The sequence below is a fragment of the Neovison vison genome, chromosome X (genome assembly GCF_020171115.1).
Source record: "Neovison vison isolate M4711 chromosome X, ASM_NN_V1, whole genome shotgun sequence".
Taxonomy (NCBI): Eukaryota; Metazoa; Chordata; class Mammalia; order Carnivora; family Mustelidae; genus Neogale; species Neogale vison.
In genome coordinates this window covers 31,210,628-31,498,985 of record NC_058105.1, presented here as the reverse complement: position 1 = coordinate 31,498,985, position 288,358 = coordinate 31,210,628, and the positions used below count along the sequence as shown (strand labels likewise).

General features: G+C 41.3%; 1 protein-coding gene and 1 pseudogene across 4 annotated transcripts; one reads left to right on the top strand and one right to left on the bottom strand.

The window, feature by feature from the left end:
- Positions 1–71,823: 71,823 nt before the first annotated feature.
- On the bottom strand, positions 71,824–272,055 carry KLHL13 (kelch like family member 13). Of its 4 annotated transcripts, none has more exons than XM_044234328.1 (8): positions 271,745–272,055; positions 191,996–192,069; positions 113,739–113,880; positions 96,131–96,263; positions 95,383–95,579; positions 83,766–84,561; positions 76,018–76,131; positions 71,824–73,465 (listed from the first exon to the last, which is right to left on the bottom strand). In XM_044234328.1, exons 2-8 carry the CDS (start codon positions 192,043–192,045, stop codon positions 72,978–72,980), a joined length of 1,920 nt encoding a protein of 639 aa, XP_044090263.1. In that variant the 5' UTR covers positions 192,046–192,069; positions 271,745–272,055; the 3' UTR covers positions 71,824–72,977. The 4 variants fall into 4 exon arrangements, with proteins under 4 accessions (XP_044090263.1, XP_044090259.1, XP_044090261.1 ...); XM_044234324.1 differs by lacking the exons at positions 191,996–192,069; positions 271,745–272,055 and adding exons at positions 152,992–153,057; positions 154,782–154,979; XM_044234326.1 differs by lacking the exons at positions 191,996–192,069; positions 271,745–272,055 and adding an exon at positions 141,309–141,467.
- On the top strand, positions 238,882–239,342 carry LOC122896529 (annotated as a pseudogene).
- Positions 272,056–288,358: the final 16,303 nt, after the last annotated feature.

The following is a 288,358-nucleotide window of genomic DNA, read 5'->3' as shown; positions in this document are numbered from 1 at the left end:
TAATCATTTTACAATGTACATGTATATCAAATCCTGTTGATGCCGTCTAATAACTGCAATTTTTATTTTAAAAAGAGTAAAACAGAACTGTAGGAATAAATGTATGCCAGTCATAATTATTGTAAGATAAAGTTGCCTTACGGGTGCCTGGGTGGCTCAATTGGTTAAGTGTCCAATTCTTGCTTTTGGCTCAGGTATCTCATGGGTATCTCAGGTATCTCATGGGTATTCGGATGGAGCCTGCAGAGATCTGCAAATTCAGTGGGGGGTTTGCTTGAGTATACTCTCTCTCTGCCCCTGCCCCCCTTGCTTGCTCTAAAATACATCTTCAAAAAAATAAACAATAAAAATCTTTTGCGATAAGGGGCACCTGGATGACTCAATCAGCAGAGCATGTGACCCTTGGTCTGGGGAGTTATGAGTTCAAGCCCGACTCTATTTAAAAATAAAATCTTGAAAGAGAAAACCTTTTGTTATACAGAAGTGCTTTCTGGGGGCGCCTGGGTGGCTCAGTGGGTTAAAGCCTCTGCCTTCGGCTCAGGTCATGATCCCAGGGTCCTGGGATCGAGCCCCACATCGGGCTCTCTGCTCAGCAGGGAGCCTGCTTCCTCCTCTCTCTCTCTGTCTCTCAGCCTGCTTGTGATCTCTGTCAAATAAATAAATAAAATCTTAAAAAAAAAAGAAATGCTTTCTACTTAACATAAAAAGGAACTATCAACTTCACTCATTGGTAACCAACACAGAAGAGAAAATATGTTTGTAGCTTCCAATACAAAGCAGCAGTCCTAAAAAGTAACAAAAAGAGAAGGCCAAGTCCAAAGGCCTTGGACTTTCAAAATTTGTCCCTATAGACCAGGTCCTGGATCCAGGAAGAACTATCAACATAACTGTGCCCTCCTTCTAGAAGCGTAGCCCAGCCCCCACTGCTCCTGCCACCACCCCACCCCCACCAGCCAGAACTAAAACCTTCCTAATACTGGCTGCCCTTGTACCAGCTTCCTGAACACTTTCCAAACTACAGCCTGTCATCAGCTGGCTGATAAAATTATCCGTTCTTTCTCATTGCAAAGTCGGGCTCAAATTCTAAAAAAACATGAGATTAACTTGGTGGTAGGAATCCTGTCACAATGTACACATATATCAAATTGCCATGTTCTACATTTCATACTAGAACTGTATGTGTTGATCAGAACTCAAAGCAGAAAAAAATACAAGTTTAAAATGAAATGAAGAAACAGCTAGGCTAGAATGTCAGCCTTTAGGTTGACAGAAAAACAAATCACCCAAAGCCAATTCTCTTAAGTTCATCTTACAACATAATCGATTTATCAAAACCCATTAGTTGCCACTGTCCCCACCCCCATCCTTCTCCCCTCCTGCCTGCCCCCACTGAGCCTGTGCAGTATATGCATATGTCCCAGTTGGGGGTGGGGAGGGTACCAAGGTCACAACAGTCAGTCTTGCCTGCTCCACCTCCGAGGGCAGAAAAGGACACCCAAGCCTCTCCAGAGGCACACAGCCTCCCCTTCCAACCCTCACTCATCACCCATCTCCAGACGCAGGAAAACGACAGTTACAAAACTCAGTATCCCTAAAATTTCAAAACTGTATCCAAAATGATTATGTCCATGTGTTGATATTCTTGGTGGTCACCAATGCCTGTTCTTTCAGTAAAAGATCTAGCCTGTCTGCAGTTAGGTAGGATTAGGTGATTGGTTCTGGCTAATCAAACATAGAAGGAAATTATATGTATTGCTTCCTACCTGTAAGAATCTAAAGCCTTCAGAGACTCTCCAATTTCTTCCCTTACTTTGGAACATGTTCCAAATACAGACTCTACCACCTTGCAGCTACACTCTCAGCCTGGGTTCATCCTTCAACAGTTTGGGTCCCTGAATATCTGTGCTTTCTTGGAAACCCCACAAGTTGCACTAGTATCCACCATATGTGAGAAAATAGATTCTGAGATTTTTAGGTTAGTTACTATAGCAGAGCATAGCCTTTTGGCCAATACAGATCCCATAGAGCACAATTCTTTTTTAATGTTAAGTTGTTAATGGAAACAAGTCTTTGCTGAATTAGTAATTAATTTCAGGGCACCTGGCTGGCTCAGTCAGTAGAGTATGTAACTCTTGATCTCGGAGTTGTGAGTTTGAGCCCCCCCAAGTTGTATGTAAAGATTACCTAAAAAAATAAAGAATGAAGGGCACTTGGATGGCTCAGTCGGTTAAACCTCTGCCTTCGGCTCAGGTCATGATCTCAGGGTCTTGGGATCAAGCCCCACATTGGGCTCCCTGCTCAGCGTGGAGTCTGCTTAAGGATTCTCTCTCCCTCTCCCCCTCATTCCACTTGCCTTCCCTCTCAAAAATAAATAAATAAAACTAAATAAAATTAAAATTAAAAATGAAATCATTAAAAAAAAATAAACAATTTCAGAGGAAGCAGAGGCACGCTACTATCTTAAAGGGACAGAATCTCCCTATTGCTCCCACATCACTCCTTTCATTCACCCCTATTGGCTGTCAGATGGCTAAGAAAAGGACAGCAAAACTTCAAAACACTCATCAGTTGGTGACTTGGCCAATTAATCATTCAACAAGATAGTTTTCAATAAATAGACTCGGAATGAATTGACTTTCAGTAATTTGGTTGGCTTCCAGAATAGCAGACTCCTACTGCAGGCTGGTAAAACACTCTTTTTGCAAGGAGAAAACCCTCCGAGCATACCATGGAAGAAATCCCTTCTCCATTTGCCCAAGGTCAATGCTGTCTCTTATCACTCCAGATTTCTTCTTTCCTGAACATAGCATCTTACCTGTGTTCAGTACATCTGGCAACTTAACAAGGTCCTAGAAATCTGTTGGTCAGTGAGCTGAAAGGAAGTCCAGAAGATGAAGCTCTTATCCCTCTATTCTTCTCAATTAAGTTGAGACTAATGACTCATCTGTCTCTTGACCAATGCATGCCTATTGGACTGGTGGGACTCCAAGAGAAGGACTTGACTTTACAGAGGATTAGCACATGGCACCTAGTGACAGCCTGAATAAAAAGACTTTTAGGACGGGGCACCTGGGTGGCTCAGTGGGTTAAGCCTCTGCCTTCAGCTCAGGTCGTGATCTCAGGGTCCTGGGATAGAGCCCCACATCGGGCTCTCTGCTCATCAGGGAGCCTGCTTCCCCCCCACTCTCTACCTGCCTCTCTGCCTACTTGTGATCTCAGTCTAATAAATAAATAGCTTAAAAAAAAGACTTTCAGGACACTTTAATGCCTAGTAGAAAGGCCACTGTTTGGTCTTTTCCTTTGCTGAAGTGGACAGATCCTGTGCTCAACATCTGCACAGCCGTCTTTGGTTCTGGGATACTGGTGGCTGCCTCTTGGGGACTAGGGGGGTAACAGAAGGACAGAACCACCTCAGAGCCTGGGCAATAAGGTAGGTAAAACCTGAAATTTGGGGAGTATTAGGTCCCTGTATCCTACAGTCTCGTATTACTTTTTATTTCTTTGTAGCATCTAATACATCTTTATATCCTCCTTCAGTGCCAAACGAAGTGCCTGGCAAACTATAAGCCCTCAAATATTTGTTGAATGAGTCAGTGGATGATTGGCTAGGTGGGTGGATGGGTGATCAATTCTTGGCTCCAACTCTCCAGGATCACACCCAAACTAAGTGAAGCTGGTGCAGGTGAAGAGAAACCTTCAGGGAGTCAATTCCAAGAGTGCTACAGTGTGTGCCCATGTGTGTATGTACCAGGGCAGGAGAGAAGAGAGGACCACTGGCCTTTGGTTTGGGAAGTATCTGTAGTCCTAATCCTCATACCTGAAATGAAGGTCCATAAAACCACTAAGAGAGTGGAATCCACTCCACTATGTCTAGTGATCTGCATGCCAGGGGATAGGGGAAATGGGTGATGGGGGATTACTATGGCTCAGTGTGAGGGTGGCTCACTGGGAGCTTCAGCTTCTCAGGAATTTCTGTCAAGGTTGTTCAGGTCTCCCTAGCTGCATGAGCAGCAATTGAAGACATGGTTGTCCGCAACTCTTTTTGCCTCGGTGAGAGCCTATCTGCTGTTTGTCCCATTCCTGTTCTCCATAAGGACATGGAGTACAACAGTTTGCTTCCTTTTACGACTAAGAAAACTTGGTGAGCAGGCAGAAAGTACAGTAGTGGGAGTGGAAATTGTTTACTCTTGGGAGTCTAATTGAATTTCAGAGAAATAATTTGCATAATGTAAAATGATTTACATATAGATGGAAACAAGAAGTTCCACCAGACCTTTCTTTTAACTTCTACTCCTTCCCATCTCCATCTTCTTCCAGCCCAAGGTCACATAGTAGAGGCTGACCCCGTAGTCCCTCCCAGTTAGCCCTCACCTCCAGCTGCCAGGAAGAAAAGATGCCAAGGCAACAGGTTTCACAATACCACTTTTTGTCATATTAATGATGTGTAATTTTAACTCAAAGATTTACTACTTCTAAGAGTCTGATTATGAAATATTGTGGGAGCCCGCTCAGCTTAAGCAAGGGCTGTTAGGGGTGTTTTTGATTGGGCTTCCCTGGAGCAATAATGAAGTCATTTGTAAACCTACCCCAAAAGATTCTACTAGCACTTCTCCCAGGCAGTCTTTCAGTTACAACAAGCCTTGGATTGCTACAGGGAAACATATGTTTTCTATTATAACCCTCAGCATAGTTCTGCTGTTGTCAGCCCGGCCCTGGGATACCATCAAGTTCCTCTGACAGTTTCTAGGAACTCTTATCAGGATAACAGGATTAGCTACCATACGGTGACAGGAGAAAGTCCTAGAAATCACCAGTCACTTCCCCCATACTGTTAGTAGGAAGCACAGGATACAGACCCCAGGGCACAAGCTTAGGGTCAATCAGGAACGGAGCACAAAGGAAAACCAGACAGATGGGGAAAAGGCCCTTGAGGAGTTTCAGTGTCCTACACCAAATAGGACCAACTATAGGAACTTAAGGGTTAGGGGAAGTCTAAACCTTGTGGGCTGAAAGCTAGACCAAGAAGCAGAGGGGGAAGACCAAAACAGGGACTTCAATCTGCAGGACAGCCAGCCAGGGTGGCATGTAGAGGAAGGAGTCCGGGCGACCAGCCAGCTATATTCAAAACCCTGCAGAATCAGCATTTATATATATATATATATATATATATATATATATATATATATATATATATGTATATATATATTACATAGATCAAATTGATGGTGCCATTTGCTAGCCATAAAAATATCTAAATAACAATGTCTCAAATACTTTCCAGAGACCATCCTGTCGCTACATTATTACTCAAGAATTTGACATCTGAAAAGGCCACTTTGGAAGACAGTTTGGTGGTTACTTATGAAACATACGGCACCACCCAGCAATTGTGTTCCATGGTATTGACCCAAAGGGGTTGAAAACTGACAGCCACACAAACACCTGCACGTGGAAGCTTATTTATAGCAGCATTATTCGGAATTGCCAAAACTTGGAAGCAAAAAACACATCCTTTAGGAGATGAATGGATAAACCATGGTACACCCAGACAACGGAATATTATTCAGCGCTCAAAAGAAATGGCTATCAAGTCACACAGAGATACGAAAGCAGCTTAAATGCATATTACTAAGCGAAAGAAGCCAATCTGAAAAGTCCGCATGCTGTATGATTGATTCCAACTATATGAAATTCTGGAAAAGGCAAAACTATGGAGATAATAAAAGATCAGTGGTTGCCATGGGGAGAGATTAACAGGCAGAGAACAGTGGATTTTTAGGGTAGTGAATATACTCCATAACATTATTAAAATGGATATATGTCCTTATAGATTTGTCCAAACCTACAGAATGTACAACACCAAGTAAAAAGGGGGGGGGGGCTTAATTTGGGAAATTACTGTGGGACACAAAGTACTCTGAACTGATTCTGAACTTGGTTCTAATTAGGATTTGGCCATGTGCCACCTTACTGGGCAAGTCCCTCACCTCTACAGACCTCAATTCCCTTTACTATCAAATGAAGTAAATACTTATAGACAGGAGATATCAAAGATATTTAGAATCAAAGAGCTACAAGTTATTCAACTTCAAATGGTGATTTTTGTCACTTCATAAAAATACTAATAGTTCTTTCTTTAAAACAAGTGGTGGGAGGAGGGGGGTGTCTGGGTGGTTCAGTCTCTGAGCATCTGCCTTTGGTTCAAGTCATAATCCCAGGGTCCTGGGATCAGGCCTGCAGTCAAGCTCCCTGCTCACCAGGAAACCTGCTTCTCTCTCTCCACTCCCCCTGCTTGCATTGCCCCTCTCACTGTCTCTCTGTCAAATAAATAAGTCCAGGGACACCTGGCTGGCTCAGTGGGTAGAGCATATGACTCTTGATCTTGGGGGCCTGATCACACAAATAAATAATAACTTAAAAAGAAAATAAAAACAAAACAAGTTCAATACCCACTCAGCACTTGTCATTCTCTTTCTAGAAGGTGTTTTCCAGGAAACTCCGGTTAGTCTCATAAACTGGTCCTGCACCAACTCTTTTTAGAGCACAAGAGGAAGGACAGTTAATCTACACATTTCAATTACTAGGCTGAAGATTTTAACGGATACCTCAATTTGGCATTTTCTTTATAAAAAGCCGTCGTCTACCATATGTGACAGGTGACAGAGCAGTGCATGGTGTGTGTGTGTGTGTGTAGACCCAGGAGTCAGGGACCTGGGTTCTAGTCCCTGTTCTGTTCTAGTCCCTGTTCTAGTTCTGACATAAAATGCTCAATTACCTTGAGGAACTCCTTTAACCTCCACTTTTCAGTTTCCTCCTCTGAAACCTAAGGAGGAAGCTAGTAGTAATGGCAGCTACCATTTGCTGAACACATACAATGGGCCTGGCATTATTCCCAGTACCACAGATACTCAGGATCTCCAAACCAATCACAACAGCCCACATTAGAGAACATTAACATCCTCATCTTGCAGAAGTGAAAACTAAAACCCACAAAGGCCTTCATTTTTCCCAAGGTCACCCATCAAGAGTGGGCTTCCAACCCAGCCCCTTCTGACTCCAAAGCACAGGTTTCTTCCCCCACTTCCCCATTATTCTATGCTCTCTCCCATTAGATGGATAAGCTAGAGTCTCTAAGGTCCCTTCCCAAACCTGATATTTCACTATTCTAGGATCCCAGTAGTGCTGTAGGTAGGGTTACCTAATACATCACTGATTTCACAGCCCTCATAAACTGTCCCTTTATTTTACCATGACTTTTTTTTTAAGATTTATTTATTTTAGAGGGAGCATGTAGGTACACAGGGAGAAGGAAAGAGAAACCCAAGTAAACTCCATGCTGAGTGCAAGCCGGATTCAGGACTCAATCTCATGACCCTGAGATCACAACCCAAGTGGAAACCAAGAGAGAAATCAACTGACTGTATCACCCAGGTTCCCCTTACCATGTCATTTTTTTTTCTTTTTAAAGATTTTATTTATTTATTTGACAGAGATCACAAGTAGGCAGAGAGAGAGAGAGGAAGAAGCAGGCTCCCCGCAGAGCAGAGAGCCCGACATGGGGCTCGATCCCAGGACCCTGGGATAATGACCTGAGCCGGAGGCAGAGGCTTTAACCCACTGAGCCACCCAGGCGCCCCTTACCATGTCATTCTTAAACTCACTTCCTAAATATTTGCTCACATCTTCATTGAAGACCTTGAACAATTTGTTCTTAGCAAAATGAGCTCAAATACTTTTGCAACTTTCAAAAACCTTAGCCTTTCGTTGAATCAAGAGATAGGTGAAACAGATTCCAGGCTTTAGAGAAAATGTTAAACCCCTGGGAACAGAGGCCACCATCATTACAAATGCCTTTTATTTCCCCCACTGAAAACCACTAGAGGGGCACCTGGGTGGCTCAGTAGAGTAAAGCCTTTGCCTTCAGCTCAGATCCCAGGGTCCTGGGATCGAGAACCAAATAAGGCTCTCTGCTCAGTGGGGAGCCTGCCCCTCTGCCTCCTTGTGATCTGTCTGTCAAATAAATAAATAAAAATCTTTAAAAAAAAGAAAAGAAAAGAAAAGAAAACTGCTAGAGTATGGGACTACCTCTGAGCAGAGGGCCATGGAGAATTAAAAAAGCTCCTAAACAACATGCACACCCTCCTGTGAAATTTCACAGAGAGACACACAGATCCTTGGTCTTTGAAGGGTGTAAGTCTTTGAAGAGGTCCCTATTAAAATAGCAAAGAGTATGAAAAGATACCTTAAGCCTAGAGGTGGTTGGGAAGCAAAACTGACTGCTTTCTAGGCAAGACTATGTAACTTTAGTCTTGACTATAGGCAAGACTATTTATGGGTGGAGTCACAGTTTCAATTCCAGATGAAGAGAAAGAATAATTCTACCAGGAGGGAGTAGAGAGTGGGAAAGTGTCATGATCAGCCTGGCTCACTTCCGGTTTTGCTGCAGATGAATCCTGCTCATGGAAAACTAAGAGAAGTCTGATAAATTAGAAAGAATGAATGGAAGAAACAATGGTCAGAAGTTAGAGACTTGTTATCTTTCATACCTAGAAAAATCCTGGAACCAAAAAAAAGGGAAAAATCAGATGACAAAGTCTTTGAGGTACACGGGGCCCTCTATTACAAATGGACAATGAAGAATTCAATGTCAGACAAATATAATTTCCTTCTGTGACAGAGTGGACAAGCCTAGCAGTTTGGGGAAAGTAAAAAATGTAGTATACATGTGGTGGGCCTTTATATTCTACCCCCATGGTGAGTGAGAGAAAGGCAGTCCTGAAACAGCTTGCCAATAGTAGGACCCCAGAACTGAGCCCAAGCCTAAGCAAAGGGGCTACACTTTCAGGGTCATTTAAAGCCTACCACAAAGGCATTTGTCATTCAACTTCCATTACTATTGTCCAGAAGAGATGATTTTTACATAAGTTCTAAAGGTCTTGCATAGGGATCTTACCTCAACCTCAAACTTTCACTCCACATGCTGGAAAGATCCTAATATTTGCCAGCTGTACCTGAACTAACTGCCTGTCAACCAAGGAATAAGTAGGAAACTGAGAGTGTTTAGGTCAGAAACTAAATAAAAATCTAAGCTACTTGGGGGCCTGGGTGTCTCAGTGGGTTAAAGCCTCTGCCTTCAGCTCAGGTCATGATCCCAAGGTCCTGGGATTGAGCCCCGCATCGGGCTCCCTGCTCGGCAAGGAGCCTGCTTCCCTTCCTCTCTCTCTGCCTGCCTCTCTGCCTACTTGTGATCTCTGTCAAGTAAATAAATAAAAATCTTTAAAAAAAAATCTAAGCTACTTATTTATTTATAGGCCAAAACCACACTCTAAGTAACTAGTACATGAAATTGGAGTTAAGAAATACCCATTAGAGCAAATCCGAAAACATGAAGTCTTTTCTGTTAATGATTTTTACATTAACTTAAACCAAACCTCTCAAAGACAGATTTCTTTTCAAACCTTAATGGACAAGTCATTAACTGACCTGCTGCCTTCCCAATCATCCTCTTGACAGACTTCTGGCAGGCTTTATAATGTCAGCTAAGGACAAAGCCGCTTGGTTTTCTCATCATTCTTTAAGAATTCTTAAAATGTCATCAGCATAAAGAGCACTCTTTCAATTACACTCAGCCATGGGACCAGAGTGGGCCCCACATTATCTTGTTTTATTACTAGTCCCATCTCTGATCCCCCTGGGACTGCATCTAAGGGATAGTCTGGTAGGGTTATTATTACAGGTGGAATTGTGTCTTCCCGTCAAAATTCATATGCCGAAGCCTTAATGCCCAATGCGACTGTATGTGGAGACAGGGCCTTTAAAGAGGTAACTAAAATTGAAAGACATAAGGGTGGAGGTCTAATTCACTCTGACTAGTGTCTTTGTAAGAGGGGAAAGACACCAGGGATGTGTGTGCCTAAGAAGGTGACCATCTGCAGGCCAAGGACAGAGACCTCGGGAGAAACCAAACCTGCCAACACTTTGATCTTAGACTTCTGGCCTTGAGAACTGTTAAGAAGAATTTCTGTTGTTTAAGCCACCCGCTCTGTGGTATTATTAAGACAGCCCAAGCCAGTGAAGACATTTGAGAAGAGGACATGTTGAAGAGTTAGGCCAAGCTGGATTCGAAGCCTGCCATTTGTTATCTGTACAGTGTTAGGCAAGTCACTGCACCTTCCAGAACCTGAGTCTCCCCATTTATAAAATGAGGTAAGAATAGGCTTTGGTCGGGGCGGGGGTGAAAAATCAGCAAAAGGTATGTACTGGGACAGTCACATAGGAGGTCCTCAATAACCAGGCCTTTTTTTTTAACACTAGTACTTCAACTCAAATGTTTGCATAGATTCAGATTTATTTTTATCCCAGTTAGGATTTCACTGGTTGAACCAAACTGGACAGGATTATTTTCAGTTAAAATTCAGGCTTCCAAGTTCAGGTCTTTTTGCTGTTTTTGAAGTTGCTGTCTTTGCCTCCCAATCACATTCCAAACTCTTGCTCTTGGTCTTGGCACCAGACAGATAGATCCCTAAAGTGTTAAATGCACTCACTTACATGAAAAAGGATTCCCCTTGGTTAATTCATCTTAATGGACTCCTTTTAGAAGTTCATCTCTAGAAATTAAGATCTGCATATTCAGGTCAGAGGTCTGCTCGCACTAAATGTACGGGCATATCTTTTCACAAAGCTTCATCAGAACTACCATGGCTCTCCAAACCCTTATCAGAGCACCCCCTCCCTGGCACGGCCAGAATCCCACTGTACCGCTACCCACCCCCAATGAAGACAGCACATTCCAAACCAGTATATTGGCACAGGGCCGATTTGACATCACATCACCAGACAGCATACAGTGATAGACAAATGTAATAAATGCAGTTCAAACATTAACAGTAAAAAAAAAACATAGAAGATTGATTTCCTGTTCTCTTTAATCAGAGCTAAAAGCGTGCTTGTTTTAGAAATGGCAGAAAATATGCAAAAACAGAAGTATATAAACACAGATCATCCCAATTAAAGACCAAACACAACTTACACTCATAAACAAGGACAGACAAATTCATCAGATGAGATTCCAAATATATTGCTATTGCCCTAAATAATTGTTATGAAGAGGCTTCTCCTTGGAGACCATTTGCGGCCATGAGAATGAAAATACTGGTGTTTCCACAATCTAGCATAACATCAGATAGACCTCAGTTTAAATCCCATCTGGGCCTCTCACAACCCAGGTTAAGTTGCAGACTGTAAATGGGCTTTCTTTATTCCCCTTCTTAATGGGGACTAAGACAAAGTTTTAGCATGCAGACAGCTAAAATCAAGTCCTACCATCTTGTCATCTTGCGCCAAGTTATAGATAAAGGAAGCCCTCATTAAAAGACTTGCTGATTCTTTTTATTTTATTTGTTTATGAGATAGAGAGAGAACAGGGGGAGGAACAGTGGGAGAGGGAGAAGCATGCTCCCTGCTGAGTGGGGAGCACAGTGACACAGGGCTTGATCCCAGGACTCCAGGATCATGACTTGAGCGGAAGGCAGATGCCTAACTGGCTGAGTCTCCCAGGTACCCGATTTTCCTTCATGACACAAATATTAGTGTTTATTCTTCCACATGCTCTTCAAAAGGCTGCATTAAATGGTAGAGCGCATGGGCGACCAACGCTGATACCGCAAGAGCAGGTCATCACACAGTGCCAGGCAGCACAGTGTGTGTGAATATTTATAGACCTAAGAGGCACGAAGAGGACTCTAGTGCTTTCTTTACACATTCCTGAAGTCACTTACCCTTTGTGGATAAGCAGAGATGGCGAGAAAGTGGCAGATGCAATAAAGGATTCTGGTTGAGCGTCGGTAACCAGGGCAGGAGCAGAAACAGGACTTAGTAAACTAAGGTGCCAAGTGAAAGTCAAACAGAGATCAGAGGGCTTTAGCCAGGCCAAGTCAGACAGGCAGGGTAGGGAGCAGCTCTCAGCCCTGCAGAGTCGGCCAGCAGCACAGAGCTACGTACAGACACTGAGTGCGGACTTGAAACTGCCTTGTCATTGCCATTCTTCTCTTCTATTGGTTGGGCACTGGTCCAGACTTATTTGAATCTTAACAATTCCTGTCTCTTCCCACGAATAAAGTAGGTCTGTGATGACCAGCTATGGACTATGAAACAGAGAGATAGTGGAGTGGAACAGGGGGATTTGTTGTAACCCTGGAATGAGACTCCAGGAGCACATATTCAATTTTGCAAGAAGACAGAGCAGTGAGGGCTCCTGACCAAGCCAGGTGACCATAGTAGGAGTCACCTGAAATCAGGAATCATATTGTTCTCCCATTTTCTATCATCCACTTAACTCTAGTGATAATTATTCATCAACTATTATTGAATTGCACGCCATTCCTAGATGTTCTTCATCATATCCAGGAGTATCAGGTAGATGGCATAAGGCAGCTCCTCGCTGGAATGAGGCTGAGTTTTGTTTTTTTTTAAAGATTTTATTATTTTGATTTTATTTTATTTATTTATTAGATTTTATCTATTTGACAGAGAGAGAGATCACAAGTAGGCAGAGAGGCAGGCAGAGAGGCAGGCAGAGAGGGGGGAAGCAGGGTCCCCACGGAGCAGAGAGCCCCATGTGGGGCTTGATCCCAGGACCCCAAGACATGATCTGACCCGAAGGCAGAGGCTCTGACCCAATGAGCCACCCAGGTGCTCCTGGAATGAGTTTTACAGAGCTAAGAGGGATCCTGGAGTCGGTATTATGAACCCCTCTAATGATTAAATACAACTGAACTATAGAACAGTCCTTGACCTCATATAGGAGGGACAGGCTTTTGTGGTGGTGTTTCTCAAGGTTTAGTGTGTACCAGAAGAGTGGGAGGTTTTTCTGAAAATGTATATTTTTTCGGATCTCACTTCTAGGGGTTCAACTTCATTTAAGTCTAAGTCAGGGCTCTCTTATTTTCACCAAGCACCACAGGTGGATACAAAAGGTCTATGCATTACACTTTGGAAAATACCAAGCATGTGCATGCACAAAAGAGGGGGCGCCTGGGTGGCTCAGTCGGTTAAGCTTCTCCCTTGGGCTCGGGTCATGATCCCAGGGTCCTGGGATGGAGCCCCACATCAGGCTCCCTGCTCAGCTTTCTCAAGTTAATAAAAAAGTCCTTTAAAAAAATAAGAAAAATTTCTCATTTCAAACAAGCCCTTGAGCCTATCTGCTGACTGTGGATTTTAAACAGAAACACAGGAATATTCTAAAACAATGGATTTGGCTTGGTCACTGGCCTAGGGATCACATGGAATGTTAAACTAAGGACATTGGATAGTAGGTGTGCAGGTCTCGTGCCCAAACTGCAACAACCCCACCAACTCTTGGCCTTTGGTTCTCTGGCAGATTCCAATCCACTAAACACCTGTCAAGACCTATCTGGGGTCAGAAAAATACTGGCAAATGATTTGCGCTGTTCGAACATCAACATCACACCTGCAGCAGTACCCAGGCATCTGCCTAAACCCAAAGTTGAATATTCAAGGTCAAAGTTTTTTTTTTTTTGGTTTGGGTTTTTTCTTCTGTTTTTTATTAGCCTCCACACCCAGCACGGAGCTGGAACTCACAACCATGAGAGATCAAGACCTGAGCCAAGATCAAGACCCTCAACCGATCCCCCCAGGTGCCCCAAAGACTAAAGATTTTCAATTTTTTTTTAAAGTCAATGTTCTGCCACCTTTTCTAGGCCCCCAACTACCACCTGCTTCCCCATTCAAACTTTTCCGTAGGGGTCTATTTTATATCAAGCTACTGAGATGCAAAGCAGTGACAAACCTACTTAACATTTACTCAACGTTTCTTCCGTTTCAAGTGCTGTGCTAAGTTCTTTCTACACATTATCTTGCCTGTACATCCATCCTAGGAGATAGGTACTAATATTATTCCAATGTACAGATCAGAAAAGTGAAGAAACAGGTCCAGAACCACACAGGAAGGGGTAGAACTGGGACTTAACTATTGGTCGGTTACACCAGCAAGGCTCCTGAGCCAGCAGAGTGATTAGCGTTACCTGGTAGTTTCTCAAAAATTCCAATTCTTGCCAACCCCCAACCCCACCCCACTCCAGGTGCAATAAATCAAAACCGAGGTTTGATCCAATCTCTTTTTAACAAGCGGCCCAGGTGCTTCTCATGCACGCAGAAGCTGGAGCAACACGGAGCAAGAGAACTGGGTATGGATCTCTCAGCCCCAGGAACTTATTTCAGTCAACTCTGGCTACTCTGCTATCTTTGTCACAACTCCCCCATGGGAGGAGTTGAACCTCAAAACCCAGGGCCAGGCCCACTGCCCCGTGGGGTCTACCCCTTTTCTTCTTTTAAAGGACACTTGATTTCACGAAAGCTGCAGTCACAACTACCACTCCCTTTCCTAATAGACCAGACAATCATGGAGGCTTCCATTGGCTCATTCACTCACTCCACGATCATTTAAGAACCTGCCAGCTGTCAGGCAGTGGCGCGGCAGATAACTGAGACTTAAAAGGTCCAGAAATGACAACCACATAGAGGAAAGTGCACAATATAGAGAACCGTACTTTGAGACACGGCGGAAGGGTGGACTGCTTCACAGGCTAGAGGGATCCAAGCAGAGCCTCCAACCGTTCAAACGACTGAGGCAATGGAACCCTCTGAGAAGCAGAGCTAGACAACCAGGGATTTGTTTCATTACTAGGGCCCAACAAAGGTGCGCTTGGGGAATGAGATAAAGTCACCCAAGGACTAAAATTCAATTCTGTATTCCCCAGCCAGGTGTCACACCCAAGCCAACATCCAGATGGCTTTTCCAACATCTCTCAGGTGACATCAATCCTACTTTAACAGTGGATTTTACTTCAAAGGCCTAGTCCCTAAAATGCTGACACCTGCAAAGACCTTGCCTTTTAAAAACATCCCAGGAAGGGCCTTTGAAAGTTGGAGGATATACAGCCCCACTTCTAGAATGTAGCTCCACGAGGCCAGAGGCACTGGTTTTTATTCTGGACCCTGATAGAGTTCAAATACCAAGAACAGTGCCTGTAATGTAAACACCTGTTGTGGGTTCATTTCTGGCCGGCGACAATTGCAGATAATCCTTTATGTTCCCTTCAATAAAGAGGATTTGTCAAATTCGTTGAGTATGCGTTACTTCATTTTCATACCTTTGTAAGGCTTTCCACATATATAAATTCCTCTCCCCCCCCACCCCCCAAAAAAAAAACACCCGGGTTTAAACCATCTAATAACCAAATTCTGGTTCACGAAATCACAAAATTTAAATAGGTTATCCTATTTAAAATACACACCTGCTGACTCTTGCACAATAAGCCTCGAATGAGCTTTGGAAAAATAAGCCGCTTAAAAAGCACACCAGCCAGATACAGTTTCCAGTCCCTAGAAAGTCTTTCCAACTGCAGCGGCTCTGACTTTCTGGCTGCACGCCAGGCAAGCCAGGCACACAGGGCTGGTCCTCCCTGGCCGGCCTGCGGAAAGACCAGGCGTGAGGAAGGTCCCGGCGCTTGTTTCCTTTCTCGAAACTGCATGCGTGCATGGATACTCCCGGCTAGACCACAGTGGCGGGAGTGTCTGAAGCGTAGGATCGCGACGCCACCTCCACGCAGGCGCGCGGGGACACCGAGGCAGGGGAGGAAGGCGGAAACAGGAGTTTGCCTTCCAGTACCGGCTAGAGAGAGTCCTCCGCGGAACCGGCGGCCCTTGGGAAGGTCTTGCCAGCGCCTCACCGGTGAGCTGCATTAGTAATTGGCTTTATCCGGAAGCACCTGCAGGGTCAGGCCCAAACGCTGACAAATTGAATTCATCTGGAAGGAGGCCTTTCTCCCAATGACTCACTTGATACAGGCGAGAGCGGGCAAGTTCAACTTCAAGCTTCACTTTGGAAGGCCAAACAACTTCCCATCTCTAGAACCACAGCTACACAATAAACACGCGCGCGCGCGAACACACACCCCGCCTCCTTGTGAAGACGGGGAGAAGTGTCCATGTGCGACTTGACTTCACAATCGTGCCAAAGAACATATATCCAGCTTCATCGGTCCTTCATGGGGAGCTCTAAGCTCTGCTCACCCGGGACTAGCTCTCGAGACACACAGTTTCTGTTCTCCGGTAACCTTCAGTCTCGCGAGAGCCTTCCAAAATGTGTAACACGGTGTGAGTTCACAGTCCACGTGTTCCTCGCTCTCCAGAACACAGGCTTACCTGGAATTACTCCGTGGAGCCAGGATTTTAGTTTGCTAAGGCCGCTGTACCACAAACTGAGTAGCTAGCCCAGCAGAAACTTAATGCTCTTGGTTCTGGAGGCTAGAAGTCTGAGATCAAGGGGTCAGCAAGATTGGTTGCTTTTTTTGTTCTTTTTTTGTTAAAGATTTTTATTTATTTGAGAGAGCGAATGAGCAAGCAGGAGCTGGGGGGGGAGGAGTAAAGGGAGAAGCAGACTCCCCGCTGAGCAGGGAGCAGGATGTGGGATTCCCAGGACTCTGGAGACCATGACCTCAGCCCAAGGCAGATGCTTAACCGATAAGCAGGCGCCCCAGGATTGGTTCCTTCTCAGGCCTCTGAGAGGAAAAACCGGTCCCATGCCTCTCTCTTAGCTCCTGGTAGCTTTGGCTTTCTCTAGTTTGTAGAAACAGCACCCTGATTTCTGCCTTTACCTTCACATGGTGCTCCTTCCTGTATGTCTGTCTCCACATCCCCACCACCACTTTTTTTTTTTTTAAGATTTTATTTTTAGGTCATCTCTACACCCACCCAATGTGGAACTCGAACTCACAACCCCAAGATCAAGAATTGCACGTTGTACAGACTGAACCAGCCAGGCAGACCTCCAAATTCCCCCTTCTCATAAGGACACCACTCATTGAATTGGGGCCCACCCTACTCCAGGAGGACCCCTTTCACTAATTGCATTTGCAGTGACCCTATTTCCAAATAAGGTCATATTCTAAGGTACTGAGAATTAGGGCTTCAAAATAGGAATTTGGGGAGGATACAATTCAACACATAACACCAACTTTCTAAACAGAAAACCTTTGTTTCCCCCACGGACTTCCACAAAAAATATTCCAAATGGGTCCATTCAGGTAGAATTTTCAACAAATAATATACACTAGATAACGCAGCAAACATTTTTAAATGGCATAATTAAAGAAAAGAAATCATTGGGGGAGGAAACGGCACAGAACGGGAATGTAAAGTAGTTGTCTCTCTTATCCTAACAATAGATTAGAGGGATAAAAAGACACTGACAGTTTAGCAGAACAAAAAACACTGGATTTAAGTGAATGGATTTCTCCCAACACCACCCCCCCACCCCCGACTTAATTGCAAAGGGGAGAGGGCGGGACCCAAGTCTGCGGGTACCCAGACCCTGTTTCCTAGCATACTGTGGAAGTTGCTGGCTTGTCAAAAGGAACAGATTGCTCTGAACTGAAGAAAGGAAGAGACATAAACACAGCTGAGGCACTCGCAAAATGCAAGAGGACAGGGACAAACAAGATGAACACGGCCAACAGCATTAATGCCCAATGGCAAAGGGTGGGGGCGAAGAGTGTGGAGGAGGCACATGCTGGAATCTGAAGACCCAGTCCGCCAGAAGGCAGCGTGAAGCTCATCCATTCCCTTGCTGTAACCGGAGAAGGGTGGCCATGAGGTGGAGGAGTGTCCAAGGGGAGAGGTGACAAGCCAACCCACCCAAAGTCTTTTCCGAGACCTCTGGCGAGCACACCATGGTTCAGAGCTTCTTCCTTCTGCTGCCATATCCGGAAACTCAATCTCGTGTGTACTTCCAAGTGGGTCAGACCCAGGAACACAGACTCCCATACTACCCACATCCCAAGAGACAGCGATGGTAACCAGAAGATGTTGTGTTCATTCATGTTGGGAGTATCCCTTACAGAGACCAGAGTGGGGAGGGGTGTGTACCGCCCAAACCTTTTCTTGCTATTAAGGTAGGATGGGTTCAGATGCATCATCAGAAGATTGGAGGATGTGCCTGGACTCAGACTTCAGAGCAGATTCCAGTCCTCAGGATACGGTACCCAGGCCATAGGCAGGCCTACTACCGCCCAACTGAGGAAATGGCCTTCCTTAGGCCCAGAATGGACATGCACCCCTAGGACCTGAGTTCCTCTGGCCCCAGCTAGCCTAGGCTTCCATGCTGGCTCTTCTCTTCCCCTTGGCCTATTCTTTCCTTCAATTCCTATCATCGATTATACTAAAACTAAACCTTTTCTCTCTATGCCCAGTCTGATCCACAATATTTTGTCCCTCTGTTGGTTGTATGGGTGGGTCAGTATTTCTACAAGCTCACGGTTCTTTACTACTACCTCCATGGGTGGGCTTCAGCTTCATTTAAACATTTAGTATTTGGGGGGCAGGTGCCTGGGTGTCTCAGTCGGTTTAGCACCCACCTTCAGTTCAGGTCATGATCCCAGGGTCCTGGGATCGAGCCCCACATCAGGCTCCCTGCTCGGTGGGAAGCCGGTTCTCCCTCTCCCACTCCCCCTGCTTGTGTTCTCTCTCTGTCTCTCTCTCTCTGTCAAAGGAATATATAAAATCTTTTTAAAAAATTAAAATAAATATAAATAAATAGTAAAAATAAAAATTCAGTATTTCAAACTGGTGCTTGTTGAGCCTCTAATCCTCATACAAATACCTATAAAGAGTTCATAGATCTGAAGGAAAAGTGTCCTCACTCTCTTGAGCATATCTCTTACCCTCCAGAATCCAGAGAAAGAAAGAGGGACAAACATGAGAGAAGACTTGGTACCTGTGATCACAGCCATAGGTCAACTAGAAACACCAATGTTAGCTAATGAACTTGGCTTCCATGGTTCTCCATGCTTGGCCTAACTCCTCTTCCAGCTACTCCCAGACTGCCCTACAAAACGCATCTATGAAGGCAGGCTCCATGAAGTCCTCTTTGCTCATTCTGATGTCCCCTCCCTGCCTCTGGCCTGTCGGGGTGACAGTTCTCTCAGATCTCTGAGCTTGCTGCTGGGGTTGGCCTCCATCCATGCTCATGGGATTCTGTTAAAGTCGTATGTCATGTGGCTATAGGACGTCTAGTGAAGGGTCATGGCTATGCTATGCTTTATTGCTATTTGCTTTCCCTGTTTAGAATGGAAATCAAACAAATCATGCTTTCTGAAATTGCTCTCTCTCCAAGGGACTCAGCGAAATTGCCACACAAAACCAAGAGCTGCTCTGCCAGAAATCAAAGTCTTTCCGGCTCAGTAGGAGACTGGTTACTGCCCCGCCACCAAAGGGAATCTTCACAATGGCCGCTGTCACAGACATGGGTAGGGATCAAGCAAGCCTTTATTTTGTACCTCCTGCCTGATAATAGAGAGGGAAAAAAAAAACCCTCAAGAGCTCCTTCTTTATCCACTGTCAATTCAAGTTACCAGACATTGAGCACCCATAAGCACTATGGGGGACAAAATGACAAATAAGAAAAGGTCTCTGCCCTCAAAAAGCTTTAAGTCTAGAGAGGAAGATGTGTCCAATGAGGAGGTACGGGGGCAAGACAGTAGTTGAAGAATGGCACAAAATGCTTGAGGAATGTAGAGGAAAGAACAATTATAGGGATTAAAAATTGTTTTGTGGGCGCCTGGGTGGCTCAGTGGATTAAGCCGCTGCCTTCAGCTCAGGTCATAGTCTCAGGGTCCTGGGATCGAGTCTTGCATTGGGCTCTCTGCTCAGCGGGGAGCCTGTTTCCCTCTCTCTCTCTCTCTCTCTCTGCCTACTTGTGATCTCTGTCTGTCAAATAAATAAATAAAATCTTTTAAAAAAATTGTTTTGTGAAAGCATGCTGGGCCAACAGACGGACGCCATTTTTCTTCTAGAGCAATGTTGAAATGCATCCTGCCTGCTCCAGTGAAGTCCCCAGCTTAACTGTCTCTTTGGTGGAAACAGTAAGGTTCTCTGCCAGTGGAACAGAGAGCGTGGGAAGTCAAGTTAGGAGGAGAGAAGAGATGCTGGAAAGAACCCGAAGCGGAAGGCATTACTTGGTTTATCAACATTAAGAGTCTTCACATTTCATGTTTTTTTCAAGAAGCACAGCTTAGAGGGGCACCTGACTCAGTGGCTCAGTCGGTTGGGGTATCTGCCTTTGGCTCGGGTCATGACCCTGGCATCTTGAGATCAAGCCCCAAGTCTGACTCCCGGCTCAGCGGGGAGCCTGCTTCTCCCTCTCCCTCTGCCTGTGCTCTCTCTTGGTCTCTCTCAGGTAAATAAATTAAAAATCTTTTTTAAAAGAATTTTAAAAACTAAACATAGCTTAGAAAAAGGAATAGGACTGAAAGGGATCTGAGTAGTCAACTCACTCCCCCACCACCAGGGAAGGCGAATTCCCTTCACCAGATCCTTGCCAAATAGATGCCCCCAAGAGAAAGATCAGAAAGCTTATCGGGGGAAAACAGCATTTAAATTGGGTCCTAAGGTTGAATTTTGATGCTTGAAAACAAAAAGTAAAGCTGGGGAAATGACAAAATCCAAAAGGCTCTAAGAAATGATAAGGCATTTGCAGAAGCGAAATGTAACAGGATGGATGGAGTATGAAAGAATATTAGGAGAGGGCGCCTAGTTGGCTCAGTCAGTGAAGTATGCTACTCTTGGATCTTGGGGTGGTGAGTTCAAGCCCCATGTTCAGGGTGGATATTACTTAAAAATAAAATCTTTAAAAAAAAAGAATATCAGGAGAAAGAGGATGGAAATCTGGATAGGAGATCACAAAGACTTTTAAATACCAGGTCAAGGAGTCTGGACTTGATTCAGTAGGTACTACTGGATGCTATAGGTACATGGAGCTATTGAAGACTTCAAAGCAAAGGGGGTAGCTATGATGAAACATGGATTTTGGAAGATGAATCTGGCCTACAGTACAGTGGGGTGCCTGGGGGGGGCTCAGTCGGGTTAAGCGTCTGCCTCTTGATGTCAGCTCAGGGCATGATCTCAGGTTCATGGGATCGAGCCCCACGTTGGGCTCTATTCCAAGGGCCAGAGTCTGAACTGCTCATGATGCGCTAACCAGCTTTCCAGAGATGGTCTCCTTATCTTTTTTTTTTTTAAAGATTTTATTTATTTGAAAGAAAGGAAGAGAGACAAAGAGGGAGATGGATAAGCAGACTCCCTGCTGAACAGACAACCCAACAGGGGGCTCAATCCCAGGAGCCTGAGATCATGACCTGAGCTGAAGGCAGCGGCTTAACCCACTGAGCCCGGCAGGCGCCTCTGGTCTCCTTATCTTAAAAGTAACTCAGGCTGGAGGTAATCCATCCCTCACGGTGCTACAAGCTCACCTGAGCCATGCTGATCTCTGGCTGATCCACACCAAAGGGAAAGCGTCGCTCACTCAGCCTTCCCCCAGCACGAGTGGCCGCTGGGAAGAGGAAGTAAGAGAAGCCCATACTAACAGCAGGATAAACATTACCTCTGTTTTCAACTATTGATTTTTGAGAGTTTCTACTAGAAATAAAATGAAAACTAAATAATTATAAATATAAATAAATATCTCTACTGGGGGCTATTAAAATTGCTTCCAAATGAAAAGCAATGTGATGACTCACCAGTAAACATGGCCTGGCCCTGAGAAAAGACATAAATGGACACAGAGGAACCTTAGCAGACCAGCTCCAAGCAGAAAACAGAACAGACCCTGGACTAGGGGTCAAAATGAAGGGCAGAAGAAAAGACTCATAATAGAATTCTTTTTCTTTTTTTTTTTAAGTGTGTTCTTTCTTATTTTTATTTTTTTTAATATTTTATTTATTTGTTTGATAGTGAGAAAGAGAGAGAGAGAGCACACACACAAGTAGGGGGACCAGCAGGCAGAGGGAGAAGCAGGCTTTCTGCTGAGCAGGGAGCCCAATGTGGGGCTTGATCCCAGGACCCTGGAATCATGACCTGAGCCGAAGGCAGACACTTAACGACTGAGCCACCCAGGCGCCCCCTTATTTTTATTTTTTGAAGATTTTATTTATTTGACAGAGAGAGAAGGAACACAAGCAGGGGGAGTGGAAGAGGGAGAAATAGGCTCCCTGCTGAGTAGTGAGCCCGATGCGGGGCTCAATCCCAGGACCCTAGGATCATGACCTGAGCCCATGGCAGATGCTTAAGCAACTGTGCCACTCGGGTGCCCCTCATAAAAGAATTCTTACAAACGTACCAAGACACCTTCTAGGATGTTCCAAAGGCCACAATGTAGGAAGGGAACAGAGATTGGAAATCATGTAAGTTCAGTCAGGTATGAAGGCACAGACACATGGGTTATGGGTGAGGCCATGAATTCAGCATCTTTTCCTCCTATAAACAGTAAGCTGCTCTTGGCCTTCTGCTATTAAAGGAGCCATGGTACATGATATATACCACTCCTAACTCTTCCCGTATAACCAAAAACTATTCTGGTCTCTGCCTTTATGCCTTAGCAATGTTCCAAGACATATATTTTGGGTGCTGGTTGAGACATTTCGGAGTTAAGGCATCAATCCTTCTGGAGTACAACCAGGAGGGGATCACCTGGCTGCCTCAGTTGGTAGAGCATGTGACTCTTGATTGTAGGGTCATGAGTTTGAGCCCCAAGTTGGACATAGAGCTTGCTTAAAAAAAATAATACATGTGCTGCCTAAATGAGCACTAGCTTACTTTTAAAAAAATAAAATAAAATAATGGGGCTCCTGGGTGGCTCACATCAGTTAAGCATCTGCCTTTGGCTCAGGTCACAATCTCAGGGTCCTGGGACCCCACATCAGGTTCCACGCTCAGCAGGGAGTCTGTTCTCCCTCTGCCCCTTCCCCGACTTGTGTCTTTCTCACTTTCTCTCTCAAATCAGTAAATAAAATCTTTTAAAAAAATAACAAAGTACAATCATGGGATACACTGTATATTTCAATACATCCAGGATATAAGTGGCCCAGGGTTATGGAGTACAGGGAAGGGGACCACCTCCCAGTCTAGGCTACCAACCCACAATGAGAACATCCTGCTGACTTTTCCCTGGTAATTCAAACAGACGCACACCACAGCCAGTGTTTTCTGCTGGCCTCCGAGGCCCTGCCCACCTCCAGTCCAGGCTCAGGAAGAAATGTTCAATCCAGGCAATGAGGTAGTAAGATCATGCCTTTCAAAACTACCCCAGACCTTTCAATGTTTTTTTTAAAGATTTTGTTTATTTATTTGACAGAGATCACCAGCAGGCAGAGAGGCAGGCAGAGAGAGAGGAGGAAGCAGGCTCCCCACTGAGCAGAGAGCCCCATGTGGGGCTCGATCCCAGGACCCTGGGATCATGACCTGAGACGAAGGCAGAGGCTTTACCCACTGAGCCACCCCGCTTTCAATGTTTCTTAATTCAGTTGTATTCCTGAGCCACCAAAGAGAGCTCCTGTGAGACACCAACATGGGGGGAAATTGGCCAAACTAAGGACTTGAAGTTTTGCCCCTACAATGGACTCCATGCTTTGTCCTGAAGCAATGTCACTCAACTGTCAGACGCTCGATGCCTCATCCACAAAAGGAGGGTATTTTCTTGTACCTATGTTATCCTTAAGTGTGGTACAGCACCATGGTTTATAAACTTCCACTAAGCAGCAGAATCTTTTTCCCCCTCAAATGAATTTCTAGTTGAAACCCTGGTACTAGAAAAACAGACAGAAGTTGGATGGGGGCACCTGGGTGGCTCAGCAGGTGAATGGTCTGCCTTCGGTTCAGGTCATGATCCCAGGGTCTTGGGATCGAGCTCTGTTTCTCCCTCTCTCTCTGCTCCTACTCTCCACCCCACCCCTTGCAGACACACCTGCTGGGCCTCTGCTGCTTCTCACAGACTTGGAGGCTGCTGGTGTGAAAATCACTGGCCCCATAAGAACCCCTAAGGGGGGCGGAGCCCTCAGGAAATGGAACCTCTAGTTTTGCTTTACAGGAACTAGCAGGAATCCCATCATTAATGTCCTACCTCATCAGGTTAAGGCTCTGATACCTGAAGAAATACCACACCACACCCCCTCGCCCCACTCCCAAGGGCAATCAATATTCAGAACTCTTGTCAAGTCAACTCACAGCTCAGTGTGACCAGAGGACGTTGAAAAGTGCTTTGGGTTCCTTTTAAAGGAAAGAAGATCTACTTTAGTCCTCTACTGCCCACCTGTTATAAAAACAAAACAAGGAATAACATAAAATAAAAAGGCAACTTGGGCGGCACACCCCACCTACGCCTGCCACCAGATAAAGAAATGATGGCTTTTGCTGAACATCCCCCGGGGCTTTTTTATTTGTTTCAGAGAGAGAACATGAGCAGGGGGAGGGGCAGAGGGAGAGGGAGAAGCAGTCTCCCCGCTGAGCAGGGAGCCCAACTCGGGACTCGATCCCAGGACCCTGAGATCATGACCTGAGCCGAAGGCAGACGCTTAACTGACTGTGCCACCTGAGCATCCCTACGTATAGTTTTTTTTTTTTTACACAAATGTTTATTGTATTCATGATGTACCTCTGAAGTTGCTGAACCTAGGCGTAGCTCTATCTCCTTTGGAAAGAGCCACTTAGCTTCTGGTTGCAACCTAAGTAAATTATCTCATTCCTTACTGATGGATCTGTAGGTGTTCCTACTTTTGGGGGAGACCACATCTCACACCGTGCAATGCAGACCTTTTCAGTCTTTTCTGGACTGAAGGTGGGAGTGGCAAACGTGGAGGCCCTGGTCCCCTGATGGTAAAGGTCACCATCAGAACCAAAGCCACAAAGGACAGGGAAGCTGGAGCGCCACAGTTCAGCTTGGCCTCCTTTGTCTGGTGGGAGGCTCTAAATGATTCCTTTTATCCCTGCAAAAGCCTCAGCCAGTTCTTATTAGCACATGGTTTTGAAATCCAGCAATAATTTCCCAGTTTCCTCCAAGGTTCCTGTTGACTTCATGGAGTCCATTCCAGCCTTTCAGGATCACCAATGGAAACCAAATGACCCACTGAGAACAATTACTCTTCAAGCCTCAAGCCCATCTATCAACCCACCTAGGACAGAGCCAGACCCCTTGGTGACGTTGGCTCTCTGACCCGCTGGCCTCCTACTCCTCAGTCCCAAGTGGTGTATAACTGGTCTTGAAATTTCTTCAGGGTGAAAGAGCTAAATGGCCATAAACCTCACCTTAATTAGTCACTGATTGCACTAACCATGCACATTCATTTTAGAGCTTCCCGGCTGATGGGGTTGCACTCCATTTACTTTTCAAAGCCCATCCTGTCCAATATGCAATTTAGCACAAGCCAAGACTTCTCGGCAACTGACGTCAATACCAATTTGGAAGCAAAACTAAAGAATTACAGATCCCATGCCAATGTTGTGGATTGAGGGGAAAATCTACTTTCCGTCTTCCCCAGAGAGTGATCTGGTTGGACACTTCTTGAATTCTTACCAAAACATGTTACTGTGCATTTCTAAATTGTGTTTCTGGGGACGCCTGGATGGCTCAGTCAGTGAAGGGGCTGCCTTGGGCTCGGATCATGATCTGGGGTCCCGGGATCGAGCCCCACATTGGGCTCCCTGTTCATGCTCTCTCTTTCCCACTTTCTCTGTGACAAATAAATGAATAAAATATTTAAAATAAATAAACACATAAAATGCATTTCTAGGGGTGTCTTGGTGGCTCAATTAGTTAAGCAGCTGTTTTCAGCTCAGGTCCTGATCTGGGGGTCCTGGGATCGAGTCCCACTTCAGGCTCCCTGCTCAGCCCAGAGTCTGCTTCTCCCTCTGGCCCTCCTGCTGCATGTACACCCTCTCTCTAAATTAAATAAATAAAATATTTATAAAAAATAAAGGAAAGTTTTAAAAAATTAAAAATTAAATGCATTTCTAGAAAGTACATTTTTTGGGGGGGGGCGGTGAGCTTCTATAGTTCAGCTTTACAGAGAGGGCAATTTTGTGGACTAGTCAAATGATCCTCTAAGTTCCTGCCTCACATGAGCAAGAGAGCTGCTAGGAGGCTCCAAAGATGAGTAAGGCAAGATTCCTGTCCCCAAGGACCTTGGACTTCAGTGAGCTCCCCGGTAAGCCTCGCACACGCCATCACCACATAGCAGAGGAGGAAATACATTTCATGCACTTTAGGAGAAAATAAAGAGGGGGAAGCAAGAAATTTCAGGTTACAGTCAGATCAAGGAAGACTTCCATAGGAGAGAAGGAATTCGAGATGGCCCTTAAATGCTGAGCAGGATTTAAACTGGGGGGGTGAGGGGGTTCTGTCAAACTGAACTGCCTTTGGGAGTCCAACAGAGATCAGAAATGAGTTTAAGAAGACAGAAAGGCAGGGGGGTGCACCTGGGTGGTTCAGTGGGTTAAAGCCTCTGCCTTCAGCTCAGGTCATGATCCCAGAGTCCTGGGATGGAGTCCCAGGCTCTCCGCTTAGTGGGGAGCCTGCTTCCTCCTCTCTCTCTCCCTGCTTCTCTGCCTACTTGTGATCTCAGTCTGTCAAATAAATAAAATAAAATCTTAAAAAGAAGAAGAAGAAGAAGAAGAAGAAGAAGAAGGAGAAGGAGAAGGAGAAAAAGAAGAAGGAGAAGAAGAAGACAGCAAGGGGTGGGATATCAGCTGAATGAATCCGAGCATGCTTCATTTAAAACCAGGCAATAGGGGCACCTGGGTGGCTCAGTGGGTTAAATAAAATCTCTGGCTCAGGTTATGATCTCAGGGTCCTGGGATCAAGCCCTGCCTGGGGCTCTCTGCTCAGCGGGGAGCCTGCTTCCTCCTCTCTCTCTACCTGCCTCTCTGCCTACTTGTGATCTCTCTCTCTCTGCCAAATAAATAAATAAAATCTTTTTAAAAATTTTTTAAAAGTAAAAGCAGGCAATAAACACTGGGTAGACCCAACAAACTCAACTAGTTTGACTGGGGCACCATAGGACAGGGGGAAGGGGTGAGAGTGAGAACAGGGAAGAAGGAAAACAGGCCGACCGATGAAAGGAATGTTCATAGGAAGGCCTATGCCATCTCATGTACACTCTGCAACTTCCTAAGGTAGGCATTATTGTTCCTGTTTTTTGGTTCTCTTTCAAAGATTGTATTCATTTGAGAGAGACAGAGAGCGCATGGTGGGGAAGGGGCAAAGGCAGAGAGGGAGAAACAGGCTCCCTACAGGGCAGGGAGCCCAAAACAGGGCTCGAGCCTAGGACCCCGAGATCATGACCTGAGTCAAAGGCAGACACGCAACCGACTGAACCATCCAGGCGCCCGTATCATTCCTGTTTAAAAAAAAATAAAACTCAGATACAAAGAGGTAGGTTAAGTCACCCAAAGCCACACAGGTAAGAGTAGAAGAAGCAGTGAACAAACCCAGACTTGCCTATTTCTTAAACTTCTTTTCGGGGCACCTGGGTGGCTCAGTCGTATAGAACTCTTGATTTCAACTCAGGTCATGGGATCGAGCCCCACATCAGGCTCCGTACTCAGCTCGTGCTCTGTGTGTGTGTGTGTGTGTGTGTGTGTCTCAAAAAAACAAATAAATAAAATCATGATGTCCCACTGGATGGGATGAGTTAAGGTAGCTGGGAAAAGCAGAGGGCAGATTGTGAAGGTCCTTGAATGGCAAACCAATACATTCAATAAAAAATGTGTATATATCCAACCAAGTATTTCAAGTCTTCTGTGATACACATGTTCCATTTGTTACAAATAGGGAATTTACACACATTTCACATGAAAGACACCTGCCTCTCCTCCCTTCCTCCTTTTCCCTATTCCCTTTCCCCAACTCTTAGCAAATCAAGCAGTGCTGTGTTGATAGGCAAGTTCTGAAATCAAATGGCCTTTGAATCCTGAGTCTGCCACTATAGAGGACGTCGTCTACCTCTCCATTCCTCAACATCCTCATCCCTAAAATGCGGATGATAACAGAGGCAACAGCACATGTAACTGTGCCTTGCTCAGCACAGAGTAAGCTCTCGATGTAAGATGTTCATTTCAATGGAACCAAAAACCCCACCTAGTTACAAATAATGAAAAGAAGCAGAGTCTTAGAGATAGTCCCAAAGTGAGAAAAGGGAAAGCCACAAATTGGGATAACAATTTGCCCAAAGAACTAGCTTGGCACTGTGGCAAAGATGGCCAGTTGCTTCCCAATGTCCATTCTCCCCTTTTTCTTGAGTCAATAGAAACTCAGCGGTTAGCAGAGCGGGGTCAACACAAAACACCCCATTGCCCAGGGTTGAAGCTAGGAGAAGTCAGGCCCCTAAAAATCAAGAGTAAGATGTAAGCAAGCACATCACATGAAATTGTTAGGAAGTCTCCTGGAAAGACAGAGGACCCTGCCATTCCCCTTTCTTCCTCCATCCTACTGCCTGGGGAAAAAGAGGTGAACTCTAGCAACCAACCTGGATTCTGGTGATGGGGCCTCTGAGATGATTCCAAAGGGCAATAAAATTTAACAACTGATTTATAGCTAATGTGAACTTTGCTTTTTGTAGAAAGGTAAATGTGTTCAAAGATTGTTCAGTGGCACAGTACGAATGATGCTGTAAAGTTTTTTTCCAGGAAAATGTTATGACAAGGGGCCCCTGGCTGGTTCAGTTGGTAGAACACAAGACTCTTGATCTCAGGGTCATGAGTTCAAGCCCCACACTGGGTGTGGAGCCTACTAAAAAAAATTAAAAAAAGAGACGCCTGGGTGGCTCAGTTGGTTAAGCCACTGCCTTTGGCTCAGGTCATGACCCCGGGGTCCTGGGATCAAGGCCTGCATCAGGCTCCGTGCTCGGCGGGGATCCTGCTTCTCTTGCTGCCTCTACCTGCCTCTCTGCCTGCTTGTGTGTACTCTCTCTCTCTCTCTCTGGCAAATAAATAAAATATTTTTAAAAATAAATTAAAGATATATAAAGTCAACTGAAGAGAAAACAGAATTTTTTTTTACAAAGTTTATCACCTCACACCTGTCAGAATGGCTAAAATCAACAACACAAGAAACAACAGATGTTGGCAAGGATGTGGAGAAAGGGAAGCCTCCTGCACTGTTGATGGAAATGCAAACTGTGGCAACCACTCTGGAAAACAGTATGGAAGTTCCTCAAAATATTAAAAATGGAGCTACCCTATGACACAGCAATTACACTACTAGGTATTTACCCAAAGGATACAAACATACTAATTCAAAGGGATACATGCCTCCCAATATCTATAGCAGAATTATCTACAATAGCCAAACCTTGGAAACAGCTCAGGTGTCCATCGCCTTATGAATGGATAAAGAAGATGTGGCATATATATACAATGGAATATTCCTCACAATAAAAAATGAACAAAATCTTGCCATTTGCAATGACGTAGATGGAGCTAGAGTATATTATGCTAAGAGAAACAAGCACAAATACTGTATGATTTCACTCATATATGGAATTTAAGAAAGAAAACAAATGATCATAGGAGGGGGAAGAGAGAGACAGACAGACAAACCAAAAAACTACAGAGAACAAACTCATGGTCAACAGGGTGGGGCGGCAGAAACAGGTGATGGGGATTAAGGAAAGTATTTGTCCTGATGAGCACCGGCTGTTGTATGGAACTGTTGAGTCACTTCATTGTATACCTGAAACTAAAATTATACTGTATGCTAACTAACTGGAATAGAAATAAAACCTTAAATAAACAAAATCAACTGAACAGAAAAAAACTTTTCTAAAGGAAAATGTTATGACAAAATCTAAACAGTATCAGGATACTGGATTCATCAGCCTGTTCCCTCCCTTTACTTATCATGATCTAGAAGTATCTATCTTCCCATTTTACAGATGCAGAAACTGGGTCCCAGAGAGGTTAAATGACCTACCTGCCATCAAACAGCAGTTTAAGTAGCAGCGTCAGAATTTGAATGCAGGCAGTCGATCACCAAGTTACATGTTCTTAACTGATGTTCTATGTGGCTGCTTTGTGAAAATTAAGATGTTGTGTTGTTTGCCACTGGTATTCTCAATGCCTAGTACAATGAAAATGCCTTGTGAATAGTAAAAGCTCAATAAATATGTTTTAAATGAAGAAAAAGATGACTGAGCAAAAAAGAACAAAAGGACAGGGACGTCAAAGGACAATGAATTTCACTTCATGTACTTCCCAATTTGGGCTGCAAGCCACGTTCTTCCAGAGGTGATGAAGGATTTAGAGATCTCGAATACTATGAAACTACATCCCACAAACAAGGCTCAGCAAGCTTGTGTTGGCTTTCACCAGGAACACCTTGTGGTTGAGCAAATAAGACAAAAGTTTCCTGATACAAATGGGGCAGCTGGGTGGCTTAGTCGTTAAGTGTCTGCCTTTGGCTCAGGTCATGATGCCAGCGTTCTGGAATCGAGCCCCACATCCGGTTCCCCACTCAGCAGGGAGCCTGCTTCTCCCTCTTCCGCTTTCCCTGCTTGTGTTCCCTCTCTCTCTGTCTCTCTGTATCAAATAAATAAATAAAATCTTTTTTAAAAATGCCGCATACTCATAGCTTGCTAAGTCATAGACTGGAGGGTGCTCGGAGGGGCTACGGGATTTCTTAATAGAATCATCTCACCTCTTTTGGGACAATAGGAGACACTCCTTTGTCCCAATGGACTAGCTTTTTCACTTTTCTTTTTAAAGATTTTATTTATTTATTTGAGACATAGATTGAGTGAGAGAGACAGAGCATAAGCAGGGGGAGCAGCAGAGGGAGAGGAAGAAGCAGGCTCGCCACAAAGCAGGGAAGCCCATGTGGGGTTTGATCACCAGACCCCGAGATCACAGGTAGATGCTTAACCAACTGAGCCACCCAGGGGTCCCAGTCTAGCTTTTTTTCTAAGTAAACTCCATCCCCCAACATGGGGCTCAAGCTTACAACGGCGGAGGATCAAGAGTCACATGCTCTACCAGCTGAGCCGGCCAAGAACCCCACTAATGAACTAATTTTTTTTAAAGATTTTTATTTATTTATTTGACAGAGATCACAAGTAGGCAGAGAAGCAGCCAGAGAGAGAGAGAGGAAGGGAAGCAGGCTCCCTGCTGAGCAGAGAGCCCAATGCGGGGCTCGATCCCAGGACCCCGGGATCATGACCCGAGCCGAAGGCAGAGGCCTCAATCTACTGAGCCACTCAGGCACCCCTAATGAACTAATTTTAAGAGTTAAAGTTAAGAGTCTATAAGAGCTACTTCTATCTAGAATTTAGCAGTGAAAGGGGCGCCTGGGTGGCTGAGTGGCTTGAGCATCAGACGGTTTTGGCTCAGGTCATGATCTCGGGGTGGGAGGATCAAGCCCTGCATCAGGCTCTGCGCTCAGCTCAGAGTCTGCTTGAAGATCCGCTCCTCCTCCCTACGACCCTTCCCCACTTCACGCTCTCTCTCTAAAATAAATTAAAAACAAACAAACAAGCAAACTCAGCAATGGAAGTTACCATCTCAAACTGATTTCTGAGGCAACTTGTAGGAGATGGGTACTGACTGGTTAATGAGGATCACCGGTTAAACCAGAAATGTAAATACATTTCCACTCCTTCCTGTGTCTTCCGCTTTGCTCAGGAAAACAGAAAATTTCCATCCAGAGTAAATACAGTGACAACTACAAACTCAGGGGAGTAATAGCACCTTCAGATTCCCAGAGCTGGGAAAGGGGAGCAAAATGGAGCCCCATTGTCATCTCAGCTGCCACCCTGACCAGGGTGGACCAAGGAGCCAGGGACGTTTGGTTCTTGGTTTCAAGAGAAAGAAATGCTCCTAAGGGTCTTCGCTTTGTCAAGCAGGATAAAGAAACTGTTTTACATTCAGAGTTCACACTATATTAAAATTTTCAAATACTCCCGTGTTCTAAGAACACCTTTACAACATTTATAGAGGGTCTAAACTATGCATTTAATCCTCTTGTGCAGGAATTTAAGAAAGAAAATAGATGAACATATGGGAAGGCTGGAAAGAAAAAAGGAAGAGGGAAACAAACCATAAGAGACTTTTTTTTTTGTCTTATCAGGGGCTCCTGGGTGGCCCAGTGGGTTAAGCCTCTGCCTTCAGCTCAGGTCATGATCCCAGGGTCCTGGGATCGAGCCCCGCATCGGGCTCTCTGCTCAGCGGGGAGCCTGCTTCCTCCTCTCTCTCTGCCTGCCTCTCTGCCTACTTGTGATCTTTGTCAATAAATAAATAAAATATTTAAAAAAAATAAAAGAAGATGTCAGTAGTCGTCAAGGACTCTTTTTTTTTTTTTTTTTTTTGAGGTGGGCGAGGGGCAAAGGGAAAGGCAGAGAGGGAATCTTAAGCAGCCTCCCCTTCCAGCATGGAGCCCAGCACAAATCTTGATCTCACAACCCTGAGATCCTGACCTGGGCCAAAATCAGGAGATGGACACTTTAACAGACTAAGGCAGCCAGGCGCCCCCTCTAAGAGACTCTTAACTATAGAGAACAAACTGAGGGTTGATGGCCGGAGGTCAATGGGGGATGGGCTAGACGGGTGATGAGGATTAAGGGAGGCACTTGTTATGATGAGCACTGGGGATTGTACATTAGTGATGAATCACCAAATTCCACTCCAGAAACCAATACTGCACTGTATATTAACAAACTAAAATTTCAATTAAAATAATAAATACACAAACAAACCTCTTATGCACTCAGAGCTCTCCTAGTGGTCTGAGTGACCTTGACTCTGAGGCTGAAATAGCCCTTTTCGTAGTATTAATAACGGCTTCTCTCTAAGGAAGCATTTTTCCCTGTCATTTGCAGATAAGAAAGCTCCTTCTTCTACACCCTCCTGAATGCTGGCCACTTTATTCCCCCTCAGTCCAGGATTCTGTAAGACTCTTAAAGGGAATATGCCTCCCAAAATTTCACATATGAAATATGAGCACTACGTAAAGACAGTAATGACACAAGCCACATGTCAGGACCTTTATGATTTTATGAGCAGCAATTCAATATGGCGCCTTCCTTGCATTATCTCTTTTTCTTAATTATTTATTTATTTATTTGACAGGCAGAGATCACAAGTAGGCAGAGAGGCAGGCAGAGAGAGAGGGGGAAGCAGGCTCCCCGCTGAGCAGAGAGCCCGATGTGGGGCTCGGTCCCAGGACCCTGGGACCATGACCGCAGCCAAAGGTAGAGGACCCAACCCTCAGAGCCACCCAGGCGCCCCTTCCTTGCATTATCTTCACACAAACACACTACCCTCACAACGCAGTTTCTGTAGCAAAGTGGCTACAGGACCGGAAACAATGAACAACCAGAACTCACCAGGACTCTATTAGGGTTAAAACTGGTCTCATCTGACCTGAAATCTCAGCAGCAGAGAACAACAGAATCTCAAAAGGAGCCAAAAAAAAACCAAAAACCCTCAGAAGGTGAAGCCTACCATTCTCTGTCACAAACAGGAGTTTGAACAAACGTTCCCATATTGACGAAATTTGAACATGCCTGCTTCTCGAAGAATGGTGTCTATACCATTGGACTTCAAATATCCCATCCCATTGTTTGCTTAAGCACACTGGAATTCGTCAGCCAATGTGTCCTGACTTACAATTGGAAAATACGGTCACCACATTGACAGAGTTTGAACCACGCTTGGCAGCTGTTACATAAGCTCTAAAGAAAGATGAGAGCAGAATAGAAACATCCCACAAATTTGCCACTGAGAAGCTGATAAAATGCAGGAGGGACTGGGGTTTTTCCCATGGCTGCAAATAAAATATGCAAACCATGCTTGGCTCGGCAAAGACTCAAGATACAGCATCCCTGTGTAAACCACCCTTCGGGTAAAGAGGACATTCTCCCTACTCAGGAGGAAAGGGAGTTTGTGAGTTGGTCTCTTTCAGCTGTCATGACCATGACCGAGGTATTTCTCCTCTGTCCTGTGTCTAATTCAGCTTCAGTGCAGTTCTGGGACAAGGACCATCAGGAAGGGGGTACCTCGGTATTCAAAGGCAAAGACAAATCATTTGGAATCACACCCTGTGGATACAAAGCAGAGCTGAGCCACGTCTTCATATAAAACATCTGTATCACTACCAAGGCTGTTTTCATCAAGAGATGAAACACTATTTCATGTCAGTGAATTTTTTTCACAGACCTGAAACCACCGGCAAAATGCCAAGTATGTGGCAGTGTGGCTCTGGACAGAGATGAGAGGGAAAAGGGAAAAATACAATAGAAACAAAAAAATCAAGAAAAAGATAGGAGCCATGGGGCGGGTGGGGGGGGAATTTTGTAAACTTAACTAACACACAGAAATTAAAATATCAGGGGATTGCTGGGGCCGCTTGGGTGGCTCAGTCGGTTAAGTGTCTGCCTTCGGTCAGTTCATGCTTTCCAGGTCCTGGGATCGAGCCACATGTCAGAGTCCCTGCTCAGCGGGGAGCCTGCCTCTTATTCTCCCTCTGCCTGCCACTCCCGCCCCCGCATGTGTGCGCAAGTGCTCTCTCCTCTCTCTATTAAATAAATAAAATTCAAAAATAAATAAAAAATAGGGGCGTCTGGGTGCCTCAGTCGGTTATAACAGTGGCTGTCTTTGGCTCTGGTCATGACTCAGGGTCATAGGATCAGCAAAGTCTGCTTCTCTCCTTCTCCCTTTCCCTCTGCCCCTACCTCTGTGCACTCTCTCTCTCTTGCTCTCGTTCTCTCTCAAAGAAATACATAAATCTCCAAACAAATAAAATCTTTAAAAATATATATAATGTTTTATGTCAATTATACCTCAATAAAAAAATAAAACAATGGCTTTCATTAGCATCTGTGTACCTTCTTAGTTCTACTTCCTTTCTTAGTTCGCTAAGGAAAATCTTTCAATCCATCCATGGGACCTAGTCCACATGCCTGTTCCAGCCAGTGTGCCCTGTAAGTGTAACCATGCTGTGTGTCCAAACATGTGATATTCTAGACATACCTGAAGTTTTTCTGAACAGATCCATGAGACAGCTTAAAGAGGTGCTATTGGCAAGTCCTGTCATGCATGAAATATCTTCTCCTTTAGCTGAACTCAGTAACTCTGAATAACCAGTTAACCAGTCTCTGGGTTCTGTAGGACTAATGAAATTCCTCCCAGTGGTGACCTCTTTACACCAATTACTTAAGTCCAAAGTAATCAAAATACCTTATATACACACCTCACACTTCAATTATATGTTCCAGCTTGGGGATAGAAAGTTCAGGTCACTGGGGCCTGAGGCTCTCCAAAGCCTTTGATTCCTAAGTCAAGGACACTCATCCTCACAGACCAGATAGTGATCTTAAGGTTCTAGAATCCTCCATCTGTGATAATGATAATCTGTGATGATGTTTGTTAAGCATCACCTCTAGGCTAAATAGACATTCAAAGCTCGAACATCTTTAACACTTGATGGTCCAGGACCCTAAGATGAGCTCATCACACGAACTGTTTTATTTTCTACATTTACATAAACCAGTTAAAAATAATCATGTAATGGTGATGACTTCTATATAGTGCTCTATAATGAATAAGGGCCATTGCGAGGACACAACGAAGTGACAGATCACTCTCAAGTCTTCTAAGTAGTTCCATGACCCCCAGGATCCTGGACAAGCCTCCCCAACCATGATACAGAAGAATAATCATGTACTTAAAAGTCAGATGGGTCCAGGGGTGCCCAGCCAGTTGAGTCTGAAGAGCATGTGACTCTCGATCTTGGGGTTGAGTTCGAGCCCCATGTCAGGTATAAATATATTTTAAATAAATAAATCTTAAATTTTGAAGGTTGGATAGCACCAGGTTCAAATCCCAATTCTATTACCTCCTGCTCATGTCATCCACTCAAGCCATTCAACCTCTCCGAGATTCCATTTTTCTCATCCGTAAAAAGGAAATATTGAAAGCAGTAATAGCCACATTAATAGGTTTTATGAGGGATGTGAATACAAAGTACGTAAAGCATGTGGCACTCTAGAAATTCTACAGACAGGGCGGTCAAGAGTAACACTGGAGTTGGAAGGGGGCAGGTACTCAAGAGCAATAGATTACATGCTGATTTTGCCCTGGTCGACTTCTACTTAACATAGCTTGAGGCATCAAGGAGATAAAAGCTTCCCAATAACCTTGACACTGCCATTCACACAGTCTCATAAATGTAGGTCTCTTCAGTGCCCACACCATCAAAAAGCTCAAAGATTCAACAGCATGCAAGGCCAGGGTCCCTTTAGGAACTAATGCCAGCACAATCTTTTTTTTTTTTTTTAAGATGGATTCATTTATTTGAAAGAGTAAGCATTGGAGTTGGGGGGAGGGAGAGGAATAGAGGGAGAGGAAGACAAGCAGACACTGTGCTGAGTGGGGAGCCCAACGTGGGGCTCGATCCCACAAATCCTGAGATCAAGACCTGAGCCAAAATGAAGAGTCAGACTCCACCGACTGAGCCACCCAAGCGTCCCAGCACAATGTTCTTTAAGACTGGCAGTTCCAGCTTCTCTGAAAACAAAATCCAGAAGGATTTTCTTAACTTTGTTTTATCGAGCTGGGACCAGCCCACTGAGGAAAATTCAGGAATAAACCAGCCTTGTTACAATAAAGTAAAAGAGTGGAGGTTTCACCATAGCACGTGCAATATACATGCTCAGGTCCAGCATAAATTCAAGCTCTGTTTCTTTTGTAAATGCTACAAGGAATCAGTAGGTCTCTTCAGTCCTCTGCATTAAACAGAAGGGAGCTAATTCAACCCAAACCCAGAAAGCTTCAGAACAATCAACAAGTGCAAAAGCCTTAGAAACCCATTGTTTACCTTGGCCTGTATCTAGGATGCTAAGAAGCGTCAGGACACCATACAAGAGACTCAGGCTGGAGGCTCCCGGATGTGTGTGCTTCCCTGGGTGTTTCACCAGCTGGCAGTACCTGGATGGCGATCCTTGGCGTGCAGAGAATAATTCCATTCCACTTCGAATTTTGACCCAAGCTCTGCTCCTCCTATATATTGCTCCATTCAATGAACATTTGCTAAGCAGCATAATTTAATGAACATGGGGTGGTTTGAAGTCCAATAAACCCAGCGTCAAGTCCTAACTGCCACATACCAGTTGCCACATACCCACTAGGAGAGAAAGGACAAAGTGGGGCATTGAAACCAAATAAAGACCATGGGCACGCACGGGCACGATTTCTTCATCTAAATGGAGACTAACAGCTTCAAAGAGCTGTCTTCATGTAGCACGGGGCCCGCTGTAGAAGCACTCAATAAATGGCAAGAGGTAACATTCCAATTTAGAAAAGATAAAAGTAGGGGCGCCTGGGTGGCTCAGGTCATGATCTCAGGGTCCTGGGATCGAACCCCGCGTCTGGCTCCCTGTTCAGCGTGGAGTCTGCTTCTCTCTCTGCCCTTCACCCTGCTCATGTGCTCGCATTCTCCCTGTCAAGTAAGTAAGCAAAATTTTTTTTTAATTTTTAAAAATAAAAATAAGGGGCACCTGGGTTGCTCAGTGGGTTAAAGCCTCTGCCTTTGGCTCGGGTTTTGATCCCAGGGTCCTGGGATCGAGCCCCTCATCGGACTCTCTGCTCAGTGGGGAGCCTGCTTCCCCCTCTCTCTCTGCCTGCCTCTCTGCCTACTTGTGATCTCTCTCTCTGTCAAATAAATAAATAAAATCTTTAAAAAAATTAAAAAAATACGTTTATCTGAATCCAAGCTACACATTCTTTACAACTCTCATGCTGATCCCTTAGTCATTCATCCCCACCCTCTATCCCCCAAAGCAAATGATCATTAACTAGGAGGGATAGGTATATTTTTCCTCCTGTCTTAATAGACTTTCTGCTTTAAGAAATCTCTAGCCACTGAACACAAAAATAGAGTCGTATTTTGTCTTCATCTGAAAAGCCCTTTTTTCTTGCCTTTGTTTTTTTGGGGGGGAGGGTTTGTTTGTTTTAACTTGCTAGAGAGAGCACAAGTAGAGCGGCAGGCAGAAGGAGAGGGAGAAGCCCACTCTCCGCTGAGCAGGGAATCCAACTCCGGCCTGGATCCCAGGACCCTGGGATCATGACCTTGAGCTGAAGGCAGACACTTGACTGAGTTTCCCAGGTGCCACTTTCTTGCCTTTGTTTTTAATCGGTAGTGGCACTCAGCCATCAGGGGACATTGAACGCTGCTCCCAAGAAATCTTGAAAGCTTCTGTACAGACCTGAAGCTGAAGGAATCGGGCTTCCTTCTTTGCCTCCATTTACAAAGTGCCACTTGTCCCTCATAGCCTCATAAATTCTGACCTAATAAACCTACCCCATGCTTATATAAACAAAATTCATTCTTTTTCCCAGGACAGACAGAGCAGGGGCCCCAAAACATGAGATGCGGGTACGATGAGTGCATATGATGGGGGAAGGGGGTGTTTGTGACCACTAGGAGTACTTGAAATACGGAAAGTACTTGGAAAAAAATAGCTCTTTGCACAGTAATTCACCCAGCTGAAATGGTTCAGAGTGGCTGGATAGCCTGGAAGTCAAGCCTTTAAAAACACTGGGTATAAGGCGGCATGGAAACCAAATAAAGTTTGGGGCTTTTGTTTGTTTGTTTGTTTTTAAGTGGGGCCCAACATAGGGTTTGAACTTACAACCATGAGATCGACACCTGACTTGAGATCGAGAGTCAGATGCTTCACCATATGAGCCACCCAGGTGCCCCCAAAGAAAGTATTTTTCAACTCAACAGAGAAAGGAATTATCACTTTGTAGCTTAACTAGTTTGGCTAATGGATTTCGCTTTTTTAATCTCCAGCGTCTGTAAGCCCAGAACCCAAAATCTTCAAATGAATCTTGTTATTTCCAGATGTCATCACTCCTAGTACTGAGGTGAGTACAAGATCAGACCTTAGGAATGCGAAGTTCTAATCAAAGCCTTGTGACTGACTCACTAAATGGCCAAGGGAAGGAGCCTAAGGTCCTTGCTCCAGAGTGTAAATCAGTGTCAGCAAGGATCAGAACACAGGGGAGATCAGCATGTGATACTGCCTATTGTCATGCTAAGAAACAAAGGGGGAGGCACCTGTGTGGCTCAGTGGATGAAGCCTCTGCCTTTGGTTCGGGTCATGATCCCAGGGTCCTGGGATCCGCCGGCATTGGGCTCTCTGCTCAGCGGGGAGCCTGCTTCCTCCTCTCTCTCTGCCTGCCTCTATGCCTGCTTGAGATCTTTCTCTGTCAAATAAATAAATAAAACTTAAAAAAAAAAGAAAGAAACAAAGAGGGGCACCCAGCTGGCTCAGTAGGAAGAGCTTGTGGACTCTTGCCACTCAAGCCAGGGGGCAGGGGTGGTGGTTGACAGATTGGGGGGGGGGTCTTTCTCACCTTCTGTCTCCTTCATTGTGCAGGGATCCCCAGGAGGAGGTGGGCCCCCTGGAACACCCATCATGCTCAGCCCTGGAGGTGCTGCAGCCTGGGTGGGGTACAGGGAGGGGTATGCGTTCCCAGAGAAGTCCTCACAGCCTATCCCCTTATGCCCCGGTATCTCCCCCAGACTCCACCAACTCCAGAGAGAACATGTACACTATCATGAACCCCACTGGGCCAGGCGCTGGCAGGGCTAATGTGAGTTGGGGGGGCTCCGGGGTGGGTGCTGCGGAAGGCAGTGGTTGATCTTAGGGTTTTATGTTCAAGCCCCATGTTGAGTATAAAATTACTTAAAAATAAAATCTTTAAAAAAGAGAGAAAGAAAGAGAATAACTGGTAGAAATAAGCTAATGTCAAGTCCAAAGTGGGGCCCCCTCCCTATGTAGTTCAGAAGAACCCTCTTGTCCTTACTCCTACCAGCAGGAAAAGTGGGCTTGGTTAATCAAGTGTGTGGATCCTGGCAAGCATGTTAGAGAGAGCATGTGTTATTCTTCTTCTATGGGAAGAGTAAGCTTACTAAAAAATAGAAGGCGTATGCCTCAGTGTTGTAGCTAATACCAAGGGCTCTTCTGGAAGGACCTATGGATACCCCAAAGCCACCGGTTTATAAAGGCTCTCAGCAGAGGCTGTGGCCCCAGAGAGACCCTCCAATCCATGTCTTTCTTTAAATTCTGGGCTCTTCTACTCAAAACTGCTGAATGAACAAACAATAAGATTATGCGATTTACCCTACTTAGAGAAGGGATCTAATAGAGCAAAGAAGTGATTTATAAGTTTTTGGAAGCACAAATGCTCCTATATCAGAGGTAACAAAATAGCTATAAGTTAAAAAGCTAGATAACGCTAGCAAGCACTTGCACCAGAAGACGTGGGTGGGAGTCTTGGCTTTGCCAACTTACTTGGTAGCTGAGCAAGTCACAAGCCCTTGGAGGTGATCAGCTTCCTGCTGTCTATTTCATATTGTTATCTATTTCATATTGTTGCTCAGTCAGTCATTTGTTTAACTAAAACTGTCTGAATGCTATATCCCAGACACTGCAGTAGGCAATGACGCAGAAACAGAAATAAAACCAGCCCCAGGAATCCTTTCCATGTGCAGCCTTTGAAACGTACCTATAAACAGAAATGCTATCATGACATTGTGTCTTCCCTAGTGAAATAGCTCCCACTTACTAAGCACTATTTTGTAGCAGGTACTACTCTAGACCCTCTTTACAACAGCCCTCAGAAACTGGCATTAGCACATTTGTTTGACATGGAAATGGGCTTCTGAGAGGCTGAATAGCTGGCTCAAGGTCACACGCCTTGTAAGTGACAGAGCTGGGATTTCAATCCAGAACATCAGACTGATACTCTTTCCACCCCACCACACTGCCCACGTGTGATGTGGGAATTAGCCAGATGGCTTTTTTGTTGTTGTTGTCTACCAAGCATGCAAGTGGTTAACAAAGGTATCTTTTGCCCTATTGGGCTTCTGAAGAAGACAACACATCTTTATTAACTCAGCCCAGGCATGCTACAATCCGTCCGAGTTCTCCCCAAAAAAGTGAAGGTTGAAAGCGAAGAGGACTAAAATAGTTCTAGGCAAAAAGGGCTCATCAGCCCCATCACAGCCTGATAAGATGACATTTGCAGTGTTTATTACCAGTCGACAGAGACTTGGTGTGCATGGACTCGGGGACTCAGTGTCAGGCTGATTATGGATCGAAGGGACAAATGTGCTTCCATTTTTCCTTCAGGGATTATCACCATCATTTAGCATCACCCGTGATGGGGTAGTCCAGTCATAATGTAGCATGAGCAGCCGTTTTCTGGATCACTTGTGTTGATGCAGGTCATTGGACAAAGAAACCTGAAAATTCTTTCTTGTCCAAGTCACAGTTGCTACTGTGAGGTCCAGGTTTAAGCATTAACGCTCCAGATTCATATTCAGAGCGCATTCGCATCTCCACTGCAGTAACCGTGGAACAAACGGAACCAGAGACTGCATCAGTGATTCAGAGACTGTGCACATCAGCTCTTGATTAATTATAAAATATCAGCGCTGAAGGGAACTTGGAGAGCATCTGACCCAACTGTCACTTTACAGATGAGAAAAACAGACTAGGGCACAGGGAAGTGACTTCCTCACAGTCAACAGGCATTGCTTACTACACATGGATAAATAAAAATCAGGAAGGGATGGGGACAGGGAGGGGACTACATTCCTCGTCCTTCTTGATTGAATTTTTTAAAAAAACACCTGATGCGGGGGTGGGGGTGAGCGCCTGGATGGCTCAGTCAGTTAAGCATCTGCCTTCAGCTTGGGTCATGATCTCAGGGTCCTGGGATGGAGTCCCATGTCGGGCTCCTTGCTCAGCAGGGAGTCTGCTTCTCCCTCTGCCTGCTGCTCCCTATGCTTGCATGCTCTCTCTCTCTCTCTCTCAAATAAATAAAATCTTTAAAAAAATAATAAAGTAGAGAAATTAAGGAGTCAATCCCATTTACAACTGCACCCAAAACTATAAGATACCTAGGAATATACCTAACCAAAGAGGCAAAGAATCTGTACTCAGAAAACGATAAAGTACTCATGAAAGAAATTGAGGAAGACACAAAGAAATGGAAAAGTGTTCCATGCTCATGGACTGGAAGAATAAATACTGTGAAAATGTCCATGCTACCTAAAGCAATCTACACGTTTAATGCAATCTCTATCAAAATACCACCCTTTTTTTTTTCCAAAGAAATGGAACAAATAATCCTAAAATTTATATGGAACCAGAAAAGATCCCAAATAGCCAGAGGAATGTTGAAAAACAAACCCAAAGTCGGTGGCATCGTAATTCCAGACTTCAAGCTCTATTACAAGGCTGTCATCATCAAAATAGTATGGTACTGGCACAAAAACAGACACATGGATCAATGGAACTGAATAGAGAGGCCAGAAATAGACCCTCAACTCTACAGTCAACTAGTCTTTGACAACGCAGGGAAGAATGTCCAATGGAAAAAAGAGTTTCTTCAATAAATGGTGTTGGGAAAATTGGACAGCTACATGCAGAAAAATGAAACTGGACCATTTCCTTATACCACACATGAAAATAGACTCAAAATGGATGAAGGACCTTAATGTGAGAAAGGAATCCATCAAAATCCTTGAGAACACAGGCAGCAACCTCTTTGACCTTAGCCACAGCAACTTCTTCCTAGAAACATCGCCAAAAGCAAGGGAAGCAAGGGCAAAAATGAACTATTGGGACTTCATCAAGATCAAAAGCTTTTGCACAGCAAAGGAAACAGTCAACAAAACCAAAAGACAACTGACAGAATAGGAGAAGATATTTGCAAACGACATATCAGATAAAGGGCTAGTATCCAAAATCTATAAAGAACTTATCAAACTTGGGACACCTGGGTGGCTCAGTGGGCTAAGCCTCTGCCTTCGGCTCAGGTCATGATCTCAGGGTCCTGGGATCTAGCCCCGCATGAGGCTCTCTGCTCAGTGTGGAGCCTGCTTCCCCCTATCTCTCTGCCTGCCTCTCTGCCTACTTGTGATCTCTATCTGTCAAATAAATAAAATAAAATCTAAAAAAAAAAAAAAGCACTTACCAAACTCAACACCCAAAGAACAAATAACCCAATCAAGAAATGGGCAGAGTTTGTTAAGTTCTTTATAGATTTTGGACACTAGTCCTTTATCTGATATGTCGTTTGCAAATATCTTCTCCCATTCTGTCAGTTGTCTTTTGGTTTTGTTAACTGTTTCCTTTGCTGTGCAAAAGTTTTTGATTTTGATGAAATCCCAAAAGTTCATTTTTGCCCTTGCTTCTCTTGCCTTTGGCGATGTTCCTAGGAAGATGTTGCTGTGGCTGAGGTCGAAGAGGTTGCTGCCTGTGTTCTCCTCAAGGATTTTGATGGATTCCTTTCTCACATTGAGGTCCTTAATCCATTTTGAATCTATTTTTGTGTGTGGTGTAAGGAAATGGTCCAATTTCATTTTTCTGCACGTGCAAACTCAACACCCAAAGAACAAATAATCCAATCAAGAAATGGGCAGAGGACATGAACAGACGTTTCTGCAAAGAAGACATCCAGATGGCCAACAGACACATGAAAAAGTGCTCCATATCACTCGGCATCAGGGAAATACAAATCAAAACCACAACGAGATATCACCTCACACCAGTCAGAATGGCTAAAATTAACAAGTCAGGAAATGACAGATGCTGGCGAGGATGCGGAGAAAGGGGAACCCTCCTACACTGTTGGTGGGAATGCAAGCTGGTGTAACCACTCTGGAAAACAGCATGGAGGTTCCTCAAAATGTTGAAAATAGAACTGCCCTATGACCCAGCAATTGCACTACTGGGAATTTACCCTAAAGATACAAACGTAGTGATCCAAAGGGGCACGTGCACCCGAATGTTTATAGCAGCAATGTCCACAATAGCCAAACTATGGAAAGAACCTAGATGTCCATCAACAGATGAATGGATCAAGAAGATGTGGTATATATACACAATGGAATACTATGCAGCCATCAAAAGAAACGAAATCTTGCCATTTGCGACAACATGGATGGAACTAGAGCGTATCATGCTTAGCGAAATAAGTCAAGCAGAGAAAGACAACTATCATATGATCTCCCTGATATGAGGGAGTGGTGATGCAACATGGGGGCTTAAGTGGGTAGGAGAAGAATCCATGAAACAAGATGGGATAGGGAGGGAGACAAGCCATAAGTGACTCTTAATCTCACGAAACAAACTGTGGGTTGTTGGGGGGAGGGGGGTTGGGAGAAGGGGGTAGGGTTATGGACATTGGGGAGGGTATGTGCTTTTGGGTAAATTGGAAGGGGAGATGAACCATGAGAGACTATGGACTCTGAAAAACAATCTGAGGGGTTTGAAGTGGCGGGGGGGTGGGAGGTTGGGGTACCAGGTGGTGGGTATTATGGAGGGCACGGCTTGCATGGAGCACTGGGTGTGGTGAAAAAATAATGAATACTGTTTTTCTGAAAATAAATAAATTGGAAAAAAAAAAAAGAAATGGGCAGAGGACATGAACAGACATTTCTGCAAAGACATCCAGATGGCCAACAGACACATGAAAAAGTGCTCCACATCACTCGGCATCAGGGAAATACTAATCAATACCACAATGAGATACCACCTCACACCAGTCAGAATAGCTGAAATTAACCAGTCAGGAAATGACAGATGCTGGCAAGGATGCAGAGAAAGGGGAACCCTCCTACACTGTGGATGGGAATGCAAGCTGGTGCAGCCACTCTGGAAAACAGCATCGAGGTTCCTCAGAAAGTTGAAAATAGAGCTGCCCTATGACCCAGCAACGGCACTACTGGGTATTTACCCTAAAGACACAAATGTAGTGATCCGAAGGGGCACGTGCACCTGAATGTTTATAGCAGCAATATCCACAATATCCAAACTATGGAAAGAACCTAGATGTCCATCAACAGATGAATGGATAAAGAAGAGGTGGTGTATATACACAATGGAATACTATGCAGCCATCAAAAGAAATGAAATCTTACCATTTGCAATGGTGTGGATGGAACTAGAGGGTATTATGCTGAGCGGAATAAGTCAGAGAAAGATAATTATCATATGATCTCCCTGATATAAAGAATTTGAGAGGCAACACTGGGGGTTTGTGGGTAGGGAAGGAAAAAATGAAACAAAAGGAGATTGGGAGGGAGACAAACCATAAGAGACCTTAATCTCACAAAACAAACAGGGTTGCTGGGGGGAGACAGGTAGGGAGAGGGTGGCTGGGTTATGGACATTGGGGAGGGTACGTGCTATGGTGAGTGCTGTGAAGTGTGTAAACCTGGCGATTCACAGACCTGTATCCCTGGGGCTAATAATATATAATGTTAATAAAAAATAAAAATTAATTAATAATGAAATAAATAAAAAACCCAGAGGTAAACACAAGTCATTTTGTGTTATAGCTATAACCAACAAAGGAACTAAAAATGAAAGCACTCCTGATAGGGCCACAGACTAGCTATATGACTTGCTGTGAACTCTCCCTGGATCTCAGTTTTGTCCTCTGTAAAATGGGGAGAACTGCCTTTGGCACAGCTCACTTCCTAAAGGTCCTTATAAGGAACAAACAACAGAGTAGATGTAAAAAATGTAAATAGTTCTCAGTCCCAGAGAGAGATGGTTTCTAGCAATTTCTCCAGCTCGGGTATATAATAGGGCTCCTGTTACAGCTCCCCAAAATCTACAGTGGCTTCGGTCCCCAGACTCTCAACCAATACTATGGTCTACTCTTTCTAGCCTCTGACTAGAAAAACTTAAATCTTTGAGATTAAAACACAACTGGAAAATAAATTTCTCTCTCAGTCTCTCCCCTCTAATCAAGATCACCTACCTGTTATGATGTTGCCTGCAAAAGGAGAAAAAAAAAATCACCCCTGGTTTCCCCTCCCTTTGTCAGAGGTGCTGAGAAGAGTATCGATGTAGGACAAATGTCCTTCCCCCTAAATGGTTTTAATTCCAAGTTGGCAGAGCATGAGAAGCTGGTGGGGCCAAGGACAGACATCTCAGGAATAGGTCATGTCCCTAACAAACAGTAGAAAAACATATCTGGGGGCGCCTGGGTGGCTAAGTGGTTAAGCCTCTGCCTTCGGCTCAGGTCAGGATCGCAGGGTCTTGCAGGGGATGGAGCCCCGCATCGGGATCTCTGCTCAGCAGGAAGCCTGCTTCCCCTTCTCTCTCTCTCTCTCGCTCTCTCTCTCTGCCTGCCTCTGCCTGCTTGTGATCTCTCTCTGTCAAATAAATAATATCTTTAAAAAAATATATCTGTGCTCCTCTGTCTGGTATTTATTACTTACAGGTTTGAAAGGAAACTGCCCATCTACCATCCCAATGTCTGGAAATATGCACACACACACACACACACACACACACACAGGCACACACAGACCATATAAGCACCAGGCAGGCACCCTCCCCAGCTTGGTGAAAGGAAAAAAAAAATACTTTCTCTGGCCCTCTGAGAGGATTTTGCATTAATGGATTGTGCAGTCCCACTAAGCAGAAAAATCAGAGTGACATTTTTTACAGAAATGCACGCTTGCTCCAATTTTCTCGTCTAAATTAGCCAAAGCCCCTACAGTCCTGATCTGGTTCACTTAAAGATCATTACTCATGTTACTGAGTGGGCTGCAGAGCGATCATTCCTACGCGAGGTATTCTTCTGGGTGTTGAAAAATGACAGGAGTTCGCTCTAGTACTGAATGTAATGAAATTAACTCAAACTTGCGAAGTTCCATCAGCACCAAATAAGGGGAAGATACTGTAGCTAAAGTCAGGGAGCGGGGACAGGCAGGGGGATGGGAACCATAAGTGATTTGTAATTGAAAAATGTTTCAGTCAGCAGACAGGCTAAAGGTCCCATAAGACGTTGCTAACAATTAGCAATAGAGCCATCGGGAGCGGTGTTTCATAGAAAGCACTAATGTAAATTAGAGGAGTTTACTAAATAAAGTCTGTCAATCTCTCCCAAATTACTGTATTTGACACAAAGGGCCATTTGTCATGTGTCATTGAGAACTAAGATCAAATGCGTACCATTTTTTGAAAGAAACTGAAGAAATGACTGCCTGAACATGGAGATGGAAATGATTATTTCTAAAAAGTGAAGCAAAACCCCATTAAAAGCGTCTTGTGCCTTATAATACTCCCCAAAGAAGTGTCTAAGGTCTTAATTAGCTTTCCTCCTTATCTCTGGTAAAACAGGCTCACGAAGTTTTCTGTGTCGCTTCCACAAAGGCGTTTGGAAAATACATGCTCACCCACATGGAAGATTGTGTAAGCTCATTTCCATCCTATTCGAGACATATTGCCAGCAATGTGTGGTATGTTTATACGTTTTGACTAATGACTATGGAAAATTATGGAAGATGCTGTTAGGGAAATTGGTTCCATTAGATTAGGAAGGAATGTTCTTCCAGTATTTCTATAGGCAGAGGTCTACTATCCTAAGAAACATGATTTACAAAATGAATTTTAAGTTATTTTAGTGGAAATTATTCTCTAAGCTGTGATGATATACGCTTTCATCTGGAATTTGATTCTGCTCCACTGCGTTCCTTTTTTTTTTTTAAGTTCTTTTTTTAAAGATTTTATTTATTTGACAGAGAGAGGGATCACAAGTAGGCAGAGAGGCAGGCAGAGAGAGAGAGGGAAGCAGACTCCCTGCTGAGCAGAGACCCCCCATGTGGGGCTTGATCCCAGGGCACTGGGATCATAACCTGAGCTGAAGGCAGAGGTTTTAACCCACTGAGCCACCCAGGTGCCCCTTTAAGTTCGTTTTTATTTATTTAAGTACTCTCTACCCCCAAGGGGAAGCTCAAACTCACAAGCCCCCTGAGATGGAGTCCATGCTTCTCCCTCAGAGCCAGCCAGGTGCCCCGCCCCATCTAAAAACCCAGGAAGTTAATTGAATTTTTTTTTCAAATATTTTTTGCCTAAAAAGGACCTTGTTTTTGAATGCCATAAATAAAGGTATCCACAGATATCCTGTGTTGCCTCTCACTCTTCATTCGCCGACTCCAACTTTTTGATATTTTGGTGAACGCATTATTTTTAAGATTTCATTTATTGAGACACCTGGGTGGCTCAGTCGGTTAAAACGTCTGCCTTTGGCTCAAGTCATGGTCCCAGTGTCCTGGGATTGAGTCCCGCATGGGGCTGCCTGCTCCACAAGGAGTCTGCTTCTCCCTCTGCCTGCTGCTTCCCCTGCTTGTGCTCTCTCTCTCTCTCTCTGACAAATATATTTTTAAAACTTTTTTTTTAAATGATTTTATTTACAGAGTGGGCAGAAGAAACAGACAGCTCACCACTCCACTGAAGTCAGTCTTCAACCATCTCATATGGGCAGCCCTCCCCCTCCCCCACCCCCCAGTAGCACCAAGTCGGTGCCCTGGGTCCCCTGGGTCCCCTGGCTTCACACCGTACCACTGGGGTATTCCTCATACGCTCAGCCTGAAGCCAGTGCACAGCAACGAGCTGAGGAAAAATCAAAATGGCTGCACTACGGATTCAGAGAAGATGACTTTTAAAGCAACCTTTTCGCTCTCTTCCTCAAACCTCCCCTCCTCCCTCCTCAGCCTTTTGTTTCAGGAACCCTAAAGATAAGACAAAGGAGGCTGGCAGGATGGCTAGATCCTGTATTCCCCTTTAAACTGCCCCTAGCAACCCCTTCCTCCAGGAGGCCCTCCAGGTTTTTAAGGCAGAACTATAAAGCTCTTGTTCCTCTTGATCCCAAACTCTTGTCTTGACATTCTACTTTGGCTCCAAAGCCCCAAGGTAGGCTTTTGACACCGAAATCAAAGTAGCCATTATTTTAAATACAGAGAAGAAAATCATTATTCAGCATAATAATATTAGGATTATTTGCCATGCCCGTAATAATCATAATGATAAGAGCAGCTCTCACTTACCACAGGCATCCATGCTTTGGGAACCAAGCTCTAGGCTTTATGTACCTTGTCTTGTTCCATCCCTACAAAATTCCCATCAGGTCCATGACCTTAACTTCTCAAATGGAGAAACTGAGGCACAGAAAGATCAGGTTACCCTAAACCACAGCAGCTAGCAAGTAAGAGACATGGGGTTTTAATCCCTCCAAATTCATACTCTTGCATTTCAAGCGGGTGACTCTTAACCCAGTCTGCACACTAGCATCACAATTACATTTGTAACTCTAGAAATAGGACTCACGTATCAGTAGTTTTTATTTATTTTATTTTCTTAAACTTTATTTTATTTTTTGTAAGTGGGCTCCAACATGGAGCCCCACGCAGGATCTGAACTTTCAACCCTGATATCAAGACCCGAACTGAAATCAAGAGTGGGATGTTCAAACGACTGAGCCACTCAGGCGCCCCTAAGTTTATTTATTTAAGTGATCTCTACACCCATCGTGGGGTTTGAACTCACAACCCCGAGATCAAGAGTTCTGGCTCTATTCACGGAGCCAGCCAGGCACTTTCGCATCAGCAATTCTTTTTTTTTTTTTTTTTCATGTTGTCAGTATTTTGTTTTATTATTACATTACCTTCAATAAAAAAAAATGAGAAAAGAGAGTATTTATGACTTACCACCCCCCCAAAAATTAAATTTTATGGTGCTTTTATTAGTCGCATCAGCAATTCTTAAAAAGACTCCCAGTTGTTTCCATATTGCCAAACAGTTGCTGAAGTTTTACTGAAACCTTATTCTCGAAAATATGTGTGGTACAGTTTAGTTACTTTTTTTATAAGATTTTATTTATTTATCAGAGATAGATACAGAGAGAAAGAGCACAGGCAGGGGGGAGCAGCAGGCAGAGGGAGAAGTAGGCTCCCCGCCGAGCAGGGAGCCCGATGCGGGGCTCGATCTCAGGACCTGAGCCAAAGGCAGACGCTTAACCCACTGAGTCACCCAGGTGCCCCAGTTTAGCTCCTTTTATAGGTTGCTGTATTAGAAAACCTTCGTTTCCCACCTGGAAATCGTCTTTGCAAAACACTTCACTTCTGATCCCCAAATGTGTGGAGGTTTTTTCCCCAACACCAAGCAATTCTCTGTGACACCAGCTGGGTATCTTACAGTTTAACTCAATTCTGACAAAACCGAAAAATAGCTTCAGGTCCCCCAGGTTAAGGGTTCAGTCCTGTAAGACTGGAACCTCCCTGAACCCCAGCATGTGTGTGTGTGTGTGTGTGCGCGCGCACACGCGCATACACACACACATTCCCAAGGCCAGCTGTGAGGCCAGGTCCTTACCTGCGCTTCTGACCGTCGGACTGTAGATCACAGGTTCCAGTGACGCCCTCCTTTGTTCCGATTTCTTTGCTAGAGCCGCTCACATAAACTCCAGGAAATACTTAACTTTTGGCAGGCAATTCATTAAAGGATATGATACAGATACAGCTGAAGAGCCAGGTGGAGGAGACGCATAAGACAGGATACAGGAAAGGGGGGCCCCAGCTTCCATTCTCACCGCAGGCGCTCCATTCTCCCCAGATCGCCATGTGTTCACCAACCCAGAACTCTCCAAACATAGTCCTCTTGTGGGTGTTATGGAAGGTTCATGGACTAAATCACTGGCCTAGGCGATAGAGTCAAGCTCCAGCCCCTCCCCCATCCCTGGAAGTTGAGGGGTGGGACAGAAAGTTCCAACCCTCTAATCAGGTGGTTGGTTCCAGCACCCCCATCCTTAGAGGCATTCCCAAAGTGACTTCATTAACGTAGCAAAAGATACCTTGATGGCTTTTATCATTTAGGAGATTAACAAGGGTTTTAGGAATCTGTGAGCTGAGAATTGCCAAAGAAGACCAAATATATATGAAAAATAGATTTTGGTTATCTGAGTGACAAAATATATATTTCTTATAAATCACAGTATCATGGTCTACCCACATATCACTTACAGCAAAAACAATCCTAGGAGTCAAAAGACACGGGCACATTACTAGAATCCCATTCTGTCCTTACTAACAACCCAGCAAATCACCATATCCTGTGTCCCCAACCTTGCCACTCAGGTTTGCGCGGTTCATTTGATCTTGTCCCGAAACGGCCATGTTTGATCTTGGGCAGGTTGTTTCCCCTGTCCAAGTTTCACTTCCCTAACAATGGCCATCTCACCCTCTGTTTTCCAGAAGCTGGAATTCCCAGTGGCCCTTGTCCATGGTCACACTCAACCCCTTGCTTTTCAGTCTTTCTTCCATCCTTTTTTCAACAAATACTTACAGAGTAGTTGCTGTGGACCTTGGCTCTGTTCAAGGGGCTATGAATTTAACAATGAACAAACCAGACAAAAATCCTGCCCATAGGGAGCTTATATTCTAGTGGAAGGAGCTAGACAAAACTGACTAAACAAAAATGTAGTCTCTCTGATGGTAACCAGTGCCAAGGAGGAAAAGGAGACAGAATATGGAGTCAGAACACTGTTTAGGGTAGGCGGGTCTGAGGAGGGGATGGTCGAACAGAGGCTGAGTGAAGGGGAACAGCAAAGCCATCTGATGCAAGAACATTCTAGGCTGTGGAACTGAACATTTTTGTGGAACCATGCTGCACCTAACCTTGCCTTTTTGCCTCCTACTTTCCAGACCTTTGCTATCACATAATCATGGAAATGACCTTTGCACGAGCTTTGTTTAGCCAAAGAAGCAGGCTAAACAGCAATAATTAAATGCAGTGGTAATTAAATGCAGCAATAATTAAAGGCATACTGCTAAGAGAACAGAGTTTGTTTTGGTCAAGTAATTTCCACACCCAACATGGGGCTTGAACTCAAGACCCCAAGGTTAGAGGTCGCTACCAATTGAGCCAGTCAGGCACCCTAAGAGAACAGAGCTCAAGTCAGACAAACAGGAGACCTGATCTCAGTCCTAGCCTTGTAAGAGGTGCTCAACACCAACCAACATATGTCACTTCTCTGTCCCTTGGCTTCCTTGTCTGGAAAAAATAAGGAGAGTAGCGAGTAAACAAGTAAAAGCTTTTTACAAGATCTTCCATAAGACATTTGTTCAATAAATAATTATTACATTTCAAAACATGTAGGTGGAAGGAGAATGGGCCCTGGGTACAGGAGGCCTAAGTCAAAGTCCCAGTTCCACAGCTCCCTAGACACGTGGCTGGGACTCAGTCGGTAAATTCCAAGTCCCACATGCTTTGTTTCATCTATAGAAACAGGACAATAATCCACGCCTGACCTCAAGAGTTGTTATATTTAAAAAAATTGAAAATTGGGGCACCTGGGTGGCTCAGTTGGTTGAACAACTACTTTTGGCTCAAACGTGATCCCGGGGTCCTGGGATTGAGCCCCATGTCAGGCTCCCTGCTCAGTAGGGAGTTTGCTTCTCCCTCTGCCTCTGTGCTTCCCCCAATTCATGCGCTCTCTCCCTCTCTCTCTCTCTCTCTCTCTATCTCAAACAAATAAATAAAATCTTAAAATCTTTAAAAAAATAAAATAAAGAAAATTTTAAAACCCTAAAAATTGAAAATTGTGAAATACTGTTAAAACATGTTGGGGGATGCCTGGGTGGCTCAATTGGTTAAGCAGCTATCTTCAGCTCAGGCCATGATCCCAGGGTTCCGGAATCAAGTCCCGCATTGGGCTCCCTGCTCAGCGGGGAGCCTGCTTCTCCCTCTGCATGCTCTGCCTGCCTCTCCCTCTGCTTGTGCTCTCTCTCTCTCTGACAAATAATTAAATAAAAATAATTAAAAATAAACAAACAAACAAAAAAGATGTGGGGTTTTTTTTCTTTCTTTTCAACTAGATGAAAAAATAAAGAGCAAAATGTGACCTGAGAACTAGTGTTGGCTCAGGATCCTGTATTTACTGATACTTGGCAACGCAAATAGCCATTCTAAGTTAATTTTTGGAAAATCTCAAAAACAGGCAGTTTAGCTCCCCTTTAGCACTAATCCTTACCTTTTCTGGCCACCCAATTTTAACAAAATTGTTCTATTTTTTTTTCTCTATAAAATTACTGGAACACAGATGTTTGTAACTGGAAGGGATCACAGCGTTCATGTTATCCAATCCTGCCTTTGTACAAAAGTACAAAAGAGGAAATGAGGCCCAGAAAGGTAAAATGCCTAACCCATTCCACTCGGTGAGTTAGTGAGCGATCCAGAAATGGAATCAGATTCCCTTGACTCCTTCCAATACTCTTCATGTTCTAGAAATTGCTCTTCCCTCCATTTTCTAAGCCTCAAGTCCCGCCTATATTATTGCATTTTGAAAGGGGGTCTTTGCTTATAAAACGCACTCCCTAGCTATGTTTCTTAAGATTTCTGTGTCTCCTTATCTGATTGTAGCCACAGGCTCATTTGAAAGTGGCCTAGCACAAATCTCTCGTAATGGTCCACATTGGTTGTTGAAACAGTACCAACAGTTGGACTGTGTTCAATTATCCATTCATTTCTCTGGGGCTGTTCAAACAGACTACAATAAAATTCCTCTTCCCCTTATAAAAACCATATTTGAAATAAAAAGGACAAAAGAAAAGAACAGGTGGCTTTATAAATCAGAGACCCACAAATGGCCGAAATGGCCATAAAAATTCTATCATGACCAGATACTTCAAAGCATGGTATCCTGCCACAGGCTGGCCAAACCTAAGGATTCCTATGGAGAATAATAGGAAGCGCCACCTAGACAGACAGGACCTGTCATCCCGCTTGACACTTTCTTCCCAAGCCCTGGAAGGACTTAAGTCACAGATATAGTTTTCCCTAATGACCTCATGCTGTGGGGGAAATAATGAACAGACGCTTCCTCCAATGGTCTCTTAGGAAACTTAACAGCAAAATGCACTCTGTGGCGACTGTACCAGAAAGTTCCACCACCGCTTAAGTTCCCAGGACATTATCTGAAAGGCTTGGTAAAACCAGAGAGGTGAGTGGAGTGTGAGAATGTTCTATGGCAGGACATTAATAGAAACTCTCACAGAAACTATTTCTTTTCTTTCTGAGGGACTCAGGACCAGCTCAATTGTTCGAGAGACTGACACTCTCCGGCCACCTAACTAAATTAAATTTTAGAAATGTTTCCTGCTAAGTCAGCACCTCTCTTTATAGAGCCAAAGAGGAAAAAGTGGCCCTGGATCACCTGGTCTTTCCCTCCTGCTCCCACCTCATTGGTCAAGACACTGTGAGTGCTACCCAAAGACAATGGTGTCCTCTCCTGAGGCAAAAACTGCCCAGTGTCATTTCCAATACTGACGCTACACTGGGCACACTGATGACACATCATGTCTCCTGAACACACTACTCTGGGCAAGGTAACTCCCACCAGCTCATTGAATCCTTGTAGCATGCTGTGGGCTCCATGTCACATCTTACCATTACGGATAATGAACCAGAGCCTCAAAGAGGTCAAGCAACTTGCCTGAGTTGCAGGATAGGTGAGGGACGAGTAGGAATTAGATCCGAGCCAATATGGCTGCAGAGCTTACCTTCTCAACTATTCTTGCTAGCAGAGGTTAAAGCCTATGGAACCTACAGAAAAGGGATGGCTCAAGCTTAAGAGGACATAAAATAATGATGGTTGTGGTGTCTGGGTGGCTCAGTCGGTTGGGCATCTGCCTTCGGCTCCCGTCGATCCCAGGGTTCTGGGATCGAGCTCCATATCAGGCTCTTTGCTCAGCAGGAAACCTTCTCCCTCTGCCTGCCACTCCCCCTCATTGTGTTCGCACTCTCTCTCTCTCAAATAAATAAAATATATAACAAAAAACACCAAAAAATACAACAAAAAAAGAGAGATTGCTAAGATTCCACACACTGTCTCCAGAAAACCTCCCCTGCTGATAGTTCTTACAAATAACTCACCTCTCTTTTAACAAATAATCACACCCAAATAGATAGACAAACAGATAGATATAGCTACCCTATATCTCTATAACATTTATATCTATCGAGACTATCAGAGAGAGAGAAAGGGAGAGTCATACAACACTATGAAAGGGAGTTGTACCCACTTTGAAAGATTCTGTCCATTTTATGTTATGTGGAATTCACCACAATAAAAACAGAACCTGTACTGAGAGATTATTTTAGAATTTTTTTCAGCTTTATAGCAGTATAAATGACAATCAAAAATTACATTTATTTAAGGTATACAACCTGACAACCCAATATATGCATACATTTTGAAAAAGTCACCATAGATCACCTCCAACAGTCATGAGTTTCCTCTTTTTTTTTCCCCCTTTAGTAGGGTGAGAACTGCCAAGACCTACCCTCTTCATAAATTTCAAATACGTAATACAACACGGTCAACTCTGGCCACATTGCTGCACCCTGGTTCTGAAAAACTTATTCTTCTCGTCTAACAGAAATTTAGTGCCTCTTGACCCAGATCACCCATTTGCCCTCCCCCAAACCCCTGCTAACCACCATTCTGCTATTTCTAGGGGTCTATTTTAAACTCCACAGGTAAGATCATGCAGCATCTGTCTTTCTGCATCTGAGTTATTTTGCTCAGCATAACGTCCTCCAGCTTTCTCCGTGTTTTCACAAACTGCACGATTTCCTTTTTTGTCATAGCTGATATTCCATTGTTTATATATACCACATTTTCTTTATCCATTCATCCATCAACAGACATGTAGCTTGTTTTCATATTTGGGATATTGTGAATAATGCCGCAATGAACACAGGAGTATAGATACCCTCTTTGAGATCCTGATTTTATTTCCTTGGGATTTATAGCCGGAAGTGGAATTGTGGGATCATACAGTCATTCTACTTTGAGCTTTTTGGAGGAGCCTCCCTACTCTTTTCCCAATTGGCTGTACCAATTTACATTCTCACCAAGAGGGTACAAGGGTTCCCTTTTCTGGACATTTTGCCAACATGTATTGTCTTTCTGAAAACAGCTAACCTAAAATGTGTGAGGAGATACCTCATTACAGTTTTGATTTGCATTTTCCCGATGATTAGTAATGCTGAACACATTTTCATATACCTTTTGGCCATTTGTAGGTCTTCTTTTGAGAAGTCTATTCAGGTCCCCTTACACATGTTGCTCTTTTACTCTGTTGACTATTTCCTTTGCTTTTCAGAAGATCTTTAATTTTTTGGGTTTTGTGTGGGTTTTTTTTTTAAGATTTTCTTTCTTTAAGTCATCTCTATACCCAACGTGGGGCTCAAACCCACAACCCTGAGATCAAGAGTCACATGCTCTATGGAAGCGCCCCAGAAAATTTTTGATTTGATGCAATCCCACTTGTCTTTTTTTTATTATTCTTTTTTTTTGCTTTCATTGCCTGTGCTTTTGGTGTCATATCTAAAAATCGATGTCCAGACCAATGTCAAGAAGCTTTCTATGTCTTCTTCTAGGTAGTTTGACAGTTTGTCTTACATTGAAGTCTTTAATCTATTTTGAGTTAATTTTTTTAATATGGTGTGAGATGAGGGCTCAGTTTCATTCTTCTGCATGTAGATAATCCAGTTTTCCCAAACACCATTCACCGAATAGACCATCCTTTCCCCATGGTGTATTCTCGGTGCTCTTCTCAAAGATCAATTGACTATAGATATTGGACACATTTCTGGTTTCTCTTTTCTGTTCTATTGTTCTATAGGTCTGTTTTTATGCTAGTACCATACTATTTTATTATAATAGCCTTGTAATAGATTTTGAAATCAAGATATGTGATGCCTCTAGTTTTGTTCTTGCTCAAGACTGCTTTGGCTATTTGGGGTCTTTTGTGGTTCTGTATAAAGCTAAAGATTGTTTTTTCTATTTCTATAAAGACAGGCATTGGATAAATTCCTAAAACATACAAACTACCAAAAATGAATCAAGAAGAAATAGAAAGCCTAATAAGGAGACTGAATCAATAATCACTCTGAATCTGTCTGTCTGGGTAGCACAGTCAGGTGTGTGCCAGACTCTTCTTGGTTTTGGCCTAGGCCGTGAACTCAGGGTGCTGGAATCAAAACCCCATGTTTGGCTCCATGCTCAAGACAGAGTCTGCTTGAGACTCTTTCCATCTCCTCCCTCTGCACCTCCCTGACCTCTCTCAATTAACTTAATATATATATATATATATTTTTAAATCTCCCAACAAAGAAAAAGCCAGGACCAGATGGCTTTATGCATGAATTCTATCAAACACTCAAAGAAGTATTAATGCCAGTCCTTCTTAAAGTCTTCTAGAAAACAGAAAAGGAAACACTTCCAAACTCATTTTATGAGGCCAGCAATACCCTGATACCAAAACTAGAAGAAAACACTGTAAGATGAGAAATCTAGAAGCCAATATCCCTAATGAAACTAGATGCAAAAATTCTCAAGGAAATATGAAAAAACTGAAATAAACAGCATTTTAATAGGATCATACACTGCAACCAAGTGGGAGTTATCCCTGGGAAGCAAGGGAGCACTTGCACAGCAATCGGTTAGAAAAGAAAACCCCACAGGATCATCTCAATACATGCAGAAAAAACATTTGATCAAGTTAAACATCTATTCACCATTAAAATGCTCAACAAAATAGGGGCACCTGGTTGGTTCAGTCAGAAGAGCTTGCAACTCTTGATCTCAGGGCTATAGGTTTGAGCCCCACATCGGGTGTAGAGATGACTAAAAAAAATAAATTAACTTTTAAAAAAAAGCAAGAAATAATAAGTGCTGGCAAGTGTGTGGAGAAAAAGGAACCTTCTTGCACTGTTGGTGGGAATGCAAACTGGTGCAGCTGTGGAAAATGGCATGGAGGTTTCTAAAAACTTAAAAATAGAACTACTCTATGATCCAGAAATTCTCCTACTGCGTATTTACCCAAAGACGACAAAAACAGTAATTCAAAAAGATATATGCCCCCTTGTACCCCAATGTTTACTGAAACATTATTTACAGTAGCCAAGATATGGAAGCAACTCCAGTGTCCAATGACTGATGAATGGATAAAGAAGTGGCATATATATACATATATGTGTGTATATGTATGTGTGTGTATATGTGTATATATATATATATATATATATATATGATGGAATACTGCTCAGCCATAAAAAAGAATGAAGTCTTGCCATTTGCAACAACATGAATGAACCTAGAGGGTATTATGCTGAGTAAAATGAGTCAGACAGAGAAAGACAAACACCATATGCTTTCACTCATCTGTGAAATCTAAAATACCCCCCCGAAAATGAACAAAAACAAAAAAGCAGAAACAGACCCATAAATACAGAGAACAAACTGGTGGTGGCCAGAGGGCAGGGGAGGGCGGGGGATGGGCAACATGGATGAAGGGGAGTGGGAGGTGCAGACTTCCAGTTACGGAGTTACAAGGCACAAAGATGAAAGGCACAGCGTAGGGAATGTAGCCAATTATATGGTAATAGCGCTATATGGTGACAGATGGGAACTGTACTTGCGGTGAAGGTAGCAATGTACATACTTGTCAAATCACTAAGCTGTACACCCGAAACTAACATAAAATTGCCCAACGACTATACTTCAATTAATAAAATAAAATTTAAAAATAATAAAAATAAATAAATAAATAATAAAATTACATTTAAAAAATAGAATTTCAGTGCCTCAAAAGGAATGGCCATACACCAAGGGCTCCATAGACACATATGGCTCGGGGCCGCTGTCTTGACCCATATAGTCCTAAAAACATTATTTCCATGTTCTCCGAAAGGTTTACTGGTTTACTGGACTCCTCTATAGCAAAACAGAATACTACTTCCCGCACATGAAATGCTCTCCAAATGTTTCCCCTCAGTGATTTCTTATCCAGAATAAATGGCCTTGGCTCCTTCAACTTTGAGGAATGGGTGTGTTCGTTTTCTGTTACTGCATAACAAGGAGTACGAACGAGGTGGCTAAAAACAACATTCATTTATCTCGTGGTTCTGGAGATCAGAAGTCAGCAGGCTTACCTGGGTTCTGTGCTCTGGGGCTCTCAAAGCCAAACCAGATTGCCCACCAGGCAGGGCTCTTCTCCGGAGGGTCTGGGGGGAGAATCCTGCTCTGTGTGGCTCCAGGCATGAGCTCCCTCTTCCCTTTGTGGTTGGCAGCAAGGGATACTTTCCGCTTCTAGAGGTTGCCCTTCACTCTTTGCTCATGGACACAATGTGCCGCAAAGCCAACAACTGTGCCTCATATCCCTCTGAACTTCCTATCGAGCTACTAGGCAGAGAAAATCTCTCTGGATTTTTGTTCTTTGTTTTTTAAGATTTACCTATAGTTGGGGGTGCAGGAGGGGGGACAGAGGGAGAGAGAGTCCCAAGTAGTCTCCCCTGCCGAGCACAGAGCCCCAAAGTGGGGCTCGATTCCACACCCCTGAAATCATAACCTGAGACAAAACCAAGAGTCAGACGCTCAGCTGACAGGGCCACCCAGGTGCCCAGAAAAATTCTCTGTTTTTAAAGGGCTCCTATGATTGGGTTAGTCCCACCTGGATGATTAACTACCACAAGGTCAATTTACAAGTAACATGCAAGGGGTGCCTGGGTGGCTCAGTGGGCTAAAGCCTCTGCCTTCTGTCCGGGTCATAATCCCAGGGTCCTGGATTCGAGCCCCACATCGGGAGCCTGCTTCCTCCTCTCTCTCTGCCTGCCTCTCTGCCTACTTGTGATCTCTCTCTGTCAAATAAATAAATACCTTAAAAAAAAAAAACGAAAAAAAACAAGTAACGTGCAGAATCCATTCTCAGATATGTCCTCCTATTCACAGTCCAAGGATGAGGATGGGACCCCTTGGAAAGCCATCTTAGAATTCCACCAACCAGGAAGCAGTTGACCAGGTCCTCTCTTCCTTTGCCATCACAAAAAATAGGTGTTAGCCCAGCAAGAAATATTTCTAAACTTGAATTTCAACCAAAACTTGGTTAAGTTGCAGGTTGAGGTCTCCTCAAGATGAGCAATTAGCCACAGGAGCACAATCAAAACCCAGAAGTAGGGCCCCTCGGTGGCTCCATTGGTTAAGTGACTGCCTTTGGCTCAGGTCATGATCCTGGAGCCCTGGGACCGAGTCCTGCAATGGGCTCCCCACTCCTTGGGGAGTCTGCTTCTTCCTCTGCCTGCCCCGCCCCCCTTCCGAGCTTTCTCTCTCTCTCTCTCATTATCTCTTTCTCTCTCTCGCTCTCATTCTCTCTCTCTCAAATAAATAAATAAAATCTTAAACAAACAAACAAACAAAAAACCCCAGAAGTAAAATTGTATTCCACCAATTCACAATTCAAAGGAACTAGTAGATCACAGTTACTCACTTAATGATGTACACATGTTCTGAATTAACGTTCAATTGGAAAACCTGATTTCGAGGAGAGTTCAGTGGGATTAGCTCTGTGTGGTTAAGACAAAGCCTACTGAAAGGCAATATAGCAGATTTTAAGAATTAAAAATTTAACACAGAAAATCACACAAAATTAGTAAAGGCAGTGGCCTCAGAAAAAGGTTAACAAAATATTACACTTAATACTAACATACAACGATTATTTTTCCATTATTCTCACCTGATTACCCTTGCTAACTCTTTCAAAATGCCAAGTGCAAAAACACTTCCCTCCATATGGCTTCATTAAAAAGACAGATAATTAGTACTTGGGAAACCTTACAAGCAGCAGAGTGATATTCTAAAAAGTCTGAATCCTGGGGGCCCCTGCCTGGCTCAGTCAGTACAACACGTGGCTCTTGATCTTGGGGTCCATTGGGCATAAAGCTTACTTCAAAATAAAATAATATAATATAATATAATATAATATAATATAATATAATATAATATAAAAGGTTTCAGTCCTACTAGGGAAAGAATATGTTCAAATGGTGAACGCATGACAGCCTTCTCCCCCCAGAAGTACCAGTTGGGGGAGATACTGAAAACATACCTTACAACCACCAAGCATCCTCCCTTGAAGAATTTAGCACTTCCTGTGCTCAAAGGTCCACGTATGGTCTGTGGATCAGTGTTTTCAAGCATATTTTCCTCCTTTACAAAATGCAGTGGTCATGGGGCGCATGGGTGGCTCAGTCAGTTAAGCGTCTGCCTTGTGGTCAGGTCATGATCCCACGGTCCTGGGATCGAGCCCCACATTGGGCTCCCTGCTCAGCTTCCATATTGTAATATTCTTTGGGTCTCTTTGCTCTTTTCCAGTCTGTAATTGTCCTTTAGTATTTGAATTTCATGATCTTGACGCCTTTTTCTAAAGATTTTATTTGTTTGAGAGAGTCAGAGCACACAGTCATGAAGGAGGGGCAGAGGCAGAGGGAAAAGCAGGCTCCCTACTGAGTGGGAGCCCGATGCGGGGCTCAATCCCAGGACCTTGAGATCATGACCTGAGTCAAAGTCAGATGCTTAGCCGACTGAGCCACCCAGGCGCCCCAATCTTGACACTTTTGTTGAGTAGAGCCAGTTATTTTGTGGACTAGCTCTCAATGACATCAAATCATTTTTAGAGAAATCCGAATCACACGGGTCAGTAACATGGTACCTTCATTTTGCATCTAGGTCAGGCCCATATGTTTTACCACTCACCACTACTTAAATAATACCTGTTTTGTTTCGGTTTGGTTATTGATTGACCACTCCCTAAATGATCGGAGTCAATTTTATCATCCCTCATCTGCCAGAATTAGACAGCCCTGTCTTCCAGTGTGTCTGGAGAATCAGCCTGTGATGCCTTCTCTGTAATGAGAAGCACTGTTGGGATGAATGATGTGAAACTGATGGATGTGTTAGTTGTGAGTCTGTGCTGTTATCCCTCCCGGGTTAATGAGGACGGAGGACTGTGATGAAGCAGAGCAACTGGACATAGTGGTACAGTCAAAAGCCATGAAAAGACAATGTGTTTGTTACATGCAAAGCTGTGGAAGCACAAACCATCAGAGGGCCAGGCAATGTTAACTCAAGCCAGTCATATCCCAAGGCACCAGAACCCTCAAGTTCTGGGAGATGTTGGGTATGGCAGACATCACAGAACATGCCAAGGGCGCCTGGGTGGCTCAGTCGGTTAAGTGTCTGCCTTTGGCTCAGGTCATGGTCCCAGGGTCCTGGGATCGAGCCCCATGTCGGGCTCTCTGCTCAGCGAGAAGTCTACTTCTCCCTCTGCCTCTCTCTCTCTGTCACTCTTTGTCTCAAATAAATAAAATATTTTTAAAAATATAAATAAATAAAAATTTAAAAATAAAAGCACTCGAAAGCAATGGGTATCTCTTACATTTTCATTACATTATTTGAGATCTGATATGTACCCTCTTGGAGGGGTGGGGCCCCATGAAACCCACGTTTCCATCTGTCGTGTTGAGATATCGAACAGATTTCCTGGCTTACGTGGTTGAGGAAGCTGAATGGGCCAGTCAGAGCTCCTGATCCCAATGGTGGTGATAGAGCATAGAAGGGGTCAGTGCAGAGAGATGATGCCTTGGTAAAAATATCATAGACTGGGTGGCTTATAAACAGCAGAAATTCATTTTTCACAGGTCTGGAGCTGGGAAATCAAAGATCCGGGCACTGGCAGATTTGGTATCTAGGGAGAGCCTGTCCAGGTCACAGAGAGCCATCTTTTTTTCTGTCCTCACAGGGCCAAATGGACAAGCTAGCTCCTCGGGGTCTCTTTTATAAAGGCACTGATCCCAATTACAAGGGTTCTGCCCTCAAGCCCTCATCATCTCCCAAAGGCCCAGCCTCCAAATACCATCACCTTGGAGATGAGGATTTCAACATTAGAATTTTGAAGGGACACACACATTCAGACCATAGCTGCTGGCTTGCAGGGAATCCAAGAACCAAAATGATTCCTGGCGCCTCCCCGCCCCCCCACCCCCAGCTCAGAAGGAAAGCGTTGGAATATATCTTCTACATATTTAATGAGGTGGAAAACCCAGAAGAATCCCAAAGGGTACAGGCATCCTGAGGCCTCGGCAGCCACACCAGACTTGACGTTGCCTCCTTCTTGGGCCCAGGCCTGTGCCTCCCAGGCCCCATGAACTTTCTCCTGAGGTACCTTCCTCAGGTCAAGGAGCATGAGGCAGGAGGCCCGGCGGCCGCTCAGGGTAGACCAGACACGAATTCCTCCTAACTGATACATGCTCTCTGCTTTCTAGAACTACTAGGACCAAGATCCTCCTCCCCACCTGTGGCCTTCCCCGCTCAGTTTTCCTGAGAGTTACTAGACTCGTGCACACGAGACAGTCCAGCTCCAGGCTGCCTAGCTCCCTCTTGACTCACCTTCTACTTCATTTCTGCCATGGCCCAAACCCACAGCATCTTCGCCCTCTCTTAAACCCTGAGGGTCAGAGGTGTTGACGGACCCCCTTGTTCTGTGTGGCCACCTTGGCGGGCTTCAGGCAACTCCCTCAACTCCTTCTGTCTTTGATCAGAGACCACACACGTTCTCCCTTGGACTCAGAGAGCAAAGGCAGACACAGATGGGATTTCATAGTTTTCTTGCCTCTCTGTGGACTGCTGGGACCCCCTATATGTTACCTCAGACAGGCCTGGAAACAGTAGTAAGAACAGCCAATATTTCCCTGTCTCTTTGCAGCCCCTTTTAGAGTGGAGGGGACCCCAGTTTTCATTTAGTTGCTATTCCCAACAGAGCCTCTATCTCTTGTGCTATGCAAGAGGCTGGGCAGCCTTCCACCTTGGATTACCAGTGTCACCACTGCTCTCCTTTTCCCTCCCGTGGCCAGTCTTGAATTATGTCCTTGTTACCATGCTGGGTCCCTTGAAGGCCTCCCTAGTTCTGATAATGGTCACTAACAGCCACAGGGCAGATGTTTGGTGAAAATTTCCTCAAGAGATGGCTTCCCATCTAGTGTTGCTGCTGCCCCCAAAGGTACTCTAGATGGGGCTCTTCTCAATCCTTGGGAAGGACTATGAGTCTGTGGCCAAACATTTGCCAACCTGGGGCTGATTAACCTTTCGCCTTCCACTCTCAAGAACCCAGAATAGGCCTAGGTCCACTCTCTCTCACTTTAACAACAGTGAGTAACAACACTCTCTCACTTAACAAAAAAAAATCTTTTTTAAAAAAGATTTATTTATTTATTGGGGTGGGGGGAGAAGGGGCAGAGGGAGAGTCTTAAGCAGACTCTGTACTGAGCACAGAGCCCAGCGTGGGGCTCAATCTCACGACTCTGAGATCAAGACCTGAATAGAAACCAAAGGTCAGATGCTTAACAGACTGCACCACCCATGTGCCTCCCAAAGAGTCATTTTCCAGAGACATCCAGGTGGTGGAATAGGCTCATTGTTCTTACATCTGATTCTTAGTCCACCCCCACACTCCAGCACCCCAGGCCACACAACTGTCCTTTTCCTACATCTACTTAGAGTCTGAGCAAATTGGGTGTGGGACTCACTGGGCTCCCGGGTCTTTGTGAACCTGGCTGCTTGCTCTAGAGAGGGAAATAACAGATCGCAGGCTCCCTGCAGAATGAAAGACATGCTCAGTGGGTAGCTTCCCTACAAGACACCCGTTGCTTCCTCCCTGATACTCTGTGGGGACATTTTAATGATCTCTGGTGTTTTCTTGGATTTTTACCTATTGCAAGATAGCCCCTGGGTGTCCAAGTGGAGGCAGGAGTAGTGTGGCAGGATACCCCACATGCACGGGGGCCACGATCTTATCAGCACCGCCCTCACAGACAGGTAAGAACACGAGTGGTATGTGCAAGACTCGACTTACGTCCTTACGTAGGCTGTCTGGGTCACTCAATGAAGAGGAAGGTAGCAGATCTAGGGGTACCCTGCCCAGTGTGTTAATGAGGTACTTCTCTCTGCTGCCTCACCACCTTCAGACTCCCATGAGATACGTGGCTCCTCAGAGCATTTCTCTACAAAGGGATCTGTTCTCCCGTCCATTTACATGCCCCAACAGCTTGCTGAAAGCTATCTTCTTGACCGGTGAGCACACATAATTTTTCCCTTGGAAGCAAAATTGGTGGTGCCTTCCTCACAGACAAGTGCGTGCTCTTTTACCTTCCAAAGTCTTCCACCCTTTCCATGGATCCCCACTTGGATCTTTCTGTCAGATGGAAAGGAACAAGATCTGCTCAGTCACATGACGAGGTAAGTGACTGATGGGGGTTCAAATGGGAAATCTATCTGAGGGAAGGTGCCAGATGTCACCAATATGCACAGCTGTGGATTCCAGCCATGCTCCACGTGCCCGTGACACAACACTCCTTCCCCATCCTCTCGGGATGGAGCTCTGGTCGTGAAGATTTCTTGTTGGACAATAATCATGGGCCTTCTTTGAAGTACAGGTCTTGCTGGCCCAAGAGTCTCCCTCAGGCTCCAGATACCGCACTCAGACCCATCTAGGTCAGAGGTTCAAGTCCTCTGAAGCTTCCCTACATGACCGGCTGACCAGGCCACCATGGCCATGGCCTCCTCTTGACTTCTGCTCACTGAAGGGCAGTTTGTGTAACTCTCTAGGCTTCCTGGAGCTGGAAGGCTGGCCAGTGTGCTGAGGACTGGCCTGGTGTGGCCTCCGTTATCACAGGAGCTTGCCTTTTCGATACTCCCAGTCACTGCCCCACAGAACCAACCGTGCCGTCAGCCAGGTTCTCCCCACCCTCTTTTCCTGACTGATCCTTCTAGAAGATTGTCCTAGCTTCTTAAAACACCCAGGCTTCTTACCTTAAAGAGTTGGCGCTCCTTGGGGTGCCTGGGTGGCTCAGTCAGCTGAGCATCTGCCACTGCGGGACAAAGTGGAAGTTCTCTGAGCTCCCATGCATGGGCGTCGCCATGTCAAGGAAGCCGGTCTACAGGAGGAGGTGGTGAATCTAACCCTCAGGGCAAAGAAGAATGACAGAGGGCTGCCAGTCTCGAAGTCTTTGGGTTCTCCCTGCGTCCCAGCTGCAGCTCTGGTCTTGCTATGCTTCCGTGACTTGCCCCACCACGGGTCTAGGAGTTTTTCTGTCTTAACCTCAGCTGGTCAGAGTTTGGTTTCTTTGGCTTGCATTCGGGCCTTTTGTTCACTCCTTATTGATTCATGTCAACTACGACTACTGTTCCTTTGGGGAAATGCTTAAATTGAGAGATTTGTAGAAGGAAAACAAAAGCCTGCTACCATGATTGTAACACTGATGCAATGTTTGGGATGTGAGTTCTCTTCCAGTCTGGCTGTTACGCCAACTCCTATGGGGCTAGGAGGGACTTGATGAGTGGTTGTGGCTGCCTGGCTTTAATTAGTGAAGAACAGGTAGGTTTTAGACAAGACAGGAGAATGGAGAAATCAGACCTTAGGTGATCTATCTTTCGGTAGCAGCACTTCAAGTAATCCTCAGTGATGGTGCTAAGAAGGCCTTTGTGACATGGAGCGTGGTCAGGGGCCAGGGAGAAGCCCTTTCAACCACTCTTGATCAGGTCCTACATGAATAATTTTATTTATATTGTAACCACTTACACACACACACACACTCACAGGCATAAGTATTGTTTTGTGAATTTTATTAATTAAAATTAATCAAATCAAATCTTTTGATATTAATCAAAAGAAACATTCATAAAACACTTGAACTAATATACAGGGTGCTCTTTTTTTATTGCATTTCTGCAAAAACTGCTGCTAAAATTGATTTTAGGACTGATCTAGCAGTTCTCAAGTTTTTATGTCTCAGGACCTTTAAAATTTCTTGAGGACATCAAAGAGTGTCTGTTTATGTGGGTTGTATCTATTGATACTGTATTAGAAATGAAAAACAAGTTTTTTTTTTAAAACACAAGAGTACACAAAGTCATACCCCATCCCTTGACAGATGCATCATCGCACATCCTTGACCCTCTGGAAATCTCCAGTGTCCACTTGGGAGGGAAGGAGAGTGAAACAGGGAAATGATGTCTTGGGATTCTGACAACAATAGTTTTGACCTTGTGGGCTCTCTGAAAGAGTCTCAGGGATACCAGGAGCCGAGACCACACCTTGAGACTCCTCTGCGCTTTATAGCATGTGATCCAGACTTTGAAAAACACTCATCTAGAAAAAGGGCAATTACAGATAAATTGAATGAAGTAAATCCAATTAGCTATATTTCATCCTCTGTGTTTCCCTCTTGTTCTTCTGGAGTGAGGAGGGTATTATGGTTAACTCCCCAACAACAATTTCACATCAGATAATTAATCTACGCCAATCCATGCATTGCATAGCAACCAGTCCGGGGGCAGTCATATGTCCTGGGTTGGCTCCCTCGGTCTCCAGAGGAGGATTTAAATTCCACAGTTGAAGGAGATTTCCTCTCTTCCTGGATGTGAACAGAATCACTACCGGCAAAACAGAGTGTTGGCAATGCTATTGCAAACAGAGTGGGGAGATAAAAACCAAAGTAAACAAAAAACTCCATGTATTTGAGGACAGAGCTAATTCTAGCACATCTGGGGCCTCCTTTCCCTCCAGTTGGCATTGCAGTTCTGTGAGTCCTTTAAGAGACAAGTTATGTGTGACCCGACCCAGCACTACCCAGCAGCTGGTGGTCCAGGTGATCAGTGAGAGCTTTGTAAGATCAAGTTGAATATCAAGGGACGGGAGCTAGGATTTCAAGGATAGGTGGATCCTTCCCTATGGGTACTCTTTCATTTACAGCTGTATTTATTTGTTTATTTATTTATTTTTAAAAAGAGTTTATTTATTTATTTGACAGACAGAGATCACAAGCAGGCAGAGAGACAGGCAGAGAGAGGAAGGGAAGCAAGTTCCTTGCTGAGCAGAAAGCCTGATGTGGGGCTTGATCCCAGGACTCTGGGATCATGAACTGAGCCGAAGGCAGAGGCTTTAACCCACTGAGCCACCCAGGTGCCCCTACAGCTGTATTTATTAACACAGGCACTCTACTTTGTAGCCTCCCACTTTGTGAACCTCTACGCGTGTTACTGAGCTCAGATGTTGCTTCTTTATATCCCGTCATGGCCATTAGCACGCTACGTCTGCTCAGCTCCTCGAAGCACCTTGAGGGCAGGGATTAATTTGCATTCATCTTTGTCGCCCTAGTACTTTTCAGTGGCATTAATATGAAATAGGTTCACAATAAATGTTTGCTGAGAAAAATAAATGAACGATAATGAAACATGTTGTTATAACGATAAGAGTCAGCAAGGGAGAGACCATGGACCAAATCTGGTCTGTAGCCTGTTTTTCCTTCTTTTCCTTTAAGTTTATTTATTTATTTATTGGTAATCTCCACACCCAACGTGGGGCTCGAACTTACAATCCTGGGATCAGCAGGCACATGCTCCACCAACTGAGCCAGCCAGGCTCCCCTGTAGCCTGTTTTCCTATGGCCTTTGAGCTAAGAACATTCTTCCCATTTTTATTTTTGTTTTTCAAGATTTTATTTGTAAGTAATCTCTATGCCCAGCGTGGGGCTTGAACTCACAACCCTGAGATCAAGATTCACATGCTTTACTGACTCAGCCAGCTAGACGCTCCAGTCTTCACATTTTTAAATGGCAGAAAGAAGTCAAAAGAAGAGTAGTATGTTGTAATCCAGGAAAATTCTATGAACTTCAAATTTCATCATCCATAAAGTTTAAGTGGAACACATCCACACTCACTCATTTACGTACTGTCTACACTCTAGCACTAACATCAGCAGAGCTGAGTAGTTGCTACAAGACCATATGGCCTCCAAAGAGTAAAATATTTACTGATTATTTACAGAGCATGTCTGCCATCCTTGTTTCCTGGGGTTTTTTGGGGGGAAGAGGTTAATTGAGGTACGGCCTCTATAGTCATTTTAAAAATTTCAATCTCCATTTTATCTTAGCCACTTGGCCAAATAACACATGAAAGGGGAAGAAGCATTCAATGATTATATGGCAATACATGATTTATGTGTACACTAAGGGACACTAAATTTAAAATTAAATAGAGATTGAGGGATACCTGGGTGTCTCGGTCAGTTGGGCATCTGGGTCATGATCCCAGGGTCCTGGGATCGAGCCCTGCATCTGCATTGGGCTTCCTGCTGGGTGGGGAGCCTGTTTCTCCCTCCCTCTGCTGCTTCCCCTGCTTGTGCTCTCTCTGTCAAATAAATGAAAAAAATCTTTAAAATATTTTATTTTTGTAAAGATTTTATTTATTTGAGAGAGAGAGAGACAGATAGCCAGAGAGCACAAGCAGGGAGGAGAGGGAGAAGCAGACTCCTTGCTGAGCAGGGAGCCTGATGTGGAGCCTGATCCCAGGACCCTGGGATCATGATCCAAGCCGAGGGCCAGGAACTTAACCCACTGAGCCACCCAGAAGCTCCTAAAAAAAACCTTAAATAGAGATTGAAATATTCACTTTGAAGTCTGGATTATACAAATTACTTAGACTCACTGATTAAATAAATACTTATAGTGTCCAGGATCATTATTAATTCTGCAAACACCGGATTTGACATTAATGTTTCAGTATTTCTAAACTGATGAAAGCTCAAAACATTGCCCAGTTATACCTCGCTTAATAAAGGAGTTTAGAAAATCTTATTCTAGATACTGCATTGATGTATTTTGTATCAGAAATTAATGCACTGATTCATCAGAACATATTTTGTATTAGAAAATGTGATTTAGTATATAAAAACGTATGGTGCATACAGAATTTTTTAATAAGTAATTTAAATTATCTTGGGCTGAATTTTTTTCTTAAGATTTTATTTTTTTTAGGTCATCTCCACATCCTACGTGGGGCTCAAACTCATGACCCCGAAATCAACAGTCACAGGCACTATAGACTGAGTCTGCTGGGTGCCCCTAATTACTCAGATTTTAAATGACAGTGGTGGAAAAACCAATATCCTCATATTTAGCAGTAGTTACTTGACATGGGGGAGTTAAATAACTATTTTTCTTCCTTCCTGTATTTTCCAATTTGTCTATATTTTGCATGTTATAATTACCAAAAGAGTCTTTAAATAGGGCATTACTTGACCAATTTAAAATTCCCTTAATCCTCATGAACTTGCTTTGCATTTACTTTCCTCCTAGCCCAGCCAAAGAGCTATCTGATGTGGAAGGAAGTAAACCTGAGGTTTGGCAGTCTGAAAATGAAAAACAAAAGCAAGTCACAAGAGCCAAGAATAAAATTAGAGGCAGTGCCAACTTAGAAAGTCTGCTCACTGTTCTTGGGGGCAAAAAAGCACAAAGGCCTTTGAAAAGGCAGGGGGAGGGGGACAGAGGGGCTGGTGGTGGAGAAAAGTTCACATGGTCAAAGTAATTAAATAAAACAGTACTTAATTGCCCTGTGGAATTCCCTCTCTGGGCTAAAGTGAGGGAGTTATTTCAGCAACCTACAAAGAAACATTACATACCTATATATTTTCCAAAATCCCTCCAGTAGTATCAGACAGAAAATAGCTTTCAGGTCATAATTTTACTTTTCAGAGCAAAACCCAATTATCGGGTGCATTTGTAAAAATTCTAGAAATAGGCAAAGTAGATTTGTTTATTCGTCTTTCTCACCCTACCAGCATTGGCCAAGAAGGAAAATTATGAACCTTCTGAGAATTAATGTGTTCTAGAACTCCTTCTGCAAGGAGATCCCCGAGAACCTAAGAAAGACAAGTTTAAGAAATGTTTGCGAGGCCAACTGATGACTGGCAGGTATTTTTTATAAAGACAAATAGTTAATTCATTGTGAAGGAAAATGTGTAATCATTTATCAGCTGTTGCAACTATTTAATAATAGCACCACGTGACATTAATTGCTATTCCAATTTCTGGATGCAGAAAAGGTAAGCTGTCAAACAAAGTTGCGTGCGCTTTGCCTCATTTCCAATAGCAAACTATGAACAGGTCACCAACCTGATTCCCTTCTTTCTGGGTACGCAGCTATCTGCCGGTTCCTTGACCCCCTCTGTGCTTGCAGATAATCCCGGGACTGATTTCCAGCTGGGAGCATGTGGGTAGACGAGATGTATGGCTCTTTCTGGCCTGACCCTTATGGGCCTCACGCCTGCCAGGCTCTATTTTTTTTTTTCTCTGCTGACTTACTGGAGAGGACTCCAAGGCCGAAGAGGCAACAAGGCGCAAAGACCCGTGGCTGTTCCGAGGAGAGCCACCTGCCAAGGACACCTACAGTGCACTGTGACAGGACCAGGAACCTGTGCATACACACCTCTGTCTTAAGGCTGGTGTTCACCATGTGTGAAGCGCTAAGTGCGCGCTGCCTCTGAGCACAGGACTGAAATCACTTGACCAGTGGCTCTGGGGGAGGGTAATCTTTTTTGTTCCAAAGATTTTATTTATTTATTTGAGTGTGAGAGGGCGCTCGCACACGTGCTCAAACAGGGAGAGAGAGGGAGAAGCAGGCTCCCTGCGGAGCAGGAAGCCCGATGCGGGGCTCCATGCCAGGACCCCGGGATCATGACCCAAGCTGAAGGCTGAAGGCTTAACATACTGAGCCACCCCAGCGCCCCGGGAGGGGTAATCTTGACGAAGAGGGGTTTTCAAATTTATACAGGGCTTCTCCCAACATTCAAGCTACCATGGATGGAAAAATTATTTTCCATGGATGGAAAAATTATTATTCCATTTGACTCAAGAGAGAGGTACTGAGGTCTGCGCTCCCAATTCCTCACTGGGGAGGAAATCCGGTGACACTCTCGTTGTTTGGGAATAGCTCAATTTTTAGTTCCGACTGAGTGGGGTCATTTGCAGATAAAGGCAGGAAGATCTGGCACAAGGCCCTAACAGAACCCTCATACCACCTTTCCCCAAAACATTATTCCCTTACAATCCGAGGTCAAGAACAAATCTCTTAGGTCATTTCACAGAACCTCTTCTCACTAGACAAGATGGATCTTCTCGAAGATCAGGGAACCTTGACCTCAGAAATGTAACTTCTCTTAGCGTTTCCACATGTCTAATTCCACAGAGACAACCAGCACTGAGTTTCGACCGATGAGGTTAGGCCTGGTCAAATGGTTGTATTTCCTTGAATGAAAGTCATTAATAGTAATCCAAACCATCCGGGGCTCTCAGTTCTGATCATTTGAATGTTGCTCACCCACCCCCTCCAAAAAAAATTAACGCGAGTCAAATCAGACAGTAACAGGATGCCTCAGACTGAAATGACATTAAATGCTTTTTTATTGAACAAAAAGAGATAAAACATGGAAGTTGAAATCACTGAGCAAAAGCAGCTCCCCAGGGGAGGCTGCTACACTTTGTGCTAAATAACCTTATGAATTGAGAGTATACAGAACACAGATAATATGCAAGTTACCTCAACAGCAAAGGAGAAGGCGTAGATTACAGTTTCGGAAGGAAAAATTTGGTCAAATGACAAATTTAGTTGCTCAACATTTCTAGCCCTTGTCCACCTAAATTCAGTAGGATTCTCCATGTGCACTACTGAATTCCCATTTTAACGGAAGCTGCTTTTTGGTAGAAATTTAAAAAGATCATTCAGGTTTATTTGATGTGACATTCCATTTTTAAAATTTTGTGTCTGCTCAATGTACGTGTGTGTATGTATTTATACACACTTTAGAAACCCCGAACTCTTGTTTCTAAGCAGAGGGGTCATGCTGTTTCTTTTTATTATTATTAATATTGGTGAATTTCAGTTATTATTTCTCCTGTGTGTCTAAGAAACTTCATATGTTTTCAATGCACCCACGCAGATAGGTGGGTTGACAGATATGTCAAAAATACTTTATGAAAAGAGGGAGGTAGCTCATGCGAGTTGGCAACCTTTTGTCTATTGTGTCCTGTTGGAGCAAGCTGCCTCCCTTCGACATCTCACAGTCAACGATGAAAGGAAAACTTTTTACTTTGAAGCCGAGTTAGCACAGTTGTACACTTACTACAATCCACCTTCGAGTTGGTTCGCTGGGCTTTCTAATGTAAGATGACAAATACCTTACACCCAATACACAGCATCGAGAAAGTACTGAAGAAACATTTTATAGACAATATCTTGGGTTGGTTTTTTTTGTGTGTTTTTTTTTTTGTGTGTTTTTTTGTGTGTTTTTTGTTTTGATATGTTAAACATCAGCTTCAATGGGATACATTTCCAGAATGGTTTTGTTACCACTTTATAAACACTCTAAGCCAAACAAACAGCACAAATAACATCAATGTTCTTTTTTTTCCCCAATATCTGTATCAATTACTGGAGGCTAATCCTAACATACACTACTAAAGGGGGCGCAAAAGAAGAGAATTCATGACACGCTGCAAAGATAGGAACACAGCATCTTAGTCGCGGGGCGGGGGTGATCTTAAGGTGCAGAAAGGGGGGACTCTCTAGAGGGTGATGGTGTGGTTTCTTCGGGCGGGAACACCGTGAGTGTACAAGCTCGGATGCCACCGAGGGACTCTGGGAGATCAAACACCTTATGCCACTCATCTTTGTCGGGGTCATATTTCTGCACTATCTCCACCATACAGCGATTATTCCAGGAATACCCACCGACCACGTAGATCTTATTTTCAAAGACCGCGACCCCGACATCGCTCTGCCCCCTTAACATGGCAGCAATTGGGGTCCACTGGTCAAGGATAGGTGAGTAGTATTCACAGCTTAGGACATCATCATAATCACTTGTGCCTCGGAAGTGATTGCCGCCAATGACATAGAGCCTCTCGCCCACCGTACACATGCAGTGCAGGCCTCTGACCGTGGTCATCGGGGCCTTCTGGATCCATTTGTCGGTGTCCGGGTCAAAGCACATGAGCTCCTTTTGGAAGGTGTCATGAGTGATTCCTCCTAGAGAATGAAGGTAGGCACGAGGGTAAACAGATTATGATAGAGATGCAAAAGTAAATAAAAGGCTCTCTATCCTAGATCGTGGATGTTGAGCCAAATATTATGACCTTAGGGCTTATCGTTAGTGTTCTTATAAATATCTGCTCTCCAGATGTACTTTCTCTAGGATTAAAAATCCAGAAGGTGGGGGCACCTGGGTGGCTCAGTGGTTTGAGCCGCTGCCTTCGGCTCAGGTCATGATCTCAGGGTCCTGGGATCGAGCCCCACATTGGGCTCTCTGCTCAGCAGGGAGCCTGCTTCCTCCTCTCTTTTTGCCTGCCTCTCTGCCTACTTGTGACCTCTCTCTGTCAAATAAATAAATAAAATCTTAAAAAAATTTTTAAAAAGCCAGAAGGTAACACTTTCAGCTTCTTAAAGAACAACAACAACAACAAAAATCTAGCTTATGTTATTGCAAGGACTTTCTCAAGCAGAGAGCCGTGGAATTTAAGAGGCTTTGCTAAAGGAAAAGAGATTTGGGCCACTTTTAGAGCTGGGTCTGCCGTAAATCTCAGGTCCAAAGCATCATGCACTTCTTTAAAAAAAAAAATTTATTCATTTGTCAGAGAGAGAGAGAACAGGTAAGGGGAGCGGCAAGCAGAGGGAGAAGGTGGCTTCTTGCTGAGCCAAAGAGCCTGATGTGGGAATTGATCCCAGGACTCTGTGATCATGATGTAAGCCGAACTCAGATGCTTAACTGACTGAGCCACCCGGGCACCCCCAGAATCACGTACTGCTCCTGCTTTGGGGTGGGCACACGTTGGCAGCTGAGCACTGGGCTCAGGCATCTGAATTCCAGTTGTCCATTTCCACACTTAACCATCTAAGAATCTCTACTCCTGTTATCTCATTAGCATTGAGACTATGAAGTCAAATCAATCAAAATGCTTGGAAAAGTTGACAATATTATCCAAATGTCCCGGCATATGAGATTACTCAGCGTTGTTTGTTTTTGTCGAGTTTCTGTTGGGGGTGGTGCAGGAAGGTAATGTCATCTGCTCTCAGCACGGATGAAGCTAGATGCTGAACACGTACAGAATCTATGATCATTTCTGAGAACAGTTGGTAGATCATTAGCAGTCTGCTGTTGACCCACTGAGTCCTTATCATCTACAGAGCATGTTCTGAAATCACACAGAAATCAGTCTACAAGGAAAGTACTGGACTCTATGTTCTGCAGATTGGCGAGAGAGCTACACAAATTTTCAGTCATATCAATCAAAGCATTCCTATCTGGGGGCAATCACTGTTTCCTCTCTGCTTTTTACTTTTTTTTTTTTTCAGTTTGAGAGTCAGCTCTGGTCCTATCCTGTTCTTGGCCAGGGAGGTCATTTGTGAGATGCACGTTAGCTATGGCGAAGTGTCACCAGAACAATTTCGTGCCCTCCCCGCCAAGGATTTGGAGCTCTCATTATTATGGCATAGCAGCTATACACATAAAATAGGTAGAGGGTGTAAATCATTGATTAGTGGAGCATAAGATTTCCTGGATGGCTATTTCAATAGAAGACACCCTGTAGTTGCTCATAAATTTAACTCCCCAAACCTGTCAATCACCCATTCAGGGCCTTTAGCTGATCCCTCCTGATTATAGCTTTCATAAGGCAGCGGCATTCAGAGACCCAGACCACCACCATCACCTTAATGCTTTTGCTTCCTAATAATGTAACTCTTGACCTGGCACTGGCAAGCTCTCAGGAGAAATATGTGTCAAAAGTAGACCACGTCAGGGCCAGATGAGAAGAAGTGGCCTAACAAAGTAAAATGTCAATAGTGGAGGTGAAGATTACATTCAAATGAGACTCCTTTCTGCATCTGACAGAAGGATTATTTCAACACCAACAGTCTGGGAATGAAAGTTGTTAGTGCAACAAATGGTAGCCATTTTAGAATCTGTTATAAGAAAAATATATGCGCATGTGGCCAACGCATATATAGGTAATCAGCACGGAATCATTCACGCAAGGACACGACAGTCGAGTCCCCTGATAATGCTGAGGAAAAGGGAAACCCCTATTATTGGTTGCATTCAATGAGGGTGTGACCATTATTAAACATTATGTATATTATCAGGAACAAGCTTACACACAGTAGAGTTTATGTGTTAAATGATGATATATTTCCTCATAGAGTTTGGCTAAATGTAAGCTCAAAATGAATTAAGTGTCGCTACAGGGACTATGAATAGGGGTTGTTGGAGTACAGGGTTTATTAGAGTGTGGGGCATGGGGACCGAAAGGCAAGCTGGAAAAGCTGAAGGCTTTCCAGTTTCTTCTGAGCTATGTATTCATAGCATGACTGGTTTGCCACTAGTCTTATGAACTCCTAGAATACCAAAGGCATCTGTATGCAAATCCACATGTACAATATAGCTTCTAAACTCACCACAAATTATATTTTGATGATCCTTTTTTCTGGATTCTTTTTTTTCTGGATTATCTTTCTAATACTGTAGGCAAGATGGTGCCACAGTTAAAAGTGTATGTGTTATAATCTGTGTTATAATAGTTTACCTGAAATATACATGACTCCTCCATACACAGTCCCAGCATGGCCATAGTGGGGTTCACTCATTTTGGCAACATAGGTCCACTCATTTGTTCTTGGATTGTAACACTCCACTGTGGCTATTGTTTAAAAAAAAGAAAAAAAGAACAGATAAGAAAATAATTTATAATTTCAAATTTAGCAACGAGCTATTTTTCCCTTTAGGTAAAAGAATAATATTTAAACAATGAAACCCTATCTATAACAGATATAAGATACTCTTTGGGAGGTCTCTTTTTTCACTTATTGAGATTATATTACTAAGATGAACCATTAATACACTTTACATTAGACTAGAGGCTCATGTGATAATCTAACACATCTCCGTTACTGCAGAAGTTGCCAGGATTTCTTTTCTTCTAGTATCTTGTTACATCTTTGTAATTTGACATTCCTCCCATTTCCTTGTTCTAAGTATGTGGGAAGATGAGGGTGCCTGGGTGGCTCAGTTGGTTAAGTGTCTGTCTGAAGCTCACATCATGGTCCTGCGGCCTTGAGATCGAGTCCTGTCATTGGACTCCCTGCTCAGCGGGGAGCCTGCTTCTCCCTCCCCACGGCTCACGCTCTCTCTTGCTCTCATAAAAATAAATAAACCAAATCTTCAAAAAAGATAAATATGTGGGAAGATGAGAAAATCATAAGGACCTAGGAAACCAAGGTTCATCGACAGGAAGCAAAATCTGAGGTTGAGAATGAATGTATGTATGTACACACACCACCCGGCGTATGTTCTGGCTGCCTCTTGCTTTATTTCACATCCAGACTACACAATAGACATTGGCAATAATTCTTCTACATTTCTACATTAAGGCCAATATCACTGTAGCCAGTCATGTTCCTACTAGAAGATGACGGGTAGCATAGTATGACAGGAAGATTTCTAATAGGAGCACTTCCTTTCAGTAATAGATTTATCATCTTTAACAGAAAGTAGTTTGGAGAAGTGACCTCAACCTATTTAAATATCACTCTGTTATAAACTCAAGAATAGAACGACGGATAGAAAACGTAATCCTTTTCAAAGAGGCAGAAAGAAATAGGGCTGTTCCGAGTACTCTGGTCAAAGACACAAAGTCTTGGGGCACCTGGCAGGCTCAATCAGAAGAGTGTGTGCATCTTGACCTTGGGGTTGTGAGTTCGAGCCCCAAGTGGAATGTAGAGATTACTTAAATAAATTAAACTTTAAAGAAGAAACGAACAAAAACCCCGTACAAAGTCTAGGTAGACTTGAAAATTTTATACTATTGGGAACCTGATTTTTTGTCTCCCCTAACCCTGCTTTTTTCTTAGGAATAGAACCACGACACTGCACACAGAAGCGCCCTGCTAGACTCAACATTCAAGTTCCCTTGAACCTGGAGTTGACCAAATGATGTAGTTTTAGGCGATGGAACAGAAGCAGAAATCTACTGAGTGGGGCCATCTGATCAAGCCACTGGAATGCCTTAACAGATGAATCATCCCTTGAACAAGATTTCTGATTTAAAAAAAATAATAATAACATGAGAATGAGAGATGCATTTTCTACTCTATTCAGTAATTTCATTTCTGCACCAAATTGACTACGTGGAGCACTTATTTCTCGCCTAACAGCTCCTACATTATACTACTTCTCATATCCCTTCACTGATTGCCTTTTGCACTGGCTTGAGCTTTACATTTTCGGGCTCATCTCAAAGGCTTTTCCTGTTCTCATTTTGATCTACTTTGTTGGTTTTGTTCATTGCTTTAGGCCTGGATCCTAACCAACTCTATTTCTTCTTCTTCTTTTTCCCCCCTCCCAACTCTATTTCTTCTAAATCCTTCCATTAAGTAGCCAGATCCTGCAAAATCTTTCCCCGTACAAGAGCTATTGTCACAATTCATGGCAAGCTGAAACTGATTGATACTGGTTTGGGCCATTTGTAGTCACTGGGCGTCTTTTCTAATGTTCATTTCCATTTGCCTTGAGCACGACTTTCATTTAATTGACAAGCACAATCCTACTGGACATACATTATTCTCTCTCTTTCTCTCTCTCTCTCTCCCCACTTATAGAGGATCTAGTATATTGATTGGTACTTGGCATCAGCAAAGTAATTAATGGTAGGGTTTTAGATGATAAAAAAAAAAGTAGTCTAATCACACATCCTATCAGTGAAAGGGCTTTAAAAGACTTTCAGAGATCATCTTTTCCACGTATCTGATGGCAAAGACAGGTTTTACTATAGTTCTATGCTTTCCTTAATGGAAAAATTCTGCTTTGAACTTTGAAATTTCTAGAGTGTCACAGTCTCTCCTTATGTCTAATTCAATCTATTCTGATGGAGTTTCCATTAGTTTCCTCCTATTTCTTTTGGAGTGGAGCTAGCACTTGAATAGCTATTCACTCTTTATGATTATTAAAATTTTCCCATGTAGAAAGATAATGCTGTTCTTCTATCAGTGAATTAATTGCATTTTTTCCCTAATAGGGGTTATAAGACTCCATCTATATTTTCTCATACAGGAGTAACCTAAGTGTAAGACGGCTATTAACCACCAATAATATAAAAACTATGTAATAGTTCATCATCCCTCAACTTTTCTTCTTCAAGCTGTATCATTCATATCCTTCACCTTTTCCTATCATTAAATATCTACTCTCAACCTCTAGACTGTCTCCATCAAGTACTGTTGTTCTAAGTCAAATCAAGAGTATTTAGTTTTAAAATAGAACACATCTGATTAAAAGTATATACACACACAAGTCCTTATTTTCCATAGTCTTAAGGCAATGGGATATAAGCTTGTGTCCAAAACCTTGATACGGGAAGGGGGCAAGGGATAACGCAAGGGACAAAACAGTGCTTCTGTCATAGTCTATGAGAGGTAGGAATGGCAATGAATTAATTAGAAAAGTCTAGAAGAGGGTTGGGCAAATTACAGCCCATCAGCCAAATCCAGCATGCTATCTGCTTTCTGTATGGCCCACAAGATAAACATGTGAATGGCTTTTTTTTTTTTTAAGATTTTATTTATTTATTTCACAGAGAGAGAGAGAGACCACAAGTAGGCAGAAAGGCAGGCAGAGAGAGAGAGGGAAGCAGGCTCTCCACTGAGCAGAGAGCCTGATGCGGGGCTCGATCCCACGACCCTGAGATCATGAAATGAGCTGAAGGCAGAGGCTTAACCCACTGAGCCACCCAGGCGCCCCAAACATGTGAATGTCTTTTTACCTTTTTTAAAGAGTTTGGGGGAAAAAATCAAAGGAAAAATGTTTTGTGACTTATGAAAATCATGTGGAATTCAAATGCCTGGTTTTCCTATAGAAAACTTTATTGGAATACAGCCTCACCCGTTTGTTTATAAACCGTCGGTGGCTGCTTTTGCAATATGACAGCAGAGGCGATTCGCTGTGACAAGATCCTTTGGCCTAAGATGCTGAAAATATGGACTTTCTGGCCCTTTACAGAATTTCACTGACCCTTATTCTAGAAAGTCACCTTCAGTGATGTGCAATTTCAGTTAGAGACCCTCTCCAATTTGAGAATTACATGCAGCTTGCTTCGTTCACACCAATCATGAAAGATTTGTAGTTGTTCAGGTGATTCTACTGGACTCCAGAATTGGTCCCAAGAGATGTTGTGGGGCTTACTTATTCTTTTTGAGAGTAGGCAAGGGATGAACCCTGAATCACCACTGGAACCACTGGTGCTTAATGAAGAAAACTGCAAATCCATTAAAGGATATGGGGCAGTTGATAAATTTCAGTCATTTTACTGCACATTTATTTGAAAAAGAAAAACTAACACGTTTTTCTGTAAGTTACTTCATTATCCGAAAGCTTGACTTATTAATAGTTAACAGAAATGAAATCTATCTGGGCTGTCATATTTCTCTTCAATATAGAAAACCTCAATGGAAGATCAATTTCTTAAATGACAGAAGTTTGAAAGATGTCAGGAATAACGGACTCCTCTTCCACTGAAGTGACAGCTCCTCTAAGCTTCATGTAGTTTCCGACTGTACCTGGTGTCAAAGGAAAGCATCATTTCTAAGGAATTCTACTGCAGCAATATACCAGGCTCACACAAACATTGATAGGATCTTTTTGATGTACTATGGGCGTAGGTCCACCCATACACACCCCAAGAAGGGCTGTTAAAAGACCAACTGCATTAAAATGATCTAAAACATCTTGCAAATGCTGCCACTCTTTTCTTTTCAGAATTACGTCTAGGAGATGGTCATTGCATACACGCAGAATAAATAACATACTGGTACTAAATGAACCTAATTTTTTTTAAGAGAAGATTTTACTTTTAAGTAATCTCTACACCCAATGTAGGGCTTGAATTTATAACCCCGAGATCAAGAGTCACATCTTCTACCGACTGAGCCGGTCAGGGGCCCCGAATTGTTAAACTGTTAAATGACTCTCCCACTGATCCCCATTTGCCTGCCACCCCCTTCACCCCCTTCTTTATTTACACAGATAATAATACGGCAAAGTAATCAGTTAAGATGGGAATGTGAAGATAATATAACAGATGTTCTTTTTTTAATATTCATTTTTTAAAAAAATATTTTATTTATTGGACAGAGAGAGACACAGCGAGAGAGGGAACACAAGCAGGGGGAGTGGGAGAGGGAGAAGCAGGCTTCCTGCCGAGCGGAGAGCCCGATGCGGGGCTTGATCCCAGGACCCTGGGACCATGACCTGAGCCGAAGGCAGACACTCAACGACTGAGCCACCCGGGTGGGTGTGGAGGGCGTTCCCATAAAAAAAAAAATTATGGAGCAGGAGAAACATTAAAAACCCAGTCTCTGGCTGGAACATTCAGAAATATAAGCAAGAGTCTTTTTAGGACCTAAATTTGCTATTCAACGAAAACCATGGGTCCAAGAAAACTGGAAAGGGAAAGAGACACCTATACAAAGAGAAACATTATTGATAAAGAGAATTCAGAAGAAGTCAACAGCACAGAATGTGAGGAGACTGTTTTAAAACAATCTACTTCTTGCTCCCAAGTACGTCTAAAATAGGAGAAAGTCAAAGGAGGTGGGGTGGCCTGATTTCACTGCACTTAAGCCAATCAACTCATTTTCTAAAAACAAACAAACAAACAAATGCTTCCAATATATTTTAACTTAAAATATTTACTACAGACTGGCTTTTGCTGGGTATACTGATTTTAAGACAAACAGTCATTTTCTACAAAAGCATACTTACTTGTAGATGACAGGAGGTAATTTCAAAGGGAAAGAAATGTCATTGGCCTTTAAATGGAATCAGAGTTGTTTCTTGGTATTGAGGGCTTGTGTCTCTATTACAACAATCTATGTATTTGTGAAACATGCAGTTTACAGATTGAGATAAAAATGGGCCTCTATTTACCATCTGGAGGGGTCATCATTTTTGAGATTATGTAAGTCATTATCCTTAGGTTTAAACTCTGGGAGACTGTGATGTTAAAACCTAAATAGAATGAAATAGTTATTATGAATTAGGACGAGCTCATGAGAAACACGCTTCTCTTGTTCCTTTTTACTTTCAAACTGAAACGCAGAAGGCTATTTTTAATAAGAGATAGAGGGTGTGATTTCTGAAGGTCATAAGCAAGGAAGGCAGCCGCCTGCCCAACGGGGTTGTCTACTTCTTGTTCCCAAATGAGTCGAACATGGCAAGAGCTCAGCAAAAGAAAGCCTCTAGCTTCTTGGTTTTATGTAATGACCGTCCTTGGCCTGAAGATGATAGATTCTCAGAAGAATAAGGCCTCGTTCCACCTATTAGAGGGGATAACATCGTTAAGCAAGCACCGACTGAGAAAGTGGAGCTCTTTCTCCTGAGGAAAGAAGGTCTGAAATAGCCACTCACGACCAGGACTGACCACCTACCATTTTGTAAACCTGAAGAGATGATCTCCTACGAGTGGTTTTCCTAAGAAAGAGCCAAATCACTAGTTACAGCTTCTGAATACTTCCAGACATCCCCTAATTTAAAATAGTATCACAACATGAAAATCATGTGTGTGGGTCGAGCGAGGAGACCTGAAATGACAATTCGACGCTAAGGGTACTGGTGCCTCAGATGCTTTGAACAGCCTGATTATTACAATAGATCGGGCAATTTGTGTGGTTCATGAGGATGACCCTGAGTCCAACCATTCCGAAAGCCCAGTCTTAGGAAAAATATTACTGTGACAATAAAGGGGGAAAAATGCAGGTAGGAGAGATTAGTAACATTAAGATGCCCCTAACAAGAAAGGGCTTGATCAGGTGGAGAGCGTTAGAGCTGAGAGCAGTTCTTTTTGCCTCCAATAAATAGCTTATTCTTTTTTTTTTATTTGACAGAGAGAGAGAGATCACAAGTAGGCAGAGAGGCAAGCAGAGAGAGAGAGGAGGAAGCAGGCTCCCCACCGAGCAGAGAGCCCGATGTGGGACTCGATCCCAGGACCCTGAGATCATGACCTGAGCCGAAGGCAGCGGCTTAACCCACTGAGCCACCCAGGCGCCTTAAATAGCTTATTCTTAAACCATTAAGCTACCAAGAAAAAGATTCTGATAATTACTCTCAATTTATCCAGAGCCAAGGCCAATATTTTCCACGAACCCACCATTACAGAGCCCGGAATACTGGTCAACTAGAAGGACTCTATTCATCGCAGAATAAAAAAGTGGTGAAAAACAGAGGCCAAACGATGATGGTAATGACAGAAATGGAAGGCGTGACAGAAAATGCAGTCTTCCTGACTTCTTTTTGGACAGCTATCTTATTCCAATTTCATCTAAAATAACAAAATTAGAGTTCATTTATGTAGCCAAAGTACTGCTCTATGTTAACTGCACTTGAGACCAATCTTTGATTAGGGAGACAAAAAAAAATGGCCATCTAATAAAGCTTACCAGAGCAGTTTACGGTGAAGAAAATTGTTCAGTATTTCACTGAGAGAATGATTTTTTTAAGATTTTATTTTTCATTTATTTATTTGAGAGAGAGAGAGAGCAAGAATGTGTGAGTCAGGGGGGACAGGGGAAGAACAGAGAGAGAGGGACAAGCAGGCTCCGTGATGAGCATGAAGCCTGACCTAGGACCCAATCTTGTGACCTGGAGATCATGACCTGAGCTGAAATCAAGAGTCAGACGCTTAACCGACTGAGCCACCCGGACACCCCAAGAGAGAATGATTTTTAAAACTAAGACTCACAGATCACATTACTCACGGTAAATACATTTGGGATAATATTGAACTTTGTACATTTAATCGACAAAGAAAATTATCTTTCTATGTGGTCTAGGTTCTAGGATAGGGTAAAAGATTATGTAAAAGAAGAAACGATAACAGTCCTCTGTAAGGAAGGATTTTAACCTGTACAGTAAAATATTATGTGGGCTTTTAAAAACGGAAAATAAGGAAATATGCCAGACTTCTGTCCAAGATTCGATTAGAATTTAAATGAGCAGAGTATACTTCGTAGTTACACTGTCAAGATGAAAACCATACACATTGCCAAATAAAATATTCTGCAACATACTGATGTATTCCTAAGATATCATTTGTACCCTGGCCAAAAATATAAATCTGGATTAGGCATACGGATTGTCTCTGATATTTCCTGAGCAGAACAGTTTAAATGAAACCCTAGCTACATTTTTGTCTTTAATTTTCCAGAACTGCTTATTTTATGGTTTAATGAGAATTTGGGGGTAAAGAAATTAGCCTCTCTGTTTAACATAAATGCACACACTTACGCAGTTCACCAGCTGCATTTCGCCCACCGACTGCGTACAGATATCCTTTGAGGGCACTTAGGTGGAAAAAGGTGCGCTTTTCATTTAAAGATGCGACCTGCATCCATTTATTGTAGCGAGGATCAAATCTGAAGACTGTATCGACTGCCGTTTTTCCTTTTGTGTCATAATTGCTCTGTCCGCCGACGACATAGAGGAAATTTCCAATGACAGCAATACCATGCTGGTACCGTGGGGCATCCATGGGGGCTAACGATTTCCATTCATGGGCCTTTTCATCATACATGCGCAATTCCTTGCTGACAACCAGCTGCTGCCTCAGAACTCCTCCGAGTGTGACCAAATGAGTGGTGTCAGAGCGAATGGCAGTCCTGTCTGACTGCATCACTGGCTGCATGTATGGCATCATTTGGTAATTGCTGGCTTCCAAAAGGAGATTCACACAGGTATTGTCAGTTCTCATGAAATCCACGGTTTGCACATAATTGATGAGCTCCTGCGGTGTCATCAGTGGAAATCGTATGTTCTTCATTAATTTGGCAGCAAAGTCCATCCGAGGCTCTTCTAGGCGTAGCCAGCGACAGGTAGCCTTAAAGAGCTCAAGTTCAGTGCAATGCTTAAGGCTATTACTAGAAAGCACAAAGGCAAGACGCTCAAAAGGGAGCTTCAAGAACTCCCCAGTGCTCAGCAGTGCGGGAAAATTCTTCAAGACAAAACTGTTGACATATTTATCCACTTCTGTCAGATTGTAGGTGTTGGCAATCCGACCAACTTCGACACAATTGTCTAAAGTGACCTATTAAACCAATAAGAAAAATTAAAATGCTACCAAGTTCATGACACTCCCAGTCTGGATAACATAAATACCTGAGTAAACTAAGCTTTTTACTGTCCATATAGATGCCAATCAAAATTCTTATCTAAATACATTAATAATCTAAAGAGAATTCACAAACCACCTTTACCTAGTCCCATAGAAGGGTAACTAAAAGAAAATTATCTACATCACATCAACAAGAGAAAGGATAAAAACCCTGTAATCCTTACAACAGATGCAGAAAAAAGCATCTGACAAAGTACAACATCCATTCCTGATAAAATCCCTCAACAAAGTATCTTTAGAGGGAACAGACCTCAAGTATAATAAAGGCCATATATGAAAAACCCACAGCTAACAACACACTCAATGGGGAAAAATGGAGAGCTTCTCCTCTGAGATCAAGAACAAGACAAGGATGTCTATTCTCACCACTTTTATTCAACACGGTACTTGAAGTCCTAGCCACAGCAATCAGACAAGAAAAGGAAATAAAAGACATCCAAACTGGCAAGGAAGAAGTAAAACTATCAATATATGCAGATGATATGATATTACATATAGAAAACCCTAAAGACTCTACCAAAAAACTACTAGCACTGATAAATGAACTCAGTAAGGTCACAGGATACAAAATCAATAAATGGAAACCCATCTCATTTCTATATACTAACAATGAAGTAGCAAAATAAGAAATTAAGAAAACAATCTCATTTACAATTACACCAAAAATGATAGAATATCTAGAAATAAACCTAACCAAGGAGGTAAAAGACCTGTACTCTGAAAACTATAAAACATTAGTGACAAAAAATTGAAGATGACATAAACAAATGGAAAGATATTCCATGTTCATGGACTGCAAGAATATTGTTAAAAAGGCAATACTACCCAAAGCAATCTACACATTTACCGAAAACCCTATCAAAATACCAATAGCATTTTTCACAGAACTAAAACAATCCTAAAATTTGTATGGAACCACAAAAGACCCTGAATAGCCAAAGCAATCTTGAAAAAGAAAAGCAAAGCTGGAGGTATCACAAGTCCAGATTTCAAGTTATATTACAAAGCTGTAGTAATCAACGCAGTATGGTACTGGCACAAAAATAGATACATAGTTCAAGAGAACATAAGAGAAAACCCAGAAATAAACCCATGATTATATAGTCTATTAATCCTTGACAAAGGAACAAGAACATGCAGTGGGAAAATGACAGTCTCTTCAACAAATGATGTAGGGAGAACTGGAAAGCTGCATGCAAAAGAATGAAACTAGACCACTTTCATACACCAGACACAAAAGTAAACTAAAAATGGATTAAAGGCCTAAAAGTGAGACCTGAAATCATACAAATTCTAGAAAGAGAGCACAGGCAGTAGTTTCTCTGACATCAAATGTAGCAACATTTTTCTAGAGATATCTCCTGAGGCAAGGGAAAACACAAGCAAAAAATAAACTATTGGGACTATGTCAAAATAAAAACTCCTGCACAGCAAATGAAATAGTCAACAAAACAAAAAGACAGCCTCAGAATGGGAGAAGATGTTTGCAAATAACATATCCAAAAAAGCATTAGTATCCAAAATATATAGAAATTTATACAGCATGACACCAAGAAGACACAATAATCTGATTATAATATGGGCAGGGCAGAAGACAGGAACAGACATTTCTCTAGATAAGGCACTCAGATGGCCAAAAGACACATGAAAAGATGCTCAGCATCACGCATCATCAGGGAAATGCAAATCAAAAATCACCATGAGACATCACCTCACACCTGTCAGAATGGGCTAAAATCAAAAGCAGGAGAAATAAGTGTTGGCAAGGACACGGAGTAAAAAGGAACACTCATGCACTGTGGGTGGGAATGCAAATTGGTGTAGCCACTGTGGAAAACAGTATGGAGTTCCTCAGAAAAGTAAAAACGGAACTGTCTTATGATCCAGTAATTGCACTACTGGGTATTTACCCAAGGAATACAAAAACACCAGCTTGAAAGGATACATGCACCCCTATGTTTATTGCACAATTATTTACAATAGCCAAACTATGGAAGGAGCCCAAGTGTCTGCCAATAGATGAACAGATAAAGAAGATGTGGTACACACACACACACACACACACACACAGAGGAATATTATTCAGTCATAAAAAAGAATGGAATCTTGCCATTTGCAACAACATGGATGGATCTAAAGTGCATAATGGCAAGCGAAGTAAGTCAGAGAAAGACAAATACCATATGATTTCACTTATATGTGGAATTTAAGAAAGAAAACAAGTGAACAAAGAAAAAAGAGACAAAACAAAAAAACAGATTCTTAACAACAGAGAACAAACAGATGCTTACCAGAAGGGAGGTGGTTGGGAGGATGGGGGAAACAGGTGAAGGGGATTAAGAGTATACTTATCTTGATGAGCACTGAGTAATGTACAGAATTCCTGACTCAGTATATTCTACACCTGAAACTTACATAACACTGTATGTTAACTATATTGGAATTAAAATTAAAAAAGGATAAGCGGACAACAAATGTTTACTGAATATTGAAGAACTTAAAAAGTATCAAAATCAGTAATCAGAAGTTACCCTAAGAAACAATGTTGTAACTTGATTATGGCCAAAATAATTCCTTTTCTCTTCATGAAAAATGTATGTTCCCTCTCAAAAAAAATACTAAATGAAATTCTGGCTAGATGGAAATTTTGGAAAAACAGAGGATTATTCTAGTGTGGTTCACCTTAATCCACTTCTCAGTCATGATTCTTGCAAGGTACATTGCTAGCAGAACGGCAAACAGAAAATCTCTTATACGGGATCTCTAGATCTCTCTTTCATGTAAACAGTCATGGTTCATTACTGTAATGCATTTTGATTCCTTCAAAAGTTATTGTTTCCAATGAAGGGAGTTTAATAAGGCAATTATTCCTAGGGTGGAGTTATTTTCACATTATTTATGTGGCAATACAAGGAAAGGAATCACTTCCATGAGGAATGGAACAGGTGTAACTCCACCAAACTTAACTCATGGCACAGTTAATTTCTGGCGTCTATGATGATGGCTTGCCACAGTTTCCTTTGGCCATTCTCCTACTCCAGCAAAACTAGCTCTGCCTGGAGTCAAAATGAGCCTAGAAAAGTCTCCCCTGCACAGAGGACAATGCAGCAAAAATGGAAAATAGGAAAAGAGGACAAGTGACGGAGAGGCCCATCTTCAGCAAGATGGGCCTTTCTTTCTGATGCTTTCATAACTGGTCAAAAGTAAAAACAGGAAAATCATATCAGCAAATATTATGTGAGGCACAACTCATCGAAACAGGGCTACCATACAAGTACCTGTGTGTATACAAACACACGAGCAGGTCACAGGCAAAGGACTCAACTCTTTTCTCTTAATTTTCTCAGTGTGTGTGTTTGCATATGTCACGAAAACTTCACGGACGCAACTGAATCGTTAACAGGTTGGCCGGTGATTAAGAGAAAAACTGGCTACTTCTTCTATTATCCTTTTATTTAAAAGCTGAAATGAGACTAAAATAATTACTCCTCCGCATAAAATATCAGCCCAGGTAAGACAGATCATCACTGAACGCTCTAAGGTCACGGCACACACACAAGGCTATTTTCATAGATTGATTACTCAGGAAGAATTTGAACAATTTTAAGCATCTGATCTGCTTTATGGGAACTGCTAAAAAATTTTAATTGCTTTGTAATCCTTAACAGCTATATATTAAAAAGCTAGCCAAAACAGAACTGCAACACAAAAGAAGTAGGAAAAATAAATGAAATTAGGAGACTTTTGAAATACACAGTTTCACTCCATTCAGTACCTTGCTTTTCCAATGCAGTTTAATAAAAAAAAATACATTTCAATCCAATTTTAGGCGTGGCATGTTGGCATCTCATAGAAGTTTGCATCGTATAAATGAAGTTATAGTCCATTCCCAGGTGCCCAAATCACCTCAGATGGCAGGAATTAGTGACTTTCTGAAGCACGAAAGATGGAGCCTTTTCCCCAGAGCAAGGGTTTTGCACTTTGGAACCAACTGACTAGTACGAATCAGCAAAAGCTGATGAGAACACAAAAATAATTATTCCCAGGTATGCAGATTCTCACCATTAGGGATATGATTGCCAATAAAAAACACAAAAAATAGGAACTTCAAATAGGCAAAATGATACCGTCAATTGCTGGTCACCAAATATAAGTCTCAGTTTGTAGCATATAAAATAAACAGAGAGAAAAAACTAAAAACCGAACTGTATAATTTAGAAATGTGATTAAGGTATTTAGTTCCTTCCCCTTCTCCCCCTTCAACTTCATCCAATAATAAAATAATTAATAAAATAACAATATTTTTTTAATAAAATAACAATATTAAAAAAAACCTACCTTTGATTTAAGGGCATTTGGAAAATATCCTCTATATATCAATATCCTCAGAGACATATACACAAAACTACAAAAGACCTTGACAGACCTCCTAGTATATCCAGATAGCTGCCTACTCTTTTCTTAAAAACCATCAGAGAAAGGTATTTCATAACCTCCCAAATTGTCGTCTTCTTGACAGAAGGACTAGCGTTTTCTATACCCCATGTACAACAGCTATCACACTGTGGGTAAATAACGAAGGTTAAACACTCTAATTATCAGCAATATAAAAATTAAGATGTGAAGAGAGATCCAACTAAAAATAGAATACATTCTGAATTAGTATAAAATATTACTAGACCCTTAATTTTTAAAAATGAAACCCAGATAAAAACTATGTAATAGCAAATTAGTTGTTTATGAAGTTCGTGTTATCAAAGCTAAAACAATTAATCATAGATTATAGGGATTATAGAAGCAAAGTCTAGAATAACAGTTAACAATATAAGCAGATCAAAATGATGGGATAATGGTAAACGATTTTGAAAAAATATGCAATTATTCAATTATGGCTTATTTTCATCCACCTCTCAGTCAGGATTCTTGAAAGTGCTTCAGTTAACATATACTCAAATATTTAGCCTAGATAGTATTCAATAATGGATATGTGCAGTAATGTAACATTTAATGAAATTCATGTATATATTAGAATACATTACATTTTGAAATATAAAATATCAAGTTTAAAGCTTATTAAAAAAAAGCTCATAAGTGGAAAGAACTCTAATTTCATCTGAATATATAACCTGGCCAAAATTCCAAAGAAGGGAGATTATAGACATGAATTCAAATATACATTAGTGTTTTAAAGGATAGAGAAGTAAAAAAGGACAAAATTTCTCAACCACTTATGAGAACCAATAAAATTGTTCTTAAAATAATCAAGTGCATATCTAAGTTTCCTCTATATAAAATATTATAAATTATTCTATTGTAATCAAACCAGCTTCCTAGGTCACCCTAAAGGCAGTTCCAGGCATCATAATTTTCAAAGTGGTGTTCTCATTAACACACTGTTACTCACTGCTGCTATATTAAATTGTTCAAATCACACTCAATGCACCCAAACATTTTATTACCATCACATGATATTTTAACGACAGGTTTCATCAGCAATCTGCAATGTTATTTTGTTGAAGATCACTGTGTTCTACAAATAAGCTTCCACTTAAAAGAAAAGCAAAAACAAAAACAAGTATCTGCTTCTATACCTTCAAGGAAAATGCAAAGACTAAGCAGTTAGTTGGCAAATTTGAGGGGACTCCTCAGATGGTCAATGCACCAAATTCTCCTTGGTGGCATCAAGTTTATTAAGATGGGAGCCTGACATCAAGAACAACCGATGCAGAGAGAGACAAAGTGTGTCCATAGACTGGGAAGAAATCAAATAAGCTACTTTGGGGCAGGGGGAGCAGATGATGGAAGAGGCATCTTGTCCCGGGCCTCCTTCCACAGGTGGGAACATCACAGGACACAGGGAAGGGACCTTCTGGTAAGAAGAACAAAAAGACGATTAAAAATCAGAAACTTCCTGTCGCAGGCTTTGTGTTTCTTCACATTCTAACTGCTATCTGAGGGGAATACTGATGGTGTGTCTCCAGCTTGGGGGGTCCAACTGTCTTACCGCTTTGCACTTTGAGTGCACATCCCTTCTTGGATACACTATTACATATTATAATGGTCATGGGAGAATGAATTGGTTTGAGCCTAGGTTGGGCCTCTGCCTCCCCTACAGAGTCCCACATGGCAGATGGGCAAGGATGCAGTGATTCTAGTTATAGGGAGGAATAATATTTAGAATATTTAACAACCAGCACAGTCTGGTACCAGCTAGTGAGAACAGATGCTCAACCATAGACAACCAGTATCTGGGTGTGACTGGCTGAACATCTGCCTTGACAATGAACTCTAGAATGGTGTGGTTGGGGGAGGGGAAGAACAGTTTTGATTCATTGTAAAATTATCTATAGCAGTTTTCCTCTGATTTGCATTAAACCTTCCCAAAGGCAAAAAAAAAAAAAAGATCTGAAAAGACATGTTTGTTAATTTTTATGGGAAAATCCAATTTAGATCAAACAAGAAATATGAAATATAATTACTATATAGGAAATTCTGACATCAAGAAGAACATTCCCAAAGCTTGCTGTTAATACCATCACTAAACAGCCAAAGAAACTGTCTTTTCCAATAATACCATCTGATTGCCTTCATTTTTCCCTTGAGAGAACTCCTTTTTTCTCTGCCTTTTGCCTCTCCTACATATTCATCTCCTTTCTTTTCTTTTTATTTTAAAGATTTATTTATTTTATTTGAGAGAGAGAGAATGGGTGGGGAGGAGCAGAGGGAAATGGAGAGGGAGAGAGAAAATCTCCAGCAGACTCCCTGCTGAGCATGGAACCCGATGTGGGTCTTGATCTGGTGACCTGAGCTGAAACCAAGAGTGGAACTCTTAACTGACTGAGCCACCCAGCCGCCCCTCGCCTTTTTTGTTTCCCACTGTCACTAATTCTTTACTATCCTCGGTTGCCTCAATAAATTTTCTCTACATTTCATTGTGACTTCCCACCCCAGTCAGTGATAAATGTACGAGGGGAAGCAATGTTATACACGCATCAAGGAAAAAACACCACACAACTTTAAAAAGGAATGAGTTTAAAGAAAGTCTAAAGCACAATGGCATCTTCATTCTCTGATTAAATATGCTTTTATATAAAAAGAAAATGGTTTCTTGCTCACCTTCATTATGGTTTGCTTATTCTGGATAACTGTATATTTAAATTATAATATTTCACTTCAATGACAAATGTCCTCATTAAGAAACCTCATATTAAAAATTGGGGTTTGTGGACTAGCCTGTAATCCTCTGTAACAGTAATTCCTTGGGGCAAATGCTAGACGTTACACGTTCCAAATAGCAGACAAGCAATAAACAAAAAATTTAACCACAACCTGTTTGTAAAGCAGGGAATGGCTACACAGTATTTAGCATGCTGTAGTTATACAATGTCATAAAGACAAAAACAAATGCAATTTTTAGGCCTGTAACTAAATGAAGGTCATTTCCCATCATCTCCATGAGATAGGAGAGCAAATGTTTTCGTTGAACAGATAATTTTACCTACTCTGCCTTACATCCTTTGCTGCTATCCCTTTGTATCCATTTCATAGTCTTTTCTACAACTGGCAAGAAAGAAACATAGCAAGAACAAAAGCGCCAGATTCCATAAACTATAATACTAATTAGCACCTTAAGAGAAAAGCATTACTGCAAAAGATGGCAAAGTTGGGAGGGGAGGGCTTCTTGTTCTGTGGAACCTGATGTTCTGTTCTAGAACACTGGTGCTTCTACCTCACCAAAGGTGAGCGTGGCTTTATTATCATATTTAAAGTTATCATTCAAGGGGCGCCTGGGTGGCTCGGTGGGTTAAGCATCCAACTCTTGATTTCAGCTCACGTCATGATCTCAGGGTCATGGGATCAAGCCCTGAGTAGGGCTCCATGCTCAGCAGGGAGTCTGAGATTCTCTCCCTCTCCCTCTGCTCTTCCCCTGGCCATTTGCACTCTCCCCCTCTCTCACATAAATAAATCTTGAAAGCTGTCATTCAAAGCCACCATAAAAATGCTTTGTGAGTTATTTGCCAAGTCACATTTTCACCTACACAAATGATTAAGAATGGGATAGACCAAAATTATATTGGAAGCTTATTTTTCTTTCTAAAAACTCAAACCCAAGTATTGTTTGGCTTATGTGAAGTATAATCACACCACATCATTAAAAACATAAACCCACTCACTCAAAACCTTTGGTTTAAGCACAGAATCCTTGAAATATGAGATCATTCGATTTAAAAACTATCCATAATCTTAGCTTGTGGGAAAACTCAAAACAAATCTACCTTTGAAAAATACATTATCTCGAAACTTCCAGTTCTTATAAGTAGAAAAGACACCCAAGGGCAACTCTTCCGCCTGATCCACTTGATTGCTGAGAAGGAAACAGGAAATAAACAGGATAAGGCTGAACATTTAACTAAGAAACGGAACGCATGCAAGAGGGATGAAGGAAAAGTTGGATTTTATATAATCCTTATGCTAATAATCTACCAGCTGTTCTAAAAAATTATCGTAGATTCTGAGATGGAATTATTTCCACAGTAAAATCACGCAGACATATCCTCTGCAAGCAGGGTGAAAGACGGGGTAAGTAGAATGGTGCTAAGAAAAGAGGTGTTTCCTCAGAGCTTGTAGAAACTTCTAAAACCGAGAGAGGGAGGAGTAAACTATACCACAGGTAAAGCTTTGTCAGAGATAAGCCTCTTCTCCATTAGAAGTGGTTTTAGGATGTCTGCAGAGGACACTAGAAATGAAGATCATAATCATAAGACAGTATTAAGTGTTCATAAAAATGAAGAATTTTCCAACCAGGTAAAACACAGTTATAATAAGTGCTTCAAACAGGTAAAAAGAACCAACATTCTGATTATAGAAAATCTGTCACTATTGCAAAATTACTAGGATATCTTCTTTAAATAACTTGAGTTTTCTAGAACAAAATTGTTTTCTAATGCTGTTACTTTGACATTTGTATGTTATTATGACTTTTCATAAATCAGGATTCAGGGGTGCCTGGGTGGCTCAGTCAGTTAAGCTGCTGCCTTTGGCTCAGGTCATGATCCCAGTGTCCTGGGATCGAGTCCTGAATCGGGCTCCCTCCTCAGCAGAGAGCCTGCTTCTCCCTATCTCTCTGCCTACTTGTGCTCTTTATCTCTCTGTCAAATAAATAAATAAATAACTCTAAAAAAATCATGCTTTATTCCATTTGGTCCTTTTCTTTCAGGTAAAGGAATAGATCACAACCAGTATCTAAAGTCATAAGTACTAAACTCTGGTATTATAGAAGAAGTCAACAATACATGTCTATTATTAATGATTAGTTCCAAAGAAATTACCACACTGTACTAAGTTTGGCTCGGGATGACCATGTGTTGAGATCAGTGTGAAGGACTGTTAAGAGTCTATAAATGTAAGACTTCAGGTTATTACTAAGTTCATTATTGGCCTTGATACATTTAAAAAAATTACATGTAATTCAGTTCGGTTTTTTTCTTGAGATGAAGCCATCAGACGGTATCAGTGGCACAAAACTAGAAGAGAGATGCTTATAGGACCTAAGGGGAAGGATCTTGTGTGCTTAAGTTAAAAGGAAATTCAGTGTTCAGATTCAGTAAGGATGACAAACAGTATCACGAGAAATAAACAAACTTCATGTGGTTACTTATACAGTAGTGAATAGGGCAACACAGAGCAATGTTGTAATACCAGACTGCCTTAAAAGTGTGAAAAATAGCATTTAATTTAAAAGTTTATAAATAATAGTGAGACAGTAGTCTGAGTTCTTTAAAATGGAAACACAGGAACGAAACACATTTTCAATAGCCCAGCTAAATTAGCTGTGGGCTGACTCTGTAAGATAAGGAGTAGCTTATTAATAAAATCACTTAGGACATGTTCTCTTGAAACTTAGGGTTCAAAAAGCTCAACAGCAATTATTTACTAATATAAAAACTGGTATGAATTTAAATCAATTATAGAAAAATGTATTACCCACTAATTTAACAAATTAGAAAATATATCAAAATTGACCACTGCCATCATTTCCAGTCACAAAAGGCAGCTCTATAAGCTCTAGAAATCTTCTTGGCAATATTTCTTTGCAGCCAAAGCATTTCATTTCCCAGAAGTCAATAATTTAAGGGTCTTCAATAGGGCGGTGCCTTCAGGAACCATGTGACTGCTATGGAGTTCGCTGATTGGTAGTTGTGCCCCCTCCTATCTCTTGAAAAGAGGCAAAAATGATTCAGTGGGTGATAAGTTTCTATGGAATTAACATTTGTATCTTACAGGCTGTCACACAGGTGTTACTACTTCTCAAGACCTAGCTCCCATATTGAAGGAAGAAAAAAAAAAATTACTGAGCCTAGTTTAAAAGACTTCGAGAAGTTCAGATTATGTTTTCATGGAATCCCATCTAAGAAAGCTTGCCCGCCTAAAATCATGAAGGCAAACAAAACCAGATTAAAACATATAACATCAGTAAACGGGTTAACGTGTATATTGTTATCAAACACTATTACTGTCTGATGTCATGGGATTACACGGAAGGCTTTTAGGAAATGATTCTGTTTTATAAAAAAGACACCTGTACTGTTTGGCTCTCAACTTCATTCCAGAACACACACTCCCTGAGTCCTCTCTCTAAGGGCCAAAGTTTCAATTCACCAATTCACCAGGCTTTCCACAGGGTACCCCAGACTGTATTGTAGGAAAAGATTTGAAGATTTGAAGACGGCTTACCCCAGATATGAGAAATACTTTGCAGAAGTCCAAAACCGGCAGAATCTGAAGAAAACTGGCAGCTTCGAGGGTGTCCTGAAGGTTGTCCATGTTAAGAGAAAGCTTTGCAGTATAAATGAAATCAATAATTTTCCTTAAGCCGACTTTGCTCACACCGTGAAGCTTAATGCACATTAAATCTTGTTCTTTCATTCCACCTTAAATAAAAAGACATTCAATGAAAGGAGGGTGGGTAATTTAATTAAGGTCAAACTCACTTCTGCTGCTAATTAGATGCAATAAAATCAAGGAAGAGTTTTATTCTATGTAAGCATTCATGCCAGAGTCAGACTTCCACATATTTTACAGTTAAAAGAAAGTACTTAAGAAGGAATAGCTCTATACTAATGGAAGTCGTATATAATGTGAGAGCTTCCAAAACGTTCTCCTGTCACTTCCTATCTTTTGATGGGTTCAAGATTGTCTTAGTCACACCCAGAGCCTCTGGTGGAGCATCCAGATGTGCAGCTGGAAAAAAGAAGTTGTGAAACAAAAGTGGATGGAAGTATGAAAAAGGCACATCTGGTTCCCAACTTTTAAAAGCCGCCACCTACAACTACACGTACTGGGTGTATATTCCTTTGGAAATGATTTCTTCTTGGAAAGACAAGATCTAAGGAATTGAATTTCACTTTAGAAACAAAAATATGGAAATCTGCCTTTTTCAGATTGTTTTAATGGGGGTGCAGAATTTAACAAGCCACCCTACCTGTGAACATTGCCTTGAAGTAATCACTAGCAGAGGCCATCATGACTCTATGCACAGGGAAGGCGTCATCTGTGTCACCAGGCATCAGGGTCACATCGCAAAGCAATCCTTCAAGTCGAAGCTGGTCAAAGCCCTACACCAAGAACACGAGTTGAGCCACAAATCAGAGTGGAATGGGTATGCCAATCTCTGTCCACTAAAATTCTGTCTATACATTTGATGGGTGTTTTAGAAGATAAAACCAATAGAATAATTAATTACTCAGAAGAAAACCAAACAACTTACTTGATGTGGGATGACGATTTAATTCAAAGTAGGAAATGGTAAAATTAAGACTAATTTAGATTAAGAGCACATATGGGAAGAGTATATACATTCACTTCCTTATGCAACTACTGGCTTTATCTTATTTTGAAAAGAAATTACCACATATGCTTTCATTTTCCTGCGTGCAGAATTAGGGTGGTAGATAACATGCTTTCTGTAATAATATATTTATAGTTCTTCTATTGTACATTCTGGACACACCCTGTTATTTTTAGCTTTTGTGGGTTTTTTTGCTTTTTAAGGATTTATTTTTTATTTGAGAGAGTAAGGGAGCATGGGGATGGGGGCGGGGTGAAGGGGCAGAGGGAGAGGGAGAGGGAGAATATTAAGCAGGCTCCTCGCCCAGCACAGAGCCCACATGGGGCTCCATCTCACAGCCCTGAGATCAAGACCTGAGCCAAAACCAAGAGTAGGACACTTAATGGACTGAGCCACCCAGACGCCCCCACTTTTTGTTCTTTCTGAGAAAGAAAGGTATAGAGAGCCTGTGTTAATTGCAAGAAAGGAATTCCTTTCTACTAACTAGATTGTTCCGTCTCTTTAAGAATTAGGGATTGTCTTAGATATCCTTATATGCAGAAGAGTGCTGCTGCTTGGACAATTATCCTTCAGGTATCAAGTTTGGACTTTGATTACCTTTGGAAAAAAGAGCTCAGGTAGGGCTAACATGAGACATAATTGTTCCCAAATGCCTAAAGTTCAGTGGAGAATTAATAGGTTGTCACCCACAATTTGGGGCCCTTGCGAGAAGAGGCCCTATTGGTTAGCTCTTCCACTCACTCCCACGACGATCCCAACCCATGACAAATAAACAGTTGTTCCTTTGGTCTCTTCTTGGAAGAATGCAACAATTTAAGATGATAATACGCTGGTAAAATGCACAAAACGGAGACAATATGTAATTTAATACTGAAGCTCAAAAATGAAGATTTTAGCAGGATTTACTCTATAATTCCAAATGGTAATATATTATTATTAAAAGTCAGGAAGGTCCTCATACAAGTTTCTTTCTAATATATATTGTAATGTAATAATGTAACATAACAAGAACTAACAGCAATGAGTACTCCATCCCCTTCGCATTTTAATGACCCCAAATAAAACTTCTATTTAAAGTTGTGTTTCACAGATTTAAGAAGCAAAAGGCATGACATACTGAAGAATGCAGTTTGAGAAATATTGATTCTCCCCATATGTAAAATATAAATCTCAGCCTAAACATCTTCTCATCATAATTTTTAAATTGCTTTTTAAAGAAAATGCTTGAATCTACAGAACTGGAACTTCAAAGAGATAATGTGATCCAGCCACTTTCTCTCTGGAGAGAGATATAAATATTTTTATTCCAAAAAATATTTATACATTATACATATACTTTAGAACAGGATTATGTATCATATTTTTCTTTCTCCAACAGTGACTGACATATGTTTTTGTTCACAAATATCAAATCTTTCACAAATGCCTCTTTTCTTCTATAAACACAAACATTCTATACCCGACCCTTGATAGTTTCCATTTTTCCATTGCTAAATGATCTCCAGCCTCTGTTGTTTAGAGAAGTGAAGGTAAGAAGTGATGTCCATTGTAGGGGAATAGTCTCATGCAGAAGGTAAAAAGTAGCTCTTTGAAAATTCATATACAGGAGCCTACGGTGCAGTAAGTTTAAGGGGGATTGCCTTTCAAAGGCAGACGAGCACTGGGAAGTACTGAAAGTGACCATGGGGTGGGGCCAGGACTGTCAAGAAATTGACTGAGATGGAGGGAACCATCAGATAGAAGGGTTGAGGGACTGGCATGTTTGCATTCCCCACTGCCTGGTACACAGTTGGCACTTAATATATGTTCGATTAATGTTCAGTTACTGCAGGAACAAACAACCCTTATTTTACCAAGAAGCTGCCACCACTTGGTATTTTAAAACCATGGGGTCATGTTGAGCAGAGTTTTAGTTTTGGGCTAAGCTGAAGAGAAACCAGGAATTTCATTTGGGAAACTTCTCCCAATAATAAAAACCAATTGTGCCCACGGTGCTTCTTTGTATTAAACAGTAATGGCTAAGAAGAGAGAAGAGGGATTGAACCAGGGTTGGTGGGGAAGGGTTGACTCACAAGGGCTTGGCCTTTTTCTCCCTCAGACAAATTGCAGGTTTAAAAAAAATGAAATACATGCTTGTTATAAAAATAGAATATATAAATTGAAAACTAAAACACCATTTCTACATATAGGAAGTAATTATTGTTAACAGTTTAATATATATGTGTCCAGGCCCTCCCTTCCTTCCTTCTTCACTTTCTTTCTTTCAAGAATTTATTTATTTCTTTGAGTGAGAAAACGAGAGAGAGAGAGAGCATGAGCCAGGAGTAGGGGGCCGGGGAGGAGAAGGAGAAGCAGGTTCCCCACTGAGCAAAGACCCTGACGTGGGACTCAATCCCAGGACTCTGGGATCATGACCTGAGCTGAAGCCAGGTGCTCAACATACTGAGCCACCCAGGCGCCCCTCCAGGCCTCTTTATATGTATGCATAATGTACCATTTGCTTGTATGTATAATGGGATTTTAAAAAGTAGAATACTCTACATATTACTGTGCCTGTTAAAAATTCACTTGAGCACATAAAATGGACAGTATTGTATACACACAGATCTACTTCCTTCTTTTTGGGGGATTCCATCATGCTGGCACCGTTTCATTATTCATCTGTTCCCCTCTGGACACTTGGGCCGACTCTCAACTTTTGCCATTACAAGCAATGTTGCAACAGACCTCCTTGTATATATACTTACCTGTGTAAGTAGATCTGTGGGAGGTATTCATAAAAGTGGAATTGCTGGTTTGAAGACGACGTATTTTTAACGTTTTAATAGCTACTGGCAAGTTAAAGCATATGGTTTATCTTGGGAAACTGATTATACCTTGGGTACTGACAAAAAAGATGTCAAAATACCAGTGCAGTGAGACTAGGTACTGTATGCCACTTTGCTTCATTTTTAGTCATGAAAAAAATTCCTGAATCTTCTCTAAGGTTTATACAGATAATTATCTGTGAAAGGCAATCATGACTTATTCTGTCAAAAGCAGTGATTGTATCCAGTCCATTATTTTCTTCCACTAAAAACAACAAAAGCCCAAGCGACAAACAAATAAAACCCTCAGTTCATTGGCTAGCCCTTCTGCCTTTAAACCATTCCTACAAGTACTTCATACTTGGGAACTGAATGATGTTACTGGGCTCCACTCCTACTCCTTATTATTCCTCCTTTTTCCTTTCGAACAAAGGAATAGCTGATACTTCCTGTATCATTATCTGTGTCCTTTCTCATTTTGTCCACATTCTATTAAAATCTTGCTTGTTGAGGTATATACTCCATCCTCAAAATCTGGATGCTTTAGCTAAGACACAAGGAGTTTTTACACGCTTCACAAACCTGATCATTTTGCTTCCCTTTGCACCATCTTAAAAAAAAAAATCCTCTGCCCTTCCTCAGTATGATCTGGGATCCCCAAAGAAAGGAAGCTAAAGCTCCAAGACCACTTTCACCACATTCTGAGTCTCTTTTATTCTAAGATTAATTTATCTACCTTTGCCAAAATGTCTGCTTCTGTGAGGTTCTGCATTTATTTTCACCACATACGAAGCAGTTTCCCTTTCTGTAGATTTCACAACCTTTATTTTCAACTGCATAAATGAACAATCCCAACATCCAATTCCATATTTGCCAATTTTATTCCTGATTATTGCTATCTTTATCCAAATAAGATCTGTCAATTCAGATTGTTTTCATACAGATTCTAAATATCTTGTTTGCATGCTGTTATCTGTACATCCCCACTCTGTCTCAAGAGCAAAAAAAAGTTCCTTCTATCATATATTCTGTTGTATAGAAGACAGTCATTTCTCTAAACAACTTTTATACTCTTAATTTTGTGAAGAAGGCACACATTCAAAGAAAAGGGGAGGTTATTCTCCTCCACAATTCTCACCTGCCTTCTATATATCTACCTTTGGCTTTCACTCCCATAAATCTCTGGCCCTATTTAACTCTAGGAAGACCATCAAAGATATCCTCATGGGCAGCTGGCTGGCTCAGTTGGTGGAGCGCGGACGTGAGTTTGAGCCCCATGTTGGGTCTAGAGATTACTTAGATAAAAAAACTTACTAAAAAAAAAAGATAGCCTGCACACTTAAAATGTGCCCTTTTATTATAAAATCATTTTCTTCCACCAGATTTGTATTCATTCCTCTTGTCAAAATTTTATAAAGTCTGTTGTCTCTCTTTGTGTTCGAGTTCACCAAACACAGATACAGCTCTGCTTTACCAAAAGGGCGCCAAGTTTCCAGTGAGTCTTTTAGAGTATCTGTAAAATGGTTCCTGTTGCTTTAACTGAACTTCTTTCTGTCCCAAGCCATATTTTAGTTCTTTATTTTTCTATTTCTTCTGGGCCTTGGGTTCCACTGACACAGATTATTATCTGTTCTTGGATTCTTTACTCTAACATCTCTCTTTCCCTCTCCTATAAAACTCCCCACATCTATTTTTTCCTTCTTCTTCACATACTTTTGTGTGGGGGGCGGAGACCTGAGCATTAGGGAAAAAAAGGGCTTTTCTGTTCCCTGTATTAAACTTACCCAGTGTATCAAAACTTCAAATCCTATTAAGTAGAGGCAGGTACGTATGTAATACCCTGAAAGACTGAGCCATTTTAAATGAGTTTGATAAATTTTTAAATGGTCACATTAAAACACAAGGGGATATGCGTTGACATTACACAACTATAATATAGAAACCATATGAGCTACAAATAATTACTACCAAAAGTTGGTTGGATGTCAATAGTTTTCACATTCAATATAATGTCATTTTGAAAAAAGCTAGATTGATAATTTGGGGCATTAAAAAGCAATCTGATAAGCAAATATTTCCACTAAATTCTGCACGAAGTTAACTTACTAGCATATTGTATCAGTTTTTATCAGTATAATATTGAAAAGGAAGTGGGATAAAAAGGAAATGCATCCTGAAAAGAGCAATAAAGATTAGTAATGGAAAATGTGTTTTACGAACAAAGATAAAGGAACTCAAGAAAAGGTTAAGAAATGGGCTTATTCCCACCTTTAAGTAAATGTAATAATGTATTTGATCAAAACAATACCATATCCATGTTTGTATGATACTGTTCTTCATTTAATTCAGAGGACAGAAAAGGAACAGGTGCATGTTTAAGGCAAAAGAGCTATACAGACTTGATATAAAAGTTTTTATTAATCTGAATTAAACTCTGCTCTTATTATGTAACACTGTGTGGAGTAAAAAACCCCCAATGGTTTTCTATCAGTGTTGTATCAGAACATAGAAATTTAAAGATTTTCTGCTTTGTATTGCTTTTTTAAGATTTTAAGTGATCTTGGGGCACCTGGGTGGCTCAGTGGGCTAAAGCCTCTGCCTTCAGCACAGGTCATGATCTCAGGGTCCTGGGATCAAGCCCCGCGTTGGGCTCTCGGCTCAGCAGGGAGCCTGCTTCCCCTCCCCCCGCCTGCCTACCTCTCTGCCTACTTGTGATCTCTCTCTGTCAAATAAATAAATTAAATTAAATTAAAAAAAGATTTTAAGTCATCTCTATACCCAACCTGGGGCTCAAACCCATAACCCTGAGATCAAGAGTTGCATGCTTTACCAACTGAGCCAGCCAGGCACCCCTGGAATTTAAAGATTGTTTTAATCTGGCCCCAGCTCAACTGTTCAACCCTATTTTTCATGATCTTCTTAAGTACTCTGACCCACTTTATCAGGTTGTTGTCTAGACTGGCTCATTGGTAAAAACCAGGCTTACCTCTTTTCTAGTACCTTTACTTATGACATTATTTTTCACATAGAATATCCTCCTTCCTTCAAAGCCTAGTTCAGATTTGACCTCCTTTGTAAAGCTACCTCTAACCAAATCTCTGAAACAATCAGGCACCTTTAGTTGGAGTCTTACAATTTAGCATTTAATTATATCCTATACATTTTTTGTTTTCAGCGAATATGAAATAACAAGGACTGGATTTATCTTACCTCTTGAAATACCTTAAAACCAGACAAAATATATGAAAAAAAAAGTTTAAAACTGCATGAAGGAGAAGGATCTGTGAAAGATGAGAGGCAAGTTAGATGAGCCCCATGATTGTTCTGGACTTTCTAAGAATAGAGGTATGGGAAGTGGCAAGCCAGTCGAGGCCCAGCATTCTCTCCTGATGAGTCCTATGGGAGTCAGGGCAGCTAGGTTTGTATGGTAGAACACAGGAGAAGACATCTGCATAGAGAGGGGGCTATGGAGATCAAAAAATAAATAAAATAAAGTAAAATAAGGGGCACCTGGGTGGCTCAATGGGTTAAAGCCTCTGCCTTCAGCTCAGGTCATGATCCCAGGGTCCTGGGATCGAGCCCCGCATTGGGCTCTCTGCTCAGCGGGGAGCCTGCTTCCTCCTCTCTCTCTGCCTGCCTCTCTGCCTACTTGTGATCTCTGTCAGATGGATAAATAAAATCTTTAAAAAAATAAAGTAAAATAAAATGAAATACAATTTAAAAAGTCTTCCTCAAGTATTCAGGTGAATACTGATAAGTGTACTTGTCTGGGGAAAGAACCACCCAGAAGCAGCCCAAGAAAACACTGCAAGCCTCACCAAGGGCTGAGCATAATTCATTCCAATCACCAAAATGGAAACCTTCTCTTTCTAGGGCCTTAGAGGACTCGTAAGTATTTGCCTCAGCACTGGGAAAAAGTTTGCCCTAGAATAAATAAATGATGTTTTGGTGCGACCCCACAAAGCTTAAAAGTTAATGAAAAATAGGTTAATAAAAGCAAAAGAATTAGGGAAGGAAATCAGAATGCAAAATATGACCAAACTGAGGGCGAGTGTTCCACTCTATGCCCTACTTTCCCCCCCCCAATATATCCCAAACTGGAGGTAAGGTACCATGTCACCTGGAGGCAGTCATCAGGGAGCAGAGAAAAGTCCCGAAACTCAGAGAGAGCAGAAAAAATCCACTTTACTTTTATTTCCCTCTGCTCTTTTGCGTCCTGATCTCCAGGCAATTCCAAGGCCCTGTTGGCAGCAACAGTGACAGTGGGGGTGGCAAAGGCCGAAAACTGAGGGAGAGGAAACTTCCTTTTTGGTCAGAGGACCTGTGGTCATTCCTCTGCAATAGATGCGTCTCTGCATTTGGACCAGGCTCTGGATTCAGCGGTGGTCAGTGAATGGCAGAACAGGATGAATAAAACCCAGCTTTCAGGTCAGAGGACCACAGAGAGCACCCTAGAGAACGGGACAGTACTGGAGAGATGGTCAAGACGGAGGAGCATGGAAAAGAGACCCCGCAAAGTCCCACACCATGGAATACTTCTCAACAATAAAAAGAAACAACTGATACACACAACAAAGTGAATGGATCTCAGAGATATTAGATGAAGTGAAAGAAGCCAGTCTGAAAAGCTTCCAGAGTGTTCGATGCCATTTATGTAATACTCTCAAAAGGACAAAACTGTTGTGACAGGAAACAGATCAGTTAGAGGCAGAGAAGAGTGTGACTACCGAAGAGTAAAAGAAGTACAAGGTATTTGTTAAAACTCATACATGGAGGGCGCCTGGGTGGTTCAGTTGGTGAAGCATCTGCCTTCGGCTCAGGTTGTGATCCCAGGTTCTGGGATCGAGCCTCGCCTTGGTCTCCCCACTCAGCTGGGAGCCTGCTTCTCCCTCTGCCCCCATTCATGCTTTGTCAGGTGAATAAATAAAATCTTTAAAAATAAATAAATAGGGGCACCTGGGTGGCTCACTTGTTAAGCGTCTGCCTTCAGCTCAGGTCATGATCCCAGGGTCTTGGGATTGGGCCCCGCGTCGGGCTCCCTGCTCAGCGGGGAGTCTGCTTCCTTCCTCTCCCACTCCCCCTGCTTGTGTTCCCTCTCTTGCTCACTGTATCTCTCTCTGTCAAATAATAAATAAAAATCTTTTTAAATAAATAAATAAATAAATAAAACTTGTAAAAGTAAAACCAAAACCAAAAACCAAACAAACTCATAGAGGGACAATCTAATAAAAAAATCCATTTTACTGTAAGTTAATTTACAAAGTAAAGATGTAGAAAGATGGCAAAAGATTTGTCAATTTAACACTAATTAAAAGAAAGTTGGCATAGGGGTGTCTGGCTGGCTTAGCTGGTAGAGCATGCAATTCTTGATCTTAGGGTCGTGAGTTCAAGCCCCATGTTAGGCATAAAGCTTACTTGGGAAAAAAAAAAGCTGACAGGAGTATAATATCAGACAAAACAAATTTCAGAGCAAAGAATATTTATTACCACTCTGATGAAAGATCTCAGCTTCCTCCTTCAGAAACTAGAAATACAAGAGTAGATTAACCCTGGGGCACCTGGGTGGCTCAGTCAGTTAGGGGTCTGGAGTCTGCTCAAGACTCACTCTTTCTCTCTCTGCCCTTCCTTCCCCATGCCCGCATGCATGCGCTCTCTAAAATAAATAAATAAATAAATAAGTATTTTTTTAAAAAAGAAGAGCAGATTAATCCCCAAAAGCAGGAAGTAGAAATAATAAAGATCAGAGAAGAGATTGATGAACCATGACACAAAAAGAGAAAAAAATGATAAAACCCCCAAACCTGGTTCTTTGAGAAGATCCATACATTTGATAAAACTCTAGCCAGACAGATTAGGGAGATAAAGAGAAAAAATATAAATTACCAATACCAGGATTGAGAGAGGTGATGGTACTAGAGATGGTATAGCTTTTAAAAGGATAATAAGTAAATATGAACAACTGTATGCCAATCAATTTGACAATCAGTTGCAATGGATAAATTCCAAAAGATACAAGCTGTTAAAGGTTATTCTAGAAGAAATCTGTAACTGAATAGCTATATGTCTACCTATAAAATCCAATTTTCACTGGTGAATTCTATCAAAAATTTAAGGAAGAAATAACAGCAATGCTACACAAATATATCCCAAAAATTAAGAGGAGGGAACACGTCTCAACTCACTGTATAAGGCCAGCATTATCCGAATACCAACACCAGACAAAGGTAAGAAAATTAAGAAAACTAAAACCAAAATTCCTCATGAGCATAGATGCAAAAATTCCTAAAATTTTACCAAATAAAATTTAATAAAATATAAAAAGGATAATCCATCACCAACAAGTGGGGTTTATTCCTGTAGTGCATGATTTCTTTAGTGTTCAGAAATCACTTAATATAACTTACAATAGTAACGAATTAAAAAGAAAAATGATGAGATCATCTCAATAGGTGCAAAAAAATATTTGACAAAATCCAAAATCCATTTCTAAATATATTTTTTAAGATTTTATTTACTTATTTGACACACAGACAGAGATCACAAGTAGGCAGAGAGGCAAGCAGAGAGAGGGGGGAAGCAGGCTCCCCACTGAGCAGAGAGCCCAATGCAGGGCTCGATCCCAGGACCCTGAGATCATGACCTGAGCCGAAGGCAGAGGCTTAACCCTGAGATCATGACCTGAGCCGAAGGCAGAGGCTTAACCCATTGAGCCACCCAGGCGCCCCCAAAATCCATTTCTGATTAAAAACACGAAACCCAACTCTCAGCAAACAGGAACAGAAAGGAGCTTCCTCAGACTGACAGCTAACATCATACTTAAAAGGTGAAAGAATGAATGTTCTCCTCCCTGACATCAGCAAAATAGCAAGAATGCATATTCAACCACTTCCATTCAACATTTCTCGGGAGTCCCTATGCAGTGCAATAAGGCAAGAAAGTGAAATAAAAAGCATCAGATTGGAAAGAATGAAATAAATGTTTTTATTCACAGGCAAAATGATTGTCTATGTAGACAATCCTACAGACTTTACAAAAAGAGTAATTTGGTTTATCGAGGTTGTAAGATACAAGATCAATAATCATAACAAACTGTATTACTCTGTCCCAGCAACAAACAATCAGAAATTGAAATTATGTATTATAGCATATCTAACTACCAGTTGGTATGTGGTAGTTTCTCTGTTACTTTAATACATGCTAAATAACAACAATAAAACCTCATTTAAGAAAGCAGGGTAATAATATACTAAAGTAGACTAAAAGGAAAGGTGGAGGCTGTCTTCCAACTGGTATCTTAATGATACACAATCAATTGGGGAGTAGTAGGATAATTTATTGTACACTATCCTGAGTGCCAAAAAAGCTATTCCCAAGAAAAATAATATATTCATTTCTCTATATTCTAGCTGCCCTTTAGGTAAATGAAATAAATAAAAAGCTTCATTTTGACTAAAACTTCAACAATCTAGATTATTGAGCTTTTCTTTTATGTAATATAATTTATCCTAAATCTTTATGCCTTCTCTTTTTTAAAAAGATTTTATTTATTTATTTGACAGATCACAAGCAGGCAGAGAGAGGCTGGCAGAGAGAGGGAGAAGCAGGCTCCCCGCTGAGCAGGAAGCCTGACACGGGGATCGATCTCAGGACCCTGAGATCAGGACCCAAGCTGAAGGCAGAGGCTTAAACCACTGAGCCACCCACGCACTCCATATGCCTTCTTTTTTTAAATTGAAGTATAGCTGACACAGAATGTCACATTAGATTCAGGTGTGCCATATTGTGATTTGACAAGTTTATATGTTACTTTGTGCTCATCACAAGTGTCGCTACTCTCTGTCACCATACGACACTACTACAATACCATTGACTGTATTCCCTACGCTGTGCCTTCTATTCCTGTGACTTATTTATTTTGTAACTGAAAGACTTTACCTCCCACCCCCCTTTACCCATGTTGCTCATCCCCCCAACCTTCTCCCCTCTGGTAACCCTCAGCTTGTTCTCTATTTATGGGTCTGTTTCTGCCTTTTGTTTGTTTAGGTTTTTTGTTTTGGGTTTTTTCTTTACATTTTACATTTAAGTGAAATCATACAGTATTTGTCTTTCTCTGTTTCACTTATTTCACTCAGCATAATATACTCTAGGTCCATCCATGTTGTCATAAATGGCAAGACCTCATCCTTTTTTATGGCTTAGTAATATTTCATCATATATTATTCATATATTCATATTATGTTTCATTATGTATAATATATAATAACTTTTATTCTTAATACAAATAGAATTGGCAATGAAAACTTAATATTTACAGACATTATATTTTAAAAGATAATACAGTTTAGAGCAAGATTAGAAGAACCAAATTACAAAAACAGATTATAAAAACAAATTTGCAGTCAGAAAGCCTGTGTTAAAGTCTTAGCTGTTGTCAGTTACTGGCTATGTGATCCGGGTAAGCCTCCCAAACTCCCTGAGCTTCAGTTTCCTAATCTATAAAATGGAGAGAATAAGTCTGACCTTTTCTACCTCACAATATTGTTTAAAGTATCAATGAGGCAAGTATATATTAAAGTTTTTATAACTTCCAGCCAAATTCATTTATTCTGCTAAGAATACAAATAATAGCAGTGAAAAGCACTGAGTATTTCCTCTGTGCCAGGTGATGGGCTAGGCTCTTCGTATGTATTTCCTCTTTGAATGACAATAATAAGTCTTACAATAATAATAGTGGGTACTTATGAAGCAGTCACCGTGTACCTCAGCACTTGATCAGAGGCATATAGAAACAACAAATTAGATCCCACATGTAGTGAGTCTCACTGATAGGTCATATTAACAAGGACTAAGAGTGAGGACTAGAAGAAGCTGGAAACTTCGCCTGGCTCCCACAAACTCTAGCTTCAAAAGCCAATTAAAGTTGCTGTCAGGGGGACAGACCCATGGGGAGTGACCGTTTTCAGAAGTCCCACTCTGCAGGATTATCCGTTATATAACTGTTGTGGGAAGGACATGAGTTTAGGGCAAAGCTAGAATTCTAGTTTTATCACTTATTGCTTAATATGGGTCATTATGAATAAACAGGGGTTTACCAGAAACAAAAAGTAAAATAAGGGCATTTTAGGGATAGGAAGTGGGTGCAAAGACTGAAGTGTGGAAAAAAAATATACATGTAGAGAATAGTGAAAAGTCAGAAGTCTTCAAGCTATTTGCCTTGACCATCTGTCCTATGAACTCTACTAAGGTTAAGCAGAAGCAAAGATCATATGACTGAAATGAAAAAGGCCAGGGGACTGGCCAGGCAGTGATGACAGAACAACAAAGGACTATAAAACCAAAGGTGCTTGGCAAAAATGCTGGTAAGTCATGTTCTCATAAAGAATTTGTATCTAAGATAAACAAAGAACTCTTATGACTGAATAAAACGATAAATAACCCAACTACAAATTGGGAAAAGGATATGAATAGACAGTTCTTAAAAGATGATAGACAAATGGCTATAAGCACAGATGAAAAGACGGTCAACATTAGCCATTAGGGAAGTATAATGCAAAACCACAAGATACCACGTCACACCTACCAATATGGCTACACTCAAACAGAGATAATTAGTGTTGGCAAGAATGTGCTAAAACTGGAATCCTCATGCACTGTGGGTGGAAAAGGAAAATGGGGCAGCCACATTGGAAAACACTCTGGCAGTTCTTCAGAAGTTTAAAACACAGAATTACTGTATGACCCAGCAATTCCACCCCTAGATATACATGAAAGATAAATGGATAAATAAAACCATGTCCACAGAGACTTCTCCCTGAAGGTTCACAGCAGCATTACTCATAATAGCCAAAACATTAGTCATAATAGCCAAAAAGTAGAAAAAATAAAACCCAAATGTCCATCAATGAATGGATGAATTTTTTTTTAAAAAAAGTGGTATATCCATATAATGGAATAGTATTCAGTCATAAAAAGAAAAGAAGCACTGATACAGGCTACAACATGCATGAACTTTAAAAACATGATGCTAAGTGAAAGAAGCCAGACACAAAAGACCACATATTCTATTGGTAGGAAATGTTCAGAATAGACAAGTCTATAGAGACAGAGAGTAGATTGGTGGTGGCTTAGGTTTGGGGAAAGAGTTGGAAGGAAATGTGGAGTGACTGCTAATGGATACAAGGTTTCTTTTTTTTTTTTTAAAGATTTTGTTTATTAATTTGACAGAGAGAAATCACAAGTAGATGGAGAGGCAGCCAGAGAGAGAGAGAGAGGGAAGCAGGCTCCCCGCTGAGCAGAGACCCCCGATGCGGGACTCGATCCCAGGACCCTGAGATCATGACCCGAGCCGAAGGCAGCGGCTTAACCCACCGAGCCACCCAGGCGCCTGATACAAGGTTTCTTTTGGAGCAGACGATAATGTTCTCCAACAGATTGTGGTGATATTTGCAAAAGCCTGTGAGTATACTAAAAACTAAAACCACTGAATTATGCACTTCACACAGGTGAATTAGATAGTATATGAATTATATCTCCATAAAGCTGTTTTTAAGGCACAAAATTGCCAAGGAAGAGTACGAGGCAATGAATGACCATAAACTGGGGCAGTAAAAGAAAAATGCTGACAATCTGGGATAATAGGTGAAGCCAAATGTAGGAAACTTTCCATAGGAAATAACCATAACTACAGTAGCACTAAAGGAGTGAAGAAAATGAGATAGTCCCTGATTTTACCAGTTACCACTCAAGCAAACCCTGGTTAACCTTCCTTAATTGAGTGAAAGCAATTTGCTCTGCTAACTACATCATGGATTCTCTGGAGATCTGTTCAAGGTTCTAGGAATCCAAGCCTAATAGGTATCACAATTCTTTAGGCCCTTTCTTCGACAGCTGAGTTTGCGAAAGCCTGTTTAACAGAGACAACTAATCTGCAACTTTGACTCAAATGGAAGTAAAATAAAATGGATATTTATGATGCACCTCACTTTCCCATCAATTGTCACATTTAATTCTCACATCTCTTAACCATTTCATAGATAAGGAAACTGGCCCAGAGAGGATGGAGGGCTCCCAAGGTCATATAACTAGGGGTAAAATTAGGATTCCAGGTTTGGCCTAAACTCATGTCTGTTCCACTAGAGGTATGCAGTGGGTAACCCTGCAGAGTGAGACTTCTGAAAACACTTTCTCCCCATGGGTCCCTTCCCCTGACAGTGACTCTTGATGTCTTTTGAAGCCAAAGTTTGTATGATTGCTAATTTTAAAGCAATGATAACTTTTACACATTAAACACTTCTCCAACTTGTTCCCTTGATAACCACACACCTAAGATTAGATACAGGGAAAAAGTTCTCTGTTACCGCTGCTACTTAAAAATCTCCATTTGTGAGAACATCATCTTTAATGGACTTTTAAAGAGAGCAAAGTTCGGCAATAATGATAGACAGTGGGTAGCTCCATGCCACTACAGAAAATAGTATAACAACAACAAAAGTCAGCTGATGAAAAGATCACCTTTACTCCATACAAACTCTCTAGTTACTTTCACCAGTCAGGACCAACAAAGGCTGAACACAAGGTAATATTGCCAAGTGTCTAAGTATCTAAGACCCAGTCATACTGGTTTTTGTCAATAATTTATATATATATATATATATATATATATATATACACATATATATATAAATAATATATAACAATTATGTATATTATATATGCATATAATAATGTATCATATATATATAATTTTTAATTTCAATTCAATTTAGTTAACATACCATAGTATTAGTTTCAGGGGTAGAATGTAGTGATTCATCAGTTGCATTTCACACCCAGTGTTCATTCCATTAAGTGCCCTCCTTCATGCCCATCACCCAGTTACCCCAGCCCACCACCCCTCTCCCTCCAGCAACCCTCACTTTGTTTCCCATAGTTAAGTGAACAATTATCTTTTTTAAAGTACACAGGTTATACACAAACATATTTCTGTTGTAAAAAAAATTAAACAGTGTAAGATCGTACAGAGCAGAAAATATAAGATAACATTCATCAGCCTCCCTAATGTTTCCAGGCCTTTTGCTGTGTGTTTACATTCGTATATATGTATATACATCGTATAGTCTTTTTCTTTTTTGAAAAAGTGATTGATGTGAGAAAGAGAGAGCACAAGCAGGAGGAGGAGAGGGAGAGAGAATCTCAAGCTGCTGAGAGCTGAGCCCAACGTGGGGCTCGATCTCATGATCCTGAGATCATGACCTGAGTCAAAACCAAGAGTCGGTGCTCAACCAACTGTGCCACCCAATCACCCCATTTATTGTATAGTTTTTCTGCCAATGGATGGTATTATACACTACATACTGTCCTGTAACTTTAACAGCTTTATTGAGATGAATCGACACACTATATAATGTACTTATTTATATTGTAGAGTTCAGTGGCTTTTAGCACATTCACAGATAATGTGTGCAAACAAATCCACAGTCAATTCTAGGATATTCTCATCACCTCAAAAAGAACTCCTGGAGCCGTTAGAGCCTTCATATCCTCACATTCTCTCCAACTCTAGGCAACCAATAGTCTACTTTCTGTCTCTATATATTTCCCTCTTCTGGCCATTCTGTCTGAATGGAATCATATAAAATACAGCCTTTTCTGACTGGCTTCTCTCACTTAGCATAAAGTTTCTAAGACTCCATAGCCTTGAATAACCAACAATTAAACCATTTACATAGAGATCTCCTAGTCAAGACATATTTTGGAGATAAGACAAATGAAGCCCAGAAAAATTACAAGCTTCTCCCTCCTGACCCTCACATTTCTGCTGATGAGACCCACAGCACAACAAACCATAAAACCTAGCTCCCATTACAAACCAAAATAATGAAAGATATGATCTCATGAGATTACATATGGGAACTAGAATGGAATTTAGAGATCTCCTAGTCAAGACACATTTTGGAGGGGCTCCTGGGTGGCTCAGTGGTTAAATCATCTGCCTTCAGCTCAGGTCATGATCTCAGGGTCCTGGGATCGAGCCCCACATCGGGCTCTCTGCTCAGCGGGGAACCTGCTTCCTCCCCTCTCTCTGCCTGCATCTCTGCCTACTTGTGATCTCTGCCTGTCAAATAAATAAATAAAATCTTTAAAAAAAAAGACACATTTTGGAGATAAGACAAATGAAGCCCAGAAAAATTACATGACCCAACAAAGCCATACAGCAAGCGGACGGCTCTCTTATTACATTATACGCTCTACTGCCCACCAAACACCATATACTATATACTATATACTGCTTTACCCTAATGGTCATTGACCAGGAATATGCATGAAATTCACCTGGGGAGATTGCTTTGAAAAATACATTCAGAACAATTTTTCTTTATCTTACTAGAGGGAGCACTGATATAATTTGGCTTTATCTAGAAGACATTGAGGAACATCCAGTAGTATATTGTTTCCTAATTCAGCCATGCAACAGAGGTCAGGGGGTGTCCACAACCACGGGAAGTATCAGGACTACTTGTCCTTGTGCTAATTAGCTCCAGTTGCAGTTTTTGATAGGTTGGGGTTTTGTTTTGGGTGGGGGTTTTTTTGGCTTTTTTTTTTTTAAAGATTTTATTTATTTAGTTGACAGAGAGAGATCACAAGTAGGCAGAGAGGCAGGCAGAGAGAGAGAGAGAGGAGGAAGCAGGCTCCCAGCTGAGCAGAGAGCCCGATGTGGGACTCGATCCCAGGACCCTGAGATCATGACCTGAGCCAAAGGCAGCGGCTTAACCCACTGAGCCACCCAGGCACCCAATTTTTTGGCTTTTTATTGCATTTCTGTCCTCTCCTTTGAGGTCAGTTATTACCTCTTACATCTCACTGTGTGTTTGCATCCAGCCATCCTTATCCATATTCCCACACCTACTATCATCAGTGTGAGCTGAGACTGCAAGTAAGTATGATCTTCAGAACTATGATAAAGGTGACAGTAAAACAGGTCACTAGTGAGGAACCAGGAAATTCAGCGTAGGGACTTGGTGATATGTAGATTGGCAGAGACAGAATGGAAAGTCAATGTTGCCAGACATAACATTCTATAAGAAAGTGGCCAATAGCAAGACCTCCCTCATACAAACCAAACAAAGAGGACACTCTGGGTTTGTTTTTTCTGTTTTTTGTTTTGTTTTGTTTTAACATCAGGAAGCTATGTAGTTTTCCCCTCAAGGTTTCTCCCTTGATGTTTGTTTGCTCTTTTTTAAATTAATGAACTTAATTTTTTTAGAGCAGTTTTAGGTTCACAGCAAAATGGAACAACAGGGACAGAGGGTTCCCATGGGCACCCCGTCCACACACATGCACACTCCTCGCCCCCCACCACCAACATCCCACATCACAAACACCCTGGGTCATTTTTAAATCCATTTAAATATTATACAAGGGACAGTTTAGATTACCTGTAACACCACCGAACTGTGGGTATTGCTGGTAAAGATGCGTGTGGTCCCTGCCTTGGAAGACTGCAGATGGGATGAGAGACCCATTTCGCTGCTTCCAAGGGACAATTTCATGTGCTGGTCCTCCTCTTCCACTAGAGATCTGAAAAGGTGGATAAATCAGAAGAAAGGCAAGTTAAAAGTTGCCTTTTATATACTATACTTTTATATACTATAGAAATATAATTCACAATAATGGCATTGTTTAGAGAAATAACCAGGAACTAGTGCCAATCATTTGACTACGATATAGATGGAATTTTGTTTCATTGTGCTTTACGCTCGTGCCATTGTACACCCTAGAAGAAATTATCTTCTATATTTGTAAAAAACTTTTCAAGGTCAGAAAAAAAAGAAGTGAGAAATCAACCTAAAAGCTGATTCAAAACTACACACACAAAGGGTTTGTTTTTTTTTTTTTCTCTAGTGCCAGAGAAATTGCTTTTGGTATTGTGCTGTTTAGGTAGCAATAACATCAAATTGTGTTATTCACAGTTAAAAGTACTTTGGAATATCTACTTTGAGAAAGGTAAAAACAATAGCTATCATTTATTGAATGGTCACTGTGTATCAGGTACTTGCCCAGAAATTTACACACATGATCCCACATAATCCTTAAAACAATCCAATCCAATAGGTACTATTATTATTTCCTTTGTATGAAGGGTAGGGAAAATGAGCTATAGTGTTTAAAAGTTTAAAAGTAAGTTAGCTAGGGTTGCAAATATATTAAAAGTAGTTGGGTCATGATTTGAATATAAATCTAGTGTGATTCCAAATTCCAAAGACCCCATTAATAAAAGTCAAAGATTAACTGTGACAGTAACACACTGCTTCCTCTTCTGTCATTAGTTATAGTTCTAATCAACCCCCAGTGGAACGAAAACTCTCACACATGAAGTAATTTCTTTTTCTAGCAATATCTCTCAGTCATCATTTTGGGATTATTCAGTTAAATCGCTATCATCTAGTGGCATTTCCATCTTTTCTAAGAAATAAAAAGTAAAAAGAATGAATGCAAGCTATGCCCATGTATATATTACATTCACAATTTTTCGCAGGCCATAAAAAGCATTGGAGAACCTGTAGTCAACAGGTCAGTTTGTTTCACAGAGATCATGGAAAATATTTAATGAAGGACCTCAGGTTACACTGGATACTGACTACCATGGTACGACCTTTTATTACCCCTTAAACTAGGCAGGCCTGGGTTTCCTCAGGTACACACTGCCAAAAGTGTCTCTGAATCACCCAAGAGCAGGGAGCGGGGGGCTCTGAATGGGTTTGTGTGTTCATGATGTAGATGGCTAATATGGACACTGGGAGAGGAAGAGGAAGAGGACATCTTCAAGCACTAGGAGCTCCACTTTTGCTATTTACCTCGAACTTCCTACATGTTGAATTATTTGTTTTTCTTTTTTCTTTTTTTTAATGATTCTTTTGAGAGCGAGAGAGAGAGAGGGAGCGAGGAGCAGAGGGAGGAGAAGCAGAGCACAGAGCCCGACATGGAGCTCGATTTCACCACCCTGAGATCATGACCTGAGCCGAAGGCAGATGTTTAACTGACCAAGCCACCCAGGTGCCCCTTTCTGTTTCTTTTTTAAGGTTTTATTTTTTAAGTAAGCTCTACACCCAACATGGGGCTGGAACCCACAACCCCAAGATCAAGAGTCACATGGTCTACCGGCTGAGCCAGCCAGACACCCCAAATTGTTTGTTTTTCTAACTCTGGCCTATCCAATATCGTGAAGATTTCACTACTTGTTCCCTACCATACCTGTAACCTCAGCTGCCCAGTCTGAACAAGAAAAAAAAAACTTTAAGACTACCATACTTTAAGATCCTGCTTTTTGAATCCAGACATCAACGAGATGGCTTTAAATCTTGTAATAATTAGCAAAATTCTGGCCTCAAGGGTGACATCAATTCTTCTTGAGAATATTAGAGCCATAGTATAACCAAAAATGAATTAATAATACATGACAATGTTTTATTCAACCCTCATGGATATTTAATAAAGAGAATAATTTAAATAAGATTTTAACAAGCATAGCAGAAAATGAATATAGCTTTCTACTAATTTCAGAAATAGCCTTAAAAAGAATTAAATTCTATACATGACATATAGCATACACACACTCACCCATTCTTTTAAACAGCTTTTACAGACCAACATTTAAAAGTACAGAATTTTTTTAAAGCATGTTCAGCTTTTTTTTTTTAAGATTTTTTATTTAGTTATTTGACAGACAGAGATCACAAGCAGGCAGAGAGGCAGGCAGAGAGAGGGGAGGAAGCAGGCTCCCTACTGAGCAGAGAGCCAGATGCGGGGCTCCATCCCAGGACCCTGAGATCATGACCTGAGCCGAAGGCAGAGGCTTTAACCCACTGAGCCACCCAGGCATCCCTAAAAGTACAGAATTAATGGGACAAGTGGGAAATAGACTGATGGTGATTGGGATCCCTAACCAGAAAGTTTCCATTCAAACAGAATAATTTTAATGAAATATCCAAGGAGAATGTTTTATTATTTTCTGTATTCTCTGCACAAAACCTAGCACATGAGAATTTTAGCATGTCATTTGAATGAACACAGCATCTCATTTTTGTGGACATTTCTTTCCTCATGCAGTGCTTTCAATGACCACCAATTATGATTTTTATAGAACCACAGATGTAAAAGAGACAGGAATGAAGCTGAAGCCACATTGTGCCTATGACATATCCTGGAAATTTCTTTTTTTGAAGAAATCACAGATAACAACTTGTTTGCTTGTCATTTGTCTCTAGCTCCTAAAATCGAAAAGCAGAATGTGAAAATGTAGCCCTTTCTTGGCAAGATAAAATGGTTGGCTTTCTAATTAATTACTTCAAATGCTGAAGAAGCCTTCACTAAAGTGATCTTCTTCATGACTTTGTCTCAACATACTTTGACTTTTTAACATTCAGAGCCCTCCCTGTTATTTCTGCAGCAGTAACAACACATGCCACGTCAACCTTCTCAGCAGATTCAAAATTCTCTTCCATCTCCTTTCCACTAAGTTTACTGACTGGATGTGAAGAACACTGCTTTCCAACACTGCAAGGAGGTAAAAGCTCTCCTTAAAGGAATGATTCTCTGAGTAATTCCAAAGACAAACAACAGTTTTTAAATATTCATTTTTCAAGTCATGTGGTTCAAAGCAATAAAAAAGACCAGGGGTTGTCAGAAGAGGTCAGGGGACCAAGGGGATTTTGTCTCTTCCCTCCCCACATTTGGGGACGTCTGGAGCTGTGTTTTATCATTGCAAGGGGGGGGGTGTGCTTCCTTCTTCTAGTGGCTGCTGCTAAACCTCCCACCAAGGCACAGGAAAGTTCTCCACGGCAAAGATGTGCTTAGGCAAAAATGTCAAGAGTGCTGAGATTGAGAAACCCTCATAGAGAGGGATTAACGTACTCAGGAAAATTTTTCTAAAGCAATTTCATGTTCTAAATGACTTCCCGGTCTGAGGGTTGACACTACATGACAATGTTGGCAGTAAGAAACACAGTGGGATTATTAATTACCACTAATTCTTCTAAGACTACCTAACAATAAAATACCTCTGTTTCCTCCAGCCCCACAACTTGAACAAGCAAGTGTTTACAGTAGATAAGTAGATAATGGCTTTGAAGATTAGAAGACAGTTATGCAGGAAAGCTTTTGTTCTACGTAAATTCATCTAAGAATAAGAATTTCGGAGTTCTGCTTAAAACAAATGCTATTTGGGTTCACTTTCACATGCTGACTTTGAATCAAGGAAATTCGGCCTGGATCAATGCTATAAAATTATTCACTGGAGAGCGTATGTTCATCACTTTTCTGTCCCAAACTCAAATCTTCTTGCTACGTTGGTACAGTGCATCAGGACTTCCAGCCCATCCCCCTGCCACGGGACACAGCTTATTTTCTTAACAATGACCAACCACAGAGCACCAAAGCCATCTTTCACAAAGTGTACATGAATCACTCGACTGTATGCTTGTTCAAAGAGAACAATTACTTTTTCAAAGAGCATTAGGGGAGAGATAGAAGCACTGTCTGATCCTCATTTCACTGAAAGCATTGCAAAGGTGGTCAAAAGAAACAGAAAGTCGAAGCAATTATCAGGTTAGCAGGGTGATGCTAACGTGCTGATCTTGCCTAAAAAAATTTCCACAATTTAAAAATCGCCCTCAAGGGCAATGTGTAGATGTTATGAGCGCACCAGTCAGAAAGACGTAAGTCCAAATGGTTAACAGAGAGAAAAATGTTCAAGTTCATTAGAAGCCCAGAATATGCAAATTACAGCAAAGATTCCCTCTTTAAATTTTATAAACGCACGGAGTTGAAGATAGACTTTTGAAACTAGTGGAAACATGCGCTGTCTACATGGCACTGTTTACCCAAACGGATTATTAAGGTTTTTAAAAATCTTCAAATGGGCGCAGTGAACACTGGGACGACCGAGGGTTGTGTGTTCCACGTCTGACGTGGTAGGTAGGTTGCAGCCAGAGTGTTCTGTCAATCTGGCTGAAATGTGTTTTCTATAGTGAATTGTTCTGCAGAGGTTAATAGTTTGATATGTGTTCTAGAAGGAAACCGTACTCTCAGAATTCACTGCAGCAATTGGGCTTGTTGGCGTGCAGTGTGAGTAAGGGAAGAACATCTCACAATTGCATCATTTGGCTCCAAAACCTCAAACACTCTTCCAATGCTCCCTACCCAAATAGATACATAGGAAAAGAATTAAAATTTTAAAAATTCACCCCCAACCCACGGGGATGAGTACTTTTGGGTTTAAAAACTGGGGTCTTCGCTTGATAAACGAAGAAATGCCCATCTCAGTTTCTTGCTTTCTCTCACTGCAAGCACTAGATGGTGTTAGGCAGAAAGCTAGGTGAGCGCTAATGTCCTTGTCGAGGAAAAGGGGCCGTTTTAGCGCTCTTTGAAATTATTAGCACAAAAACACGTGAAACACTTGACTGTTTTTGGTGGAGATATTCTAGGTGGCTTGGAGGGATGAATCAGAGAAAACAACTTTTCTCTGTTTAGTTCCCAGTTAGCTTCATAGCACCATTATATTACAAAGTGGTTAAACCTATCAGTGTATTTTTTAAAGATTTTTAAAAAACTCATCTCTATACCCAACACAGGGCTTGAACTCATCACCCCAAGAACAAGAGTCCCATGTTCTTCCCCCATCAGTGATTTTAATAACACAATTCCACCGTGACAAAAGAGCAGGGGTTTCTAAGTTAGTGTTAAGAATGCTATATAGATGTTGTAATTTCTCAGAGTAATATTATCCTGACAGTTAGCACCCAGTGGGTTAGCACGCAAGAACAGCAGGAATAACAAAACAGCGTATAAGTAACAACAGCAACGCAAGTCATGAATGGGACAACAAGGCGACAAATAGGGTTAGTTGATCAAGGCAGTGCCTCATGCTTTCCACCACCCGTTCCCCCAGAAAAATAAAACACACTCACAATTTAAAAAGAAAATCAAGAAAAAGGTTTTCTTCAAAGAAGTACTCCCCCTCCATTTGTTTTTCTGCTCTGAAACAGAGAAGTGTCTGCTAGCCGTGGCATTTGCTAAATGAAACATTTCTTGTGATGAAGTTGCATGGCAGGTGGGGGAGAAGTTTAGCCACCTGTTCTCAGACTCATTTGAATTTGAGTGCTAAATCTGTCAAGGTATTTCCTTCCACCCTTGAGAAATAAATTAAAAACTTAAGATGGTAGAAGTTATTCCCCATAGATTTTTCTATAGATTTGAAGCACGCACACTGCCTTGAATTCTAAAGATCTTCTTTTTTAGTTCTAAAGATCTTAACAACCCTCCTACCTCACACAAGTTGGAATCTCAGATATCCACCTTCAACCCTCCCAAACAAAAACTGAATGATACACACACACACACACTCTCTCTCTCTCTCTCTCTCTCTCTCTCTCTTACTCACTCAACTTCCATTAAAGCAATAAGAAATGGTTTTTAAAAAATCAGCAAGAAAATCCCAACTTATGAAATAAGGAAATACATATAAAATAAGCCTGGTATTTTCACAAAAAGGAAGGAAAAAAACCTTAAAGATTTCCAATGTTTTAAAGCTACGTCCCTGTGAAAATGGCACTCACAGTATCATTACACAAAGAAATTACAAATATCATAGCAATTTTTCCTAATAAGACCTAAATTAATTGCTGTTTAAGAAACAATGGAGAACGGGGCTCTTCATGAGGTGCTTGCCTGAAAGAAATAAAAAAAAGATAAAGCTTTGGTTAGCTATTTATTTGTATTTTTTAATGACACAAGTCTAAGTACCTTATTGTCAACTTGCAATGAATTCAGTAATGGAAATCTTTAGCATGTAGCCTATAAAATGGAGGCTAATCTTTCCAAGGCTTTCTTTGTGCTACAGCAATACCAGAATCCACAAAAGAGAAAAATGCTTGGTTCAAGGTGATAGGGTCAGACTGCAAAATGACTTTCTAAAGAGGCTTCTTATATGCATGTGTCTGTCACATTTAAAATAAAATCACAATAGTAAATAGCTGATGTCAGTTTTAACATAGGAATAAGATCGTTTACCCCAGCACCTGCTATGTACTGGGCATTGTGCCAAACGCATTCTCTGGGCTACTTAATCCTCAGAGCAATCCCATTTTCAAGATAGGAAACTGAAGCTCCGAGAGTTTAAGGCTTCACCATGAATCTGGAAACTACGATTTGAACTTGAGTCTGATCCCAGAACCCGTAATGTTCCCATTACACCAAGCCTGAAAAAAATAGAAAGAAAGAAAGAGAAAGAAAGACAGATAGACAGACAGGACCTAAGCAATTGTCATTTCAATGCTTAATTGATAAATGCAAGCAAGATCTCAGAAAGACACATTCTGTTACAGGAAAGTAATTTTTTTTTTGGTTGGATTAATTCAGTCTAAAAGCATGCACTTTTCCCACTTCCATAAAAACAATACCAATGCTAAAGATTTCTCATGCCATTCTTACGACACATGGAGGGTAAGGAGGTAGCCTATCTCAGGATATAACTCAGATCAAATTTAGGGAGAACTCTCCACTACTGATACCAACATTTAAGGGAACACATTCTGAATTCCAAAGCCACCCATCACTATCACAGAAATAGCACTACAACACAGATGAGGGAATCGGGCTAAACAAATGGAATGACAAATGATCCTCCATTAGATAACTATGACAGGATGAAAGTTAATTATCCAATGCATAAAGCATTTGCACTGAGTATCTCAATCCTGTCCCTGAAAAACTTTAAAGTTAATGTTTGTTCCCTCTATCTACCATATTTGAATACTTTAGTCTTTCTTCATCTTGTAAAATTGATATACCACTTAAACAATATCAAGCCTCATGTATCTGGACCCAGAAAATTCTTCTGTTTAGAATCTTGGTTCATATACTGTTTCTCCTTCTTCACATTTTTAAAAAAGATTTTATTTATTTGAGAGAGAGAGAGAGGGATAGTGAGCAAGCAAGCATGAGTTGGGGGGAGAGGAGAAAGGAGAGGGAGAAACAGACTCCCTGCTGAGTCGGGAGCCAGAGGTGAGGTTTGATCCCAGGACTCTGGGATCACAAACTGAGCCAAAGGCAGATGCTCAACTGACTGAGCCACCCAGGTGCCCCTCATTCTTCATATTTCTTATTAATATTGTACTAAAGGCTATAGATAGATAGATACATACCTGAAGTTGAGAGAAATGAGTAAGTGAAAGAATTCCTTCCTAAATGTCGATTCCATACCTACTATATATAAAATAACTAAGTCAAAACCCCCATTGCCGTACAAAGCCATACAGGGTAAGAGAGTCCACAAGAGATAGTAGTATAGGGAGACGGCAATATGTAGTTGTGAGCTTGGGAAAACAGCATGTGCTCCCATCACTGTCAATAACCCCCTTCCCAGGACACAGGGAAAATAATAGTTACAATCGCTTGGCCACGCATAAGCCCTATGTAGGGAAGACCCACCCTACAACCAGCACCAGGCCTACCATTGAGAAGTCTAGCTGTACTTAAGGCAGGGAGCATACCTCCTTCTTCTACCCCCAAATGAAGAAACTATAACGGGAGCCCCAGTACCCTGGCCAACTTTCCTTGAAGGAGTTTTTTGCTTTTGCTCCCAGAAGATTTGTTAACCAAGGTGTAATTTACTTCTATTATCTGTAGCCCACCAACTTTGAAATTTGACTGTTGCGCTATGGTGCATTTCTTTTACTTTTTTTAAAAATTTTTTATTTAGTTATTTGACAGACAGAGATCACAAGTAGGCAGAGAGGCAGGCAGAGAGAGAGGAGGAAGCAGGCTCCCCACTGAGCAGAGAGCCCAATGTGGGGCTCGATCCCAGGACCCTGGGATCATGACCCAAGCTGAAGGCAGAGGCTTAACCCACTGAGCCACCCAGGTGCCCCGCTATGGTGCATTTCAGTGGAAGAGCATGTTATTAAAGAATTGGGCTTCTGCCTGCCTAAAATGTCAGTTTATTAAATACTTAAACATCCAAGTTACCCAATTTTTTTGAGTTTATTATAAAGGCAGATTTCCACAAACTCAAAACAAATTAGAAATCACTGAGATAAGTCTCTTTGGGAACAGAAGAATCATTAATCAAGTGGTAAAAATCCTATCCTTTTCTGTCTTTTCTGAATTTCCTAGTTATATTCAACTTCATAGTCAATAATTCATGACCAGATCTTAAGGGAATGTTTATTTCTCTTTTAAAAGGAAACATGACAAAAAACCCAAAGAGTAAGACTTTTAAACTTACAAAGTAATAGCGGATTGCATTTGGTTTTAAGAATTATAATTGGCAGCTCTGAGTCTCACTGCCTCTCTGTCTTTAAAGCCTGTAATAATGTAACAAATCTCAACCTTGGTTTTGCAAGGACCTAGAGGCACCTCTAATCATTTCAATGAATATGATAAAAATTTCAGTATTGAATCAATCATGTTTTAATACAGCATGTTTAGTGCGATGTAATCAAATCAATATTTCGATATCACAACCAGTATTTTTCAGACAGGGCAAGGTAATACAAGAAAAAGTAACAGACAACATACCCTCAACCGCATGAATCTGGGAATTACACTTCTTTTAAGCTCATCTCAGGATGATGCTCCAAAAATGGAGCAAAGAACCAAACGGAAGCCAAGAACCAAATTTGCATAATATTTCCTATTAAAATTATTTTCCATTTTTTACACCTCCGTGTAACCATTAATTTTTTTATGGGGGGGAGGCAGAGGGAGAGGGAGCGAGAGAATCTTAAGCAGGTTCCGTGCCCACTATGTGAGCCCAACATAGGGCTGAATCTCACAATGCTAAGATCATGACCGGAGTTGAAATCAAGAGTCAGACACCCAAATGACTGAGCCACCCACGTGCCCCAGGTGTTCTTTTTCTTCATAAAACTCTGAGTTAACTCTCTTGTGCTATGCATACATAACCACTGCCTACCTCTCTCAAGTTGTTAGGAGATGCAAAAAATGTTTACTGTCCTTTATAGCCCACCCACCTACCCACAAATTCAAGTATCATAGTCTAAGGGTTAAAATGAAGTTTTTAGCCTTAGAAATGGCTTCTGGTTTTTCTCCTCAAATACCATCAAGATCCACCACTTTCCTGGACTGCTAGAAAACTATTTGAGCAAGTTGATAATGTTCAGTTCCGTATCACAAGGCTATTTCAAGAACCAGCTACAGACAGCTCTGCTGATATAACAAAAAAGCTCTACAAAAATACTTTTGTAAGTTTTTTTCCACAGCGCAGTAACAATACGGAAGGACTCCTTTGGGGAAAGTATTTATGGACCATGACTCTATTTGTTTACTTTAAATATTAAATATTCCTTTTAAACAAATTATTTATTTGCCAGAAAGAGAGTGCGGGAGAGAGAGTGTGCATGGGAACACAAGCAGGGGGAGTGGGAGAGGGAGAAGCAGGCTTCCAGTTGAGCAAGGAGCCTGATGTGGGACTCGATCCCAGGACCCTGAGATCAGGACCTCAGCTGAAATCAAGAGTCAGATGCTTGAGTGACTGAGCCACCGAGAAGCCCCTAAGTAAGAATTTTAAGCAGAAGATAATCAGAGCACTCTCAGACTGCGTGTGTATGTGTTTTGCAGAAGCCAGTTAGGAATTGTGAAGGAGTAATGAAGTACTGCTTTGATCTGTTTGAAGTAAGTAGGAAAGAGGGATATTAAGCAAGAAGACAGAAGCTTCCTTTCCTTCCTTCCTACCGTCTTTCACTTTTTTATTTAAAAAGTTTAAGATTTTGTTTATTTGACAGAGAGAGAACACAGCAGGGGGAGCAGCAGAGGGAGAGGGAGAAGGAGACTCCCTGCTGAGCGGGGAGCCCGATGCAGGGCTGGATCCCAGGACTCTGGGATCGTGACCTAAGCCGAAGGCAGACTCTAAGCCGACTGAGCCACCCAGGCACCTCCCTATAGTCTTTTAAACCGGTGCTTCACACCCCACTTTATAATTTCTGACTCTCAGAGTATAGGTGAGAAGGAGACAGGGGAGAATCACCAAGTAGGTACGGAGAATAAAGAATCAAGGTGTTAAAATTCTGCCCAGCTAGTTGGAAAATGCTGCTATACACTACTTCCCTCACTCACCCCATCTACACCAGCTACTTCTTGAAGCAGTAAGTCATTTTTTCCTTTTTATTTATTTATTTTAAAGTCTTTATTTATTTATTTATTTAGACAGAGATCACAAGGAGGCAGAGAAGCATGCAGAGAGAGAGAGAGGGGAAAGCAGGCTCCCTGCTGAGCAGAGAGACCAATGCGGGGCCTGATCCCAGGACCCTGAGTTCATGACCTGAGCCAAAGGTAGAGGCTTAACCCACTGAGCCATCCACATGGCCCCAGTAAGTCATTTTTAATCTCCAAAATCTAATCTTTTCATAGATCCCACTTTAAAGAGAACATTGGTTTATTTAAATGTACTCTCAATGGAAACCAATTCAACTACATAGTTCTTAAAGAGTTTATTTTATTAAAGGGGCACCTGGGTGGCTCAGTGGGTTAAGCCGCTGCCTTCCGCTCAGGTCATGATCTCAGGGTCCTGGGATTGAGTCCCGCATCGGGCTCTCTGCTCAGCAGGGAGCCTGCTTCCCCTCTCTCTCTCTCTGCCTGCCTCTCCATCTACTTGTGATTTCTCTCTGTCAAATAAATAAATAAAATCTTTAAAAAAAAAAGATTTTATTTTTTAAGCAATCCCTACACCCAATATGGGGCTCAAGCTCACAACCCCAAGATCAATGGCACGTTCCACCAACCAAGCCAGCCACTGCCCCAGACTACGTAGTTCTCAGTGATGGTTTTGGGAAGCTTGGTCAGACAGAAGAAAGTTCAGGAATCTAAGTGTCATGCATTCAAGAGAGCCATAGATAGGATATTTTGGATTCTAGAAGAAAATCGTTATCATCAAAGTATTTTAATCATCTTTGACTCCTGTTTCTTCCCAATCTCCTATGTCCAGTCAACTGTCAAAATACTACTGAATATCTCTCAGTATGTTCCTATCCTTCACTTCTCTATACTGTCACTGTCCCTACACCATGCTTCTGGCATCTATTACTTCTTATTTGGATTTGGTTATTAATATAAAGTACATATTTGTCACATCATAGCTACTTCACATCCTGTGACTGTATTTATAACTCTGAAAGTCACTTTCTTGCTCAAAAGTATTCAATGACTCCTCACAGCCTCCTGAACAAAAACCAAATCCCACACTTGGGTTCAAGGCTTCTTTATTAGCCCTCTTTAACCTAATATGCATTCCAGCAAATAATTCAAAATAAATATATATTTAATGGTTAGAATATAAATAAAAACCCCAATCTATCAACTGTTTTGTTTTAGAGTATGTTGTTTTCATTCATCATAACAGCTATGACTTATTTCTATTGTTAACCAAGTAATGTGTAAAAACCATTTATTTTAAATATTTTTATTTTTTTAAGATTTTATTTATTGATTTAGAGTGGGGGGAAGGGCAGAGGGAGAGGAAGAGAGAGAGAGAAAATCTCAAGCAGACTCCATCCTGAACTCAGAGCTGGACGTGGGGCTCGATCTCACAACCCCAAGATCATGAGCTGAGCTGAAATCAAGAGTCAGACACTTAACTGAATGAGCCACCCATGTGCCCTTTTGTTTATTTTTTTTTCAATTTGCATTCCAGTGTAGTTAACATACAGTGTTGTGTTAGTTTCCGGTGTACAACAGAGTGATTCAATAGTTCCACAGATTACTCAGCGCTCATCACGGTAAGTGTACTCTTAATCCCCTTGACCTATTTCAACCACTCCCCGCTGGTAACCATCAGTTTGTTCTCTATAGTCAAGAATCAGTTTCATGGTTTGTCTATCTCTTTCTTCTCCTTTGTTCATTTCTTTTGTTTCTTAAATTCCACATATGAGTGAAACCATATGATATTTGTCTTTCTTGGATTTATTTCACTTAGCATTACACTCTGTAGATCCACCCATGTTGTTGCAAATGGCAAGATTTCATTCTTTTTTTTTATGATTGAACACTATTCCGGTGTGTGTGTGTGTGCATGTACTTGCGGATGTGTACCATACCATCTTTATCCATTCATCCACCAATGGCTGCTTCCATAGTTTGGCTCTTGTAAATAATGTTGTAATAAACATAGGGATGCATGTATACCTTCGAATTAGTGTTTTTACATTCTTTGGGTAAATACCAGTAGTGTAATTACTGGATGGTACAATAGCTCTATTTTTAATTTTTTGAGGAACCTGCATATTGTCCTCCACCCTGGTTCTACCATTTTGCACTACCAGGAACAACATACAAGGGTTCTCTTCTCTCCACATCCTCACCAACAGTTGTTGTTTCTTGTGCATTTGATTCTGGATCTTTCTAAATGGTGAGAGGTGATAGCTTATTGTGGTTTTGATTTGCACTTCCCTGATGATGAGTGATGTTGAGTTATCTTTTCATGTTTCTGTTGCCTATCTGGATGTCTTCTTTGAAGAAAACATGTGTTCATGACTTCTGCCCATTTTTTAATTGGATTATCTATCTTTTTGTTATTGAGTTATGTAAGTTTTTAATATATTTTGGATACTAACCCTTTATTGGATGTGTAGTTTGCAAATATCTTCGCCTATTCATTAACGTTGTCTTTTAATTTTGTTGGTTGTTTCCTTTGTTGTGCAGAATCTTCTTATTTTAATATAGTCCCAATAGTTTATTTTTGCTTGTGTCTCCCTTGCCTCAGGAGACATACCTACAATGTTTTAAACATTTTTGATATAAGGACAATCTATTTAATTTAAACCTAATATTTGCTAAACCTGGGCAAATAGGCTGAAGTCCTTTTAAGTATAAAACAATTAAGTCAAGTAAATATGGATGATTTTTTGAATACTAATTTTAAATTCATGTCTCCTAAGCCTTAGTCACAGATCCTTTCTTCCTAGTCTTCCATTCCTTTTTTCAAATTAGACGCACAAAACATGTTATCATTCAAGTGCAAACATACAAGCTTTAAAACGTAAATTTGTCTAAAATAGTTTTTCCCATTGTGATAAAGAATATGTGAAAACAAGTCAAATCACTCTTGAGTCTAAGAGTGATTTGCAGTCTTGGAACAGATTATAATCTTATTCTCTTTATCAAATTACTATTTGATGAACCATGACTAAAGTATTCTGGTCATTGGTAAATTGCTTCTACTAAAATTACTTTCAGTCTGTGCCAGCATCATGGTATTTATCAGCAAGCAAGAAACGGAATCAGGATTTTGGATTAGTTTTTTTCATAGGAAAGATAGGCATAACTTACTCTCTAATGAGACTGTGATATATTAGATTACTGCATTTATCAAATGAAGAAATTCAACTCTCTTAAGGGAATGATCTGCACAGGGCTACAGACCTAAAAATGGCTCTCTCTAAGTTCATTCATCTAACTCAGGGTTTACAGAGTACTTGCCATAGTGCTTGACCTATAGGTCAAGACAGGTAAACAGACAGCAGGCAGAACACTTGCTTGTAAAGAAGTCACAGTAAAAGAAATAATATGCACCACACCCAGTGCTCCATGCAATCCGTGCCCTCCATAATACCCACCACCAGGCTCACCCAACCCCCCACCACCCTCCCCTCCAAAACCCTCCGTTTGTTTCTCAGAGTCCACAGTCTCTCATGGTTTGTCTCCCCCTCTGATTTCTCCCAACTCACTTCTCCTCTCCATCTCCCCATATCCTCCATGTTATTCCTTATGTTCCACTAGTACGTGAAACCATATGATAATTTACTCTCTCTGCTTGATTTATTTCACTCAGCATAATCTCTTCCAGTCCTGCCAATGTTGCTACAAAAGTTGGGTATTCATCCTTTCTGATGGAGGCATAGTACTCCATTGTATACATGGACCACATCTTCCTTATCCATTTGTCCGTTGAAGGGCATCTTGGTTCTTTCCACAGTTTGGCAACTGTGGCCATTGCTGCTATGAACATTGGGATACAGATGGCCCTTCTTCTCACTACATCTGTATCTTTGGGGTATTTTAAAAGCTTGTTTGTCCCAGATTACATCACATCATTTGAAAAAAAAAAAAAAGGCAGTCTCTAACCACACCTGTCCAAGTAGTCCAGCAATGTGTCTATAAAAAATACTCTGATGATCCAGGTCTCCCGTCTCCTTAAGATCAAAATGTTGGTTTGTTTAGCTGTGAATCATTCAGAAATGATTACATACACACAACCTTTGTAGGAAAGTGCTCATAATGAATGAAAATTGTTTAATTTTGGTTGTGCTAAGGGACTGGATAGCCAATTCACAACCTCGAACAGCCACATACTTTTCAAAATTTTGTTTCAATTTTTGTGGGTCCATTCAAAGTAAAGCTAGGTTAGACTAAGTGAGTTAATAAGGAATTGAGTGAGTTAATTGCAGAGAAGAGAAAAGCTCCAATGTAGGCTCACTTAAAAGTCAAATCTAGTTGAGGATTTTGTAGTAAACCAGTCTTAAACATTAATTTGTAATACAGTTGATGGAATGGGATAAACTAATAAAAAGGAAATATAAATTAAGAATAGGTTGAGTCATCAAATACAACCATGCAGGAAGGAAAAGTGATTGAACATGAATATCACATTCTCTTCCAAGGTATAAAGGTATGACAAAGAGTAATTGGTGAGGTTACTTCTAGCTCTTGGATTCAGAGAACTCTCACTGCATATGATAATTACATTTTTTAAAAAAAGATTTTATTTATTTATTTGACAGAGAGAGATCACAAGTAGGCAGAGAGGCAGGCAGAGAGAGAGGAGGAAGCAGGCTCCCCGCTGAGCAGAGAGCCCGATGCGGGGCTCGATCCCAGGACCCATGACCTGAGCCGAAGGCAGAGGCTTTAACCCATTGAGCCACCCAGGCACCCTCCCCCCCACCTTTTTTAAAGTAAGCTCTACACCCAATGTAGGATTTGAACTCATGACCCCAAGATCAAGACTCACATGTTCTACCGACTGAGCCAGCCAGGCACAGTCTTTTTTAAAGTATGATATTTTTAAGATGGCATGGTCTTATCCCACTGATGAGTGCAAGCAAAGTATTTTTGGAACTAGGGAAGCAAAACGTGAACATGGAAGATGTTACAGGGCAAGCTGTAGGGGAAAAGAAAAGGTAATTTAGAATTTCTAAGAATACTTGGCAGTGAGAGACTTCAATGTGGGAAGGAAAAAGGGGGAGAGAAAAGGGACAGACATATGGCATAAGACATATGGCATAGTTCAGTAGCCCACGAACACCCAACAGAACTTGACCTACAACCTATCATTTTCATGATGTTTCCTTCTCAAATGTTAGTGCTGTAAAATATAGTAAGTGCTCAAGCCTTTTAAATAAAAAATTCAGTCAAGCCCCTATACCTTCCATAATAGAAAGGAAACAGTGTCCAGAGAATTAAAAATACCCACTTCTGAGTCCAGAACAATCCCACACTCACCCCCAAGTTTAGAAATGGCACTTTTGGGGCACCTGGGTGGCTCAGTTAAGTGTCTGCCTTCGGCTCAAGTCATGATTCCAGGGTCCTGGGATCCAGATCCTCATCGGGCTCTCTGCTCAGCTGGAAGCCTGCTGCTCCCTCTGCCCCTCCCCTCCCCCACTCATGCTCATGTGCATGCGTGCTCACTTGCTCTCTCTCTCTCTCTCTGAAAAAAATAATGGCACTTTTCTGGCCATAATGACTTGCAGGAGAATCCAGTTTAATGCTCAAAGGCTGAGTGGTATAGACAGTCTCCATTTGTGCTTTTACTGTTCCTATTTCACAGGTATTAACAAAGTAACATCTAGGTTTCAGTGTTTTCCTCTGCACTACACACTGAAGGACATGAGCATGGCAACAGTCATATAATTGTAATGCTATCACCAGCTAAATTTTGTTTTTTTTTAATAAACATATAATGTATTTTTATCCCCAGGGGTATAGATCTGTGAATCGCCAGGTTTACACACTTCACAGCACTCACCATAGCACATACCCTCCCCAATGTCCATAACCTCAGCCCCCTCTCCCAACCCCCCTCCCCCCAGCAACCCTCAGTTTGTTTTGTGAGATTAAGAGTCACTTATGGTTTGTCTCCCTCCCAATCCCCTCTTGTTTCATTTATTCTTCTCCTACCCCCTTAACTCCCCCATGTTGCATCTTCACTTCCTCATATCAGGGAGATCATATGACAGTTGTCTTTCTCCAATTGACCTATTTCGCTAAGCATGATACCCTCTGGTTCCATCCACGTCGTCGCAAATGGCAAGATTTCATTTCTTTTTATGGCTGCATAGTATTCCATTGTGTATACACACCACCTCTTCTTTATCCATTCATCTGTTGATGGACATCTAGGTTCTTTCCATAGTTTGGCTATTGTAGACATTGCTGCTATAAACATTCGGGTGCACGTGCCCCTTCGGATCACTACATTTGTATCTTTAGGGTAAATACCCAGTAGTGCAATTGCTGGGTCATAGGGTAGCTCTATTTTCAACATTTTGAGGAACCTCCCAGCTGTTTTCCAGAGTGGTTGCACCAGCTTGCATTCCCACCAATAGTGTAGGGGGTTCCCCTTTCTCCACATCCTCGCCAGCATCTGTCATTTCCTGACTTGCTAATTTTAGCCATTCTGACATCACCAGCTAATTTTTTTAAGCAGGTTCCATACTGGGCATGGAGCTTTATCATGAGGCTTGAACTCAGGACCCCAAGATTGAGACCTGAGCTGAGATCAAGAGTTGGAGGCTTAACTGAATGAGCCCCTAGGTGCCCCATGCCAAGTCATTTTGTAGTATCTTTTTAAGAACTGTTGAAGGTTCTCCCCAGCTTATATTATCTGTATGACTTTCCAAGACATGTGAGGGCCTTGTAGTTGTTAAATATGACTTTCTTATAGCCTTCATGTTTTATCTAATTCTGAAGGGTGCTCCAAATACAATGAAAATGTTTTGAGAAAGTGGAAAGGAATGCAGAGTCCTTTGAAATGTTTTCTTTAATTCATCAGTACAATAAAACACAATATCAACCAACTTGTATGACGTACTCATTTTAGAAGGCTCTAATATGAACAGAGTAATTCCAAATGTATCTGCCTGTTACATATAACCTTCTTAAGAAAAAAAATTCTATGATTTTTTAAAGATTTTATTTATTTGACAGAGAGAGATCACAAGTAGGCAGAGAGGCAGGCAGAGAGAGAGGAGGAAGCAGGCTCCGTGCCCAGCAGACAGCCCGATGCAGTACTCAATCCCAGGACCCTGAGATCATGACCTGAGCCGAAGGCAGAGGCTTAACCCACTGAGCCACCCTGGCGCCCTTCTATGATTTTATTCCAAAGATGGAGGCTGGGTGGCTCAGTTGGTTAAGCATCTGACTCTTGGTTTCAGCTCAGGTTGTGACCTCAGGGTCATGAGATCGAGCACCACAATGGGCTCTGAGCTCAGCACAGAATCTGCTTGAGATTTTCTCTCTCCCCTTCTGCTCCTCCCCCAACATACTCTCTCAAGTAAAGAAATAAAATCTTTTTTGGAAAAAAAAAGGTGGCACTAATGCTTATTAGCTTTTAAAAGGCGACTTGAACCATGAAAATCAACTCAGAAACAGCCTGCATTTTAAGATGCCAAATCAATAATAAAGTTCGAAATGATTAGCATCTTAGTTTGAACCCACATCTGCATTTTATGTGTTTGTGTATACTTGCACATTTGATATATACCTTTGTGCTTATTTTACAGGACTTGGGAGCATAATACCAGTTTTAACAGTAGAACTGGCTTTCATGATACTTTGAACAGCATCCCAGATCATAATGCCGTGCCTGCCGAATTCTACTTTTTAGTATGATTTCCAGGAAATCATCACTTCAGAGTTTGAGAACTGCCTGGTTATGTCTGAATTATTAGAATTTTCAAGAGCAAAGTCACTGCTGCACAGATTAACAAATTTGGCTAGAAATAAAAATGCAAAATTTGGGGAACCCCTCCTGTATTCTCCAGGCAGGCCCAGTCTAGTCACATGAGCCCTCAGAAGTAGAAGAGGAAGGCAGAAGAGTGGGTCAGAAAAAGATTCATGTGAAAAGGAGTTTGGCCATTGTCAGTGTTAAATATGGAAGAAAGGAGTCACAAGCCGAGACACGCAGGCCATCTGTAGAAGCTGAGATCAACTCTCAGCTCCCAGCCAGCAAGAACACAGGACTGTTGGTGGTCCTACAATGGCGAAGTACTGAGCTGTGCCAGTGACCCTAATAAGTGGGGAATGGATTCTCCCCTGGAGTCTTTCATGTGAACACAGCCTTGCTGTCACCCTTATTTTAACCCAGGGAGACCCATACCAGATTTCTGAGCTAAAAAACTATAAGATAATAAATTAGTGAGGTTTTAAGCCATGAATTTGCAGTGATTTAATATGACAGCAAGGAAACGCATACAGACTTCTTTTTGAGTGCTTGTGTGCGATTAAGCAATGGGACAATAATGTCTATCAGAAAATACTAAGCACACAGCCCAGGGAGTACCCTAGGAAAGCACTAAGAAGAGCCTAAAAGGTAGAGCACCTTCCACAGTGGCTGATTACCACGGTGGATGGGAGGACGTGGGGAGTCAATGAAGGTAGAATGGTGCTTTAAGAGAAATAGGAAACAGGGGCACCTGGGTGGCTCAGCCCATTAAGCGGCTGCCTTGGGCTCAGGTCATGACCCCAGGGTCCTGGGATGGAGCTCTGGCATCCATCCGGCTCCCTGCTTGGCAGGGAGCCTGCTTCTCCTTCTCCTCTGCCTGCCTCTCTGCCTACTTGTGCTCTCTCTCTGTCAAATAAATAAATAAAATCTTTTAAAAAAATGAGAGAAACAGGGAAAGGTGAAGTGAATCTTGATACCTTGATCAGCAAAGGAAAGATAATTGCTCCAACATTTTCCTACAACTTCACCACTTGCCAGTACAGTCAAGGAAAGCTGACTTCTTCTTAAGCTACCACCCAACTCAAAAAAGCTTACCTCATTTATCGTACTTCCTTGTTCTTCTGACCCTAGTGAGATATTATCTAATTAACAGCTGGCATGAAAGTAGCAGAAGTTGACAAAAACAAAACGGCATCAGAGAAGTTCAGGGCTTTGAAATGAAGCGGACCTGCGTTTGTATTCTCACTTCGCCTCTTCCGTGGAGCGTGATACTGAGCAAGCTAACCTCTCTGAACCACTGTGCCCAGGTGTAAAACAGAGAAGACTTCCTTGGATAGAGTGTTTGGGAGACAGACTGCAAAGTGCTTAGTGTTTTTATAGGAGCACTCAGCAAACTATATTAGATTTAGCTCTGTTAAACCAGGACAGTTCTTAAAAACTGCAAACAAATACATTTCACATGAAATGTATAATATTGGTCTTAGAGGCTAGATTCAAATTTTAAGCTCCTGGAGTCCTGAAAGTTGTTTTTTTTTGTTTTTTAAAGATTTTATTTATTTATTTGACAGAGAGATCACAAGTAGGCAGAGAGGCAGGCAGAGAGAGAGAGGGAAGCAGGCTCCCCGCTGAGCAGAGAGCCCGATACGGGACTCGATCCCAGGATCCTGGGATCATGACCTGAGCCGAAGGCAGAGGCTTTAACCCACCGCACCACCCAGGCGCCCCCTGAAAGTTGTTTTTATTGACCTTTTTCTTAGGGAAGAGTAAATCATTGCTTTTTACTATTTGAACCATATCCCAAGACATACTCTCCAACAAGGTAGAGATCCTCTTACCGTAGCATACCATAAATGAGGCAGCATTGGATAAAAGCAACATATATCCTCATCATGGGAAGTCACACCAGTGAAAATATTTTACTCTAACTGACAACAAAATATAGTTTTATTTTTCACTAAGATGACATCCTAAAGGCTGGGGTCAAATTATTGCTGCTTGAAACGTAAAATATGTACACTTGTGCCCTAGAAAGCACCTATGCCCCATACAATTTACAGGGTGATATTCTGTTCCACTTGTTTAAAAAGGCTACTATCAAGTTCAAACATAAACTGGTTCACTTTCCATTCCACATACTGTGCACTTTAAAATCTGGTATCTTCATGGAACACTACATCAAAAACTAATGAGGTACTATATCATATAACATAATACAAATCAAATTTTTTAAAAATCTGGTATTTATTTTGGGGGCACCTAGCTGGCTTGATCAGCAGAGTATGCAACACTTGATCTCAGGTCTGTAAGTAAGTTTGAGCCCCACATTGGGTGTGCAAGTTACTTAAAATTAAAATCTTTAAAAGAAAATTTTTTAAAAATCTGGTATCTCTTTTTCAGTTCAGGTCTTCATATTTAGCTCAGACACATTTCTCTTCTATAGTGTTTTCATTTTCTTTTTTTTTAAAGATTTTATTTATTTATTTGACAGAGAGAGAGAGATCACAAGTAGGCAGAGGCAGGCAGAGAGAGAGAGACAGAGAGAGAGGAGGAAGCAGGCTCCCCGCTGAGCAGAGAGCCCAATGCGGGGCTCGATCCCAGGACCCTGAGATCATGACCTGAGCCAAAGGCAGAGGCTTTAACCCACTGAGCCACCCAGGCACGCTGTATTTTCATTTTCTGTTAAGTCCATTATCAATACTGAAAGTACAGTAAAGAAAAATTAACCTGATTATCTTGGATCAGAATTTTCATACCAGTAAAATACATGAAGCAATTTAATTGTTCGTGAATAAAGATGGGATGGAAAGACAGTAACTTTGAGTGACTGCGAGGACTATGCCCCTAATGCCCAGCAGAGTTATGCCGGGCCCGTAACAGGTGTGAGTAATTCTACATATTACAGTCAGTATACAAGGTGAGTGGAAAAGAGCTGAGCACTTTAAAAAATGGGTTACTCAGCAATTTCTTTAGGTACTGATTCCCCAAGAATCGTACACTGACACCACCTTTTTCTCATGGTCTTGAGGAAATAAAGCAATTCCTGGGGGCTACCATTTCAATTCAAAATATCATCAGGCATAGTGTTTATAATTCTTGGCTCTTAACCACAAGGTAAAGTCATTAACACAAATTCTTGCCTCTTACTTCTTTCTTTCCCCTCCCCCTAACTCGGCCCTACTTGGCTTCTCATCTAAATAGACTAACTTTCAAGCAGAATGTCTGGAATCCTCAGAATTCTTAGTTAACTCCAGACTTCCTGTGAGGCTCCAAGAGATTTGCATTTCTGCCACTTCCCTATGAGGCAAGTGTTTTGAGGGGTACCTGGAAGTCCCACTGAAGTAGAAAAAAGAAACAATGCATCCAGAGAAATGCTTGACAAGGAAAATTCTTGGAAATCTCTGAAAGCATCAGAAATACTAGCTTTCTGGCTTGCAAGTTTCTTTTGTGCGATATTCTAGAGTAACATTAAATGGTTTCAAGAGGTCTTTTAAAACACACACACAATTGGCTCGAGGACAAGATTCTAACTCCCCTTGCACATGGCAGGCAGGCTTCCCCTGACTAAAAATTCTGAAGTAGCAAAGAGAATCCACACGGACTAGGAGGAGCAAGCCGCCCATTCATGAACCTCTGGAGAGGAAGTCTGTAAACTCGGAATTCACCACGGAACAGTGTGGATCCTGTGATTAAAAATGATACAATCTCAGTCAGACAAGCAGAAGGTCTGTATATAAGGAGAAAGGTGTCTTCTATTCAGACCACACAGGGAGCGCTGCTTTGGGATGTAATCTCTGGTATAAAGATTAACATGAAAAAAGCGGGCCAGGTGACAACAACCAGCAGAGCAAAGGGTCTGGAAAACATGTCATACAAGCAAGGGTTAAAGAAAGAGATATCCAGGCTTGTAGGTAGTACAGAAAAGAAAGATTTTTTTTCTATCCAGGTCCAAAAGGCTACGTGAGGATCTGGAGATAAAAGATTTAGGAAAGATTTTGCTCAGCACAAGAAGAGCTGTCCACGTGTGAGAGGTGCTGCCTTGGTGAGGTAGTGAGCTATCTGTCATTGATGGTGATCAAGGAGAATGTTTCTTACCACCTTTCAGAGGTGTCGCAGAAAGGATGCCTGCTTTAAAGGGGGTTTAGATTCTCTAATGACCTCTAAGGTCATCTTTAGCTCTAGGGTTTTCCATTAATGTGTGTTAAGCTAGCCCTTCTGTAGGCTCAGACAATAGAAATTCCCCAAGGACATGCCACCAAAGTTACGCACTCACACTAAATGGTTCTTAGGCGATGTTTATGTTATTTCTCCACATAATTTCGTTAGAGTGAGAATTTAGTAAAAACAAATTAAGCAGACATATAAAAGTTTATGTGTGTGGTAACTGTGAAAGGAGTTACATATATTCTTTTCTAATTTGAGATGATGAATTTAAGAAGTATTTTGCCAACTATAACATGACTTCTAAAACGAGGTTTTATTATAATCATTAAATAAGAACAAAAGACAATCTTTGGGAACGGAAGACATGTCAAATTTTGAAAATGCCTGTTTTTATTCTCTTTTTTTGAATCACCCATAAACCAGGGATGCTTATACAGGCTGCGCAGTCTTTCCTCAGGAAATCTAGAGACTGAATTTTAATGATACGATGATAGAAAACAATTGCTATAAAGTACTATGCTGTTGATATTTACTACAAACTCTATTTTACATATTAAACAAAATAACCGTAAACAGGAAGCTGACCAAAGCCAAATAAATACGTTAGCTTAAGGTGCACAGGTCTAACACTCATTCTACACTCATTGTCTTCTAGCTTGAGAAAGGGAAAATTTCAAATGAAAACATCCCATCGTGGCTTGCTAGAAAATTCCCTGCTACATTGCACTGCTTAATTCCTACCCATTGTCTTCTTCTTTAGTGCCACAGCATTGTTATCAAAACTTACAGCTTGTGAAAAAAGATAAAAGGATTGCTAATGCTAATCCTGATCTATTTCAGCTGCCCTTAGAAATTAACAATACATTAACCCTCTAACAGTAGCCTGAAGGAACCATTTGCTGTTTTAAAACACTGAATACCAAAACACCAGAAAACCACTTAGATGTGACTGCCCTTTCAGTTTTATTAATTTAGGCAAAATGACAGGTTAATTTATAGGGTTCACCCCTGTCAAGAAGGGAGTCTTTACTAATTCAGTTTACACTGACCAGGAGATCCTCCCTCAGGCTAAGGCTGAACTTCAACCTACTGTGGAACAGAGTGTAACACAAACACGTCACTCAGGTTTCTATTAAGATGGTCCCTTCAGAATTCGGTATGGATGGCACACCACCTTGCAAGGGTTCCAAACGGAAGCTGAGGGAAGGCTCCATCTAACCAGTAAAGACTAAGCATTTGGTAACCAAGCCGCCTGAAGGCCAAAGGATTTTTTTTCCTCCATCTTTTGTCTTTAGGGTACTCCCACTATTCCTGAATCAGAGGATAACACAACTCGAAGAGCAAAGAAAGAGCGTTTATGCTATAGAAGAGACGATTCTCCTTAATATCGCCATCAACATTGTCCTCATCATCGATCAGTCTTGAATATATGGACAGGTTGAGCCTCTCATTCAAGTTTTCCACAAGAAAGAAGGCAAACGTGGATTTGAAATCCACAAGGGCAAAATCGCCTTTCTGTTTAATGCTTGCAGTAAGTGAAACATTGTCTGTTGTCCCTTTCACAGGAGTAGCAAGCACTACACACCTAAGCGACATCTACCCTGGGCTGAGAACGAGACCACAAGGAGCCTTTATATTTTTTCCATATTTGCTCAATTGCTACGGCACATTTTTACTACAGCCCCAAAGATTTTTATTGACATTTCATTCTTTGAAAAATGACCCAAATCCTTGATGAAAACCATGGAATGTGTTATTTGACAAATCACAATAAATATTGATACAATACTACAAACCAATACTGATGCGACTCAAGAAAACATACAAAAAAGGTGTTTCTCGGAACTGTCCAGAATTCTGTATTCCAGATAATACTGTAAAGGGTTAGATATAATTTCATAGATCAACTCTAAAATATCACAACTTGCCAAAAAGTCAGAATTAAACTATTCCATTTCAAGGCAAAGACTTTAGACCCAAAGACACAAATAACTATTTAACCCAACAACTGTGAGAGCAAACATAACGTTACTTGACCCAGTTTTCTAACTTAGTCTTTGTGATTTTTGAAAGTGGAAATTATGCTCAACTTAGGTATCATTTTGTGTGCAGAAGTGTTGTGGAATATAAAGAAGGTCTGATGAGAGCGTGTTACACATGGTATTTTTATTTCTGGCCAAGTAAGGCGATGAACTCCAACCTGAAACAGTCAAAAACTAAGCAATGTATTTTAGAAACCAGACTTATATTCCCTAAGCCAGTCTTTTCCTATATTTAACATATTTTCCCTGTGTATATTGATATGATATTTAAAATGCCATATTAATTTGTTTATAAGGAAAAATAAGTTAAGGCCAATTTAATAACAGACTGTGACAATGTCAAAATGTTGTAACCTAACACTAGCCCATCAAATGCACTTTCCCATTCTACCTCTGTGTACTACCAGCAATCAACATCAACATGTAAGATGTGTGGTATTTTCCAGCTTCTACCATCTAAATCAATTCACTCACATCATCAGGTCAAAGAGGCGAGTACTTAAAAGGAAGAAAGTGATTCATTACAGATGCTGTATTAAGCTGTACCTGAGCCTGTGGCTAGTATGAATTAATAAAATATACATTTTTTTAAGCATCTCTAAAAATCTAGCCACAGTAGGAGCTACAGTTTGGATCCTCTGTATGGTGAAATAGAGGAGGAACACCAGACTCATTAATAGCCATTATTAATTGTACCCTACTGATTTCAAGTTTGGGAGGGCGTATGTTTTATTTTGTTTTTACAATGAAGTTGCTTTTGGTAAATCTTTGCTCATTTCTCACCAGCTAGGATTCAGAAAGTCAACAGGCACATCACATTTTCTCAAATGATTTGAAGGAGCTCCATTAACTTGTCACCTCAATTAACTTGTCACCTCCATTAATTTGTGCTTTTGACAAATTCAGCTTTTGAGAAACAAATAGAGCTGATCTTTTTTTCCCTTTTCTTTCACAAATCTAACTTAAAATTTTAACTCTATGGGAAAAGTCAAACAAGCAAACAGATAAAATCATCTGAAGCACTTCTAAGGAAGAACATAAAAAATAATCTGAAAATGACATGATGTCAGAATTTCACTCTAAAATGTCCTCATTTTTCAAAGCTTTCTAGGGAATCACTTCCTTTGGGCTGAGAGCACCAGCACAGTTCCTCAGCAGCTGAAAGCTTTTCAAAGAACCAGATAAGACACCACTGTGCTTCTGAACCTCATATAAAACAAGAACTAATAAAATGGCAACTCACCGGCTTTCTAAACACATAATTAACCTAAAGCAGGAAGAATTTTCCATAGCTTTTCTACTGAAAAATACTGTTAAGGAAATACAGTTAGAACAGGCTTCTACTCCAAAAGCTTTTCGTATGCTAATATTTAAAAAATAAAAATTTAAAAAAGGTCCAGCTTTCCATTACTCCTTCCCCTACCGAAAGCTGGGGGAAAAAAGATCATAGAGAGTATTTTAAAAGATTTCATTATATCGCCTGGATTTTGTTTCTAAGGCAACAGTTTGCAAATTTAAAAACTCAGATTTTAAAAAATTCTAGTAAGACTTCCCAATATATTTTAGTATATATTTACTTAAAATAAATTTCTAAAACAGGCATTTGTAGACCATACTTTTCAACTCTATGTATGTAGATAACTATTGACAGAACTAGAACTTGCACAAATTTGAACTTACACTTCAGAACCGGAATTATAAAACTGGGAGAGATAGAACATTGAACTTATTAATATGCTTACACAAGTATAAAAGTCCTAGTTACAAGGCTCATTTTCTGATCAATGTGTTAACTCCGAATGTTTCCAATTGATCCAAAAATTATAGAGAGCATTTCCCTTCACCAGCAGTGTTTAGTGCCACTACACAAAAGAAGTCATCTTAAATATTTCAGCTACACAAAAATTCGAAACAAAACCCAACCGGCATAAAACATGAAAGTCTATCCTTAGGCAATTCCTTAGGTATAGCTTTAGACTTGTACATTAGTAATCTGATGACCATTAAGCACATTAAATGAAAATAAACATCAACTCCTAGGACAAGCAACAGAAGGTAAAACGTGGGCATGCCAATATATTTCATTTGATTTTTTACACTTGTGGGTTTGGGGATGTTGCTGTTCGGGATTTTTTTTTTTTTTTACCCCGTTTGCCACAAGGTTGATTCAGGAACGAAACCCCACTTTAATATCCTCTTTTCTCTCACTTACATGTATGCTGGAGAAAGTGGAGTTGACCTGGATGTTTTAAGCACAGGAACTGGGAATTTCCAGATAGCAGGAGAGCTCGTTTTCCATTTCAATGGCATGTTGTCACCACGGTACTACAATAACAGTAAACAGCGTTTCCATAACAGACTACCAACTAGGACTTCCATTCCACACTGTCCCGACACAGCAGCGAGCGACTGCAGCGAACAAGCAAGCCATCTGCCTTTGCCCTTAACACCGAAGCCTCCGATCTGTAAAACAGGGCTGCAAGGTACCTCCTTTAAACCCTCCTGTCCCCTAAAGCAATATGAGGATTCTATCGTTCTAACTCAACAATAGTGCCACCTCGTTAGGAAAGCGTTGACTGCAGTATATATATATATATATATATATATATATATATATATATATATATATATATGCCTGCACCCTGCAGACCACACAATGCAGCTTTATTTAATAAAAGCAGCTGGGGTTTTATTTTGTTGTTGTTGCCGTCGGTTTAAGCTGGCATTACCATTGTTCTGCCTTAACAGGGATACTGCAGCGCTGTACTCGATTCTGCACCTATTAACCTGATTTCTGACCAATAGTAGAAGGAAAAAAAAAAAGATGGGTTTTGTATGAAAATGAAACAACATACCTACTCAGAATACACTTGTCATCCTCTGAACATTCTTCTTTCGAGCTGCAACAATACAAATGGGATATAAACCTCAGCATAGCCTTAGGCCACAGCTAATAGAGATCAGTGACTAAATTCGGCAGCCTGCTCGCCTCCCGTGCGAGCTCCGGCCACACAATACAAGAATGCCATTATGGGAAAAGCCCGTTTAGAAAAATGCCCGTCTCTCTGTTTTCCAGTTAGAAGAAGGCAAAATATAAGAACAAGCATGAACTGCTGCAGAACTCTGCACGCTCTTCTAGTGGCTTCTGATTCAAGTTGCTCTCCTTTCCCTATTCTTATCTCCAAGCCGGGATGAGCAGAATCTCATCCATTTACAACATGCCGTGGTAACACGAATATCACTCTGTCTTCTGCAGCGGAGAAGTACAGAGCAGCGTGTTCTTAATAGCAGTCCTCCAAGGGACGCTATCAACAATCTAATTCAATGCTGCCCTCCCCTTCTTCTCTCCCCCTTTCCCCTCCCGTTCGGCTCCCCTCCCTCCTCCTCCCCCCACCCCCAAACAGCTCACAAATTGCCTAGAGGAGAGACCAATGCTGCTGGCCAAGCAGGTGTCCAGCAGGGACCATTCCAAAGCTCAGCGGCAGTCCCGTAACCTCTAGGGGCTAGCGACTGACAAGGAGATTGAAATATTCAAGCTGCCGTCAAAGGCAACTTGAGATACTTCATGAAAGCCCTGGCAAATACATGGTTCATCCGTATCATTTTAAAATACTGCCGGAAAACAGCCTTGCAAGTGCCCCGAAAGTGGCTGGCTATTGTAAGTTTCTCTTTAAAGCTCCAAAGTCACACATTTCCTTCACAATTCTAAGAAGTGAGAATAGGAGAGGCTGGTATTATGCTGGACTCTTTATTTACGGGCTGATGTCAGGCAAGTCGCCATCACTAAGCATCTACCTTCATAGCACACCCTTCTACCTCTGCCTAAAAACAGATTTATCCTGCCTTCACCACTGCGAGCTTAGTAAAAGCAGACCGTCCTCAACACAGAAGCCACTATCTTTAACCAAAAAAAAAAAGCGCCGCAGTGACAAACAGCTCATATTTACTTTCAGGTCTGTGTGCAAACAATAAACTTGTGCTTCTAACTTCAGTGGCTGGCTTTCGGATACTCCCTCCGAATTATTCCTAGTTTTTAAAAAGACTGAGACTTGGTCCCTTAAGAGGTTTCTCATTTGTATTCAAAAAGCACAGATGGATGTTACCATAGGAAGAAACCACCTTCAAAAATTCCACAATATAGAATTGAATATACCAGAAATGCAGTGTGAAATGAGCTCCAGGTAATTACAAATACCTTCCTTGAAGATACACATCAATATTCAAGCGAAGAGTATTTTCCTATGACGGCCACCCATACATGTATATGCAGTATATACACACACCACATGCATACACACATCTCTGGAGAGAAAGCTTATTTTGAAAGATGGACCAGTAATGCATAAACTTCATTACATAGTAGGTAGATGTCAGCCATCACTAACTCACAAATAATTTGTATTCAGTGGACCATATGCAAGCACTCCCAAAAAACCCAGGCAAGCAACTTAAAAAGTTAAATTGTATTTCTCTTTTTAGTAGTCACACACAGAACTGTCTCATAAAATTCTTCGAAGAAATCAGAGAAAGGAGTATTTATCCATACCTTAAAGAGGAAAATACATTTAAGAGGTAAAAACAAAAGAAAAACCCACTAATACAAATAAATCATAGTCAATATTTTACATTACAAAGCTTTCTATAATAATGCTTAATAGGTATGGAGCAAAAAGGTCCCAGGTTCAACAACCAGCAGTTCCAACTTGTTGGAAAGCCCCTGAACAAAACACACACATATACACGCACACACACACTCATCAAGCAAGTTTGGAATGTCCCATTCCAAAAATGTAAAGCATTCTCAGTTACAAATATAAAACGTAAGACAGTTACAAACTAGCTATATGTAGCAAAGAGGTGATGTTTTGGAAAGGAAATTCAACCACCTTTCCAGCTTATGAAAATATTACAAAGCAGTAATCACAAATACAACTTCCGAGAACAAAGACCCCCCCCAAAACTACATAAAAACATAGTTAGTAAAGCGGCGTGAGCAGTCTATAAAGTCACCTCAACATTTATGAGTGGGATATAGGGCAAATGTGGATTTCTCAAAACAAGGGGGTAACCCCCACAAACAGGTGAAGATCACTTCATTGCAAAGCTTCTTCAGTTATTCTTCTTTGCAAACAACTTATTCAAAAAACCCACATAAACTTTATCTAACCTCAGGCTCCAAAGAAATCAACCAATAGCACCAACCTGTTTTGGGGGCCCTTTGACAATTGTCATATTTGCCCAGAGTGAAAAGGAAACAAGACTGATTTCCCTCCACACCACACTCAGTACCGGTAAAGACACCCAAACTCTAAAACCTTACATCCAATGATGAACATTTATTTCTATTCAGTTCTCCTGCTTTAATAAATTGCTAGGAATAATTTTTAATTAGCTCTCATGAGCAAACAACTAACATGCCAAAGGCTTTAAAAATAATTCCTTTAAGTAGAAATACGGTCCACCAAATCTACTTTACATGATTAATTTGCTTAACAACAACATTGTTCATACATCGTTTAGAAATAAACTTCAGCCAGGTAAAATCACCCCAGTTACAAATTAGCGGAGTCCAAATTGATCAGATTTTACTACCCTGATGGCAACTCCAGTAGCAACTATGGAGCATAATTACCATTACATTCTGGAACTGAAAATGTGCTCTCCTCCAGAGTGAAAGGGAGAAAACTATTAAATGTGTACTTTAAATGGAATTTTATGCAGGCTCAGTGTCCCACTGCTTTCATATTTAGACTGGGAAATGTCAAAAACCCTCGTTGACTTTCCAAGGAATGCTGATTTCATTTATAGAACGCTTGGTTTCTACTAGGGACCACTGCATGAAAGTGGACAGAAAGACAACATACACAAAACTCTTCAAAGCATTTGAGGAACATTAACTAATCACTTGAAAATACCTGTGAAACGTGTACTGTAGACATGTCCTAAACAAAGGACAATGCTGGGACTTGGCCAAGGCCACAAAAAGAAGGATCCATGGCCAAATCTTACAATGCGGAATTCCCTGGTTCCCAAGGTTAGAAAGAGGAGATACATTTTTTTAAATTTAATTTACTTATTTGACAGAGAGAGATCACAAGGAGGCAGAGAGGCAGGCAGAGAGAGGAAGGGAAGCGGGCTCCCTGCTGAGCAGGGAGCCCAATGTGGAACTCGATCCTGGAACTCCAGGATTCTGACCTGAGTTGAAGGCAGTCATTTAACCACCCAGGTGCCTGAAAGAGGAGATATTTTATAATTTTTAGAATTCTCACAAATCATCTTGCTCGGTACCCTCATGGTACAGATGAAAGACCTAAAGCCCAGAGATACGAACATGCCCAAGGTCACCATGTTAACTACCAGCAGGGCTGGTACTAGGAACAAGGTTCCCATCTGCTAGTCTGGGACTCTCATTCTAGAATCCCTACTGTCCCTCCTTCTCTGTAAGACCTTTCCCAAAAAGACATGTGTTTCTCTGCAATGAGAACCACATTCTGTAAGTACCTCCATGTATTCTAAAGAAACAAGAACTACCAAGAACTATTTATTCCTTCCATGATATGTACGCTCAAAGATAGTCAAACATCCAAAATACAAAAGTGTGTACAAAGACCATTTGCAAAATCTTCATTCTAGAAGGTGTTGAAGAATGATGAGGGAGAAAAAGGTAAGTAAGAATTAAGCCAGTCACAGTATGGGAGAGAAGTGAAATACACAGCTAAGAGTGGGAATTTTTTTTCTAAACATAAATATTTCTAAGTAACTTTACAGGAAAATCTAACTCACTGGCTGGCAGGAACAGTTCTTTCATCCCACCACTCCACAAAATGAACTGATGTGTCACCTATCCGACCTCTCTCTATTTTCTTGATATTCCCTAAGAACTGACCTACCTTCTTCTTGCAAGTTTTGGTGAATCCTGTGGTAGGTCCAACTAGACACTGATAGCACTGACCACAGTTTGTGTGAGCGGGCACTGTGTAATCTTCTCTTCGGTCCTGACAATGCCTTCTCAGACTAATCTGGGATATCTGTATCATTCGTGTTGTTTGAACAAGACCATAGATCAGCCAAATTGTGTCCTCTGTTACATTCTACCAATCAGTAAGAGCATTAGGATGGTGACCAGGTAGGGCTGTTAAACCTTTTAAAAACCTTTTAAACCTTTAAAAACCTTTTAAAGCACGCAAAAACTGGACTTGGGCACAACAGAGCAAAATTCTTTTTTTTTAACGTTTTATTTATGTATTTGACAGACAGAGATCACAAGTAGGCAGAGAGGCAGGCAGAGAGAGAGGAGGAAGCAGGCTCCTGCTGAGCAGAGAGCCGGATGCGGGGCTCGATCCCAGGACCCTGGGATCATGACCTGAGCCAAAGGCAGAGGCTTTAACCCACTGAGCCACCCAGGCGCCCATCAGAGCAAAATTCTTAATACATTCAGGGCTCCTTATTAACAAAAACAGAACTGTTCACACGAATGGCTACAAGTATGTGTGTATGTGTGTGTACATCTCCTTTGTTTGTTTCAGGAAACTGAACATCAACGACATTAAAAAATTTTTACTAGGTACTCAGATATGTAGCCTTGCTAAAATCAGAATGGAAAATCCCAGATGTCTCTCAAAGATGACTACATTGGAAAGTCATGATTTCATCTTTTATAAGTACCCTTCTCACATGTCAGTTTCCTTAGCAGAGTTCCTTCGAGTCCCACGAAGGATTTCGAGGGTTCTGTCTTGGATTAATATAGTACCTATGTCCTTCTTCACATTACCAAGAAGTACACAAGCACAACTGTGCAGGCACACACTCGGGCACATGTGTGTGTTCACACATATGGAACTTCTCCATGCTGGCAGGAGTGAAGCAAAGGGAAGCAGGCTTCCCACCTCTAACATTTCCAAAAGGGAGGAAGGATACTGAGTTTTGGGGGTAGGAGGGCTAGAACAGCAGTAAGCGGTGCTGGCAGGCTGGCAAGCCGGGAAACAATAGGAAAAGGAACAAAAGAAGAACACGGAAAAGGAAAGGAGGGGAATGATGGGATGGAAGAAGAAAGAAGAGCCAGAACGGGACTGGTTCCAGAATGTGGCAATTTTTGTAATTGGGGGTCAGATGGATGGGGTTCTGGGGCTAAGACAGGGGTTGGGGTAGGAGAGCAAATCCAGAGAGACTGAGCAGGTGACAAGGAAGGTCCAGCTGTTGGGGACCAATGACCTGCAGCTTCTCACTGCCATTACTCTCTCACCACAACTGAAAACAGAATTAGCGCCGAATGAGACATTTATAAGTTCTTGCCTTTCCTTTCTTTTCTTTTCTGGAAGTCTCTACACTCTAGTAGAATCTGTAGGCTTTTTTTTGTTGTTGTTGTTCTTGGCTACCCCTGGGTGCCTCATTTGTACATGATTCCCAAATCCACACGCCCAAGTAGGTCTTTATGCAACTCTTGACATGCACCAACTAAACTAATCCTTAAGTATTCCCATCTATTCAAAACTGCCTTGGGGGGCCTGGGTGGCTCAGTGGGCTCAATACCCAATTCTTTATTTTTCTTAGGGTCATGAGGTTGAGCCTTGCATTGGGCTCCATGCTGGGTGTGAAGCCTGTCTAAGAGTCTCTCTCTCTCTCTCCCTCTCCCTCTGCTCCTCCTCCTGTCCCTTCTTGTGTGCCCATTCTCTCTCTCTCTAAAAAAAAATTTTAAAAAAAACTGCCTTAAACTCCAAACCAAAGTGTCTGTATGTGTTGGGAGTGGTGGCGGTAGAAAAGAATGATTTTTAAATGTATACTATTTGAATAGCTGATTTTGTATTACAGTTAGCAACCTGTTTGAAAAAAGCAACTGAGAGAGGCAGTATCTAGGATCTAGGATCTAGTGCCTCAGTAAGAGGCCATGCTTAACATAAGCATGTTAACATAAGCATGTTAAGCATGTTAACATAAGCATGTTAAGCATGGCCTCTTACTGAGGCACTAGAACATGCCCTGTGTTCCCGCCCTGGGACTTCATCCGCCTGAGACACCCTTCCCAAATTCCTACTCCTCCTACAAGAAGGAATCCCTGAACCTTTGTATCTTCCTAACTGAGCACCACTCCCAGCATACTGGAAGGCACTCTAGAAATATTTGCTGGGTAAAATGAAAGAGAAGTTTATAAGCAGAGTGGTAATTAAGCAAGACCTGGGCTGGGTATTGAGGCCCGGATATATCCCGGAAGGATTTTTAAGTGTTATCAGTTCTGCTAGGACTAAAAAGCAGAGTACATGTAAAAAGAATATACATTTGTTAGCTGGATAATTTTAGGCTATGAATTCCTTAAAATGAAAGAAAAATTAAATATAAACCTTATCTTGTTAAAAATAAATATATGTTAAAGAAAATCACCCAGAATATAAGCTTTTTAAGAATGAAATAAACACGCTGAGATTTTTAAAAGTGCATACATATAAAAAAAAAGAATGAAATAAACACATCACTTATAGTGATGGTGGATTGCTCTAATGAAAAATCCTTGCTCTTGTCTCAAATAATGATAATGTATCTGTTTAGTTGTTTTTCAGCAAATTCCTAAGTATCTCCTTAAATTACCATGGGTAAACAAAACAGCCAAACCATCATTAGATTTTCCTGATGTGTTTGTACACTAAACCTGCACACGTGTCAAAATAAAAAGCCATTAGAAATGTACAGTGTTGGGGGGCCCAGCTGGCTCAGTCGGTGGAGCACTTGACTCTTGATCTCAGAGCCATGAGCTCAGGCCCCACGTTGGGTGTAGAGCTGACTTAATTTTTTTTTTAATCTATAGTGTTACTGAAAGAAAAGTTAATAATATGGCTCTCCTGGGGCATCTGGCTGGCTCAGGTGGTGTAGCATGCAGCTCTTGATCTTGGGGTTGTGAGTTTGAGCCCCATGTTGCGTGTAGAGATGACTTAAAAATAAAATCTTCAAACAAACAAAAAGAATATGGCCCTCCTGCTAAAAAACACATTCATATAAAGCTTTTTAAATAGTTTCACTACTTTCTCTTCTTTTGGCATCACATATAGAAGCAAAACTACAGGGAATGCATAAAAACAATGTAGTAAGTAATATTATAATTGTAATTTTTTATTAACTTTTTAAATTTTTTATAAACATCTAATGTATTTTTATCCCCAGGGGTACAGGTCTGTGAATTGCCAGGTTTACACATTTCACAGCATTCACCATAGCACATACCCTCCCTAATGTCCATAACCCAACCCCCGCTCCCCTGACGCCCCTCCCCCCAGCAACCCTCAGCCTGTTTTGTAAGATTGAGTCTTTTACGGTTTGTCTTCCTCCCGATCCCATCTTCTTTCATTTGTTCTTTTCTTACCCCCCAAAACCCCACGTTGCATCTCCACTTCCTCATATCAGGGAGATGATATGATAGTTGTCTTTCTCTGATAATCATAATTTTTGTAAATCCTGAACTATTTTAATAAGAGTAAACAATTTCTAATAATGCTTATCTATGACAATTGAATATCTTTTCAATAATAACCACATTATATACCCAATCTCAAAAGGCATGTCAATTTAGGAAAGGCAACATTTGCTATATTCTGCATTGTTTCAGAAATGAGTATGCTATTATAAAACTCTGAGTTATGAACCTTTAGAATAATATATGAATTTTCCTCAACATTCTGATTAAAATTAATGAAACAATGCTACCACTTCAAAAATGATATTTATGGGGTGCCTGAGTGGCTCAGTCAGTTAAGCATCTGCCTCCAGCTCAGGTCATGATCTCAGGGTCCTGGGACAGAGCCCCGCATTGGGCTCTCTGCTCAGCGGAGACCCTACTTCTCCCTCTCTCTGCCTGCTTCTCTGCCTACTTGTGATCTCTCTTAATCTCTCTGTCAAATAAATAAATAAAATCTTCTTTAAAAATGATATTTATTTCCTTTTATCCAAAGAGTTATGATGACATTCACATCTATACTATAGATGTTATAGCTAAAATGAGATCTAGAAGTAAACACTTCCATGGAAAGCTAATTCTAATGACTCCCTAAGATCATACAACTCTACTGAAAATTTCCACGAAAAAGGGCCCTTTATATTTAACTGGTTTAATTTTATTTTTGGCATTTCCTAGGCCTGACAATTACAATTTCAGATTTCCTATACATACAGCTATAGAAACTATTGTTAACTAAAATAAAAGGCTGTAACCAGATATGAATGAGAAAATTACCTCAACTCCAGAGGAGACCCAACTTCCAACTTGAACCCTATGACCTGTTGCCATGACATGGGGTTCAACAGTTTTCCTAAGGGTGTATAGTTTTATAGTCACAAGAGTTGCCTCCTATGGTGGCATCCAAGAGATTTAGCAACCAGTTCAATATTTCTATTTTCTTATTTTGAAATCCTTCTCATTTTCTCATTTATAATTCTTCTGGGTGCTCTTAGAAAGATTTTATTCTTAGGGAAAGAAAGGGGGGTATAGAAACACACTGAAAGACAACAAACATACGCTGGTAAGTCTAAATGACAGAAGTCAGCCAAATAGTGCAATTTAAAATTGTTACGCCTTGGGGCGCCCCGGTGGCACCCAGCCAGAAGTGGCTAAGTGTCCAACTCTTGATTTCAGCTCAGGTAGTGAGATCTCAGGGTTGTGAGAGCGAACCCGGCACCAGGCTCTTCATTGGGCATGGATCCTGTTTAAGATCCTCTCTCTCCCTTCCCCCTGTTTTAAAGTTATGTCTGACATCCTTACTTGGATGCAATGGTTGTCCAGTGGGGGGCAATAATTTCTTTTCCTTTATCTCATGTTCACTACTTACTAAAATAAATGCAGTTTTGATACGAGGAAGTAAGAACCACACTTCATTTTCTAGGGTGTCCCTAGATTTCAGCTAGGTGAAGTTTTTATTTATGTATTTATTTAAGTTTCTTTATTTAAGTAACCTCTATACCCAACGTGGGACTTGAACTCAGGACCCCAAGATCAAGAGTCACGTGCTCTTCATACTGAGCCAGGCAGCTCCCCCTTAAGCTAGATGCAATTTAAATTTGGGTCTCATGACTGCCTTTCTAAGTCTAACTACTTCAGTTAGTTCAGAATCACTTCATGTCTTCAAAATCAAATATATGTTTTAAATAATTAGTTGCTTCTCATGGAATTCTGAAGTTACATAACATTTAAGGGAAATATTATCTTCCCACTTGCTAGCATGTATTTATTCATTCATTCCTTATTCAGCTTCATCTAAGTCACAGTCACTGTTGAGCACTTTTGTGAGTCTTCTACCACCAGGTCTGGACATGTTATTTAAATTCCTATGATGCTGTTCAGTCAGTAAATGAAAATATTTATGTTTGGGGATTTCCAGAATTACCAGTTTTTTGAGATGTCGATCTGTAAAGCACAGAGCAACATAACTTATATTCCAAAAAGGGAGAAGAGGCAGCGAGACTGAGCTTAAACTGATACTCTAAACAGGAAACAAACATTAGCAAATGAATTAGGACCATGTTTTCATATCTGTCCACTAAAATGCATTTGTTTCCACTGAGGACTCCTTCCTGTATTAGCCACTGCCAACCGTGCAAGATTGACTTTTTTTTAAATTATTTATTTATTTGACAGAGAGAGATCACAAGTAGGCTGAGAGGCAGGCAGAGAGAGAGAGGAGGAAGCAGGCTCCCTGCTGAGCAGAGAGCCCGATGCGGGACTCGATCCCAGGACTCTGAGATCATGACCTGAGCCGAAGGCAGAGGCTTAACCCACTGAGCGGCGCCCCAAGATTGACTTTTTGAACTTCACAAATACCAAAATCAATCAACTCGCTATGCCTGGCCCAAAGCCTATAAAGAAGAAGTGCATGAATTAGTTCAATCATCAGTGAGTATTAAGAACTTAGGACTTTGCTAGATGTTACATGTATACAGAAGAACACATGTTCCCTGGTCACAAATCTCTAGTAATCTAATCAGGCAGACGGTGTATTCACATATGGAACATGAATGGTAAGCATAAATATATTGCTACTGTAAAGCCTTGACTATCCAGAGCCCTGGATAAGCCTAGTTTATTGGTCAATTTTTAAAAATTAACTTCAGGGGCACCGGGGTGGCTTAGTTAAGCATCTGTCTTCAGCTCAGGGCATGATCCTGGGGTCCTGGGATCGAGTTTCATATGAGGCTCCTTGCTGGGCAGGGAGCCTGTTTCTCCCTCTGCCTCTGCTCCCCCAGCTTTATGCTCATTCTCTCTCTCTGACAAATAAATAAATAAAATCTTAAAAAAATAATTAACTTCAATTTAAAACAACAAGAATGGACTAACCCTTCAAATATAAAAACTTCATTATTTTTCACCCTTTGACAGAAATCCTTTGGCCCTTTACCGTCTTCAAGTCTAAAACGGACCCAAGTCTTTTCAAACTACTTCACAGACACCAAAATGCACAAGGGCTACTGGGGTAATGCCCGAGATGTAGAGCCAGCAATCTGGCCCAGCAATACCCGTCACTCCTCACCCTCGCCTGACTCCGGCCCCCACATATACTTGGACATGAAACACAGACGCTGAGGGAAAACTGGCTCTTTTTTTTTTTACACTCTGATCCCGACGCCAAGAGAAAAGTCCTAAACCTTGAAGGCAGACAGTCTCCAACTTTAGTATTCCTAAGACGCATCTGGGGTGGCTATTGCAAAGGCAGAAGTCTGGACGTGGGACCTAGGACCCTGAATTTTAACCAAGTACTCCAGTTGATTTTCAGGCCTGGTCTACTAAACTTGGAGAAACACTGCTTTAAAGTCAAGGTGGCTAACCCCCACGCTAGACAGCCCCAGCTGTGGCGAGACTGTCCTCTCTCTCCTCCTTCCTCAACATCTCAGCATCGGCTGCCCACCACTCGTCGTCCTCCTGCACTGTCCAGGGCCATTATCTTGCCCTCCCACACTCTAGATCCTTCCAGCTCTGGGAGAGTCTGATAGCGAGGTCTGCAGCTGGCTGACAGAGAAGAACAAAGGCAGACCAACAGGGACACCTGCGAAGTGGGGAATTGTGAAATCCCAACAATTAGGAAACAAAGGCAGTATACATTACAGAGATTGTTCAATACCACGTAGAAGTTTAAAAAAAGAAAAGAAAAGAAACTTGTCTCCAACTTTTCCGACGAGGAAGGATGGGGAAGAGGTCAGAGGTAGGCACCTGTGGTCTGGCTGTCACTGTCCCACTAACTAGCTTTATGGCTTCCTGTGGCATCTTCCCTTATCTGTAAAACAGATGCCTCCTTTTTTTGCCCGATGCATGGCAGTATTCTGAAAACCAACTGAACTTGTGTTTGAGAAAGCCTACTGGAAAATGCAAAGCACAATACAAGGATGGATGTATGGTATTTCTGTAAAGGAATAATTTATCATTTTCTCAGCTTAATAAACACAGTAACCTAGACATTATCGAAAGTTTCCTTGATGACTAAATGTCTTCTAGTATCTCAGGGTCTTTACTGACGAAAATAAATTCTCACTGACAAAAAGGCAGAGGAAAATGCAGACCCTTGGACATACCCTGGAGTTGATTTTTTGAATATATCCTTGAAATCGGCTTGTTTTAAAGACAATTGCCTCCGTCTCCTGAAAGTGGAGTGCAAAAAAAAAAAAAAAATCTGGTTAATGGTGGCTTTACTGTATTTAGTTCGGATTTTTCAAAGCATGCTCTGCAGATATTTTAGCTGTAAATTAATAATCCGTGCTTCTAAATACTGAACAGCTAATACCACACAGAACAATTTTTAAGCATGTAAATTAACTGTAAAAAACTTAACAAGAAAACCATAAGATTCCATTTGTTTTTAGAAGCTCTCTTAATGTTTCAGAAAGTCTGGAATAAAGACTGACACGAAATACAACATCTATTGGCAGTTGATCTGAAAGACTAAAGTAGCCAAATTTGTACAGAAGGAAACACTTTTCCAGTAAATATATACACGGCCTTGGAATGCTTTGTCATTTTCTCATCTTTGCAGCCTAAAGTTCAATTCTTTGCTGAGAGACTATTTTGCCATAAAAACCTGAAAGCAAATGACACACATTACAAGCTTTCAGGGAACAGATGGCTAATGTTCTCCTAGGTTCATTTACTACCAGTTTTCTTATTCTCATACTGCTTGTAATTAATAAAAACATACAAATAGACGCACCGTCTCCTAAGTAGGAGATTTTGTTTTGGCGAACTTCTGCCATGTATCTCGCCCCTTTGGGCTGATCTAAAAGACGACGACAAACAGACTTCTGCCACTGCCTGGAGAAGGCAGCTTTCAAACGAGAGACTGCTCCCGGAGCGAGCACAGCGGTGATGCCGTCACTAGTCAACTTTGTGAGAAAATTAAAGTAAGCTGGCAGGTGCTGGAGGAGCTCTGAGCCCTAATTTAATATATTAAACATGTACAACATTTACGTTGCTAATAGCTTACAGAAAGTGACCATTACTAGGCATCACCCTTATCTAACTTTTGCTCCAAAATCAACAGTTCGGGATCTTTTCTGGGTCATCCCACAAGCCCCACTGCATCGGTAAAGTCACAACAAAATCAGAGTCATAGGCTAATAGTATCTTTTGCAAGACCTTGACAGAGACCTTACCCAACATGTTATCCTCAGTCTAAGGACCCTTATGCCAAAGGTAGGCAGCAAGTCTTTTATATCTTTTTTAGAACGATGATTTCAAAACAACATCCTTATAATGGCAATACTATTTCAAAATCTACTTTTAATAAATGCTATCCACATAAAAATTATTATTTTTGAATCATAAAAAGCTACAATGGATTGAATTAATATTTGCCATGTTTTAGCATTAAGCCTCACCACGCAAATATCAATTATGTTATCTTTTCCCTTAAAAATGCAGGAAAGTATCTTTAAATACAGCTTATTTTATATTCCTATTAATATTATTCCTTTTCTTTGTGTATTTAAGAAGAATCTGGTGTGCCACCTTCTGGCAGCTGAGTGAAATTATGCATCTCTACACAAGTCACTATTCTTTATTTTAACTTTTAAAAAATATATCTATTTCTTACCCTGTATTACATTTAAGCTATATAGAGAGACATAGAGACACATCTATACCACACCCTGAAATACAGCAGAGATTCCTCAGTGATTTTCATTTTTAAATCAAGCCTTATCCATGCTTCCTATGATTTCTACATGGTTACCAATATGTCTTCTGAATTCTACAGCACATATAAAATTGATTTTTGTACACCGCTTCCCAGGCACATATGAAAACAACAGGCTTGCTATTTCAATGCATAAGCAACAGCAGTAAATAAAAGAAAAGAAAGGTCTCTTACCAATAAGCCCATTTTTCTCTTAAGGTTTGAACTCTCATCATTTGTCATGTTCTTGTGGATCCCTCTCTCATCAAATTCTCTGGAGTTTTAAAGTTGAGAGCGGTGATGCACGGCTAGGCTCTGCTACCTAGTAGCGCACCCCAGTGCCTTTGCCTGGTATTACACTTTGGTTGTAGCTCCCAAAAGCAGCAAACAGCCTTTACATATTCAAAAACCTATGCACCGAACACTTTCCCTTGGTAGCAAATCGTAGCCAGCCTGGCTGAACTATTTCTATTTCTTATCTTCAGCGCGGATCCGATAGGGAGATCAGAACCACATGAATCTTGAGCTTAGTTCCAGTTAATTGAACAGGAACAAAATGTTCATCTTTAGAGCAGAGGTGGGATGAGACAAATACTAGCATCAGGAGATCTGACGTAGGAAAAAAACATGTTTACCTGAAAGTAGTCTCATTTTTTTCAAGGGTCACTGCTCTGTTATCGGTCATATTACCTTAAATCTTCATTACCTGTAACTCTTTCCTCTCTCGTGCCTCTTGCAGCCAGTCATTAAATGCTGTCCTTTATTCTCAATCGATTTTACAGGTGTCTAAGTCCTAGTGTTTGTGTTTAACAAATGAGCTACTTCCAAAAATACATATGGACTGGACTCTCTGCCCCTCCCATGTTCAGTCTATCCTTTGCCTTGCTTCTGGATGAGCTCTCTTAAAATGCAACTACACGTGATGTAAATTAAATGTCCAATAAATATTTTATTAAACAAGTATTTATTAAGAATTTGCATCAAGGGGGTGTCTGGGTGGCTCAGTTAAGTGGCTGCCCTCGGCTCAGGTCATGATCCCTCAGTCCTGGGATCGAGCCCCGTATTGGGCTCCCTGCTCCATGGGGAACCTGCTTCTCCGTCTGCTGCTCCCCCTGCTTGTGGGCGCTTTCTCTCTCTGTCAAATAATAAAGAACATCTTTAAAAGAAATAATTTGCAGGGTACCTGGGTGGCTCAGTGGGTTAAGCCTCTGCCTTCGGCTCAGGTCATGATCCCAGGGTCCTGGAAATGAGCCCTGCATTGGGCCCTCCACTGAGTGGGGAGCCTGCTTCCCCCTCTCCCTCTGCCTGCCTCTCTGCCTACTTGTTCTCTCTCTCTGTCAAATAAATAAAGAACATCTTTTAAAAATATAATTTATTACATGTTTGGTAGGAAGTCTGCTAGGTGATATGGATATAAAGGTGAACAAGACACAATCCCTTGCTCTTGGGAAGCTCTTAGCTGAGTGAGAAAAGCAGACATGCACCCTGACAGCATAAAATACGGCACAGAAGATTTACTAGTATATGTCTAGGATTCTACAGAGGAACAATAAAAATCAGAGAAGCAATAAAAATCGGGCTGCGACTGAGGTCGAAGAATGGGGCATTCCCCAGGCAGACCCCAGCAGACACAGTCTGTGCAGACACAGAGAGTTATAAAGAAGTCCATCATGTCGGAAGGATCAAGAAAGTCTTCAGTATTACTGGAAGGACTATAGGTACATAGTGTTGACGGGAGCGGATTTTAAGGTCTACAGAGTGAGTGAAGAGGCTTGGATTTTATCCCGTGAGCTATGAGAAGCCATTTGTTGAACAAGTGGATCACTCGAGGAATTAATCAAGCAAAAGCGCCCAGCACTAAGAACTCATTACCACCAACTGCCCGTTCTCTAGCTCACAAGCTTGTTTTGTTCTTTGGCTCCCTTTGCTCCAGAGGTCCTCCTACATGAAATCTCTTTCCCTCTCCACTTTTCTAAACTCAACTCATCCTTCTAGAATCAGCTCAAATTCCATTCTTTTCTGTGATGTCTCTCATGGTACTCTGAGTCTCCTCCAGTTTTTTTTTAAAGGTTCCTCCATTACACGGGCCCTGCATTCCTTCTACCATTGAGCACATACTGCTTGAAAAATTTGGACTCTTTGCCTATGAGGCCAAGTGAGCAGAGAGAGGGCACAAAGGCCAGCAAGAGCCCGAGGGTACATTGGCCAAAGAAACCACACCACCCCAGACTTCACAGTACACGCTAATCTGGGTACCTTCTTCTCGCTACCCTCAAGCTTGAAAAGGAAAGTCTATCAAGTGTGAAGTGAACTCCATTTGCATTGGGCAGGGACTTTGCATTATCATGTAACAATGCCGGTTGTTCGAAGGTCCCGTTCAAAAATTCCAGAAAATTGATGAGAAAGGGATACCCACAGAATAGCTTAATTATGGAGGTGTGATTTTTGAGCGGGGCGGTTAGAGCTGTAAGGCGGTTTGGGTGGGGGAGCTGTGCTTGTGTTTTACTACTTGCCGTAAACCCAGAGAATTCACCTGAAGGTGCATACAACAAAAGGAATTCATGAAGACCACAGAAAGAAATGGGACACTAAGTGAGGACAGGACATTAGATCTAGAAGGTTTAGCATCTCACGGGGTTTAAGGGAGAAAAATCCATGTGTAAGAAGGAGGGATGTTTTGAAAGCAGGGCAATAGTGTTAGCTGGGAGATGAATCTAGGACAAGACACTTTACCAGAGAAACAAGTCCTGGGGTGTAAATATTGAGTGTTCTCTCCTTGTGGAAACACACCCCATTATGCTCAGTGTCAAATACTCAGACAAGCTTTCGTTGATGTTGGCATTTAGCATTCAGCTTTGTCTCATCCTTTTTATGTATGCATAATCTCTTACATTTATGCAATGATGCAAAAACCATGGAGCTTTCTTTTATGTAGACAATAAAAAAATCTTTTCATCTTATCCAACCATTTTATGTTAAAGTGGGTTAAGAGGATTCTGCCAATAATTTCAAAAAGCAGTTAATACTTGAAAATATTCTTTCAATGACATACAATGTCCCAGATAAAAGCTGTCTACACCTTCTTTCTTGTTTATTGAGTGCAAAAACTGACCACTTTCCTTTCCATTAACTTATAAGGAAAAAATTCAAATACAGGAAAAAAAAAGGAGAATGTGATTTTGGATATGGGCCACACTTTTCTCAAGAATTCTTCAAAAAAGGGCAGTACTTACGGGACATAAAAATGATTTAATCCACTAGGTCCTCAGAAGAATGTTTTTAAACTATGTATCAATGGTCCAGACTTTAAAACAAAGAGAAAATAAACCAGACCATTTCCTCATTTACTTTTGGGGGAAACAGAACAATTGCCAGAGTATTTCCCCCAAGCCTGGCAGGAAAAAAAAGCCATCATTTTATATTATGGTTTGAACTAGAATAGGTATTTTATCCAAATTCACATATACGTTCATAGGCACGAGCTCATCCAGGCGAAGAGAAAAGAAAAGAATAACTACCTCCTGGTAAGTATACAGTAAATCTCTCAGGTTATTAGTGATTTTGATGACAGGCTCTATATTAATCTAGTATAAATAATTCACTTACATTCCATTTAAAATAGCCTCATTGTGTCATCTCATCCATGGCCATACTGGACTCTCCTTTCTTCCTCTGTATGTAAGATGGCTCAGAGCAGGACTTAAGTGTTTTAGAGAGTTTTCAGTCATGCAGAAATGTCCCTGGATGACAGATTTGGAAAACCATTGATCTAAACAAGGGCTGGTCAGGGGTACTTTTACTGGCAGCAATGGCTCATATACCCACAGCGCAGAAGTTCCCATTAGTCCAGATTCCAGTAGTCTTACCATTCAGTCTAGTGGGATAGGTGGGGTCAAAGGGGAAGAGAGGCCCTTTCCTGTTACTACTAACGCTACCTGTACTGTCACTGGATTAAGAAAAATGGCCAAAAAAAAAAAAAGGCAGAACAGAAGTCCTGTTTCATAACTTCCCATTCCTGCTGGAATGAATCACAACCCATTTATCCCTGAAATGTAACAAAGCGTAGGTCCTTCCACTATATGGTAACAAAAATGATTGAGGGTAATTCATGATTAATTCAAATTACCTGACGGACATAAATTATTCAAGGTTGACTATGAAATAGACCAGCTCCTGTTTTACTAGCCTGTCTTTTTTTAAAAAGATTTTATTTATTTATTTATTTATTTATTTGAGAGAGAGAGAGAAAGTATGGAGAGGAGCAGAGGGAGAGGGACAAGCACACTCCGCACTGAGCATGGTGCCTATGCGGGGCTCGATCTCATGACCCTGAGGTCGTGACCTGAGCCGAGATCAAGAGTCAGACGCTTAACTGACTGAGCCAGCCAGGCCTGTCCTAAATCTATTATATTTAATAGCTACCGTGAGAATCTAAAATGGGTGAAGATATACGTGGCAGACTGTGGGGAAGAAGGAAATGTTATCATGTGAGTGAAGAAACACAGAAATAGGCAAAACGACATTCCACAGACAGAAGGGCCGATGTAGGGAGTTAATGAGGAAGCAAGAATATTCCTATTTGTCAACTTGCTTTCAACCTAATTTTCGTCTCCAGATACTCCCTGAAGTATTTTGCTTGTTTTAAGCATCAGGTGACAGACAGCCTTAGCCAGCAGAGTTCCAAATCAAAAAGTGTTCCGTGCCTTTTAGATTTTAAGAGTCTCATTTTCCTTTTTGCCCAGACTCTGAGGTAGGCGGCGCAGGTGTTCACAGTCCCATTTGAAAATTCCCATTTTCTTGAGGAAACCGAGTTATTAAATGACTTGGCTCAAGTGACACAGCTGCTGAGAGAGCTGGAAAACAAGAATCCAGGTCCCCTGATGCCTAATTTGGTGGCTATTAGTCAGCCCTGTATTGTATTAATATTTATTTGAGGGGAAAATCCCCGCAAATATGACTCCTCAGCTCCCCCATGGAGATGCTTCATGAGGAAAAGAGGAGGAAAAGAGGGCTGCGTCATGGGAGATGTAGGATGATACCTGATTAAAGTTGCAGAATCATCGACCTGTACCTTTGCCAGAAATACTCTCCTGGGGCAACCCTCAGAACCCCCTTTATCCCTCAGTTGGCACTTCCTGGCATGGAGCTCTAATGTGCCACACTCCCTCGTGCCTCAGCAGGTTTTCCCAGGACACCGTCTCTGCTTGGAATCCCTTGCTCTCCTCGTTTACCAAGCCAATTTCTAGTCACACTGAAGTAAGTGTTCAAGTATATGTCCTTCCATGAACCCCCCCCCCACATCCCTCAGCAGCCTCCGTTGCTAGGTTTTCTAAAGCCCCATGACACTCTGAATATTCTAGGTCCTGTCACTTCGCGTTGTAACGGTTTCCGTAAACTAGAAACTACACTATAAACTCCTGAGAGCTGCCTCTGGGTCCTCCTTAATGTTTTTTATTCTACCCATCTCAGTGCCTGTCACACAGGAGCCCAACTGTAGGAGGCAATTTTGGTGAAATCAAGTTTGGCGGAGGTAGGTTTTTTCTCTCCTCTAAGACTAAGCTGTTTGGGGGTAATAATGAAACAAGAAACCGGGAGAGGGCCTTAGGCTTCCTGAACTAAGTTATGAATGGTAAGAGACCAACGAGAAGCTCTAATTGCAAACAGCACACCTAAATACCTAGACGGCTCCTTTTTGATGTCTGTTTGATTGACACTGTGTGTGCCTAGCAGGGTGCCCAGAACAGGTGTACAGCCGTGTGATGGGGTGACTGACTCCGCGAGTGACGGCGGAACTAAACCGAGCCAACCAAACACTTCGCTACAGTAAGGAAGGGAAATGCCAATCATCCTTTGTCTCAGCAAGATGGGACTGGTAAAACCGGAAGCTGAAGAAACGCCTTTCACCGGTTCGCCCCCTAGACCAGAACACGGAAAGATGAAGCAGCATCGCAGAAAACCAATCATTTCTACAGACTGCTAATTGCAAAGGATAAAAGCATCTTCTTTGGACTGTTAGATCCTCTTCAATTAGTGTAGTCAGTGAGGATGAAAAAGTAAGCCACAAAATCCAATCTTGCCAATAACTGCTCCACGAGATGGAACAAAAAAATAAAATAGCAAATTCAACCAAGCAAGCCACTGCACATCACCAATACCCAGTCACTCAAATGGCACAGTGGGCAGTCAAGAGTAAAATACACAAATGGGGCATGGGAGGGCCCAATGCTAACAAGCCCCTGTAACTTTCCAAATAGAGAAAAATATATATATATATATTATTTGATGAAAGACCTACAAACCTTCTATTCCAATATGAGAATTATAATTTAGGCTGAAGGAAAGGCTTCAAATCCTTTTCTCATGCCATTTCCTGGCCTTTCCATTTATGCAAACCGGCAGGGTAGAGATATCAAGGACATGGGCATGATGAGTAATAAAAAGAATCCAAGACAATGGAGTTCCCCATAGGGAAGAGCATATTCGCAACCCAACTGTAGCATCCGCTTAGGGTCGCGTCAAGGGGCAGAGGTTCCCGCCGCTGGGACGGGCTAACTGATACAGATTAGCCACCATCTTGTGGAGTGTTCTGGGGTACGAAGGCTCGAGATTTGTACATAAATGAAAGTAATGTGGTCTTATAAAAGGGAGCCGTGTTTCGCTAACACTGTCCTTGAATTTTGCTGCTGGGACACAGAAACTCAGTGTATAGGTCCCTAGGAGATAGTCGGAAACATAAGAGTCGTCTAGTTTCTAGGATTCTGAATCAGAGAGGAAAGATCGGCTCAGAACCCACACAGGACAGTCAGATAGGCACAGATTCAGACACTAACAGTTACCGAAAATCCCAGAACAACGAAAAAGGGGTAGCAAAAAGTAGGATACCGTACTGACCACTCACAAGAACCAAGAGTGACTTGGACACCTGGTCATTACTAATCCAAAACTCAGAATGAATCATGCCCTCCATATTGCTTGGACCATCTCAATCCTCTATTTGAAAACCGTCTATGACTCCTTCCATGTGTGGTTGTACTTGTAGACTCCACACTCAAAGTCCCCTCCCCCTCAGCTCTCCCTTACTTATTTAACCTTATTTCCTGTTATGGATTGTCCTAGATTTGCACACAACCGGAAAACATGAAATCTCTTTAGCCAAGAATTGTCACGGAAGCTGTAATTTTTTTTTAATGCAGCTTACAGTTGCTGTGGATTCCAGAGAGGAATATACCAAAAATATATAGAGGAGGGCTTAGAGCAGAAAGGGAAATTAGCAAAGGCTTTCCCTGTCCCAAAATATCTTCGCCTCTAGTGCCAACTCAGTCTCCCAACAAATTTTCTCTCCCTCCGACAATGTTTGGACCTTCACTTATTCTCTCCCTCCCATTGTTTGCTGTGTACTCTGGCCAGAAATTCTAGCAAGTACGTGTTCTTTTGAGCTCAAAAGAATCCTGTTAAAATGGTAATAGGGAGAGCAATCAGGATAACGTGGCTGTCAGTTATTCTCACGTTGGTGTGAATGAGTTCAGTCAAGTTTCTTCAAATAGCACAGAGCTGTTGCCCTCAGGGAATGGGGAAAGCCTGGTTCGAGAACCTTCTGGAGTTTGGCAGACTTGGATGGGGTGCTCTAGGAAGGAAGTCTGGTGGCGGGGGCGGGGGGGCAGGTGGAAGCTCAGGGCCTAGAGAAACTATGTCTAGAGGTAGAGAAAGAGAAACTGAGATACAGAGAAGTGTGCAGAGAGGGTTGTAGAAGAATAGCAAAGCCCCACTTTCTCTACCACTCCCTGTCTTCCAGCCCAGAACCCATGCGGCCTTTCCTGACTCCCGGCTCCCAGCCCCTGGAGCTCAGGCGAGTACTGCCCAGGGGACAGATCAGCTACTTAAGTAGGTTAAATACAAAATTTTGGGCACGGCCAGAAACTTCCCTGTCAGGCAAACAAACAATCTGTAAATAAACCTTCAGAACACACACTGTTGTGAGGCTGGGGACTGCTTGTACTGTCCCTCGCCTCACCCCTGCTCACACACCCTTAACTCTTCTGTCTTTGGGAGATGTTACAGACTTTTGGTTTTTTATTCTATTATCTATTCAACTCATGAAACACTGCCCCCCTCCTGCCCAAATTATGGCTGTTCCACTGTTCCTTTTTATTTCTTTTCAACATTTTAAGGAATCTCTACACCCAACATGGGGCTTGACCCCATAACCCCAAGATCAAGAGACACATGGTCCACCCACTGAGCCAGCCAAGGGCCCCAATTATATGTATTCTTAGGTTCCAAATCAAGCTCTACTGCTTTTTAAATTTTTTTAAGATTTTACTTATTTATTTGAAAGAGAGAGAGAGAGAGAGAGAGAGAGAAAGGGAGCATGAGCAGGGGAAGGATAGAGAGAGGGAGACTACCCATTGAGCAGGGAGCCCGACCTGGGGCTCGATCCCAGGACCCTGGGATCATGACCTGAGCCAAAGGCAGATGCTTAACCAACTGAACAACCCAGGCGCCCCTCCAACTCAGCTTTTTTGAAGCCTAATTTGATTTGGCTTACACCCACCAAAAGCCCTTTTCTGAACTCTGGTGGGCCTTAATATACACTGCCCTTATTTAGCCTTCTGTGTGCTTACCTCAGCTTGCAAAATCTACACTGTGAACTTGCTTTCCAGAGGCAGAGGGCATTCATTCATCCACTCAAACGATTAATAAGCATGTGCTTTGTAACAAGTGTTGTATTTCGGTTGGAAGTTCAAGCCTGAGTATAAGCCCAAATCCCTACCCCTCCAGGTGCTCACAGCCCAGGGAGTATCAAGTAAGGTGACAGTACTGTGACATGCCCTGTAGGGGAGGCGTGCTCAAGGTCATAGGAATGCACGCAGAGAACCTTAACTGGGCTTGGCCAGGGAATCAGGGCAAGTTTCTCAGAGGGCACACCAGAGCTGAGTGCTAAGCCTAAGCAAGAAGGTGTCGGGCAGGCAAGTGAGCCAGAGGGAAGGGTGGGGCGGGGGAGGCCAAACTAGCTAAGGCACCATTACAATCAATTGTAACAATATCAAGTCTTAAACTAAAGCAGCAGTGGTGGTGGGGGGTTGGGGGAGTGAGGGGGGTTGGTGGGGTGTGATTCAGAAAGATTTTGGGCAGATGGAATGGACAGGAGATGACAACAGTGGCTAACGTTTGTTAGCCTTCTAAATGCTTTACCCATTCACTGAGCTGACTTACTCTTCAACATGACTGTATTCTGTAGGTACTATAATATCTCCATTGTACAGGGGCGCCTGCATAGCTCAGTCCGTTAAGCATCTGGTTCAAGTCAGGATCTTGGTGTCCTGGGTTCCAGCCCCACATGAGGCTCCTTGCTCAGCAGGACCTGCTTCCTCCTCTGCCCCACTCATGTGCACAAACATGTTCTTGCTCTCAAAAAGTTTTTTTTTTTTAAAAATCTCTATTTTACAGAAGAGGAAACTAAGGCACGGAAAAGTCTAGTGACAAGACCAAAATTATACAGTGAGTAAATGTTGGGACTGGGATTCATCCACATGCAGTCTAGCTCCAGGTTCTGCTATGTGAGCCCTCTGCTCTGCTACCTCTGAATGTGAGATTGCTGGGGAGAAGGGAGTCTAGGATGACCGCAACGTTAAAGAGAGAGAGGGAGAGGCACAGAGGGCCACAGCAGATGAAACCTGAATATTGAATACATCGTCAGTTGCATGTGTTAATTCCCTCTGTTCCTTGTTCCTAATGGCAAATTTCTCAGTTCATGTTCTCCTGTTATATTCTATCATTTTCTTCAATGGGACGGGTCACCTGGTTTGGATCTCGGTCTGTTTGTTCTCAGTTTTGGCACTTGGCACAATAATTCTTCCTAAAATTATTTAAAAATGTAGCTTATCTCCTTTACTAGCTTAAAAGTATCCAAGGCAAAAAACAGGTCTTCTTCACCTTCAATGAACAGCAGCCAGGACCCAGTAGACACTCAATACAAATTAACTGGCTTAAACATAGAATATAACATTTCTTCAAGTTTCTGATTCTTCAGACAGCTGTGAATTACTGTCATTTGTTGTTATCTCAGTGACACCTTTTTTTTTAATTGGCCCTTTTAAATTCACACTTGTCTTCAAAGGAAAACTTTTTACTTATTACTGCAAATGGCAAACTGTTACAACTTACAATAATCAGAAGGCAGCTATAAAAAGAGATGCATAACTTCTAAAACCAGAACTGCTTGCACACAACTTAACACATCCTCCTACCCTCAGGGCAGGCCTTTTTTTTTTAATTGAAGTGAAATTCACATCACATAAAATTAACAATTTTTTAAAAGTAAGTTCTGTGCCCAACATGGGGCTTGAACTTATGATCTCGAGATCAAGAGTTACATGTTCTACCAACTGAGCCGGCCAGGCGCCCCGAAAATTAACAATTTTAAGCTAAAGAATTCAGCGACACCCAGTGCATTCCTCATGTTGGGCCATCGCTACCTCTGTCTTGTCCCCAAGTGTTTTCACTACTCCTTCCCCAAAAACTAGTATCTGTTAAGCAGCTGCCCACTGTTCTCCTCTCCCCACAGCCCCTGGCAACCACCAATAGGTATTCGGTCTGTATGGATTTATCTATTTTGATGTTTCACACAAACGGAATCATGCACAACGAGATCCTTTGCGCCGAGCTTCTTTCACCAAGTGGGATGGTTTACCCACAATGTATGCTCATGGCTAAATATTGCCTTGTAGAAACATATGCCGCGTTTTGTTTTTTCATTGATGTACTGATGGACATCTGAGCTGTTTGCACATTTTGGCTCTTGTGCTGCTGTGAAGAGGCACATATACATGTAATTCTTTGACTACCTGTTTTCAGTTCTTTGGGGTGGATACTTAGAAGTGGAATTTCTGGAACAATAATAATAGTAACTCTGCTTAACCTTGTGAGGAATGTCTGGGGGTAGGCTGTGTACAATGCTCTGTGGGTCTCAAAATAACACATGACATTGGAAGGTCTCATGTCAGGGTGTGTGTGTCCAAACATGACTTGTGAGGAAAAGAGTTCATTCTTGGGGCACCTGGGTGGTTCAGCTGGTGAGGCTTCTGCCTTCAAATCAGATCATGATCCTGGGGTCCTGGGATTGAGTCCTGAGTTGAGCTCTTGGCTCAGCGGGGAGGCTGTTTCTCCCTCTCCCTCTGCCTGCAGCTCCCCTTGCTTGTACTCTCTCTCTCTGTTGAATAAATTACTAAAGAAAAAGAAGCTCACTCTCATCGTGCTTCCTAAAATAAAAATGTCAAATTTCATCATATTGGTAAGAGAGTTGTTTGCTTTGTACTTGTCCTTTGACATCAAGTAGCAGATGGTTCAGGCAATTATTAAATGAGGTCTTCATATCTGAAGATACACGATTGACTTCATCAAAATCATGCCTGCCTATTAGTACTTCCCTCAGAGTCTGGCACCTTCACGTTTTCAAAATTCCATTTTATCCACTGATCCATGTTAGTTCAACAGAGAAACAGGAAAAAAAAAATAAAGAAAACCTACCACCATGACAAAAAAAAGCACAGGCCTGATTCCAATTCACAATCACATATACTCTAAATACCTGGTATTTAAAAGTTAGCATTTTCTGGGCATCAAGTTTTACTCTGTCCCTAGAAAGATCATAGCCACGCATTCCCAGGCACGCCTGAGCACAACACTAGTCATTCATTTGGTGTGGACAAGATGTTGTAACCCGCTCTAGTTTTGACTTCAGCAATAGTATTCATGAAATCCTGGGTTTGGGACACCAGACATTTTTTTCCCCCCTCTAAGAGCATTTAAAAAAGAACAACAGAACTACTCAAATTGAAAGCGCAGCTCTGTGTACAGCCAGTTATCTGCATACCCCCGGTAGCGTGCACACCAGACTTCAGAAAACACTGATCAGTTAGGAGTGATTTCTTAAGGCTGCACAAGCTATGCTCATACACTCTGTTTGCCAAATAAACAGGAAGTTTCCATTCTGTCTGCAAACTGACAAAGAAAGAATGCACAGCTCATCCCAAAGAATTCAAAACCAGAGAAGGGCTTTCTAACGACTCTGAGGATGCAGATCTCCTGATGAGTTCTCTTCGGTGGGCATCTCATAGAAGCCGATCAGTGAAGACAAGGGCTTTCGGAAGCACTTGGAGTCCCTTGCACTTTGCAATATCTTCCACTGGGAGATGCACTCCTCCTGTGATTTGACAGAACACTGGGTATTCAAAGAGCATCCATCTCTAATTTAAATGGCATGCTGCATTTCTTCCTGTAGCCAACCGTGTCATCCCCGAGAATGTACTACGCCCACCGACACCCTATTTACTTACCAACAAGAGGGAATAATTTTTAAACAAATCATTTCCTTATTTCAATATAGAGGTTATGGAGAATCTTTCTATCCATCCTTGTTCTAACATGAAAACATTTGATCAATTTTTCCAATGCAGGTATCCAGGGAGAGATACAAAAATAGAATATACCTGAAATGCTGCAATAAAAAAGTAAAATTTTCTATCGTGAAAACTTTCACTGCCACTGACTGCTCACATGTAAGTGGAAGGGGTTTTCAGTTCAAAACAAAACGGATGAACAAAAAATCTGTCCTTGAGTCAAATATTTAAAAAATGAATCCAAGAAATAATAATATGATAAGAATAAATTTAAAGACTAAATATGATAATATATGTAAAGTGCCCAGCACAAGGCCCATTGGTATCACAGAAATTTATCGAATGGCAGCTTTAGATCCTTCAAGACTAGGTGGCTCTCCTCAGAACTAAAACACCAATCCTCAGGCCAAAATTAAATCGTAATTGTCAGGGCTCCCATAATCCTATTTGTTCCCCAATTTTAGCACCCAGCACATTCTGCCTCATCTAATAATTATATGTATTTACATATCTGTATCATCAGGTTCTAAGTACCCTTGAAAGCTCCTTACAGCTTTTAAAATAAGATATAACCTAAAAATTCAACACATGGAAGAGGAAACTATTTAATAAATGCAAGTTATCACACCTTACTTTTGCATGATGCCCTACCAATTACAGAGCACTTTCATATCCTAATTTCATTAACTTACGATCTTTCATTATCTCTGCCTCAACAAGACAGACACTGAGACCAAGGGAGGTCACATGATAGCTTATTAAAGGTGAGGCCGAGATTAGAAAGAGTCAAATCAGGCGCACAGGGAGAGATGAGGAGGAGAAGAGTAACAACAGGTAAGAGTGAAGGCAGGGGACATGGAGAGAAAAGGGAGAGACAACTGCACAGGTACACAAAGACTCCACAGGAAGAAGATTTCAACTTTATGGCATTCTAAGATACTTCCCTGAAGACTGAAATGCACGGTCTTAATTTTTTCAGTGGCAGGCACAGTGGTATCAACTCTTAAGAATCATCTTGGAAGGGATGCATGTTATCTCCTAGGGACTTTAACTGCTTGTATCTGCCTAGGCCTAATCAGAAGAGAAACCAAACAGGAGTTCGAACTGGGAGAGTTTTACATAGGAGTAATTAACTATGGTAGGACTGGAATAACAGAAAATTGGAGTGATGAGCAATGGCCTAGTGGTACATTTAAAAAAAAAAAAAAGAAAGAAAGAAAAAATAGAGGCATTGTAGATATCAGAAACAACTACTGTCCCTAAGGCTGAGACAGAGCACCCAAGGAAGAGATCCATCCCCTGGGCTGCTGTATAGCATCTCAGTGTTCAAAGGAGTGCCATGCACCCAGGCGGAGATCCAGACCTTATTTGGAGATGGCAGAGCTGTGGCTCACTGAAGGGTAGAGAAGATGCTGTGGTGACCATCTTCTGGAATTGACTGGAAACCCATCCTTAGAACTTTCTGAGACTCACCCTCTGGAACATGCCCCAAATACACCCTCCTGAAAGTGTCCTATCAGCAGCAGTCTGCTATAAAACTACCTAAGGGGGCACCAGGAGAAGCTCCTGACCATTGGGTGATGAAATAAAGCACTAAAGAACATGCCAGAGCTGTAGGAACAGTCTGCAAGCAAGAACACAGGAACCAAGAAGCAAAACCCTCTGCTCCTGATGTGCCTTCCCAGCACCCTCTACTAACAAAATTTCAATGCCAGGTGTGAAGGAAACAAATATTGAAAGGGCTCTGGCAAAAAGGATGAATTCAAAGCTTAAGGGCAATAAATCAATAACTGGCACCTTGGCTAACAGAGAAACGTTCTTTGTAAGCATGCAGGAGCCAAATGACAGCACAGCTGGGTATAATACCTGTTTTACCAAGCCCACACAAGAAACAGATTTGGTAGGATAACAATTAAGTAGCTGTGTTGCTTTCATTCTACTACTTTCAGACTTCTTACCTAGATAATATATCCTATTAGAATGCTAGAAAAGAGAATCTTTAAAGATCATATAGAGTAAAGAGGTCAATCACCTCTCCATCCGGAAGCCAGATTGGACAGTGATACACAATGAACATGTGGTATGAAGGGTAATAAATTGCAGTTATAGAATTACTCCTCAAAATACCAATTTTACACATTAAATTGGTCTTTGCTGTCAAAGTGCTTTCAAGGCTGTCCACAAGGCTGTGGACTCATTTTAAACTTGCAAGATGGAAATTGTTAGCCCCATCTGATGGGTAGGAACATAAACCACAAATGCCAAAAATTCATCAGTTAACCCAAGTTCACATAGCTATTTGCTGTTACCCTTCCCCAACACAAACCTATCTCCAGGGTCTAAAGTTCACGTATCTATTTGGCCAAACAGATGCATTCAATAGGATCTTTCAGGCTATGACCAATTCCTATCAGAGAATCCCACGCTATCACAGGGAATCATGGGTGGTTTTCTGCTACAAACTTCTCTTCTGCTCATCTCCTAAAATTGCTACAAGACAAACTTAATTTCAACTTACTTTGATTAGAAGTATATTTGAGGAATCTTCCAGCTTTCAAAGATGACATTATCACTAGATAGGGATGAGTATAAAAGTCAAGCTAACCTCACTTCAATAGCTTTCGAGGGCATGTCTTTCTATGCTCTTGGATTTTGCGGACCAGTGAAATTTCAAAAACTTCTTGGGGTCCTACAAAGGGTAGCCAAATTTATTTTACAAAGTAAGAAACTTTAAAAGGCAACTATAAATCCATGACCCCTTATCCACAATTTCAAAATCTAAACAATTGGAAATCAGATGGCCCTTTTTTCTTCTTTCCTATAATTCATTTGGCAGCAAAATGTGAACTGACCTGAGCTCATCTTGGCAGTAAAGCCTGACCTGAACGAATGTGAGGCTATCCACAGACTTTTTCTGTCTAACTTAGTATAAATATTCTTCCATTTCACTGCAGAAATATTACTGAAACTGATTATGGGGGGTCAATTCAGTCCTGGCTGGGCTGTTTTTTGGGGGGGCTGTTATATAATATACCATACATGCATTTTATTACCTGTACAAAATCCAAAAAGAACCTAAATTCTGAAATGTATCTTGCCTTAAGGTTTTCAGATAATAAGGGTGCACAACTTCTTATCACCGTCAATTCCATTACAGAAAGGGCAAGAGGATTTTTTAGCAATCAAAAAGTGAAGGGAAGTCTCAGAAAAAAAAGGATGGTTCTTTACAGACAATAGCTTTAGCTTTCTGGAAGAAAAAAAATCACTAAATTGTGGTTTTTCTTTTTTATTCTAAACATGTAAAAATAACCACAATAAACCAGCTTCTATGTACTAAATGGCATCTGGGAACTGTTGCTGTTGGAAGACATTGCACTCAGAAGGTTCCACACTCAGATGAGGATCTCTGGACTCTTTCTGTAGTCTCAGGCAGAACTGAAATTCTAGGACAGAAACAGGTTAAGCCATGCTAGGACTCTGTAGCCCAGAGATAAATGATGCTCATGCAGCACAAAGGCTAGTGGTCATGTGGAATCCATCCAACAATAGTTCTACAACATTCCCACATTAAACCACCTCCAGTGAACAGATCAGAAGGTGTTCGCACCTCTGTTCCAGACCTAACTGGAAAGGTTCTTTGCTTTTTAAAGAACCAATGCAATTGAATGAACATGTTTATATAAGAATAAATCTAGCAAATCTGAAGATGTATCCTGATGGTTAGAACACTGGGCAAGCGAGAAGGAAAAACCACCAGAAGACCTGCTTTTGGCATCGATATCTTCTGGCTTTCTCAGACTGCTGATTTCCGAGCACTGCTTCTTCCCTGAACAGTCTGATGAACTAACAAAACTGAACTTCTTGGACATGTCAAATTCTGTCCTAATAGATGCTAGAGAATCGGGTCTCCTGTAGTTTAAGAGAGAACATTTAATTACTCCTACAAGGGCCACCATCATCTGCATCCACAGACAGGACAATGAAAGATTCAGTTTGACAATATTTAATGACTCTCTACTTTGTACTAGTCACTGTGTTAGACACAGGAAAAGGATAGCTTGATAGGAACTTCTCATTTTCCTCATGGACTTCATAGTCCACTTAGGAGAGACTATTACAAAAAGTAACTATTACACCATTTGCTATGTAATATGATAGACGTTCAGCAAATGCTGTGGGATGGGATATCATGTAATTCAGTTGGGGGCAGGGAGCAGAGTTCACAGACCCAGCAAGACCACAGGCACAGAGGAAGTTCTGAAAAAACCTTGAGAAGCTTTCATCTCTCTCAAATGTATTTCAAATTATAGATTCAACAAAGTTCTAATGTCTTTGATGAGAGCAAATCTGATGCTTGTGGAATAGCAAATACTCTTTTTCTCCCCTCATTGTTTGGGACCTGTGCCTGATTGGTTTTCCAAGCATGTGCTTAACCTACCTGATGGGTAATCCAACAGTATCACAGAAATATGCAAGAATGCGGTATTTTGGGGAAGGACAAAAAAATGGGGTGCAGGAACAGCATGGGGTGCTGAATTGAGAAGCGGCAGGAAGTAGGGCTGGAAAGGTGGTTCGAAGCCCAGTATGAAGGGCTCTCTATGCCATGCTAAGAAACTCGGACTTCCTGAGTTCAGGACCCCAACCTTAAAAAACCAGGGAAAGGTTACTGTGCAAAAGGTTTTTAAATAATCTTCATTTCAGGATGATTATTATGAGAAAGCAGTAGTGATTCTACAAATTATACCATAATTATCTGAAAAACCATCCTACTCCCAACTGCCTCTTTTTCAGACAGTTGATTCTATAATTAAGTAAAAGTGAAATCAGCAATAATAATAAACCAGTAAGCTAATTAATATTCATCTAAAGAAAAGTACTCAAGTTGAGAAGCAAAAATATCATCAAACATAACGAAGAAAATATAGATGTTGACGGCAGGGAACTGTTATTTAGAAGAACAATAAGATGTATGCGAGGTAATGGACCATCCAACAGAAGGGTAGGAATCATTAAAAATTATGTTTGTAAGGGAAAATATGACAATAACTTCAAAGTCAAAATATAGAGAATGTTCATTCCCTTCCCCTTTCTGAAGAGTTTAGTCCGAAAGCCATTAGTTAAAGTAAAGCAAAGAAGGCATTCTGACCTAGGTGAGGGTTGGGAGGGCAGAGAAAGCACTTTATGGGGCTTCAAGGGATGAGGGTCCCTGTGGTATTGCTGGGGGCGCAAGACAGTGAGTTTAACCAAATGAGAAGGGTATTCATGCAGAGGGACAGCAGCCTCAGATGGGCAGGGACTGTTGCAGGCCAACATTTGAGGAGGTAAAGAGCAAGGATGCATCGGTAGGGTCCTGAATACCTACTACATACAGGGGCATTGGTCAAATAACGAGACACACATTTGTTTCTCAGTGTGAGAGATGAAGGGGTGAATACATGGAAATTGAGAAATCTAGAATGAGCTCCATGGCATTGGACTGAGACTTGAGGTATTCATGAGAACTCATGGTTTTCAATATATAAAGATGTATATATGTGCGTATAAATATTCATACCTACATTTCCTAGCTCCGCCCACTGAAAGGGCTCGGGGACAGCAATACTCCAATAGCAGTGAACACACATTAGCAAGCAGATTTCGGCTGTAGAAACCATTCTCCATGAAAAGGAACCAGGATGGCTGATTCCAGGGCTAAGGCAGAGAAAGTCCAAGATGAACCATAATGTACAGAAGTGCTCAGAAAATAAAAGATAACTCAAAATGCAAGGAAGAATGATGGGTGCATGTCAAAAGGACGTAGAAACCAACCTGAATGGGTCCCTACTGGCTGAATCGGGGGCCGTTTGGCATCAAAACAAGTACAGACTATAATTCTTTGATTAAATTGGGAAGCTGTGACTACATACTGATACAAATAAATAAATGAAATACATGAAGAACAAGATATTTACAAACCCTCAACATCCTCCCAATACCCCACCCCAAAATATCACTGATGAGAACAAGCCGAAAATGTAGTTCTACAGAGGAGAAGCTAACAGACACCACCTTAAGCCACCTAACCTCATCAGTATGGGTCAAATCAAAACCACATGTCACCGTGAGTATACAGCATCATCACCGTGCAATTCCTGCCAAAGCAGCAAAACCTGAGTATAATCATGAAGAACCACTGAGACCAACCCAAACTGAAAAGCATTCTGCAGAATAACTGCCCTCGAGAGCCCTCAAAAGTGTTAAGGTCAGGAAAATCAAGGAAAGACTGAAGAAGTGTTCCAGATGGAAGAAAACCGAAGAGACATCGCAATTGAATGCAATGCATGACGCTGAACGGGAACTTTCTGCTATCAAGAACACTTTGGGGATAATTAGAAAAATTTGAATAGACTTGATTAGAATGTAGTAATGTATTAATGTTCATTTCCTGATTTTGATGGTTGAATTGAGGTTATATGGGAGAATGTTCTTATTTATAGGAATTATACTCTAGAGAATTTGGGGCTGATGGGCACCGTGTCAGGGGGAAAAAAAAGTTCTGTGTCCTGATCGTGCAGTTTTTCTGTTAATTTGAGATGTTTCAAAAGAAAAAGATTCACAAGGAGAAAGACGCTAATATACGTTTTGGCACATACATACAATAAAATAGTTCTTAGGATGAGGCTGACAACGACTACAAGAAGAAATGACATTTGAGTGCTTATTATGTTCAGACAGAGTTTGAAGTACTTTATAAGCATATCTCATGTGATGCTATGTAGAATGATGTTGAAAAGCAATGAGGGCACAAAATAGACCCTTGTCATACTGAGTGAAAAGTGCAAATACAAAAGGGTATGGATTATATGAGTCCATTTTTATAAATCAACCACACACACATTTTATACATATATAGATCCAAATATCAACTGATTGAATTATGAATGATAAAAATTTTCTTATTTTTCATGTGTGCTTTCTAAGCTTTAAAAATAATTTTAAAAAGTTAAAGAAAATGAAACTAAAAATAATGACCAGGGCGCCTGGCTGGCTCAGTGGAGGAGCATACGACTCTCGATCTAGGGTTGTGAGTTTGAGCCCCATGCTGGCAACTTAAAAATAAACTCTTTAAAAAAATAAAAAATAACAATGGCCATATTAATTTTGCAATACAATCTATTTTAAAATATACAGTTGAAAACAATATATACTAAAAACATGGGGAAGATGTTAAAATTATATTATTATTAGAGAAAAGCATGATACAAAGCTACGTACAAGAGAGGAGTAAACGAGTAGTGAAATTTGAATAATGGGATGGGAAATTATTTCTTATTTATACTTTCCTCTATTTTCTAAGTTTTCTACTAGGAATACAAATGAACATTATAAGAAAACTGTTCTTTTTCTCATTGGGTGACTAGGAAGACCAGTAACAATATGAAAATTGTTCACGGTATCATGTTTGTAAGAAAGACAAAATCTTGGGGCACCTGGCTGGCTGAGTTGATGGAGTGTGCGGTCCTTCATCTCAGGGTTGAGCTCAAGCCCAACTTTGTATGTAGAGCCTACTTAAAAAAAAAAAAAAAGACAAAATTGTACATAATCATGATAACTATGTAAAATATATGCATGGAGAAAGTTGAAAGGTAGTATACCAAGACGGTAACTGGATTATATTAGGCAGGGTGAAGTAATGTGTGATTTATGTTCTTTTCCGCATTTTCCAAAACTTCTATAATTTTCATATACATATATCATCTTTAATGTGTGGAAATTCTCTTAATAAGCAAAAGAAGTGGGGCGCCTGGGTGGCTCAGTGGGTTAAGCCGCTGCCTTCGGCTCAGGTCATGATCTCAGGGTCCTGGGATCGAGTCCCGCATCGGGCTCTCTGCTCTGCAGGGAGCCTGCTTCCTCCTCTCTCTGCCTGCCTCTCTGCCTACTTGTGATCTCTCTCTGTCAAATAAATAAATAAAAAATAATAATAATAATAATAAGCAAAAGAAGTACATGGGAGTATTGAGATAAGCGTTAATGATGAGTGTTTCTAAAAATAATGTTTACAGGGGCACCTGGGTGGCTCAGTTGGTTAAGCAGCTGCCTTCAGCTCAGGTCATGATCCCAGGGTCCTGGGATTGAGTCCCACATCGGGCTCTTTGCTCGGCAGGGAGCCTGCTTCTCCCTCTGCCTCTGTCTGCCATTCTGTCTGAGTCTCCTCCTCTCTCACTCTGATAAATTAAAAAAAAAATAATGTTTACAGTCGGAAAAGGGCCATTCATCTTAATATCCTCAGAAGAAAAAGACACAGCATGGAATCACTGGCATGGAGAGTGGGTGTAACAGGCAAAATAACGTCCCTCCCCCAAAGCTCTCTACTTCCTAATCCCTGGGACCTGTGATTATGTTACCTCACATGGCAAAAGAAACCTTGCAGATGTAATTAAGTTTTACGAGATGGAGAGATTATCCTAGATTGCCCAGTTGGGCTAAATACAATAAAAAGGGGTCATTTAAATTAGAAGAAGAAAGCAGGAGAGGTCTAAGGGATGAGATGTGAGAACTCAACCTACAATTGCTGACTCTGAAGGTGGAGGAAAGAGACTCCAGCAAAGGAATACAGGCAGCTTCTGGAAGCTGGGCAAGGCAAGGAAATGGATTCCTCCAGAAAGGAAGGTGGCCCTGCCTGTATCTTGCGGTTCGCCCAATAAATCTGTGTTGTTTTAAGCGCTGGGTTTGTGGAAATTTGTTACGGCACCAAGAGGACATGAACGCATGGGGTTATGGACAGCTAGGGGGGAAAAAATCTGAGTTTAACCATTCATTTTAGTGAAAACAAAGTAACTGAGGCAGGAAAGTGAGTTGGAACTGAATAAGCAATGTTGTTAATAGCAACATTTTGTACATGTTACATTTTCCCTATGTCATTTGATAGCAAATATTTCAGCCTGTTCTTTGGATGTAATCTGGATGTAAATGGGTAAGTATAGGCTTAAGGCCAAATGATACACCAGAACTGCACTTGTAGGAAAGGGTAGGACAGACTGGGTTGAGTTTCCCTTCTATTTCAATCCAAGTTCCTACTCCCCACTGATCATTAGAGTAATACTTATTCCCTATCCAACCCACAGAATAGAAACTACTTGAACTACGTAGCCAAAAGAAAAAGTATTTTACACATAAAAATAATGATAAAGGCTATACCAATTTACCTGTAAATATTAAATGTATCGGGGCTCCTGGGTGGCTCAGCTGGTTAAGCGACTGCCTTCGGCTCAGGTCATGATCCTGGAGTCCGGGCATCGAGCATTGGGCTCCCTGCTCAGCAGGGAGTCTGCTTCTCCCTCTGACCCTCCCCGCTTCTCATCTCTCTCTCTCTCTCAAATAACTAACTAAAATCTTTTTTAAAAATGTATCACAAGCACTGTACAATACGGAAAATCTGACAAAATAGCTTTTCGTAAGGAAGTCTGTTTTTATACTTGAAATAGGTAAAATGCAGCTTTCTGATGTTTAACTAACACTCAAGTATATCAGAAAACAGGGAGATTCATGTGTTGGCTGTTTCCCTTGCTAGGTGAACTTCAAGAAGCTCTCTCACCTTTGCATATCAGATTCCCTGTCTTTTTACATTTAAGGGTTGAACATTATCTCTGCAGTCTTCTCCTATCTCTAAAGAAATGTAGGCTGGTATTTGGGGAGCCACAACTATAATTAGAAAAACGAATAAGTGTAACTGTGTTTTTCAACTCCTTTCAAAAAATCAGGGTGAACCTATTCAGCATCTACCTTCCAGGGAGAACAAAGTAATTCAAGCATATCACCTCATTAATTTTTGAGGGAAGGGGAAAGTATTTCTGTTCAGAAAACAAGGAGAAAGAAAAAGAAACTGTTAGCCGATTCAATAAATTGCCTCCATTACAAGATGGCAGCGCCAGGACCAAAACACAGGGTTTCTCAAGCTCCAAACTCAGTTCTGCATTCTGCCTTTTCCACAGAAGAGTCAGTCAGGGAAATGAACTATGTGTAAGGGGAATGCGTAGGAACACAGGCTCCAGAGCTAATGTTGAAGTACTTCCCCTTCACATGACACGGTCAAAGGATGAAGGTAACATGCGGGGGGGCAGACTGCACTGCCTCAGGGAACCCAGAGAGAAAAGTGTGTTCTGGGTGGCCTCCCAGTGACGTGAACAGCCACTGAAGCCTGGAGAAGGCCAAGAACAGGAGCTTCGTGAAGCCTGACAGACCTGCCAACTCTGGACAATGGCTGATCTCAGACAAGTTCAGACAAAGTTACATAAGAGCATTTTCAATAAGGTGCCAAGGAAAAATAAACAACAATGTCAAAGCTCCTGTCAAAAAGAACATCAAGTTTAATGCTGTCTCTGTTACTATGTTCCTCAGAAAAGAGATTGCTAAGACCACCAGAAGATTTCTTCCTCGCTGTCTCTAGCCTGTATCTGTGTCAGCCATGCCATGCTGTACGGATACAGGGAAAGTGTCTTCGCCTCCAGGAGAAATGGTTTCATAACATACTGTGAAGAAGGAGATCCTGAGGAAGGGAGGAGGATGCATTTCTTTTCCTTCAATGACAGGTTAAGGCCTTGGGTTCTCAGAGGAGCCCCAGAATAGGGCTGTCTAAGGTTCACAAAGTTCATATTGCCATAGCTTGATGCCAAAGGTACGGAAACTCAAATCCACTGAAAGGGTAGAGCTTCCAAGAAAGAGTAAAGGTATCACTCTTTTTCTGCTCCTTTCAATCCAAAATGAAGCATGGTCCAAAAAAAAAAAAAAAGGTACTTTTTTGTTTGTTTGTTTGTTTGTGTTTAAAGCTTTTAAAAAAAGATTGTATTATTTATTTGACAATGAAAGAGAGAGAGAGAGAGAGAGAACAGGCAGGGAGAGCAGCAGGAAGAAGGAAAAGCAGGCTCCCTGCTGAACAGAGAGCCCGACATGGGGCTCGATCCCACGACCCCAGAACCATGACTGGAGTCAAAGGCAGATGCTTAACTGACTGAGCCACCTGGGCACCCTTAATAAAAAAGTGTTGACGGGTGCCTGGCTGGCTCAGAGGGCATAGTATGTGACTCCTGATCTCAGAGTTGTAGGTTCAAGCCCAATGTTGGGTGTAGAGAGTACTTAAAAATAAAATCTTTTTTTTAAAGATTTTATTTATTTGACAGATAGAGATCACAAGTAGGCAGAGAGGCAGGCAGAGGGGGGGGGAAGCAGGCTCCCCACCAAGCAGAGAGCCTGATGTGGGCCTTGATCCCAGGACCCTGAGATCATGACCTGAACTGAAGGCAGAGGCTTTAACCCACTGAGCCACCTAAGCGCCCCTAAAAATAAAATCTTTAAAAAAAACAAGTGTTGGGGGATTGGGAGTAAAAATACCACACAACACCAATAACTAGCAAGACAATGGAAACCTCTGTTTTCTGGCAATTTTTGAAAAGCATCCACATGCATTAAGGCTCTGAATTATTTCATGGGTCCATATGCCTTGTCACCCAAAATAGAAACAAATGTAACCCAAAATAGAATGTGACCCAGCTGTGCTTCAGGAACCCTTGGAAATTTGACATCATCTTTTAACACTCTCCATGCAACTGCATTTGCTGGGAAGATGAAAAGGGAGGGAAATGAAAGATAAGAAAAGGAGAGAAGTAAAAAGTTTTAAGAGGAAAAACTTACTTTCATCCCCTTTCAAGTTCCCAATTCATTTACAGCACTGAACCTATCGGTTAGAATGTATGTAGACACCGCCAGTCAGCAGAACTGGCCTGGCCTTAGGGTCAACACCGTGGGTAGCAGATATGAAGCTCTTCACAAAATGCAGAAAGCCATTCCTTTTTATTCATGTGCTGCTCACTCTGAAAGATCGTCATGGAACTGGTTACCCATTACCCACCGACCACGTCTTCGCTTGTCAGAGATTAGCGAAGCAGTTAATGGAATGCATTTAGGGAAGGGAACATAGGATGGGTGACACGGGACAGTCAAAACCCCCCTTCTCAGGGAACTCACAACCTAAGGAAGGAGAAAGAGAGGCAGAAGGTTAAAGGCACAAACTTGGGAGCTGAACTTCCTGGATTTGAACTCCGCATCCACGCATATTAGTGTGTGATTCGGACAACTTTGCTAAACCCTCTGTGTCTCAATTTCTTGTTTGTACAATGAGAATAATGATAGTAGCTACTTCATGGGAATTATTATGAAAAGGAGATCAATTAATAGGCAGGGTTTGTACCTGGCCCAAAGCAAGTACTATTTAAGTGTTAGCTATTATAAGGACAATTGCCAATGGAACTATTAATACTATTTACTGGGATGCAGATCGCCACTACCACCACCAGAGAAATGAGAGTCGTTGGTAAGGAAGCCATAAGAAAGGACCCCAAATTCTAATTGGAAGAGGCAAGAGGGTACACAAGCTTCACAGATGAGGGGACACTTGTGCTGAGTCTTGAAGGATAAACAGGAGTTTATCCTTGGGCCAAAAATGAGAGAGAAGGCATACCGGAAAAAGGGATGGAAATATGAGGGACTATGTCACCTTCCAGTGTTAGGGGAATGTTGCAACGCATGCTCTAGGGAGAAGAGGAGGCCGGTGAGATGGAGAGGAATGGCACGAGAGGCCCTGTCACACCGTGAGTCACTGAAGAGATCTAAACAAGGAAATGATACAAACACATTTACATTTCAGAACGATCATCATGGTTGCAAAGGGAGGGCTGGACCAGAGGGGGAGGTAGGGGAGGAGCGGACCGGAGAAATAATTTGGAAGGAGAAATAGGACCTGGTGACTGGCTAAATGTGTGGGATGAGAAAGAAAAAGAAGAGTCCAGGATGATGCTTCAGTTTCTGACTCAAGCCACTGAGTGAGTGGGGGATCGTTAAACAAACCCAAGACTAGAGAGCAGGAGACAGGTGCTGGGAACAGTGATTCTATGGGTTTAGACCCACAGCGCTTACAATACTGGGGAATCTTCGCATGAAATAAACACTCATGCATTTCAAAACATTAACAGTGCTTCAGAAAAGTGGGATCATACTTTTCCAAATACTTCACAGTGAGCATAAATTATACAATAGGGTGAGGAAAACTTTAAGACGGATATATGAATGGGCTGCCTTCCCCAACTTCCCACTAAATGTCAAACAGACAAAAGAGTGAGGAAAACCAGCACCCGCATGGCAACTGAGAGTTGGCGAAGGTGCTGTTCCTTTCTACTGGGGGTCCCTTCCGAACCCTGCCATCCCCAGCACCTCTTCTGAGTTCATACCAAGTCAGAAATGACAATGCCCAGAATATACTAGAAAGCCTAAATGCCACACTCAGCCAACACGGTACACTACATCCTTCTTGCTGCTGTGACATTCCTACAAACTCAGTGGCTTTAAACAACACAAACTGACTGTCTTACAGTCCTAGGGGTCAGAGATCTAAAATCAAGGTGCTGGCAGGGCTTCAGGGGAGAATTTGTTTCCTTGCCTTTCCCAGCTTCTAGAAGTCACCTGCACTTTGTCACTTGTGGAACCTTCCTCCATCATCAAAGAGTATAGCTCTAACTTCTGTTTCCATCATCCTATCTCCTTCTGACTCCGACTCTCGCATCCCTCTTAGAAACTGTCCCTTGTGGGACGCCTGGGTGGCTCAGTTGGTTAAGCAGCTGCCTTCGGCTCAGGTCATGATCCCGCCGTCCTGGGATCGAGTCCCGCATCGGGCTCCTTGCTCTGCAAGTTAGCCTGCTTCTCCCTCTGCCTCTGCCTGCCATTCTGTCTGCCTGTGCTTGCTCTCTCGCCCTCTCTCTCTGATACATAAATAAATAAAATCTAAAAAAAAAAAAAAAGAAACTGTCCCTTGTGATAACACTGGGCCCCTTCGAGATAATTCAGGATAACCTTCTCATCTAAACTCGATCATGTCTGTAAAGTCCTTTTTGCTATGTAGAGTATCAGTCACAGGTGCTGGGCATTAGGATGTCGCCTTTTGAGGGGCCATTATTCTGACTACTACAGGTAGTATTTGCCAGATTTCTTCACTGTAAAGGTATTTTTACTTTTCCACATTCATTTCTTTGGAAGTGGATCAGGAAGTCCACTCAAGGACTTTGGACTCAAGGGAGGAGGGAGATGAAGTTCTGCTTCATAGAACACATACATACATATAAAATTTGGAATTCCTCTGTAAAGAAGATTTGGGACTTCTCCCTCATTTTTTTCTAAAAAAAAGATTTTATTGATTTATTTATTTGAGAGAAAGAAGAGTATGTGTGTGCACGTAGTGGGGAGGGGCAGAGTGGGAGGGAGAGAGAGAGAGAAGCAGACTCTGGGAGGAGTGTGGACCCCAACACAAGGCTCGATCCCAGGACCCTGAGATCAAGACCTGAGCCAAAACCAAGAGTCAGATGCTCAACTGACTGAGCCACCCAGGTGTCCCTCATTTACTTGTTTCGATCATTTTTTTCTCTCAGTATTGACACGTAGGTAAAAGTCTGAGAAAGGGGCTGGATAAGTACCCAGGAGCACATGGAGAGGGACAACAGTTAATTCATTCACTCAGCAAATATTTGTTGAGCAACTAATATGTCCCAGACTTGGCTGGCTGTGAGTAGTTACATTAAAGCAATCAGTAAGACAGACAAATCACTGTCCTCCTACAGCTTCCATTCTAGTGAATGGTGGTAAATAATAAAGGAAGAAACAAAGATTGAAACTAAGGCGATGTGTCACTACACAGGTAGCCATTTCAGACTGGGTAGTCAATGAAAACTTCTCAAAGGAGAGGCCTTTTAAGTGGGAATCTGAAAAGAAGAGCTGGCTACACAAAGACCACAGGGAAGGACGTTTCAAAGGAACAGCCAGTACAAAGCCCTTCTGGGAATCTTTCTTCCTTTGAGAATAAATAAACAGAAAAACAGCAAGCATGGGGCCAATGAAAATGTACTGAGAAACAAGGAAGAGATTTGTCATCATAAACACTCAGGGAAAGAGCAAAACTCTGCAAATGCTTTCATATAGTAGCCAGAGAACAATGTTGAAAGCCTCTGGCACATTCAAGGAGAATAAGAAAACATGGCCTCAATCAAGCAGGAAGAGGAAGTCAAATGTAACAAGATCGGATGAGGAAAGTTATACATTCTATTGGTCAGCTCCAAGGAAACTCAACGAGAGTCACAACCAAAATGTGCATCGGCGGGAGGAAAGAGATTTGATACAGTAGAAAACAAATTCATGAAATGGAAGGAAAAAAGATAAAAATTAAAGCGAGGAGAGAGAGGCCCCCGGGTGGCTCAGTCTAGTTAAGGGTCTGCCTTTGGCTCAGGTCATGGTCCCAGGGTCCTGGGATGGAGCCCACATCGGGCTCCCTGCTCGGCAGGAAGCCTGCTCCTTCCTCTCCCGCTCCCCCTGCTTGTGTCTCCTCTCTCGCTGTGTCTCTCTCTGTCAAATAAATAAATAAAATCTTAAAAAGAGAGCAAGAGAAGAGAAAAGATATCATATATGGAAGACACTACAACTAACCGCACCCCAAAGTGGATTCAACCTAAATGTGAAATATTTTGTCCCACGGAAGAGTTTCTACTTTGTAGCTACTATGTCTCTAACAAGTTTGTACTGACCTGTGAAAACGCTAACAGTACAACTAAGAAAGCTAGCAGGACATAGACCTGATCTACAGTATATAAAACAGTGAATGTTTCCATTTACCGAACATTTACCATGTGCTAAGGACCTGACTCTCTTGAAAACATTTTACTTTATCCTCAGAGCAATCCCACAGAGTGATACTATTTTATTTTATAGATGAGGAAACAGACTGAAAGAGGTTAAGAAACTTCCCCAAGTTCACCCAGTTACTGAAAGTGGCAGAGCTTGATTTGAACCTGTATTTGGCAGACTTCAAATCCTCTGCTCTTAACCACAACACTGAAACCAGATCACGTTCTGTAATTACAAACGCAATTCCATTTAGAGAAGCACCAGAAGACTAGAGTGAAAATGCCCCAAGGGGTTAATAGAGATTACTTGAGGTGATTATTTCCACTGCGTATGTATAATTTTCTCTTCCGTACTGTTTTATAGTAAATACTTGTAGAGTCAAAAAACAAAATGGTGGGGCGCCTGGGTGGCTCAGTGGGTTAAGCCTCTGCCTTCGGCTCAGGTCATGGTCCCAGGGTCCTGGGATCGAGCCCTACATCGGGCTCTCTGCTCAGCAGGGAGCCTGCTTCCTCCTCTCTCTCTGCCTCTCTGCCTACTTGTGATCTCTGTCTGTTAAATAAATTTAAAAAAAAATGGTGGAGAAGGGGAATAAAGAACTTTTTAGTCTGGGACTTAGGAAAAAAAATGTAGACTTGAGATACAAATGCTAAGGTCTTCAGCCTGTCGTCTGAGATTGAGGAAACAGTTGTAGAGGAGCTTGTCTAGAAAGATATGTGTAGAATATGTACAGAATTATGGACAGCAACATTCAAGATGTAGGTAAAGAGGACTAAGGGTAGTTATTCCTCCTCCCAGGAACAGAAACACTATCTATGGCCTGGAAATTCCTCTACATGGATCAAACATGCAACATTACTAATAAGTCCATGTCCTTTGTAGAAGGGTACACGAGTCTTCAGTGACAGGAACAAGCACGCTGACAAATTGCACAGGCATCTATGGTGATATGTTACAATAATAATAATGCGTAACCCAAAGCTACAAAATACCTGGGCCGAAAGAGAAGTCAATTACGTAGAATGTGACCGGCCTCAGACATTCAGGCATTACGCTCTTCTATTATGACCCTTAATGGCATCTTCTAGCCTAAGGTTTGAGTTTATGATCATCATTGCCTCACTTACTTTAGCAAAGGAAAAGCTAGATCCTCGTGAGTTTTCAAGCCTTAAAAAGCACAGAAAAACATATCTGTGTGGAAGTTCACAAAATGATGAAAACAGTAACAAAAGGGCTTATCTTCAATGACTGATCATCTTTGAATTTAACCAAAGATGTGTTTACTGGGGCACCGGGGCGGTGCAGTCGCTTAAGCATCTGACTCTTGGTTTCAGCTCAGGTCAAGATCTCAGGGTCTTGAGACTGAGGCTCAGCATGGAGTCTGCTCGAGACTCTCTCTCCCTCTCCCTCTGGTCCTTCTCCCTGCATGAGTGTGTGCATGCTCCCTCTCTAAAATAAATAAATTTGGGCACCTGGGTGGCTCAGTCAGTTAAGTGTCTGCCTTTGGCTCAGATCATGACCTTGGGACCCTGAGATCAAGCCCCAAGTCAGGTTCCCTGCTCAGCCTGCTTCTCCCTCTTCCCCTGCCTCTCCCCTCTGCTCATTCTCTCTCTCAAATAAATAAATAAAATCTTTAACAAAAATAATATAAAATAAATCCTTTAAAAAAAGATGCGTTTATTTATCACCTACTATGTGCTCAGGCTTAATAATATAATTCCAGGCTTTTAAAACTAAAAGGAAGGAAAGGATCTTCCAATTCTTAAATTTTACGGATGAAGGCAGTGCTTGACAAAGAGTAAGGGCTCAACATTTTAAAATACCTAACGAACTGAATCAAAGCCCCATGTTCCCCTTGAACATCACACACTATTAAGAAGTAATTATATACAACATCAGTTTAAAAAAATAAAAAGCCTGAACTTATTCCTAGAATCTGCACTGAATTTCATTAGCCTATTTTACAATTTTAATGACTGTAACTTAATATTCAATTACTTAACTATAAGTAAGACCTGACTGTGGGAAACAAAACTACCTAAACAATTTAACCAAGTAAAATCATCAGCAACAAATAATTTTTCGTGTTGTACATTCTCCAACATTTAAAGAATGCCTATTATGCACAAAATCCTGTATTATACAGGATTTAAACAAATTAGATATACTCTCTTAAAGAGCCCCGTTAAAGATGATGAAAGCAAAGACATGCTAGAATTACTTTAGTGCAGAAGAGCGCATGATAAAATTCACTGCAGGGGTAATATAGTCCAGAGGCAAAAGACATGTTATTGATCATCTACTTGCATCAATCAAGGAAGGCTTTCGGTGGGACATGAAATTTTTTAAAAATTTTTTTAGAAGATTTTATTTATTTATTTGACAGACAGAGATCACAAGCAGGCAGAGAGACAGGCAGAGAGAGGGGAGGAAGCAGGCTCCCTGCTGAGCAGAGAGCCGCATGCGGAGCTCGATCCCAGGACCCTGGGACCATGACCTGAGCCCATTGAGCCACCCAGGCGCCCCAGGACTTGGAATTTGATCTGCGTCTTGAAGAACAGTTGGAATTTCAATAGTCAGAGATGGGAAAAGGCAATCTGGGTGGCACAATGAGCTTAGCAATTTTAATAGATCACTTTGACTAGAGTGGGAAAAATCTAGCTGAACACCAAATGTTGTCAAATTTACTCTGAAATATTTCACAACTCCATCCCCACCTGTCTCTTTCTCCATTGACCTCACCTTTGTTCAGACGCTCCTTTAAAAAAAAAAAAAAAAAAGATTTATTTATTTATTTATTTGACAGAGAGGGAACACAAGGAAGGGGAGTGGGAGAGAGAGAAGCAGAGAGAGAAGCAGACTTCCTGTCAAGCAGGCAGCCCGATGCGGGGCTCGATCCCAGGACGCTTCAATCATGACATGAACCAGGCAGACGCTTAATGACTGAGCCACACAGGTGCCCCTGTTCAGACGCTCCTCGTTTCTTATTCTGACCACTATGATAGCCACCGGCCGGCAGGGTACCATGTATTATCATTCACCGCTATATCCCTAATACCTTGCCTTGTAAGTGGTATGTGATATTTGTTAAAGGTATGGAAACTTTATTGAACAGTGTTTGGCACTCTTGCCTGTATTGCAAGTGCCAGATAATATTTTATACTGTGTTTTATTCAGCACAGTACTTCTAGAAAACTGGACCACTGTCAGAGCTTTACACCTCATTGCAGAATTCCTTATTAGAGCTAGGAATCTCCTAAAAACACATCACCAACCCAGTAACAAATGGGTGACTCTTACCACCACGTGCCTTCCCAGACTTGACTATAATGCATGAGTGAGGATGGCGCTCAGAGAGAGATCTTGCTCTGAGCAAAGGAAGCCACCTACCACTCACCTTTCTCAGAGCTTCCTGGAAACTTCTGGAATAAAACTCCAGATAGGGTAAAACATATGCTGAATGGCAGATGGCACGACTAAAAACATCTAAGGCAAGAAAAAGGTTAATTCTCTGTTGTGCTGTCGCCCCAGCCCTTAATTATCTTTCTATATGCTTTATTAATTTTTCATAGCAATTTTCTCCAATATATATTTTTTCTCTGACCCTACCCCTACAACCATCAAAATATAAGCTCAGTGAAAACAAAGTCATCATTTTTCATCATATTTTAGCACATGAAAGTGGTTAGCATTTAGCAATTGCAGAGTGAATGTTGAATTATAAATCGAAGAAACAGATTTTTTTTGATTAGCAATTACTACACGCCAGACATAGTGTTATGGAATGGGGTTATACTGCTTCAATACACCCATTATCTTATTTGAATGATCACTTTTAAAAAAGATTTTATTTATTTATTTGACAGACAGAGATCACAAGCAGGCAGAGAGGCAAGCAGAGAGAGGGGGGAAGCAGGCTCCCTGCTGAGCAGAGACACCCCCCCCCCGATGCGGGGCTCTATCCCAGGACCCCGGGACCATGACCTGAGGCAAAGGCAGAGGATTTAACCCACTGAGCCACCCAGGCACCCTGAATGATCACTTTAAATTCATGTTAAATCTACATAATAATTTGGGAGAAGTTAATTTTTTAATACAGGATCATAGTATGGCTGCTTTCTTGAATTTTTCAATTTCTTTAGATAGGTTTGAGACATTTTCATTGGGATTATTACTACATATTTATGGTTTATGGTTTTTATAAATGGATTTTTGTATTTTGTCTTTTTATCTTTTAAATGGCTACTTTTGGTATAAATAAAAGGTACTGGTTAATTATTACCTTATATCCCGCTACTTTTTTTTAAAGATTTTATTTATTTATTTGACAGACAGAGATCACAAGTAGGCAGAGAGGCAGGCTGAGAGAGGAGGAAGCAGGCTCCCTGCTGAGCAGAGAGCCCGATGTGGGGCTCGATCCCAGGACCCTGAGACCATGACCTGAGCCGAAGGCAGAGGCTTAACCCACTGAGCCACCCAGGTGCCCCCCCACTATTTTTTTTTAGCACTCATTAGCATTATATCAGCTAAGAAGTTGTTTTTAAGTCTTGGCTTTTGTAGGTACATAAGCCGATGTTCTAAAACTTGATCATTTTTTTGGTCTCCTCCTTTCTGTTAGTTATGCTACTTTATTGATACTGGTCAGAATTTATAAATATGTGTTAAATAATGATGACTGTAGGCATCTTTGTTTTGTTGTTGCTTATGGAACTATTCCTACATTAAGTATGACGCTGGACTCTTGGTTTTAGAGAAGTAATTATTTTTCTTGTTAAGAGAGGAAGTTTCTATGACTTTTCTTTAAATTTATTTTTTAAGGTAATCTCTATACCCAACATGGGGTTTGAACCCACAACCCTGGGATCAAGAGTCACATGCTCTATGGACTAAGCCAGCCATGCACCCCTCCTATTTTTATTCTTAAAGTGGGCACTGAATTTTTTTCAAACACCTTCAGCATTTATTTTCTTCAAGATTTTAATTTTAAAGTAATCTCTACACCCAACATGGGACTCAAACTCAAGATCCAGAGATCAAGAGTCCCATGTTCTACCAACTGAGCCGGCCAGGTGCTCCCCTTCAGCATTTAATTTGGTTTTTTTTTTTTTAATCAGATCTATTGATAGAATACCTCATATAACTCTCATAGTATTAAACAATTAACACTCTGGGATAAAACATTCTTAGTCACAAAGGGTCAATCTCTGCATATATTCCTAAATGTGTTTGGTTTATACCTTATTTACAACCCAAAACTGATCTATAATTTGTGTACACAAACAAGCAACATTATTCTCAGATTTTCATACCTGAATTATGCAGCATCATAAAATGAATGGGGTCATTTTCCATCATTTTCTATGCCCTCAATCAGTTTCTTTAATATCAGAATTATCTGATTCTTTCAAAGGAGCTTTATTTATAATAAAGATTGTAACAGTAGGAAACCACAGGTCATTGGTTTATAAACTAGGAGTTATACAACTAGTTGCTTATGCCTTGTGAGGTATGGCTTAGGTTATAACTCAGTTCCCTTGTCATGTACAAAGATATTAATTTAAAATTAAAACTACAAAGAGACTTTTCTTTTATAAAGTGTTCTTATTAATTATCCAGATTCTAAGTGAAACCTAGGACATAATTTCATTTCTTTGGTTTCTGGTCAAGAAAGCACTTATAACATGAAGGCTAAAACTTTAAAACTTCAGGAAGAAAGCCTAAAATTTGAGAGAGCAAAGATTTCTTGGTTAAGATACAAAAAGCATGAGAATAAAAGAAAAAATAATAAATTGAGCTTTGTAAAAATTTAAAAAATTCTGCTCATCAAAAGAAAACGGGATGGCAAGGCAAAGATTGGAAGAAAGTATAATGCAATATATTAAAATATTCAGAACAAGCTTAAAAACTCCTTAACTGCAAAAAGATAACCACCCAATTTTTTTTCCAATTTATTTATTTTCAGAAAAACAGTATTCATTATTTTTTCACCACACCCAGTGCTCCATGCAAGCTGTGCCCTCTATTATACCTACCACCTGGTACCCCAACCTCCCACCCCCCCCACCACTTCAGAGTCCATAGTCTCTCATGGTTCACCTCCCCTTCCAATTTACCCAAAAGTTGCTGGGGGGAGGGGGGTTGGGAGAAGGGGGGTAGGGTTATGGACATTGGGGAGGGTAACCACCCAATTTTTTAAATGGGCAAAGTTCCTGAACAGATACTTCTAAAAGATAAATAACAAACAAACATAGGAAAATATACTCAAAATTATTACACAAGAGGAGAATGCCAAGTGAAATCCATTATTAGAAACCACTACACACCCAACAGAATGGCTAAAATTAAAAAGGTTAATAACAAGGGGAGCCTGGTTGGCTCAGTCAGTAAGAGCATGTGACCCTCAGTGTCAGGGTTGTGAGTTCAAGCCCCACCTTGGGTGTGGAGCCTACTTAAAAATAATTAAACAAAATTAGATTTAAAATGCCAACAATACCAATAGCTAGTGAGGATTCTCACTTGTTACCAGTCAGAGGAGAAAATGATATGATCACTTTAGAAAAGGCTTTGGCAGCGGCACCTACATGGCTCAGTCAGTTAAGCATCTGATTCTTGATTTCAGTGCAGATCATGATCTCAGGGGCCTGGGATTGAGCCCCACATCAGACTCCACATTCAGCACACAGTCTGCCTGTCCTCTCTCTGCTCCTCCCCTGGCTTGCTGTCTCTCTCTCAAATAAATGAAATCTTAGGAAAAAAAAGTCTTTGGCAGTCTATTAATGTTAAATAAATTATAAATGCTACATAAAATAGATTTAATAAATTCAAATAAAATTAATTTAAGAAATAATTTATGTTCATATTTTAGATACATATCCAAAGGAAATTTTGTGGCTATATATAGCCACAGAAAGATCTGTACAAAAACGTCAAGAGCAGCTTCATTCATAATAGCCAAGAAACGGATGCAACTTAAGTAACTATGAACAAAAAAATGGATAACCAAATTGTGGTATAGTTTAAAAAAAAAAGGAATACTACACAGCAATAAAATAGAAAGAATTCCTGATACCAGCAGAAATGATAAATTTCAAAATCATTACTTGGAACTAAAAAAGCCAGGCACAGTGTCTGACTCCATTTACATGAAGTTCAAGAAGATAGAGGATAGAGACTGGAAAGGGGAATGAGGTAACTCTCTGGAAGGATGGAACTGTTTTATATCTTGATCTGAGTCATGGCTACCTGGATGTATGCAAGTGTAAAAAACTATCATGATGACTATTTAAGTGTTTGTATATTTTACTGCACTTAATTATATCTCTATAAAGAGAAAGATGTGTATTTAAGTGTTTGTATGTTTTACTGCACTTAATTACAACTCTATAAAAATAATGGAGGGGCACCTGAGGGGCTCAGTGGGTTAAAGCCTCTGCCTTTAGCTCAGGTCATGACCCCAGGGTCCTGGGATTGAGCCCCCCATCAGGCTCTCTGCTCGGTGGGGAGCCTGCTTCCTCCTCTCTGTCTCTGCCTGCCTCTCTGCCTACTTGTGATCTCTGTCTGTCAAATAAATAAAAAATAAAAAAATCTTTTAAAAAAATAATGGAAATCAGGGCACCTGGGTGGCTTCAGTGGGTTAAAGCATCTGCCTTCAGATCAGGTCATGATTCCAGGGTCCTGGGATTGAGCCCCGCATCGGGCTCTCTGCTCAGTGGGGAGCCTGCTTCCCTTCCTCTCTCTCTGCCTGCCTCTCTGCCTGCTTGTGATTTCTGTCAAATAAATAAATAAAATCTTTAAAAAAATAATGGAAATAAATTCAAGTATGCTATGACTCCCTCAGTTACTGACTTGACCTTTGGAATTCCTGCCCTCCTACTCTTTCCTCTTCCAAATGCGTGATAGAGACCCTCCTACTCAGTGGCACTTGGCCTTTGCAGACTCAACTCACCAATGTGAATTCAACCCCCAGCGTACACACCTTATTCTTTTCTTCTCTCTTTTCACCCAACATGGCCACACATTATTCCTGCTAGGATTTCCTTGCTTTCTGCGTCTCTGAGCAAGCTTACCTTACAGCCCCTTGACCACAGGAGAGTACACATTCCAACCAAAAGGCACCCGTCATATATTTCCGTAACAGAATTACTATGTAACATCCCGAGTATTACGATATCTGACAAATAACAATGACTTTATATATGTCCCCTTCCTACTTCAAACTCTCCCCTCTTTGCATATTCTTTTAAGACACCTATTTTAAAACATATCAGAATTCAGAAACACAATGCTGTATTTCAACATAGTTAAAAGCCTCACATTTATGTTTCAGGAAGAACACCAATATACCGTGCATGGCTTGCCAAGCTCTCTCTCTCTCCACACCCCACAGACACTTATTTAATCCTCCAAACAACCCTGATGTAGGTAATTTTATCCCCAATTCATAGATGAGGAAGTTAAGGCACTGAGCAATTAAGACATTTGGCCAAGTCTAGATGACTAGTAAGTGGCAGAGCAGTGATATAGACAACTCCTGCATATTATTTCAAAGGATTCACGCAAATCATGCAATTCAACTATTAGGACTAAGGGATACTCTTTCGCACTTACAAAGCAAAGGCTACATTTCTTTAAACCATGAATTTAAAACCATAAGTAGTCAGAGAAAGCTCGGAATTTCTCAAAACTCTCTGAAAAAGTTTTCACTGGATTCTTAAGTAACAGAAATGTACAACCACAGGGCAATACTATTAAAAAAAAACTTGGAGGTGAACCATGAGAGACTATGGACTCTAAAAAACAATCTGCGGGGTTTGAATTGGCGGAGGGGTGTGTGGGAGGTTGGGGTACCAGGTGGTGGGTATTAGAGAGGGCACGGATTGCATGGAGCACTGGGTGTGGTGAAAAAATAATGAACACTGTTATGCCGAAAATAAATAAAAAATAAATTTAAAAAAAAAACTTGGTTGAGACATCTGTTCTTAAGCAATGGATACTTGTATTTCTTCACTAACATGCTTTAAGACTAAAAAATAAGTCAATAGATCTAGTCATTGAATGTCACGTGGTCACAATTTACACCGAGCATGTTTTTTAATTATATTCTCTATTTCTTCATTAGCTCAGAACACACAGTCGCTATCATGCTCTTCATTCCATCTCTTCGTCACCCAGTCATTCTTTTACTCACTCATATAGCAAATATTTTACGTTAACCCAGGCATTCAACAAATATTCATTAAGCAGCAACAATGTTAGGCATATAAATAGGCAGGAGAGACATTATAGAAATTATAAGGTGAATTGCTTCCATAAATATACCGGTTACGGAGTATTGCAGCGACTGACTCCCCTCTATGAAGATGATCCATCACCTCTAACACTTGGATAATGACCTGTTCAGGAGGAAAAAAAGTCGATATTTACTATAAAAGTCAATACTAGAACTCTCAAATTATGCTATCTATGTAATATTTTATATAATTTGTGACAGAAAGACAAAAACGTATGTCTGTAGTCCCCATGTCCATATTCTAGCTTATGAAAATTTAAGAAAAGGGAGAACATTAAAGGGACTGAATCTGCAACAAATTAGCTACAGAATTCCACAGTGGCTCATTAAATAGCAATGACTGCGTTTTCCTTTCGTGTCAAATCATTAGAATAACAACCAAGTATAGGGGAAGTTGGATGAACCCTGAGGAAACCTGAGGAGTCTGGGTGAAGTTGGGAGAGACGGGAGGAGTGAGGGGCGCAGAGCAGAGGCACACATTTGCCAGGGAGAGACACAGATGGCACTGAATCCCGAGTTCCCAGGAGCGCATGAGGCCTCAAAAGCCCATAAGCTGGGCCCAGAGTTTTAGAAGAGGTTGGTCACAACTAAGACTAGAAAGTCCATATAAGATTTTGAAATCTTGGGGCGCCTGGGTGGCTCAGTGGGTTTAAGCCTCTGCCTTCGGCTCGGGTCATGATCCCAGGGTCCTGGGATCGAGCCCCACGTTGGGCTCTCTGCTCTGCAGAGAGCCTGCTTCCTCCCCTCTCTCTCTCTGCCTGCCTCTCTGCCTACTTGTGATTTCTCTCTCTCTTGTCAAATAAATAAAATCTTTTTAAAAAAATTAAAAAAAAAAAGATTTTGAAATCTTGGGTGCCTGGGTGGCTCAGTGGGTTAAGCCACTGCCTTTGGCTCAGGTCATGATCTCAGGGTCCTGGGATCGAGCCCCGCATCAGGCTCTCTGCTCAGCAGGGAGCCTGCTTCCTCCTCCCTCTCTCTCTCTCTCTCTCTCTCTCTGCCTACTTGTGATCTCTCTCTGTCAAATAAATAAATAAAAATCTTTTTAAAAAAAGATTTTGAAATCTTAAAGACATAAAATAGGTAGTGGGGGTTGTTTTCTTGATCTGGACTGAAATTTTGTTTGGGGGGGTAGATTTTTTAAATGGGAAAAGAGCTGGTGAGGTGGTAGCAAATGAAATCTAACATATTGCTTCTAGTCATGTGAATGCTTTGTATTGGAGATAGTATATGTCGAGGGTTCTATTAATTTCCAATATATTGGGACGCAGAAAGGTATAGTTTACTTAAATGTTTCTGGTTAATAAAACAACTGATTGCACTGGGGAGATAAAAATATAGAGTATGAATTTATTTTGTTCATATAATTAGGTCTGTTATAAAGCTATGTGAAGATCTAAAATAATTAAGCCAGAGAAAAAGGTTCTCTTCAGTGTTCTCTACCCTCTTCCTGTCCCTTGATTTGGGATCAGAGCAAAAGATGTAGAAGGGGGAAAAGTACCCTATTTCTTGGGTCTTCATAATTCTAAAAAAGAAACAAATCAAATGACAATATATTGTTATTTATGTATACAATCATATTTTCTGTTATTATAAGAAACTGAGTAGCCTAAATGAAAAAATAATTTTTTAAGCATCTCAAAATCAACTGACCTTTGGACTTACCTTTTCTAAAAGTGCTCACGTGGTGAGAGAATTTTAAGGTGTTGAGAAATTAATTTTTTTAGGCTATACTTTTTTTAGAACATGTGCCGAGAGAAAAACATCTAGATTATCATTAGGAATCTGGGAATGTGAAAATAAATAACTCATGCCCCTTTTCATTAATTGCATCTAGAGTAGAACATGTAAGTCCCCAAAGTAGGTATTCAAACTCTCACCCAACCCCCATTGTTTTAACCAATCTGTCTATTGCCTCTCAGAGTCTGTGGCTCTCCCATTCAAATTACCCAGATAATAAACCTCTGGTCTCCTGAGGGGCAGGGAGGGGATGAGAGGACATGGGACCCCAGCCACTTACTATAAAGACTTTCAAAGAACAGCCTACATTTTCGATATCAAGACTTATTCCTGCCTTCCACAGACCAGCTATCCCCAAGTCTTGAATTATTAAGAATTGTATGGGAAGAATCAGTTGGTTTCTCTCAAAAGTTCGTGTAGGGGGAGATTCTCAAGTTGTTAACTGCCTTTGACTAAATAAGAAATTAGTTTAAACCTTAAAATTGTCAATGTTGCCCCTCCCGTTCTCTTTTGGCCTTTGGAATTTTTCCATTTCTTTCATTTCATTTTAATGAAGTTAGGAAGGGCGAGGAAGTAAATGATGGAAACAATGATCAATTTACACAAGATTTAACTAAAAGCTAAAAAAATAGCTAAAAGATAAACTAAAAGCTGCTGTTTCTCAACCAGGGAATCTGTATGATCAAATCTGTGCATTAGAAAATTAACACAGCTTGCAACATGGGGGTAGATCAGAGAGAGAGAAACTAGAAGTATGAGACCAGTTAAGAAACAACTTCCATAGTCAAGGCATGAAATAAGAGCACAGACCAGAGCTGTGGGAATAGCCAGGGAAAACTAGGACCTCCGACTGACAGATCACTGGGAGATATTAAAGGGATAAAGTGACATCAAAGACAAAATCTATGTATGTGCCTGGCAGAAATGGTGATGATATCAGGTGAGGCAGGGTAGAGGGAAGAAGGAAAAATACCAGAAGGAAGGAGAACAAAGGTTTGGTGCAGACACACTGAAGTCCTCTAGGACACACCGTACGGCATCTAGCAAAAAACTGGATATATACACCCAGATTTAGACTGGCACTAGAAATAAAAATATGAGGATATTTGGCCAGATAAGTAAGTGCTGAAGTAAAGAGACTGGGAAATATTCCCCAGAAGTGTATTTGCCACGAGATGGTGGAATCCCAAAAACACTGTTGTGCAAGAAACTGCAAAAGCTAAGCTAGCGAAGACAGAGCTAATAGGCAGGAGGGCAACTAAGAGAGATGTGAGCTGAAAGCTAAGGAAGGAGGTCGGTTCGGAAGAAGAGGGGTTGATAGGTATTCAGCTGTTGCAAGTTCTGCCCAGTCCAAGGAAGATACCGGGTAACTGTTGTGACAGCTATAAAGTCAGTGGGTGTGGACAACCCCACTGCTGTGGTTTGAAAAATAAAACTAACATAAATAGGGTCACCTGGCTGGCTCAGTGGGAAGACCATGAGACCCTTGATCTCAGGGTCAGGAGTTCGAGCCCCATGTTGGGTGTAGAGATTACTATAGAAAACAAAACAAAACAAAAACACACGTTCTTTCAAGAAATTGAAAGGAACTCAAATTCATCAGGGAATTACTCTGTGGTAATGGTGGCCTCTGAACAAGTAGGGGAAAAGAGATGATTAAGTCAGTGACTGGGGAAGAATCAGGTAGCCAACTAGAAAAATAAGTTTATACTACTTCGCTTCACATTAGGGGATCCTAAATAAATCCCAGATGGATCAAAGATTTAAAGGGAAAAAATGAAACTCTGAAACAGTATGAAAGAAAACCCAAGCGAAATCATTTATAATCATGCAGTACAGAAGACAAGCAGGACTCCAAACTGAGGAGCTGTAAAAGAAAAAAAAAAGATTGGTAAATCTGGGGCACCTGGGTGGCTCAGTGAGTTAAGCCTCTGCCTTAGGCTCAGGTCATGATCCCAGTGTCCTGGGATCAAGGCCTGCATCCGGCTCCCTGTTCAGCAAAGAGCCTGCTCCCTCCCCCGCTGCCTGCCTCTCTGCCTACTTGTGATCTTTCTCTCAAATAAATGAATAAAATCTTTAAAAAAAAAAAGACTGTTAAATCTGATTGTACACAACAAACGAAAACACCATACTTCAAAAATATCACAAAGTCAAATGGCATTTGATGGGCTAGGAAAAAAAAAATAGTCCCCCCACACATGACAGACAATAAAGGGCTCATGATTTTAACTTATACATATACAAAATGTAAAGAAAAAAACAATAAAATATTAAAGTGAACAAATAAGAGAAATAGGATGTGTACATAAAAAGATACAAATTGTTGGGCACCTGGATGGCTCGGTTGGTTAAGCAACTGCCTTCGGCTCAGGTCATGGTCCCAGAGCCCTGGGATCAAGTCCCACATCGGGCTCCCAGCTCCATGGGGAGTCTGCTTCTCCCTCTGACCTCCCCTCTCATGCTCTCTCTCACTTTGTCTCTCTGTCTCTCTCAAAATAAATAAATAAAAATCTTAAAAAAAAGATACAAATTGTTAAAAAAAAAGAATAAATACAATTTAAAATGAGGCATTGGTTCACCCATAAGATTCACACACACATGCCCATTTTTAGTGAGAGGGAATGTAGGTTTGGGAGGAATGTTTACTTTTCATTCTAGGCTCTTCTGTCCAACTTATTTCAAAACAAAAAAATAAATAAAGAGGATCCGGCAAAAGGAATAAGAAGGAGTGGTGACGTGGTAGGAGAAAACCAGGAAGCAGTGGTAACTGACAAGGCTGAATGAAGTGTTACATAAAGAAAGACGTAATCAGGGGCGCCTGGGTGGCTCAGTGGGTTAAACCTCTGCCTTCGGCTCAGGTCATGATCCCAGGGTCCTGGGATCGAGTCCCGCATCAGGCTCTGTGCTCAGCAGGGAGCCTGCTTCCTCCTCGCTCTCTGATCTATATCTGTCAAATAAATAAATTTAAAAAAAAAAAAAGAAAGACGTAATCAAGTGTGTCACCTAGTGCTGAGAGGCGAAGTGAAGACTTGAGAATTGACAGCTGGTTGTGCTAACAAGGAGGTCCCTGGACACCTTGATGAGAACGGTTTACATGGCATGGTGGAGAAAGTGGCTGATGAGCATGGGTTCCAGGGAGCATGAAAGGAAAGAAGAAAAAAGAAATAGGGGGTAGTTGGAGGGGACGGGATATAGAGTGGAAGGAGATGGTTTTTTTGTTTTGATAACAGGGGATACAATGGCAGGTGAATTCGAAGAGTGTGGTATTACACAGAAATGGAAACTGAAGAAGTACGATAATATGTCAAAACTTCAAGAGCACAGTAAGACCATAGGTGTGTGTATACGTACACACGTACACACATACCCACTCTATACACATATATGCATACAGAAAAAGCTTTAAAATATTTATGGGAATGGGGGCGCCTGGGTGGCTCAGTGGGTTAAGCCGCTGCCTTCGGCTCAGGTCATGATCCCGGGGTCCTGGGATCGAGTCCCACATGGGGCTCTCTGCTCAGCGGGGGCCCTGCTTCCCTCTCTCTCTCTGCCTGCCTCTCTGTCTACTTGTGATCTCTGTCTGCCAAATAAACAAAATCTTTAAAAAAAAATATTCATGGGAATGATAAAGTCCCAGTTTGGGACAGTGTTAGCTCAGGAGAGAAAGGGAAAGATGCAACTGAGGAGGGACAGACAGGGAGCTTCACCTGTATTTAACATTTTGACAGGTGTCGGGGAAAAAAAAGGCAAATGTTAATGTATCCCATAGCTAAGGGGTAGTTACAGGAGGGGTTGTGATACTGATCTCTGTACTTTTCCATATGTTTGAAATATTTTATTTTATTTTTTTAAAGATTTTATTTATTTATTTATTTGAGAGACAGAGATCACAAGTAGGCAGAGAAGCAGGCAGCGGTGGGGGGAAGCAGGCTCCTCGCTGAGCAGAGAGCCCAATGTGGGGCTTGATCCCAGAACCCCAGGATCATGACCTGAGCCGAAGGCAGAGGCTTTAACCCACTGAGCCACCCAGGCGCCCCTGTTTGAAATATTTTAATCAAATGAAATAAAATTATAATATATGATCTCTCCCCTAAAGTAAGGACTGTGTAGATGAACATATAATACATGGACATACAAAGGCCAGCAGACACAGAGAGGTGGATAGAACATTTCCAGAGATGAAGGAAAAGGGCAGGACAAAAACATAAGCAGACACGCAGTATAATTAAAAGACACACTCCTCTGCAGGCACGCTACTCTCATGAATAAAAGGGAAACTAATCATTACTCAGAGCTCACACCTGACAAACATGTAATTGTGGTTTTGCCCTTAAAATATTCTACCTCGGTCACCAGAAATAAAACTGACAAGACAGTTTTGGCTCGCTGAGATAACTTGCTAAGTTCAACCAATTTTACCCTTAAGCCTTTATTTTAGGTAATTCACAAATCTAATATTTCAAAAGCACCTATCCTACAGTTAGATAATATTTCAATTAGAGATGCCAGTTTATGACTAAGCATTTAATTAAATCCACTGTCCCACTCTTTCCTGCTCTGCCCAAGAGCTGATAGCTTTAAAAATAATGAGATTTGAGAGATGCCTAGCCAATTTTACACCATGTTAGAGCAAACCCTGTTGAGGAACTAACCTTATGTTATATAAAAGAAATTCAGAGCGGCTATGATGGGATGGTCTGCCTTCACATAAAATCGTGTTAAGCACTCTGATAAGAAAAGCTGACAAAAAAGATCGGTGAAAAGTGCTCAACACTACAAAATTGAAAAACTGCACAATGTAGAAAATTGTACATAATTGCACTTCTCCCAATCAAGTAAGATAGAGCAGCAGCACCAAAAATTCAAAATCATCTTGACATGGCAAAAAGTGATGTGTAAGAAACAGAATTGTATTCTTTGGGAAAAGAGTTTGTTCTACAAAAGTGAATTTTTAAAAATGTCACAGAAGGTTAGATGATCAGATCTTTCAGCTTTCACCCAGGCAAGAATGCCACACTCACCTCTCACCTAGGGCACTGAATAGGGCTTAACCTAAGACACCCGAGTACTATATGTTGAGCCAGTGGTGATTTTTTTTCCCCCTAGAGTAAATCTAAAACCGGCTGGGACTATGTAGTGTGCTTCCACATATGTGTATCCACCAGAAAATTGGCAACACTAAAAATGGTAAAGGTTGTGCTACTCTAAGCATTGCAACTGTACCTGATTTTAGAACATTTATGCAAGTGATCGATTTGCCCGTTTTCCTCTTTATCAGCATTTTGTGCTTTAACAGGGGTGTCCAGAGAGGTCTAAGAGACACTTCGTGGTCTAAACTTCTACCAAAAAGACTAGATTCCCCATGTTCTAGAAGGTTCTCCATTTCCCCTGGCCGCATGCCAGAATGGCTGCTACACTGTCCTCAACAATTATGGTTTCCTTTCCATAGTCACTGAAGCGATCTGCCCCCAGACCACCATGTGGTTACTACCATCTTGCTGTGGATTCTTACGGCGTACACCCCACACCATGGAGTTCCGCTGCTTCTTGCAATCATAGTACTCTTTCTTTCTCAAGATGATCCCTGGGTTGTCCCTTTTCATTTTGTCACTCAGGCTTCAGAAATTCCTTTGGGACATGTCGTTGGCTAACGGCCTCATTCGTCTTCTCGCTGCAACTGGCCTTTTTACCAATGTTCAAGCTGTTACCCTTGTATTAATACAATTCTATCTGACTTTTCTAATAGTGGCTGTCCTCTTGTAACAAGGTCTAAACTTGGTCTAACAAATGTTTAAGTGTCAACTGCCACACTTAGCTGTCTTCATTTCTTTCAGTTTCATGTTATCACTTTTTTTTTCAAGATTTTTTTATTTATTTATAAGTAAATATAAATTCACTATAAAGTCACAGTAATTAAAACGGGGTGGTACCAGTAGGGGAAAAGACAGACCAACAAAATCAAGTCCCAAAACAGATCCAATTGTATATGGTTATTAACTACATGGTACATATGGTACTTAGGATCAGTAACTAAAAGATGAATTTCTCAATAAAGAGGTTTAGGGAAACTGGCTATGTTAGGAGAAAAACTGAAACTCTATACCACATATGTGTGCATGTGTGTGTGTGTGTGTGTGTGTGTATACATCCCACAGATGGAATAAATAACTAAACATGAAAAAATAAAGTTGTAACAGTAAAAGATAAACGAATATACATTTTTAATGAGGCAAAGATAAAATTTTTCTAAGGGCCAACACAAAACTCAGAAGCCACAAAGAATAGGAAAATGGTTTCCGAGTTTATTAAGCAGGGTTACAATTCTATAGGGTAGAACCCACCATAAACATACTGAAAAGATACAACAGCCAGTGGGGAGATGAGGAGGAAGCCTGAGACACGGAACAGGTGGAGGTTTAATGTTCACAATACATAAAGTATTCCCCCCCAAAAATCAGCAACAAAGGTGTACAATCCAGTAGGCAAGTATCTGAAGAGGCCTAGCAGAGACCAAGAATAACAACAGAAAGAATAAGTATAAGGATGGTTGGTGGGAATGCCAGCCACTCTGGAAAACAGCATGGAGGTTTCTCACGAAGCTGAAAACAGAGCTACCCTACAACCCAGCAATCGCACTACTGGGTTTTTACCCCAAAGATACAAAGGTAGTGATCCGAAGGGGCACGTGCACCTGAATGTTTACAGCAGCAATGTCCACAATAGCCAAATGATGGAAAGAACCTAGATGTCCATCAACAGATGAATGGATAAGAAGATGTGATATTGAGATATATATATATCTATATATATCTATATATATATATCTATATATATAGATATATATAGATATATATATATCTCAATATGGGAATACTATGCAGCCATCAAAAGAAATGAAATCTTGCCATTTGTGACAACGTGGATGGAACTAGAGGGTATTATGCTTAGCGAAATAAGTCAATCGGAGAAAGACAACTATCATATGATCTCCCTGATATGAGGCATTTGAAAAACAACACATTGGATCATAAAGGAAGGGAGGGAAAAATGAAACAAGAGGAAACCAGAGAGGGAGACAAACCATAAGAGACTCTTAGTCTCAGGAAACAAACTTGAGGGCTGCTGGAGGGGAGGGAGGTGGGAGGGGTGAGGTGGCAGAGGGATGGACATGGGGGAGGGCATATGCTATGGTGAGTGCTGTGAGGTGTGTAAGACTGACGATTCACAGACCTGTACCCCTGAAACAAATAATACATTATATATATTAATACAAAAAAGAGTAAGCGTAAGGAAAGACGTTTGACTTCAATCGCATGGATTTGTGTGTGTGTGTATGTGGGTAAAACTGAGAGAAATATCTTTAATATTAAAGATACATTCGTCACACAACATCCTGCTCTTCCTCACATTTTCACTTTCAAAAGATATTAAGACACCTCTCAGGTCTTTATTCACCATGGAAAATCCTGATCTCCCACTAAAACTTCCAAACAAGAGAAAGACAGTGAAAGAGAAAAAGGCAGCTTACAAGAAACCTAAAAATGAAATCTAGATCAAAATTCAGGAAAGGTAAACAATTACTGTGCATTTTACTGGGGAAGGGAAACTAAGTGGGTATCATCTATGAAAGCTTCCGGTTTGGGCGGCATTTAAGCAAGCAGGTGAAGGTGGTTGTTTTTCCCCATCTCCATGTGAGCCGGCTATAATTCAATTTGTCCTCAATGTTCCAAAGGGTAAAATTCTTAAGTGGTTTTATATTACAGTAATCATCTTACCAGAAAGCTGTTTATCCAAGCAAAATGAGATTCACAAGCGATCTGAAAACAGAAATGCTTGTATCTCCAATATAATGGAATAATCAAGTTCCAAGTGACTGCTGAAAAATCTAGATGCAATGCAGGGTTTTTATTACATTATATTTTTCTAGTATTATAAAAGTAAAGATTGAATCATTTTATTGTCTTTGTAAAAGAGATCGTTAAGCTGATGGATTCTGGTCTTCAAATCAATCCATAGCAGAAATCTAAAGTCCATGCTTTAAATGCTAAGCAACATCTAAACAGTAGTAAAAGAAATAAAAGTATTTCCTTCACAGTGACAAATTATGGCATTTCTTTAAAAAGTATTAGTATATACAAAGTATGTACTATATTAGTATATACAAAGTATGGCATTTTTTTAAAAAGTATTAATCGTTCCTCAGTAACTTAGGCTAATTTGAATAGAATCTTCTGACTATATTTTGAACAAAATTTTTATGAGAAATTTTTGAAAAATTCACACAGATGAGACTTGTTAGTCTACTTGTTTGTATATAACATACATTTATATATTTTATATAAAATACTATATATACTTGTTATTCTGACCAAGAAGAATATATTGAGCTCTACCCATATGATCAGTTATTTATATTGAGTTAAGAACCCTCTTTAATTAAGATCCACAGTAATTTACAAATCACAGTCTCAGAAAAAAATTGGGTATTTAATAGTAATCTGCCTTCTTAAAGGTTTATCCTCTTCGTCAACATTAAATTAAAAATACAAAGAATTTCCTTTTAAAAAGATACAATACTGGGTGCCTGGGTGGCTCAGTGGGTTAAGCCTCTGCCTCTGGCTCAGGTCATGACCTCAGGGTCCTGGGATCGAGTCCTGCATCGGGCTCTCTGCTTGATAGGGAGCCTGCTTCCTCCTCTCTCTCTCTCTTTCTCTCTGCCTGCTTCTCTGCCTACTTGTGATCTCTGTCAAATAAATAAATAAAATCTTTTTTAAAAAAAAAAAAGATACAATACTATTTGACATCCCATTCGGTCATAATCAACATGAATCAACTAAATGAAAAACAAAAAAAACCCTGGTCTCATCACAGTTAGTGTAGTCCATTCACTAGAGTTTTACCTCTTTTTAGTAAGTAACTTTCAAATATGGTAAGAATTGTTAAGTGGCAATTCACTACTCAGAATTCCAAAGAAAGCCAACTCTTTCAGACTTAGAGTTTTCCAACATAAGTCTCCACTTTACTAATTAGGTCACTCAACTTTTACTGTGCAAGGGATTTAAAGGATCCAAGTCTGGACAGAGAAGAGTTTTCCTGGGTCCACACCAGGTAAGTTTAGCAAATTTAACAAAATGAAAGAAGGCAGCAAGGGACATGCAGGTACCTCTATCATTCATACGATCTTACATATACACAGTGAAAGTTGTATTATGAGATTTAGTTAGGCCCATAGTTCACTGGTGAATCAAAAAAGCGAAAGTAGGGACGCCTGGGTGGTTTAGTTGGTTAAGCAGCTGCCTTTGGCTCAGGTCATGATCCCAGCGTCCTGGGATCGAGTCCCACATCGGGCTCCTTGCTCGGCAGGGAGCCTGCTTCTCCCTCTGCCTCTGCCTGCCACTCTGTCTGCCTGTGCTCGCTCGTGTTCCCTCTCTCTCTCTGATAAATAAATAAAATCTTAAAAAAAAAAAAGCGAAAGTAGGAGTCATTTGTGATTTGCCTTATCATTTGATCTACAGCCAAGGCTTTTTCCTCTGTGCACTGGCCTACTAATTGAATCTTGGCATCTTCTTTCATAAATTAAGCGCACCATCACAATAAATGTATGAACTGTGATTTATTGATTTGTTTTCCTTAAAACAGAGACTATAAATGCACTTGTATAACAATATGAATTCAGAATCCTTAATAGGTTTTACAATTTCTCCCAAAACTTTTTTCTTTAAAATTTTTTTTTAATTTTAAGTAACCTCTACACCACACATGGGGCTCAAACTCATGACCCCAAGATCAAGAGTCATATGCTCTATCAACTAAGCCAGCTGGGTACACCTCTCCCCCAAATCTTTAAACATGGCAGGGGCAAGATGGAGTGAATGCAGTTACACAGCAGACTCAAAATTTTAAGAGGGTACCCAAAACTCAGTATTAAAATAAATGCTAATTTAATGCAATTTTTAAAAAGCAATGCACAACTACCATTATACTTAATAATAAAAGATTGGGTGTTTTCTCTCTCATATGAGGAACAAGCCAAGGATAGATATCCTTGTGCTCTTACCACTTCTATTCAACAATGGGCTGGAAGTAGTAGCCAGGGCAATTAATTAGTCAAGGAAAAGAAATAACTGGCATCTATATTAGAAGGGAGGTAGGTACTAAGACTATCTCTATTAACAAATGACTTGAACTTGCATAAAGAAAACCCTAAAGAATCAAGTGAAAGATTATTAGAATTAATAAATGAGTTCAGCAAGGCAGGCAATATACCAAAATCAACTGTACATTTGCAATAAACAAAATGAAAATGGAATTAAGAAAGCAATTCCAATAATAACAGCATGAAAAAGAATTTAAAAAACAGGAGGGTGTATGAATCCCAAATGGGACACCCCTACAGTGTCTGGCTCAAGTGACCATGGTAGATGGCACTCCTGGGCCCCACAGGACACCTTCTACATAAGGCCATTACTTTCAAGAGCAGGCAACAAACTGACCTACCTAATACACAGAAACAGACACCAAGAGTTAGACAAAAGCAGAGGGGAGTATGTTCCAAAGGAAGATCAAGACAAAACCTCGGATAAAGAACTAAACAAAATGGAGATAAACAATCTACCTGATAAATTGCTCAAAATAATGGTCCCAAAGATGCTCACTGGGCTTGGGAGAAGAATGGATGAACTCAGAGAGAATGTCAACAAAGAGAAAATATAAAAAAGAACCAATCAATGCTGAAGAATACAATTAATGAAGTGAAAAATACACTAGATGAAATCAACAGCAGATTATAGGAAGCAGAAGAAGGGATCAACAATCTAGAAGACAGGGTAGTGGAAATTACCTAAGTTAAACACTAAAAAGGAAAAAGTATTTAAAAAATGAAGTTAAGAGATCTCTGGAACAACATCTAGAATGTTAACATCCACATTTTAAGGCTTCAGAAGGACAGGACAGAACAGAGCAGAAAGATTCATTGAAGAAGTAACACCTGGAAATTTTGTTAACCTGGAGAAGGAAACAGATATTCACATCCAGCAAGTACAGAGAAACCCAAACAAGGTGAACCCAAGAGGGTCCAGGCATGTAATAATTAAAATGTCAAAAATTAAAAATAAAGAAAAAATCTTAAAAGGGGCAAGATAAAATAGTCACTTAAAGAGAAAGCCCAGAGGCACCTGGGTGGCTCAGTGGGTTAAGTCGCTGCCTTCGGCTCGGGTCTGATCTCAGGGTCCTGGGATCGAGCCCCGAGTCAGGCTCTCGCCTCAGCAGGGAGCCTGCTTCCTCCTCTCTCTGCCTACTTGTGATTTCTCTGTCAAATAAATAAAATATTTTAAAAAAATAAAAATAAAGAAATAATCTTAAAAGCGGCAAGATAAAATAGTTCCTTAAAGAGAAAGCCCAGAGGCACCTGGGTGGCTCAGTGGGTTAAGCCTCTGCCTTCGGCTTAGGTCATGATCCTGGGGTCCTGGGATCGAGCCCCACATCAGGTTCCCTGCTCAGTGGGGAGCCTGCTTCTCTCTCTCCCTCTGCCTGCCACTTCCCCTGCTTGTGCTCTCTCTCTGTGACATGACATGATATGGCGTAAAATAAACAGAAACCCCAAAAGATTATCAACCAATTCTTCATCATAGAGGCCAGAAGAGAGTGGCATAATATATTCAAAATGCCAAAATGGATGACCAAGACTACTTGGCATAGTTAATATTCAGAACTGAAGGAGAGATAGAGTTTCCCAGAAAGATAAAAGTTAAAGGAATTTGTCACCACTAAACTGACATTATAAGAAATGTTGAAGGTGCTTCTAGAGCAATAAATCAAGGCTATAACTAGAACTAAGAAAAATACAAAAGGGATAAATTTCACTGGTAAAAGCAAACATATAGTAAAGTTAGTAGGGAAATCACTTATAAACTAGTATGAAGTTTAAAAGATGAAACAAATAAAATCAGTTACATCCAAATAATTAGTTAAGGGATATATGAAGTGAAAAGATGTAAAACGTGACATTATATACATAAAATGTAAAGGGAGGAATATAAATGTAGTGCTTTTAGAATGTGTTCAAATTTAAGTGACCATCAACTTAATATAGACTGCTATATTACAGGGATGTTATACATGAACCTCATGGTAACCACAAAACACAACCTATAAGAGATAAAAATAGAGAAAGAAATCTAAGCACAAACACCAAAGAAAGTCATCAAATCACAAGGTAAGACAGCAAGAGAAGAGGAAACAGAGAACTACAAAAACTACCAAAAAACTCAACAAAATGGCAATAAGTACATACCTATCAATAATTACTTTAAGTGTAAATGGAATAAAGGCTATAATCAAAAGACAGGTGACTGAATGGATGAAAACACAGGACTATTACCTAAGTTAAACACTAAAAAGGAAAAAGTATTTAAAAAATGAAGTTAAGAGATCTCTGGAACAACATCTAGAATGTTAACATCCACATTTTAAGGCTTCAGAAGGACAGGACAGAACAGAGCAGAAAGATTCATTGAAGAAGTAACACCTGGAAATTTTGTTAACCTGGAGAAGGAAACAGATATTCACATCCAGCAAGTACAGAGAAACCCAAACAAGGTGAACCCAAGAGGGTCCAGGCATGTAATAATTAAAATGTCAAAAATTAAAAATAAAGAAAAAATCTTAAAAGGGGCAAGATAAAATAGTCACATCTATATGCTGCCTACAAGTGGATTCACTTCAGACCTATAAACACATACAGATTGAAAGTAAAGGGAAAACAAAATATATTCTATGCAAATGGAAGTGAGGAAAAAAAAGCTAGAGTACCCATACTTATTTCAAACAAAACAGATGTTAAAACAATGACTGTAAAAAGAGACAAAGAAGGGCATCACATAATTTTTTTAAAGATTTATTTTATTTACTTATTTGACAGACAGAGATCAGAAGTTGGCGAGAGGCAGGCAGAGAGAGAGGAGGAAGCAGGCTTCCCACAGAGCAGAGAGCCCGATGTGGGGCTCGATCCCAGGACCCTGGGATCATGACCCGAGCCGAAGGCAGCGGCTTAATCCACTGAGCCACCCAGGCGCCCCGGGCACTACATAATTTTAAAGGAATCAATCCAACAGAGGATATAACAATTTTAGGTATCTATACACCTAACATAGGAGCACCCAATATATGAGGCAAATACTAATAGACATAAAGAAAGAAATTTACAGTAATAATATAACAGTAGGGGACTTTAATCCCCACTTACATCAATGGATAGATCAAACAGAAAATAAGGAAGGAGTAACTTTTTTTTTTCATTTTAGAGACAGAGTATGCCAATTTGGGGTAGAGGGGAAGAGTGAGATGGAGAGAGAATCTTAAGCAGGCCCCACACGCAGCAAGGAACCTGACACAGGGCTTGATCTCTCGACCCTGAGATCATGACCTGAGCTAAAATCAAGAGTTGAATGCTTGACCAATGGAGCCACCCATGTGCCCCTAGAAAGAGTAGCTTTGGATGACCCATTAGACTAGATGGACTTAGCGATATATACAGACTATTCCATCCAAAAACAGCAGAATACATATTCTTTTCAAGTGTGCATGGAACATTCTCCAAGACAGATCACATATTAGGCCACAAAACAAGTCTCAATGAATTTTAAAAGATTAAAATCATATCAAGCACCTTTTCTGACCACAGGAGCATGAACAACCTTGTAGAGGTTAAACAACATGCTACTAAACAACAGACAGGCCCAAAAAGAAATCAGAGGAAATAAAAAAATGAAATAAAAAAATGAAATGAAAACACAGTAGTTCAAAATCTTTGGGATACACCAAAAGCAGTTCTAAGAGGCAAGTTTATAGTGATACAGACCTACCTCAAGAAACAAGAAAATTTTCAAACAAACAATCTAACTTACACCTAAAGAAACTAGAAAAAGAAGGGAGGGGAACCCAAACTGAGAAGAGGGAAATAATAAAGATAAGTTTGGAAACAGATGAAATACAGACCAAAAAAAAAATCAAAGAAACTATGAACTGTTTCTTTACACTTGATCTTAGCCAAAAGGCTGAGAAGCAATTGAGTTGTTTCTTTAAAAAGACAAACGAAATTGATAATGTTTAGCCAGATTCAGGGGGGAAAAAAAGAGGACTCAAATAAACTCCTAAATGAAAGAGAAGTGATAACCAACACCACAAAAATACTAAGGACTGTAAGAAACTACTAAGAAAAATTATACACCAACAAATTGGACAACTTAGAAGAAATGGATAAAGTTCTACAAATATACATCTTCCAAGACTAAATCAGGAAGAAAGAGAATATCTGAACAGACCAATTACTAGTAACATTTTAACATTCCTGGAGGTTCAGTCAGTTAAGCGACTGACTCTTGATTTCAATTCAGGTCTTGATTTCAGGGTTTTGAGTTCAAATCCTGAATTGGGCTCCATGTTGGGTGTGGTGCCTACATTAAAAAAAGGAGTTAATACCTATTCTTAAACTATTCGAAAAGATAGAGGAAGGAATGCTTCTAAGTTCAGTTCATAAGGTCACAATTGCTCTACCAAAACCAGACAAAGACACTAGAAGAAAAATTACAGATCTATATTTGTGGTGAACACAGATGTAAAAATCCTCAGCAAAATATTAGCAAACTGAATTTAACAATACACTAAAAAGATTATTCATCATGATCAAGTGGGATTTATCTCAGGGATGCAAGGATGGTTCAATATCCACAAGTCAAAGTTATACCCATATTAAAATGAAAGATAAAAATCATATGATCATCTCAAAAGATGCAGAAAAAACGCTAAACAAAATTCAACATCCATTCAGGAACATATCTCAAGATAGATTAGAGTGAACACATCTCAACATAATAACAACAACTCAACAACAAACAACCCAATTAAAAATGAGCAGATGGCCTAGAGATATTTTTCCAAAGGAGACATTACAGATGGCCAAGAGACATGAGCAAGGATGCTCAATATCGCTAACCATCAAGGAAATGCAAATCAAAACCACAATGAAGTATCCCCTTGTACCAGAATGGCTATAATAGAAAAGATAAGAAGTCACAAGTGTTGACAAGGATGTGGAGAAGAGGGGGAACTCCTGTGTACTGTCAGTGGGAATGTAAATGGTTAGAGCCACTACAGGACACAGCATGGAAGTTCCTCAAAAAATGGAAAATAGAAATACCACATGGCCCATTAACTCCACCAATGGGTATTTACCCAAAGAAAACAAAAACACTAATTCAAACAGATATATGCACTCCTTTGTTCACTTACAATATTTACAATAGCCAAGACATGGAAGTGACCTGTCCTTCAACAGATGAATGGATAAAATGTCGTATGGGACGCCTGGGTGGCTCAGTTAGTTAGGCGTCTGCCTTTGGCTCAGGGCATGTTCCCAGGGTCCTGGGATTAAGCCCCACATCAGGCTCCTTGCTCAGTGGAAAGCCTGCTTCTCCCTCTCCCTTTGCCTCTCCCCTCCCCCGCTTGTGCTCTCTTGCTTGCTCTCTCTCTCTCAAATAAATAAACAAAATCTTTTAAAAAAAAAGATAGAGAGAGAGAGAAAAGATGTGCTATATATACACAATGGAATATTAACCATAAAAAAGAATGAAATCTTGCCATTCACAACATGGATAGACCCAGAGCATATTGTGCTAAGTGAAGTAAGTGAGAGAAAGACAAATACCATATAATTTCACTTACAACAAAATCTAAAAAACAAAACAAACACAAAAGAAATTGAAAGATACTTATAAATACAGAGAACTGGTGGCTTCCAGAGGGGAGAAGCGTGGGTGGTGGTGAGTGAAATAGATAAAGGAGATTAAGAGGTACAAAGTTCCAGTTATAAAATTAAATAAGTCACAGGAATAAAAAGAACAGCATAGAGAATATCACGAGTACTACTGTAATTACTTCGTATGGTGACAGACGGTAAACAAACTTATGGTGTATGTATTAACGTATATAGGGGCACCTGGGTGGCTTAGTGGGTTAAGCCTCTGCCTTCTGCTCGGGTCATGGTCTCAGGGTCCTGGGATCGAGCCCCACATTGGGCTCTCTGCTCGGGGGGGGGGTGGGGAGCCTGCTTCACTCTCTTTCTCTGCCTGCCTCTCTGCCTACTTGTGATCTCTCTCTCTCTGTTAAATAAATAAATAAATATTTTATAATTATCAAGCACTGTATCATACACCTGAAACTAATAATATTGTATGTCAACTATGTTTCAATTAAATTTTTTTTAAAAAAATGAATAAAGAAAAAACTAAAAACAAAACCAGCGGAAAAAGAATTATAAAGTTTTGTGTACCAAAGGACATTATCAAGAAAAGTAGGGGGCACCTGACTGGCTCAGTAGGTAGAGCAAGAAATTCTCGATCTTGGGGTTGTAGGTTTGAGCCCCACACTGGGTATAGAAATAACTTGGGGGAAAAAAAAGATCTTAAAAATAAATAAATAAATAAATAAATAAAGAAGAGTAGGCAGCCAGAAGGAGGCAACTGTGGCGGAGATGTTCTCTTCTCCTCTGAGCAGTCACACAAAAGAAGAGCTGTGGAAAAGGGAAGTTTTGAAGCCTCAGGCTTGCTGCCCAAAGAAAAGAGAGAACCTGGAGATGGGGTGGGTGAAAAGATGCATCCTGAGCGACTCTCCAAAGGGCAGGCATGGACAAAGCTCCCAGGCCTGGAAGGAAGAAGGAGGGGGGCCTCTGCTCCCAGTCAGCCCCCTGCAGCCTGCCTGGGAGGCCTGAGCACCACGCTCAGCCCCATTTCAGAAATAAAATAAATGAATAAATGTTTTCAAAGTGTGAAAAGAAAATGAAAAAAGAAAACTGAAAAGACAACCACCAGAATGGGAGAAAATATTTGCCAATCACATAGCTGATGAGGAATTAATGCCCAGTATTCCAACTTAACAACAAAAGAGCCAGTTAAAAAATGAACAGAGAACCTGAATAGATATGTTCTAAAGAAGATAAACAAGTGACTAACAAACACATGAAAAGATGCTCAGCATCACTATCATTAGCAAAATGCAAATCAAATCCATATCGAAATACTACTTCACACTCATTAGGATGGCTATGATGAAAAACCAAACAAAACCGACAGTAACAAATGTTGGCAAGGGCATGGAGAAACTGGAATCCTTGTGCATTACAGGTGAGAAGAGAGTATGGCGCAGCCACCATCAAAGAACTTGGCAGTTCCTCAATGCACTGAACGTAGAATTACGGTATGACTTGTACATCAACTCCTAGAAACATACTCAAAAGATCTGAAAACAGGGGATCAAACAAAAACTTACACACGCATGTTCACAACAGCACTATCCACAATAGCCCCAAACTGGAAAGAACCCCAATGTTCATCAGTGGGTGAATGAATAAAGAAAACACATTGTGTCCACAGGATGGGTCATCAGTCAGCCACTATGGAACAAACACTTGGGTGGCACAGTCGGTGAAGTATCTGACTCTTGATTTTGGCTCAGGTCATGATCTCTGGGTTGTGGGATCAAGCCCCACGTTGGGCTCTGTGCTCAGCGGGGAGATTTTCTCTCTCCCTCTGCCCCACCCCCTCCACAGTCCCTAAACAAACAAACAAACAAACAAATAAATATTAAAGAAAAAAGAAGCCAATCAAAAAAGGTTAACATATAGTATGACTCCATTTGTAACAAACGTCCACAATAGGGAAATTTATAGCCAGGAAGTAGATTAGTAGTGCTTGGTGCTGGAGGAACTAGGGGCAGAGGGTGACATCGGAAGGGCAGGGGTGGTATTTCTCTGGTGATAAAAACTTACAAACATGGATTGTGGTAAGAGTTGCACGTATCTGTGGATATACTAAAAATTATGGAGTAGCACATTTTAAATGGATGAATCCTATGGTATGTGAATGAACTCTCAATAAACCTGCTTTTCCAAACATCAAAGTTAACGCAGAAAACCCATGATGACCAAAAGATCAGTATTTTCAATAAAGACAGCATCAGTGTTACTGACCTGTCCTATTGTCTCAGGCTCCAGGATGGCTGAGCAGGTAAAGTCGAGGTCTCACCCACACCCAGTGGCAGCTCCTTTGAAATTCAGCACTTAAATACATCCTTGAATTTTCAGTGGTCATTCCAACACAGTCAACTTTGTTTTCTGAGAAACAACTCTGTTCACACTCACATCCGGAGGGTGAATGTAATACATAAATGATGTAAGCACAGTAACTGGTACGAAAGGCATAGAGAGGTTAGGTATTGAGGCGTCTGGGTGGCTCAGTTGGTTAAGCGTCTGCCTTCGGCTGAGATCGTGATCCCAGGTTCCTGGGATCGAGCCCCGTGTTGGGCTCCTTGCTCAGCAGGGAGTCTGCTTCTCCCTCTCCCTCAAATAAATAAGTTAAGTCTTTTTTTTTTTTTTAAAGGGGTTTGGTGTCAAACCGCTGATCCATGACGCCATTGGCAGTACAACTGATACTAGAAGGACAACTACAGAAGAGACCCCTAGTCAAGAGAATTCAGTGTGTCATGGCTTCCATTAATATGACTTGAAGGCTTGTTATGACTTGTTAAATAGGACTTCTAATGTACTTGGCTTAGAGGAGGGTTGCCAGGCGAAATGAAGGACACTGATTCAAAACTTCAGATAAACAGTAAATACATTTTTTAAAAGATTTTATTTATTTATTTGAGAGAGGGAACACGAGTGGGTGGGGGAGGGGCAGAGGAAGAGGGAAAAGCAGGACTGGATCCCAGGACCCTAGAATCATGACCTGAGCCAAAGGCAGGCGCTTAACCGACGGAGCCACCCAGATGCCCCAGTAAATATATTTTTAGTATAAAGATGCCTCCAATATCGCCCAGAACTTCCTTATACTAAAACAAATCAGTCGTTGTTCATATAAAATTCAAATCAAATGGGGCATCCTATATTTTTATTTGCTAAATCTGACAACTGGACTCTAAAAAAATTGCTCATAGGGCAAACCATGGATACTAAAAGTGACCAGCGAGTGGCTGAGAATCTGGGAGTCTGCCCTATGAGATGCAGCTTCATGAATTCTGAAGTAAGAGTACGGAAAGGAAGATCATCCAAAAACACAAGATTCATTTTACTAAGTATTTTTTATTACTTAGCATTTCCAACTGCTATTTCATCAACCCCAACAGACTAGGAAACAAAAATTTAATGACTTACATATTTACTTAAGAAAAATACACACAAACACAAAAAAAAAACTTTTTTCTAATATTTTCAATCCAAATATTTCTCTCTTCTTTCCTGAAATTTATATTAACAGGAAAAGGCAGACTTAAGGCTTTGGTTTGGGTTAGTATTTAAAAGGGAAAGAAAAAGTTCAGTTGCAAGTGTCCAGAACACCAAGGCTTACATTTAGAACTTCCTTCCCCCTGCAAAGTTCAGGACTCATATTTGAAAGGCTCCTTTTCTCTACACTACAGGAAGATGGCCAGCAGTCCAGCTGGGAAACCTGTGGTCCTACACAGAGGCCCAACTTCCCATCACCAGCCTGGGCAAGAGTTCAGAGGCACTTGCATTTCATCCCCTGTCTGCTTTATCAAGGACAAAAACCAGTTTGCTTCAAAAAGCTTTTACCAAAGTGGTTAGAAATCATGAGATGGGGGAAAAAAGGTTGAAAGAAGAATAAAAGGTATTTTTAAATATTTTCTACTCACAATGTATATGAGAAGGGGAAAATATAACAAAGACTGTGTAAATATGCTGTTTTTAATAAGATCACATCAGTCGTAGGTTTCAGAATCTCCATGGCATCTCATTAAATCAGAGAAATGCAAGCTATGGCCACTAATGAGGGAATTGAATACAAACCTTGAACATATCAACTGCTGACATAATAACCTGTATTACCACGAAAAGCCCAATCATACCAGCATTAACTCACTACCCGGTATTCCACATTTCTATTACCAGACTACACAGGATGTCCATAAGTTTCATTTAAGGTAGAAATTTTCTATTCTTTTCTTTTTTAAAAGCCTTATTTATTTATTTATTTACTTATTTGACAGAGAGAGAGATAGAGATCATAAGCAGGAAGAAAGGCAGGCAGAGAGAGGGGGGGAAGCAGGCTGCCCACTAAGCAGATAGCCTGATGCGTGACTCCACCATAGGACCCTGAGATCATGACCTGAGCCAAAGGCAGATGCTTAACCCACTGAGCCACCCAGGCACCCCTAAGGTAGAAATTTTCTTAAGATATCTAACTTAAGGTCTTCTTAGTATCCTCACAAGGCTCTTCATTGTAGTACTAATTGCAAAAGCAGAAACCGTCCAAATAGCCCTCAAGAGGGGACTGGTTGAGGGGTGCCTGGGTGGCTCAGTCAGTTAAGTATCTGACTCTTGATTTGGGGTTAGGTCATGATCTCGGGGTCCTGGGATTGAGCCCCACATTGGGCTCTGCACTCAGTGTAGAGTCTGCTGGAGATTCTCTCTGTCCTGCTGCCTCTGTTCCTTCCCTTGCTTGCATGCCCTCTTTCTCTCAAAATAAATAAATAAAATCTTATATCTATATGGAGTGACTTTAAAACACGATTTAAATATATATTTCTGGTGGGATACACCTTAAGGACAAAAACACCTGCCCATGAGCACAAGCATGTAAGAAGGCCCATGTGCCAATGTCCACACACACACACACACACACACACATAAATTGCAAATTGCTTCTAATAATCATGTTGTTCATGGTACTGTTGACATTGTTATTCTGAGTACACATATTGGGATAAACAAAACAATTACACAGGGGTCGCTGAATTTTTTGATTTGTTGAAAGGGGAGAGAGATGTGATATCAATGAGGTTAAGTAAAAATCGTGTAGCCTTAAATTTGGATTAGCACCATCAAAAGAACACGTGACATAGCTTATCTTAAAGAAAAATTATAACTGTTTGCCAGAAAAAGGCTTCAACACAATGACTATCCTAGTAATAATAATGCTTCTACCAAATATATAGTAATACCGAAATAACATCCCTCCCCCCCAAAAAAAGGAATAAGAACTCCATTTTTTAAATGGCTGGTTATGGGGTCTAGAGCAGAAAATGTAGAAGAGGAGACTGGAAAAGCTTACACTGAAAAGCAAGGAAATCATAAAAGACAATTAGGGCCATGCAAAAAGGACTCTGAAACCAACGCAAATAAGCCTCCATTGGCCAAATGTGGGACCATTTCAGCATCCCTAAGGGTAATAACTACAAGGATTGAAGCACGTCATATATGTTTAAATGCAGGAGTTCATAAGGATGCCAAAAATGATCCTAGATCGTCTTTGGAAGTTGCTAAAAAGCCAGCTCGTTATTTTGGAAACTGGTAAATAAAGGGAAAGTATCAAGTACTCCTCTCACCTTTTCCATGTGATTTCTACCTCAGGATAAATGTACCATAATAGAAGTAAGTGTACAAATGTGGTCACCAGTGAGAAGCAGGTCAAAATCAAGCTAGAGGAACTGGGGAGCACCTGCCAGAGTGTGGAAGACCAATGGGGAGGTGCAGCGAGTGACGGCAAGAACACTCTGCAGTCGTCCCAAGAGTCTAAAGGAGCGGCAGATAGATCTGGAAACAACATGGCGGCAAGGAGGTTGGAGAGGAGTAAGCAAATGTCACTAACTGGATGGATGGAAGGAATTTAAAAATATCACTAACGTTTTTGCATCTTGGGTGACTGATGGATGGCGGTGCCATGAACCCAACTGATGACTGTCAGGAAAAGCTGTACTCCCATCAAATTCCAGCAACGTTCAAAATCACCCTTAGAAAAAAATGCACAGTGGTCAATCAGGAGATAAGGAAAACCAGGCAAAGTAAGGGCTGATATTACCCTTCCTTTTTTTTACTACCTTTTAATTTTTACTTGGTCCATAGGATCCATTACAACCCCTTCCACTGTACACAAATACTTGTTCAATGCTGACTTTGCTAGGTTCATTTCTGTGGAAGACACCTCAAATAAGTGATTCTACACTCACTGCTTCCAGGGTGATGAAACCAAAGACCTGGGTTTCAGTTCTCCCTCTGCTTCCAGCCATGTGACTTTGGGCCAGTTACCTTTCTAAGCCTCATTAGTCTTATCTCTAAAACAGTTGATAGCATTTATCCTATTTATTTCCCACGCTGTTCATTCATTCAGCTAATAAACTACAAGGAGAGCAGTGATAGCAGCAATAAGTTAAAGCTGCTTTGAACACTGTAAACAGGAGATTTTTCAGCAGATTGTTTCAGTGACATTTTGCAATTGGTATGTTGGAAAGTAAAGCCCTTTCTGCTTTACTTAAAGAAACGGTGCTGTCATTTAGTCTGTTGGAAAGGGGGAGAAAAGTCAACAAATACTTTCAGTGGTAGTTTTGTGACCTGCATTTATTTAGGTACTTTGCAGGTGAGTGACTGAGTGACTCATTCTTTTTTTTTTTAAGATTATTTATTTATTTGAGAGAGAGAGCACAAAGTCAAGGGAGAAGCAGAGGGAGAAGAACAAGCAGCAAAAACTCCTTTTCTAGGGGAATGCAAAAAAAGAGGGCATGTATGCTTTAAAGTATTCTAGAAGATACATTTTCAATTTATAATTACTTATCAACAGTTGCTAGATATACATCATGGTACAGGATTAAACATACATTAGTAGGTATCCAATGAAAAATTAACTACTTGCCAAGCACTCTCCTAAGCAATCAGTATGTATATTTTCAGTAATTCTCACTCTCCTTGAAGGTAGACATCATTATCTGAAATTTACCAAGGAGGACCTTGAGATCTGTCCAATGTCAAATTAACCAGAAGTGATGAAACCAGGGATCTAAGCCTGGAATGTCTTCTGGATCAAGAATTATAACTCAGGGGGCTCCTGGGTGGCTCAGTAGGTTGAGTATCCAACTCTTGATTTGGGCTCAGGTCACGATCTCAGGGTCATGAGATTGAAACCCACATTGGGCTCTACGCTCAGCACAAAGTTTGCTTGTCTCCCTTCCTCTGCTTCTCCCTGTCCTCTCTCTTTCTCAAAAAAATAAAGAAAGAAAGAAGCTTAAAAGAATTAGAATTCAGTCACTCACCTGCAAAGTACCTAAATAAATGCAGGTCACAAAACTAGCACTGAAAGTATTTGTTGACTTTCTTCCCCCTTTTTCAACAGACTAAATGACAGTACCACTTCTTTCGGTAAAGCAGAAAGCATTTTACTTTCCAACATATCCGATTACAAAACGTCACTGAAACAATCTGCTGGAAAGTTACTTGACTATTAAGCCAAACAATTCTTTTAAACCCATAAAATGAAAATGCCTAACATTTTAAAGATAATGCCTGGAATGAACCCATTTTGTGAGAACTTTCTTCAAACTGCAGCAGAGAAGTACATAAATCATAAGAGGCCTTAGAGACAAAACAGACGTCTCAAAGCTCAGGCACAGATGAATATTCACTTTGGGACTGACATGCCCCTCGGTCCTTTAGAGTCCAGTTCTCGAGAAGCTGGGCAAACTGGTTTTGCGCCTGCAACAAATCAGAAGGAGGCCAGGAGGCAGCTACAGGAAGACACACTGACAATGCGACCACATGACATCCGATGGCAATAGAAAGAGGAAAATCATAAATACCAGTTCAAGGAAGATAAGAAGCAAATATTTCTGCAAGTCTCAACAAATCCTGAGGGCATCTCTAAAACACTGTACAGCAATTGCTGTCAAGATGAACACGAGTCAGCAAGAAAATATGTAACCAAAGTATTTAAAATGAAACCATGTTGGTGATAAGGGGGTAAAAACTGTTCCCTAAGAAGAAAAATTCTACAGCGGCCCATTGCCCAAGGAATTGAAAAATATGAGTGGTGTCTACTTTCCACCTTTCCTCACCTTATTTTCACTCAAAATACAGCGAGTTGCCTACAGGTATATCAACAGCCTTAATTCTGCCATGAAAGTAAATCTCGTAAGGTGAGAAGTAGTCGGGGGTAATGACACCGGCACACTAAGAGACGGAGGGGGCTCACAGTGAGAGAAATTCACTCGTCATCACTATATAAAGACATTGATAATGACCAAAATGCATTTCAGAGATAAAATCATTGGGTGAACCTTCATTACTAATAGTTGATATCACACAGGAAAAAAGTGGGTACAATAAAATAGGACTTCCTTTTTAAATAAGCCTCGGGAAACACACATTCACACGCACACACACCAGCTTGCCTCCGGGTAAGATGCGCTTCAGGCTCCTGATGGTGTCCCCCAGGAGACGCTCCACATTCTCTCTGGCTAACCTTGCCCAACCATATCCCAGATGGCAACCCTTCCGTTCTCAGGGGGAAACACATTCCAGCATCATGGTTAAGAGCTCAGATGCCTCAGACAGCCGACCGGAGCCCAGATGCTAGCTCTACCTATGAGTCATGTAACCCTGAACACAGAATTCCCAATGTCAAGTGGACATTAAAGGTACCTGGGGCAAAAAATAAATAAATACAAAATAAAAGTACCTTGTGCTTCACATCACTCGAAAACCATGAGTGATACAGATTTTATAGCATGCCTACAAAGAGCCAGGCACTGTGCAGGGCAGCAAGCATATGAAGGTGGAAAGGAAGAGCCGTCGCTTTCAGAGAACTCAATTGCATGGGGAAAACAGAGCATCAAAATAGAGCAGATCCGCATTATGAATAGAGGTATGTGAGCTATGGTGCTACGGAATGCAGGAGGAGGACTTCGGCTGATGGAATTCCCAGAAGACAGGTCTCCTGTGTCTTAAATGAAGTTAGACAAGCAAAACAAAGGCTACAATAATATCTCCTGAGGCACAATTAGGGTTAATCCTTGTGCATCGCGTGTAGCTGCTGTGTGTTAGTAAACTACAAAGCATCCTAAGCACATGACTGAGTACAGGGTTACAACTGCTCCCAAACCACTCCCCCATCCGGCAGTCAGGCAGCCTGCAATTCCCACAAGAAAAGCTCGTCTCCCAAGCACACCATCGCATCCTTTTAGAAAATGCAAAACCGATCTAAATGGGGAGGCAGATGAAAAGGGAACTAATATTTATAGAAGTCTTCTATGTGCCTGGCTCGTTACAGGAGTCATTTCACCTAATCCTCAAAACAACCCAGTGACGAAGGTATGATGAGCCTCATTTTGTTCACAAAATAATGGAGCTTTGGGACACCTGCGTGGCTTTAAGCGTCTGCCTTCGGCTCAGGTCATGATCTCCTAGTCCTGGGATCGAGCCCCACATGGGCCTTCCTGGCTCAGTGGGGAATCTGTTTCTCCCTCTCCCTCCACTTCTCCCCCTGCTCATGCTCTCTCTCTGTCTCAAATGAATAAATAAAATCTTTGAAAAAGAGAGAGAGAGAGAGAGACTTCAGAAGGTTAGCATGCCCAAGGTCACTATGACTAAGTGGATGAGTCAGGATTCTAACCCTGAACACACAAACGACCACCCCTCAAATACACTGTGGCCCTTGTGGACCAGTATGGAGGTGACCCACATCAAGATTTTGGAAATGCGTTGATGTGCTTTCACAACTCCTAATTATTTGGGGACACTACTAACATTCAGTGGGCAGAGACCAGAGTCAAGGAATGCTTGGAGCAGTCCCACGAAGCGAAGAATTGCCCCATATCCCAAAAGAGAGGAATGTTCTAGCAGACTAAATCCAACACACATGGTATGAGGAGCACACTTGTGTATACTAACACTAGGTAGCTTTTATAAGAAGCTAAGAGGGGGCGCCTGGCTGGCTCAGTCAGTTACATGTCTGGCTCTTGATTTCGGCTGAGGTTGTGATCTTAGGGTCATGGGATCAAGCCCAGTGGTAGGCTCCACACTCAGTGAGGAGTCTGCTTGAGATTCTTTCCCTCTGCCCTTCCCCCTGCTCACTCCCCCCCACCTCTCTCTCTCTCTCAAATAAATAAATAAATGTTTTTTTAAAATAATAAGAGAAAAGCCTAATAATTTAGGGCAAAGTCTTTTTTTAAAAAAATAATGAATACTGTTTTTCTGAAAATAAATAAATTGAAAAAAAATAAAAAATAAAGATTTTTTTAAAGATTTTTTTTTATTTATTTGATAGACAGAGAGAGATCACAAGTAGGCAGAGGGGGGGGGAAGCAGGCTCCCTGCTGAGCAGAGAGCCCAATGCAGGGCTCAATCCCAGGACCCTGAGATCATGACCCGAGCTGAAGGCAGAGGCCTAAACCACTGAGCCACCCAGGCGCCCCTAAAGATCTTTTTTAAAGATTTTATTTCTTTATTTGACAGAGAGAGATCACAAGTAGGCAGAGAGACAGGCAGAAAGAGAGGGAGAAGCAGGCTCCCACTGAGCAGAGAGCCCGATGCGGGACTCGAGCCCTGGACCCTGAGATCATGACCTGAGCTGAAGGCAGAGGCTTTAACCCACTGAGCCACCCAGGTGCCCCAGGGCAAAGTCTTTATGGAGATAGAAGTTTGAATCAAAGACATTATGTCAAAATTATATGATGTACTCTCTCTATGCTCTCTACAGTAAAGCATTTCTCAACAGCCCATTATTAAAAAGGGTTTTGGGGCAATAGTGGCATTACTGCAAAAACAATGAAACTTTTGCAACAATGTCAGAGATTATGGCTTTCTTTTTAATAAATTTCAAACAAAATGTCATTAGACACATAAACCACATGGCTCTCAAAAGCTATTTTTAGTATTTCAGATTATTACTATGCTACATACATATATATGGACATATGTATGCATTTTTAAAAATTGGGCTCCACACCCTGCATGGAGCCCAACATAGAACCTGAACTCACGACCCTGAGATCAAGACCTGATTGAGATCAAGAGTAGGATGCTTAACTGACAGAGCCACCCAGGTGCCCATGCTATATGTAATTTCTAAAAAATTTTGGGGCACTTGGGTGGCTCCGTTGATTAAGCGTCTGTCTTCAGTTCAGGTGCTGATCCCAGAGACCAGGGATCGAGCCCCGCATCAGGCTCCCTGTTCAGCAGGGAGTCTGCTTCTCCCTCTGCCTTTCACCCCACTCATGCTCTCCCTCTTTCGCTCTCTCTAGCTTTTTGATTTCTCTCAAATAAATAAGAACTTTGAAGAAAAAAAAGAAATTGCTAAAAGAAAAAAAAATATCTAAGACTAAAAACCTCAGCTCTGAGAGACCATATGGGAAGCACCCAGGAGCTGCCTGGTGTTTTCCCATCTTCTCTGTGCACAGACATATACTGCTTAACTTCTGTGTATCTTCTTATTTTACCATTTCTCTTCTTAAACCATCCTCTATTCCTCACCACCTAAAGAAGGAAACAGTCTTCAAGATTTTTTGAAGTGCTGAGATCCTAAAATATGCCTTGATAGGCAGTAGTATTTGAAAATACAGAACACACTTTCTGGGATTCCCCTCTGTCCCCTGTCCCATATCACAACAAAGGGAGCTATTTTGTCACTAGACTTATAAATATGGCCCAGGTCTGAGAATGATCGTACTTCCTCATTTTCCCCATTTTGACAGCCTATCATTGTCCCGGCATGCTTTCTCTACTTCAGCTAATTCCTTCTTTCTCTTATCATACACAAACAAGTCTGTTCGGTTGTCCTAACATTTTTATTTTGTGGTTCATGTGCATCACTGATTTTTTTATTTTCCTGGCTTCTTATACAGAATTATCGTCTCACCTCTCACAAACGCAAACCCACTCTATAGAAGTAGGTACAAACATCCATTACTTCATTCCACCTTCTGGTACAACTGTGCCTTCACAGTCACCTCCTGGAACACATGCTGTGTTATTAGACATTACATACACTTGCCCTTTATGTTACAATCATGGCATTATATAGAAAGGCAGGTTATATTATTTATGAACATTATTTCTGGTTAAGAAAGTATTAAAATTTTTTATTTAAAAGCAGGATGTGGGGCACCTGGGTGGCTGGTTAAGTGTGCGACTCTTGGTTTCAGCTCAGGTCATGATCTCAGGGTTGTGAGATCGAACCCCACACTGGGCTCCATGCTGGGCAAGGAACCTGCTTCAGATTCTCTCTCTCTCCCTCTGCTCCTCCCCTCCCGCTTCTCTAAAATAAGCAGGGGGAGTTTGGGGGTCCAAGATGGATAAGAACACATAAAGGTAAATGTTCTTTATCACTGATACTGGGATAACTTAGCAAACATAACTAAAAAACAGAAACTGGAAGCAAAAAAGTCAAAGAAAGAGCAGAGAAGTAGTTTATCAGAAAGCCAACAATTAAGTGTGGATATGCAAAACTGACCCCTGGCAATGGTCCCAGCTCTAACCCAGCAGCAACCAGAGCATCAGGGGGAACTAGGTGTCTAAGACAGAGGATGTCTTAAGACAGACTAGTTAAAATTTCAATCCTGAAAGGGTGGCAAGAAGCTGACTTTGCTGACAGATTAATTCCTTAAATAAAGTCTGTGAGGGGCACCTGTGTGGCTCAGTTGTTGGGCATCTGCCTTCAGCTCAGGTCATGATCCCAGGGTCCTGGGATCGAGCCCCGCATCAGGCTCCCCGCTCAGAAAGGAGCCTGCTTCTCCCTCTCACACCTCGCTTGTGTTCCCTCTCACCCTGTCTGTCAAATTAATAAAATCTTAAAAAAAAATAAAATCTTAAAAAAAAAAAGAAGTCTATGACCCACATAACATGCTCACCACAAGGCAGAAGTTTAGTTGTAAATTGACCGACCTGTATATGTGCTGAACTTCAGCGAGTAAGAAAAGGGGGGCAAGAAGTCAGAGAGAATGTAAGGTGAAGAGGCCAAGAGGGTTTAGCTTGAGAAGAATAAAATTCTGTCATTAAGAAGTTTCCATTGCCTGCTCTAGGCATACCAATGAGAAAAACATTAGGGGTGCTGAAGAGAAGAGGACATTTGGTTCAACCCATTGACTCTTAAGTGTGCTTCATTTTCCCTAACCCTGGGCCAATGTCTGAGCCAGTAACTCATGGTTACTTTTAATTAGGTACTTTTAGAACAGAAATGCTGAAAACATTTTGGTCTGGACTCTGATGTTTGATGTTTGAAGCACGTCATGCTATATTAGTTTGTCCCTTAACTAGAAAAGATAGTTCCTAAAGAACGGCCAGACAATTAAAGAACTAGACAACCTTCATTCCTACTCTTCATGTCCTGAAGGATAGCAGCAATATAAATTCTGGAATATCAGAGCTCATCTATGTCCCCCACCCCTCTCTTTTTTTAAAAAAAGGTCACTGCAAATTCTTAATAAATGAAGCATTAAGCTAGATTTAATTCGTATCAAATTAATCTTAAGTGAAAAACCAGGGAGACCACATCTGATTAGATTACCTGCAAAGAGAGCACATTCTTATGTTTTGCTAGAACTTTCATGAATATTGTTCACCACCCAAAAGACAAAAATTCATTATTTTAGGAATTACGCCCTTGCCATGGTTTGAAAGTTTTTCAGTCTGAGCCTGAAATTACAAGAAACCAAATGGTGATTCATTTTCATTTTACTTGACAAAACCATTTAGGTTGATAAATTCAAAGGTAAACTCTCATTAACACACAGGTAAAAATCATGAATATTTGAAGGATAGCTTTGCCTTTTCAATATCATCAATAACAACCAATTTAAATTTGTTCAACCTAGCTACGCCATAAAACATTTTTGTTATAAATATTTGTCTTCAACAAATATTTCTGAAGCATATATTTCTTTTGACTTTTCACATTAAAAAAAGGAAAACTGGAAATACCGCTTTATACTGTTTAGCCAGTCTTTGCTGTCCTCTTCCTGTTTATTCAGACGAGAAAAGAAAGGTCAGCTTTCCCTCTTCGCCTCCAATTCCCAATTTAGCATGCATTAATCTTTAGAATATAAGGTTAAAAGACAATTTTTTTCCAAACTGAGGAAGCTACTGCTATTTTTAAAAATTGACTTATTCCTTTGGTCATCTCTGAAAAATCCAGGTGCTTAAGTGACTGACATTAATTAGATAACTGATAGGACTTTCTTTTTGCCCCAGATATTGGAGAAATGGTTGCCACATGTTTAACTCTGAGACTGAGTCTTAAGTACTCAGACAAGAAAATGAGCTAGGCCACATCAGGCTCCCTGCCCTGCAGGAAGCCTGATTCTCCCTCACCCACTCCCCTTGCTTGTGTTCCCTCTCTCACTGTGTCTCTCTCTAATAAATAAATAAAATCTTAAAAAAAAAAAGAAAATGAAATAGGTAGTTTCTGTATAGTCCTACTTACAGCCTCCTTTGGAATGGTTTTGCCAATAATCCTTTCTTACACCTAAATGGTAAAGTGGAAAGAAAAGAGACTTTCAGGTCACGAAGACCTGAGCTTAAATCGTAGCCTGGTCACAAATTTCCTCTTTCTCCTAGGATTTAATTTCGTCATTGGCCATGGGATGATAAAGCCTACTTTTCAAAGGGTGGTTTTAAGGACTGACTAGAATAATACAATGTTAAGTGCCTGACTAAGCAGAATTGTAATAAATGTTAGTCCCCTATCTCCCTCTCCCAACTTGGAGATGACTTTGAATTTTAATATATCAAAATGAAAACGCTTCGAATAAAGTGCCTTCGTGCAAGCCATGAGAAAAAACTTATTGCAATTTCAATCTGTAATACATGTTTGATATTTTCGATTTCGATTTTCCTTAAGCTCCAACTCCGTCAATTGTTGAACCCACAGATATTTTATATGTTAATGACCGCCATCTTTTAAAATAATGAGTACCCCAGGGGTACCTGGGTGGCTCAGTTGGTGGAACATGTGACTCTTGGTTACAGATCAGGCCATGAACTCAGGGTTGTGAGATCAAGCCCAGAACTGGGCTCCACGCTGGAGCCTGCTTAGGATGTTCTCCCCCGCAACCCCACTCACACGTTCTCTCTAAAAAAATTTACAAAAAAATTAAGAGCAATCTGTACTCAATACATTCAACTTAATTTCTACGTATTATATAAATTCAATTACATAAAAATGAAAGAAATACATAAAAAATGAAGGAAATAAAAAGTCATTCTTGGATGACGCTGTGAATTTTCTGGTTTTGCAATCCCTAACTTACTTTAGTTTTGTTTTTTTTTTTAATCCCTACAAACTTTTTCTGAACTTCTGCATTCTGAAAACCAAATTAATTTAAATACATATTAAAAGGGGCACCTGGGGGGGCTCAGTCGTTAAGCGTCTGCCTTCGGTTCAGGTCATGATTCCGGGGTCCTGGGATAGAGCCCTGCATAGGGCCCCTTGCTCAGTAGGAAGCCTGCTTCTCCCCCACCCCACTCCCCCTGCTTGTGTTCCCTCTCTCGCTGTGTCAAATAAATAAATAAAATCTTTAAAATAAATACACACATACATACTAAAAGATAAATGTATGCCAATCAGCTTTACTGAACTTGCGGGAGACTCTTCTCAGTCTCTGAGAACTGCATATCTTGTATGCACAGCAGGAGACTAGGTTTGTATTTTCTGGTCCCACCCCACCTGGGCAAACTGGACCAGGAGTGAAACCTGCCCAAAACTAATTACATGGTCTTTTCTGGGCATTGCAGCCGAGTAATTCTAGGCTGGTTTGAAGTAAACTCAGGGTCTTCGGGCTGCCATGTGCAAAGAGAATCAGAGAAAGGCAGTCTTCAGAGAGAAAGGGATGGAGGAATCACACAGAAAGAAGCGAAATGAAACCAGTGGAGGGGAGCCGGATGCTCAGTCACTTAAGCATCTGCCTTTGGCTCAGGTCATGATCTCGGAGTCCTGGGATTGAGTCACACCTCGGACTCCTAGCTCAGCAGGTAGCCTGCTTCTCCCTCTGCCCCTCCCCCCACTCATGCTCTCTCTCTCTCTCTCTCTCTCTCTCTCTAAAATAAATAAAATCTTTTAAAAAAATGAAGCCAGTGTAGCCCAAAACACAAATGCCACAACAGCTGCAATGTTACTGAGATTTGCCATTTCACTGCCCTGGACTCCACCCTAAAAACCGCTCCTTAACCCACTGGTAACTTCTGTTACTCAGAAGGAAAAAAAACAAAAAACAAAAACCTTGACTAAGATAGGGATAGACAGTGAAACACAAACATCAAAATTTTATAGCTCCCCAGGGGCTGAGCATCGCCATTTTAACAGATACTAAGATTTTATCACAACTAAAATAACAGAGAAAAATCACCACGTTTATAGTAAATTCTTTGTATTTTCAATTGTGACAAAAATTGTGTTTAGAGAAAAACTGAGTAGGATTATTACTTACCAGAAAGAAAATGGTAAAAACAAGTTACGTTTATGAGTGGAGGTGGTAAGGGTTGTAAGTTCTAAGAGTTAAGCTGATGTTTTTCACTGATCTGGACCCATTAATGGGATATGAAATCTCTTTAATAGGTCAGGACATGCATTTGTAATGACACAGAAGTGCAGGAAAAACGTAGTAAGAATAAATACTGGTATCACGGTAAGTTTTCTTTCATAAAACCTTTGTTTCAGGTACATATATTTTTGAATAACTAGGTCATGATATTCCCTACTGCTGGTCAAGGAGCTTGAAAGTCACTGATAAAGCCATGTTTCCAAAATACCAACCAGAGACAATGAGTCCTACAATTACACTTCCATACTATATTTGTTCTCTGAGTTAAAACAAATTAAATTATTCCGAGGAAATAAAACTTTAACTCAAAATGGATCACAAACTAATATAAAATGTAAAGCTATAAAACTTTTGGAAGAAAAGACAAAAGAAAATCTTCAGGATCTTAGGATAGGCAGGTATCTTATAGTTATGCATGAAAAGCATAATAAATGTTAAAAAAAAACCTCATCAGGGGCTAAAATGAATAAATAAATAAATCTTTTTTAAAAACCTGAAAAAAGTGGCCTTTTCAACATTAGAATCTCTTGTTCTGAGAAAGATACTATCAATAGAATGAAAAGACAAGCCACAAACTAGGGAAAAGTTATTTGCAAACCACATATCTGATAAAGAATTTGCCGCCATGGTCTTTCAGGAACAATTACAAGGGGGGAAGGACGGGAATTACAAATAGTAATAAAATAAAGAACAACAATTACAATTCGACACTAAACACAACCTAATTTTAATGAGCAAAAGTTCCAAACTGATACTTAACCAAAACATAGGAGTAGGCAAGAAACCCATGAAAAGGTGCTTGAAATCATTAGTTATTAGGTACATGCAAATTAACACAGTTAAGTAATTCTTTATCCATTCTCTCCTTTAGTACATATTTAGAGAACTTTCAACAATTCCTCGTGCAAGTAATATTATATAAACATTCTTATTGTGAAAATTAATAAAGGGAAACCTCATTAAACTCAAGTCGGGAGGCCAAAAGGGATAAGGTCTCATGTGTTACCACTCCTCAGTTGTAGACCCCAGCAGGAAGAGACATACCTTCTAAGTCCCAAGTGAATACTACCTTACTATCCCAGCAGGAGGAATAAAGGTTTCCTCCTCCCCTAGCAAGGACCCAGCCAATGGGGCGCCTGGGTGGCTCAGTTGGTTGAGCAACTGCCTTCGGCTCAGGTCACGGTCCTGGAGTCCCGAGATCGAGTCCCACATCGGGCTCCCAGCTCCAAGGGGAGTCTGCTTCTCCCTCTGACCTTCTCACCTCTCATGTTCTCTCTCACTTCTCTCTCAAAATAAATAAATAAAATCTTTAAAAAAAAAAAAAAAGAACCCAGCCAATGAGAGATTGTCATGACTGATCAAGTGAGAAGCCACTATACTTTGATCACCCATTTTGCGCTCATGAACACTTTGTTTATAAACAACTACTCAACTACCTCCTCCCCTCTGTAAGAGTGCTCCTCTCCTCTGTTCTCTGGACCTGCCTAAGGTTTTGCCATGTTTACATGTCCTGAATTGCAATCCTCTGCTATTCTTCCTAAACAGACCCATTTTTACTGGTAAAAAAACAGTTTTATTTTTAAGGTTAACACTGTCCTACATCTTTGCACACACGTGACACTCTTTATTTAATTCAGTCCTCAAAGCAGAGTCAATGGAATGAAGGGTATATGTATTTTTTTTAAGATTTTCTTTATTGGACAGAGAGAGAGATCACCAGGAGGCAGAGAGGCAGGCAGAGAGAGAGGAGGAAGCAGGCTCCCCGCTGAGCAGAAAGCCCCGATCCCAGCACCCTGGGATCATGACCTGAGCCGAAGGCAGAGGCTTAACCCACTGAGCCACCCAGGCGCCCCTGAAGGGTATATGTATTGTTTTTATGGACACTGTCGACTTGTTTCAAAGCCCATAGAGACTCCCAGGAAGAATAAGGAATTGAATTTCCTTTCAAAAAAAAAAAGAAAAGCCCCACTGAATTTCCTGATACTTAGTGAGCCCGTATTACACTTACTGGCTAGTCACACATCTTTTTCTGTGAATTTACCATTTCTATCATATACCTATTGTTTGTGATTTTCTTTTTAATTTTATAACTTCCTTTTCTACCTTAGATATTCATCCTTAGCCATTTTTATAAGTTACTAATGCTTTTTCCTACTTTGTTGCTGGTACTTTTCAAAAAATGATCACCAACCAGGGTATAATTTACATACAAAATTCATTCATTAGGCATGTCTGGGTGGCTCAGTCAGTTGGGCATTTGCCTTCAGTTCAGGTCATGATCTCAGGGTCCTGGGATTGAGTTCCACATGCGGCTCCCTGCTTGGTGGGGAGTCTGCCTCTCCCTCTCCCTCTGCCTGCTGCTCCCCTTGCTTGTGCTCTCTCTGTCAAATGAAATGAACAAAATCTTAAAAAAATTTTTAAATTAAAAAATTCATTTATTAAGAAAATACAATTAGTTATCTTACTACCTACAGAATGGCTAAACATTTTTAAAAATACAATACCAAGGGGCTGGCAAGGATTCTGAGCAAATGAAATTCTCATACACTGCTGGTAAAAACAGTCAGTCATCTTTTTATAAAGTTAAAACATACATTGGTCATATGATCCATGAAGGCTACCCAAAGATATTTACCCTAAGAAAAGAAAACTTAGGTTCACACAAAAATCTGTAAAAGAATGTTTATGGCAGCTTTATTGATATCAACCCAATCTGAAAACAGTCCAAGTGTCCTCCAAGTGGTGAATGGATAAACAGTGGTACATTCACACCAAAAGATAACACTCAGCAGTAAAAAGGAACAGACTACTGATCCATGCAACAATTTGAACGAATCTTGAAGATGTTAGCTAAGTAAAGGAAAGGAGCCAGATTCACAAGACTAAATACTGTATGATTCCATTTATATGACTAACTGGGAAAGGCAAAAGTTTAGGGACAGAGAACAGATCAGTGCTTGCTGGAGGCCAGGGTGAGATGACACGCTGACAACATAGCAGGTGAATCTGGGTGGTCACAGAACTGTCCTGAATCTTCATCATGGTGGTGGTGGTCATGTGACAATTATACGTCTGTCAAAACTCAGAACTGTACACTAAAGGGGGAGAATTTTTTTCTACACGTAAATTATACCTCAATAAACTTAATCAAAAGTGTCTAAATCTTAAATCTATGTGACTTAGATTACCCAAGTCCATTAGTCCACCCAAGTGGGCCCATATTTAGGGATTATGAAATAAGAACTACAGGGGGCCCCTGGGTGGCTCAGTGGGTTAAAGCCTCTGCCTTCAGCTCGGGTCATGATCTCAGGGTCCTGGGATCGAGTCCTGCATCGGGCTCTCTGCTCAGTGGGGAGCCTGCTTCCTCCTCTCTCTCTGCCTGCTTCTCTACCTACTTGTGATCTCTATCCGTCAAATAAATAAATAAAATCTTTTAAAAAAAAAAAACGTGCTTCAGGACTGCGGACTCTCCTAATTAAATCCTTTGAATGGGGTTCCAAAACGGCCCATCAGGAAAATGAAAGTAACTTTAAAAAAAAAAAGAAAGTTACGGGATACCTGGGTGGGTTAAGCGTCAGACTCTTCATTGCAGCTCAGGTCATGATCTCAGGGTCCTGGGATCAAGCCTGCATCCAGCTCTGAGATCCACGGACAGTCTGCCCGAGGATTCTCTCTCTCCCTCTTCCTCTCCCCCTCCCATTGCTCGTGCGCCCTGTGCGCACGCGTACACACACTCTTTCAAATAAATAAATAAACCTTTTTTTTAAAAAAAGCCGTCATACCAATACTTGATTACAGAAAGTTAAGAGTTAAGGCCTCTGCTCAAAAACTTAAATATGACACTAACATAACATCCACTGTCTGTAGAGAGAAAGAAAAGACTTATGATAATGACTGCATCTGTTCAGAGCTTTGCAGTTTACAAAGTGCTTTCATACACTCCACCTCATTGGAGTTATTACAAAACATCTCAGAGCAAAGATGCCTCACTAACAACAACCAAAATACCTTACAAAGCTCCCCCACCCCCCCAGCCACGTTCCCAGGGAGCAGCAAGCCCGGCCAACGTGAGACAAGCTCTGAGCACAGCTGTGAAGCAGAGACTGCCAACCCTCAAGCTTCATTTGCCTTCCACCCCCTGAGGGATGCTGAGCCCGGAGGGAAAGTTCAGTCAGTCCCTGATAGCAGAAGAGACCAGATTAGAGGAACGGCCACGGTGTCTCTAACAGGAGCAACCCCAACGAAAGAAACCGAGCACATGTGTATACAAGCATTTGCACATTTGCATTTGTTCCTGCCCACAGCTGCTGGGAGGAAACGGCAAGCTGTCTCTTTCCTAGGGTCCATTTCATGCTGAAAATATCTCGGTAGAGAGTATTCCTGTAAAATAAGAGTCACATTTTTTTCCCTATCCCCAGTGTGCCGCCTACTTCCTGAGTCCTGGGCCTTCGGTCATCCTATTACCTCTTTCTGGGATGCGCCTGTGCGACCCTATTCTCCACCCCAAGGAAGTAAGTAGACCCCATCGTCCTTAAGGACCAGCCCCAAGCTTCCCCAAGCAGCCCCTCAGAAGTCAGCAGTCCCTTCTGATTTCTACTGCACGCTGTGCAGCTTTCTCTTACAGAACCCATCCCAAGCGGCCTTATCCCCCAGATGTTTGCTCACTTCTGGTCTTAAACTCCTCAAGAGCAGAGACCTAGCTCGTTCAGCTGGGAGCCAGCGAAGAGTGAGCTGCGTACCTTACTCGATGCCCAGGAAGTCCCAGCATGTTCACTGACCTGCACCTGTGATCAAGTGTGTCTCGCTTTTCCAGAAAGCAACCAAACCAAGAGGAGACACAGAGATAGACATGGAAAGCAAAAGTATTTAAAATAATGAAGCAAAACTGTGATTTCCCTTGCACTAGTGAGGGTTCTCCAGAGAAAAAGGAGCAGTAAGAGTATACACAGACACAGACACACACACACACGAAATATTAAATATAAAAATATATATTTTATATATATATATATATATATATATATAATTTTATAAGTAAGGTCTATACCCAATCTGTGGCTTGAGCTCACAACTCCAAGATCAAGAGTCACATGCTCCACCAACAAACAGAGCCAGCCAGGCACCCCTATATATTTAAATATAAAACACACACGCACGCGTGCACGTGCGCACATACACGCACACACACACATGCATGGGGGAGGGGGGATGACAGATTTTAAGGAACTGGTTCACACCACTGTGGAGGCTGGCAAGCTGATGTTGAAGCTTGAGTCCAAAGGTAGTCAGGTGGTTGACAGAATTCTTTCTTTGGGGTGGATCCGTCTTTTTCTATTAAGTCCTTCAAATAATCGGATAAGTCCCACTCACTCTATGGAGGGTAACCTGCTTTACGCAGTAAAGTATACTGATTTAAATGTTCAACTCATCTAAAAATACCTCCAAAGAAACATGTAGAATGTGTAGGCGAATAGCCAAATTGACATAGAAAATTCATCTTAACACCCCCTTTTCCCTACATACTACTCCACACCTCCTTCCTCCCAGTCCTTCTCCCCAGTGCTACTACTACAGAGGGAGCCATTTCCTTTAAAAAAAGAAACAGTTTTATTTAAGGGAAGCTATACAAACTCCTACTAGGTTCTAACAAATGATAATATTCCAGAAGCCCAAATGACTAAGGCCATGTAATACAAACAAATTATCCAATTATGAAATGTTCAAAGGCTCTTTTAAACTCACAGATAAACCTAAATTGTGAATGATTTATATTGCAATTGATGCTAGTTTCTTACGCTGAAGTACCTTTTAGAGTCAGAGTTCATTTCAAAATAACCTGACTCCTACAACACAACCCAACGTTCCCTTCCTATGCTGCTCTTTTTAAATAAGGTACAAGCCTTCTCAACAGAAAGTGAGGTTTCAACACATCAAGGAGGAAGAAACAAAAGAGAAAAACTTGCAAAATAAGGCAGAAGTATCAATCATCTTGAATGCTAAAATCCCCTGATGCGCAAAGAAAAACAAAGTGAGAAACTGTCTTAGCTATTTTAACTAAGAATTTTCAAGAGTTTATCCACAAATATCATGTGACACAGAAGCAGAGTCTAATAGACTATTACTCTACCCGCCAAACACCAAACTTTCAGCAGAGCAGACCCAGATCTCAATCAGGATTTCTCTTGATTGTAAGGACGATCACATTCCAATTTATTAATGCAACAACTATTTATTGAGTGCTTACTATGTGTCAGGTACTGTGGACTACATAGAGATGTCTCCAGTGGAGAAGCCTGGGTAAAAACATAATTGCAAACGAATGTATTACAGGCAACTGCTCTTACCCACCAAAGTCACTAACAGGCCGTAGTAGCTAAATCCACTGACCACGTTCGTTCCTTCCTGACCTGGCATCGCTGGAGTGTGGCATGGAAGACTACTTTTTAGATTAAATATTAAACATCTCTTCCACCATGTTCTAAATCCACACAGGTTTGGTTTCCTGATTTTCCTGACAGCACAATTTTAGATCTCTTCTTCTCTGCCCAGTTCTATCTACAATGCTGGTGGTTCACTTACTTCTGTCCTTCTCACTTTATGAGCCCACCTAAGAGCCAAGAATCTCATGCACTCCCTGGCTTCAACTACAACCCGTTTGCTGGTAATTTCTAAACTAAAAATTTTGCAACATTTATGCATTTTAAAATTATTTGTCATTGTGGTCAAAAACATGTAACATAAAATTCTTTGATTTTAAGCCAAGACCTCTTCTGAGATCCAGAACCACACAGCCAACTGCCTCCTAGATCACAGAGGTGGAACGGGAGCATCTTCATTTTAGTTGAGTTCTGACTGAACTCATCACCCTGCTTACGTGACTGGCTTTTTGCCTCCCCCACTCCTGTCGTTTACTATGCCTCTGGGAATGTCAGGTCCTTGACCAAGTCAGTGCAACCCAGAAACCTGGGGCTTTGCCCTTTATTCCTTCCCACATTCTCAATCCTTCATCCATTCAAGCTGCAAAGCCTTCTACTGTCTTTCAAACCCATCCTTCTTCCTCTCTCTCCTTTCTATGAGATCTTAGTTCATTTTAGCTTGAATTACTCTATCAGTCTTCTAACTCATCTCCTGATTAATCTCAGGACTTGCCCTCCTTCGGTTACCTCTACAAGCTACAGCCTAATATGGCTAAAAGGCGACTCTGAGGTCACCTCTCTGCTGACAAATATCACAATAGTTCCTCAGTATAAAAACTAATCTCTTTGGAGTTACATATAAACCTTTTAGGTAGGACCTGGTCACTTGCTAATTCTCATCCCTCTCCACTGCCAGCACACAGAGTGCCTGGCTCTGGTTCGTGTTTTACCTCCCTTAGAGGGTTCACTCAACCCTGGAAAGCCCCTCCCTCCCCCAGAATACCTAGTTAACTTCTACAGATTGTCCAGACTGAAATCCGTCCTCATCACTAACGAAAAGCTCTAAGGACACAGGAAGATGAACTATAGTGTTTTGAGCTTGGGAGAGGAGCAAGGATTGGAGATACTCAAACTAAAAGCCTCATAGATGTGAAACTTAATAAAAGGCAACCTCATTTAGAAAGGAGCAGGAGGCCAGAAGGGGGGGGCTCTCGTGCCCTACGCATGGTGGTCAATTGCAGACCCAAAGGAAGAGATCTGCCTTATAAGCTGATACTACTTTAGCTACTTTACTACCCCAAAATGAAGAAGAGAGGTTCCCCACCACCACCACCACCACCACAGCAGAGTCAGTGAGAGATTGTCTCAGCTCAGTCAATGAAAAGCCACTACACCTTGAACACACCATTTACTCCAATAGACTTTTTGTTTCTAACAGCCCCTGCCCCCAACCCTTTCCTTCCTTCTGTAAAAGAGCATTCTTCTCCTTTGTTCTCTAGACTTGCCTATAGTTTTGCTTCAGCTTGCTCATCCCAAATTGTAATTCTCTGTTATCCTTGAATGAACCCATTTTTGTTGGTAACACATGTGACAGTGTTATTTCTAAGGTTAACACAGACCATGGAAACAATCCTCCAATCCAAAGAGCATAGACAGTAGTTCTCAAGGTATTATCTTCTGTCATACTGTTCACCGTTGTAGTGCCTTCCATTGGCAACTCTCAACACACGCAGCGACCCTCTAGAAAGTAAAGGGAAGCTCAGACCAAGAAAAGTAAACGTGTATATGGTGGGGCAGGAGGAAAAAAGCAAAGAAATGGAACCAACTACACAAACCCACAGACACCTTCACCAACTTCTATGTCATGAGCGGGGGGGCAGTAAAATTAAAAATATATAAATGGATTTACTAGAGTCCAGCCTTCAAACACATATACTTATGGGTAAAGAGCTGGTGATGTTTACAACTTGAGAAATTCTTATAAAATCACCAGTGGAAGATGTTCGTCACTGTCATCAATTCCATAACCAGCCTGAAGGACATAGGGAACTCACCACAAAGAGAAGTCCATCTGGCCCCACAAGATTGTACTACCAACCAGTGGCATAATCCCGAGGAGTGAGAACATTCATGGGGTAGGTGCTGGCAGTTGTGTAACTCAAGAAAAAGCCGACCATTAAAACCCATGCAGTGGAACCGCCACAACGGGATGAAGCCAACAAGCTTACTGCACTCGGAAATATGTAGGAACATCTGCTGCCAGGTCAGACTCAGAAATATGCATGTGAAGAGGTTCTGGACCCTCTAGAAAACAGTTTGTTCCCAGTCTCCAAGAGTGGAGAAACTGGGGGCACCTGGGTAGCTCAGTGGGTTAAAGCCTCTGCCTTCGGCTCAGGTCATGATTCCAGGGTCCTGGGATCGAGCCCCACATCGGGCTCTCTGCTCAGCAGGGACCTGCTTCCCCCTCCCTCTCTGCCTGGCTCTCTGCCTACTTGTGATCTCTGTCAAATAAATAAATAACATCTTTTAAAAAAAAAGAGTGGCGAAACTGAACAGAGCTGACAGTTGAGATTTTTACTCTAACAAGAAAATCTTTCAGTAGTATCCACATTTCATCTGAGGTCATAGTGTCCTCCGTACCCAAGACAGTCCAAAGAAGAAATTGTTCACAGCAGCTTATATAGGTAGAACATTCCAGTAATTGAGCAGGTTGCTCAGTCTCAACTATCCTGAGAACTTCAAGTGGGGAAAAAAGTAGGAAATGTAAGACAAGGAAACCAGGAACGGGACTTTGTTTCTCATCTCCACTCTGCTAAAAGGTCTAACTCTGAAAAACATAATTCACCTACAAGGAGCTGAGCTTCTTTTTCTATCGAGTGTCCTTGGGGTGAGAAAAGACAGCAAAAAGGATCTTCTAAGGTCCCTTCCAGCTTTGAAACTAGATGACCTCCCTGACAAATACATAGGAGGTGGAAGAGAAATAGGCAAACATGAAAACTATCGGTAAGGAAGACAAATGGGTACCGACAGCTGGTAGAAGTGAGTAAAAATCTTTACTAGATATAAGGATTAACTAATAATAGATATAAGGATTAACTAATAATAATATTATTAGTTAAGAAGTTTTAGCAATTGGTTTCCAAACACCCTTTCTCCCAACCTTCAGAATTTCTTCCTTCATTCTTCTAGGACTTTCTACAGTTACATGCCATATTGGGGGGAAATTGAATTACAAATAACATGGTTGCTTTTCCCAACAGATAGCATTGAATTTCCAGTGGTCTACTGTTATTCCCATAGCCAGGTATGTGTAGGGAGGCTGTTCCTGGGGGAAAAAGGAGAAGAAAATGCCAGAGGGATGTAGGATTCTTTCTCCTTCTGACCACATCAGGAGAGAACTTTCAATTTACAAGAAAGGCAAAACAATTCTAAACTTTTATACCATTAATACACAGCTTCGAAACATATATTTAAAAATGGGTGAACAATACTAAGAAACTGAAAATTTCACAGATTAGAGTTTTTTTAAGATCTTATTTACTCATTTGGGAGACAGAGGGGAAGAGAGAGCACAAGCAGAGGGAGAGGCAAAGAGAGAAGCAGACTCCCCAATGAGCTAGAAGCCGGACGTGGGGCTTGATCCCAGGACCTGGAGATCATAACCTGAGCCAAAGGCAGATGCTTAACCATCTGAGCCACCCAGGCGCCCCGAGAATATTTTAAACCACTTATCTCAGTAAATGCAGACAAAACAAGCAGACAAAAATAATCTGGTAAGCTTACACATACGTCGAATTCAATTATTGAGTTTAATCTATTAAGTATACATAGAACATTATTTCATCAAATGGAGAAAATAACTTGTTTTCACAAGCACATACACAGAATATTTTCAAAAAATGGATCACATACCAGTCCATAAAGTAAGTCTCAACAAATATCAAAAAGACTGAAAATCAAAGTATATTCTCGGGGTGGCACAGTTCGTTAAGCACCCAACTCTTAGTTTTAGCTCAAGTCCTGATCTCAGGGTTGTGAGATTGAGCCCTAAGACAGGCTCTGCATTCAGCAAGGAGTCTGCTTGAGACTCTCTCTCTCTCCCTCTGCCCGCTAGTGTACTCTGTCTCTCTCTCTCAAATAAATAAATCTTCCTTTAAAAGTATATTCTATATTCACTATGAAATTATGCTAAAAATTACTAAGTGATAACTAAAGCCATCCAAGTTTAGATATCAAGAAACACTCCTAAATTACACCTAGGGTCAAAGAAGAAATCACAAAAGAAATTAGAAAATTCTTAAAATGTAAAAATAACAAACACAAAATAGCAAAACTTGTGAGGTGCAGGTAAAGCAAAGCTTAAAGGAAAGCTTATGACCTTAAGCACTTACATTAAATAAGAAAGGCCAAAAAAAAATAGATAGACTAGGCATCCAACATAATAAGCTAGAACAAACCCTGACATAATAAAATTTCAAAACGTATAGAAATAATAAAGAGCGCAAATAAATGAAATGGAAAACAAAATACAAATCAAGAAAATCAAGAGTTGGGGTATTGGGCAACAGGGGCGGATAGCCTAGTCACAGGGCCAAACCTCTGGCAAAAAGAGTCAGCATCAAATATTAGGAAAGAAAGTGAACATTACAAATGCGGGGGAGATTAAAAAGATAACAGAAAACACTGCGAAGGAACAGATATGTGGAAGACTCAATTGATGCCTCCAGGAGGCAATGAGGCAATATATTAATCAAAATGAAAAATTACACATATCATTTGATGTGGTAATTCCCCTGCTTTACAATGTTGTCTCACAAAGCTGCACAGAAATGGACATGCAAGACAGTTTGCGAGAGATTTAATTACAGTGCTTATACCTAATCCAAATACCCTGAGTAGGAGACAAATTTAGATAAACTACAGAGCAGCCACATGATGGGTTACTATGAAGTTATTAAAAATAGGAAGGCAACACGCCACGTAAACTTGTGCACATGAACATTCGTAGCGGCATTCTTCATACGAACCAAAAAGCAGAAACAAGTCAACTATCCATAAATGGATGCATATACAAAAATTTTATAATATCTATCCAATAAAATGCTATTCGGTCATAGAAGGACTTAACTACCGATACATGTTAGAGAACATGAGGGAACCCTGAAATCATTGTCCTAAGTGAAAGAAGCTAGACAAAATACGCCATATATTGTGTGCTTCTATTTATATGGAATGTTCAGAATAAGCAAATCCACAGAGACAGCAGGGGGTTGCCAAGGATGGGGGGGGCAGTGTTGTGAAGCGTCTGCTAATGGATACAAGGTTTCTTTTGATGAAAATGTTCTGTAATTAGTGGTAATGGTTGGACAAGTTTGTGAACAAATTTAAAAAAAAAAGACTAAATTGTGCATTTGAAAAAGATGAATTTTATGTTATAGGAATTATATCTCAATTGTTAAAAATTATATAAAGTAGTTATTTATGTCCTGACATGGGAAGATCTGAACATATGTTAAATCATTTTTTAAAAGAGCACGCGAAGAGCAGTTTCTATCATTTGTTCTCATTTGTATTTAAAAGGGGATATATGTACCTACTTTTATTTGCATAGAAAACATCTGTACACATAAAGACAAAAATTAAAAAACTAACAATGTCTGCCACTAGAGAGAGAAGACTTCTTTTTCATGGGTACTTTTTTGTTGTTGTTTTTTTCCAGTGTATTGCTACATGTATGTTACACTATAATAAAGACTAGAAAGCACCTGAAATATCTGTAATGAGAAGGACATTGGACATGACTGTACTGACCCCTACTAGAAATTAAAACACACTCATATCCTCTTATAGTGGGAAATCTCCAGCACACAGACTAAATCTGGTGTTCTGCTTCCATTCTTCTACCCATGAGAAATGCATGGACTAAAATGTTAGTTCTGTAGACACCTCTGATGAAATGCAGTGTTGGCTAATGTAATATATAATCCTGATAATGAGAATGTTACTCCACAGTGATAGATTTTTTTCTCACATTGGATATGACAGCTTCATTCTATAAAAATAAAAAAAATATAGGATTTCTCTTGTATCAAATGAGGAAAATAAAATATTTAAACTATGATTATATCTCCAAAGCTTAGGCAGCAATTCAAATAATTTCAATAATAAAATCTTAGAGTCCAAGGGGAACTTAATAGATCATCTAGATCCTACCACCTCCACACTGCTTAATTCTCCTATAAACCAGCAATCCTGTCGAGACGTTGGTGAGCCTTTCCTTAATCATTTCTGGTGACACAAGTCCCTGTACCCTGAGATGCCTCATTCCACCATTCAAGGACTTTATCAGGAAATCTCCCTTCTTGTTGCTGTAGGCTTGAGTGGCTGGTGTCAAGATGGGCAAGTTCATAAAACCTGGGAAGGTGGTGCTGGTCCTAACTGGACAGTACTTCCGACGCAAAGCAGTCATCGTGAAGAACATTGATGATGGCACCTTAGACTGTCCCTACGGCCATGCTCAGGTGGCTGGAGTGGACTGATATCCCTGCAAAGTGACCGCTGCCACGGGCAAGAAGAAACTGCCAAGAGGTCAAAGATCAAGTCTTCTGTGAATGTTTATAACTACAATCATCCCATGCCCACGAGGTACTCTGTGGATATCCCCTTGGACAAAATGGTCTTCAACAAGGATGTCTTCAGAGACTCTGCTCTTCAATGCAAGGCCCCATGAGAGGCCAAGGTCAAGTTCGAGGGGACGTACAAGACCAGCAAGAATAAACGGTTCTTCCAGAAGTTGGAATTTTTTTTGTTGTCATTGCAGTCACCAACCCCCCCCAACAAGCCTGTCTCAGCTTAAGACATGCCTTCGTCACTAAGCTTCATCATCTAACCTGTGATTTAAAGCGAGACACGTGACTCCTTTCATTTGAACACTTACTGGCCATTGTAGGGTTATTAGTTTAACCTTACAATGACTTAAACTGATTTAATACTGTAATGTCTCGGAATAAGGAGCCTCCAAGAGAGGGAGACTAGGGAACATGTGGTCAGTGGAGCAGTCAGAACACACAGAACAGGGGTGCCAGGATGGTGCGGCCATTAAGCGTCTGACCGGCTCAGGTCATGATCCTGGGATCCTGGGATCGAGTCCCGATTGGGCCCTCTGCTCCGTGGGAACCCCACTTCTCCCTCTCCCACTCCCCCTGCTTGGGTTCCTTCTCTCACTGTTTCTCTGTCAAATAAATAAAATCTAAAGAAAAAAAAGGAAATACACACAATACTTATCAAGTAAGTTCACCATCTTATATGGACGTGGTTCATGACACTCCAAAATAATCAGAATAGTAACATCAAAGACCACTGATCACAAATGACCGCAACAAATACAATAATCATGAAAAAAACCTGAAATAATTGCAAGAATTACCAAAACATGACACAGAAACACACAGTGGGGAAATGCTCTTGGAAAAATAGTGCCAACAGACCTGCTTGAAGCAGGGCTGCCCCAAACCTTCAATTTATAAAACACTCTATCTGTAAAGTGAGATAAAAGCAAAGTACAATAAAATGAGGTGTGCCTGTATATAAATACTTTATGTTGGGTTAAATAAATTTTGAAAAGCTCTAAACCAAGCACCACTGTCTACATTTTTATCCTTTTAGGAGCATAACTTTTCAAAATAAAAACCAGTAAGTTTAAGGATCTCTTTCTCTAAAAGAGTTTAGAAGCAAGGTTTCTGACTTCTTTCCTTTTCTTTATGTATTCATAGGAAAGAATTGAAATATATATAGGTATGTATATATATATATTCACACACACATACACACACACACAGATTTTTTTTAAGATTTATTTATTTGACAGAGAGACACAGCGGGAGAGGGAATACAAGCAGGGGGAGTAGGAGAAGGAGAAGCAAGGCAGAACAGGGAGCCCAATGCAGGGCTCAATCCCAGGGCCCTGGGATCATGACCTGAGCTGAAGGCAGACACTTAACGACTGAGCCACCCAGGGGTCCCCTGAAGTATATTTTTCTGAACTGACGTATATTTTTAAGTGACTGAGGAATTAGATTTCACAGAACTTTATCTGACCATCTTTTATGAGCGCAGTAACTTTCTACCACGTTCTCTAGTTACTTTTGCCCTTGCCATCTCCCACACTAGAATTTTGGAGGGCAGGTTCTGGGTCTCAGTCTCCCATCGCTGTACCAGCTAACGGAAAACACAATGGCCCCAGGACCAGGGCATCTGACTTTGAGCACCATTTCTTTCCAAGTAGTTGTCACCTTTCCCAGGTCTAACAACATCTCTGGGCTTCAAGTTCTTTGTCTCTAAACTGAGAGGGGTGATATATATGTTCACATTCAGCACTCAATATTTCATTATACTAAGTTAAATTTTAACTCTGGGGCCATCCATACCCCCTTCTAGTCCTTTAGTGGTGTACCTCAACTCCAGGAGCAAAGTAATGCTTTGCCACTGCTATTATCCTGGAGCCGTTCTCTCTAACTTCCTTAAGAGAGAAACAACAGAGGGCCCCTGGGTGGCTCAGTTGGTTAAGTGACTACCTTCCGCTTGGGTCATGATCCCAGAGTCCCGGGATCAAGTCTCACATCGGGCTCCCAGTCCCATGGGGAGTCTGCTTCTACCTCTGACCCTCTCCCCTCTGGTGCTCTTTCTCACTCTCTCTGTCTCTCAACTTAATAAATAAAATCTTTTAAAAAAAGAGAGAGAGAGAGAGAAACAACAGAAAAGCCAAAGTAAAATCACAGTCAGATACTGAAGCACCGAGGAAATTCACTGCTAAAGCAGAAAATCTTTCAATAAGTTCAATCTATATTTACTGTTTCAGGACACGTAAAACAATAATGTGCACCAATACAGTGTGTCTCTAACGGATTTTTAAGGAGAGTTATGTGTTTGCTAGTTAACTAATGCTGCAATAACATGCAAGTTTAATCATTACTTAAGCACCATAATTGCATTACTAAATTCAATCTGACACTAGTCCCGCACTCTCACTCTAAGATTTTATTCTCTGTGAAATCTGTCATCTATACATTCGTCCTCTTTTATTGCCCTTACCTCAGACAGATTTGCTTAATACATGTAAATTCTTAAAGGTATGACAGACTCTCGAATGTGAGGTACCAGCTTCTTAGAATTAGGACTTTGCCTTACAAACTAAAGAAATGTTGCCTATAAAAGATAACTTTAAATAATAACAGCTAAAGTAAAAAAATGGCATACAAAGCTACTCCAAAAATTCTCCAGTTCCAAGTTAGGAGCTAGAACTAAACCTTAATCACTGGCAAGAATTCAGAAATACCAAAGTCAAACTTCTGCTTTGGAAGAGATGAAGTAGATGTGTGTTTCCCTATTCCTCCTACAAAGTGCTGCTAAAAACCATGGACATCATATATAAAACAAATACAAGAAAGCTCTGAAAGGTGGAGAGAAGAGACACACTGGCCAGGGAACTCAGGACCCAAGGAACAACACAGTGGTGAGTTCCATGGGTTTTCTACTAAAACCCATATATTCTAGCTTTGAAGCTGAAGAAGCAGAAAACCAAGAAATGACAATGAGCACAGAGGAAAAAAGAAACCCCGTTCACCTAGCCAACAGATCAGGAAAGGGGCAGGTTAGCAGGACAGAATACTTTTAGATAAGAACTGCTCTATTCCAGCCCAACACCACGGGAAAAATTGTAATGATACACACATCAACAAAGACTTAGGAGCCTAAATGTCATCCTCACAAGGCTGTAATGAGGCATACTTACCCCAGCTGGGGTGGTGTCAAAAGGCTAACAAGAAAGTCCGAACTTGCCCCACTGCCCTGTGGTAATGTGGCTATCCTCCACCACGGCATCCGTGGATGCCACGTACAGAGCAGTAACAATGCACTCCTACCCTTCTCGGTCAGGGAGGTACCACTGAAGGCCTAACGGGGAGCCAGTACTCCCACCCTCACCCAGCGTTAATGAGAAGTTGACCCCTGAAGCATCAACAGAGGTCAACTGGGGCATCTAGACATTGAGACCCACTTGGCAGTAATAAGTCACCATCGTCCCCACCACTGATGGAGTGGTACCAGAAGAAGCTGGCTAAAACTTCAAACATCAATAAAACTCCAAATCTCATGACATGCTTAAAATGTCCAAGTCTACACCCAAAAAAAATCACTCATCATACCAACTCAAGCTGAATGACAAAATAAATGTCAGTGTCAAGATGACAGAGATGTCAACGTGTGACAAAGATTTTAAAGCAGCCATCATAAACAGTGCTCAAATAAGCAATTATGAACATGCTCAAAACAAAGGGAAAAAAAGTCTCAGCAAAGAAACAGAAAGTCACAGAAAAGAAATAGAAGATATGAAGCAGCCCCAAATGGAACTCTTGAAACTGGAACATACAATAACTGAAAATAAAATACTCAGCAGATAGGCTCAGCAGCACAATGAAAGGGGCAGAAGAAAATAGTGACTCCAAAGACAGAATACTAATTACCCAACCTAAACAAATGGGAGAGAAAAAACAAACAGAACATCAGGATGTGGGGGACCATAAAATAAGATTTAACATTCATGTCACCAGAGTCTGAGGAGAGAAAAATACGGTGCCATTGAAAAGGTACTCCAAGGAATAATGGCTGGAAATGTCCCAAATTTCAAAAGAAAAAAGCCTACAGATTCAAGAGGCTGTGTGAACCCCAAATTGGGTAAATCTGAAAAAATCTTATCTAATATACATCATAGTCATACTTTGATGCATAAAAAAAATCCTGAAATCAGAGGGAGACAGAGAAGTGCCACCTTGCCTACAAGGTGAAACAATTCACATGACGGATTTTTCATCGGTAAACCATGGAGGCCATAAGGAAGGGGCATACGAGATTTTTCGAATATGGGAAGAAAGGAACTGTCAACCCAGAATCTAATATCCAGCAAAAATTTCCTTCAGGAATGAAGGAGAAATCAGTCTATTCTCAGATGAAGGAAAACTAAGAATTTGTTGCCATGAGACCTACTCTAAAAGAAAGGCTAAAGGAAGATGTCTCAACTGAAAGGAAATATAAAAAAAGGAATCTCATAATATCAGGAAGAAAAAAAAAAACATGGTCAGAAAAGTATGGGTAAATACAACAGATTTTCTTTCCTTTCTTATTCTCTTGAGTTGTCTAACTTGGGTTTATAGAGACGGAATAGATCTATATCTTGATGCGGAAGTGGTTAGATGCATATATAAAGTGACAAAATGCTGTAAAATTATAAACACATTGTACCAATGTCAATTGTTTAGGCTCTGAGAAATTACTATAGTTACACTGAGGAAAGCAAGGTAAAGGGCACATTCTTTCTTTTTGTACTATTTTTGCCAGTGCCCGTGAATCAGTAATTCTTTCACAATAAAGTTTTCTAACAATAAAGTTTCTTAAAGTCTAATTAAAATCAGGTTATTTCCCAAGTAATAGTGAGGCACTTTAAAAGAAACCCACCAGTAAGAGTTAAGGCAAAGTCATTCAAAGCCTGGTGGTTAATTTTTGTCATTTTCTTTAGTCATTTGTCCAAATAATTGAAAACAATATCAAGTAAAGATAAAAATGTCCCCTATTCTTTAGTAACTACTAAGATGCTGATGTTGTCACTTAGCTCATTCTTTTGATTTTTTTTCTTCTATAGATGTTTGCTTTAAATAAAATAGCTAGAAAAAATTTAAACTAACAGCCAAAATTCTTTTGAAAATCAAATTATACTATTTATATAAAATAATAGTAGCTAGCATTCATTGACTCTTAGAATATTGTAAGTACTGAGGTAATTTTTTACATGTATTAGTTTATTTAATTCTTTTTTTAAAATATTTATTTATTTATTTTGGGGGGGGCAGAAGGAGAGAGAGGATCTCCAGCAGACTCCCGGCTAAGTGCAGAGTTTGACACATGGGGCTGACCTTATGACCCCAAGATCACCACCAGAGCTGAAATCAAGAGTCACACCTGTAACCCACTAAACCATCCAGACACCCCTAGATTTGATTCTTATAAAATCAAAATAAATAAATCAAATAAGATTTGATTCTTATAAAATTCCTTGTTTTCACCATTTGAGACAAGGCAACCATGACTAAAAGAAATTAAGTAACTTGCTTATTAACACACAAGAAGGAATGGCAGCCTAATTTCAGGTCAAGCTTAGAGCTCATACTCCTAACCATGACTGTAACTCCTAAATCCGCAATGATTAAGTACTATTTTACGTAACAGATAGACAGAATGTGTGCCGATATCTATTAAATGATTCCTACTAAATAATGCACTGCAAATTATTATTTTAATTATTCCAATTAGGATTTCAATCACATTGGGAACAGAACAAATAAATGTTTTTCAATATATTATAGCTAAGAGATCACAAGAACTGGGTTTATGTCTTAAAGGCACATTCAATACCATGACTTCCCTACAATGATAGCATGTCTTTAAAATAGCTTATGATGCTGAAACTGGTTGTTACAGATGTTCAAATTTTTGTAAAGGCGTAAGAAGTTTAGGATGGGCTAAAGTTTACCAAATTTGGGGCGCCTGGATCGCTCTGTCGGTCGAGCACCTGATTTCGGCTCAGGTCTTGATCTTAGGGTCCTGGGATCAAGCCCCACGTTGGGCTCCCTGCTCCGAAGGGAGTCTGCTTCTCCCTCTCTCTCTGCCCCTCTCCTCCCCTACCCCTCACTTGTGCTCTCAACTCTCTCTCTCATGTTCTCTCTCCCAAATAAATAAAATCTTTTTTTTATCAAGTTTACCAAATTGTCTAACAGAGTGGGGGGTGTGGGGTCAGAGAAAAAATACACTCTTTTAGTTGTTAAAACACTTTAAATTTTCAAAAGCCAACACACAGCTAACTTTAAATCATGGTGAAATACAAAAATTCTATAGGTTAGGTATTGATACCTTTAATTGTACATCTGAAACATATTTTTGGGGTAAGCTTCCTAAAAATGTTTCACAAACACACTAGGCTCACATAAACACAACTTAAATGAATCTTCCTTTAACTGGGGGTTTTCCCTGTAATTCTTCGGAGAAAGATTAAGGACCTTAAAAACTGATAAAAGTACTCAAGATATGCTTCTGAAGCTATGCACTAAGACACTTTCAAAAGCCTACGTGAAGCCCATCCACAGTTCCCTTCACATCCACACATTTATTGCCCTTAAAGATATACATTCATCCAGAACTACAAAAAATGCTTCTCACTTTTGGATAAAGTTTAAGTTAGTATATATCGCTGACCAGTGTTCCCTCTTTGTTTCTGTTTTGCACCAAAAGGACATTTCATTTTAGTTTCCTAAAGAAAACATTTTTTAACAAAATGGTTTCCAAATGCATCGAGCGGGTTCCTGCTGCTTCATGTTGACAGGCTGGACCGGCAAAGCAGCGAGGCCTAGCGCTGCAGCTGCTCCCACGTTCTCAGTTACTTCCGCGATTTGTACGGTTTGCTGGGTAACGTGAGAGTGTATACAATTATCTACAGTACATCATGTCATGACTAACACACGCACATTACGATATCACAAGCTTGTAGGTTAGGCTTGCTTTTTCCATTAAGAAGAAAGCCGACATGCTAATTATCACGAAACTGGGGGTGTTTCATGTTTTCGTCTCTGAGCGATAACTTTAGAACCCAATAAGTTCATATTTTTTAATCAGCGTATTAGACAATGTGCCAGTTTCATGATCCATTTAGCCTTCAATCCGGTCCACCTACCAGTCAAATAAAACATGCAAAAATCGCCTTCATTGTATCAGTCACTTAACTCAAAAAGTGCCAGTGGTCACCTTCTACAGCATGATATTCAAGTCCCTCCATTTTCTGGCTCTTTTTCTCCTTTCTCTCTTATTACTAAATACCATGTAATGGAAGAGATCATAACAGTCACCTGCACACCCTTATATGTACACTTTTTTTAAGGGGGGAGGGGTAGTGAGAGAATCTTAAGTAGCCTCCACATCCAGCACAGAGCCCTACGCAGGACTTGATCTCACGACCCTAAGATCATGACCCCAGTGAGCCATAATCAACAGTCAGAGGCTTAACCGACTGAGCCACACAGGCGCCTCTTATATGTGCACTTTTATTCACAATTTCCCTTCACCTGGAATATCCTCTCATATCAAAATCCTTCCCAGCCATCAAGATTGTCTTCAAAACCTAAGCCTGTAGTTGAACCTACCCTGACTAGTCCGGGCTTCTCTGCTCCTTGGTTACTTTCTTAGCAATCACCTTTTTCATGTCTGTACATACCATCTCTCCCATGACACTGCAGGCTCCTTGAACACAGAGGCCCTTGAGCAAGTGATTTAACTTTTTCCTCTCCATTACATTAAATACCTTTTTAAAATCAGTAGGGTTGGATGAAATGATACCTAGGGCTCTTCCTTGCTCTAAAATTTTACACATCTGGGGATGCCTGGGTGGCTCAGCTGTTAAGCATCTGCCTTGGGCTCAAGTCATGATCCCGGGGTCCTGGGGTGGAGTCCTGCATCAGGCTCCTTGCTCTGCTCTGCCTGCCACTCTCCCTACTTGCGCGCGCACTCTCTCTGACAAATAAAATCTTTAAAATAATTAATTAATTAATTAATTAAAATTTTACACATTTGTTTCTTGCATCCCTGATAATGTGTGTATTTTAGTCATCTGATAAATATTTCAAACTATTTGAGTTTATCAACACCTATTATAAACTTACCCAGTGCTGTCTACTGGCTCTCTTGTTCTCTCTGACAAATAAATACAATCTTTATTTAAAAAAAAAAATCAGGGTCAAGTGCCATATCAGACAACACAGAGGTAACTAACTTGGCCCTTGCCCTCAAGGGACTCACAATCCAGTGGGAGTCACAAAAAAGTAAAAGCACTCATCACAATAAAGATTGCTAAAGAAAGGCACAAATGATACTATACAAATATATGAAAGAAACAACTGGCAACAGCTGTGAAGTAGAGGAGGCCCAAGGAAATGTCCCCAGGATGGGTGAGAATTAAAGTCCTGAAGGACAAAAAGTAGTCAACATTTCAGGAAAAGCAGAAACTACAAAAGTGTGAGGATAAGGAAACACGGAAAGTTTGCAGAAGCGCAATTAAAGCGCAACCTTAGGAGGGGTGACAGAGGGGCTAGAGGGACAGGCAGGAGCCAAAATCTGTTGGGACCCTAATCCTTTAGTAACAGAGGACCTGAAGTGCCTGGGCACCGAATATTATGAAAATAATATCTGCAGGTAGGTCACCAAGCTGTACATGAGAAATCGTGCGCCACAAAGACTGTGAGTTGTCCCCCAGCATCTTTTCTTCCCTTCTAAGAATATCATCATTTTAACTGGGCACATGGCCCCAGAGTTCAGGACCATATCCTCCAGCCTCCCTGACAGCTAGGTGTCACCGTATGACAAGGTCTGTCTAGTGGGCTACATGAGCGACCCGTGCACACGTCTGTTAAGGTCGATCCTTAAGTGGAAGGAGTATCTTATCTCCTGCTCCTTCTACCATCCCTGTGGTTACAATAAGGATGGGACAGTGAGTTACAGCAACCAGCTCAAATCACGACATGGAAGGTGCATTCTGAGGACAGCACAACGAGAAGAACACATCTGGGTATCTAATAATTGAGGAGCTGCCATCCGACCCTGATGTAGAAAAGAGCAAGATTGTTCAAGGCACTCTATTTGGGGGGCCTCTGTTAGAGCAGATAACTTTTATCTACACGAATATACAATGGAATTTAAAACTGCATCAGAAGGATTCGGGAACCGCTCGTATTTACCAATAACACCAGAGAAGAAAAAAGGAGTTCTAAAAATAAATACGCAATAGAGAGAAATAAGGAGTTCTAGAATTCATGTCTTTCAAGTTTAGTGAGCATGTAGAGGTTATCAGAATGTCATTATGTTTCTTAAATTCCACATAGAGTGAGATCATATTATTGTCTTTCTCTGACTTATTTCACTGAGCATAATACCCTCTTTCGCTTAGCATAATACCCTCAAAACAGAGGATCATAGGAAAAGAGAGAGTGAAAAATAAAACAAGATGAAATCAGACAGGGAGACAAGCCATAGGGACTCTTTTTTTTTTTTAAGATTTTTATTTATTTATTTGACAGAGAGTGATCACAAGTAGACAGAGAGGCAGGCAGAGAGAGAGACGAAGGGAAGCAGGCCCCCCGCTGAGCAGAGAGCCCAATGCGGGACTCGATCCCAGGACCCTGAGATCATGACCCGAGCCGAAGGCAGCGGCTTAACCCACTGAGCCACCCAGGCGCCCTGGGACTCTTAATCATAGGAAAGAAACTGAGGGTTGCTGGAGGGGAAGGGGTAGGGGGACGGGGTAACTGGGTGATAGGCATCAAGGAGGGCACCATACATAATGAGCACTGGGTATTATAGACTGATGAATCACTGACCTCAACCTCTGAAACCAAAAATATATTATATGTTAAGTTAATTAGTTGAATTTAAATTTTAAAAAGAATGTCATTATGTTAAGACCATGCTAAGTAGTAAACACAATTAGAAGACAAAAATAGGTTGTCAACATGCATTACTTGCATAATGTGGTCCGGACAATACAGCGATGGGCTCGTGTTAATTCATGGTCCTACAATTATTATTCCAGTATTCAAAATCAGTTTTTTAAACTGATAGAAAATTTTCCATTAACAAACATAATACAGGAAAGGAAGTAAGAGATCTATACCAAAATTTACCAGTACCCATGCCCCTCAAACTAAGGAAACTGATCTTTAAGGTTCTCAAACTAATTAGGTAAAAGTGAGTAAATATAATAGGTCTTCAGGAATCTCAGGTTGTCCTCTAGTACATTCCTAACACACAACCTATACACAGGAGCCCAAGAAGCCCTTTGGAGATACCTCACTATGGCTTAGTCTGGACAGCCAACATCCCATGCTGCCTTCTATGGTTGATATCCACCTCCCCTCCATGCCTACCCTATTGGAAATTTACGGTCATGGTCAGGTTCTTAGTATATTTCAATAACTACATATCAAGTTAACTATTCCATGTTAATGAGTAAGTTTAGAGAAGACAGCACCAAGACTGTCTGTAAACCCATTTTGATCTGCTATGGCAAAAGTGCCTAACTTTTATTTGGTTGGACTGTTTTTTTAAAAGTAGCTCTGTTGGGGAATGCCTGGGTGGCTCAGTCGGTTAAGCTCTGCCTTCAGCTCAGGTCATGATCGTATGGTCCTGGGATTGAGCTCCGAGTCCGGCTCCCTGTTCACTGAGGGGGGGGAGGGGTGCTTCTCCTTCTCCCTTTGCCCCTCCCCACTCTTGTTCTCATTCTCTCTCTCTCTCTCTCTCTCAAATAAATAAAAATTTTTTAAAAACTTTAAAAAGAAAGGAAGTGGTTCTGTTGGGGCACCTGGGTGGCTAAATCAGTTAAGTGTCTGACTCCCAATTCATGATCTCAGGGTCGTCAGATCAAGCCCTGAATCAGGCACCACATTGGCAATGAAGCCTGCTCAAGACTGTCTCTCTCCCTCTCCTTCTGCCCACCTCATGCCCTCTAAAAAAATAAAAAGTGGTTCTGTTAACTAAAACAAAAATCTTTAAAAGCCACAGGTCTAACCAAATAGTGGAAATGTCTGACAAATCGTTAAGACTTCAGTACTTATGGAAGTAACATTTTTTCAAACAGGCAGGACCTTTAGGAGCCTGTCATGACATCCTATGGCATGGAAATTACCTATTCCTGTACGAGTCCCTTGGCAGCTTATATTTCCACTGTTTTTTCCAGTTGAAAATTAAATGATGCTGGTCACAACTGTGATCTTATAATCCCCATTAAGTTACTGGAAAGGGATACAAGGAACAACCAAGAAAGTACTCTGGGCTCCCAAGAATTAAACAAGGGTTTATAACTAAGGGCAGGGCTTCAGCCTGATGGAGCCAGAGACCGACTACCCTCTTCCTCCTTCCAGTTAAGACTTCAAACCCAGAGTGCCAAGCGAGATTCACTCGGCCTTCTAAGGCCTTTCCATTGCATTCTGAAGAACAAAGAAAATGAACAGGATACTGCAACTGCCTCTGGGAAGAAAAGTAGAATTTTGCCTTGTGTTCACCCCTGTATCCCCAGGACGTGGGTCAGAAGATGCTCACTAAGTTTTCTTGAATGAATTTACATGAAACAACTCACTTCCTCTCATCAGAGCGTGTTGCCCTATGCCGGAAGACTAACTAGAGCCAGTGAGTCTACTGTATATGCAGGGAAAGCAGATTCCTCTTTGAAACAGGTGTTTGGACCTAACCCACATGCAGTCACTCAGAGCCATTCTAAAAGATTAAGGTGTCTCCACCATTTTGGGCACTAAATTAAAAGCAGAAAATCAAACTGCTGTGAAGTTTCAGAGTATACTGTAATGGGTTCATTTTTTATTATCAGCGAATGACATCTTAAGTCATAGAAAACTGATTATTCACATTGCTCTAAATCCTCCTTTCTAAATGGGTGATACTTTCTCGTTGTCCCAACGGCCCTCTGAAACCAGACCGGTCTGGCTTGTCTTAAATCAGCAAATTTGACCCCTTTCCATGTCATAATGGCTTAATAAACAAAACTAGCCACAGAAAAAGGGCAGCATCAAAATACAGACACCTAAGCTCCTAAGTCAAGCATCCTTTTTTTTTTTTTCACTCCACAGCCTCTCCTATCCTAACTCTAGGTGATGTGAACTATTAATCCCTATGATAAAGATGTGCTTCCACCGAATTCACATAAAGGCATACTTAGTGTTCTTCTTCCAGTGCCAGCAGTGCTACCTTTTCTAATTCCATTCTACCCACGAGCTGCCAGATTTTGACACCAGCCCCGCACATGATGAACAGAGCATCCATTTAAGAAGTAAAAAACACCCGTACAGGGAGGCCGGCAGAGCAGAGGGTCCTGAGCTCACTACCCCCCACACACACACTGAGGCTGCAACTACATCAAATGCGACACACTCTGCAAGTGACTGAAGACTACGAGGACAGGTCTCCCCCAGCTAGGAATATGAAGAAAAACACTCACTGAAAAGAGTAGGAAGGGGGGACACCTGGGTGGCTCACTCGGGTAAGTGTGTGCCTTTAGCTTGGGTCATGATTCTGAGGTCCTGGGATGGAGCCCTGCATCGTGCTCCCTGCTCACTGGGGAGCCTGCTTCTCCCTCTGCCTGCTGCTCCCTCTGCTTGGGGTCTCTTGCTCTGATATATAAATAAAATCTTTAAAAAAATGAAATAAACATAATCTTTCATTGGATATTATATAGCTTGGAATATTAGAGTTTAAAAAAGGAAACCAATTGGGATGTCTGTGTGGCTCAGTGGGTTAAGCCTCTGCCTTTGGCTCAGGTCATGATCTCAGGGTCCTGGGATGGAGCCCCACATTAGCTTCCCTGCTCAGCAGGGAATCTGCTTCCCCCTCTCCTATTCTTCTTCTTCCTCTCATCAGAGAGTGTTGCCCTAGGCCAGAAGACATTCTTCGCCCTGCTTGTGCTCTCTTCCTGTCCAATAAAGAAAAATCTTTTAAAAAGAAAAGACAAGAGTAGGAAGAGCAGAGACATGTTCTGGAAACAAACACCTGGCACTTGGACGCAGAGGTGGAAGGGATGCCACAGGGTTGGAGGTCCTGCCTGAGGAAAAAGGGGACCAGGCCCCATACTGGGCACCCCACCCTGAGGACCCACACTGGGAAGACAATGCCCCCAAAACATCTGGCTTTGGAAACTGGTAGGGTTTAACTCTGAGGAAGTCAGAGGGCTCTAGGAAATGGACACGCCTCTCTTAAGGGGCCACCACAATACATCACTCCGACTGAGATTTACTAATAATTGACTGGTTTTAGGGAATGTGGTGAAGGGAGAGGAACCTGTAGTTTTCTCCTGGAAAGCAAGTGCTGGTGGATGCTATTTTTCTAGGCTTCCTTCAGCCTAGCAGGTGAGACATTGGCAGGAGCCAGCTCTGACACTCTCCATCTACCTTAATACCACCACTCACCTGGTCGCAGCTTGTGCCCCAGGCCCAACCCACTCAACTCCCCCATTCTGGAAGATGCAAGTACAGAGCACTCCCTAGCCCACCATACCTGTCAGGCAGACCCAGTTAAGACTGGTCTCCCCTCAAAGTGACAACGGCTCCACCACACCCAGCACAATTAGCCCTGGCCAGGACCAGCACACCCCTCAAACAACTCTTGTCCTAGAAAGAGGCGGACCAGCTCTGCCTACCAACAAATGCACAGCAATCACAGCAGCAGCCCACAAACAACAGAAGGAAATAGGGAGTAGTCAAAAGTAAAATTATGCTTACAAAAATTAGTAAAGGGATGGATATGCAAAATGAAAAGATACAAAATATTTTCATATAAATAAAATGCTATTGGAAGGAGTAAAAACATAGTACTTTTATTATTTTTTAAAGATTTCAGTTTTTTTATTTATTTGACAGACAGAGATCACAAGTAGGCAGAGAGGCAGGCAGAAGGGGGGATCAGGCTCCCCACTGAGCAGAGAGCCCGATGTGGGGCTCAATCCCAGGACCCTGGGATCATGACCTGAGCCAAAGGCAGAGATTTTAACCCACTGAGCCACCCAGGCACCCCAAAACATAGTACTTTTAGAATATGTTCGCAGTTAAGTGATCACCAACTTAATATTGACCGTTACATAGACAGGATGTTATATGGGGACCTTATGGTAACCACAAAGCAAAAACCTGTAATAGATAAACAAACAAACAAACAAACAAACAAAAAAATAAATGTAAGCCTAGAGAAAAAAAATCACCAAATCACAAGGGAAGACAGCAAGGGAAAAAGCAATGGAGAAGAACTACCAAAAAAAAATGGCAATTAGTACATACCTATCAATAAATATTTTATGGAATGCCTGGGTGGTTCAGTCAGTTAAGCACCTGACTCTTGACTTCAGCTCACGTCATGATCTCAGCGTTCTGAGATAGAACCCCATATCGGGCTTTGTAGTGGGCGTGGAGCTTTCTTTGGATTCTCCCTCTCCCTCTGCCCCTCCCTTCCCACCTCCACCCATGCACACACACACTCTCTCTCTCTAAAAATAATAATAATAAAAACTTTATTTTGATCTTTTTAAAGATTTTATTTTTAAGTAATCTCTACACCCAACCTGGGGGTTTGAACTTACAAACCTGAGATGAAGAGTCGCACACTACACCAACTGAGCCAGCCAGTGGTCTCCAATAATTACTTTAAATGTAAATAGAATAAATGCTATAATCAAAAGACACAGGGTGACTGAATGGATAAAAAACAATATCCATCTATATACTACCTGGTACCAACACACTTCATACATAAAAACACATACAGACTGAAAGTGAAGGGGATGAAGAAAAATATTCCATGCAAATGAAACAAAAAACACGCTGAGATAGCAATACTTAGATTAGACAAATATACTTTAAAACAAAACTGTAACAAGCCACAAAGGAGGGAATTACATATGATAAAAGGATAGATCCAACAAGAAGATAAAACAGTTGTATATATATATGCATCCAACATAAGAGCATTAAAATGTGTAAAGTACATATTAACAGACATAAGAGATGAAATTAACAGTAATACTGTAACAGTAGGGGATAGCATTCCACTTGCATCAATGGATGATAATCCAGACAGAAAATCAATAAGAGAACAGTGGCAGTGAGTGACATATTAGACCAGATGGACTTAACAGATACATACAGAACATTCCATCCAAAAACAGCAGAATACATAATCTTTTCAAATCCACATGCAACACTGTCCAAGATAGATGACATTAGCCAACAAAACAAGCATTAATAAATTTTAAAAGATTAAAATCATATCCAGCATTTTTTTTCTGACAATAATGCTATAAAAGTAGATGTAAATTACAAGAAAAAAAAACTGGGAAAAAACCCCAAAAAGATGTGGAAGCTAAACAAAATGCTACTAAAGCAACCAATGGTCAACCAAGAAAAAAAATTCAAACAGGAAATCAGAAAATACCTGGAGACAAATGAAAATGGAAATACAATGGTTCAAAATGTTTGCAACACAGCAAAAAAATTTCTAAGAAGGAAGTTTATAATGATATAGGCCTATCTCAAGAAACAAGAAAAATCTCAGATAAATGATATAACCTAATACCTAAAGGAATGAAAAAATGGAGAAGAAACAAGGCCCAAAGTGAACAGAAGGAAGTAAATAACAAAGATCAGAACAGAAATAAATGTAATATAGACTAAAATTACAAGTGAAAACGTAAGTAAAACTAAGAGCTTGGACCTTGAAAAGATAAGCAAAACTGATAAATCCATAGCCAGACTTATCAAGACAGAAAAGGGGACTACTGGGACTACTCAAAATAAAATAAAATCAGAAATGAAAGTAGGGTGCCTGGATGGCTCAGTCAGTTAAGCATCTGCTTTCAGCTCAGGTCATGATCTCAGGGTCCTGGGATCGAGACCCACATCGGGCTCCCTGCTCAGCAGAGAGCCTACTTCTTCCTCTCTCACTCCCCCTGCTTATGCTCTCTCTTGCTCACTCTCTCTCTCTCAAATAAATAAAATCTTCTTTAAAAAAATCAGAAGTGAAAGAGAAGTTACAACTGATACTACAGAAACACAAAGGATTATGAGACTACTGTGAAAAATTATACACCAACAAACTAGAGAAACTAGAAGAATGGATGAAGTCCTAGAAATCTACATCCTCCAAGACTGAATTAGGAAGAAGTAGAAAATCTGAATAGACCAATTAATAATAAACAAACTGAATCAATAACAACAAAAAGAAGCTCCCAACAAATAAAAATCCAGGACCAGATGGCTTCATAGGAGAACTCTACCAAAGATTTAAAGACTACTTAACAGCTATTCTTCTCAACAATTCTAGAAAACAGAAGAGGAAGGAATGCTTCCAAATTTATTCTATGAGGCCCGCATTACCCTGATACCAAAGCCAGACAAAGAAACTAAAAAAAAAAAAAAACCACAGACCAATGTTCCTGATAAACATAGATTTTAAAAACTTCAACAAAATTTAATCAACCAAATGGAACAATACATTAAAAGTGGGGCGCCTGGGTGGCTCAGTTGTTAGTGTCTACCTTCGGCTCATGTATGATCCCAGGATCCTGGGATCAAGCCCCATATTGGGCTCCCTGTTCTGCAGGAAGCCTGCTTCCCCTGTCCCATTCCCCCTGCTTGTGTTCCCTCTCTCACTGTGTTTCTCTTTGTCAAATAAATAAATAAAATCTTAAAAAAAAAGAATGAAACTAGACCCCTTTCTTGTGCCATATATAAAAATAAACTCAAAATGGACTAGAGACCTAAATGTAAGACCCGAAATCACAAATCTCCTAAACAAAAACTTAGGTAGCAAACTTTTTTTTTTTTTTTTAAGATTTCACTTATTTATTTGAGAGAGAGAAGGGTAGAGAGCATGAGTTGGGGGCAAGGGACAGAGTGAGAGGGAGAGAGACAAAGACTCCCCACTGAGTGCAGAGCTGACATGGGGCAATCCCAGGACCCTGAGATCATAACCTGAGCCAAAGTTCAACGCCTAACTGACTGAGTCACCCAGGCGCCCCAGTAGCAAATTGTTGGACATGAGTTTTAGCACTGTTTTTCTGAATAAGTCTCTTCAGGAAAGAAAAATAAACTTCTATAACTACATCAAACTAAAAAGCTTTTGAGCAATGAAGGAAACCATCAACAAAATGAAAAGGCAATGTACTGAATGGGCAAAGATATTTGTAAACGGTACATCCAACAAAGGGTTAATATCCAAAATACATAAAGAACGCAAACAACCCAACACCAAAAAGAGATATAATCTGATTAAAAGAAGAGGACCTGACTCAACTTTTTCCAAAGACATCCAGATGACCAGCAGACACATGAAAAGATGCTTGACATCACTCATCATCAGGGAAATGCAAATCATAACCACAGTGAGCTACCACCCCACACCTGTCAGAATGGCATCAAAAAGACAAGAAACAAGTGTTGGTGAGGATGTGGAGAAAAGGGAAGCCTCATGCCCTGTTGGTGGGAATGCAAACTGATGCAGCCTGGAAAACAGTAGGGAGCCTCTTCAAAAAATTAAAAATAGAAATACCATACAATCCAGTAATTCTATGTCAGGGTATTGACCCAAAAAACCAAAACACTAATTGAAAAAGAGCTAGGTACCTCTATGTTTACTGCAGTTTTGTTTATCATAGCCAAGATACGGAAGCAACCTAAATATCCACTGATAGATGAATGCGTAAGGATGATGGGGAGTGTGAGTGTGTGTGTGTGTGTGTGTGTGTGCGTGTGATTGTGTGTGTGTGTGTTGGATATTACTCAGTCATAAGTAAATGAAATCTTACCATTTATGACAACACGGATGGACCTAGAGAGTGTTAAGTGAAGTACGAGTCAGAGAAAGACAAACACCCTATGATTTCACGCCTATGTGGAATCTAAAAAAACAAAGCAAACAAACAAAAACAGAAACAGATTCACAAATGCAGAGAACAATCTGGTGGTTGCCAAACGAGAGGCGCTTAGGGGGATGGGCAAATTAGGTGAAAAGAATGAAAAGGTATAAACTTCCATTTATCAGTAAGTCACAGGGAGGAAAAGTACAGCATAGGGGATATAATGAATGGTATTGTAATAATTCTGTATGGTGACAGATGATAAGAACACTTATCCTCATGAGCATTTCTTTTTTTTAATATTTTATTTATTTGCGAGAGAGACAGTGAGAGAGAGCATGAGCAAGGAGAAGGTCAGAGGGAGAAGCAGACTCCCCATGGAGCTGGGAACCTAATGTGGGACTCGATCCCGGGACTCCAGGATCATAACCTGAGCTGAAGGCAGTTGCTTAACCAACAGAGCCACCCAGGCACCCCTTCGCGAGCATTTCTTAATGTATATAATTGTTAAATCACTATGTTGCACACAAGAAACTAATATTATATTAAATGTCAACTAGAGTTCAGTCAAATACATATATAAAATACATAAATTTTATCTTATATATATAAGATATATATAGTCACACACATACACACTTAATATTTACAGCAAATCATTCTGAGTGAATCAAGTCACTTTAACTTCAAATGAAACTACTTTGGCCCCTGAAAAGAAACTCAATTCAAGTACATAATAAGCATTAAAAAAAAACTACAGAGGAAGCATAAAATAACATTACAAAATCATTCTGAAAGAAAAAGTAGGTGAAATCAGAAGTAGGAAGAGACCAATCCAAGATTAACTCATTTAGAAAGATAGCTACACTCTTCAAGACATCTAATCATGTCCAAAGATTATTTTTATTTTTATTTTTTGAAGACTTTACTTATTTATTCATGAGAGACAGAGAGAGAGAGAGAGAGAGAGAGGCACAAGAGAAGGAGACTCCCCACTGAGCAGAGAGCCTGATGTGGGACTTGATCCCAGGACCCTGGGATAAGGACCTGAGCCAAAGGCAGGTGCTCAACCAACCCAGTCACCCAGACTTCCCTTATTTTTATTTTTTAAAGATTTATTTATTTGAGAGACTGATAGATGAAAGAGAGAACACTAGTAGGAGGCAAACAGGGAGAGGGAGAGGGAATCCCAAGCAGATTCCACATTCAGTGCAGAGTCCAACAGGGGGCTCGATCTCATGACCCTGACATCATGACCTGAGCCAAAATCAAGAGTCTAATGCCTAACCAACTGCACCACCCAGGTGTCCCCCAAAGATTATTTTTAATAATAAAAAGTAAATAGGGATTCCTGGGTGTTTCAGTCAGTTAAGCATTTGTCTTTGGTTCAGGTCATAATCCCAAGGTCCTGGGATCGAGTCCCGTGTCAGGCTCCTTGATCAGCGGGAAGCCTGCTTCTCCCTCTCCCTCTGCTGCTCCCCTTGCTTGTGCTCTTGCTCTCTCTCTGACGAATAAATAAATAAAACCTTAAAAAAAAATAAAAAGTAAATAGCCACTCTTTAGCTGGAAAGTTGACACTGACGGTGACTTATCACTCCGATGGAGAACTGCGAATAGCCTGCTCTTCCAGCAGCACACACAGAAACGTCCTTGACTGTAACAACAGACTATTTTAGTGAGGCATGAGTGGCTGAAAAATCTTCAGATTTTTTTAAAAAGTTCTAGTTATTTGTCAATACCTGCACACAATATCACGGAATGTATTTTATGGGACATTTTCCAAAACATGCCATCCCAATATTAATTCCCGAACAAAAATGCGTGTTACTTTTACCTCCACTATCTATCTATTACTAACCTATGTCAGGTATAATCTTTAGAAATATTAAAAAATGCCAGTATGTACACATAAAATTTCTCTGGTATCTCTTGCTCTGGCACACTATAAAAGCAGGTGTAGACAAGGAGGGTGTAGACACACTAGTGAGTTAAGCAGTTTTGCTTTTATTTTATTCTTTAGCAGTTTTGTTTTTAAATACAAGCCTGGCTTAGTTATGTAGCATAAGTATATAATGAGCAAATCTATGTAATTAATATGTAATTAATATAATTAATTCATAATTCAATTATATTAATATATAATATAATTAACTCAGAATTCAAAATCAGATAAATATACAATCTTTTATTTATTTATTTTTCATTATATGTATTTTTTTAATTTTTTATTTTCAACATAACAGTATTCATTATTTTTTCACCACACCCAGTGCTCCATGCAATCCGTGCCCTCTATAATACCCACCACCTGGTACCCCAACCTCCCACCCCCCCGCCACTTCAAACCCCTCAGATTGTTTTTCAGAGTCCATAGTCTCTCATGGTTCACCTCCCCTTCCAATTTCTCCCAACTCCCTTCTCCTCTCTATCTCCCCATGACCTCCATGCTATTTGTTATGCTCCACAAATAAGTGAAACATTTGACAGAGAGAGAGAGAGATCACAAATAGGCAGAGAGAGAAAGGGAGGGAAGTAGGCTCCTTGCTGAGCAGAGAGCCGGACGTGGGGCTCAATCCCAGGACCCTGAGATCATGACCTGAGCTGAAGGCAGAGGCTTTAACCCACTGAGCAACCCAGGTGCCTCAATATCCAATCTTTTAAAAGACCAGTCAGTGATTAAAATAAAATATAAGGGGTGCCTGGGTGGCTCAGTTGGTGGAGCATCTGCCTTCGTCTTGGGTCATGATCTCAGGGTCCTGGGTTCGAGCCCCACATCAGGCTCCCTGCTCAGTGGAGAGCCTGCTTGTCCTGCAGTAGCCCTGCCTGCTGTTCTGCCTACTTGTGCTATGTCCCTGTGTCAAATAAATAAATAAATATCTTTAAAAATAAATACAATGAAAATGAAATTTAAAGAAGGCATTCTGCAGCAAATTAGAGCTACACTACAAAGAACGGCGTTAAGATCTGAGTTACAATGAGCAGGGATTCTCTGAACATTTTGCTAGAAAAACAGTGGTACCAACAGACACATTACTTTCATTCCCTTTGTGGCTACATTTGTTTCAAAACACCTGTTTCTCTTTTTGGGGTGGTGAAAGTATTCTAAAATTGATTGTGGTAATGGTTACCCAACTCCGTGAAGATACTAAAACCACTGAATTGTACACTTTAAATGGGTCAACTGTAGGGTAGTTGAATTATAGCTCTATGAAGCTGTTACATACTTTTAAAAACATATTTGCGGAACCCTATAGTGTACACAAAAACAGAGCTATGATTGGCTGTCAATATAAAGGATTCTCAATGTGATTTACCCTTGCAATTTTTTCCAGTTCAAAATAAACACACACAGACACACAAAGACACACAGACACACAGACACATATGCATGCACACCCCTGTGCATACACATGCAACATATATGTACACAGCTTTGGGGATTAAAATATTCAGAATACATTCCTTGCTTTTTGATAAGACCTGCTTCAAAAGTACCTTATTCTAAACAGCTTGCCAACTTTAACCCCCTGCTCTGATCCTTCCTCTCTATTTATCCAGAACATGTTCTAGCCCTTGTTTAGCTCTTATACAAAGTTCCCCCATCAGAGGTAGGATAAAAAGGAAACACTGTGGTTAAAACACAGACTCTAAAACTAGGTTGCATAGATTTTCATGCTAGCTCTTCTACTTATTAGGTGTGCAACCTTGGGAAGTTCTCTCTCTTCTCTGCCTTAGTTTTCTCATCTGTATAATGGGGGTAATAACAGGACCTCACAGCATTGTTATATGGTTTAAATGTGTTCATGCATATAAAGCACATTGTAAGTGCTTTATATATATACCAATATGCAAATATATAACAACTTAGTAATTGTTGATTGGAGTTACCATTAGTATTGCCTGGGATGCCTGGGTGGCTCAGTCAGTTAAGTGTCTGCCTTTGGCTCAGGTCATGATGCCCGGGTCCTGGGATCAAGCCCTGCATCGGGTTTCTTATTCAGCGGTGAGTCTAGCTTCTCCCTCTGCCTGCTGCTCCCCCTGCTTGCATTCGTTCTCTCTCTCTCTCTGACAAACAAATAAAATCTTTAAAAACATTTATTAGTATTGGCTGATATCAGGTGCTTCACATTCTCTCTTGCCCCTGCCACACTGCGGGATATTTCAGGGCAGTGGATATATTTTCTTACTCCCATTTACATATAAATACTTAACATATCCTTGCTCATGAACGTTTAAATAAAACATCTCTGTGATGCCAAAAGTGCTTAGAAAATTTCTTAATAAACCCAAAATTCACTTTGCTAAGTGCCAAATTGTGCAAGAAGTTATACAGGTACCCAAAAATCGGTCGGACTCTCCACTGCCGAAATTCTGATTTCACCCTGTCAGCTCAAAGATGAGAAACATGAAAGAATTCGGGGCGCCTGCGTGACGCGATCAGTTGGGCCTCTGACTCATGGTTTCGGCTCAGGTTGTGATCTCAGGGTCCTGAGATTGAGCTATGCCTCGGGCACCCCGCTCAGTGCTGAGTCTTCTTGGGCCTCTCTCTGCCTTTGCCCCTCCCTTTCTGCACTCACACACACACACTCTCTCTCAAAACAAATAAGTAAATATTGAAGGGGGGAAAAAAAAGAAAGCAACACAAAAGAATCCTTTGGGTTACAAGTCTTTTCCATTATTACTGAACAAGCACTTCGTTAAAAACCAAGGGCCCTACATTCGGCTCCCAGCTCCATCTCCGGCGGCGAGACCTTCCGCAAGTCGTTCAGTCTCACTGTGCACACGCCACTGAAGCAAAGAAAATAAGAATAAGTAACCATGCTTCAAAAGAAAGTTAGTTCTGTAAGTAAGTGGCATTATCCTTAACATTTGAGCTTCTTACCTAAGGACAGAATAGAAGATACTTCTGAATGTTGTCTTTTCATGTTCAAATCCAATGCTGATCATGACGACGATCAGTGCAGGTAACACTGCTAATCCGTAATATATCCCATCGGGATGGTGAGCCAGGCTTTTCAAGTATCTGAATGCACGTTATCGTAACAATCCTCCCAAAATACCGAGCGAATATACAGTTACCTAAGCAATGTGTCTCCCGGTTCGCCCCCTTCTGTAAACCAATGGCATTCCATAAACAAGTCGGCTACCCGAGGATCAATTGCCTTGTCATCTGACACTGGAAAGGAAGAACACTAGAACAGGGGGAATGCAGGAACACTACCGTCATGCACTTCCAACCCAAAAGGCTACACCAGCCCTCCAACACCAGAAGCTGCTCTCAGTGATCTACTTAGACTTATCCATCCATTTCTCAAAACTGCTCCTGAACTTTCATCATCTCTAAGGTCTTCTTTGATTTGTTGCCAGAATAACTACCAGAAAATCTTAAGATAACCATCACAACTCAAAATCTATAGAAGACATTATTCAAACAGAATTGCCCTCCTCCCAGTGCCTTAACTGTTACAAATATTTCAATATTTTCTTCTGCGAGAACCTCAAATCTGGAATAGAGATAAATCAAGAAAATATATGACCTCTTTGAGTATCAGAACACCAAAAATTTTCATTTCAAAGACAACATTGTTTATTATATACATTTTCCTGTATCTCCCTTTCCCTTCAAAATGAAGATTAAACTTTTAAATCCTATAAGCTGAACACTATCATATTTAAATATATATCAGGTCAATCATATTAAAAAATTTACAGTTTCCTTGCATTCAATGTGATACCATCTTTGAATAAGTAATAAACCGAGCACTTCCCATAAACTTTCTTCTCTGCCAGAAAACCAGTGTTACTTCTAAGCAGTCAGTTCACTGTTTAAGAGATATATGTGGAAAAAATATCATTCCTGCTGGGATTAAGGCAATACAAAGGAAAGACACAATTTTCCCTTATATTTCTTGTTCATATGTAAGTGGCAAAGCTCCCATAGTACGTCACAAATTTTAGCTAGTTAAACCATGAAATCTACTAAGAGTCAGTAATATCTACCATGGGGGCACCTGGGTGGCTCAGTGAGTTAAAGCTTCCGCCTTAGGCTCAGGTCATGGTCCTAGGGTCCTGGGATTGAGCCCCGCATCAGGCTCTCTGCTTTGGCAGGGAGCCTGCTTCCCCCTCTCTCCCTCTGCCTGCCTCTCTGCCTACTTGTGATCTGTCAACTAACTAAATAAAATCTTAAAAAAATAATAATATCTACCATGTAGCTTGAATTATGCTTAGGACTTCATATGCATTAGTTCATATCATCCTTAAAACCACCAGATGAGATTGTTTACAGAAGAGCCAAACAAGGCTCAGAGAGGTGAGGGGAGTTGCCCAAAACCACAATGGCAACAAGAGGCACAGTCAGGATTTGAATCCAAGCCTATGATTCCAGGGCCCAAGATCTTAGCCACTGCCTTCCTGCTGAGAGGTACTCAACAGGAGAACAGAAAACATTGCTGACATGAAGTTCTTTAGAAAAGCATGCCCATTTTTATGAAATGGAACCAAGAAACCAAACTCTACAACTCTATTATCCCCTTTTCCTGAAAAGACTGTAAAATGGAAAAGCACTTGACTCACAGAACATAACGACCCTCCCTTAATTGCCCCTCTATGTCCTGATGAGCTTTGGGCAATAACACAACAAGACAACAATTGCAGGCCCTGTGAACCACAAGGAAAGTGGGACAGCAATAATCAAAATCAGTTGAGACATTCGGCGTTTGACTTTGGTTACTTTCCCTCCTTTTCTTCACTTGCCTTTTTCTTCTTCATCTTTCTCATTCAGAACAAATCAAATCATTCGCTTGGTAACAGGCATTCCTCCAACGCACTGCTCACCCCTTTTCAAAACCATCTGAAACTCTAGAAACCTTTTGTTACCCTCAGAGCACACGAACCTTAACAACTTTCCTCTGCTACTGAACATTTCGGTAGCCAGCAATTAACAAAGCAGCCTGTAGAATGTATGTGTCATAAATGAAAGCAGCTTTAAAGTTAGCAGGAGTTGACTTTAACCGGTGACACGGGCAAGTGCCCATGGGATGGGATAAAGCTGTGACCCCATCAATTGTGCTCCACAAGTTCATGGTCATTGTGTTCTAACAGCCTGTCTTCTGAAGACCAGGCTCTTGGCAGGCCCTTCACTATCAATCTTAGCTATTTCCCACCAATATTGGAAACTCTGTTAGGACTCAACACATTTTAAGATTTAGCTCATTATCAAACAACCAGAGTGTTCTCTTGAACTAAAAGAAATTGGGCAACATGGTGGAAAAATTTAATAATGTCTATTACGGCTCCTGAAGGTCACCATGAAAATGTAAGGCTATGAAAATGCCTTGGCATTTGACTAAAGGAACAGACTTGGCATATTGTGGCCTCGGTGCTTTGCAAAGGGTCACCCCAGGGTTACCACAGCTGACCTTGCACAAGCAGAGACTTTGTTGAAGTACTGGGTTTTACGTCAAATTTTCACATGAGTATTGCACTCTAAAGCACAATGCATATGAATCTGTTTAAATATTATTAAGTAGCTTTCATTAGCTAGCAGTGAATGTTCTTCAAGAATACACAAGCTGGGGGCACCTGCATGGCTCAGTGGGTTAAAGCCTCTGCCTTCTGCTCAGGTCATGATCTCAAGGGTCCTGGGATGGAGCCTGGCATGGGGCTCTATGCTCAGCAGGGAGCCTGCTTCCCCTTCTCTCTCTGCCTGCCTCTCTGCCTAGTTGTGATCTCTGTCTGCCAAATAAATAAAATCTTAAAAAAAAAAAAAAGAATACACGAGCTGTTTACTTTGTTGCTCCTGGGGCACACTAGCACATCTCCACCCTGCTCACCCAGTATGCCCAGTATACTCCAGTTTGAGGGAAAGAGTACCAAGCAGAGATTCCATTGGCTTAAACTAGTTCAATGCCTGGAATATAATAGGTACTTAACACATATCTGTTGAATGAACTGGCAGAATGATTTCAAGAACTAGTCTTCCATGGCAAGAGAACATTCCCAAAAAAATCTTTTGGGACATACAATTACTCTCAAACCCACAAAGGCAAAAGGACAAAGAAAATGTATCAATTATGATTTACAGATATTGATAAGGGAGAACAATAAAAATAATATTGTAGGGCGCCTGGGTAGCTCAGTTGGTTAAGTGACTGTCTTCGGCTCATGTCTTGATCCTGGAGTCCGGGGATGGAGCCCCACATCAGGCTCCCTGCTCGGCATGGAGTCAGTTTCTCCCTCTGACCCTCCCACTTCTCACGCTCTCTCTCTTTCTCTCTCATTCTCTCTCTCTCTCAAATAAATAAAATCTTTAAAAAATCATATTGTACTTAATTTAGTGAGAAAGTAAAGGTTGCCAGGATGTCATATAGGGATAATATTTCAGGAGGTGGGGCATCGTTAAGGTATTAAAAACCAATTCCATGGGGTACCTGGGTGGCTCAGTTGGTTGAGCGTCTGCCTTCGGCTCAGGTCACAATCCCAGGGTCCTGGGATCAAACCCCACAATGGGCTCCCTACTCTGTGGAAACCTGCTTTTCCCTCTGCCTCTGCCTGCCGCTCCCTCAGCTTGTGCGTGCTCTCTCTCGCTGTCAGGCAAATAGATAAAATCTAAAGAAAAAACCAATTGCATATACTGGAACCAAGACGAGTTCCCAATTGCCTATTGTGTTTTCCTTTGCACATTTTTCATATTAATAATCTCAAACTTATGAAGTAAAAGAAAGAACTGCAATGGACAACCAGTGCCCATGTAACCGTGCATAGTACTAGAACCACTAAAATCAGGAACTATGCCTCATTTGTTTTGTACCTTTCTCCTGCTTTTAAATACTGATTTCCATATACATGAGGAGTTCAATAAATATTTAGCAACTGCAAAGTAGAAGTGTCTCATCATATTAAATAAATTCTTCTTAACTCGATCCTCCCCTCTACCCCCAACTAAAAGACTCACCCTAAAGAAGCGTGCTCTGGTTTAAATAACAAAAGCAAAACCAAAAATAAATATTCTTAATGGCACTAGATGAGAGAGTACTGAGAGATGGAGTTCTTGGCTCATTTCAATCACGTGACCCATATCTGTTTTCCTATGATAAAACGATGCTCACACAGCCAGCCCTCTATTCAGAGTTGTTGCATGAATAAATCAGCATTTATTTACATGGTAACCAGTATGAGAAAGGTACTGGGGAGGCGACAGTTGTATATTTACCTCTCTAATCTCCACTACCAAGAGCAACAACTTCTCATGTGCACGGCGCTGATTTAAGCACTTTACCGTGAGGTATACAATCCCTTATCTGAAAGCCTTGGTGCCAGATGTGTTTCCAAATCCAGAAATGTCCAGGCTTTTGGAGGGGCAATAACCTGTGTATACTAGGTATTACATAATACCCCAGGAGGGTCTGAGGCACTGCCCCATAAACATACTACTAATTCTACAGCAAAATCAAATAAAGATGAACACTAAAGAAAATAAAAACCATAAATACCCTCTTCTCAGTTCAAGTCAGATTTTGCCACCACCTGCATAGGGCGCTTACCAAACAAAAATTTTACCAGTTGTCAGAGCTTCTGAATTTTAATAATTGCAAACAACAACTTGGAGACTTAGGTAACTCATTTGATCCTTACAAGTACCCTAAGAGGGAAGTTTGATTATCCCTTACCTCACCGGTGAGAAACAGGAGGTACAGAGAGGTTTACCAACTGGCCCGGTGTCACACAGCTAGAAGTCTCCTAGCCAACAACGGAACACAAAGAGCCTAAGCCCAGAGCTTGTGCCTGTAACAGCTGAACTCCTGGTCCTCTCAGAAACTGCTTGAGAACACTTGACAGATATGTGAAAAGTGAAACAGCATGAAATGATTTAAGTACCCAAAACAATAACAGGAGAAACATCACAAGGCAGCGTCTATTCGTTATCCGACTATTAATAGAGGGCATACCAAAAGCCGGGTGCTCAGGATACAATGATGAGAGAACCAGACAAATCCAGGCTGCCTTCACGAAGTCAGAGGCCTGTGGGTAGACAGCCAGGCATCACATCAACATCATTAATGCGCCACATGGCAAGTGTGTGATTACCGTTCACCTCCAGAGGAGGAGACTGGGTCAGGGGCGTTGGTGTAAAATAGGGCAAGGGATCTGAACTGTCCCATGACTGGTGTTGGGATTTGCAATGACAGAAAAGAAAGGAGATGGCTTTTCAAAGAGGTGATGGCCTGGCATCCATTCAGCAAGCAGTTGTGAACCTGCTCTAGGCCAAGAATGAAGCTAAGCAGAGAAGTTCCCAACTGGAGAAAATCGGTTCAAACCAACATGGGATTTGTGTTAGAGAAGGATAAAGACATGGCGGATAGTCAGCTTGGCTCAAACCGTGAAGAATCCTTGAGTGCCAAGTTAAGGGGTAGGAAGTAGACTCTGCAGGAGTTGCTGAAGATTATTTCGCAGGTTACTGCCCCATAATATTCAGATTTACCCCTGCAGAATGTCCACGACCGACTGAATTCCTATTTGGGGCCAACCAGACCTCCAAGCTGGATTGCATTTGAGCAAGAGCTCAGGGCACAAAATAAATACCAAATCAAAATTCATGTAAGCCTCATGGAAGAAGAACCCTAATCTCTCAAAGAATGGCAATTGGAAACCTCTGGAGAGGGGTGCCTGGCTGGCTCAGTCACAAGAACATGCAACTCTTGATCTTGGGGCCATGAGTTCGAGCCCCACTTTGGGTATAAGGATGACTTAAATATATAAAAACTTTCAAAAAATCATCACACATGCCAAAACAAAACAAAACAAAACAAAAACAAAACAAAACCTCCAGAGAAGGCAACAGGTAAAGGAAAATGGGAAACTCCCCTGAAAAATCTCACAGCCATTACTAAAACCTAAGTAATCTTTCATACTCAAATGAAACTTCCAATCTTCCAAAGGAAACATATTTCTTTTTTAAGATTTTATTCATTTATTTGACAGAGAGAGCACAAGCAGGGGGAGCTGAAGGCAGAGGGAGAGAGAGAAGCAGGCTCCGCACTAAGCAGGGAGCCCGATGTGGGGTCCCAGGACCTAGAGATCATGACCAGAACCGAAAGCAGACACTTAACCAAATGAGCCATCCAGGCGCCCCAGGAAACATATTTGTAGAGAAAATAAAACATGTTCTTTGAAAAACAAATTCTTAGGATGAACAATGGTCTGATTTTTAATGAGGCTGCTGACAACTTACCTCAGGGCACAGGTGACAATATAACTCTGGAAAGTAAACTGCTTTTCAAGCATTCACCTCAGAGTTCCCAGTCCCCTATCTCCTTATCTACAAAGAGTTGTAGAGACCAAATTACTTACTTATTTAGCATACATATCAAACATAGCGGTTCACCCTCAGGTCTTAATGTAAACAACTGAGTAGCTACACAACCTCTGCAAAAACACATTTTTATTTATTTCCACTGAGTAATTTTTTTTTTTTCCAGCCAGTGATCTTCCACAGAAAAGTAGTTCATAAAGACTCTTCCCTGGCTTCCTCTTGTTCTGAGAATCAAACTCAAATTCCTTCTCAGAATTTCCAGGCCCTATATTTATTATCTGACTCCCTTTAGGCTCTGGAACACCTTTAATGATTCCCGCCACCCATGTCAGATTCCCCCCACCCATGTCGCTGGGGCTGGCCATTCCTGGCTTGCTTTCTGTCCCTCAAACACCCTACTGTCTGTTTATCGGCCTCAAGGCCTTGGCTCTTCCTCATCTCTCTGCTCTTCACAAGGTAGGTTTATTCTCTCTTCTCTTTCAGGTCTCTCCGTTCAAAGGTCACCTTCGCTGCTGAGAGGCCTTTCCTGACCACCCTTGCCAAATAAGCCCTTCCCAGGTCTCCATATCACATTTCGTTACTTATTTCCTTCATTGTTCTTCCTACTACAATCTGTGAGGATCTTCTTCCTTTGTTTGCTGGTTTGTTTTCTCTATCCTTTGGTGGACTATAGCCTCTGGGAGACTCCACAAGGCCAAGATCATGCCTTGTAATAATACAGGGTCTCATGCCTAATAGAGGGCTTTGGCAAATGGAATGCGCTCAACAGATTTTGTCAAAGACATTACTAAATGAATGAAAAATATATTTAAAAGCTGATTGATATAAATGTTAGTAACTTGAAAAAAGCCCCTTTCTCCCCCCTTGAATTTTGAGATGCTTTCTCTAGGGCTGTTCTTTTTTTCCATAATCTGTCTACATTTTCTGAAATCTGATGATGCCTGGCAAATTGTTGAGTTATTTCACAGCAGTAAAAATAGATCCTTTTCAAGCACTAGTTTTAAGAAAAAATACTTTGAGGAGGTTGTAGTAGTTTATTAAACATCAAAATCAATTCGCAAACTGCTTGGTCTCCTTTCACTACTGCAAGTCAAATTACATGAAGAAAAGTAACGTCAAATGTAAAGAAAATGAAAAAGATGATTCATTAGCAAAGTGCAGTTATGTGTAGGGACATCAGAAACACTGGTTCTGATAACCTCTGCATCTACCAAGTGGGTTTATTAAATACATATAGAGACATGTCGAAAAGATTCAGAGAAAAATGCTCGGGATGAACTCATAACCAACTTTATTTGTTTTCTGGCAAACAGAAATAGTTCATATTGGTGGCAATCTTAACTTAGACTTAGTATCAATAATAATCACAAAAGGAAAAAAAAATAACAGAATGATACAAAATGTTTCCCTTGAAACAGTTTGCAAGTTAGTATGTCTTTCCAAAATAGGTTGCCAAGAAAATTACAGATTTAGGTTGGCCCTATTTACTGTATAAATCCTCTTTACCTACTCTATTCCATTTTTTAAAAATAAAACTAAAGTGAAGTCAGGAATTTACCAAATAAATGAGGGAAACTACAAACCATCTGTAATCCATCTAACTAAACTGATAATCAATGGCCTTTACTGTTCTCCTAAAAACTGCTTTCCTCAGAAGCTCAACTTCAAACTCTATAGAGTCATACCACGCTTTTCAAAGTGTGCTTAATGAAAGTGCAGATTTTAAAACCAGGGAAAATTGAGACTCTTATTCATGTATTTTCTAAATACATCATTGGATGCTGCAGCAGAAACTTACATTCCTTGTCTCACTGCCAAAACAAGTGCTACCAGGACAGTGAAATTAAGCCCTTACCTTCCTTCATTCTCAACTCAGTTTCTTCTGAGATTACTGCCCGTTAATGCACATTATGCCAATGGCAACACCTGATCACATATCCAGCAGACAATGCTATCATTCTAAGTATAAGGATAGTGATAAAAACTTGCAATTCAAGGAGCTACTATTTTTAAGGGTAAAATGATGTCATAACTGCTTGGTTGATCATTTCACTTTTCCCAGTTTTCAAAGCTGAGCACTGGATACATCCTATTTCCAAAAAAAAAAAAAAAAAAAACAGCCACAAACGTCAGCATGTGCTAATTCACTGCATTCTGCCTCCACTTTCAGCCTCTCCATTCAATTTTCTTCACACACTAATTTCAGCATGGAAGTGAGTAAGGGAGCCTCAATATGGGAGCGACTGGACATCACTGAGAACGTGGTACTGTGTGAAATTGACTTAAGCAAACTAATCTCCAGTCCATAGCAAAGTGATCTCTTTTCTAACTACGTGCTTTGTAAATGCTGCTTCTTGAGCGTTTATGCAAATAGGAGATGTACACTAGGAAACTCCAGCTTCTTAAAAAAAATATTAAGGCAGGTGCCCTCCCAACAAATGCAGCCTGAAACCCCGGATTTTCTCAGTTCCCATGCAGTGTGCTTAGTAAACAGTCTATACTAACTTGAGTGACTATCCTAAATGCCTAGAATTCTCTCTGAGTATCCCAAACCCCTAGAATTCTCTCTGATCACAATAAAAGATGAACATCCCAGTTTGCAGATGGAGAAATGGAAGCAGACATCAAAAGTCTCTCTCTGTCTCTCTCTCTCACTCAGGCCTGCTCAGCAGTGGAGGAAGAATCAGATTTAGGGCCATGTGCTAGGACTGCATACAAACAGACACACAAACATACATAACATACATTTCAAGCGACTGTGGTATCTTGGACTAAGTTACTGAAACCTAGCAAGAAACTTTAGAGTTCCTTAGCTAATATATACTAGAAGATTATTCCCATCAATTTCAGTAAGCTGTAGGCTAGACAGTAAGCTTCCAAGAAAATCATTAGTCAACTGTGATTAAACCAAAGAAGCCAAGACATTCAGAGATAAAGACATCTAGAGAGGAGTTAAAAGCTTCGAGGAAGAGGAGTGTGCTCCAGATTCGGGAGCCAGCAGTGAAGCCTCCCAAGTTCAAAGATTCTGGGGGAGGGATGGGTTGAGAGGCACAAAGCCGAAACTGTTAGAGGGCAAGAGACAGCGGGGCTGAGGCGAGCAGAGGGACCCCAGACCATCAGGGCAGCGACAGCGAAGCCCGGACAAGAAGATTTTGGAGGGATAACAAAGAAGCAAAGGAAAACTGGGGTCGGGGGTGCTGAAAGAATCCAGGCGTCTGGCGGAGCCTCCGAGTCCGGGAGGTAGGGATGAGAAGGTGCAGGGATGAGCGCGCACCCGCACGCGAGAGAAAAAGCGGGTGGGGGGGGGGCTTGCAAAGAGTCCAGCTGGTTCCCTGTCCCTCTGCCCCCGGTGCAGATCGCAACTCCTTACCGCGCACCGCCTCGCCGCACCGGGTCCCGGAGGCGAGGAGGTGGCTGATGATGGAGCCCCTGCGACTTCAGGACCCCGCCTCACCTTGTTTGCCGCGTCCCCGCGTCCCGCCGTCCGTCAGCCCGCTGCCACACTCCGAGGGCCAAAGAGCGAGTCGCACGGCGCAGCCGGGGCTCCCTCCCGCTTGCGAGACACCGGTCCCCCACCTCCGCAGCCCCTGGCTCGTCCTGGTCACTTCGCCCTCGCGCAGGCGGAGAGCAGGGACCCTAACCCGGACGCCGCTCCACTTATTTTCCAAAGTCCCCGTTCCCGGCTTCCCCGGAATGGGAGATTGAGCTGCTGCGGCCGCAGCGGCAGAGCCTCCGCCTGACCTCACGGGTGGGGGGGTGCGGGGGGAGAGGGAGGGGGCGGGAGTCCAGTTAAGGAGGGGAGGGGGGCGGGGGGAGCGAGCTCGCGGGCGGGGGAAACATGGCGGCGGGGGTGGCCCCGGCGGCGCCTGCGCGGGAGGCGGAGTGGGGGGGAGCTGGGGCTAGGACCGTGTGTAGGGTCCGAGCAGAACTCCACCCCCACAGCCGGTGCGCGGCGCGGGTGGGCCTGGCCCGGCGGGGCAGGGACGGGGGTAGTGGAGGAGGCGAGGGGAGGGACTTCCAAGTAGCCCTCACGCCTCCGAAACCGGGACGCTCGCGTTGGAGCCCACATGGCCTCTGGTGCCCAGGAGGCAGGAGAGGTGAAAACTGTCAAGTATCCAGGGCCGGCTGCGCGCTCGCCCCCGGGCTGGCCGCTCCAGGAGGCCCGCGGTTGTCTCTCCCGCTCGGATTCACCGAGGGCCCGGGCACCGGGGCGTGCCCTGGAAGCGGTGCAGCTTCACCTCCGTGGGGGCGCGCCCCTCAAAACCAGGCTGCCCGTGCGCTGAGCGCTTTGTGGCTCCCCCCTCCCTACGGGAGTGCATAGTGTTAAGAAAGAGGAAGAATAACAACGGATCCAGCAGTTTAACAGTTTACTGAGCGTTTACTAGAAGCCACGCGCTGAACTGTTAATTCCCGTAACTCTCCCAGCTCCTCCACGAGGTCCACGTTATTCTCATCTCCGTTTTGCAAGTGAGAAAACTGAGGCGTACAGGTCCAGCAAGTTGCAAAGGTGACAGAATTAGGTAAGGGACAGAGCAGGATCCGGGATCCCAAGCGGTGTTGATGCCAGCCAGCGCCCAGGCTCTTAAACCGCCCGGCTCTATTGCTTGCAAACTGGTAGGACTGCTGCTACTCTAAGTCTGAATCTTGACTCTCCTCCCAGTTCCGTCCGTCAGCCTTGCCCCCAACAAAAACCCCAGCCAAGCCTGTTTTTTCCCCTTGCAGGTCTTCTATTCATCCCTTGCCTTCCTACTCCTCTCCGTTTGCCTCGTCTCCTTGTGATTTCAGACTCCTCCTAGGAAAAATAATGGGCGCTTGCCGTAAACAGCCAGTTTACTCCCGTTTTGTTTTTTGTTTTCCTTAAGGAAGTGACTGGGTGAGTATGGGGACAGTAGTTCGTTCTATTTCCTAGTATTTCAACTTTTGCCTACCAGTAAATGGAGCAGGGATCTGAGGTCTCAGCATTGCTGACCTGGTATTTCAAATCCCATACGCTGAAATTCTAGCAGCAGGTTTTAGGTAACTTTGAAAATAATCAACTACTCAAAAGACTTTCTAGAACTAAAGATATGACCACATGGCTAGGCTTTATCAAACCGGTGAAGAGAAGAAACTGCAAATGCACATGGAATTTGCATTATTATCTTTTACCAGTCAATATTTTCAACACAATTCATCTATTTTAACCGGAATGCATTCGTTGGATTCTCCACATGCTTGTTCATTAATTACCGTATGCCTCCGTTACACACAAAATGCCCATTATATCAATAGCACCTGTTACAGAAGTTTACAGTCTCCTTGAGGTGATATGCTTAAAGCAATCCATTTCAGCATATGTTAAAACCTGGCACGCAGGTTAAAAATAAGTAAAAATTGAGCTGATACACATCTAAGTCATTGTATCACTCCTGCCATAAAAAGGTTCAAGTGGGGTTGTTTTACAATAAATTCTCAAAAAAAAAAAAAAAACCAGGAAAATGGGATAATCAGTTGTGGCCCGGGCGTCCTTATGCACAGGAAGAGAAAACCGTTCATGGTGCATAGCAAGGAGAGGGTTAATTACAGAATCTGAATTTGAACAACCAGATGGGAATAAGACATTACAGATACACTTATTCTGTAGGAATTAGTTGCTGTTTGGGTTAGGATGTTTTGAATATTTAATCTAGTGGACAGAACACTCCAACTTAGAGTTAGAAGACACTTAGGCCCTATGTGACATTCTTAGACCCATCAGCTCTCTGAGTGTGTTTTCCTGAATTTACAGTGGGGATCATAATGATATTGGCCGGACCTGCTCACTGTGTTATTCTGGATTTCAAATCAAATTAGGCATATGAAAGCACCTCGTAAACACGTAAAGAATATATGCAAATGTAAAGTGATGTTTTTATTTATCTCAGACTGGCCACTATAAGCTAGAGATATAATTATGAAGGATTTACATGCTAACCTGTACCCAAAAATGTCAAGAACTAAAAAAAGCATTTGAAGTACAATTGTACAGTAAAAACCTAAAGAATGGGGAGATACAACGGAGATTCAAGAAATGAGAAAACAAGTCAAAAGAAAATATTGGTACAAAGAATACAGAAAAGGATAATGGCTCTTATGGGCTGAATTGTGTGCCCCTCCTCAGAATTCATACGTTTGATCCTAACCCCCCATACATCAAAATGCAATCTTCTTTGGCAATGAATTCTTTAAAACTGGAATTAGAATGAAATGAGGTCTTTAGGGTGGGTCTCAATCCACCATGACTGTTGTCTCCTAAGAAGAGGAGATCAGGATACATACCTGCGTGTAACACAGAGAAAACACCACATGAGGATTCAGGGAGGAGTTGGCAAGCCAAGGAAAGAGGCCTCCGAAGAAACCAAGCTTGCTGACTGACTCTTGGATCTCCGACATGTAGCCTCTATGAGAACTATAAGAAAATGCGTTTCTCTTGTTTGTTTTGTTGATGCCATCCAGTGTAATGAACTAATATAATGGCAAACATTTAAAATTCCAGCTAGAGGATCCTCTATAGTCCTTATTGTTAATTGCTGCATAATGGCCCACCACAGACCTGGAGGCCAGCCTAAAACAACACAAATTTCTGTTTGCATGGGTCCAAGTCCAGGCATGGCTGAGCTGGGTGCATGGGTTAGGGTCTTACAAGGCTGGAAGCAAGATGTCAGCTGGGCTGCATTCACACACGGAGCTCAGAGTCCTCTTCCAAGCTCATTCACATCATTGTCTGAAATCAGTGCCTCATACTTGTCGGACTGAGACTCCCAGCATCCACAGGCTCTAGAGACTGTCCCTCTCCGTAGGGAGTTGATAACATGGCTGGTGGCTTTGTCTGGTCAGCAGGTGAACTCGCACCTCCAGAAGGGACTTGAATTATACCTTCAAACTCTCTTCTCCTTTGTCATATAATGTAGCCTAACCATCAGAGTGACCTCAGCATATGCACAGGTCTCAACTACGCTTAAGGGAAGGGGATTTATGGGGCATGTGTTCCAGAGGCCAAGAATCTTGGAGGTCATCTTAGAATTCTGCCTACCACACTCTCCAGAGTTTTGATGGCACCAGTTTAATTACAGATTTATAAAAACTCACCAAGACAGAGATGACAGGGGCGCCTGGGTGGCTCAGTCAGTTAAGTGCCTGTCTTCGGCTCAAGTCATGATCTTGGAGTCCTGGGATGGAGTCCCGGAAGGGCGGGGGGAGTCCCTGCTCAGCAGAAAGTCTGCTCCTCCCTCTGACCCTCCCCTTCTTGTGCTCTCTTTTTCTCTCTCTCTCAAATAAACAAATAAAATCTCTAAAAAAAAATCTCAAAAAAAAAAAAGAGAACATGGAGGCAGGTAGGAACACACACACGCACACACACCATGCACCAAAGAGCACAAAATCATGACAGCAGAGGCCTAGACCCTCAAGAAACATTTGTAAACCTGCTGTGTGCCTAAGAGTTGTGAAGCCAAAGGATTACGATGATGTTCACTCTGATTAAAGAACAAACGCAAAGTATGAGGACACCTTTTTCATCTCTCTGCTCAATTTGTATTTCTTTGAAACACTCATCTGATCCATTACTGAATGGAACCAGTATTCTGAGAGCCCGCAGGCTGTCTGCTTAGCTCTTCACTCCAAAGAGTGGAATAAGGAACAGAACCAGGAGAAAGCTTTCTATTCTTGTGTGGCCCAGAAACTAGTCCAGATTAAAAAAAAAAAAAGTAGCCAAATACACACACACGTGCACACACACACACTGTATAGTGCAGTGGAGGCAAGGTTGTGTCTTTAAACACAGAAATAATTACACACTTGCCACGTGAAGAGAAACCAACATGCTCCCACCCCCTTAGGCAGATAATGACCTCTAGAATAAATGAGCCCTTAACTGGGCTCCAAGGAAAGGTCAAACTCAAGCTGGAAGAGTCAGAGGGAGGAAAAGAACTAAAGGATCTGTACAGGTTTTCCAACTTCAAGAACAACCCTAGCCATAAACTATACTAACTCTGCATGGGGATCTCTGAGAAGATTCTAACCCTGCCCGCTTCTGTCAAAACTTTTCAGAGCTGCACCTGGGTGGCTCAGTGGGTTAAGCCGCTGCCTTCGGCTCAGGTCATGGTCTCAGGGTCCTGGGATCGAGTCCCACATCGGGCTCTCTGCTCAGCAGGGAGCCTGCTTCCCTCTCTCTCTCTCTCTGCCTGCCTCTCTGTCTACTTGTGATTTCTCTCTGTCAAATAAATAAATAAAATTAAAAAAAAAAAAACTTTTCAGAGCTGACTTCTCAGCCCAGCTCTTGTGCGTTTAATACTACAGGAGCTTGAATTTGGAGGGTGAGGAATCAAAACTTTCCCAGGGACTCTGTAAGCATAAGGTTCTAAAAATAAACCTATAGGAGAAGGAGCTCCTCTCTCTGCCTCAATGCGCCAGCCTACGTCCCAACTGTACAGAGAACCGCACCCACAGAAACCCCCACTGCCCAAAGGGCCCTCAAATTCTATGTCTCAACTGACTTCTTACTCTGTTTTCAAACAACACGCAAGTTTCCCTCTTAACTTGCCCATTCATAGCCCTCTGGCTGCAGTCCTCTCTCCTTCATCCTTTCATTGATACCAAAAGCTCATCACGGGTAAAGGCCCCGACGTGGGAACAAGCTTGGTACCTTTGCAGAATGAAAGGAGGCCACTGATGGGGCACCTGGGTAGAATATTGTCAGAGTTGAGCAAGTCATGTGTGGCTACTTAAGGGAGTAGTTCCTGACTGTACAGATTTTGTTCTGTAAGGAAGTAGTTAGTAAACTATTGTATTTTTTCCCAGGGCGCCTAGTGGCTCAGTCAGGCATCTGCCTTCAGCTCAGGTCATGATCTCAGGGTCCTGGGATCCAGTCCGGAATCAGTCTCCCTGCTCAGCAAGGAGTCTGCTTCTCCTTCTGCTTCCCCCCATCCCCGCTCATGCTCATGTTCATGCTCTATCTCTCTCTCAAATAAATAAAATCATAAAAAAAAAGAAAGGAAGAAAGAAAACGAGGCCACTGAGTACCAAGGGAGAAAATGAGAACATGAGGAAGTCGGAGACACTGGCAAAGGTTAGATCCTGTAGGGCCTTGCAGGTCACGGTGAAGTGTTTGGAGTTGACTTCAAGTGCAAGTGACACCACCGATGAGCTTTTTAAGCATGAGAGTGAGAAGAGACAATGTATGTTTTAGAATCACCATGGCTTCTCTGAGTTGGCAGTGGGCAAAAGCCAAGCCAAGAGAAACTGAGAAGAAGCCTTCAGTAAGCAGACCAGTGGCCATGCAGCTTCGAATAGGGTGGTGGCAGTAGAGACAGAAAAAAAGACAGAGGGATTAGAGATCTATTGAGGGGGATGACCCAGCAACTCGGAAGACCCATTGACCTAGAGGAAAGATGATGTCATTTCATAAGATGGGAAAGATTGGAGCAACCGATTTTGGAGGAGGTTTTTTTTGGGGGGGGGAGTGGGGGTTGTTGCCTGTAAAGTTCCTTTTGTTTGTGTGATATTCAAGGGGAGAACACCAGCAGGCAGGGATGTATGCCTCAAAGGCTCAGAATATTCTCTGTGACAGACAGTCCTCATTGGCAGGCTTCTACAAGAAATAGTATATAATGTTGTCTGTCTCCCCACCAACATGCTACAACATGATATACATCACAACCTGGATAAAACTCAGAATGATTACTCCAAGTGAAAAATCACACACACACACACACACACACACAGGTACATGATTCCTTTTATAGAAAATTCTAGAAAATCCAAATGAATCTGCAGGAACAGAAAGCAGATCGGTGATTGCCTGGGGATAAGAACAGGGAGTGAGGGGAACTAAGAATAACAAAGAGGTACAAGGAAAATTTTCTTTAAAATATTTTATTTATTTATTTATTTGAGAGAGAACGCATGCGCAAAAGGTGAGGGTCAGAGGGGAAGCAGACTCGGCGCTAAGCAGGGAGCCCGATGTGGGACTTGATCCTGGGACTTGATCCCAGGACTCCAGGATCATGATCTGAGCCCAAAGCAGACACTTAACAACTGAGCCACCCAGCTACCCTACAAGGAAACTTTTAATGGTTAATGAAATGGTATGTTCATTATCACTGCCGCAGTAATGGTTTCACCTGTATATACAAATGTCAATATTTATCAAATTGTATAGGTTAAATACATGCAGTTCATTGTATGTCCCTTCTCTGTTAACAAATTAGTCATATGCCTTGCCCAACTGCAGTGTCTCTATTTTATTCTCTTTTGTGAATAAGAATACAAAAACAAAAGGGGGGGATATAAGTCAAGGCTCAGGAATGGATTCGAATCAGAGACCAGAAAGCTGGCAGTACTATCTTCATCTTTGTCTCTGTACATTATCAAGGAATCCACTTCCTTACTCTCTCTTAGTACAGACTGGCATTTTACACTTTCCCAGCTGCATGCTGGGACATGATTGGGCACAGATCCTAAGGTTATATCTCCTCTATTCAAGAGACCAACCAGAGATCCAGAGTTCTAGGATCTCTAAAACTCAATTCCATAGTCCACCGGAGTGTCTCTGATTGGCCCTTTTTGTATCGGTATGGACTTCTGGATCAATGAATTAATCTCTGGCCTGCATGCACAGAATCTAAACAAGATGAGAAAAATCTTAGTCTAACCATTAAGAATTTGGGGAAATAGGGGCACCTGGCTAACTCAGTCAGAGGAGCATGTAACTCTTGATCTCGGGGATCATGAGTTCAAGCCCCACGTTGGGCATAGAGATTACTTAAAATAAATAAATACGTTTATTTAAAGAAAAGAATTTGAGAAAAGAATCATCATGACTTTAGTCATTATTGGAGCTTCACCTAGTTCCAAGAAGTTTTTGTTATTGGCAGCCAAGAGTCCTAACTAAATGGTCTGGCATTTCTAATGGGGGCTACAAGGGGAAAGCCAGACATAATTAGGTAAGGAACTTCAATTTCTAAGGTCTTACCAATGAATTTCCCGATGCCTTCTCCTGCTACACAAATGTGTTTGTGGTTTTCATTGTAAAGCCAGTAACACTGTGATTGGTGGAATATATAATAGAGGCAACCAGAAATTAGAGAAGGGAAGCCCCCATTCTTTACCTTCACCTTATCGCAGAGTTTTCCACCACATTCTCAAGTTAAGACCATTAGATAGAGAACAATGGGAACAAATAGAGCCCCAAATGTCAGCTTTTAATCAAATTAAGCAAAGACAGGGTTCCTGGGTGGCTCAGTTGGTTAAGCATCTGCCTTAGGCTCGGGTCATAATCCTGGAGTCCTGGGATAGAGTCCTGCATTGGGCTTCCTGCTCAGCAGGGACTCTGCTTCTCCCTCAGACTCTCCCCTCTCTCATGCTCTCTCTCTCTCTCAAATAAATAAATAAAATCTTTTAAACAATTAAAGCAAATAGCGTATCATTCTCACCATAAGTAACCAAGCTGTTTTAGTAAGGAATCCGGGATGCCATGTACCACAAAAGGGCTCTGGAATTGTCCTGTAGCTTGAGTCTCCTGAAATGAAATGGACAGGTAACACATTAAGCTATTCCAGGTGTTGTTAAAAATATATATTTTTAAAGATTTTTAAAAATTTATTTGACAGAGAGAGATAGATCACAAGTAAGCAGAGCAGCAGGCGGGGGGGGGAGGGGGTGGGGCGGGAAGCAGACTCCCTGCTGAGCAGAGAGCCCAATGTGGGGCTCAATCCCAGGACTCTGGGATCATGACCTGAGCCAAAAGCAGAGGATTAACCCGCTGAGACACTCAGGTGCCCCATCAAAAAATATTTTTTAAAAAAACTAAGAACACCATCACCTCTAACTAAACATGTTAAAAGTCAAATTCACCCTCTTCTCTTTTCCCTCAACCAATGCCCCTCTTTCTGTCAATGAATGTATCATCCTTCCTGTCACCCAAGCTTGGAAGCTCATCTCCCCATTCACTCAATGAGTATTTACAGAATGTCTCCCTTACGCAAGGCCAACGCTAAACTCTATGAGAGACACAAAGAAAGATAAAATCTGGTCTCAAAAAGTATAAAATCATTTTGGGGAGATACATCAAAGCTCAGGTAACCTGTACAGCAGCTGTGTGTGATAAGTGCCTGCAAGCAATGGGAATTCATATAAACACTGTTTGTTGTATCTGTTGATATGGATGTTAGAAATAAGTTCCCAGCATCAGGAATTAGGTTAAATACATTACATGAGTATATAATTGAAAAATCCACAGTATTTCAAAATGATACATGATTTTAGGTATTGAAATGGAAAGGTGTTCACAATAGGTTACAAAACAGTATGTTTGCTATCATGATGTACACACACATACATATAAACTAGATACTATACTCTTTTGTTTGTACTTTTTGTTTTGTACTTTCCGATTTTTCCGTACTGAGCATGGAAGAAGAAAATAAGGTGATTTTTTTTTCTAATAAAGAGAAAAGGCTTCAGAGAAAACTTGATGCAAAGTCATGTTTTAGCCATGACATTTCTAAGGGGGACTATATCCACTAAAGATAGAAAGTAGAGTAGTTGGGGTCCCTGGTTAGCTCAGATGGTAGAGCACATGACTCTTGCGTGATCTGAGGGTTGTGAGTTCAAGCCCCATACTGGGTGTAGAAAGTACTTAAAAATAATATCTAAAAAAAAAGATAGGACATATTTTAATCAGAAGATATTTATATAGAGATGGTAGTTAAAACAATGGAAACAAGAAAATCCAGGGCACTGAGTCTCTTAGAAGTCTTAGGTGCCAGATGAGAGACCAAAGAACCATGGCAAACAAAAGGGGTCACCTCCAAGCGAGAAACTGAAGAGCATCGGGACCAAAGGAGAAACAGGTGTGCTCAACATAGAAGAGAAAGTGGAGGGGCACAAGGAAACACTCTCCAAATTGAAGTGTCCAGAGCGAGTATTGAATTTTAAAGCTTAAGATGCCTTTTAAAAAATTTACCATGGTATTACCATATAAAATAGTGTCACCTTTATCAAATGTGAATCTAAAAATGTCACCTACCAGTTCAAAATTGGGCTTCTTTTTCGCACACGAGAACCACAGACATCATGAGACCAGCTCTGGAAGGGAACGCAAAGACCCTTTTTTCTTGACCCTTGATTTCACCAATGAGCAAAGTGAGGCCCAGAGAACAAAACTGATTTGCCTTGGGTCACACAGCCAGTGACTTAAACAGAGTTAAGTATTCGGTTGGCTGGGCTAAGGGACTGCAGGAGCTTTGGTAAATGAATCCTTAGGTATTCTGTTAAATTCCCGTTGTCAGCAGTTTCAAGCTTTCTCCTTTTCCAGCCTTTTTCTTCCCTGGAGCTCTGAATGGCCTACTCTGTTCCCCCTCTTTCCATCTTCCCCTCTCCTTTCTCATGAACCTGTTTATTTTGGGGGTAACTGCTCCATTTTGCCAGGTCTCTGTTAGGATCACCATAATAGGAACACCCCCTTCTTGCCATCCTAGCAAACAGCTTCTCCTTTTACCAAGCCTCAATTCAAGGGTCATTTTCCCTAACAAGTTTTTTCTGTCCACCTAGGTGGTAATGCACACACACCTGTGCATGGTGGTGAAGGGCAAAGTTGACCTGGGTTTGAATCCAAGCTCTGCCACTCACGGCGACCTCAGGCAAATTACTGAATCTCTTTTTGCCCACGTGCAGTATTGAGTAAAATGGGAATGGTATTCGTTCCTTATCTATAACATTCCCCTAAAGGTTGAATAAGTCCTTACAGGTAAATACAGTTAGAATAATGCCCGGTCCACAGGAAGGGCTATGTAAGTCTTCCATGTCATTAGCTAGGACCTATTCCTCTCATCAGCATAGCAGAAACACCTTCTGCCTCCTCTTACTAGAGGCAGAAGGTGTTTCTGTCTCTTCCTTTTTTAAAAAAAATTTTATTTATTTATTCGACAGACAGAGGTCACAAGTAGGCAGAGAGGCAGGCCGCCGGTGGGGGGGGGGGGGAAGCAGGCTCCCCGTGGAGCAGAGAGCCCAATGCAGGGCTTGATCCCAGAACCCTGAGATCATGACCTGAGCTGAAGGCAGAGGCTTAACCCACTGAGCCCCCCAGGTGCCCTCTGCCTCTTCTTACTAGACTGTAAACTTGCTGAGGTCAGGAATGATGGCAATAATGAGTGTTTAATAAAAGCTCAGGGAGGTCAATAAATGACTATGTCTAACAAAGAAGTAATCCCTCCTCTAAACAAGCTACGTCTGAAATAAGGCTATTACGAAAATGTATAAAGGAAATAAATCAATGTCTGTACATCCTTGCTTTAAATAGTAAAACCCCGGGCACCTGGGTGGCTCAGTGGGTTAAAGCTTCTGCCTTCAGCTCAGGTCATGGTCTCAGGGTCCTGGGATCGAGTCCCACATCAGGCTCTCTGCTCAGCGGGGAGCCTGCTTCTCGCTCTCTCGCTCTCTCTCTCTCTCTGCCTGCCTCTCCATCTACTTGTGATCTCTCTCTGTCAAATAAATAAATAAAATCTTAAAAAAATAGTAAAACCCCATGAATACATTTAAGTCAATGTCCATTTACAAAATGCTCACCCAGTTGTTCAATTCTGTTAGTCAAGGGAACGTAGAAAGCAGGGATGTGCTATTCTGCCAAATCCTTCGGAAAACAATCTCAAAACTGCTTTGCAGGGATGCCTGGGTGGCTCAGTTGGTTAAGCAGCTGCCTTTGGCTCAGGTCATGATCCCAGCGTCCTGGCACCGAGTCCCACATCAGATTCCTTGCTCAGCGGGGAGCCTGCTTTTCCCTCTGCCAATCTGTCTGCCTGTGCTCACTCTCGGTCTCTCTCTCTCTCTCTCTGACAAATAAATAAATAAAATCTCAAAAAAAAAAACCTGCTTTGCAAAGGGCTTCCATTTCATTTCTTCCATGCCTGCCAGTGAGTTCTCCTACACACGTTCTCACTCGGACAAGCCCTTTACCTTCATTGACGCTCTTTCATCCCTAAATGCGATAATAGCACTCATTACTAAACGTCTGACAAATTGTGATGATTCATGAATTAATGTTACTAATGCACTTCAGGATGAAATGGGTTATGGGATTGCAAACTATTGTTGCTGGGGTTCGCCTTATCCTTAGCAATGGCAACTGTGGATATGAGAACTTTGTTTTGCAAGGAGGCTCAGCTTCCATTGTCTCAGGTTAACTTTCTCCTGATATAACACGGCATTTCCTTCTTATGGGCTCTGCCTTGCTTTCAGGGGCAAATAGGCAGCAAGAACTCCTTGGGAACAACGGTTCCACTTTCATGAACATGACAGTGTTAAGGATCTCCTCTCCTTGTTAGGTGGGACTCGGACAGCATCTGATAGAGTTTCTTCCTCCAATCCCTCATCCCCAACAAAGTCTCCATGGCACCTACGGATGTTGATTTTTTTCAGTAACTGAACTGATTCGATTCAAAAGTCGAACACTCCCTAACCCTCAGTGATGACACACACCCCTGCTACCCCCTCCTTGCTGCCCCCCCGCCACGCTCACTATCAGCCACAGCACGCATTAGCCATGTCTCCCGACTAGCCTCAGCCTCTGCTCACATAGGCAAATTGAAGAAATCGAGAGCAGGGCCAGCCAATAGAAATATAAGGTGAGCCCCAAATGCCCGCCGCAGATGCAATTTGACATTTTCAAGGAGCCATTTTGGAAAAAGTAAAAAACAAGCAAACAAAAAACAGGTGAAACCAATTTAATAAAAACTATATTGTCCCTAATTAAAGAAAACAAAACACCTTTAACATGCAATCATTACAAAAAAAAAAAAAAACAATGAGATATTTTACATCCCTCTTTTTTTGGACCAAGTCTTTGAAATCCGGTGTGTATGTCATACGTACCGTGCATCTCATTCCGACGAGCCACATTCTAACTGCTAGACACGCATGTGCAGCTAATGGCTGCTATGTTGGAGAGTACAGGTCTAGAGAGCTGGTTTATTGACCTAGAGTAACCTGAAACTACACACACGCACACACACGCACATATACACACACATACACACACACACACACACACACGAAATTACATATATAAAATATACCACACCAAAAAATACCACAGAATGGTCTCCAGCCCTACTCTCCTCACACAACACCCTATGAGTGCAGGAAATGACATGGAAAATGAAATTTTTTATTGTCTACACATTACAGGTTCCGCTACTTACCGCTGACAAGCCACAATGGCATCGTGTGGTAATATGTTACAACAGTAAATGTTACATAAATTGTAAACGATTGGGACTGCGTCTACAAGACACTGTTACATTCCTGTCCAATCCAAAGAGAGGTGGGCACCAGGAATGACCAACTGAGTGTATCCAGTGTAGACCAGAGGGTATTTTTTAAACAGTACACTTGTCTGAAGTTGTGAAGATTTGGAATCTTTTTAAGAAAAGCAATTTATATTCCTCTCAAGTATATAGAGAAATGCAAATTAGACTGGCAAAGAGTTGATAGAAATCCTTGACAGACCTGCTCTATTCATCGGAAAGTCGGCCAAGCTATGGGTTTAGGCAGGCCATTTCCTGGGCCATTCTCCTCAACAACTTCTACTACTCTTCAGGTCTCAACCCCATGGTTTTCTCCAGAAGACCTCTCCTCCTATTCTAGACCACAATGGGTATGTCTGTGCTATCCCATAGTATGCTGTACTCCTCAAATCATACCCTCCCATGAATGCAAACCCTTAGTCGTCTTCTTACTAGAATGTAAGCCCCATGAAGGCATGGACCAGTTCTGTCTCCTTTGTTGCGGGATCCCAGTGTTGCAAATGAAGCCTGGCCTATTGGTAATGTGCAAATATGGCTGACCTCCTCTATTCACTCAAGGTCCTAAGTAAGTGTGTCATGTGAAGGACTGACTATATTAGCATACCAATTATACCTAAAAGAGTCCATCAACAGGGTCTATTCTTTTAAGTACTTCATACTCTCCTGATATAATCTTGTTTATAATACTGATGTTTTTGGCAATGCTTTTATTTTTCCATAAAAAGGGCAAAATCTCAGTCTCCATCTAAATGTTCTGATTCTCAAGCAGTCAACAACACTTTAATGAGGCTCTACTGTATTCTGATTAGATTGTCCTTGAAACTTCATACCAGCCACCTCACCTCAAGGATAAAAATTTCAGAATATGATTTATCTACCTAACGAGAATGATTTTAAACTAGGCATCTCTTTTTGATTCAAGCCCTGTGTGCTTTAACTACCTAAACACAGAGTTTGGGTATACATTCCACATTCATACATTCAAGATACAGGAAATTGCATTTCAATGGCATTCAAATTTATCTGGTACCTTTGGAAAAAATACTTTTGAAAAAGGTTTTATTTATTTACTTATTTGAGGGAGAGAGCATGAGGGGGTGGCGGGGGGCAGAGGGAGAGCAAGAAGGAGACTCCCCACTAAGCGGGGAGCCTGATGCAGAACTTGATCCCAGGACTCCGGGATCATGACCTGAGCCAAAGGCAGACACTTAACCTACCGAGACACCCAGGCATCCCTGGAAAAAAATAAAATAGTTTAACAACTATTTCCTTACAGAACAAAATCTATACAGCCAGGAGCTACTCCCTTGAGTAGCCACACACAATTTGCTCAACACTGACAATATTCAGCTTAGGCTTGTATTCTCATGCGTGTCAGCAATGTCCTGACCTCTTCCAAATCTCCCACCTCCCTCTTCACCCCAGCCTCCTCAGCAGGCTTCATTCGCCATTCTTTGGGCCTGACATTAGCTGCTGTCTCCCTGATTATTCTTACTAATGATAGCTCAGATCTGCCAAATGCTATGGTGCACCAGGCACAGAGCTAAACCCTTTGCAAACATGATCTCATTTAAGCTTTGCAAGAGTCCTGTGCTCGCTTCGGCAGCACATATACTAAGCTTTGCAACAGTCCTGGGAGGCAAATGCCACTGGTGTCCTCATTTTAGAGGTGCATTCTGAGGCACAGAATGTTAAACTACTTCCCTAAGGCCTCACAGTGATCGAGAGAGGCAGAGCTGGCCTTCCATCTTGGGCAGAATGACTCTGGAGTCTACATTCTTGATGGAAAGGTAGACACTCTGGGGCCACCCAGGGGAGGGCTCCCATCTACCTTGCTCTGGCTTTCTCAGCAGAATAGGGGGAAAAAAAACAATATTATTTTTACTCAAGATGCCTGGGTATATAACACATCATTGCATTGTATACCTTCAACTTAGGCAATATGCCAATATGTCTCAATCAAGCTGGAAAAACCATTTCTAGAGATACATGGGGGGATGTGGAAAAAGGGGAGTCCTCCTACACTGTTGGTGGGAATGCCAGGTGGTAGAGCCACACTGGAAAACAGTATGGTGGCTCCTCATGAAGTTAAAATTAGAGCTACCTTACAATCCAGCAATTACTCTACTGGGTATTTACCCCAAAGATACAGATGCAGTGAAAAGAAGGGGCACCTGCACCCCGATGTTCATAGCAGCAATGGCCACAATAGCCAAACTATGTAAAGAACCTAGATGTCCATCAACAGATAAATGGATAAAGAAGATGTGGTCCATATACACAGTGGACTATTACTCAGCCATCAGAAAGGATGAATACCCGCCATTTGCATCGATATGGATGGAACTGGAGGGATTATGTTAAGTGAAGTAAGTCAAGCAAAGAAAGACAATTATCATACGGTTTCACTCAGATGTGGAACATCAGCAATAGCACAGAGGACCATAGGGGAAGGGAGGGAAATCCGAAATGGGAGAAATCAGAGAGGGAGATGAACCATGAGAGACTATGGACCCTGAGAAACAATCTGGGGGTTTCAGAAGAGAGAAGGGTGTGTGGGGAGGGTATAACTGGTGATGGGTGTTGAGGAGGGTGCATGCTGTGATGAGCACTGGGTGTTATACTTAACTAATGAGTCATTGAACACCTCATCAAGGACTAATTATATACTATTTAGTGGCTAACTGAACATAATAAAAAATTTTTTTAAAAAGATACTTGAGTATATAGATATAGTGACAAAGAATGCTGAATAATTTTTTTCAATGCAAGTTTCCCCATCATTCCTCAACCCAAACTCTACCTATATTCTTATTTATTTGGAAATCACTATGATGGATTTTTTCCAACACAAAAGTTACATATAGGATATTTATTCTCATACTCCTTGCTATTGGCTGATTTTTCTTCCCCCTGCTCCAACTGCACCTAAGAACTGAGTTAGAGACATGGGAAGAATAAAATTTTTGAGTTGGAAAGGGCTTTAGAGAAGATCCAACCTCTCCAATTTACAGGTAAAGATTCCAAGGTCAAGCCTGAATAGGCCAGGCCTTTAGTTACTTAATTAATTCACTAATTCTGCATGTATTTATTGAGTACCCATTACCTATTCTACATGGTGCAAAAGAGACAAAATATGCCTTTAAAGCTTACATACCAGCAGGGAAAGTAAGACAATAACCAGGCAAACAACTGAATAAATAAGGTAATTCCAAGTAATAAGAAGTGTTATGAAAAAAATAAAACATAAATGGGATAGTGAGTGGGGCACCTGTGTGGGTCAGTTGGTTAAGCATTTACCTTCAGTTCAGGTCAGGATCCCAGGGTCCTGGGATCGAGCCCCACATCAGGTTCTCTGCTCAGCGGGGAGCCTGTTTCTCCCTCTCTCTCTGCCCCTCGCACCCCATGCATGCTCACTCTCTTTCTCAAATAAATAAATAAAATATTTTAAAGAGACAAACCATAAGTGACTCTTAATCTCACGAAACAAACTGTGGGTTGCTGGGGGGAGGGGGGTTGGGAGAAGGGGGGTAGGCTTATGGACATTGGGGAGGGTATGTGCTTTTGGGTAAATTGGAAGGGGAGGTGAACCATGAGAGACTATGGACTCTGAAAAACAATCTGAGGGGTTTGAAGTGGCGGGGGGGTGGGAGGTTGGGGTACCAGGTGGAGGGTATTATAGAGGGCACAGCTTGCATGGAGCACTGGGTGTGGTGAAAAAATAATGAATACTGTTTTTCTGAAAATAA

Excerpts from the sequence above, each read along its gene's own strand:
- KLHL13 (XM_044234324.1), bottom strand. The coding sequence starts at position 154,822 with ATGATGAGAGTTCAAACCTTAAGAGAAAAATGGGCTTATTG. Across the intron at positions 76,132-83,765 it reads AAATGCAGCTGGTGAACTGC|CCACAGTGGAGTGTTACAAT; the intron begins GTAAGTGTGTGC and ends TTTAAACAATAG. Across the intron at positions 73,466-76,017 it reads AGGAGTCATGTATATTTCAG|GAGGAATCACTCATGACACC; the intron begins GTAAACTATTAT and ends TTCATTCTCTAG.